At 43.8% G+C, this 256,193-nt stretch overlaps 1 protein-coding gene across 13 annotated transcripts; it reads right to left on the bottom strand.

The window, feature by feature from the left end:
- Positions 1–31,965: 31,965 nt before the first annotated feature.
- On the bottom strand, positions 31,966–242,157 carry LOC134602633 (sodium- and chloride-dependent betaine transporter-like). Of its 13 annotated transcripts, none has more exons than XM_063447718.1 (16): positions 242,053–242,157; positions 57,288–57,361; positions 55,751–55,965; positions 54,269–54,403; positions 45,129–45,269; positions 44,171–44,252; positions 42,439–42,571; positions 41,144–41,278; positions 39,124–39,227; positions 36,727–36,851; positions 36,398–36,510; positions 35,936–36,073; positions 35,207–35,309; positions 35,032–35,132; positions 33,101–33,271; positions 31,966–32,147 (listed from the first exon to the last, which is right to left on the bottom strand). In XM_063447718.1, the coding sequence occupies exons 3-16, from the start codon at positions 55,959–55,961 to the stop codon at positions 32,001–32,003; spliced, it is 1,839 nt and encodes a 612-aa protein (XP_063303788.1). In that variant the 5' UTR covers positions 55,962–55,965; positions 57,288–57,361; positions 242,053–242,157; the 3' UTR covers positions 31,966–32,000. The 13 variants fall into 13 exon arrangements, with proteins under 13 accessions (XP_063303788.1, XP_063303783.1, XP_063303789.1 ...); XM_063447713.1 differs by lacking the exon at positions 242,053–242,157 and adding an exon at positions 241,816–242,040; XM_063447719.1 differs by lacking the exon at positions 242,053–242,157 and adding an exon at positions 121,309–121,427.
- Between the last annotated feature and the right edge of the window lie 14,036 nt (positions 242,158–256,193).

The raw sequence follows: 256,193 nt of genomic DNA, 5'->3' as shown, positions 1-256,193 counted from the left end.
AACACTGCAGCGCCACTCCAAACAAGCACCTCGAGGAGGACCCGCCCCCAACCATGGCATACTAAATCAACGCGCTACCTGCAAAGATGCTCCCGTTGTGCTGAACGCTCCTGGAGGAAGTCTCGTACACAATCAGACTTTCTCCATTATAGATTCATATTGTGTTCATACAGTGCAGCCCTTGCCCTTGCCAAACAGTCCTATTTTTCCACTCTCATTAGTTTATGTTCCCGCAACCCCAGGCGTCTCTTTCACACCTTTAATTCTCTTCTTCGCCCTGCTGTGGCCACCCCCAAAACTAGCCTTACTGCTGATAACTTCGCATGTTACTTCACTGACAAGATTGAACAGCTAAGGAAAGAATTCTCCCCTCCTTGCCTTTCTGTTTCTCAATCACACATAGATCATGCCTTTCCTACCCTTCAGACATTCTCCCCAGCTACTGACCAAGAGGTGGCTGCTCTTCTTTGCTCCTCTCGCCCCACCACTTGCCCGCTCGATCCTGTCCCATCTCACCTTATTAGATCTCTCTCCACTTGTCTCGTGCCTTCTCTAACACACATCTTCAACTGCTCGCTCTCCTCTGGCATCGTCCCTGCTGACCTTAAACATGCCACTGTAGTACCTATACTAAAAAAACCATCCCTCGACCCATCCACCCCCTCTAACTACCGTCCCATATCCCTGCTCCCTTTTTCCTCAAAGCTTCTGGAAAGACTTGTCTTTACCCGTGTGTCTCATTTCCTCAATTCCAACTCTCTCCTTGACCCTCTTCAATCTGGCTTCCGCCCTCTCCACTCTACAGAGACTGCCCTTATCAAAGTTACTAACGACCTTATCGCAGCTAAATCCAAAGGCCACTACTCCATAGTAATTCTTCTTGACCTCTCAGCGGCCTTTGACACCGTTGATCATGCTCGCCTTCTTCAAACTCTTCAATCACTTGGTCTCTGTGACTCTGTCCTCTCATGGTTTTCCTCTTATCTCTCCCAACGCTCATTCAGTGTCTCCTTTTCTAATGATACCTCCTCCCCTTGCCCTGTCTCAGTTGGAGTTCCCCAAGGCTCCGTCCTTGGTCCCCTTCTATTTTCTCTTTATACTGCCTCTCTTGGCAAACTTATTACCTCTTTTGGATTTCACTACCACCTGTACGCTGATGACACCCAGCTATATCTCTCCTCCCCGGACCTCTCCCCTGCCGTCCTGCAACGTGTCACTGCTTGCCTTTCTTCCATCTCTGACTGGATGTCCTCCCGCTTTCTGAAACTCAATCTCTCAAAAACTGAGCTCCTTGTCTTTCCTCCTCCTAATACTGATCCTCCTCTTTCGCTCTCCCTCCAAGTTTGTGGTACCAACATCAGTCCATCCTTGCAAGCGCGCTGTCTTGGCGTCATACTTGACTCTGGTCTCACCTTTGAGCCTCACATCCAGCATGTTGCCAAATCCTGTAGATTCCATCTTAAAAACATAGCCCGCATCCGCCCCTTTCTTGCACCAGATACTACCAAGGAGCTTGTCCATGCTCTAGTAATTTCCCGCATGGATTATTGTAACCCTCTCCTGATTGGTCTCCCCAATAGCCGTACTGCACCCTTACAGTCCGTAATGAATGCTGCTGCTAGATTGATTTTCCTCTCTAGTCGTTTCTCTCACACCTCACCCCTCTGCCAGTCCTTACATTGGCTTCCTGTATGCTATAGGAGTCAATTCAAGGTACTAACTCACACCTATAAAGCACTGAACAACTCTAGCCCCTCTTATATCTCCTCACAGATCCATAGGTATGTCCCTTCTCGGTCTCTCCGTTCTGCCCGTGACCACCTCCTGTCCGTTGTCCGCACTCGTACGGCCAACTGGCGCTTGCAGGACTTCTCGCGGGCGGCTCCCTTCCTATGGAATAGCCTGCCTACCGCCATCAGACTCTCCCCTAGTCTTGCATCTTTTAAGAAGTGCCTTAAAACCCATCTCTTTAGGAAAGCTTATGGCCTCCAAGACTAACCCTTACCTCACATACCTGTCTCTTGCCCTCTCCTAAAGGGCAGCCCACCTTATTTGATTGTAAATTCCTGTCCTAATGTGTTTTACACCCCACCTCCTATAGAATGTAAGCTCGTTTGAGCAGGGTCCTCTTCAACCTATTGTTCCTGTAAGTTTATTTGTAATTGTCCTATTTATAGTTAAATCCCCCTCTCATAATATTGTAAAGCGCTACGGAATCTGTTGGCGCTATATAAATGGCAATAATAAATAAATAAGCCCCATGTAACTGACATTTATTCAGTCAGTGCAGCAGGAGAGAGTCATTATGGGTATGTTTAACCATGCAATATAAGGATTGCAGTTTCTACAAACCTGCTATGTTTTACATTGCAGGGTATACATGACATGACCACTGCACCCAGACAACCTTCATTTAGATGAGTAGTCTGGTTGACTTTACTGGACCTTTACAGAAACATCAGATGAGTGATAATTTGGTCTCAGATTGAGATGCAGAATTAAAGTAATGCAAAAGCAACTTACACCCTAAATAGTAGTGAATTAGGGTTAACAACACACAAGGAGGATTTTCGAATTGTTATAGACAACAAACTAGGCAACTATATGCAATGTCAATCAGCAGTTGCTAAGGCCAGTAAGGTATTGTCATGTATACTTAGAGACATTAATTCTTGGGATGAAAATATAATTTTGCTTGTATATAAACCACGTCTTAAATATGCTGTGCTATGTTGGGGACCTGTTCTAAAGAAGGATATTAGAAAAAGTTCAGAGGCAGGCTACATAGTTAATAAAAGGAATAGAGCATTTTAGTTATGAATAATGGTAAACACATTGAAATCTCTTTAGTTTAGAAAAACTATGCTTCAGAGGGAATATGGTAGCATTATACAAATATATTCAGGGCTAATACAAACCATTGTCTGGAGATCTGTTCATAAACAAGACTATACATATGACACAAGATCACACATTTAGACTGGAAGAATGGAGATTTAGTCTAAGGCAAAGGAAAGGTTTTATTACAGAAAGAACAAGAAGTGTGTTGAATAACTGAAGAGTTGGTTTTAGCAGAATCTGTACAGATGTTTAAACAAAAATTGGATGAATACTTGCAAACATTTAGTTTTCAGGGATATAACTTTTACTTTGTGTGGTAATAACTTCTTGATCCAAAGAGATTTGACTGTGAATCCTTGTTGCAAAATTGTGAAAAAAGGGCTTCAAACTGTATTTTCTTTTTGCCTTTTTTTTTTTTGGATCAACAGCAAAAACAGATGTACTGTTATTAGTGATGTCGCGAACATAAAATTTTCAGTTCTCGAACGTCAAACGCGAACGGGCGAACCGGGCGAACCGCCATAGACTTCAATGGGCAGGCGAATTTTAAAACCCACAGGGACTCTTTCTGGCCACAATAGTGATGGAAAAGTTGTTTCAAGGGGACTAACACCTGGACTGTGGCATGCCGGAGGGGGATCTATGGCAAAACTCCCATGGAAAAATACATAGTTGATGCAGAGTCCATAAAGGGCGTAAATCACCTAACATTCCTAAATTGTTTGGAATAATGTGCTTTAAAACATCAGGTATGATGTTGTATCGATCAGGTAGTATAAGGGTTAAGCCCGCTTCACAGTGACAGACCAAACTCTCTGTTTAACGCACCGCAAACAACCGCAAAAAGTCCATCAAACAACCGCAAACAGTCCATTTGCGCAACCACAAACTCTCCATTTGCACAAGGTTGGATACCAAGCTAGCCATGTCCCGATCCTTGTCCTCACTGATGTCATTGAAGGTCTCTTTTCCTCCACCCAGGAAGCGGGAGATGGAAAAAGATGCTTGGTCGGTCCTCCTACTTCAAATTTGGGGCACTGCGCGTGCAATCTAATGTGCCACCAGATAGGAGTGGTGTGTTAAGTAGTCCCCCTCATCAGGCCTTTTTTAGTCGAATGTATCGCCCACTTGCAGTCCCTTCGGGATCCATCCCTCATTCATCTTAATAAAGGTGAGGTAATCTAGACTTTTTTGACCTAGGCGACTTCTCTTCTCAGTGACAATACCTCCTGCTGCACTGAAGGTCCTTTCTGACAGGACACTTGAAGCGGGGCAGGCCAGAAGTTCTATCGCAAATTGGGATAGCTCAGGCCACAGGTCAAGCCTGCACACCCAGTAGTCAAGGGGTTCATCGCTCCTCAGAGTGTCGATATCTGCAGTTAAGGCGAGTCGTTCTCTGAGGGTGGACCCCGAAGGGCTGTGGCGATGCGTAGGACTTAAAAAGCTCTGCATGTCCTCCATCAACAACATGTCTGTAAAGCGTCCTGTCCTTGCCAGCGTGGTCGTGGGAGGAGGAGGATTACTTTCACCTCTTCCCCTGTTAGATTCCTGTTGTTCTGTGACATCACCCTTATACGCTGTGTAAAGCATACTTTTTAATTGATTTTGGAACTGCAGCATCCTTTCCGACTTGCCGTAATTCGGTAACATTTCAGGCACTTTTTGCTTATACTGGGGGTAGTAGCGTGGACACCCAGTACAGGTCGTTCTCCTTCAGCCTTTTTATACGAGGGTCCCTCAACAGGCACCACAGCATGAAAGACCCCATTTGCACAAGGTTGGATGCCAAGCTACTCATGTCCTGTTCCTCATCCTCAGTGATCTCTCTGAAGGTATGTTCTTCCCCCCAGCCACGTACAACACAACGGGTACAAGATAGGTGACAACGAGCACCCTGGGATGCCTGTTGTGGTTGGTCTTCCTCCTCCTCCTCAAAGCCACATTCCTCCTCTGTCTCCTCTTCCTCACAATCCTCTTCCAGCGTTGCCGCAGGTCCAGCAAGCGATGCTTATAAGGCTGTTTCTGGTGGTGATGGTGACCACAACTCTTCCTCTTCACGATCATCTACGGCCTGATCCAGCACTCTTCGCAGGGCACGCTCCAGGAAGAAAATGGTATGATGTCGCTGATGGTGCCTTCGGTGCGACTGACTAGGTTTGTCACCTCCTCAAAAGGACGCATGAGCCTACAGGCATTGTGCATGAGCGTCCAGTAACGTGGCAAAAAAAATCCCAGCTCCCCAGAGGCTGTCCTAGCACCCCAGTCATACGAATATTCATTAACAGCTTTTTCTGGTTGGAGCAGGCGGTCGAACATTAGGAGTGTTGAATTCCAACGTGTCGGGCTGTCGCAAATCAAGCGCCTCACTGGCATGTTTCGCCGCTGGATATCGGAAAAGTGCGCCATGGCCGTATAGGAACGCCTGAAATGGCCACACACCTTCCTGGCCTGCTTAAGGACGTCCTGTAAGCCTGGGTACTTATACACAAAGCGTTGTACGATCAGATTACACACATGTGCCATGCACGGCACATGTGTCAACTTGCCCAAATGCAATGCCGGCAACAAATTTCCTCCATTGTCACAAACCACTTTGCCGATCTCCAGTTGGTGTGGAGTCAGCCACTGATCCACCTGTGCGTTCAGGGCGGACAGGAGTGCTGGTCCGGTGTGACTCTCTGCTTTCAAGCAAGTCAAACCCAAGACGGCGTGACACTGTCGTATCCGGGATGTGGAATAGTACCTGGGGAGCTGGGGGGGTGCCGTTGATGCGGAGCAAGACGCAGCAGCAGAAGAGGACTCAGCCGAGGAGGTTATTGAAGAGGATGGAGTAGGAGGAGTAGAGGAGGTGGCAGCAGGCCTGCCTGCAATTGGTGGCGGTGTCACCAACTCCTCTGCAGAGCCACGCATTCCATGCTTGTCAGCTGTCAGCAGGTTTTCCCAATGCGCAGTGTAGGTGATATACCTGCCCTGACCATGCTTTGCAGACCAGGTATCAGTGGTCAGATGGACCCTTGCCCCAACACTGTGTGCCAGACATGCCATTACTTCCTTTTGCACAATCGAGTACAGGTTGGGGATTGCCTTTTGTGCAAAGAAATTTCGTCCGGGTACCTTCCACTGTGGTGTCCCAATAGCTACAAATTTTTTGAATGCCTCAGACTCCACCAGCTTGTATGGTAAAAGCTGGCGGCTAAGAGTTCAGTCAAGCCAGCTGTCGGACACCGGGCAAGGGGGTGACTTTGTGACATTGGCTTCTCACGCTCAAACATGTCCTTGACAGACACCTGACTGTGGGCAGATGGGCAGGAGCTGCTCAAGACGAGAGACGGAGGGGCGGATGGTTGAGAGGGGGCAAGGAGGACAGCAGTGGTTAACGTGGCTGAAGATGCTGAACCAGGAGGAGGATGGCGGCTTTGAGTTTGTGTGCTGCTTGTACTCATGTGTTGATCCCATAGGCGTTTGTGATGTGCGATCATGTTCCTTCGCAAAGCAGTTGTACCTAGGTGGGTGTTGGACTTCCCACGACTTAGTTTCTTTTGGCACAGTTTGCAAATGGCATCGCTGTTGTCAGAGGCAGACACACACAAAAAAATGCCACACTGCTGAGCTCTGCAATGACGGCATTCTGGTGGTGGCAACAACATGCGTTGATTGGCGTGCTGTCTGGCTGACCCCGGGTGCCTATGCATGCTGTCTGACTGTGCCACTAGCTCCTTGCGACGACCTCCCCCTGCTTCCAACTCGTCTCCTCCTCCTCCTCTCTGTCTCCCCATCTGAACTTTCCCCCTGTTCTTCTTCTCTTCTAGCGGGCACCCACGTGACATCCACGGACGCATCGTCATCATCAACCACTTCACTTGTATCTGACAACTCAGCAAAGGAAGCAGCAGTGGGTACAACATCATCATCATCACACTGTCCGTGTGTAATGCTGCCTGACTGAGACATATCCCTGTTATCTACATTCTCTGGCATTAATGGTTGCGCATCACTCATTTCTTCCAACTGATGTGTAAATAACTCCTCTGACATACCAAGTGAAGTGGCTGTGGTGCTAGTGTTGGTGGTGGCAGCAGGCGGGCGAGTGGTAACTTGAGAGGTGCCCAAAGCTAAGCTGGAGGTGCGTTGAGGTTCCGAGCGGAAGCTGTAGAAGATTGGGTGTCCTGTGTTAGCCAGTCAACTATGTCCTCAGAACTTTTCGAGTTCAGGGTACGTGGCCTCTGAACACTGGGCATTATTCTAGGGCCAAAGGGAATCACAGCACCATGACCACGACGGCCCCTGTGGGGTGGCCTGCCTCTGCCTGTCATTTTTTTTTCAATTAGTGGTACTATGCCTGCAAGCGACTGTAACAACAGATGAGTGGCACTGGTGTGACACTGTGCCCTGGCAGGCCCTGAAACTCACACTCGTGAAGGAAACTGACTGCTATTATATTACAGTCCAAAAAGGTATTTTTTTTGTTAAATGCAAGCTATTGTGACACCAGATATGAGTTGTGGCACTGGGCAAGTGGGCACAGTATACGCTGTGAGCCTGACAAACACGCTGGCAGACAACTAACTGCTATTCAATCTATTACAGTCAAAACATTTTTTTTTTTTTTAAAGTACACTACTGTTACACCAGATATGAGTTGCACTGGTGTGACACTGTGCCCTTGTAACCGTGGGCGGTTCCCTTCTTTACCTCTATAATGTCTTAAAGCATAGAACTTAGCAGGGCTAACCATACAAATATCTTAGCCATAATGTTATATAGTTAGTAAGAGATCCTCTATTTAACATATGTAAATAATTGAGAATACAATATAAAATAAGGATTGTCTTGGAAGCAATAGTTTTGTCTTTTAGATATTTATTATATAAAAATATAAATATAGACATATCAAATCCATTATAGCAGAGTTTATAAGATGAAATTAAATGCTTGCAATATCATTAATAGGTTAACATACCCTTCTGAACATGTCATCATGTCAGCCTCTCAGTCATTTTCAGATGGAGCAGCGTCTGTCTCCAAGTCTCTCCTCTGTGTCTTAACATTTTAAAAGTACACCTATTTATACCTTAAGTGTCTCCATTTTACGGTCACTGTAGTTCATGTATGAAAAAGTAACTTGTCTACTTTAAATCAATTTAGGACCTCCCTTAGTTTGGCAAAGATACAAGGCCATAACTAAAGGGTGCATACGTCATGGAAATTTTCCTGACTTAGTTCAAGATGGCATCTTAAAGTCTGAATAGCCTATCTGTTGTTTATACTAAGACGTAAGTGCATAGTCGTGGGAGATTCCCGGATTTGGGGAATTTCCATTAACTTGGGGTTACCACAGTATATTGTGTACTGAAAGAGTCGTAGTATAGCCTTGAAGCTTGTTTATGCATTATTGTTATTGTGATTCGTCTGGGACAAAATGGCGCAAACATATTATGCACTGAGGTTATTGCTTAAAGAAACATCTATGAAAAACAATATGTTCCATTTCTAACACCTTGTCAATATCTCTTAAAGACAAAGTACACAGTTTAAGAAATACAATATTTCATTCTAAAACTTGTAATATTTGCATTTGCCCATAACAGGCCCTGAAACGCACACTCGTGAAGGAAACTGATTGCTATTATATTACAGTCCAAAAAGTTTTTGTTTTTTGTTAAATGCAAGCTATTGTGACACCAGTGAGTGAGTGGTGGCACTGGGCAAGTGGGCACAGTATATGCTGTGAGCCTGACACACAGTCTGGCAGGCAGGCAACTGCAATTACATTACACACAAAAAAAAAAGCAGACTGATGTTCTAGCCCTAAAAAGGGCTTTTTGGGGTGCTGTCCTTACAGCAGAGATCAGATGAGTCCTTCAGGGCTGTAGTGGACACTGAATACACTAGCCTAGCTATCAATTTCCCTATCAAATCAGCAGCAGCTACACTGTCCCTACTCTCACTAAGAATGCAGCTTCCCAATGAATGTAAAATGGATGCTGTCCAGGAGGTGGGAGGGTCTGGGAGGGAGGGTCTGCTGCTGATTGGCTGGAATGTGTCTGCTGACTGTGAGGTACAGGGTCAAAGTTTACTCAATGATGACGAATAGGGGGCGGACCGAACAGCGCATGTGTTCGCCATCCGTGGCGAAGGCGAACAAGCGATATTCACCGGGAACTATTCGCCAGCGACACAGGGTTATCCGTTAAAAGTGTAAATTGGCCGCTGGAGGTTAAAGTGACGCTCTGTTTAACATTGACTGGTATATAGTAGCGTACTGACCTGCTGCCTACAAAGACTAGACTAATCTGTTAAGCGAAAACTAGCTAACCTTACTCTAGCACCTACATTGTTTAGCCAAGCTTGTTATAACTATATAGTGTTGATAGGTTTAACACAACTGTCACTAGACAAAACAATGAGTGAGCGCTAGATAACACAGTAGGCAGCAACTTGATAAGGGAATCCCTCTAAAACCCTTAAGGGAGATATAACAAAGAGAAAAAAAACAATAAAAGCTGCGCCTAATAACAGTCAAAAAATTATAGTCCAAATAAAATAGATGGATAAAAGGGAGAAAGTCTTATCTAAGAGTGTCCCGTGCAGTCGTCTAGTACGGCAGTATTCAGTCTGCAATAAATGTCCTCGTTTGATTCTTCCTTGTAGATCCACTCAAATATAGGAGACAAAAAGGGTATATACAGGAAGCCGGATAGTGTAGTAAGTTAAAATATAAGTGAATAAAATATATAAAACTTGTGAATGTAAACTCACATTTGAGAGAGCTAAAACCAGCTCAGGTGGAAAGGGCGTTCAGCGGTATAATCCCCGCTTATGGGATATACAGTGGGTATCCTCCGTCTGTGGGAAATTTCCTCCGTTCTTGATACAATAGGCACTCGGGTAGAAAGAAACAACCAATAGTGCACACTGGATAAAAAGCTGATTGTAAAATAAAGAAATAAAATGGGTACTCACAAGGGGGGAGCAGAACAGCTGCTCTCTTTTGATAGCGTTGGTGGTATTATCCCCACCTAGGATTACTTGGAGTCCAGAGTGATGATTAAAATGCCAGGTAAAAAGTGGATAAATGTGTATTAAAAAAATACAATTAAAAGTAACAAATTATACTTTAATATTTAAAATACATAATATTATAATATAATATTATATTATATTATATGGTTATAATATTATGTATTTTAAATATTAAAGTATAATTTGTTACAAACAATTCAAAATATAGACTAAAATAGTTTTTTGGGCTTTTCACCCAAGCAGTGCTTCACTATTTTTGAATAAGTCCTAAATACCAAATATTACTGCTCCATTTTTATTTATATTTTTGGATATGATTTTAAATTGAGTGTTGGGGCATAACACCTAAGTGTGCAGCAGTTCATGTAATTTTTGCATGCATAGCATAAAACATACCAGCTCTAATTTACTTTAAAAAATAAATCATTTTAAGATTAAAGAGCATTTCTAATTTTTTAGCGCTCCAAAATGAACAAATATTTTAAAATAGTCAAGTTGTAACAACAGCTAAAATTGAGAACTTTTTGAACTACATTTTGAAATACAATTTTTGATTTTTACAGAATAAATCCCACTTTGAAAATAGATTACTAAACCAATGGTAGTAGTGAGAATCAGCTTCTTAATCAACAACATCAAAATGTTGTTACTTGGAATTCATATTTTGCTGTTGCTGCAAATTATACGTTTTCTGTAGTACACCACTGCTGATCAGAAAAGTGGAAGGAAAGTGTCCTTCCATCAAATATGGATAATCTGCTGCTCTGCAATCAACTGCAATAGACTGGGCTTGCTGCTTTACAAACCAGTCCAGTTCAGTTTCCTTCTCCGTTCTTGCTCTGATCCTTTCTTTGTCTAAGACGTCTATTTCTGTGGTTACATCTTCAGGATTCCTTTTTGCCAGTTTCCATGGGGAGACTGCTAATTTATTTCTATTTTTTTCTTTCATACAACTATGCACTGTTATCACAACTGCCTACTCCATGGACAGGGCATCTCAGAGAAAAACACATACTTTTACAGACTCTTTCAATACAATGATGTGTTTATCTGAATTTCTAGGCTTTGCCTCCTATTTAACTTCACTATGAACTGACAAATAGAACTCTAGGCCTGACCAACCTACTACACCACTAAGGAAGTTTTTAATATGGTTGAATGCCCGTGATATGGGTTTTTGAATGTTTATTAAGCATTTTAACAAAAAACAACAATTTTATTAACATGCAATCAAATAGGAGAGCTTTTCATTGAGCACTTTTCTTCCTGGCTTCCCCACTTCCTCTCATCTAGCGCTCTTTCCCTTATACTTGGGGATTTCAATATCCCAATCAACAACCCCAACTGCACTGATGCCTCTGTCTGCTCTCTGTAACCTCCTTCTTTGGCCTCCCATAATGTTCCAATTTAGCAACCCATTCAGCGGGAAACACTCTCGTCTTCACCAATCTCTGTACCGCCTCTAATCTCTCCAATATTCATTTTCCTCTATCTGACCACCATCTGCTGACTTTTGACATTGGCATACCCAAGACCCAATTGACACCACCGTCTGAACATCAATCTCACAGAAACCTCCTTGACCTAGATCATTTCTCCACTAATCTGCAAACTCTCCTTTTACCTATCTCAAACATCACTTGTCTTAGCTCTGCAACCTCCTTCTACAATTCCACCCTCTCCTCTCAACTAGACACAGCAAGCACCACCAACAACAACCTTGGCACACCAAGCTGACTCGATACCTTCAAAAATGATCTAGAACTGCTGAACACTGTTGGAGAAAGTCTCACTGTGTATCTGACTTTCTCCACTATAAATTTATGCTGCGCTCATACAGCTTGGCTCTTTCCTCTGCAAAAGTAAATTACTTCAATACCCTCATAACCACACTCTCCCGCAAACCCAAACGACTATTTCACACATGTAGCTCTTCTTCACCCTATTGTTCCTCCTCCACCTACTTACTTGACCACCTCAGACTTTGCAACTCACTTCACTGAGAAGATCTCTACAATCAAGGAAGAGATCTCTCATCTTTCTTCTTCCCCTTACAATACTTCCCCTAACCTCACTCTCCTTGCTGTTCTATGTTCATTTGCTCTGCTCCAGTTCTCCCACCCCACCACCTGCTCCCTAGATCCAATTCCCTTGCATCTCATCCATACTCTGTGTTCTTCTCTTTCTCTACCTCTCACTAAAATTATCTTTCTCTCTCTCTCCTCTGGCATATTTTCATCACCCTTCTAACATGCCACTGTAACCCCAATTTTAAAGAAGCCCAACCTTGACCCTAACTCCCCGTCCAACTACCATCCTATCTCACTACTGCCTTTTTGCGTCCAAGATCCTTGAAAGAGTTGTGTATGTGAGATTGACAGACTTCCTCGAGTCCAACTCTTTGCTAGATCCGCTTCAGTCTGGTTTCTGCACTAAGCACTCTGTGGAAACGGTACTGACCAAAGTATCCAATGATCTACTCACTGCCAAATCTAGTGGTCAATACTCTATCCTAATTATCCTTGATCCGTCTGCGGCTTTTGACACTGTTGATCATCAACAGCTTGTTCTCATCCTCTGCAATATAGGTCTACAAGATATTGCTCTTTTCTGGTGCTCCTCCTACCTCTCCCAGCGCTCTTTCAGTGTTTCTTTCTCTGGCTCTGCTTCTTCTCCCCAACTCCTCTCTGTTGGTGTCCCCCACGGTACAGTCCTTGGTCCCCTACTGTTCTCCATCTATCCTGCCTCCCTTGGTAACCTCATTAGCTCCTTTGGCTTACAATATAATTTCTATACGGATGACACACATATCTATCTGTCCTCTCCTGATCTCTCCCCATTCCTCTTGACTAGTGTCTCTGACTACCTCTCTGCTATTGCTAACTGGATGGCTGCCCACTTCCTTAAATTCAACTTTACCAAAACTGAAATTCTGGTCTTTCCTCCCTCAAGTGTCTGTTTCCCTCCAAGTCAACGGTGCTACCATCAGCTCCACCACGCAGGTTCGCTGCCTAGGTGTTCTTGCTTTCAAAGCTCTACATAATGCTGCTCCCACCTATCTAGGCCCTTACGCTCTGCTGAAGACTTATGTCTATCTTCTGTCCGTATTCCCGTCTCTGATGCTTGGCTTCAACACTTCTTAAGGGCTGCACCGTTCCTGTGGAACTCACTTCCCTCCTCCGTTAGAGGAGTAATGCCCTGCTTCTCCATTTATCACAGAGCTCCACAACAATAAAACTACCAGTAATTTGGAGCTCTGTGACAAGATCATACACTACACAACAATACAACTCTAAGTAATGTGTCTATTAGTGGATCACCGAGCTCCCTAACTATAAAACACAGAGTAATGTGCATTTTATATACCAGCGCTCCACTGTAATACATCTCACTATAACATGATGTAATGTTTGTGTTGTCTGTGTATGTGATAGGTGTGATGACTGGGTTGTGATAAGTTGTAAGAGATCGCCCTGTTGTTGGATCTGTAAGTTTGTGAGCAAGCGGTTTGTTTAAAGCATTCATCTAATTTACTGTATTGGCTGTTATAATAAGGGCCGTTCGAATCATGAATTTTCCACCGAATGCCCGACCACCCAGAACAGAAGTGTGGTACTCATTAACCGTTCTGACTCCAGTAACAGCTCGAAAACCGTGAACATTCCATTGGTTTAATTGCTATACAGGGTGGTTGGCATTCGTCTGCACTAACACGTGGTGGCGGCCATTTTGCTTAGTCGAACACACTCATCGGTGTTTGGTCATTGAACGCGTGGAACTATTTTTGGCTACTTCGAACACCGCTGAAACTTCTACCTTCCGTGCGTTCGGCTAAACTCATGCGAACAGAGCGCTATTTCTCAAGAATAAACTCACGAACAAGCCGCATATAAAGATAGTAAGCACGAATCGTTTCGTTCATGCAATTTTAACTTTATTTGAATAGAAAAATAGAACGGCCGCACAGCCTGAATCTGTTGAACTGTTTTGGGCATGCAAACAGGCAGGGCCGTCTTTAAAATTGATTTGGCCCTGGGCAAAAATTTGATGGGGCCCCCTGGCCCCCACTCCCTGACATGCAATCACGCTCTCCACTTCCCAACGCAGTAGCGGAACCATTTTCCCATGTTAGCAGAGTCGGATTTAGCATTGAGTTGTGTTTGAGTGTTTGAATGAATGCATGTTTGTGTATGGAGTATGTTTGTGTAAATGTAGGGGTGTGTTTGTATGTGGTGTTGGTGTTTGAATGCAAGCATGCATCTATGTGTAGTTTTTTTGCATGTTTTTTTAAATGCTGGGGTGTGTTTATATATATTTTTGGTGTTTATGTATTGTTGACGTTTCAATGCAGGAGTGTGCTTGTATGTAGTGTTGAAGGTTGAATGCAGGGGTGCACTTGTGTGTAGTGTTGGCGATTTGAATGATGAGATTTATGTACATGTACACAGAGATTGCCACACACTGAAACACATGCAGATACACAGACATAAACACTAACACTCACACTAACACACATGCAGATACAGACTGACACAGATACACACATTAACACATACAGACACACAGACACACAACCTGACACACATACATAGACATATATACAAACACTGACACATATGGATACTCAGACACACTGATGCATATACTGACACACATGCATACACAGATAAAAACACTGACTATATACATATGCACTCACAGATATACACACGCAGGTACACACACTGACAACATACAAATACATACAATGATAACGTACAGATACACACACTGACACACATACAGACATGCAGATACACAACCTGACACACATGCAGATACACACAGACCACATAGAGAAACATAGATATACTAATTACAGATACACTGATATACATACTGACAACAGAGATACACACTGACAGACATACTGATACACACACAGACACCCTGACAGACATACTCACACACAAACACAGACATACTGACACACAAGCACCGTTTACATTTTTACACACTGACAGACATCCTGACACACACAGAGACATACTGACACACACAAAGGCCCTGACAGGCATACTGACACACGCACAGACATACTGACACACGCACAGACATAGTGACACACAGACATAGTGACACACACACAGACACCCTGACAGACATACTGACACACACATACATACTAAGACACACATACTGACACATACAGACACCCTGACAGACATACTCACACACATACTAAGACACACACAGATATACTGACACACACAGACATACTAAGACACACACACACAGAAATGGTGACACACACACACAGACACCCTGACAGACATACTCACACACATACACACATACTAAGACACACAGACATACTGACAAACACAGACACCCTGACACACTGACAGACATACTGGCAGACATACTGACACACTGACAGACATACTGACACACACAGAAATGGTGACACACACACACACACCCCGACAGACATACTCACACACATACACACATAGTAAGACACACACACACACATGCAACGTTTACATTTATAAAGCCACCCTCCAGCCTACCTTATGGGTTCCCTGGGGTCCAGTGGCAGGCTGAGGTTGTTGGGAGTGTGAGGCTCCTGCACTCCAGCTCCCTCCTGACGGCCTCCTCCATCCCGCGCGGCTTCGTTCTATCTGGGAGGAAGTGACTCACAGCAGTCACTTCCTCCCAGCCTGCTGCAGTAAAACAAGGGGGCCCGGTCACGCTGTTAAAGGGCCACAGCGCACGACCAGGCCCTTTTAGTGTGTGGGCTCCCGGTGCAGCCGCAGCACCGGCGGGCCCAGGGGGCAAATAAAAAAATAAAAATTGGCGGACAGCGGGGCCCACGGGGTAGCTGCTTTGGGCCCCCCAGGAGTGAGTGGGCCCAGGGCAGCTGCCCGTTTTCCCCGCTTTAAAGACGGCCGTGCAAACAGGTGTGCGGTCGGTCCAAAGAGACTTTCGACTATCTCCCGAACCCCTGAATGGATTTATGTGAATTTTGAATATGTTTGTCCCCAAGTTATGTTGGTTATAAAAATATAAGTTTTATTAATATTGGATGTAAAATCGTAAAGTTATTAAAATGTATAAAAAGTATGATTTTGCAGCTTGGAGATAATTGAGTAGACACAGTAAGTAACTCAATTATCTCCCAAGCAAAGGGGAGGGAATATGTGTGTTGTAACCATTGTTTGATTGGCTAATGCATAATTGTTTGTGGATGTCTCTCTTGCATGGGAGAACTGCATAAAAAGAGAGTACCGGGGCGGAGCCAAGCTGCCATGCAGAGAGGTCGCACATGAGACGAGCTCCGTGCCAAAACGCTCTTAATCTGCCCAAAATTGGGCAAAAACCCACCAAATCGACGATTACACGACCTAGAGCAATGAGCACTTAAATGCAGAAGCCAAGCATCAATAATCCCGACCGAAATCGGTGGCATCTAACCGGGGATAGACCCGAGGCCTACTCAGACGAAGCGAGGGAGGCGCCCGACATCCACGCCCCCTGCAGCTAATCGCTCGGAGGTCTCCCAGGTACACTTCCTCCCCCCCCCCGGGGAGGGATATTCTAAGCTTGAGACACAGCAGCAACACCAAAGCGTGAACCGTCCCACACGGTCGGAACGGCCCCAGCAACCACCAGGCCACTGGGACCCAGCTAAGATGGCCGCCCAGCAAGAACCTCAAAAGCGGAGCATACACGCCCTACCATCCACGCACCCCCTGGGAGAATTTGACCCGCTTTGCAAGAGCCTCTGGAATATGCTGCGTGAACGCGTAATGTCTTACCGCCAGGCAGCAAAGCTACTAGCCACATGGATACGTCCAGTGACCCGCCGGCGCCATTATAGGCACCCACCACAGGTATCCGGGAAGGCTGCCAGGCAACGCAAGCACCGCCGCTCTCACGGGCGGGAAGCCACACCATGTTACATGGACGACCGCGCCTGCCCCCACATCAAGGAGACAAAGGCCACTAAACCAGCCATCCACGCCAGCTACTCACCTGACCCGAGAACCGGCACTCGGCGGAGCTTGACCCTGTCCCTCCAAGCTACAACCGCAAACCGGGGAGACGCACGGCTAAACACTCCACGGAATACTGCTGGAACAGATCCCCAGCCCAGGGGAGCCTTCAAAGAGTCAAACACCGACGGCAAGAAACACGTCCAGGCACTGGGCATCGGCTAAAGGGCCTACTTCACCGCCCCTCAAGTGGAGATATCACACCTGCATCTAGAGGGCACGCTTACAGCCATTGCTATGCGGACTACTCGCATCTAGTGACCACAACATTTTTCTTTAGTTACGGCCGTTGTGACAGAACGTTACCAGTGACTCTTTACCTTAATAGTTATTGCCACCGCGACTCTTACACACTTATAGCATCAACATAGTGAAACAAGTAGAGATGGCTCCATACTTAAATATGAAACGTAAATATGACAAGCACCATCTTATCATCGTGTCTTACCCTTCATGCCTAGCCAGCCTCTCTGAGTAACCCACTTAAGTTCCATAGCTTAGACATGAAGAACTAACCTATATTCATTGCTTACCCATTTTAATCTTATTGTACTATCACTTAACGTAGTGCAGATAACCCACTAGCCTGTATCACAACACACAATCGATTTACTAACACTGTTCCATGCACACACATAAGCCCCATGCTGCCCTACAGAATTGTGCTACACTATAAACAGGTGCAATACACCTATAATCATATACACAACTAGTAGTGGTGGGCGCACACTTAGCCTAGCATGATTTACTGCAATAATTATATATTGTGCAAACTCCAAAGAAGCAGTGTTACTATGTCCGACGCATGTATGTTTCGTATGTTTAGTATAATTATTTTATGTTTAACTAGCTTATAACATGGCGTAGAAACCACTATCCAGAAAGTTACAAGCGATATTATTTTGTGTCATGTACTGAAATGCAACACTGAGCTGAGCCACTAGGGAGCTCCACTGTAACTGAACTAAACTCTGGCTCAACATGTTTAACTTTTATTATTTTTAAGTTCTAGCGTTTTGTTTATAATTTGCTCGCTAAACTTACTTTTAAAGCTATCTTAACTAAGCCTGTGACCCTACGACCTTACAGTCACCAGCGGTAGCTTATACTTAGTTAAATGTTTATGCATGTTGCCTACCTGTCTAAGCGTGGCACTCTAGAATGTATACAAACCAAGTCTAGCATGTTCATCACTAACGATGATAATAATCTACTGTAATCATAAAACTTGTTACTTAAAATTCAGAGCACGCCTTTTACCTGATATAAACGTCTGACGCCCCATAGTATATTAACCTTATGTTATAGCATGGTTATTACTGTCTAGGGATATCCCACGGCTTTTTAACCTTTTACTATATGTATATTAATGTGCTTCTTAATCTGTGCTTTTTAATCTGACTCACAGACTAGCTAGCCAGACTTACTCAGGGACACATTATAATGCTTAAGCTAGACATACACTTGAACTATTTTAACGTCTGCGAATGTGCAGCCCAGTACGCAACGCTAGGCTATCATTATGAGCAAGCTCTCTTATAATCAGTTCATTTTGGCATACATTATAGAGGAAGCCATGTTATCATATCATATACTATACCGGTTCTTGCTTTTTGTTGAAACGCTATGCTGGTCACTATACACTGTATAACTCAGCTGCTGAATATTACTACACAGTGACAGTGACTTGATTTACAAGCTACTTTATTAATCTGTACACCATGTCTAAGACTTGACACAGTCGTGTACCTCTTTTTTAATAGTTTTTCTAGACATGCACTGCTCAGCCTGTTCTCTTCATAATATTTCAAAAAATTGTGCAGTATAATCTAATGCCTTGTAAACTGTATGTTTTGTCTGACTAACTATCTTGCCAATGCTACCGAGGCATGGTTCGACTGTCTGTTACCCACTTGCACGCAAAAATAAAGAATAAAAAAAAAAAAAAAAAGAGAGTACCTGCCATTAAACCTTCAGTTCTTCTTCACCCTCAATCTAGAGTCTTGTCTCTTATTGGGAGTAACAGCTATAACAGCTATCACACTAGCTCTTGTAAGAGCTTCTTCACTTGGATCACTACTGGATGCTGAGAATACTCCTCACTGATCGGGAAAAGGACACCCTCCAGTGGTAGAAACCCCTCTACTACCCGGCGTAACCACTACATAAGTATGCTATGTGTTGGCTATGTGTGATATTAACGGTGTGTGATATGCGTGTATTGGTTGCATGTGATATTTGCGCTGGGTTTATTGGCTGTGTGTGATGGGTATTTAATTAAGATAAAAATATGCATTTAGGCCTATGTGTGAATGCAGGTGTATATTTTTGCAGAGTTATGTGCACACAGTCCCACAGTCAGATGCACAAAATTATACATATATACTGTCAAATCCACCACATGCACACAGTCGCAGGCAGATAGTTACATCCACAGGATCAGGCAGAAACACACAGTTACAGGCAGTCACACACATACACAGTTACAGAAAGATAAACACATTCACACACAATTACAAGCAGACAGTCACACACACACAGTAACATACACACAGTCACACATACATTCTTACACACACACACACTTACATGCAGACAGTCACACACACAGACACACACACACACACAGGCAGGCAGTCACACACAGACAGCCACACACACACATCCACACACAAAAACACACAGGAAGACATCCACACACACATAGGCAGGCAGTCACACACACGGAGGAAGACAGCCATACACACACACACACATACACACACACATACAGGCAGACAGCCACACATACACACACACAGGCAGACAGTCACACACACACACACACACACACAAACAGGCAGACAATCACAAACACAGACAGACAGTCACAAAGACACATGCAGAAAGACAGCCACACTTAGTTAGTTTATTATGGAGGAGTGGAGGCAGTGCAGCTTCTGGAGACTGGTTGTTGGGGAAGCACACAGTTATACATATATACTGTCAAATCCACCAAATGCCCCACAGTCGCAGGCAGATGGTCACATACACAGGATCAGGCAGAAACACAAAGTTACAGGCAGTCACACAAATACACGGTTACAGGAAGATAAACACACTCACACACAATTACAGGCCGACAGTCACACAAACACAGTAACATACAGCCATACATACAGTCTTACACACACTTGCATGCAGACAATCACACACACACACACACACACACACACAGACAGCCACACACACAGACACACAGGAAGACATCCACACATACAGAGGCAGGCAGTCGCACACACAGAGGAAGACAGCCACACACACACACACACACAGACAGCCGCACACTCACACACATGCACAGGCAGACAGCCACACACACACACACTCTCTCAGGCAGCCAGCCACACACACACACGCAGACAGCCACACACACACATGCACAGGCAGACAGCCACACACACACACACACACACACACACTCTCAGGCAGCCAGCCACACACACAAACACAGGCAATCGGTCACACATGAAGGCAGACAGTACCACACGCACACACACAAGCATGCAGGCAGACAGCCACACACACAGGCATAATGTCACACACACAGACACACACACACCGAGGCAGATAGTCACACACAGACACACACACACACAGGCAGACAGTCACACACACAGACAGTCACACACACACGCATAGGCAGACAGTCACACACACAGACAGACAATCACACACACAGGCAGACAGTCACATATAGTTACCTCTGTTCATTATGGAGGAGTAGAGACTGGTTGTTGGGGAAGCAGGGACTCCTGCTCCGCCCCAGCTGCATGGTAAGCTCTGCCCCCGCCGCAATATTTTTTTTGTTTTTTGTAATCCCGGCCGGCCATGTTTGATCTGTGTCAGCCGGCCTGCTCCCTTGGCACCCTGTGCGGCCACACAGCTTGCACACCCCTAAGGCCGGCCCTGGTCACACCAGTATAGTAGATGGAACTCCAAATAAAATCCAAATAGACATCTTCAAGTGTAAAAATAATACAAAATCCAAACAAGAAAAAGATATAAAGGTATATGTTCTTCCTACTATTAGGACTTTCTCAGGGACCAAAAAATTTAAACATATAAAGCATAAGTAGCAATATAAATAATCCCTTTAAAGAGAAAAGTACCCCCCAAGTGTTTATATATATGACCAGTCCTCTATATCATTTTCCATTATCCTCAGCTGTTGTAGATCTTCTTTGGTTGATTTTTCCAGTTTGCTTCAGTGACATCACTTTCGGTGCACTGTCCCTGTCATTTAATTTTTTCAAAGTATTTCATTATTTTTTTTTATTCTTTACTTGCTGGCTACCTGTAGTCAGTGGGACAATTATTATGGGAATTTGGCTGGGAAATTGATTGGGATATGGGACAATTACTAATACAGGCCATATTTAGTAGGTTTTAGTTTAAAACTACTATAGCAGGCCATTGTATATTTAAGATGGCCTGTGTGTGCCGTGCAATAATACATATGATCACCAACATGCAGAACCATTAATGTCTGCCTTATGCTGCCCCCTGGAGGCATCATTTAGGAAATCTGTAGTAAAGTTATAAATCGAAAACCTTCTTGATGATTTAGATGTTCAAGCAATTTTCATGTAATGTGTGTTTTGTGGGCTTTTTAAATTCATTTTTAAAAGTTAGAGAAAAATAAACAATTTGAAAGGCACTCCGAAAAATTGCTTCACAGCAGAGGAGAGTGCAATTTGCAATATAACTTGGAATGGTACATTTCACAGAAACTGCAACACTGTCTACTTTGAAAAGTGTCCATATTTATTGTGCAACATTTTAACCCTGTCTTGGTTCTGTCCCATGAAAGGCTGAGACTTGAGAAGGACTCAAAACAATGTCACAAGTCACTGCCTGCTCTCCATTATGGCACAATAAAAAATCGCACTATGTGGATGTTGCAGCTGACCACCCTTAAAGGCACACTATAGTCACCAGAAGAGCTTTAGCTTAATGTAGTGGATCTGGTGTCTATAACCTGTCCCTGCAGACTTTTCATTGCAATCACTGCATTTTCAGAGAAAATACAGCTTTGACATTGCGGCCTAGTAACACCTCTAGTGGCAGTCACTCGATTGGCCGATTGGCGCAGGATGGCATGTTGCTGTGTATGCACAATAACATGGGAAAGCACTGGATTGACTGAGATTGTCAAAACTGGATTGACTGAGATTGTCAAAGCCATGGAGGTGGAGTCTGGTGGGACCATCTGGGAGGAGACTGGTGCGGCATGGGAGAAAAGGTTAGAGAAAATACCTTTTCAAAGCAATGCAGGGGGGTGTAAATAGTTTAACATGTAAGTGTCAAGTATACATGTGTGTTCCCCTTTGTAATGGCTGGGTTGAGGTATTGCACATTACACAAGATATTTATGAAGCAGGAGATGCTAGGTTTGAGCTGTTAGAGGCCTCTCCATCCCGCCCCCCACTGATGTGTGTCTTTATAAAGGGCGAAGAGTTAAGCCATGTGATGTCTTAACTCTCTTGTGTGACAATTATTAGGCTTTTGCTCATCTCAGAAATGACATAAAGAGTGCAGCTTACCAGTTGGATGTTAGTTTGAGCTCATGTCATTCATGAAGAGGGTATTGTTTCTACCTAGCCAACGTGCACTGATGGGCAAACATCAAAAACACAGTCTTTTAATTTTTATTTTTTTTACAATAGGTCCGAGCAGTAGGCTAGTACATGTGGAAGTTATACTTCATTTGCTTGCTTTTTGAAAATAATCTGTCTCTTACATGCAATATATACATTGAAAGCACAAAGAAGAAATTGTGGTTCAATTTTTCATGTATCTTGTGTTGCACAGAAAATCCAGCTGAACCTAAATCTATTTTTAATTGCACAAAAGGTATATACTCCACCCTTGTGATTTGGTTTTTAAATATGGCTGTATGCTAACAGCAACATTTTACAAAACAAGACATCAAAGGTGTTCAGACACAAGGAAGTACTAAGGAAGGAGTCAATATTCTCTGTCTCGATAAGAGTAGCAGGCAGAAGCAGTCTGAGTTTTTTTTTTTTTTTAATTCTTTATTTTGTCGTGCATAAATGGTACATATGTACCTATCCTGCCACAACAGCAGAAATAGGCTATAGACAGGTATACAGTTTTGTGACATAGAGTTATCAACGATTATACAGCACATTTTTGTGAGTTTTTGCATTTGATAGGACATGGCCGAGGTTAACTGAGATCTTCCTAAAGTTTGCAAGGCATGTCGTTACTCATGAGTTATATCCTTAGAAAAAGAAAAAAGATAGAATCTCAATCACAAGAGAGAGATTCTAAACTGGTTTTAGATACAATTGATAGGACAATAATAAATATGGTGACCACACCAAAAAGCACTGTACTATTTAAACCTAAAACAAGCACCAAATGATATACAGCATGATATGAGGTATTACATAGATCCAGAAAGTGGCTCAATATAAATCAAACTAACTTTATTAGTAAATAAAAAAGAGAGTACACTTAAAATGGAATGTAATAAGTAGAGCTAATTGCAATATATCAATAGACTGAATGCCACTGGGCAAAAAATAAGCAAGGTAAGTAACAGCTTTGAAGAGGACTATTAGTAAGTAAATCCCCAGAGATTACAGAAAAATAGCTCGGACTCCTGACTCTTGCATAGAGAGCCCAAGGATGTAGCCTTAAGGCTCCTGTGTAGAGCCTCAGCTGTCCTTGTTGCTATATGGTAGGAGAAAAAAAATCCCCAAAGCAGCAAAACAGCCAGTACCAGAGATAGAGCAAGTATAAAGAGCAAAAAATCCCTGTAACTCCTAGAAACACCTTCGAGGGTGTTCTATGCTGTCCCTAGGTGGGAAACCAGAGAGGAGATTAGCCTAAGCAGCTTCACCAAATAACTCCTAAATAGAGAGTTTAAGGAGGTAGTAACTCCTAGTAGGGCAAGTCAGCCTGCCCCAAACAAAAATAGAGCTATTATCCCTGTTGCTCCTAATGGAAACACCTTCAAGGGTGTTCTATGCTATCCCTATATGGGAGGACGGAGAAGCTGAATTCCCTTCAAATTAAATGTAACAGTGCTTTAGAAAATAAAAATCAAACCACTCGTGCTACCATAGGTGTAAGTGACCCAATTAAACCCGACGCGCGTTTCGGTGCGTCTGCTGCACCTTCGTCAGGGGTTGGAAATACCTCTGTCAGTGGAGGGACTTTTAAATCCTAAGTAGCCAATCGTCTAGATAATCCAATCACCCAATAAATGACAGCCGGTGTATGCACAGAGCCTACTGTGGGAGGAGCAAGCGGCCGTCAGCTGATGCTTCTGCTGAACGATATGTCAGCGTGTGCGTCTACACCCACGTGGGTATCCAGGGGCGGAGCTACAAGCGGCAGAGAGAGGAGAAGACGGAGTTTACTCCTCCCTTGCTCCAATCCGGCTCAAGTATGTCAGAGAAGTGGGCGTACAGAGGGAGAGGGGAATAAAAATAACAATATGACATCTGTAGGGAATGGCAAGAAGTTATGCCGAGAGTTCAAAACCGGCCAACTATAAGAACAGATAAGGATGTATAAATCCCGGACCAAATGTTTAGTCCATATAGACTTAGGCAGGATGTCATATTTCTAGGACTAAGATGCTGCTTGCATATATATGAAAAAGGTATATTATGATACCTTCTTTATAATATACCTTTTTCATATATATGCATATATATATGTTTTGAACTCTCGGCATAACTTCTTGCCATTCCCTACAGATGTCATATTGTTATTTTTATTCCCCTCTCCCTCTGTACGCCCACTTCTCTGACATACTTGAGCCGGATTGGAGCAAGGGAGGAGTAAACTCCGTCTTCTCCTCTCTCTGCCGCTTGTAGCTCCGCCCCTGGATACCCACGTGGGTGTAGACGCACACGCTGACATATCGTTCAGCAGAAGCATCAGCTGACGGCCGCTTGCTCCTCCCACAGTAGGCTCTGTGCATACACCGGCTGTCATTTATTGGGTGATTGGATTATCTAGACGATTGGCTACTTAGGATTTAAAAGTCCCTCCACTGACAGAGGTATTTCCAACCCCTGACGAAGGTGCAGCAGACGCACCGAAACGCGCGTCGGGTTTAATTGGGTCACTTACACCTATGGTAGCACGAGTGGTTTGATTTTTATTTTCTAAAGCACTGTTACATTTAATTTGAAGGGAATTCAGCTTCTCCGTCCTCCCATATAGGGATAGCATAGAACACCCTCGAAGGTGTTTCCATTAGGAGCAACAGGGATAATAGCTCTATTTTTGTTTGGGGCAGGCTGACTTGCCCTACTAGGAGTTACTACCTCCTTAAACTCTCTATTTAGGAGTTATTTGGTGAAGCTGCTTAGGCTAATCTCCTCTCTGGTTTCCCACCTAGGGACAGCATAGAACACCCTCGAAGGTGTTTCTAGGAGTTACAGGGATTTTTTGCTCTTTATACTTGCTCTATCTCTGGTACTGGCTGTTTTGCTGCTTTGGGGATTTTTTTTCTCCTACCATATAGCAACAAGGACAGCTGAGGCTCTACACAGGAGCCTTAAGGCTACATCCTTGGGCTCTCTATGCAAGAGTCAGGAGTCCGAGCTATTTTTCTGTAATCTCTGGGGATTTACTTACTAATAGTCCTCTTCAAAGCTGTTACTTACCTTGCTTATTTTTTGCCCAGTGGCATTCAGTCTATTGATATATTGCAATTAGCTCTACTTATTACATTCCATTTTAAGTGTACTCTCTTTTTTATTTACTAATAAAGTTAGTTTGATTTATATTGAGCCACTTTCTGGATCTATGTAATACCTCATATCATGCTGTATATCATTTGGTGCTTGTTTTAGGTTTAAATAGTACAGTGCTTTTTGGTGTGGTCACCATATTTATTATTGTCCTATCAATTGTATCTAAAACCAGTTTAGAATCTCTCTCTTGTGATTGAGATTCTATCTTTTTTCTTTTTCTAATACTTTAATCCGGGTTCAAGCCCTTTACTGGTGGATCTGGAACCACCATCCTGACCTTGGGTGTCCCAACACTCTCACATCCAGTGTGAGTGGCTGATACACCCTTATGTTCCTTTTTCTGAGTTATATCCTGCTTGGGATTGAGGTTGTGATTGTGGTTCTGTGGCTATGTGCATAAAGAAGGTGCTTGTTTATGGGTAGGTGTCATTAATGTCTCAGAACCATGCTTGCCTCCAACAGTACCGTGTAGGTCCTATGACTGTGCTTAATTCCGGTACGGGGTGTTACCGATCTGTACTTTGATATCTTATTGATCGTGCATGTGTTTGCCATCCCTCCGGGTGCCTTTCTATCTCAGTGTGGTGTTCAGTGATAGGTGTGTACTGTGTGGACTGAGTGGTACCCCTAACCTAGGGGGCCAGCAGGGGGGGGGGGGGGGGAGGGTTGTCATCTCGTCTATTGGGAGTGTATGTGCTGGCTTGTCTGGGATTCGGGGCCCACGGGGGGGGGGGGGTCCCCGTGTGTCAGGCAGGGGTAAGTAAGAGACCCTATCGATCGTGCCAGGAATTGAGCTGCGGTAAGCTGTGCAACTTGGGAGCAGGGAAACTGGGGTATAACAATCTTTGCTGAAACATGGGTATAAGTCTTCAACACTCGCTCTCTAACTTGAGCTGCGCTATGCTGAGTAGCATTTAAACAGGTAAATAAACATTCAGTTCGTTAGTGTCCGAAGGACCCGGTTGTCCATAGTCTCTATGCAGTGTCCTACGGATTGTTTTTCTCGGCTACCTTCATATCGGCTGTTGGTGTGTCAGGTCGGGGCGTGACATGGAGGGGCCGCTGTTATCTGGGTCACAGGTGCCCTCCAGGGTTTGTGCGTCTGCCGCTTTCAGTCCCAGCGTTTCAAGAAAAGTCGGGGCTTCTGCAAGAGAGGTAAGCGTATGGGTAGTCCCATTATGTGTGGCCAGTAGCGATCCTGGTGCTGCCCACCTGTAGCTCATGTTGGCTGCTCACAGCTGTTGGGTCACTGGGTGGAGTGATCGGCGCCATTGAAGGGTTGCCCTCGTTAGATCCTGGTAGAAGGTGAGGTGAGAATTCTCAAATGATAGTGGGGTCTTGTCCCTTAGTGCAGCCATGATCTGTCCCTTGTCTTGTGAGGACATACAGCGGAGGATGACGTCCCGTGCTGTTTGCGAGGGAGCCCTTGGGGGGCCTGTGACCCGATATATTCCATCGGTCACTATTTTCCTTGCCATCGCTGGAGGTAGTATTGTTGCCAGCAGCCTTCTTATATAGTGTGGCAGCTCGTCTGACGTGACACTTGATGGGATGCCACGGATTTTGATATTATTGCGTCTGTGGCTGTTCTCGAGGGCATTCAGGTGTAGGGGCAGGTTATGATGGGACTTTTGGAGCTGTTGCACCGAGGCCTGTGTGTTTGTTAAATTTGTTGTGACTTCTGTCATGTCAGCCTCTGTGGCGCGCACCCGGTCATTTGTGGCCTGTAGGTCAGCTCTGAGTCCTGCAAGCTCCTTCGCCAGCAGTTTGTGAAAATCATGCAGGAGTATCTGCAGGTCATGTTTGGTCGCTGGTGGCGATCCCTCTGGGGGAGCTGGTGGTATGGTGCTGAAATCGGCGCTCCCTGACTGCTCAGCATGGCCCTGTTGTGCAGTTGCTGTCTGGGTTTCTCCTGTGGCCGGTTTGGGCCTAGCGGGCCGTTGTAGCATTGCCCCTATGTCTCTCCCTTCTGTCTGGGTGTTGGCTTTCTGGGAACGGCGTCCCATGGCTGACATGTGATCCCCCAGGCTGGGATGGGGTTCCGGATACAAGGTGGGTGCAAGGCCTTGGTATACTCCGCCGAGGAGCGCCGTCAGGTCGGGCAGTGGCTGCGCCGAGTAGGCCGCGTTTTTTTGTTGCCGTTTCAGCGGCGTCTTTTTTACAAAGAAGGGCATCTATCGATGCAGCTCGGCTTCCCAAGTCGGGGTGTAGGTCGGGGATGATGGGCTTGATGGCGATTCTCCAGATTTAGACGAGATAAATAGGATTTAGGCCGGAGCTGTCTGCAATGGCGTCTGATCAGCTCGGTGGTTAGCTCCGCCCCCGCAGTCTGAGTTTTAATGCAGTCACAGAGTACCGTTACAATATTTTTTTGTGGGGAAAGTTGTAGCAAAGATCCGTCAGTTATTTCATGGGTTAATACCAGAAATTTCAAGAAGAAATAATTAGAAAGCAGCATGCTGAGTTGCCTTCTTCTCTCCTTTTCGTGAGCTTCAATATTATCAGAGCATTGCCATGGTAACTCGCAGAGGCACTCTGAAACACCACACTCACAAGTGAGAGACAGAGTCAGTACCCTTCAGAGATACAGGTCAAATTACCAGTCCACTGGTCCACCAGGGATCATCATCAGCGTGCTCCCTCTCCCCTAATAGGTAATAAGAGGTAGAGGAGCAAGTGTCTGTGTGTTTTTTTTAAATACATTTTTGAGTCTCTGCGTCATTGTGCTCTGTAGGGACTTCACACTAACATACTCATTTGTGGGGGACATGCTTGTCATTGGTGATGACATTACAAATCTCTCTCTGGGCCAACCCCTCCTAGTGGGCTGCCGGCTGCTGTGGACCAGAGATGTTATGCCATCCCTATGATAAAAGTTGGAGAACTAAAGGAAATAGAATGACAGTAGGTGATACCGTTTTAGCTATACCACATTAATGTGGAGTGCTATAGACTGCATCTCCTTGCATGCACACTCATCTCTTGTTTATAAGGCTTAGAGGGAGCCTTATGTTTTAAGGTGTGTCGCTTACTTTCATTTTTTTTTTATATATATCTTTTAGTTAGATATATTAGTGCTGATCATTTTTTATCCTTTTGCACACATTGCATTTAGTCTTCTAGGAGCAGTGATGCTACACTTTAATAGGGGTGTACAAACTTAAAGTAGCACATTTGCTTGTCCAATATTTGCATTTTTGGAAAGGTCCCCCAAGAAAATATATTTTCTTGAATGGCCATGGTAAAGGTGGAGTAGGTAGTACTGGAGACAACTTTTGGCTACTGGGTCAAATTCATTTTTTGAACATTTAACTCTGAGATCTCATTATTGATGATCTAGGCATGAGAAAGCCTCATGTGAGTTGAAACATTCCTGTTTTACTCTATTAAAACTTGCAACTTTGCATAGAGTCTATGTGTCCCCGGATATTTATTTTTTGTTCCAATATATTATCAGGGATTGGTGGTCTCCCTGGCCTGTGTGGCACCATAGTGCTGATCCCTTCTTTTGATTGGTGAATGCTCTTCAAGTTTTGAATATTTGGAAAGCATTACCTTTGCACATCCCATCATTATAAACAGTGCGGCACGATTAAATATTTATTGAGCTTGCTGATGTGCTTTATATGACAAGACTGTGACCTCTTTATTAATTTTACAAAAAGTGCAGATTCAATAGAATTTGGTACTATTATAAATTAACCTTGTTACACCCTCACGGCTGTCAATCAGACAACAGGTAGTGTTACTACATGGTAAGTACCAGCCTACAGAGACTTCTTATTGAGCTGTATTGGAAAGTCTGATTGGACAGCCACAGAAAGTCTGGCTTGAGTTAGAAGAGGAGAGCTTGCACAGGTTGCAGAACTGCACATTTGGTTTTAGATACACCCCCAATGAAAAAATGCATAATTAAATGCATACATGCTTTGACTGGGGGTATATCTACAAAACAGCGATTTTTTTAAATTTTATTTTTATTTGACAAGTGGATAGTACCATTAATTTGTGCTCCTTTGCATCTGATCCAATAACAGGAAATGATGCTGTCTACTTTACAACAAAAGACTTTATTACAAATGTATGTTAGTAGTTACAAAATCATTCAAAATACAATTCATATTTCTATACGTCCAATAAACTAAGTTTGGAGTAAAATAAGTGCAAGTATTAGAGGTTTACATGCTGCTTTCCTCTTTTTTGGAATGGAGGTAGAAAGCAATATAGCTGGTGTTGTTGATCATACTCTTTCCCTATATTATGACAGCCACACTCTTGATAAATATCCAAGCCAATCACATCCTAATGTTCTAAATCAGTGTTTCCCAACACAGTCCTCAAGTACCCCCTAACAGTCCAGGATTTAGGGATTACCCTGTTGTGTCTAAGGTGTTTTATTTTTCTTTTCTAAATACACCTTAGAAACAATTGGGTAATCCCTGAATTCTGGACTGTTAGGGAGTGCTTGAGGACTGGGTTGGGAACCGCTGTTCTATATGATCCTGAAATAAAATTTGCAGGTTTTATTATTAACATGATGTAAAGTCATGATTTTATTAAATACGCAGAGGTGATTATTACGCTACACTCTTTCTTTATTTCCCACGGCAGCAAAGAAAAAACATTTAAAATCAATACAATAACAGGTATATAATGTACGAGGCATATTCTCCTAGCAACAGGATCAGCCAATCAGCATTGTTTCCACAGCATAATATGCGGTATCAAACAAAGCATTTCCTCTTTCTTCGATGCTCCCTCAGTTAAGTAACAACTGGTCCCCCGGCAGATGCAGTCTAGCCTGAAGGTAGAGCCGTTGTACATGGAATGAAAGTCCATTTTAGTTTGCCAGTTTTGGCTCATTGGATTCTTTTGGGCATGGTTGACCTTGTTTTCTTTTCTTCCTTTGAAATCTATGGAGTGGCGTCTTATAAGACATCTCTGGCAGTTTGCATGTCTTATTTTCATTATTTTATTTTTGTTCCTCTATTTATCTTATTTTTATTTATTTATTAGGTTCTTTTTACTTTTTTGTTATTGTTATCTATAAGAAAAGGTAGGGACTACTTTTTCTTATGAGAAGTGTGATCTTTTCCAATGGGGGGGAGCTTAAAGCAAAGTCCCATTTGACTTGCTAAATTAGCTTACCACAATCCACCTGTCAACATAATCACACAAAATGTTAAATTGCAGACATCATGGACAGAGGAGAAAAAATAGGAGAATGTCAGATATTGAAATCTGGTGCAAGGAAGAAATAGTTATGATCTGTCCTTTATAACACATTTTATTTAAAAAACAATTAAGTATTCAACAAGTGTTGATATGGTTGATTTGTTAAATTATTTGCCTTAGAAAAGGGCATTTACCTCTATACCATAAACTTTGATTGTATAGGGTACCAAGTGTTTTAAAAGACAAAAAGGTGTAAGAAATCAAGAAAGTTTGTTTTTCTTAACACATATCTTTTCCCTATATGATAGTCAAAGCCAATCATGTCCTTATATGATAAATTGTAATATCTCTAAATGTGATCAATATGTATAAAAATATCAATATGTTAAACTCATTTAGAAATGGGGAGTATAAAGTGCTTCCATCATAAAATGTGGTTGCTGAGTATGTCAAGTTTGTAAAGGCATCATGGAGGTCATATCGTAAGAATACCACCCAACATGGCCTTCATTTAATATTTTTTGATAAACTTTGAAAATTATATAATAATTTGAAAAATATTGCAATATATATATATACACCCAAATATTGCAATATTTTTCAAATTATTATATAATATATGGAGGTCAATATACTTTGAAAATTATATAATAATTTGAAAAATATTGCAATATTTTGTGTATATATATATATATATATATATATATATATATATGTCAATATTTTAATTTCATTTTAAAAGCTTAGCCAGAAATATTGAATTGAGGTCATAGTGAGGTATGTAAATTGGAACAGGGTGAGTGGAAATAACAAGTAAGGACCAGTGAAGCAATCTGTGTCACTGGCACCATCCAAAGGAGCAGACATGCCTGTCTTAAAAAAGTGGCATATCAGCCTGATGTAAATGTATGCCACGCTGACAGGCAATCATGCTGGCTAGCCATACAGAGAATAATCCTAAGACCTTTAGTGCAGGGCAAGTATGCCTAAAGATGTTTAATGAGTGAGGCACCCTGAAACACCCTGGTGGAACAAACCCTGAAGTAGGTAAAGAAAATATCTCATGTGTCTTTTAATGTGACATTTAGCACAAGATATCACAAAAAAAGTTGGTCCCAGGATGCAGAAGACATATTTTGCATCAGCAGTGAGTTTCTTTGTTCATATCGTTAAGTCCATCCTTAGCTTCCACACTTGATAAATAAATTTTGCTTGTGTTGCTGTGCTCTGAGATGTACATCTTGGGTGGAGGGAGGGCAACATTAGGGGTGATGAGCTTCTTCAGCCTCTGTTAGGAAACATATATATGTTTGTCATTTAATATATATATATATATATATAAATTAAAGATACAAAATACCGGTAGTTATTATTATTATTATTTATAAAGTACCAACACATTCTGCAGCACTATACAATGGATTGACTAACAGACAAGTTGGATGCACAGGAACATAGGGCATTGGAGGCCCTGCTAGAGGGAATGGGGTATAGTGTCAAAAAGAAAGGGTAGGGTAGAAAAGTAGGTTGCTAGAATAGTTTTGATTTACTTTTTTTTTAAGACGTGGAGACTGGGTGAGAGTTTAATGCAGGGTAGGGAGTTCCACAGGAACTGTGCCCCACTATGCTTATATACTAAAGTTTGAATTTAAGGTATCAATGCTTTCCTATCTGGAAATGTAAGATGTTCTAATGCAAATTACTGTGAGCGCTGCAGAATTTTTTATTTTCATTTACATTTTAACCACTTTTTAATGCATTATCTGCATAATCTATTAAAAACTGCCATGGTCAGAGTATAGATAAATAATCCCTTAAACGCTGTTGCTAACAACATTTCATTTTTAAAATATACATAAATTATTTTGTGAGTTACACTAATTATATATGCTCTGAAATTCTTCGCCAATGGTGATGCAACCCTACCTACCGTGTTCCTCCGAAAATAAGACCGGTCTTATATTAATTTTCCCCCTGAATAACGCACCAGGGCTTATTTTTGAGGGATTTCTTATTTTCGGGGCAAAACAGTAGCAAGCATGCGCAAGAAATACGTTTTCTCGTGAATGGAATCCCACAAATCTATGCTTGGAGAAACTTCCCCAAACATAGATTAGCAAACAAGCGACTATATCTTATTTTTGAGGTAGGGCTTATATTACGAACATCCCCCAAAAATAAGCTAGGGCTTATTTTCAGGGGATGTCTTATTTTCGATGAAAGACTGTATTACACATTTACCTTCAGGAATGGACCTTTGGTGACCAGTACGATGTAGATAGCATACAGCGGGATACAAATAATTGAGGAAAGAGCCATAAGCCAACCAATGGAATATCCCCAGGCAGGGTACTTATAGTGGTTATTGTACATCAGGGGAGTGTATTCGATCAAGGAGAACACGAAAGTGCCCTAGGAATTAGAAACAAACTTGAATCTGTCAAATTTCTATTTTTTATGTTTTAGTGTATCATTGCACTAACTATGATGATTGTGTTTTTTGTTACATATAAAGTAGTAAAGTGTGTAGAATAAGCTTATCTCTAAACTAAAATTACTTCTATTTTTAAAGTGTCCCACTTATTGTGAAAATCTGCTTACTTTTCCTATGATTTCTTCTATTCTCAAATCTATTTTCAAATTGGGTTGATGAAGCCACATTAAGACACATTAGGTATTTTCCAAGTTTGTTCAAAATCTTTTCCCACATTAAAATGGAAATCGCAGGAAATACAAAGTACCTTAAATAAAGTTCTGGCATCAGAATGAAATTATATTATTTTGAATATGTAGCAAGAAATAAAATATGCATTAACATCCAAGTAAATATATATTTTCTGATTTAAAAAATCAGTGATAGAATGGTAGAAGTGAAAGGGATATCCATCAAATATTGAATGTACCAGTTTGTATATGAATACTTGTAGTAGTTCACAAACGGAGGATACCGCACTCACACTTAGGAATCCAAGTGCACATAAGGGCCAGGGTTGGCAAAACTCAATAAGTAGATAAAACAAATTAAGTCCACGCACTCAGGATTGCTGCAGGAAGGCAGGTTTATTAAAACATAAACTGCAATGTTTTGGCCTACACAGAGGCCTTTATAATAGGCCTTAAATATAAGCTTGATAAAGGCCTCTGTGCAGGCCGAAATGTTTCAGTTTTTGTTCTAATAACCTGCCTTCCTGAAGCAATGCTGAGTGCCTGGACCTAATTTATTTTGTATATGAATACTTGTCTTGTTTGTAAATTAATTTAATAAGGGGAATTGTATAATTCATATACATTACTACAATTTATCTGCTCTGCTGCTACGCCAACTCAGAATGACCCATCAGTACTGGTCATTACTCTCTTTAGAGAACCCTAAAAAGACACAACACAGGCAGCTTTACAATCAGGCTCATATAATAAAAGAAAAACAATGAAAATACAGACAAACTATCACTCACTATTCCTTTAAAAGCTGCACATTTTATCAGAAAACCCAGATGAGCAGTCAGAAAAAAAAAAAAAAAAAAACTGAATAGAATAGAACAGCTACTACCAGATTATATTTTTCTATTCTATATTTCTATATTTTTCATATTTCTATGGTATTTCACAAGGGCTCTTATTCCTCCATTTAGTAATTATTATTATTATTACTGGTATTTACAAAGCGCCAACATATTCCGATCTGCAGCACTGTACAATTGGTGGGAGTGGCTAGAAAAAACAGTACGATTTACACAGGCTAATACAAAAGGTAAAGAGGGCCCTGCCGCGTGAGCCGGAATCTAACTATTAAAGCTCTTGTATACAAAGTGCCTTGTTAGATAGTCTGTGAGCTTAGAGAAAATCCACCATTGCACATTAATATTGTATGGGAAAAAACTTTGTCTTTCAATTATTTTAATATTACATTAATGGGCAATACATTATGATGTCCCTTGCCTGACTGCATACTGTTTAAGCACTGTCTGTCTATAAAAACATGTTTCTGTAGAAAAAAAATATATAATCGTCTACTTTGAGTATAAATGGACTGGACATTACCCATTCTCAACAAATGTTGTTGTGTAACATTAATATGGGGGCTGTGTGGATTTACAGATACATTTATCAAATATACACTGGACATGTTTTAAAACATGTGTTTGTTTATTCTAATATTTATCTGGATTTACCAGGCAAATTACTGGGGTGACTATTTGCCAGCAGATCTTCACCAAGGGCCAGGGTCGATAGCCAATCATGTCCTCCACATTGTCATAGAACCGGCCAGCTCCTGTAAAGAGGTTTTATCATTCACAAACATTTCTTCCTCATCCAACACTGACAGCAAGCTCTCCGGGAACTTACCATATACCCAGCCCACACAGACCACCTGAAAGATAGCAATAAAGAGCAGGCAGGTCCCACTCGCTGCATAATAATCAAATAGCTGGAAGACATACATCCCACCCTGTGAGATCAAGAAAACAAAATATAAGAATCATAAAGAGTTTACTAGGCTCTGAAATTGTCAGTAATATGATTATTTGATGCATTGGGTGATTATCTCTCTAAGAAATTTTTTTTTAAAAAATCTACAAAATAACATCAGATTTTTTTTTTAATATTATCTCCCATGCAGATATGCCTGAAGCCCATAACAACATGTAATTTCGGATTGTGTATAGATAACGCATACTAATTATTATGCATACTCCATGTATATCAGTTGTTATATAGCCTCATAAAACAGCATCCTGATATATATAATCTGGCTACAATTACAGGAAGTACAAGAGCTATATAGAGAGTCAAGTTTTGTATAATTAATCTAAAATTGTTCATCTAAACGTCAAGTTTCATAGTTTAAATTACACATAATGAAGATATATTAAATGTGCTATGAAACATTCTGACATTCTAATAGAACGCATTTCTAATAGGGGCTAGCTAGAGCCCATTATATTCTTTAGATTGAATCTAACGGTTATCATCCCAATAACTTCTTGGATCTATTTATCTGAAATGCCCAGCAACAATCATAAGAGGTCAATTCAAGGAAGTACTGTATTTTCCCATTCTTTACCACCTTCTTACCTCAGTCACAAGTATCAGGCCCAGCAGGAAGCAAGTTACTGTGATCCCCAAAAGCAGGAATTCTCTGCGGAACTTCTTCCTGAACATGTCAGGATACATGTCTATGATAGCTGTAAGCAGGCTTTCCACACCCACAAACTGGAAGGATAGAAATGCTGAATTAAGTCAATGATCTCTTAATTCCTAGAACCCTTGATTTCTTATCTTGTTATGTGTGGGAGATGGGCAAATGACACCTGATCTAGTCTGGCAATGAGTGGTTAAATTGCTACATGCTCCTGGTGTAACCTTATCAAATACTTATTATAAGCTTGCATTTAGACCTGACTGAGATTAAGCATGTTTCAAGGTTCCAAAAATTCTGGCCACTGTCTCAATTGGCCTCCCAAGACTTCATGTCTATCTTCTCCCACCTCTTCATTGAAGTGTCTTATTTTCCCTTGTTGATTTCTCATTCAGTACCTGACTGTCCAGGCCCAAAAATATGAGCATAAGAAAGAAAAGACAGGACCACAGTGGGGAGGCCGGCATCATTGTCACAGCTTTTGGATAGGCAATAAATGCTAAGCCGGGACCTGCAAAATATATGAAGTTAATGTTGGTAAGTTTGAAAGGCTCTGAGCACATATAGGACAAGAAACAGAGTTAAGGTTATCTGAGTGCATAATATATCAAATTAATTTGAAAGCTGGGGTTAGGATAGCAAGGTACATTCATTAGACATTAGAGGGGTTTGCCACAAATCAGATATATGTGGGTATGTTTTGATACTCTAGGTCTGTGTTACATACCAGATGCAGCAACATCAGCTATGTGGACCCCTTGCTCCCATGCCATGAAACCCAAAACAGAGAATACAGCAAATCCAGCCACAAAACTGGTGAGACTGTTCAGACAACAGAGTGCAATGCAGTCTCTATGGATAGAAAAAGAGAGACAGCGTTACAAATATGCTGGTAGAGGGGTAAACAATGTGTTTTAAAATAATACCAGAAATTTTGAGTTCAATAAGCATTTGCACTGTGTATTCTTATTTTTTGTGGCAGAAATGCCTCTGCCACGTATTCTTGGAGGAGCCTGCATGCCAGCCTCCTGCCAAAAGACTATGGGCCCTTTAAAAACGTATGTACTTTTGTACTCCATAAAGAGAGACCAACCGTTGGCCCTAATTCCCTGGAACTGTTTTGGGCATAGGACCATGTGAACGGTCGGTCAACATTATAACTTCCATGGAAATCCCGAACCCCTGAACCGACCTGGGTGATTTTTGGATATGTTGGTCCCCCAGATCGGGGCTATCAGGGGATATGTGGGGTTTCCATATGTTTTAGGGGTATTTTTGGGGTGTTGTTGTATTGCATGTTTCTTGTACTGAGAGATAATTTCATTATTTGTTTGTGTATTTAACTAATTATCTCCCAGGCACAAGGGAGGGATTGACCTATTTTGTATGGGAGTGTCCTGGATCTGATAGCCAATGTAATCTCATGTATGTTTTTACTGTAGTCTACACTCAGGTCCAGTGCATGGGGACTTGCATAAAAGGCCAGTTGTGGCTACCAATAAACCAGGTCCAGTTTACCCTCAACACAGAGCCTCGTCTTGTGCTTGCAGGGGAAAGCTATACCAGCTAAAATCCCTGCTCTTGGGATTGTTCTTTGGATTGCTATAATCATTAGCTCTTGTAAGAGCTATCCTGCTAGACTCTATGGAGGAGGAGAGGTCTGCCCACTGAAAGCTGGATCCTGGTCTTGGGTCCAGGGTGGGTGAAAGACGGCGAGACCCCAGCCAAGCTGTGACGCTGGAAGTTGGGACTATGGTGCTGATGGTGTCTGTTGGAATGCTTGGAAGTACTTTCACAGGTACCCTTGATAAAGGCAGCCAGTTGGTGCCGAAACGTTGGGGGGGGGGTTTGGTGACTCGTGTTTCTGTCTGAGGCTTGTAAGGATTTTTGTGGTAATTTATTACTATTATTTTATTGTATCTGCCTTTACTTCTGTTACTTTGTTTATATTTATTTTTTCTTATATGTTTACATTCTGGTACTTTTTTGTACATAATAAAATTTAAATATTTTTTTGAGATTGTTATGGTGTGCATTCTATATCCTATATACATTTGGAAGTACTTGGTGAGCACAAGGAAGCAGTGATTGGTGGAGGCACACGGTCGGGGTGTCAGGCGGTCCGTCACATTTTGAAATTGCAGAATGAGATAAGTGGAATTAACTATATCTTCAATACATCTAACAATACTTAACACTCTCCTGCTCACAGCTACTCAACAATAGTTCTTTTTCTTTTGGGGGGCGTTAAGTTCTGTCTGTGCAAGGACTCGTTAGTTGTGGGGAGCAGGTGGTTCAGTGTGGGAGCATTGTGGTCTGCACCAATACTGGGTGCAAATCACTATAACAGCTCTCTTTTGGCCCCAGTACACAGTTAATGACTGAGCATTGACTACAGCACTCTGAGTCATGGAGATTTGCCAGGGGACCGTGAAGGAGCTCTTTACGTGATCTGTACTTAAAGGACCACTCTAGTGCCAGGAAAACATACTCGTTTTCCTGGCACTAGAGTACCCTGAAGGTGCCCCCACCCTCAGGGACCCCCTCCCGCCGGGCTCTGGAGAGAGGAAGGGGTTAAACTTACCTCTTTTTCCAGCGCCGGGCGGGGAGCTTTCCTCCTCCTCTCCATCTTGATCGCGACGTCATCGGCTGAATGCGCATGCGCGGCAGGAGCCGCGCTCGCATTCAGCCGGTCGCATAGGAAAGCATTTACAATGCTTTCCTATGGACGCTTGCGTGCTCTCACTGTGATTTTCACAGTGAGAAGCACGCAAGCGCCTCTAGCGGCTGTCAATGAGACAGCCACTAGAGGATTTGGAGGCTGGCTTAACCCTCATTATAAACATAGCAGTTTCTCTGAAACTGCTATGTTTATAAAAAAAAAGGGTTAATCCTAGAGGGACCTGGCACCCAGACCACTTCATTAAGCTGAAGTCGTCTGGGTGCCTAGAGTGGTCCTTTAATATAAGGACAGACTACAATGCTCCCTAAACAAAGTGAAGGAGCTCCAGGGCCAGCTAGAGCAACAAGACCAGACAGGGTCCACCTATCCAGACATCTGATGAAAGTGCATTAAGAACGATTTACAAAAGTTTCTATTTGAGCTGAAGAATATGAAGATCACCTGTAGCAGTTGTTGTTATATTTGTTGTAACTCCCCAGTGCGGTCAGACAGCCTTGGCACATGGCATATGAGAAAAAGATCTGAGTCCCTGCATCCATCCACACCTGCAAAAGATCCCATAAACATATATATAATTGAGACAATAACATGTAACCATACTGGGGGTATTATATGTAAATACACATAAAGATATGCTAAGATTAGTGAATAAACCATCAATATCTGGGTAATGTAAAGCAGTGGTCAGCTTAAAGAGACACTATAAGCAACACAATTACTCACTTAATGGAGTGGTATTGCTGTTTAGATAATGCCTTTGCAGTTTAAATTCTCCATTCTTTGCCATTTAGAAGTTTAAAGGACATACATAACTAATTAGAAAAAACTCTGCGGGCTATAATAAAACAGGTAAATATTATTTATTTATTTATTTTTAGCTGCTTTTTTCTTTTGCTTCCCACACTCACTTCGGGGGGGAAACGTATCTAACCAATCAGTGCTCTATCCCTGGGAATGCTGGAAAAGTGCATTGGGCATGCCGGACAGATTTACACAAGGTCTCTTCACCTTATAACATCCTACAGGGAAGAAAACAGGGAGTCTGATCATGCAGAGCAGGCTCCGGATTCAAGTTTCTTTCTTCTGCTGCTACAATGATGATGAAACTAAGGTGGGTATGAAGGAGAGGGCGAGGTTGAAAAAACTTGCCTAGCTCAGAGTCCTGCCTTTTTAATGCAATCTGGCCAAGTTTATAGTAAGTTTATAAATGTTTATTACACAATTTTCCTGCTTTTCCTGTTTTATTTTGTATATTTGTTTAAAAGTGCTTCCTTGTGGATTTAAAAGAATGATTGTGAAGTGATGCATGTCTCTTACCTTCAGGGGTTATACCGTTCTCAATTGTTTTAACCCACAAAGTTGCATACAGCTCTGATCTCCCCTCCCTAGGTGGCATCCGGCTTCTGAAATTTCAGTTTCAGAAAGTGCGGATTGCCGCTGGGCAGGGGCGCCGTTGATTGCTGGAAACAGTCAGTTGACGCTCTCAGCCAATCAGTGACTCTCCATTCCATACGCACCACTACATCTGTTGTTGAGTCCCTGGGAAGGCTCTGGGATTTAGGTATCCTGTGAACTAGGCAACTAGGCTGATGTGTCAGTCATTCACAGGCAGTGCAGGGACTAAAGTTTTGAATAGGGACACTAGGTACTCAGACATAAACTCTTGTTCTACCTCCTTCGCAACTACTCTCACCTGTATATTATTTCTTCTGGAACAATCTTTGGAGTATGCCCTTTTTGAGAATCAACTTTTGATATTCTTATTTTAGGGAGGTTAGGTGGTCTACCACAGTGCCGTACACAGCTCATCCAGCTTCTTCATCACGTTGTCTGTTCGCTCTCCCATGGCCTGCAGGTCTATATGAAGCTCCTATGTGATGGCTTGGAAATCTGTTTGTAGAGTGGGTCTTAAATTTTGCTGGACAGGATCTCTGATTCGGTCTTCGATTGTGGGGAAGGTAAGTCTGCATAGGCACCCTCCTGCATATCTCTCAGTTTGTCTCGTCTGTGGTGAACTATCGTTTTCAGGCCTTCCATACACTTCTGATGTACCGGAGATGTTATGCTTTTTATTAGTTATGAGAGACAAGTGTGTAAATATTGGTCCAGGTTGCTGTAATCTTGTAGCTGTGGCCTAGTTGGTACTGGAGGTAGCCTAAAATGCGACTGTTCGAGCTGGCTTCCAAGACAAACACCCCATAGTCAGTTTAATATAGAATTTCTTACCTCATACTCTATTAATAGCCTGTTATCACCTAGTCTAGTAATAGTCTGCTAGAGACCATATTTATTTGCTAAGATAGATGGTTCAAACTGTATTTGTGTACTGTTTGCTTAAGCCTTAATGTGTATTTTATAAATATTATGATCTTTACAGCAACACCACTATAAATAAATGAATGTTCTGGATGTTCTCCAATTCCTCTATTTTTCAAAGTGGGGAAAATAGTCTACTGCTCACCTGAGGATCTCTGAGCCTGCTGATGTCTGGCTGCAGATAAAATACAATCCCATCATATGCCCCAGGCAGTGTGATCCCACGAATAAGCAGGATAATAAGCATCAAGTATGGAAAGGTAGCTGTAAAATATACAATCTGAAAAAGAAAAAAAGAGAAAGCAGTGAGATGATACACTTGCACCACTCTTGATGGTACCAGTCCCCACTTTTGTTTTGCAGGTATAAACACTAGATGCCTTGGTTCCAGACGCAGCAGAGACAGATATAGAAAAAGAACAGGAACGTTTATTTTGTGGTTACCATGAAAAGAACAGGATCTAAAGGCACACTCCAGACCCCTAAATCATTTTAGCTTGCTGAAAAGCTTTATATATTATATGTGTCTTTTTTCATTTTGGAAATAGAGCAGATTTCAATAGAAATTTACACTTTTATAAATCAACCTGTTTAAACCTGCCGACTTTCAATCAGACAACGGTCATATTACTTCCTGGTTTGGTTAGTTCAGTTGAGCTAAACTTAAGAGGCAGCAATTGCCCAGAGCACTGGCCTTGCAAAGACTTCTCATTGATCTGAATTGGCCACTCTGTGATTGGACAGCTACAGAAAGTATGGGCAGGGTTACAAGAGTAGTGCTTGCAAAGTCAGCAGATAGGTTTTGCAAGCTGTTTTTAGATATAACTCCAATGAAAACATGCAAAATTAAATGCATGACAATTTTCATTTGGGGTATATCTACTAAATTGTGATTTGTATTTATTTTGTTTTGGGGGCAGTGGAGTGTCCCTGTAACTGCAAGTCCTAAGCGTCCAGAACGGAGATGAGGAGGGGGGAAGTGGTCTTCAGGCAGGCTCCATAAATTGAGGGTTATTTATAAAAGGTACTGTGCTCAGCTTCTGTTTTTTTTTTTTTTAGACTCTTTTTTTTTTACCCTGTTTATTCCCTTATTTGCACCAAAATCTTATTTTATTTGCCTCTTGCATAGTTTTATTTAACTGTTCTATTTTGTTTATTTGTTTGATTGATAAATGTGTCTCTCTTAATGCATTCATTTCATTTTTTTTCATTTAATTGAGAATGTGCTTTTTTTGAGGAAATACAACTCACGTGTCTTATTTTGTGATTCAACGCTAAAGTGAACAAGAACAAAAGGAGCAAAAAGAGGAATAAAAAGAGGCAAAGGGGCATATTGCTTTGGTGTATCACAGAAAAAGAAGGTTCAGTAACAGTTTTATACATTGGAAAAGAACGCATTGAAACATCTTTATATAAAGGTGAACGCTATTCTAAACTCACCTTCCCAGTAGACTTGACTCCTTTCCAGATACAAAAGTAACAGATGATCCAGGCCAACAGCAAACACAATGCCAAGTCCCAACGAACAGTGCCAATATGCTCAATCCCATCAGATAGCCCCAGAGCTCGGTTTCTAATTAAAAACATATATTATTGGATATGTTCACATTGATCATGAGATATCCCCAAAAGTTCTCAAAACAAGTTCAGCTTAATGAAGCACTTTTGGTGTATATATCATGCCCCTGCACTCTCACTGCTCAATCCTCTGTCATTCAGGAGTAAAATCACTTTGTTTATTAGATTTATTCATCACATTTATTAGATTTAAAAACTCTTGCATAGACTCCATATGAGTTCACAACTAAAAAAAACTTACTGAATGAACTCAAACAACAGCTTAAAACTACCGCTCTCTTGCGGTTCCCTATCCGAGTTCAAGTGCGAGCTATAGATCACCATTCTGGCATCAATATTGACACTGACTACTCAGTGCTTCTTGACGCAAATTGTTATTCTGAAGGTGTTTTTGACCGCTACCATTGGTACTTTATTTCTACACCCAATGCCTGTGTCATTTTATGACGCCATGCCAGTCTGCTTCAATTCAGTGACACATGTGCACCTTGTGGCATAATTTGTGACGTGTTCCTTTAGGACCACTCTATCCACCCCTCCAGATTAGCACAGGGATAAGAAGGCTGCACTTTGCATGTCTGTTATTGGGGAAACCCTTATCTGTGTGTCTCTCCTGCTTGAATTCAGTCTAAGGGAAAGCAATGCCTGCAAAGGGACATTTGGAAGAACAGCACCAGCAGCCGACATAGAACCAAGAAAATAACAGAATGATTTATTGCAACAGTTTTGGACAGGCAATTAAAATTTGAGCTTCTAAAGTGATTTTTAAAATGAAGGTTTTATTCAGTATTTTCATAAATCTGTAGAGCTGATGAAAAAAATCACATGTAAATCTGATTAAAAAAAAAAAAAAAGACAGGTAAAAATGAAGGTTTGGGCACAAAATAAGCAACACATCAAAAGAATATTAGAAGTAAACGTGCCAGCAAAACTTTGATAAATCACCCCCCTTGTGCTACAAGATCAGTTTAAAAAATTAAACCTTTTTTTTTTTTATGGAGGCTGTGTGAGTCACTTGCAGGGAAGGTGTGGCTAGGGCTGCATAAGCAAAGTTATTTAACTCCTAAATGGCAGAGGATTGATCAGTGAGACTGTAGGGGTATAATGTATCCACCACAATGGCTCTCCTTTTACTTTTCCTCTATAGCACAGACTTTGTGAATGTGAATGATATCTGGCTGAAAAAGCTATTAATAGCTAATGGGCATGTCAAGAACTTAGGTCAATAAGAAAATGCCCAGTCTCAGTATATATTTCAGACCTGCTCAGTTCAGACCTGCTCGTTCCTAGGAATGACTTTTTATATCACCCTTGTAGTCTGTTTTAGGATGCCTGAGCCTCAACAACATTCAGTACTCTTACAAGCAAAGAGAGTCAAATTTTGGAAATGGAGTCTAGAGACCCACTATCTCAATATTTCACCAGCACTGGAAAAGGCTGAATGTGTGGCTTGAACATAGTTAATCAGTAAATGGGTTAATCAATAGATGGAGGGAATTGTATGTTAGAAGGGGGTTGCATTTGTGTCTGTATACTTAATATCACACATATATATAATATATACAAAATTTCACTTCTGATGCATCTCACGTACTCCCAAAATTCCACAACTGGGGATGTAGCATTTGATGGAAATGTCAAGTTTTTCGATTTTCCGATGATATCAACACAATGCTCTATTTTAAATACAAAGGTAGAAATTAGCTTTGTGAACTGCACATTTAACATATCATTGTATCTCTAATGCTAAATATCTACTGTATTTAAATCTAAGGTTGCCCTTTCATGATCAGCAGAGTGACACAAATTTATTTAAACCCCATTCTAACAATTGGTATTAAGGCTAGGATAAAATGATATTAAACATGAAAGCAGCATTGAGACTGGTCATAGGCAGCCTGGAAAGCTTGGTAGCTCTGTATCTAGTGAGCTACAATTCATGCAATACAAAATATATCATAAAACAATAATTAAGAATTATAACAGCAGGACAGAGAACGGTTAAGATCCCACAGGACAATATGCAGGTAATTAGTTTGCCCCTCCACTCCATCCCCTGCTTCATTCTTCACATAGGAATAGTTAATGAGGCAAAGAAAATTTGTGGTTCCCGCACCCTAGAAAGTACTAAGGTGCTTTATGGCAGGAACAATATGATTTGAGCCTTCTTCAGACAGCCATGGACAGTCATTGGAGAGTGCCCAATGCCACCAATATGAAGGCCCTTTCGGTAATACTGAATTATCCTATACATTACATAAACTTCGAATATATTGGAGTTTATTTTCCTTTTTGTGACTTCTCTGTTCAAACTATGACTAGGCCACTATAGCATTAGGAATACACATCTGTATTCTTAATGCTATAGTGTCCCTTTAAGGTAACGGACTACTGTTATGTATAAATACAAGGTCCTCTAATGGAATGTTACTGATTCCTATATACTGATCTGCCTTCTGACCCTCGCTTGCCATTATTAACCATGCAACAACCTGTCTTGACTGCACTCATCAGAGGTTCCCATTTCCCAACCCCTTATCATGAAGGTGTACCTGTGTTCCAGGTGTGGTTACAGCTGGCCCAAGGAAGCTCAGATGAGAAGGAGTTGATGAAGTAAAATATAGCCCACGTTAGGATAACAATGTAATAGACAATGAAATAGCACACTATCACCTGAGAGGCATATCCAATACCTGTCACAAAGCAGAAACAATTACATTCAGAAAACTTAATGGTTTGAGACAAGTAAAACAGTGCTAACACAGAGACATTTCTCTCATTCCCGTATATTATTCACTATTTCCACTTAACATTCATTTATAACATTAGTGTTCCTCTCCTAGTTTACATTATGGGCCCCCATGTGAACGAGAAAACAAATGAAGTTACTTTTACTGAACTTACCTTTTGTCCAGTGTCATCTTGATAAAACATAATACTGTTTCATTATTTATGGCTATTTTTAAAAAGGAGATAAATTGGAGAGGAGAGGACTATTTTTGTGAACGGCGAAAATTCAAAACGAAATGGATCTTTGAAATGAAGACCCTGGCCCATAGGATTCTGAATCTTGATTTTGAGTATTTTTTTCTCTTTTCTATCTTTCTCCATTTAAGTTGTGTTTTTTTTTTTATTATTCTTTATTTTTGCATTGACAGCACGATTGTCATAGTAGTCACACATTGGCTTGTGCAAACGCCGCTTCTCCACCAAATACAGTTATTACATCAAAAAAAAATCTGCAGTGTGAGTTTTGGTAAGCATAAATTGATCCGTACTGTCAATGGGTTTTTACCGTGTACAAAAAGTTAAAAACTAAAACATTATTAAAAAGGTTAAAACAAAACAATTAACTTGTTACATAATTGCGTTGCTTGTCTGTTGCTCTTCTGCTTGTGGCAAATATGATACCCCCCTTCCCGCTCCACCACTAACTCTGTTGTGGGCTTCAGCTATCCTTGTCTTCCTTGCCTCCCGGGAGTCCCCCCTGACACCCCCAAGCGCCCACAGGCCAGGGCTCCTTCTGGGTTAAGTTGTCTTTTTTTCTTGTATTGGTACAAAGATATAAATATATAAACTTTATAATAATGCTATTGGTTTTATCAATATAGGATAAGGTTATAAATGGCGGAGTAAGGACTAGATACTGTTAGATACTGCATGCTTTTGGATACGTTTGCATAAGTACTCTACACACACAAGGTGTCTCTCGTAAAAGCACAATCTGCCTAGGGCAGTGAAAGTCTGTACCAACCCTGAGAGGTAACTCTGATAAAAATACAACAGCATTTAAGGATAATTCTACTGAAAACGTTGAGAAACAGTGCTTTTAACAGACTGCGGGAGGAATACAAAATGATATGGAAAATTGCAATGCTAAAATTGTCCACTAGGTGGTAATGTTTCCATCAGATTAGTCATTTGTTAGGATGCTTCACTGCAAGACAAGGCAATACGAAGACAATGATCTGAAAAAGTAAGTTGAAGGAACACTCAAATTAAAATATAATATATAAACAGTGGAGTCTGATCATAATTTGTTATACCCCCACACACTCATACTCTGTAGCTCATGGAGTCATGTTTACTCATACTCAGTAACACAGACACAGAGTGATCTACTGTTTACACAAACACTGACCCATACACACAAACACTCACTCCAACACACTCCAACACAAACACACTGTACGTCCATTTAAATCTCTTGCTTACAAGCTGCTGCCTGGATGCCTTCCTGGTCCACTCCTAACTCTCAGCATGTTTCTTTTTCCCATTTCACTGTCCTCTCATGGTTTTCCTCCTATTTCGTCCAACGCTTATTCAGTGTCTCCTTTTCTAATGATACCTTCTCCCTTTGTCCAGTCTCAGTTGGAGTCCCCCAAAGCTCTTTTATTGGTCCCCTTTCATTTTGTCTTTATACTGCCTCTCTTGGCAAACTTATTACCTCATTTGGATTCCAATACCACCTGTACGCTGATGACACCCAGGTATATCTCTCCTCTCAAGACCTCTCCCCAGCTTGTGCTGCAAAATGTCACCGCTTGCCTTTCTTCCATCTCTGATTGGATGTTTTCCCTGCATTCTGAAAAGTAATCTCTCTAAAACTGAGCTCCGTGTCTTTCCTCCTCATAATACTGATCCTCCTCTTTCTCTCTCCCTTCAAGTTAATGGTACCCGCATCAGCCCATCCTTGCAAGCGCGCTGTCTTGGTGTTATTTGGTGTTATAATTAAATCTGGCCTAACCTTTGAGCTTCACATCCACTCTGTTGCCAAATATTGTCGATTCCACCTTAAAAGCATTGCCCGCGCCCGCCCATTTCTTATCCAAGATACTACTAAGGAGCTTGTCCATGCTCTAGTAATCTCTTGCATTGACTATTGTAATTCTCTCCACTTTGGTCTTCCCAGAAACCGTAATACCGTAATGCCCCACTGTGGCAAAACTAGCCACTTCTGGACTCTAGTTAACAAAGGTTGTCCGTAGGCTGAATGTATTACTGTATATCATGGTTGTGTATGTACTATATTATGTCCGTTCGCATGCTGGTAGCCGTACGCTAACAGCATGCAAGCCTTTCGTTTGACGAAACACGGCTATCCGGGCCGTTCGCCAAACGAATGCGGGCTCCCCAAGTAGACCACACACTCACAGTCGTGTGGCACTAATTAACCGATTGCAACAATGTTGCAATCGGTAATTGAAGGCTCTCCTAGGTGGCCGTCGTTCGGCTACCGACCATGCGGCGGTCGGCCATCTTGGATCCTTGGTTTCTGCAGCGGTGTTCGGTCGTCGAGAGCCGGGAACTGAAAACGGCTACTCAATAACTCGAACACCGCTGGACTTCCAGAGCGTTCGGGAGCCCCGCGTTCGCCACATTCTGTTACCCATCGATGTTCGGTAGTTTTAAACCGAACTCGATGGATAAATGTAATTTGTGCGGCGTTCGGTTAGAATAGCTGGGATCTGAGCGGTATTCTCACTAAATGTGCCCGCAGACCCCAGCTATCTACCGAATGGTCATTCGTATAAAAGCAAGCAATATTGTGTGAAATATGGATTTCTATGTGAATTGTCAGTTTTGCTGCACGAGGGGATAATCCACTTAATCGTCCATTTTAGTGTGAGGATCCCTCTCGTGCAGCAATGCCTGTTGGGATAATCGTACTGCCTGATGGGAGAAATCCCCTGTAACATCTGTAAGGAAACCCCTTGCAAGGGGAACTGCATAAATATGGAAGTCTGTGAATAAAGCGAGTTAGTTGACTCCCAAACTGTGTTTCGTCCGGTTATTGGGAGGATTGGGAATATTGCCGTGCTTTCTAACTCTGACTGTGGATTACCTACAATACCAACGGAGATCGTGGACTATATTACTGCATTCCGTTACACCCACTACAGTCTGTAATGAATGCTGCTGCCAGACTGATTTTTTTTCTCCTTTCGCTCCTCTAATACCTCACCCCTCTGTCAGTCCTTACATTGGCTTCCTGTATCATATAGGAGTCAATTCAAAGTAATAATCAATACCTATAAAGCACTGAACAACTCTAGCCCCTCTTATATGTCTTCACAGATCCACAAGCATGCCCCTTCTCGGTCTCTCCACCCTGCCCATGACCTTCTCCTGTCCGCTGCTCACACCCGTATGGCCAACTCATGCTTGCAGGACTTCTCACAGACGGCTCCTTTCCTTTGAAATAGCCTGTTTACCACCATCAGACTCTCCCTTAGTCTCCATTTAAAACGTTCCTCAAGACCCATCTCTTAGGGAAAGCGTATGGCCTCCCAGAGTAACCTCCACCTTACATACTTGTCCCTTGCTCTCTCCTAAAGGGCAGCACTCTACTCTCTCACCCAGCTCTGCTTCACTCCCACCTTGTTTGATAGCTATCCCTGTCCTATTGTGTTTTATACCCCACTTCCTCTAGACTGTAAGCTCGTTTGAACAGGGTCCTCATCAATCTATTGTTCCTGTAACATTTTGTAATTGTCTCATTTATTGTTAAATCTCCCCCTCTTGTAATATTGTAAAGCGCTACAGAATATGTTGGAATTATATAAATACCAATAATAGTAATAATAATAATAATCTAATGAACCTCGGCTTGCCCACTTCTTCCCTGCTCATCTTGGCCACTGGTATGTGATGTCATGATGTATCCGGGCAACCTTCAGCATTGGGCGTTGAGAGGACCAACAGGCTGCTGCAGTACCTCACACTTGCTCTTCATTGGTGGCATTCTGTGGCCAAAAAAGCTTTACCACAACTCCAGGTTAGAACAGCCACCGGGCATATCTTGGCTGTCCTGGTTTAGTGATGGGCTAGTCCTGCCTGCCTCCGTTCAATGAGCAGGCATGCCCCTTTCCAGGGCAGGTCTGGACATTATGGGTATCGTCCATGATGCAAGCTGAGTCCCTGATAACCCCACCCTGTCCTGCTTGCTACACCGCCCAGTGTTGGGAGGTACGATTACCCAGTATGTTTTTCAAGGGGTTCCAGACATACACCCATGCAAGCAACATTAATTTAATTAAGGGGAAAAGAGGAGAAATATGGTGCAGTATATCAAACGTTCGTGACCTCAGAGGTCTTGTTTTTTCCCCCTTTTAGTAGCATTCAGAGCCCAAACCTGCCATGTGCTATAGGCAGCATTTTCTATACATTCCAAGCCATGACCATTCCAATCAAGTGGTGCAACTGTCAGCCGCCATACACCTCCGGTACACCTCCAACCTCGTTTTATAAACTTTTCTAGCCTGGGGAAAATAACAGACGACGACGTGAAGGCAGGTGATTCAAGGGCTACGGATTGGTTGATTGGACCCCGGTAACAACAGGAGGGACTTTTAAATAGGGCTTCGGCTCTGGACATTCTACAACACTTTATTTTGTGTATTATTTGATTGTACTTGTGTATTATTTAACTTTATTGCTCCTGAGGAAATCTACATACAGTAGACGAAACGCGTAGAACTTATTTTGTTATTTTATTCTGTTTTTTACTTTTTATTTTTTAATATATATCTTTGCCTGACATGCTTGTGCCTAACCTCTACCACACGTCACCTGGACAGAGGGAATGTAGAGACAAATTGATGGGCTTTTTTACTGCGTGCATATCGTAAGTGTACTGAATAAAGCGTGTTAATTATATTTTTAAGCAGTGCTGTGCTATGTCCATTTATATATCTTTTCCATGCATCTATGGATACTGAGATCTGAGAGATGGTGAAGTCCTGAAAATTTAAAGCAATATCGATGTGCCTGAACAATGTATTCAGTCTGTGAGTGCAATATTGTTATAAGGGGCCATTTTTTGTCGTATGGTATTTCCCTATGAGTTTTTTCTTTTCTCTTCATATTTAGCTGTATCTTATGTATATATGTAATACTTATTTTAAATGTGTGGTATACTTTTAAACATTGTTTTCCTCCCTACTTTTAAAGATTATAGTTTTAAATTTACTCAGATGTACTTTTAATTGAGAAAAGGGGTCACATGACCTATGATGTCTTTTGAGCGTCTTTTGAGCATCTTTTTCACATTTTCCCCTCATTTCTCTTAAGGTATAAACAGTGGCGTACATACCAGGGTCGCAGGGGTCGCAGCTGCGACCGGGCCCGGCCCACCAGGGGGCCCGGCCGCCCCTGCGACCCGGTATGTACGCTCTGGGCCAGCCTCTTCTCCTGGGGGGCCCAGGAGCCGGCCACCTCCGGGCCCCCCGAGGCTGGCCCTGCTTACACCCGGCGGCTGGCGGGTGCGCGAGGGAGCACTCTCCCCTGAGTGCTTCCTCTTCAGCTCCCTCGCGCACCGCACTGATACCGGAGCCGGAAGATGATGTCATCTTCCGGCGCTGGTATCAGTACGCGGCGCACGAGGGAGCTGAAGAGGAAGCACTCAGGGGAGAGTGCTCCCTCGCGCGCCCGCAGGACCAGCCAGCCCGCCGGGTGACCGCCCCCCCCCAGGAGCCCAGCAGCACCACTGGACCCCAGGGAATCCCCTCAGCACTCCAAAAGGTAAGGAGGCTGGGGGGATTAAATTAAAAAAAAAAACATGTGTGTGTGTGTGTGTGTGTGAGTGTGTTAGTGTGAGTGTGAGTGTAAGTGTGTGTGTGTGTTAGTGTGTGAGTGTTAGTGTGTGTGTGTGTGAGTGTTAGTGTGTGTGTGTTAGTGTGTGTGTTAGTGTGTGTGTGTTAGTGTGTGTGTGTGTTAGTGTGTGTGTGAGTGAGTGTTAGTGTGTGTGTGTGTGTGTGTGTGTGAGTGTTAGTGTGTGTGTGTGTGTGTGTTAGTGTGTGTGAGCGTTAGTGTGTGTGTGTTAGTGTGTGTGAGCGTTAGTGTGTGTGTGTTAGTGTGTGTGAGCGTTAGTGTGTGTGTGTTAGTGTGAGTGTTGGTGTTTGTGTTAGAGTGTGTGTCTGCTAGTGAGTGTGTTACTGTGTGTCTGTTACTGAGTGTGTTTGTGTGTGTGTGTGTTAGTGAGTCTGTTTGATGTCTGTTAGTGAGTGTGTGTTTGTCAGTGAGAGTGTATGTTTTGTAAGTGAGTGTGTATGTATGTCTGCCGCTGAGTGTGTCTTTGTCAGTAAATGTGTGTGTCTGTTAGCTAGTGTGTATGCATTTGTTCGTGAGAGTGTGTGTGTGTGTCTTCAGCACTTACCTTTCTCCAGCGCCGGACTCCCATGGCGCTGGGGATCCCTCCGCCTCTCAGCTCCGAATGCGCATGCACGGCAAGAGCCGCGCACGCATTCAAACCGCCCATAGGAAAGCATTACTCAATGCTTTCCTATGGACGTTCAGTGTCTTAAAATGGCGCAAGCGCCTCTAGCGGCTGTCAGTGAGACAGCCACTAGAGGCTGGATTAACCCTCAGTGAAACATAACAGTTTCTCTGAAACTGCTATGCTTTCAGCTGCAGGGTTAAAACTAGAGGGACCTGACACCCAGACCACTTCATTGAGCTGATGTGATCTGGGTGTCTGTAGTGGTCCTTTAAGTGTGTGTGCATCTGTATGCAGTGGCGTACATACCGCGGTCGCAACCCCTGCGACCAGGTGCCCGCCGCCATGTGTTGCTGCCCCGGCCCGCGCAGAGTGGGGGGGGGGGGGGCCCACGGATCAATTTTTGCACCGGGGCCCCATGGGTCATGTGTACGCCACTGGGTATAAATACAGTGAAGGTCCCATATCCCTGTAATGCACTTGAAGAAGTCTACCCATTAGGTGAAATGCGTTGTGTTTTGTATATTTGTTCCCATATTTGCTTTTATTTATGCGCGTAATGAAGTGTAATCTATATTATACTCCTGGACCTTCCTGATTTTTATGACGATAATACATAATTTTCCCTGGTGGAGCATTTACCACCCAAGCGTTTTGGGTTCAGCAAAACTGTCTTTTTGCTCTAAAAAAAGTGAGTACATTTTTACTTGCTCTTATAACCACACGGTGTGCACTATATTTTATATTTAGTTTTTTATATCTACGGTGAGGATTTTATCTACCATATAAAAAAACAAGTCTGCACCTACATCCCAAGAGTGGGGATTATGCTCTTGTATTTATGTTACATATGCATACCTGATTCGGTCAGACCAAGATTTCATCATTATATCCATAGGCAGGGATTGTACTACCCAGGTGCTACATGTAGCGCTAAGACTAAGAAATGGCTCTCTACACGGTAAATGTATTTCCTTCTGTTTTTCATTTGGAAATTACAGCATACCTGACTGTTTAAGATTGCCACCACTGACCACCAATGAAACTCCTTCAAAAATTCATACCCCGACGTCACTTCTGCCAACCACGGACCGGGTTTGACGTTCTGCATCTTAATATCTCTGAACCACAAATAGTTGATTACAAATTAAACAATTAGGAATAGTAAATCAAATTATCCAATAGGGGCTCCCCAATCACAGGTGTTTCTAGGTCATACAAGAAGTTTTAGAAAACCTGAACTTATGATTGGTTACTTATACACCACATGATCCTAAAGGGGAGGACTCATGAAACTGACTGAACATTTAAAAAGCAAAAGATTCCTGAGGCTACACCACAGCTGACTGAGGACCATCTGCACCATATATTTCTTTTTTTTTTTTTTCTTTTTATATGTGTCTCCAAGTATATATTCCCAAGTGTGTTATTACACTAAATTGATGGGGTAAGTGGACCCCCCTACTATTTTACTATTTTACATTTGTATAGCACTCCACTAGTTGGTGTATATTTTATACCATATATTTTTAGGCCAATTGCTATTTGTTCACAGAGTGGCTATTTTGTACAATATTGTGTGTTCTTCTTATCATCAGCAGAGCTACCATTATATACCACATATTTGTATTTAGAATATTTGAGGAGATCTTCTGGATAGTCTCTTCTGCTTAAGGAAAACTTAGTTCAAACATTTTTTTCATTGCACGGTTTGCACTTTATTTTTGTGTTCAGCTACATATTTTAAGAACACACATTTATAAGAAATCTGCTCCTTTAGTGTGTTCCACCAAAATCTGCAGTGTCATTGCAATTGATCTAACGCCATATGCAGCAGTGAAACGTCCTGCAGCCAGTGATAGTGACCCATGGCTAACTACGGGTTACAGATTTGGAACCATGCCACCCTGCCCAGTCAGTGCAACTCTGGCAAGTTTGCAGAAAGAATACAATGCAAGAAAAGCATGTGTTCTGTCTAAAAACATCGAACTTGGACCTGGCTTGATTAAAATGGGTCAAATCTTTAACACACAGTTAGGAGGTCTATTCACTAAACTCGGAACTGTAGCAAACCCCATCGGAATTGTAAAAGTTATTTTAAAATATCTGATCGGGAAAAATTCTACAAATCAGCTATCTTCAAATCTTGGCTATTTTAGACTACATTTTGCTTTGGGGGCTTCAATTCACTATAATTCAAACTTTAATGAAAATACCATTTGATGTCCCAGCCTAAAGAACCATGTATTCACTAATTACAAAAATAAGTAAAGCCTTGTGAGCGAAACCTGCTAAAGCACTGATGTCAAAGAGCTCTCTGAGAAGCTGAGACAATGTTACTACAGGCAGCATCAGTCTGAAATCGTACCATGGTTAACAGATCACAGAAACCTTTCAGATACAAGTGTTTTGACTCATTATGTAAACATGCAAATTAGGCAATTCACTGAAAATGTTTAAATCAAACGAACTGACCTTCAAACAGAGGGCATATTTTCCTCCATGCTGTGATCCCACCTTGACTGGTGTACTGACCCAGAGCTGTCTCCAGGAAGAAGACAGGGATTCCACAGGTAAAGAAGAATATGAGATATGGAATGAGGAAGGCTCCTATATGAGAAGAACAGAAATATGTCATGTAATATCAAACACCATCATGCCTACTGCGGCTTATTCTCTACCACTAACTATTCATGCACATTCTGGATCACTAACAGGAACAATTAAAGGAAAAATATCACTTTCCAGGATTTTTAATATTTTGTTGACTTATGCCTCTACTTAACAAATATATCTTGAGGTATGAAAAATGTAATTAAATGAAGAAATCCGCCTCTCTTAATTCTGCAAATGAGTGCCTACATCTTAGCTCTGCCGACCAGATTGATATTAACTGGTGAGATAACTCAGTGGGTTAATGCATCATCAGTAGAGTCTTTTCAACCCTTGGGGGACACATGTTTAAAACCTGGCAGGTTGACCTCATCCTTCCAGCGAAGATAAAATAAATACCATTAAATTGTGTAACAATAACATCCCCTGGATGTTGGGCAAAAGTAGCATCCCTTGGGAACCAGAGTGTATCTTTTCAAATAATTTTTATTAAAGTTTTACATATTTGTATAACAACAAGAATATAAACATTGTATTGGGGGTAGGAAGGGAAGGGGAACTTGGAAATGGAAAAGAATAACCATCCAGTATTGCAATCGGCATAACAGTGTATATGGCAAAAAAATAAATAGAAAATAGTAATAATTTTACATCAATGCACTTTAATAATAAATATGTCAAAGACCATATGCTGCTTTGATTTTTTCTTCCCACTTATCCCAATTGTATTTTAATATTGGGAAACCACGCATATTAGCTCTATGTGATAATTCGTGTGCCTTGTTTTCTAGAATCAAATTAAAAACTTCTCTGAGAGATGGCACATCTTGGGACTTCCAATGTCTAGGTAGAACCAGAGTGTATCTGAATGTACCTTTACTGGTTAAACGCTTTGTTATTATTTGACTGAATCATATGTCACTTATCTGTGCCCAAACAAATCGATATTTAGCTGTGGAGTCTTATTCAATTCCCTGACAGATCAATTTGTTCGGGCGCAGATTAAGAGGCATTTGATTAGTTCTTACTGCTGAAACTAATTTGTGCAGAAGCCTAATTTGCACTATGTGCAAGAGACTTGAGTTTATTACTTGGATTTTTATTATATTGTGTCAATATTATTTACTATGCTTATTTAACTTTCCTTTATTCAAAATATATAGGTTAATGCTACTATATGCATTAAATAAACAACTTCTCTAAATAGGTGATGTTCTCAATCCTACATGGAGGAGCAGTAATAAGTGTGACGTTATGACTGCTAACACTGTAAAGATATTTTACAAAATATTTCAGATGAGTTCTCAGGGACACAAGTTTAACGTACTGTGCAAATATACTCACCGCCTCCATTTTTGTAGCAGAGATAAGGAAATCTCCAGACATTTCCTAACCCAATTATTGTCCCAGCAGCAGATAGAATAAACTCCACCTTGTTGCTCCACTGCCCCCTGTCTTCAGCTTTGAGTTTCTCCTCTGTACAGTCCGCTTGATTAAATAAGGAATTCAATGTCTCTGTCCCATTCCAAGTGTCATCACATTCCTTCTGGCCCATTGCTCTATGGTGGGGGGGGGAGAAGAGTTTATTTGTAACAGCTGATACAGGACTGAGACATCATACCATACGGTTTAAATTTGATTGATACATTAATTCACAAAGATAGAGCAGAGAATCACAAACAATTAGGATTAAAAGTGTAAAAGAAAAATGCTGGGCGAAAAAGTACAATAAATTTGACCTTTTCATAATCTAATTTACAGCTCACCAACAATTATAGAACAAATGTCTAACCAATCACCTAAAGAATGGGGGATACCCCAGAAATTATTAAATTATCTAGAAAGTGTAATTAGACTTGTTTTATATATATTTATTATGTTTCAATATCATATGATGGCACTCTTCATGAATGACACAAAAATCTAGTAACCTGGAGAATAAAAAATAGTATTTCAACTATATGATTAGAAAGAAAGGGATATGTGCTCAGTGATTCCAAAATAAGAAGTAACTTTGTTATACATAGTATAATATTGTATGTGTGTGCATTTGTTACTAAGACTGAAGTACATTCCTGTCGCCAGGGAAATAAGAGGAAAATAGACACACAATATAGGAACCCTTACCACAACCTGGCTAATGGAATAGAGATCTCATAGAACAAATGAACACAGAAAAAGTTCTCAAACAGATGCTATGTAAAAAAAAAAAAATCATCGCAGTTACAAGGAATAGTAATAAATATTTGTGAGGTAACTCCTAAATATAATGCTAACCCAATATAAAAAGTGTGATTCAAACCAAAGAAAACTTTCATATGATTATATATGATTGGCACCTGGTAGGTGTTTTCTAATAAATTAAAAACAGATATGAAATGGATAGCATTCAAGTCTGATCTAAGATAAAGGGTAAAGCTCCCATGCAAGTGAGAGAAATAGATAGAGCTATGCAGATCAATAAAAGGAGACGATAGCTCCTAACTGTATATCTGTCTAAAATATCATAAGGCTCCATGTAAGCTCTCTCCCAACATGCATTATGCCATGCTCATAAGGAAGTCAAAGGTCAGGAGGTGAGATGTCTAAACCTAGCAACTGGGTAGCCAATGCTTCCAAGGTACTAGAAAAGGCCCCATCCCATGGGCACCGTGTGGAGCTACTTTCACTATCAATAGGGGAAGACCTAGTGTCCCCCCAAAGGGCCCAAGCCATTGGAGACAGGTGAGGCCCTTAATAACAGCATGCCCTTGCCCCGAATGACATGGGGTCCCAAATGCCTCAGCTCCCCTTAAAATAAATTAAAGTCCCTACCTAGCCCTCTCACCCTAAAGTAGTGAGGGAGGAGCCAATAAATCTAAAACCATCAGAAATTACTCACCATCAGAAGTCTTCTTTCGTCTAATTCTTCTATGCTTCAGTCCCAAAAAAGGCCAAATTAAAATACAAAATAACCTTATAAAGAATACAATTTTCTCACACATTCAGTCTGTAGTGTGAGTGCTTAGACAAGCTAGGTGGTCACTGTTCTTTTCCTGTTTAAATTTTGTTATAATCAAAATGAATTTAGAAAAAGTCTACCCTACTCTATAAGGGTAGAACCAGTCAAAAAAGGAAGCATACCATTGGTCAAACAGTGTAAAGGCATAGATCAAAATAACCTTTAATAGTATTTGTATGTATTAAATGGTATCCCAATAGTCCTTTTTCTTAAAGGTATATACCATCCAATGTCACACATGACCAGGGTAAGATTGATCAAATGAATGGATGAGACTTACCAAAGGCTACAGTAGTGCTAGAACTAGATATCGTACCCTGACAAAGCAAGAAAGGTATATATATGAAATTAGTCTGCAAATGTTTCTGATGTAAATAGTAAATACTATCAATACCTAGATTCTACAGTAAGCATTGTAAATATAACACAGATTAGTATTAAAGATGAGGGGTATATATGAAGTCTAATATAAGCCAGTGAGGGACTATATGTAAAGGGGAGAGGAGAATAACTATATGCAGAGATCTAAAAAGAAAGTGCAAAATAACTAGTTCTGACAAATAACCTGAAGGCATATATATCCTAAGAAATAAATGGTATAGTCTGTCTAGTCCGTTTATGGTCCTGAGAAGATTCTTCCAAAAGAGACTCACACTTTTTTAAGGCATTTGTTGGGAAACCCTTTATCTCTGAAATGTTGTCTTAAAATCTTTCTCAACACTGGTACAGTTCTTCCTAAAAGGACCACTATAGGCACCCAGACAACTTCAGCTTAATGAAGTGGTCTGGGTGCCAGGTCCAGCTAGGATTAACTCTTTTTTCTATAAACATAGCAGTTTCAGAGAAACTGCTTTGTTTATAATAGGGTTAATCCAGCCTCTAGTGGCTGTCTCATTGACAGCTGCTAGAGGACCTTCCACGCTTCTCACTGTGATTTTCACAGTGAGAAGACGCCAGCGTCCATAGGAAAGCATTGATAATGCTTTCCTATGGACTGGCCGAATGTGCGCGCGGCTCCTGCTGCGCATGCGCATTCAGCCAATGCCGGCAATATGGAGAAGGAGAGGAGGAGGAGAGTTCCCCGCCCGACGCTGGAGAAAGAGGTCTGGTAAAAAGAGCCTTGATCCTTAACGGTAAGAAAATGTAAAAATGGTCTGGTCACTAAAGTGGTTAAACAATAACTTGATAACTGCTCAAGAAGATAAATCTGCTAATTAATAGTGGGGAAAAAACAGAAAGGAGGAAAACAAAGAGAGTATTAGTCAAGTTATATAAATACAAATGGCAACAAAAAAGACAGTCCAAAAATGCTAAGAAAATCAATCCTTATGAAGAAGAAAAAGAAAAATCACAAAACAAATCGGTGATGAGCTATCACGCATCACCAGCAATAGAAGATAAAATAGTGTCAAGTAGAAGAATAAATTCACCAATAAAAACAAACAAATGAAGTACAAGTTAATAGTTCTGATGGAGAAAGGTTAGATGTGCCAGAGGACCCTTTAGAGCGAGAAGAAATAACTAAATAATTCCTGATAAAAATCTTAGAGGAACACAGAGATTCTATTAAAAAAGAAATGACTTATTCCCTGAGAGAAATGAAAGAAGAAATAAAACTTTTACATCAGAACATTCAGGAAAACCAAGATAAAATTTAATCAATTGTCTTTGATATGTCTAAACAACAATATATACAGGAAATACAAACAAAAAACTAATAGAGATGGAAAGAAAAATCGCAGATCTTGAAGACAGATCAAGAAAAAACAACTTGAGAATTAGAGGTGTTCCGGAAGAAATAAAAAATGACGAACTGAAAGAATATCTCTACAAATACTTCAAAGAAATAGCAGAGGACTTAGGAGAAAATGATCTACTTAGGGCAAGAGCTCATAGATTGTATAAACCTACAACAGTATCTCCCCAGTCACCAAGGGACACAATAATCTGCCTTCATAACCATATATATATATATATAGAATTTGGAAGGCCAGAAATTTCGCGCCCAAAAATAAGGTTAAAATTTTAATATCTGAGGATACTCAATGATTTATCAAACTTTACCCAACAACAAAGATGGAAACTAAAACCAGTGATTGACATACTAATCAAGGAGAATATATGATTCACCTGGCAATATCCAGCAAAAATCCTACTAACTTTTAAAGAAGAAAGACACATCATAGCAACAAAAGAACAATGGATTCAACTACTAAATAAATGGAACATTGCAAGGGATAGTTACCAGAAATAATAATACCTGCAAGAAATAATTAAGTGGGTTTGGGAGATATGGAGGAAGGGGTGGGGGTGAATGGGGTAGAGAGATGAGGGGGGGGGGGGGTCCAGAATTAAACAATGAATAGAAAATTGAGTAGAGCGTTATAGAGCCCCCCCCCCCCGAAGAAGGAGGAGTTGATTTAAAGATTAAGTGAATTCTTAAATTTGTCCAAAGGAAATAGGAACATATTGAGGCATAGCTCTTTTGAATGGGTCGTCCCCCCCCCCCTCTCCTCCCAATGTATGGGTTCCTCACTCCGTTTTCCTCCTACCTATAAATTGGCGCCTTTCCCCCATGACTTCCTGACCTATATCCATCTGAATTTTACTTGGCTCTTATGAGATAAATTTTCGCGAGCAGACCTCCTCCGGAATAATATCCTGATTAACCTCATTAGCTCTAAAGGGAGTTTATCCTTTCAGATTTTCAAGTTAAGATGGGCCAGAGGGAGCTCCTAAACAAGGATGGTCTCTCGACCTATCTATGTATGAATTAGTTGTGTGAATGCGTATGTGTTAAGGGGAAATTAAGGGAAAACCAAAGATTTAAAGTTTTTTAATGTAAAATTTCATTTATAAAAGACGGAAATAAATGGATACACTAAACAAAAAAGAAATTGATATTGCACTAGTACAAGAAACACATTGGATACTGTCACAAAAAAAATATTTTTGACAACATTTTACACATCAATATTTTGCAAATTATAGTAAAAAAGCAGCGGCACTTTGATACTGATTAGAAACTCAATATCACTTAATGTTCTACATAAAGTAATAGAGAGGGAAGATATACTATCTTAGTATGTTTATTAGATAATATTCTTTATACAGTGGTGAATGTTTATGCACCAAATGAGAATCAGATTCAATTTCTTGAATCTCTTATGTCACATATTGAAAAAATCGTGCAGGGTTATTTCATTTTAGGAGGGGACTTTAACTCTTTTAGTGATGAATCAATGGATGAAAAAATTAAAAAAGGAAAAGAAATTAACACAAAACAAAAATTAGGAGCTAAAAGATTTAATAATTTTCTAAAAAAAAATATGATTTAATGGATATATGGATGATGTGAAATCCAGAAATAAAAAAATATACTTTTTATTCAATCCCGCATCATTTGTATTCAAGGATAGACCTATTCTTGACCAAAAAGAATCCCTTTAATGAAGAAATCACCTGTAAAATAGATATCTCAACTTGGTCTGATCATGCACCAGTCTTTTTAAAACTAAAAACAAATAAGAATAAAATTCATCAGGAATGGAGACTTAATGAATCGTTATTAAAACAAGAGAAAAATAGAGATAAAATTGCTAAAGAGATAAAAAAACTATTTAAAGAAAATAATAATCCCCAGACTTCAAAAGAAACCTTATAATGTGCATTTAAGGCATTTATAAGAGGTCACATAATAAAATTAGGAGCATATGAAAATAAAAATAAAAAAATTATCATACCAACAATTACATATTAAATTAGCCAAATTAGAAGCACAATAAAGAAAATCCTACAGAATTAAACATTAAAGAAATGATTAAAATTAAGGATGAAATAAAAATTAAAGCTACAGATAGGATTAATTTAAATCTACTTAATCTAAAACAAATGTGGTATGCACAGGGGAATAGAGCAAATAGACTCCTGACCAATAGGCTATTACAAAAAAAAAAAAAAAATAGAATCGATAAAATCATAGAAAAAGGTAAAATGATTATGGGTCCAAATGAGATTGCTGATAACTTTCAAAGTTTCTATAAAAGGGGGCTGATTATTTCAAATTATGCCCCTGCGCTGGCTCCATAGGACTGTGAGAGATATTCTAAACCCTGCATACCAACCAATTTTTCAAAAGGACAAAGTGGGACACTTTAATGTTAGGGCCCTAAATATTAGGGATGACTGGGAATGTGGTGTTCTAAGAAATTTCATGTTATTTGTTAATAACAATTTTGACAACTAAAATACAATTCAAAACACAAGGAATGCATCTTATTTACACAGACTGTGAAAATATGCTGATCTCTGGTATACAAATGTAGCTCCTAAAAAATAAGGACATTAAGATACTAAAGAGGAAGAGAGGGATTTGGACCTACAATAGGTACTGCCCCTCCTAAACAGTGATAGTTGAGTGGCATGTCCCTGGTTAACTAAGATCTGCAGCCATCATACAAATGCACATGTGGAACCCTATGCACTTCAGCTAATTTCCTAATAACATCTAAGCATATCACTCTCTGGTACTAGGTTCAGACAGGGCCGGCGCCACCTGTAAGGCGACCTAGGCAGCTGCCTAGGGCGCAACTTACCAGGGGGCGCCGGATCCCTGTCCTGCTGCGCCTCCTCATGCTGCGCCGCCTGAGCGCTTTAACAAGCTGCATGGAGGGCGGCCGGGTTTGAGTGACCGGCAGGAGGGAAGCGCAGAGCGCTCCCTCCTGCCGGTCTCTCCATGTAGCGTGGCCGGGCGGCGCGGAACGCGGGACAGGAACCTTTGTTTCCTGTACCCGGCCGCCGGCGGAATGACAGGAAGTGCTCACTGAGTGAGCATTTCCGGTCATTCCGCCGGCGGCTGGGTACAGGAAACAGAGGTTCCTGTCCCGCGTTCCGCGCCGCCCGGCCACGCTACATGGGCAGGAGAGGAGGCTAAGGGCCGCTAAGGGGGGGGGGTGGTATAAGGACCACTAAGGGGGGGTATAAGGACCACTAAGGGAGGGGGGGGGTTATAAGGACCTCTAAGGGAGGGGGGGTATAAGGACCACTAAGGGAGGGGGGGCTATAAGGACCACTAAGGGGGGCTATAAGGACCACTAAGGGAGGGGGGTATAAGGACCACTAAGGGAGGGGGGTATAAGGACCACTAGGGGAGGGATGGGGGGATAAGGACCACTATGGGAGGGAGGGGGGGATAAGGACCACTATGGGAGGGAGGGGGGATAAGGACCACTATGGGAGGGAAGGAGGGGATAAGGACCACTATGGGAGGGAGGGGGGATAAGGACCACTATGGGAGGGAGGGGGGGTAAGGACCACTATGGGAGGGAGGGGGGGATAAGGACCACTATGGGAGGGAGGGGGGGGGATAAGGACCACTATGGGAGGGAGGGGGGATAAGGACCACTATGGGAGGGAAGGGGGGGATAAGGACCACTATGGGAGGTTGGGGGGGTGATAAGGACCACTAGGGGAGGGGGGGTAATGACCACTAGGGGAGGGGGATAAGGACCACTAGGGGAGGGAGGGAGGGGGGATAAGGACCACTATGGGAGGTTGGGGGGGATAAGGACCACTAGGGGAGGGGGGATAAGGACCACTAGGGGAGGGGGATAAGGACCACTAGGGGAGGGGGATAAGGACCACTAGGGGAGGGAGGGGGATAAGGACCACTAAGGGGGGGAAGGACCACCAAAGGGGGGTAAGGAGGGAGGACTACTAAGGAGAGGGGAGGAGGGTGATTACCACTAAGGGGGTGGGGGGAGTAGGGGAAGGTCTACTAAGGGGTTTGGGAGAGGGAGGACAACTAAGGGGGGAGGGGGGAGTGAGAAGACCACCAAGGGGGACTGCAGAGGGACAGGGGGCCAAGGGAGAGCACTAAGTGACAGAAGGGGAGAACACGGAGGGACAGAAGGGAAGGGGAAATCAATAATTGAGGGGAGAGCACTATGATTTTTTTTAAAAAAAAAGAAAGAGCTGTTCCCCTCTCAGTCCCTATCCTACCCCACAAACCCTCTCTTTTACACTACACACATACACAATGCATCCCCCCCACACACACACAGAAACACACAATGCATTCCTACTCACACACAGACACACCCGAAACACACAATGCATCCCTTACGTTCTCTTACATAATTAATGCACCCCTTACATACACACACTGCATTCAATTACATACACAGAAACAAACCTTGCACCCCTTACACACACACACACCCAGAAACATACAATGCATTCCTTACACGCAAACACACACTACATCCCCTATAAACACACTACATCCCTTACACAAATTGCACACATAAAACATCCCCAACTCATGGATGGGCCATGTAGGTGGATTTATGGGTGGGCATTGTAGGCGTATGCCCCCTGGGGGCCCAGACCTTGAGCTGTGTAAGGGGCCCTAAAAAATGGAGCTGCTTCCTGTTCGTTAATTGTTGTGAGCACTGTTAAAAACAGTCTCCAGAGAGCCTCTTCTACACCAGACCTGTGGAGCCAGACTGAGCCCATCATCAGCCTCTTGTCCTCATCTGGTGGTAAGTAGGCAATCCAATGTATTATTAGTGGCACTAATCTCTAATTTACCTCACATTAAATGGATACTATAGTCACCAGAAGCACTACAGCATAATGTAGTGGTTCTGGTGTCTATAGCCTGTGCCTGTAGGCTTTTTAATGTAAACACACTGTCTTTTCAGATAAGACACTTTGTGAAGACTGGCGTTGGCCCATATGGCAGAGCATATGGGCGGGGCATTGTGATGTCACATGGTGGGCTGGACATATGGGGGGGCGGCAAATTTTTTTTTGCCTAGGGCGGCAAAAATCCTTGCACCGGCCCTGGGTTCAGACACATTGAACTCACCATTGCTCCTACAGAAAATAACATCTATGTAGATTGTAGAACATACTTACATCAGATCCATAAATGTTACAGCAATGTAGATTATACACATGCAGAGTTGAAGAGTTACATAGTTACATAGGCTGAAAAAAGATATGCATCTATCAAGTTCAGCTTTTTCCACTTCTGTTTTTGCTATTGATCCAAAAGAAGGAAAAATTAACAGTTTCAGAATTTTGCAACAAACTAGGAGAAAATCCTTCTGGACCCCAGAGTGGCAGTCAAATTTATCATTGGATCAAGAAACTGTTACCTCACCTATTAAAAACGATATACCTGAATATTATGACTTTGCAATTGTCCATCCAGTTGCTATTTAAACATCTGTAAAGACTTTGATAAAACCACCTCTTTAAACAGAGAATTCCACATCGTTATTGTTCTATAATTGTTTTTTCCCTTTACCTTCTGTCTTATGTAAAGTCCTGCTTATGAATAGATTTCCAGACAATGGTTTGGATTGGCCCCGAATATATTTGTGTAATGCTATCATATCCCCTTTGAGACACTATTTTTGTAAACCAACAGATTCAAATTTGGTAACCTCTCTTTATAACGAAAATACTCCATTCCTTTTATTAGTTTTGTAGCTCACCTCTGCACATTTTCTAGAGCCATTGGTTTATAAAGAGGCAAAACTATATTTCCTTCCCGAGAATGAATGCCCCTTTTTTTTACATGACAATACCTTACTGGCCTTAGCCACTGCTGGTTTAACATTGCACATTGTTGCCTAGTTTGTTGTCTATAACAATTCCCAAATCCTTCTCATGTGTTCTTATCCTTAATTTACTACCGTTTAGGGTGTCAGTTGCTTGTGCATTCTTTACCCTGAAGTGCATAACTGCATTCATCTACATTAAATTTAATCTGCCATTTCATGGTCCATGGATCTCAGTGTTATATATTCCATGTCAACGTATGGAAATTTACAATATCAGATGCAGCACCTTATGACATTTTGTATTTCACAGGACATTACGTGGCATGCATATTTAGGACTGTTTTACATTCTATTATATGTATGTGTTACTTTATACTCAGTCTCACTAACATGAAACCTCACTCCGTCTGAATCTCACTCTCACTGACATGATTACTCACTAAAGAGGGAATTGCTGAGAACTCAAAGTGAATGACATAATGCAAAGCCATAATAAATGAATGAAAACATAAATGACTTGGAGAATTTTTCAAATTTGCCTGTATTGGCCTACATTTTGAAATTTATTTTGGATTCCTGGTAATTCTCACTGTAGTGAATTACCCTGTATGCCTTAATAAAAACTGAAATTCACTTTTTGTAAGACTCATTCACGTGTTTGCTCATTCCTAGCCTAAATCACATACCGAGTTCCCTATCTCAATCACATACATTGTCAAAGTTACTAAGCTTTCCTCACGTTGGAGCTAAATCAGAAACTAAGCAAGCTATCTACTAGCCTTCAGTAAATAGTGGGGCAGTTACTGCAATGCAAACACATAATCCACGCTTGATGATATGAATGTACAGTGCTTTTTAAAGAAAAATAATAAAGCAAGGCACTTTGAACTTAGAAAATGTTTGTGAGAAATATCTAATTCCCGTGTCTGCAAACTGACTTTTCATTGGCCCTAAGAGAAGTTGTCAAATCTTGAATAAGTAGTATGTTATATTGGTCATCATATAAGTGCAATTGCCTCTTGCAAGACCAGTTCGTTCTCTCTATAATTGGGGTTTAATTATTAAATAATTACCAAAGCATACACAAGTATGGTGAAGAATGAAGAAGCCAACACACTATTGTAGACTCACGATTAACGGTGCAGATTACAGGAACGCAGGATGAAAGGTGTTGCAGATTCTTCTTTAATGTTTTTCACTTATATGTATATAAGTTTTATTGAAATGTGGGTGGGGATAACAGATTTGCAGAGCAAGAACAGCTGCATAACTCCTTACTTGCCATTCCATTCTAGGACTCAACTGTCACATGGTTATACCATTTATCTCTATCTATTTCAGCACATTAAGACATTGCATAACCAGTAGGTGCTAGGATATGGCCTCTAAGTCTCAGGGTATGACCTCGTCTAGTATCAGTGTGCATATGCAGTGACTTTGTGGTCAGGTACAACCCCTTTGGGAGGCAGCAGTGGTACCAGTAGGCTACTCAAGCCTCTACACAGAGCTTACCAACACCAAGGCATGACAGCTCCCCCTTATTCTTCTGGCCAGAGAGCCAATGTGATGATGGTAAATAGCAGGAAAGGATTGATAATATCATCTGTGGAGGGAGGAATCTGGGGATGGGGGTCTCGAGACATTGACAGCCTTTCAATTTATAAAAACTCTGCTCCCCACACAGCTTGTTCACCAAGACTTCACAACCTGGGCTGCCCCTTTAACTGCCTGCCACATATTAGTGGGGGTACATTGCCAAGCTCCACATTCCTAGCATAGTCCTAGTTCATGATTGGGAAGGGGCACAATAGAATATCTCAGTGTGAGAATAGCTCTGATAGACACAAACTAACACACACTCAATAACAGACACACACTCACTGATGCTGACACACATATATACAGTTCCAAGAAAAAGTATGTGAACCCTTTGGAATGATATGGAGTTCTGCACAAATTGGTCATAAAATGTGATACGATCATCATCTAAGTCACAACAATAGACAATCACAGTCTGCTTAAACTAATAACACACAAAGAATGAAATGTTGCCATGTTTTTATTGAACACACCATGTAAACATTCACAGTGCAGGTAGAAAAAGTATGTGAACCCTTGAATTTAATAACTGGTTGAACCTCCTTTGGCAGCAATAACTTCAACCAAAAGTTTCCTGTAGTTGCAGATCAGATGTGCACAACAGTCAGGAGTAATTCTTGACCATTCCTCTTTACAGAACTGTTTCTGTTCAGCAATATTCTTGGGATGTCTGGTGTGAATCGCTTTCTTGAGGTCATGCCACAGCCAGTGGTGTATCCTGGTTTTGTGCTGCCCTAGGCAGGACAAAACTCAGGCGCCCCCCTCCCGCCCGCGCCACCCCCATCCAACCCTTCCCCCCGCCCGCACCACCCCCGCCCCACCCTTCCCCCGCCCCGCCTTCTAAATACACACACACACATTCACTTACAGATACGCATACACTAGCTAACAGAAACACACACTCGCTAACAGAAACACACACACACTTACAGACACACTCACACTCACTAACAGACACACACTCACTAGCAGATACACACTCACACTAACAGACACACACACACGCACTAACAGACACACACTAACAGACATACATACACACACACTAACAGACATACACACTAACAGACATACATACACACACACACACTAACAGACATACACAGACACACTAACAGACATACACAGACACACTAACGGACATTCACACACACACACTAACAGACATTCACACACACACACACACACGCTAACTGAAATACACACACACACTAACAGTCATTCACACACACTAACAGACATACACACACTAACAGACATACACACACACTAACACACACACACACTAACAGACATTCACACACACACACACACACACACACACTAACAGACATTCACACACACACACACACACATACTCACTCACTCACTCACATATTTAACACATTTTTTTTTTTTTTTTAAATTTACCCCCCCCAGCCTCCTTACCTTTGGGAATGCTGGGGGGGGGGGTCCTATTTCTCCCTGGTGGTCCAGTGGCTGCTGGGCAGTGCTGGCGGGCGGCCGGCGAGGGAGCACTTCCTCTGAGCTGTCTGCTCAGCTCCCTCGCGCGCCGCACAGTGAGGCTGGGAGGCGGAGCCGGAATATGACGTCATATTCCGGCTCCCAGCCTCACTCTGCGGCGCGCGAGGGAGCTGAGCAGACAGCTCAGAGGAAGTGCTCCCTCGCCGGCCGCCCGCCCGCCAGCACTGTCCAGCAGACCGCCTGCCCGCCCAGACGGCATGCCAGTTAGCCGCAAGGCTAACAAGGCATTTGCCCTGGGCATTTGGGGGCGGCTTTTTTTGCCGCCCCCTGGAAAATGCCGCCCAAGGCAAATGCCTTGTTTGCCTCGCGGCTAATATGCCCCTGGCTACAGCATCTCAATCTGGTTGAGGTCAGGACTCTGACTGGGCCACTTCAGAAGGCGTATTTTCTTCTGTTTAAGCCATTCTGTTGTTGATTTACTTCTATGCTTTGGGTCATTGTCCTGTTGCAACACCCATCTTCTGTTGAGCTTCAGCTGGTAGACAGATGGCCTTAAGTTCTCCTGCAAAATGTCTTGATAAACTTGGGAATTCATTTTTCCTTCGATGATAGCAATCCGTCCAGGCCCTGACGCAGCAAAGCAGCCCCAAACCATGATGCCCCCACCACCATACTTCACAGTTGGGATGAGGTTTTGATGTTGGTGTGCTGTGCCTCTTTTTCACCACACATAGTGTTGTGTGTTTCTTCCAAACAACTCAACTTTGGTTTCATCTGTTCACTGAATATTTTGCCAGTACTGCTGTGGAACATACAGGTGCTCTTGTGCAAACTGTAAGCGTGCAGCAATGTTTTGTTTGGACAGCAGTGGCTTCCTCTGTGGTATCCTCCCATGAAATCCATTATTGTTTAGTGTTTTACGTATTGTAGATTCGCTAACAGGGATGTTAGCATTTGCCAGTGACTTTGGTAATGTCAGGATCGGGACAGGGATCCAACACGCAGAGTACAAAGTGTAGTAGGTACGTATACCGGACCTTAGAATGGCCGGACTTAACGTAAGGAGTAAGTAGAGAATGGTCAGAGACAAGCCGAGGTCGAGGGAACGAGAAGACAGGTAAGCGAGAGACAAGCCGGGTCAAAGGATAACAGAGATAACAGAGTAATACAAACAAGCCGGGTCAGAACCAAAGAGACAATAGACATACAAGAGCACTGAGTGACTAGACTGGCTAGAACCACGACAGGGCAATGAGCAAATGCGGGAAGCTCTATTAAATACCCCGGTTCTAGGAGGTAATCACACCCCCGACGAGTCCTGGTTCGTGTTCAGGGTTTGAGTGACAGATCTGAGCAGGGTTGGCGTCATGACGTCGACTACTGAGCGTCACGTCATAAAAGGGCGTGGATCCCTCGTGTAACCAACCGGAGGAACCGCGAGGAATGGAGGAAACAGCCCTTCTGAACGGGAAAACGTCTAAGTCTCTCCTCTTATCAGAGGTAGAGACTACAGGTACCCTGACAGTACCCCCCCTCTCAGAAACGCCCACCGGCGGAAGCAACCGGGACGAGATGGAAAGCGGGAGTGAAAAGCCCTGCGGAGGCGAGGAGCATGTACATCCTCCTGAGGTACCCAAGTCCTCTCCTCAGGACCATATCCCTTCCAGTCGACAAGATACTGTAACCTCCCTCGAGAAATTCGAGAATCGATGATGGAGTTGATCTCGTATTCCTCCTGACCCTCAACCTGAACAGAGTGAGGGGAGGAAACAGTGGAGGAAAATCTGTTGCAAATTAACGGTTTCAGCAAGGAAACATGAAAAGAATTAGGGATGCGTAAGGCAGATGGAAGTACCAGGCGATACGCAACCGGGTTAATACGAGCCAGGACCCTGTAAGGACCAATGTAACGAGGAGCGAATTTCATAGAAGGAACCTTTAAACGAATGTTTTTTGTACTCAACCATACCCTATCACCAGGAACAAAAACAGGAGCCGCCCTTCTGCGTTTATCAGCGTGTTTCTTGAACAACATGGAATTATGTAGGAGAATTTGTCGAGTCTGATCCCACAACTTCCTCAGATTGGCAACATGAACATCAACCGACGGTACCCCTTGGGCAGGAGAGACCGAAGGAAGAATGGAAGGATGAAAGCCATAATTCATGAAAAAGGGGCTAGAGCGAGTGGAATCACAAACAAGATTATTGTGTGCGAACTCTGCCCAAGGAATCAAACCGACCCAATCGTCCTGATGTTCGGAAACAAAACAACGCAAATATTGTTCAATTTTTTGATTGGTACGTTCAGCAGCTCCGTTAGACTGAGGGTGATAAGCAGAAGAAAAATTCAATTTGATGCCTAATTGAGAACAGAAGGATCTCCAGAAACGTGAAACAAATTGGGAACCTCTATCAGAAATAATTTCGGAAGGTATCCCATGTAAACGAAAAATTTCTTTAGCGAATATTTCCGCCAATTCAGGAGAAGTCGGAAGTTTAGGTAAAGGCACAAAATGAGCCATCTTAGTAAACCTATCGACTACAGTGAGAATAACAGTCTGTCTTTTAGAAATAGGCAAATCAACAATAAAGTCCATGGCCAAACAGGACCATGGTCTCTCTGGAATGCCCAAGGGCTGTAATAGACCACATGGAAGAGTATGAGGTTGCTTAGTCTTAGTACAGATCTCACACACTGCAATGAAATCCTTAATATCCTTTCGTAAAGAAGGCCACCAGAAATCTTTAGAGATTAAGGAATATGTCTTGCGAATGCCAGGATGCCCCGCCACCTTACTCTCGTGAAAACACTGTAAGAGCTCCCGTTGGAGTTCAGGAGGAACGAAGTGTCTTGCCACAGGAGTCTGCCTAGGTGCCAGATGTTGCAACTTCATGATTTGGTCAAGCAGTGGAGAATGAATTTTAAGACTTGTGTTGGCGATAATATTGCACTTGGGAACTATAGAGGATAACACTGGCTCAGATACAGTAGAAGGTTCATATTGGCGAGACAAAGCATCGGCTTTAGAATTCTTAGAACCAGGTCTATAAGTGAGTACGTAATTGAAATTGGTGAGAAATAAAGACCAACGAGCTTGCCTGGAGGACAATCGCTTGGCCTCCCCAATATAGGACAAGTTCTTGTGGTCCGTCAAAATAGTAACAGGATGTAAGGTCCCTTCCAATAAATGTCTCCACTCCTTTAAAGCCATGATAACTGCTAGTAGTTCCCTGTCACCAATGTCATATCTGCTCTCCGGGCCAGATAGCTTTTTGGAAAAAAAAACACATGGATGTAATGGTTTATCCACACCTAACCTTTGGGACAGGATAGCGCCTACTCCCGTCTCTGAAGCGTCTACTTCGAGTAGGAAAGGCAGAGTAGTATCAGGGTGAACTAAAATTGGTGCGGAAGCAAAAAGTTCTTTGAGAGTTTTGAAAGCAAGAAGTGCTTCAGTAGACCAATTCTTAGTGTCAGCCCCCTGTCTGGTCATATTGGTGATAGGAGCAATAATTGACGAGTAACCCTTAATGAAGCGCCTATAATAATTGGAGAATCCAATAAACCTCTGAATGGCCTTGAGACCCTTAGGTAAGGGCCAGTCTAAAATGGACTGGAGTTTATCCGGATCCATCTTAAACCCTTCCCCAGAAATCACATAACCAAGAAAGTTTGTCTGAGACTGATCAAAACTATATTTCTCCAGTTTGCAGTACAAGCCATGTTGAAGAAGTTTGCGCAAAACCCTTCTGACTTGTCTGTGGTGAGTCTCAATGTCCCTAGAATGTATAAGTATATCATCCAGGTATACAATAACACAGTCATGTTGAAATTCCCTAAGAACTTCATTGATCAAGTCTTGAAATACTGCCGGCGCATTGCAGAGGCCAAAAGGCATTACGGTATACTCGTAGTGCCCATATCGAGTGTTGAACGCCGTCATCCACTCGTGACCCTGCTGAATCCTCACCAAGTTATATGCCCCTCTGAGATCTAACTTGGTGAAAATCTTGGAACCCTTTAAACGATCAAAGAGCTCGGTAATCAAAGGAATCGGGTAGGCATTTCTAACGGTTATTTTGTTCAAACCTCGGTAGTCAATGCAAGGTCTCAGCGTACCATCCTTCTTTTTAACAAAAAAAAAACCAGCCCGGCAGGGGAGGAGGATCTCCTAATGAATCCTTTGTCTAGATTTTCACGAATATACTCCTCTAGGACTAAGTTCTCCTTAGTAGACAAAGGGTATACATTGCCCCTGGGAGGCATAGTACCAGGGAGTAGATTAATCTTGCAATCAAAGGTCCTGTGTAGAGGTAGAGTATCGGCCTTCTTTTTGTCAAATATCGCCTTTAAGTCCAGGTACAGTGGCGGTATTTGTACTTCTGTAGAGTCGGTAGACTGAGTGGGTGTATTAACTATGCAAAGCGGTGAGACTTTCTGTAAACACTTCTCCTGACAATTCTGACCCCATGAGATTATCTCCCCTAATTCCCAATCAATAATAGGGTTATGTCTCTTTAACCAAGAATATCCCAGGACTATGGGAACAGAAGGAGATGAAATGAGTAACAGAGATATGTCTTCCTCGTGTAAAATCCCAACAGTTAAGTTAACGGGTATGGTTTCACGAAAAATCACAGGCTCAACTAAAGGTCTACCATCTATGGCTTCAACGGCCAAGGGCGTCTCCCTTAACTGAGATGGAATAGTGTGTTTAGTGACAAAAACTTGGTCGATAAAGCTCTCAGCAGCTCCGGAGTCTATTAATGCCACAGTCTCTACTACTCCCTTCTCCCAAGTTAAGGAAACGGGTAGCAGAAGCCTATGATCTTTATAATTATGAGTAGAGGACAAAATAGAAACACCCAAGGCCTGTCCTCTAGAGAAACTTAGGTGCAAGCGTTTCCCGATCGATTAGGACAATTTAGGCGTAAGTGACCTCTGACTCCACAGTACATACACAGCCCCTCCCTTCTCCTGTACTGTCTCTCCTCTTCTGAGAGATGAGTATTGCCTATCTGCATAGGTTCTGGAAAAGGTAAGGTTTTGGTCTCAGGACTTAGAAATGAGGGAGCTAGTTTGAAGGAAGGTCTACAGGTTCTATCTCGAGTGTTCTGCCTCTCTCTTAAGCGTTCATCAATGCGAGAGATAAAAGAAATTAAATCCTCCAAATTCTCAGGAAGCTCTCTAGTAGCAACCTCATCAAGTATTACATCTGATAATCCGTTTAAAAATACGTCTATATAAGCCTGTTCATTCCACTTAACTTCTGCCGCCAAGGACCTGAACTCTAGTGCATAATCCACAAGTGTTTGGTTATCTTGTCTAAGGCGCAACAGTAATCTGGCTGCATTGACCCTTCTACCAGGAGGGTCAAAAGTTCTTCTAAAAGCAGCTACAAAGGCATTATAATTATATACTAACGGGTTATCGTTTTCCCACAACGGATTGGCCCATCTCAGAGCTTTCTCAACGAGTAAGGTGATAATAAATCCGACCTTCGCCCTATCTGTAGGATAGGAACGGGGTTGTAATTCGAAGTGGATACTGATTTGGTTTAAAAAACCTCGACACTTCTCAGGAGAACCACCATAACGTACAGGTGGGGTAATACGGGAGGAGGCACCTACAGTGGCTACCTCTAAACCTGAACTTACAGGAGAGATAGAATTATTACGCATCTCTTCTGGTGGATTATTAGGACGAGATAATAACGCCTGTAGCGCTAAGACCATCTGATCCATTCTATGATCCATGGCGTCAAACCTAGGATCGGAAGGACCAAGCTGACTACTTGTACCTGCAGGATCCATTGGCCCTGTCGTAATGTCAGGATCGGGACAGGGATCCAACACGCAGAGTACAAAGTGTAGTAGGTACGTATACCGGACCTTAGAATGGCCGGACTTAACGTAAGGAGTAAGTAGAGAATGGTCAGAGACAAGCCGAGGTCGAGGGAACGAGAAGACAGGTAAGCGAGAGACAAGCCGGGTCAAAGGATAACAGAGATAAGCAGAGTAATACAAACAAGCCGGGTCAGAACCAAAGAGACAATAGACATACAAGAGCACTGAGTGACTAGACTGGCTAGAACCACGACAGGGCAATGAGCAAATGCGGGAAGCTCTATTAAATACCCCGGTTCTAGGAGGTAATCACACCCCCAACGAGTCCTGGTTCGTGTTCAGGGTTTGAGTGACAGATCGAGCAGGGTTGGCGTCATGACGTCGACTACTGAGCGTCACGTCATAAAAGGGCGTGGATCCCTCGCGGCCGGCGTGTAACCGACCGGAGGAACCGCGAGGAACGGAGGAAACAGCCCTTCTGAACGGGAAAACGTCTAAGTCTCTCCTCTTATCAGAGGTAGAGACTACAGGTACCCTGACAGGTAAGTCTTTACCTGACACTCTAGGATTCTTCTTCACCTTACTGAGCAGTCTGCGCTGTGCTCTTGAAGTCATCTTTACAGGACGGCCACTCCTAGGGAGAGTAGCAGCAGTGCTGAACTTTCTCCATTTATAGACAATTTGTCTTACCGTGGACTGATGAACAGCAAGGCTTTTGGAGATATTTTATAACCCTTTCCAGCTTTATGCAAGTCAACAATTTTTAATCGTAGGTCTTCTGAGAGCTCTTTTGTGTGAGGCATCATTCACATCAGGCAATGCTTCTTGTGAAAAGCAAACCCAGAACTGGTGTGTGTTTTTTATAGGGCAGCTGTAATCACCACCTCCAATCTCATCTCATTGATTGGACTCCAGTTGGCTGACATCTCACTCCAATTAACTCTTGGAGCCTAGGGGTGCACATACTTTTTCCACCTGCACTGGGAATGTTTACATGGTGTGTTCAATAAAAACATGGTAACATTTCATTCTTTGTGTGTTATTAGTTTAAGCAGACTGTGATTGTCTATTGTTGTAACTTAGATGATGATCAGATCACATCTTATGACCAATTTGTGCAGAAATCCATAGCATTCCAAAGGGTTCACATACTTTTTCTTGCAACTGTATATACACATTCTCTCTTAAACACAAATTAATTTTCTTTATTCTCCCTACTTTTCGAAGAGCTGGTGTTGGTCCTCTCCCTGGGGTTCAGTGACTGCTTTAATCTCCATGCTCTTACTACGTCCGTGTTCGCCGTTTAGTGATACCGAGCCCGGAGTGACATCATATCTTGCTTACAGGCATCACAGCAGAGTGCGTGAGGGAGCAGTGCTGGAGAGCAAGAACATCAGCCGCTTCCTTGCCTTTCTTCACCCCGGACACAGTATATATCAGAAGAGTAGGCTGGGTAAACAGGGGCCTACTCTGCCTTCATGGATAAATGCTCGCCTTGTGGGGTTCCCTAAGGTGGCCAGTCAACCAGCTCATGGGTCCACTGTGACAGACAGTACACAGTAAGTCTGGTCGCACTCACAACCTCAGAAACCTGCCACTGAGAACATATAAAAAGACGTGGCGAACCTATGGCTTGCATGTCAACAGAGAGGTCTTTGTATGTCAGTTGCGGCACCATAGGACTGCCATCATGGCCATATAGCAACTAGTCAAGCATTGTCAATATTGTGCAGGCTCACAAGATGGCAGAGAAAAGCAATACACACTGACAGCCCTGCCACACTTAAGAAATAAGAATTGTGGGTGCAAATGCACCTCAACAGGTGCAGCAGCACCAAAGTCTGAGTGGCCCAGCATAGCAGGACAATGTTTATATCATGGCAAAGAGATGTTACAGCAGCTGTTTGATAGCATCTTCATAGTAATCATGCAAAGTCTTTCGTCTAATTGTACCACTTCAATTCCATAGAAATATGTAGCAAAGAAGTCGTTTGAAGAAGTACTTTTTCAAACGACTCAGTCATGTTATAGCATAGAAAATAAATATTTTAGGCCTGCCAACCAGTGTTGCAATGCGGGACTTTCACTTGCCCCAGGAGGGAATCGGCTGAGTAGAGACTTGCACTACTAAGGTGTAGCTCCTTATCATGTTTTCTGCATGAGTCACTGCACAGCCAACAGTTCATTGCTATTTTGTTCTTATGCTCTTATATTCTGCTTCTGTTATTATCTTTTATTATATCACTCAGATACTTGTCAGTTAAGCTTACATGGCGAATTGTTACGCATCTGTCTGTGATCTATTTCAGGGGCCTCTCGGATGCTTAGCTTAGGTGCATAAAACAACGGGGATATGCTTCTACTGCAGTTGTCTTAATATATATATAATACATTCCAATACCTTTATAGTCTGACTCTACCTCTACTACTACTATTAGCGTTGCAACTTCTACTTCAATTTTTAAAAAAAAGAGATTTTTATTACTCAGAAATGTATATGGCTCACATTGTAAATTACTCTTGTATATGAAGCTGACATTCTAATTCATGGTTATATTTCTCATGTACCAAACATTTCAATAAAACAAAGATTGACAAAAAAAAGAAAATGAAAGAGAAACTTAAAGTAGGATACAGTGCAACAGAATGGGGGTTGCAGCATTATGGTGGCCAAATGCAGGTTCCTCCAGGCAGTGGCGTACACACAACCCATGGGGCCCCGGTGCGAAAACTGATCCGTGGGCCCCCCGCGCTTACTCTGCGCGAACTGGCGGTGGGCACCTGGTCAGAGGGGTCACAGGGCAGCGACCCCTGCGACCGCGGTATGTACGCCAGTGCATGCAGATAGACATACACTTAAAGGACCACTACGGACACCCAGATCACATCAGCTCAATGAAGTGGTCGGGGTGCCAGGTCCCTCTAGTTTTAACCCTGCAGCTGAAAACATAGCAGTGCTATGTTTCACTGAGGGTTAATCCAGCCTCTAGTGGCTGTCTCATTGACAGCCGCTAGAGGAGCTTCTGCGATTCTCACTGTGAAAATCACAGTGAGAAGACGCTGAATGTCCATAGGAAAGCATTGAGTAATGCTTTCCTATGGGCGGTTTGCATGCGCATTCGGGGCTGAGTGGCGAAGAGATCCCCAGCGCCAAGGGTGTCCGGCGCTGGAGAAAGGTAAGTGCTTAAGACATACACACTCTCATGAACAGACGCATACACACTAGCTAACAGACACACACACACACTAACACTAACAGACACACACACACTCTAACACTAACAGACACACACTCTAACACTAACACACACACTCACTAAAACTAACAGACACACACACACTATAACACTAACACACACACTCACTAACACACACACACTCACTAACACACACACACACTAACACACACACACTCACTAACACACACTCACTAACACACACACTAACACACACACACTAACACACACACTAACACACACACACTAACACACACACACACTAACACACACACTCACTCACTAACACACACACACTCTAACACTAACAGACACACACTCTAACACTAACACACACACACTATAACACTAACACACACACACACTCACTAACACACACACACACACACACACTCACTAACACACACACACACTCGCTAACACTAACACACACACACTCTAACACTAACACACACACACTATAACACTAACACACACACACTCACTAACACACACACTCACTAACACTAACAGACACACACACACACTCACTCACTAACACACACTCACTAACACACACACACACACACTCACTCACTAACACACACACACTCACTAACACACACACACTCACTAACACACTCACTAACACTGACACACTCACTAACACTGACACACTCACTAACACTCACACACACTTTTTTTTTTTTTTTATCCCCCCAGCCTCCCTACCATTTAGAAGTGCTGAGGGGATTCCCTGGGGTCCAGTGGTGGTGGTGCTGCTGCTGGGAGGGTTATCTGGCTGACGGGCGCGCGAGGGAGCACTTTCCCCTGAGTGCTCCCTCTTCAGCTCCCTCGCGCGCCGCGTACTGATACCGGAGCCGGAAGATGACGTCATCTTCCGGCTCCGGTATCAGTGCGGTGCGCGAGGGAGCTGAAGAGGGAGCACTCAGGGGAAAGTGCTCCCTCGCACGCCCGCCAGCCCGGTGATACCACAGCCAGCCTCTGGGGGCCCTGAGGTGGCCGGCTCCTGGGCCCCCCAGGGGAAGAGGCTGGTCACAGAGGGTACCGGGCCCCCTGGTGGGCCGGGCCCGGTCGCAGCCGCGACCCTGGTATGTACGCCACTGCCTCCAGGAAGTCTGACCACCTTGTTCTATAGCTGTAGAAATCTGTTTTAGAGCTTTGTCTATGCTCCACAGTTTGAAGTGAAGCTCTATTTAAACTATCAAGCAATGGTGTAAAACATGCAGAATCATTGAATCAGTTAACCATGTTTTCATTTGGAATCCCATAGTCAAAGCTGATACGATGAAAGAAGCAACGTGTTCCCTGAGACAGAACAACATGTTCCCTGGACAAATCTAAAGATATATTAGTCATATGCAACGTAGTAAAGTTCCATATGGAAAAAGATATGTATGTCTATGGAATAGAATTACACCACGTGCTAGGCAACAGATGTGCTTTCATGAGATGCACTCTGTTTCCAAAATAGAATAATGCTAAAATACATTAAAACAAACCTCATCTAATCTAAAAGTGCTTATATCTTGATCCACCCAACATGTTTCTGTTTTTTTTTTTTTTTTTTCCTTACTGGAAATGAGACGAATGTAAGAGGATTAGAGTGCCCAATTAAAACTATTGACCCACTTGTCAGAGGAACAAGGTAGACTCATCTCAGAGACTAGAGATGAACCTGCTGCAGCGTTTATCCCTTCTCCCTGTCTGCAAGGGTTCAGTGAGGCAGCCTCCAGGAATTCTTCTGCCAGTTCCTTTATTCCGCCACAACTCTCAGCCAGTCATTTGAGGGTGTGTTGAATAGCTGTTTTGTCTATCACCAAGCACCATACAAGACATACTGTAGGGAAGAACAATGCATATAGAAACATACCGTAGAAACATAGAAACATAGAATGTGACAGCAGATAAGAACCATTTGGCCCATCTAGTCTGCCCAATTTTTTAAATACTTTCATTAGTCCTTGGCCTTATCTAATAGCTAGGATAGCCTTATGCCTATCCCACGTATGCTTAAATTCCTTTACTATGTTAACCTTTACCACTTCCATGCATCCACTACCCTCTTAGTAAAGTAATCCTTCCTGATATTATTTTTAAACCTTTGTCCCTCTAATTTAAGACTTGTCCTCATATTTAATTGAAGGGACATCTGTTTCTATAGGTAAATTAGTAAGGGGCATGGAAAGACTAAAAAAATGGATTTGCTTACTTTATAAAAAAAAAAGCTGTCTCATAGGGGAAATGATAGCACTCTACAAATATATACAGTCAGTAGAAAACGCTATTTGCTAACCTGTTCATTAGCAGGAATATACAATAGACAAAACATCACCCATTGAGACTAGAAGAAAGGTGCTTTCGCTTACAGCAAAGAAAGGGGTTCTTTACAATAAGAACACTAAAGATGTAGAATTCTCTATCTAAAGAGGTTGTATTATTAGAATCAATAGATTTTTTTTTAAGGCTTGGATGCTTTTTTGCATAAACAGAATATCAAAGGATATAATTGATATACATGTAAATAGGTTGTCGATCCAACAAAAAAGCTGAATATGCTCCACTTTTGTGGAATATTTGGAAAGGGTTACAATTGGGTTTTTGCCTTCTTTTGGATCAAAACATAAAGAATTGGGTTTTAAGGTTGAATTTGATGGACTTTAATCTTTTTTCAACACTGAGACAACAATGTACTATCTAACACAAGGGGAGATCAAAACATAATAACATGCGACGGAGTCAATAGTGCACGTTCTGATCAAAACAAAACGTAAACAAAAACTGGAATATGCGCTATATGTCTGTTCAACCGTAATTCACCGCTGTCACATTAAGTGCAGCCACACTTATTATATATAATTTTGTTCAGGAGAAACAGGGCTTTAATTTATCATTAACTATTCATACATGGAACATAATTTATTATGAATAAAATTTTAAAAAATGTGAGAAAATAAGATTTCCGTCTGACATTTTAGCTGTGAATGTCATAATACTGTTAGATTTTACTGCCAAAAAATGCACTGCAAAATAAGAGTTCCGTCTGACATTTTAGCTGTGAATGTCATAATACTGTTAGATTTTACTGCCAAAAAATTCACATATTTGTAATCAGCGATGTCTCACGAGTACCCCCCATTAACAGGTTTTATGGTGTTTTGGAAAGTTACAGGGTCAAATATAGAACGTTCCATTTTCACATTGAAATTTGCCAGATTAGTAATGTTACCTTTGAGACGGTGTGGTAGCCCAGTTTGTGACTAAGTGGCTACTAAGAAAGACTGGACATACCCCACTTGCAATACTTATATGTGGCTCTCTATCTTTCCAAAACACCATAAAACCTGTACATGGGGGGTACTGTTATTCTCGGGAGACTTCACTTAACACAAATATTAGTGTTTTAAAACAGTAAAACATATTACAACATTAATATAGTCCATAAACGTTCTGTTCGTTTGTAAAAAATGCAAAAAACTTCACTTTTACTTAAAATATCATCGTTGTAATACAATTTACCAGTTTGAAACACTAATATTTGAGTTCAGCGAAGTCTCCCGAGTAAAACAGTACAGGTTTTATGGTGTCTTGGAGAGTTACAGGGTCAAATATAGTGCTTGCAAATTAAATTCTCTGCACTTTCTCCCTCTGTTGTCAGGCATGTCAATCAAATTTTAATTAATCAAATCACATAATTATTTTAAAAGATTACTTAAATATACATGTAGAATTTTAATATATATGCATTTCTAGGTATTTAAATTCTACGGGTATACTAATGTAATCTGTTATGTAATTATATGTATTTATCTCTATATATATATTTGCGGTTATTTGTATTTTATATATAGATAGATAGATATATATAAAGAATGTCATTCTAAGTATATTTTGTTACCACTATATATATACTAATAACAAAATACAGTTGGAATGAAATGACATATGTATATATATATATATATTTTTTTTTTTTAATATTTTATTTATTTATTTTATTATGTTATTTATTTATTATTGGAATTATACGTATATCTATTATATATCTAGTATATATCTATTATATATATATAATATATATTATATACATATTATATATATGTAACGTCATTCTAAGTGTATTTTAATACTAATATATGTACTTATATTAATATTAAAATACACTTTGTATGACGTTACATATATATATATATATATATATATATATATATATAAATACTTTTAATTTATTTTAAAACTTGTCTAATTATTTTTTTTTTACACCTCCTACCAGCAGGGGGACTGTCTGACATTTCAGACAGCCCCCTGCTGGCAGATCCACAGCCAGCTATAGGGGGCCATGTGATCGCTCTTTTGTCAGGCAGCCCTCCAGAAGAGGATCGCGGCGGAGGTGAGTACTTGCGATCTCCAGGGATAGAAAGCCGTTACGGCGTTCTATGCCGCCGCAGCGGCATTAAAGCCCTTTTAATGCGGGACGGCATAGAACGCCGTAACGGGGGTTAACAAAATTACAACCACTCCTGGTGCCAGAGTATCTCAGCAGCACTAACTCATTCAACGTTGCTACACTGATTAAATCAAACTTACAAAAAACAATTCCACAACCTAAAACATGGATTTAGAGCATAAAACATTAGTTTAAGTGTCACAACATATATGTACGTAGCAGGAAATGGGATACGAATAATAATAATAACAGGGCCTACCCCAAATACCCCCAAAAAATTACAGACACCTAATTTGGATGAAACAGGCTACAGCATTTATTATAACGCAAAACTGTAGGACTCATCCAACATTTATCAAACATTATCATTTAATTATATAACCAGAGACAAATACATAAATAATCCATAACCTAACATATAATTATTAACACCAAGTGCCCTACAGACTTTAGCTTCCATAAACATCCTTTCCAATTAAATTGACTACGTGTCTATGCACAAACTTGCCCACGGGGTTCTTGCCTCCCTCCTCTTCCAACAAATTCCCTTTTCCTTTCAATGCTTACCACCAGCTAGAGACACTGAGGTAAGATGATCCATACACCACTCCCAATCACATAACCACTCCCATACACACTTACAAGCATCCATATCCACACTAACACATGTGCCCTTGTCCGTTTAGCTGTGCTATCTTCCCAGGGCCTGGCCCACAGTCTCTAAGTGTGAGATTTATTGTACTAATGATGTAACATTTCAGGCAGTAATAGAGAACAATTCACAAGGAGATTGGCAGCAGCTAACTGATGAGTAGCAGGAAATCTGCACTTCCTGACACTCCGTTTCAGATGCCGAATACCACTGAGCGACCTGGAGCTGGAGGAAGCCTTTGGGGCTAAACCATTTGAGAGCGGTTTAACCCCTTAAAAGAAAGAGAGCACCCAGCGGCTTCCTGGCATCATAGCATTTTCATTTAGATGAAGTTGTTATGGTGACCAGAATGTTCTTTTAATTTGCTTAAAGGAACACTATAGTGTCAGGAATACAAACATTTATTCCTGACACCATAGTTGTGAAAACGCTATTCACCCTGGCTTTATGTGATAATCACTATGCTCCTCCCCTTCATGGCACTGTCAAAAAGGGGCCAAGCATGGATGTCATTACAATTATGCCCCACCCCCTGGAAAAATTCCTGCGGGCGCCCATGTCCATGTCACAAGGTCTGACATACCCATGGATTTCGGAAGAAGGGAGATACGATCACATGGGTAGTGCTGGAGAAAATACATCACAGAACGTGACATATCGGTCAATAACGGAAGTTCTGGTAAAGATGGAAAACGAGAGGAAAAGATGCAGATGGACAAATTGTGGAGGGTATTTGGTTTAATAGGACATCACCATCTTTGGGATGGCGGAACACCATATTTGGGAATAGGAGTGTCCCATTCTAATTGTGCACATGTGTAATTGATGTTATTTAATTGTTATGTGTATGCTATATAAATGGCATTTTCATGCATTATTCATTATACTTGCACCAGTTGTTGAAACGCGTTGTGCTTTTATTTCTATTTTTATCTTTGCTTGTATGTACTATTCGCACTAATAAATAGATTATTTTCACTTTGGACCTGGGAGTTCCTGTTGTTCCTGTGATATAAACAGCTACCAACACTTGGAAATCTTATCCCTGAGAAAGCATCCTACACTTCTGAGAGGAGCTGATGTGCCTTATAAGTTTAGAGCCAACTTATTATAGGCTCTGAAAATTGTGAGTGTGCTGATGTTCTTTTTTTTTTTTAAATCTTTATTTTTGCAGTGCAAATGCATAGTACAAGCTGGCGAGAGGTGCCCCAAAAGCAGTCCTCTGGCTTTTCCCACGTGTAACATGTGGGGCACATGAATAACAAGCACACTTTTTTATGTTTTTATCAGGCTTAAACAATTGGATTTAAACGTAGATTGAAAGTATAATTAAGTTAGATGTTGCAATAACCATGCTATGAGCCATCTAATTAGTGTAGTTACGTATCATTTGTTATAGAGACATGCTATAGCTTCAGGAGTCAAAACATCACGATTGGTATCATCGAGTACAGAGAGAGAAATTTTTTGTTGTTTTTACAAAGGCGATATCACAGTAGTTATAATTTAACAAGGATAGCATAGCCTAGTGATTATATTATTAAGTAAGCTTATGACACAATATGAAACATAGGCGTTTTTCTAGATTTCAGTAGCAGATGCATGAGAGTAGCGTCACTATAACATGCATGCAGTAATGGTTAAACTCAAACTAGGAATAAAACAAAAGTATGCGTGCTTCATTTTATGAGCTTGTCATTGGAAACTATTGCCAGTCAGCTTTAAAACATATTGATTAGCTAAGCAATGAGACGACCTGTCTACACAATTATAGAAGTGATTTTTGCCTGGCTATGGCGTACAAGCCTGGGGATTTGCTGGCTTATAGCCGCATAAGGTTGCACACTGTCCATACTGGGTTTAAACTGGTACCGTTTAGTGGCGTTATGGGCTGCAATATGGAGCTCACAGTTATTGGTAGTAAGTCCTGGTTGTTCACCCTATACCCGATGCGTGTATGGTGTTGCTGGCGTGGTGGCCTTTGTGAAGTTCTCCGACGATGTCTCCCTTCCAGGCCTTTCTCGAGGTGAGCCCCCATGGGCCGAGTGCTCTAGCGCTACGGTGGATTGTTGCAGGGTCCTGGGGTCCCCCTGCGTGGCATAGTCTCTTGGGTGGCATGGTGGGCTTTGGGCCTGTCTGGGAGCCTGGAGAGGGTACCTTTTGGGTGGGCCGGTGCTTGAGAGTGTGGCGGTGTTCTGTTGGATTGGTTTTGTGGCGGTTAGGTTTAAATTTCCGCCGGATCATCCGCACTCTTCTCCCCGCGGTTCAGGCTGCTCTGTGGCCTCGTCCAGGGGTTATTGTCTGCCTTGCTGGCTTTTGTGTGGTCTTTGCAGACGACACCCCTTCAATATCCTAGCGCAGGGCGAGTTTGGCCCAGAAATCTTTCAATAGGCGGTCAATCCTCTCGGCTAACGGGGGCAGTGTGGTGCTGGGCGCAAGGCTGCATGTGGCGTCCGCCATGCTTTTCCCCGCTTGTTCTGTCGTGCAGGTAGGGTCAGGTCATCTTCCTGATGCTGGCTCGTCGCTTGAGGTTTTGGGATGACCCCCGTCGGTGTGGGGGTGGGGGGGGGGTAGAGTGTCCTGGGGAGACCTCCAGCCGTAAAGGCTGCTGCGGTAGAGGGATCGGCCGCCTTCCTCGTGCCGCCTGATCAGGCCCTCCGTAGGCCTCGGGTCGATCCCCGGTGAGAGACTGTCGCTTGCGGTCGGATCTCCTGGCTTTTGTGGACGCTTTGGAAGAACCCTTTTGGCTGTCGAGCAGGCACTTATGAGGGCTTTTTCTCGTTTATTTCAGTCGTTGTTTGGCTTTTGCCTCTGAGCCCCTGCAGTGTGCGACCGCTCGGCATGGCTGCCAGGCTTCGCCCCCGTGAGTGTGCTGATTTTATATACACCAATTCTAACCATTTATACAGGCACATGTGTACACATCAGGGGCGGACTGAGAACCCTCAGGGCCCACGGGCAAAATAAATCAAGGGCCCCCTTACAGGCCCCACCCATGCTCCGTAGCAAGCCCCACCCTTGTCCCGCCTCCAGCCACACCCTACACAATCTTTAGACACAAGGAACAAAAGTGCAATAATCCCCTCAAGGCCCCAGTAGAGACTACAATTGAGGGCTAATGGGCCATGGAGGGGGGGGGGGTCTTTCTAGCAGAGGCTATCTCAGTGTTATTTAGAGAGTGTTAGAAAGAATCTACTCGAGCCCCATTAGAGACTACAATGGAGTCTAATGGGGGCCTGGAGGGGGGTCTCTCCAACACTCTGGTTCCTATTTACAATATAGCAACACAACATAGCTTGCTGATACCTAGGCCAAGTTGGCTCATCCTACCTTAATTACTGTTGCTGGAAGGCTGTGGGCTTGCTGGCTGCGGCTGGCAGGCTGTGGCTTCCCGGCAGGCTGTGGACTTGCTGGCTACTGCCGGCAGGCTGTGGGCTTGCTGGCTGTAAGCCTGTGGCTTGTTGTAAGTCTGTGGGCTGGCTACTGGCCTGTGGCTGGCTGCTGGCCTGGCTGGCCTGTGGGCTGGCTAACTGGTGGCTTGGTTGGCTTGTGGGCTGGCTGGCTGGCTACGGGGGCACTTGTAGATTATTTAAAGAAATAATCCATGCACAATAACCACTGCTGCTCTGTGTAGTGGTTATGGTGCCAGGAGGGCCAGGACCCCCTCCCAGAGTAAGTAGTCAAACCGTTTAAGAACAGTTTGAAAACTTACCTGGGGTCTGCTGGGATATGGGGCTGTAGTAGGGTATAGGAGCAGTGGTGCAATGTGTGAGGGGTGCAGTGTGTGTGAAAGGTTCAGTGTGTGTGTGTGTGTGTGTGTGTGTGTGTGTGTGTGTGAACATATAGGGTGTGTGTGGCAATGTTAGTATGGGGGGCTGTGTATGGGGGTCTGTGTATGTGTGTGTGTGAGGCAATGTGTGTAAATGTGTAGGGTGTGTGTGGGGACAGTGTGTGTGTATGGGGGGCAGTGAGTGAATGTGTATGGTGTGTGTGTGGGGGGACAGTGTTTGTATGGGGCTAGAGTTCACTCTCACTACTACGACCACCAGGAATCCCTGGTGGTCGCAGTGTTGAGAGTGAACTCTAGCCCGTAGCTCCAGGGCTAGAGTTCACTCTTGCGAGAGCCGGAGCGTTGCCGTGGTAACTGCGGCAACGCTCTGTGCTTGCGTGAGAAGGACCCAGAGAAGCTGCAGGCTAAGCTCCCGGGTCCTCTCTTCTTCCCTCCCTGCCAGCTGCCCGCACGGTGCCTGCAGACCGGGGAGAGAGATCGGCTGGGGCGATCCACCAATTATATATACAGCCCTACTGTGTGCCTTTTTGTCTCCCCCAGTCCCTCTGTATGTTTCTTTCTCCCCCTCACTGCTCCTCTGTGTCCATGTCTCCCCTCTCCTTCCCAGTCTCTCTTCCCCCTCTGCCTCTTTCTCCCCCTCCCCTTGTGGGTCTCTCTCCTTTCTCCCTGTGTCTCTCGTCCCCTCTGTCTCTTTCTCCCCCCTTTCCCTGTGTCTCTCTCTACCCCACATCTCTAGTCCCCTCTGTCTCTTTCTCCTCCCTTTCCCTGTGTCTCTCTCTACCCCACATCTCTCGTCCCTTCTGTCTCTTTCTCCCCCCCTTTCCCTGTGTCTCTCTCTACCCCACATCTCTCATCCCCTCTCTCTTTCTCCCCCTTTCCCTGTGTCTCTCTCTACCCCACATCTCTCGTCCCCTCTGTCTCTTTCTCCCCCTTTCCCTGTGTCTCTCTCTACCCCACATCTCCTATCCCCTCTCTCTTTCTCCCCCTTTCCCTGTGTCTCTCTCTACCCCACATCTCTCGTCCCCTCTGTCTCTTTCTCCCCCCCTTTCCCTGTGTCTCTCTCTACCCCACATCTCTCATCCCCTCTCTCTTTCTCCCCCTTTCCCTGTGTCTCTCTCTACCCCACATCTCTCGTCCCCTCTGTCTCTTTCTCCCCCTTTCCCTGTGTCTCTCTCTACCCCACATCTCTCGTCCCCTGTCTCTTTCTCCCCCCTTTCCCTGTGTCTCTCTCTACCCCACATCTCTCGTCCCCTGTCTCTTTCTCCCCCCTTTCCCTGTGTCTCTCTACCCCACATCTCTCGTCCCCTGTCTCTTTCTCCCCCTTTCCCTGTGTCTCTCTCTACCCCACATATCTCTTCCCCTCTGTCTCTTTCTCCCCCCTTTCCCTGTGGCTCTCTCTACCCCACATCTCTCATCCCCTGTCTTTTTCTCCCCCCTTTCCCTGTGTCTCTCTCTACCCCACATCTCTCTTCCCCTCTGTCTCTTTCTCCCCCCTCCACCATCTCTCTATTCCCCTTCTTTCTCCCCCTGTGTCTCACTCTCCCCCCCCTATCTATTTCTCCCTCCTTTCCCTGTGTCACTCTCTCCCCCCCCCCTCTGTCTCTTTCCTTCCCCTCCCCCTGTCTCTCTATTTTCCCACTGTCTGTTTCTTCCCCTGCCTCTATCTTTTCCCCCTCTCTGTTTTATTTTTCCCCCTCCCATTTACCAAGAGAAGACTGAAGGGGCCGGGTACATGCTGGAGCCGCCGGGCCGGGTGGCAGCCTCGCCGGTCCGGCGGCACTCCTGTCAGGCTGTCAGTAACGCTGAGGACGGAAGGAGGGGAGGAGCATGTCTCTCTCACATGCTCCTTTGCGGTTCCCACATCCTGTGCTGGGAATTGTGGGAACCGCAAAGGAGCATGTGAGAGAGACATGCTCCTCCCCTCCTTCCGTCCTCAGCGTTACTGACAGCCTGACAGGAGTGCCGCCGGACCGGCGAGGCTGCCACCCGGCCCGGCGGCTCCAGCATGTACCCGGCCCCTTCAGTGTGCCACCGGACCGGCCACCCGGTGGCACTTACATGCACAGATGCCGAGGCCGCGGTGGGGCAATCCGGCCCTGCCGCCGGGCCCCCTGATGGCGGCTCTGGCGGCGGGCCCCCCTCCCAGCCGGGCCCTCGGACCATGTCCGAAGTGCCCGACTGGTCAGTCCGCCCCTGGTACACATGACAATTAAAGACTGGTCTTTTATTTTTTAGGAGTAATGCAAAATTCAGTAAGTCTAGCTAAAATGGAAACTTTTTACAAAAGAGTAATACAGTGGTATAAAACACGAGCACAACTCAATCAATATTTTCCAAATTAAATTATCAAGATATCAATCTACAGCTTAGAATATAACAATGTGTTAATTATTTATTTGGTTTTTTTTTTGGTATTATGTTATTGTTATTTCTTTGGGGATATTACGAATTTTACACATGAAAGAGATTACTATAATTTATGAGTAAATTGATGTGACGAAAGTGTAAAATGTTATGAATGAATCAAACATTCTGCATTGTACTCTCAGAGAATGTAAAATTGTATAAAACAATAAAACCATAAAAAAAACGATACATCTTATTCACCTATTAGCATTAGAGGAGGACGGACAGTGGGACTGTAAATAGCAAGAAAAATATTGTAAAATGTTGTGGTAATGTTTATTTGAAAAACTGTGCAGAATGTTCAAATATTGGGAGATTTTATGTGTGAGGGGAAGGGCATGCTATTTTTTAAATTTATTTTTACTACTTTCATTTTTATTTTATTTTTATTTTGGGCCCCTAAGAATTTTGCACTTGGGAAAAATGCCCCTTAGCCCTTTCCCCACACTATCCCACTGTCTTTACCTATCCAAAGAATCAATATGAGAATGACACATTCTTCAGGTGTACAATCAAATAAAGGATGGGTATCTGTAAATTGGCCACAGATTTTGAAGCCACACGACTTAGTGTAGCAGGCCATTTACCATACCATATACTTTGCAAATGAATGTTAAGTTCTATGGAAACACCATACAAACTTAAGAGCACAACATCTAAGCAGTGTCATATGTGAAATTACAAACATAAGTAACCAAAGTATGAAGTTATTATTAAAGTATTAAGAGTCACAACGACATTCTTAGAGAGCAAGAAAGGTAGAGTCCAGATTTGGAAAGAGGAGAATATGGCAATAATTCCAGAAAATACAGTGGACTTAATGTTAACTTTTTCAATGATGATGGCCATCCCAATGAGACTTTTTGTCAAGGACACTTTTACTGCTTAAGACTCAAACCATATCTGTAAGCAGTGCTTTTAATGAGCTGCTGAGAGTCATATAAAATGTATTTTGTCATATTATTCATTAAATAATCATAAAATACAAGATACATCCACAAGAAGGAAAAGACACTCACACAAAGACATATTACGGCCAAAGTAAACTTCATAAGGAGTTACTTGAATTTGTTTGTTTACTCTGGATTGCATTTGAGCAAGTACAAAAAGTAACAAAGTATCCTAATTTTTGCAATAGTATTACATAATTTGCTCAATTTATTTTTAATATGGCCACTCATTCAACCATGTCTATACTCTGAAAAATATAAGCAATGTGAAGATTCCAAGTAGACTTGTGCAAAGCAAAAAATATTTGGTTAGTCCCAATTGTTTTATTAAAAAAAATGTTTTGGTTCATGCGGACCAAATTTCGCCCATTTGCCATTTCAGTTTATTCAAATTTAAAATACACGATTGTTTCTGGTTTAACATTTTAAACAAACCAAAAAGGCATTAAAGTATGCACATTGATGTATTGCAATACAAAAAAAAGGTATATTGATTCAATTTACAGTTAAAGGGACACTATAGTCACCCAGACCACTTCAGCTCAATGAAGTGGTCTGGGTGCCAGGTCCCTCAGGTTTTAACCCTTCAGATGCAAACATAGCAGTTTCAAAGAAACTGCTATGTTTACATGTGGGGTTAAGCCAGCCTCTAGTGGCTGTCTTCTGGACAGCCACTAGAGGCGCATCTGCAATGATTGAGGCATCTTATGCCTCAATCACACAGAGCGACCATAGGAAAGCATTGTGGAATGCTTTCCTACGGGCACTTTAAATGCACGCATTCGGCTCCTGTGACGTCGGACGAGGATGCTGACATCGGGGGGGGAGGAGAGGTAAGGGAGCCCGGCGCTGGAATTAGGTGAGCTACTGAAGGGGTTTTAACCCCTTCAGCGCCACGGGAGGGGGACCCTGATTTGTTTTCCTGACACTATAGTGTCCCTTTAAGTATGCACTAGTCCATCACGTATTAGTCTGAGGGATTCTTTTAACCAGCAAGCAGTTATTCCACAAAGAAAACTCTTTAAATAGAATTATGTTCTGAGATTGCTTTATGAACCTATTCCCTGTGGGAGTACTACACTACTATGGGAGTACTATCTATCACAACCCTCAATATTGAAAGGTGAGTCTGGGACATACTACCATAGAGAGAATGGATATTCAGCTGTAGCATGCACTTAAACAACATGTACTTTGTGATTTACAACAAACCCATCTTGTTTTCCATTCTCTCTTCCTTTTTCTGGCAACATGGACACAACTGTTAAATTAAATGAAGTGGCTTGTCGATTGCCTATTTTGTTTGTTTCATGGTACATCCATATGGTGTTTCAGAGCTGCGGAATTTGGATAATGCCCAAAATTCGTCAAACTGTGTTTCAGAAACCAAATGCACAAGTCTTAATTCCAATGGATTTGAAGCCATTGTCAGAGTCAATAGAGTAGCGTACACCCCAGTGGCAAGATTCTCTACATTGATACTAGATGTTTTGTTAGGGATGGAAAAAGCTTCCATCCAATGATAACTAACATTTAATGATTATTAAGGGATTTCCCACAAAATACACTTGATGCCTGTCACAAGGTTTGGTAGGAGCATTATGCATAAGTGCTTTAGTGCATTAGTTGATTGTTTTGTGCACAAAGGATCCATATGTCCCTTGCCATTGTCTTTATCCCAGTTTGCACATCCTGTCCATACATTCCTGTTGTTTGGTAGATAGTCAGTTTGTAGTTTTTAATTGCAAATACACTGACGAACACCCAAAGTGTTGATTTAACAACTGCTATTCCCAGAGGAATAAAGCTTTGTGAGGCAGTATGACAAACATATCGATGATGTCTGGCACCAGTCAATCCACATGGAGGTCAACTGTCATGTTTGTTCTAAACAGAAAGCTTTTCTGAAGTTGTTTATTTATTTGATCTCATACGTTGGCACAAGAGATTCAAATTTTGCCATATATGAAGGAGATGATATAATGACAAATAAATGCTGTGTATCCATAGTTGGAGCTGGTGGAATGCTGAATGAATTTGTATTCAATTTAGTACATGTCCAAAATGGGGGGGGGGGGGGGGAAGCTACAGACCTTGATTAAATATATATTGCTGCCTTAGGACGCATCGGCTTGTTTTCCTCTACCTGGTCTCACAGGTGCCAAACTGCTTCCTGTCATACAGAGAAGAGGGAAGCAAATTCATCACCTGCGATATGCCTAGCCACGCTACACAGGAGGAGGGAGGTGAGCTGGACCATAATGAAGGGGTGGGGAAGCAGGCAAGCCACATGGGGTTGGTGAATGAGACATATGCAGGGGGAAGGCTGAGAAATTGGGGGGAAGATGGGTGATGTTGGTGTATTGAGACACTTCTCTAATACTATCCTTACCTTTTGTGTCACTTTACCCCACTCTCTCTAGCATGTAAGCTCATTGAACAGGGCCCTCAACCCCTGTGTTCCTGTGTGTCCAAATTGCCTGATTACTATTACATGTTCGTTACCCAACCCATGTAAAGCGCTGTGGAATTTGTTGTTGCTTCATAAATAATAATAATAATAATAATAATAATAATAACATGGGGTCATTGAGACTCATGGGGGGAGGCTGGGGGTTTGAGACATATGGGAACTGGAGGAATGAGACACATGGAGGGCATGGAGGAAGGCAATGAGCACATGGAGGGGCTTGGGGGTAAATGAGACACATGGAAGGACTGGGTGAGGAATTAAGACACATAGGTGATTGGGGGAATGAGACACATGGGGACATGAGATACATGGAGGGGCTGGAGGAAAAACAAAGCGACAGAGAGGCTGGGAAAGAGACAAGGTGCTGGGAGACATGAGACACACAGAGAGGCTGTGGGGAAAGTGTCACAGGGAGTCTGGGAAAGAGATAAGACATCGGAAGGGGCAAAAGAGACAGACAGGGGTTTGGGGAAAGATACTCAGAGGGACTGAGGGAGAAAGAGACACACAGAGGAGTTGGGAAGGGGAGAAAGACACAAAAATGGACTGTAGAAAATAAGAGACAAACAAAAGGGGCTGGAGTAGAAAGAGACACACAAAGGGGCTGGGGAGAAAGAGACACACAAAGGGGCTGGGGTAGAAAGGCACACACAAAGGGGCTGAGGGAGAAAGAGATACGCAAAGGGACTGGGGGAGAAAGAGACGCAAGAAGAGGCTGAAGGGAAGTAAGCAACACACAAAGGGTGTAAGAGACACAAAGAGAACAAATTAGGGGTAAGATATACTAGGAGTGTAAGACAAAGGTGGAGTGTAAGACAAAAAGGTAGGATAAGAAACACAAAATAAGTAAGAAATGTGAGAGGGAGAATTAAGGGACACACAGGTGAATACGCATTTTTGAGGGTAATGGCGGGGTGGCAAAATGCAACTTGGCCTATGTAGCAAAAATACTTGCACTGGTTCTGTTTATGCATGTATTTATGTTACATGTAAATTACAGGCAACGTATGGCTCTTAACTAGCATAAACATTAACTATTTCAGATAGTAATACAGCTTATTAAAATATCTATCTTAAATAATAAACAATCCATACCCCATAGTCCCTGTGCTAGACAAATCCAGAGAAAGTTAAGGATGTACAAGCTTAAAGGGGCACCATGGGCACCAACAAATGTATTCTGAATTTTTGTCATTGCTCAATTCAATTTAGTTTTGCAGCATAAATCTGCCTCCTCAGCCACGTCCCCTTTTCACATAGTGTGCTTTTCAATACTTACCAAACACATCCACTGAGACTTCTGATGAAGCTGCTGGGAGACAAAGATCCTGCACACAACATTTACAACTTATGGTTTCATGTGGGATATAATTTATTTATTTATTATGATCTTTATTTACGACATAGAGCTTATACTGACAAAACAGGGAAAAGTAAATATATGCCTCAGACAAACACACGGCATCAAAGCCTTGAGGAACACATGAGGTGTCATGTCCACTGCAATCTAGTGTCACCTGGGGTCAGTGGCTTTGTTTGGGGGGGGGGGGGACTTAGGAATCAAGATGTTTTGCTTCGGGATTAGTGTTGGGGGGGGGAGGGGGCTGGAGGAGAAGAAGGGGGGTGTAGGGAAGAGGCATAGAGGGGCTTCAGCTTCCAGCTTTGCCCGCCGAGAGATACCACAGCCATGGCGCCCAAGTTCACGTACATTTCTCCACTGTCCCCTGTAGAGTTGCCGTTAGGGATTCCATGCTGTATTTTTCCCTTATTCTATCCGTCCAGTGCTGGAAGGTAGGTGCACCCCTTTGTTTCCATAGTGTGGGAATTAGTGATTTTGCAGCTGTGAGATGTTTTGTCAGTCACTACTTGTATGTGTTTAGGGCGATATCTGTGTGGTGCAACAGCATGGGATGTGGTTAGAGTGACAATTCGGTGTCTGTAATCTGTCGAATCTTAGTGTTGACCATTGGCCAGAAGGGGGTTATATTTTCGGGCAGCTCCACCGGATGTGGAGAGCAGAACCAGTGGCAGTACCACATCTCCAACACATCTCCGATGCTTCTGTGTTTATGCGATGAAGCACGTTTGGTGTTCTATAGCAGTGGGTCAGAATCTTGAAGCTCATCTCCTGGTACTTGGAGCTGATGTGTGAGTAGGTATATTTTCTCCCATTCCTGCGTGGTCAGTGTGAATCCTGTTTCCCTTTCCCATTTTGCAATGTATTTCGGGGGTAGTGTATTTTCTCCGTGTATGAGCATAGCATACAGGAGAGATATCCCTTTTTCTAAGTGCCGTCTCCTGGTGCAGGTGGTCTCAAACTGTGTAAGCTCTCTATGGAGGCCTTGTGTGCTTGGGAAGGCCGAGTAGTATGTCTTCAGTTGGATTTAGTGGAGTATGTCTATGCCCGTCGGTGTACTGTCGGTGAAGATGTCTCTGAGGGGTTTACGTTGGTTACTCAGTAAGAATTGTCGGATGTATATCCAGTCTGTGTGAGCAAAGGAACGTAAGTCGGCTGGTGTCAGACTTCCCCCTATGTCCGGGTTATGTGTGACCAACGTTAGAGGGCCAGGGGACGTAGGTAACTGCTGCGGGTATCTGAGAGTGCACCAGACTCTCAGAGTGACGGCGATCATTGGGTTGTTGGTACGGAGGGAACTATATGTCAAGTTGCCAAGCTAGAGTCGAACGGGCAACGCCTGGAATTTTTCCATGTGGACTCAAATCTTAGAGATTGGGTGGGCGTGCTAATCCATATTTCTAAGGAGGTGTGCAGCGTGATAATAGCCTAGTATTGATGGTAGTCTGGCGCCAGCTAGGTTTTTGGGTTGTTCTAGTTGAGTTTTGCTAGTCCTGGAAGCCTTCCTGTTCCACATGAACCTGTCAATTGCGGTGGAGATTGATTAGAAAAAGGACATAGGTATGGTGACCGGAACCGTCTGGAATAGGTATAAAAGGCGCGAGAGGACATTCATCTTCACCACATTGATGCGGCCGAACCAGGATACATATAGGTCCGGCCATGTGTTTAGGTCAGATTGCACCGCTGTTAGGATGGGGAGGAAGTTCAGTTGGTATAGATGTGTTAAATCCTTTGGTAGACAGATCCCCAGATACTTGAGTTTGGCCTTGCACCGCGTGAAGTGGAATTGTTTTTGTAGGTGTTGCTCTCTATCTGGTGGGAGTGTGATATTGAGTGCCTCTGATTTGCTCACTCTCGGAAGGCATGTAGAAGGTTGAACAAAGAGATTAATGGGTTGTCTAGGAAAAAAAGTATGTCGTCCGTGTTTGCGGCGAGTCTATGCTCCACCCGATTCAGCATGAACCCTGTGATGCCCCTGTCCTGTCTGACCTCCTCCAGGAATGGTTCTAGAGAGAGGGCAAACAGGAGTGGGGACAGGGTACATCCCTGCCTGGTACCATTTCAGATGCGGAAAAGTGCAGATAGTGCGCCATTGATCCAGAGGCACGCAGTTGGGGGTAGTATAGAGGGCAATCAACCCAGGAGCAAAGGTGGGGGCCAAAATGCATGTGTTGAAGCATGGTCTTAAGGTAAGTCCAATCCACCCAATCGAACGCCTTTTTGGCATCAGTGGAGAGAAGGAACAGGTCCTTGCGCATCGATCGGGCAGAGTGGACAACTCCGAGCGCCCGAACAGTATTATCCCTAGCTTCCCATCCAGGGATGAAGCCGACCTGGTCAGGGTAGACGAGGGAAGGCAACACTCAGGAAAGTGTTTCCGCTATTGTCGTGGCGAATAGTTTGAGATTTGCATTTAGTAGTGAGATTGATCTCTAACTCCCACAGTTGGAGGGGTTCTCCCCTCCCTAGGCAGAACTGCGACCACTGCGCAGAGTGTATCCGTAGGGAACTGACCGCCCATTAGGATAGAGTTCAGGCCCTTCAACAGGTGTGGAAGCAGTGTCTTCTGGAATGTGCGAAGGTAAAAAAACGGAAGGCCATCTGGGCCTGGGGTTTTGTTGGCCATGGACCGCTTAGGGGCGGCAGTCAACTCCTCTAAGGACAGAGGTGGCTCCAGCTCCTCTGCTGCTTCTGCCGTGAGCTTTCGGTCTACATTTTTCGAGAGGAGTTTTTGCTGGGGGTTCGTGTGTGATCGTGTGTCTGGCGTCAAATTGTACAGGTGTGTATAATATGTTCGGAAGGCCTGGAGGATGTCAGCCGAGGTTCTAGTTTCCGTCCCGTCGTGTATTTTGATCAAGTGTATGTGGTTTTGTCTTTGTCTTTGTTGCAGTGTGCACGCCAGAAGTCTGCCACATTTGTTGGAGTATTCATAGAAGTGTCTACTGGATTTCCGGATTGTGTGTGGTAGTTTTTGGGAGAGTAGGTCCGTGAGCTGTCTGCGTGTAGCAATCAGTTGTATGTATGTGTCATCAGTCAGCTCCCTCTTATGTCTCGTCTCCAGGTCCGCTATCTTGTGTGTTAAGTCCGATATGTGTGCGATGTATTCATTCTTGCGCTGAGTGCAGAGTTTAATGAAATGCCCTCTGATTACGCACTTGTGGGCTTCCCAAACCGTCAGGGCTGCCACCTTGGTGCTTTCATTGTCCATGAAGTGTGGAATTAGTTATTGTGTTGTTTGTGCTGTGAGTTCGGGGTCAGTCAGTATGTTTACATTGCGTTTCCATTGAAACTCCCTTGGTTTAAGCAGGGGCGATTTGAGGCTAGTGAGGACCGGCGCATGGTTCGAGTCCTGTTGGAGGAGATCAAGAGGGGGAGATATTCCTGTGCTAGGAAAGTTAAGTTAATCCTACTGTATCTGTTATGTGCTGCCGAGTAACAAGTGAAGTCTTTAGTATCACCCTTCAGCAATCAACCAGACCCAATCTAACTAGGGCTTGTTTGGCTCTACGAATGCAGTGGGAGGGGGTGGTGCTGGTCCCCCTAGAGGAGTCCATCCAGGGGGCCAGTGGTAGGTTTAGGTCCCAAGCGAGCACCATGAGGCCGTCACGGAACTTCTCCAATAAGGATAGGGTTTTAGCTAAGAACAGATGTTGTCCTTTATTAGGGCTGTAGAGTGTGGCAAAGCAATTTTCTCTTTTTTGGGGGTATATTAAGACCTCTAACATTTTGTGACCATAGTTTCAACAGGGCAGGTTGAAAACCCATCACCATGTTGGTGCGGACCGCCAGGCAGACGAGGCGGGCGCCGGTGAAGACTCAAGGGCGTTGGGAGGGGGGGAGGCTGTGGGATATAATTTATTACTAATGACATTGACTGTTTCAGTGTAGTTAGAAGTAAACTTTCTCTGTCTGTGTCTGTGGCATAACGCCCTTGATAAAGGGCCGAAACGTTGGGGGGTTATTTTTGACTCCTGTTTCTGCCCAGCTAGGTTTGTGAGAATTTTGGTATATATTATTATTGTTTATTTTTTCTGTCTAATGCCTATTTTTGTATCACTTTAAAGATTATTGTCTAATTGTGTTTTCTATATTATGTTTGACACCAGATATGAGTGGCAATGTGCACTGGCAGAGGTTGGCAGAGTACACGCTGTAGGCCTGACACACCCGCTTGAAGACAAGTAACTGCTATTCAATCTTTAACAGTGAAAAACATTTTTTGGTTTTAAATGCACGCTATTGTGACACCAGATATGAGTGGCAATGTGCACTTGCAGAGGTTGGCAGAGTACACGCTGTAGACCTGACACCCGCTTGAAGACAACTAACTGCTATTCAATCTATAACAGTGGAAAAAGTTTTTTGGTTTTAAATGCACGCTATTGTGACACCAGATATGAGTGGCAATGTGCAGTGGCAGAGGTTGGCAGAGTACACGCTGTAGGCCTGACACCCGCTTGAAGACAACTAACTGCTATTCAATCTATAACAGTGAAAAAAGTTTTTTGGTTTTAAATGCACGCTATTGTGACACCAGATATGAGTGGCAATGTGCACTGGCAGAGGTTGGCAGAGTACACACTGTTGGCCTGACACACAGACGCTTGCAGACAACTAACTGCTGTTCAATCTATAACAGTGAAATTTTTTTTGTTTTTTTAAATGCACGCTATTGTGACACCAGATATGAGTGGCACTGTGCACTGGCAGAGGTTGGCAGAGTACACGCTGTAGGCCTGACACACAGACGCTTGCAGACAACTAACTGCTATTCAATCTATTACAGTGAAAAAATGTTTTTTGTTTTTAAATGCAAGCTATTGTGACACCAGATATGAGTGGTGGCACTGGGCAAGTGGGCACAGTATCCACTGTGAGCCTGACACAGAAGCTGGCAGGCAGGCAACTGCAATTAGATTACACAAAAAAAAAAAAAAAGCAGACTGATGTTCTAGCCCTAAAAAGGGCTTTTTGGGGTGCTGTCCTTACAGCAGAGATCAGATGAGTCCTTCAGGACTGTAGTGGACACTGAATACACTAGCCTAGCTATACATTTCCCTATCAAATGAGCAGCAGCTACACTTTCCCTCCTCTATCTAAGAATGCAGCTTCAGAATGAATCTAAAATGGATGCTGTACAGGAGGTGGGAGGGTCTGGAAGGGAGGGTCTGCTGCTGATTGGCTGGAATGTGTCTGCTGACTGTGAGGCACAGGGTCAAAGTTTAGTCAATGATGATGAATAGGGGGCGGATCGAACCGCGCAAGTGTTCGCCCGCCGTGGCGAACGCGAACACGCTATGTTCGCCAGGAACTATTCGCCAACGAACAGTTCGGTACATCACTACTGCTGATGTGAGGAAAGAAAATAAATAAAACAACACAGACACAGTTAATTCACTGTCCTGTGAAACTAAAAGTGTGAAAAAGTTAAGACAAACCAAAATCGATTCTCTGACTATTGTGTTCTGTGCAAATAAAACACAAAGAAACTGTACTACAAAAATATTTTATACTAGAACCTTAATTGAAATACATTTCTAATAAATTAAGTTAAAGGAAATGTATTGTGTTAGGAATACAAAACTGTATTCGTATCACTATAGTGCCCTCTGCCACACCCTCCCTCCCCCTAGTCCGCATCACCAGTGTTGCAATTGGTTTCTGAGACTTTAAATAGCGACTTATGAAAGCGGACGGCATCCATGGAAATGACTTCTGGCAGTGTAGCATGGAGAGCAGAGGGAGACCATGTGTCCACGTGTGTGTATGGGGGGGCTGTGTGTGTAAGGGGGAGGGGACTGTGTGTGTAAGGGGGGCTGTATATGTGTGTCTGGTGCAGTGTGTAGGGGGGCAGATTAAGATTTATTTTAACTAAATAAATGTAGTCAATGTCCCCCCTCCCTTCTTACCTGTGCTGAGGGAGGGGAAGACATTGCTTTCTTTGCAGTCCCTTGTGGTTCTAGTGGGGGAGTGAACTCTAGCCTGCACCTCAGGCTAGAGTTCACTCTCGTGAGAATGGAGCATTGCCATGGAGCGTTGCCCCCGGGTTCTCTCTCTCCCTCCGCTGCCAGCCATCCAGAAATGTGCCTGTAGGCCGGGGAGGGAGATCAATGATCTCCCCTCTGGTCCGTGAAGGCAAACAGCAGGGCTGGCGCTTGGACAGGGCCGGCAGGGGAGACCCTCGGCCTCACTATTTTCTCAGGGGGGGACGACAATTGCCCCGTTGCCCCACCACGGATCCGCCAATGGCACAAGGGCAGAGTATAGACTATTTGATACAGTTCTAATCTCAACATCTGAGGAAAGGGATTTAGGGGTAATTATTTATTTTAGATTAATAGGCAGACAATGTAATAGAGCAGCAGGAAAAGCTAGCAAAATGCTTGATTGTATAGGGAGTGGTGTTAGTAGTAGAAATAGGATCATGCCGTAGTACTGAGCACTGGTGATTACTCACTTGAACTATAGTACGTAGTATTGTACGTAGTACGTAGTACTAGAGGCTGTATCTCCAGAAGGATATTGATACTTTAGTTCATGAACTGCATGGTAAAAATTACCAGGATAGGTTAAAGAATCTTAAAATGAATAGCTTGGAGGAAAGATAAGACAGGGGGATATTAAACATTTAAATATATAAAGGGAATTAAAGGAGAAGATTGTATTTAAAAGAAGAAAAACTACTACAACAAGAGGACATAATCTTAAATTAGAGGAGCAAAGGTTTAAAAAAATATAAGGAAGTTCTTTAATGAGAGAGTAGTGGATGCATGGAATAGCCTTCCAGCTGAAGTGGTAAATGGTAAATGTGAGGGAGTTTAAGCATGCATGAGATAGGCATAAGGCTATCCTAGATATAAGATAAGGCCAGGGACTAATGAAAGTACCGTATATACTCGAGTATAAGTCGAGTTTTTCAGCACATTTTTTGTGCTGAAAATCCCCAACTCGACTTATACCCGAGTCAATGTCTGTATTATGGCAACTTACATTGCCATAATACAGACAAGGGGCTGTTGGGGGCTGGCAGAGAGCTGTAACTTACCTTTCCTGCAGCTCCTGTCAGCTCCCTTCTCTCTCCTCCGGTCAGCTCCCCACTGCAAGTCTCGCGAGAGTCGCGGGGTCAGAGCATTGCCACGGGTTACCATGGCAACACTCCACGCGGCAGTCACACTGCGAGATTTACAGTGGGGAGCTGACCGGAGGAGAGAGAAGGGAGCTGACAGGAGCTGCAGGAAAGGTAAGTAAGAACTCTCTGCCATCCCCCCTCCTACACAGCCCATCCACTGGACCACCAGGGAATGAGAGCCCCCCTCCCTGGCCAGCTAACAAGCAGGGAGGGTGGACGAAAAAAAAAAACATAAAAATTTAAATAAAACATAAAAATATTAATAATATTTTTTAAAAAAATAATAATGTAAAAATAAAATATTAATAATATTTAAAAAAAAAATAATGTAAACATAAAATATTAAAAATATAACAAAAAAATTATATTAAAATAATAATAATTAAATAAAAATGCCCACCCCCCACCAAGGCTCTGCATCACACACACACACTGCATTCATACACACACACACACTGCATTCATACACACACACTGCACTCATACACACACACACACTGCATTCATACACACACACTGCACTCATACACATACACTGCACTCATACACATACACACACACTGCACTCATACACACACAATGCACTCATACACACACACTGCATTCATACACACACACACACTGCATCACACACACACACTGCACTCGTACACACACACACTGCACTCATACACACACTGCACTCATACACACACACACACACACACTGCATTCATACACACACACTGCACTCATACATACACACTGCATGCATACACACACACACACTGCATTCATAGACACTGAATTCATACACACACACACACACACACCGCATCCATACAAACACACTGCATTATATACACACACACACACACACACACTGCATTCATTATACACACACACTGTAAATAAATATTAAATTAATATAATTTTTGGGGGATATAATTGTATTTAGAAATTTACCAGTAGCTGCTGTATTTCCCACCATAGTCTTATACTCGAGTCAATAAGTTTTCCCAGTTTTTTGGGGTAAAATTAGGGGTTTTGACTTATATTCGGGTCGACTTATACTCGAGTATATACAGTATTTAGAAAATTGGGCAGACTAGATGGGCCGAATGTTCTTTATCTGCCATCACAGTATATGTTTCTATGTCATTGTGACGGACCGCCTGCCACCCGCAACCGGGTGCCTCCATCAATCAATGCTACTAGTGCTCACCGAGGACTCCAAGCACTCCACCAGACACCATCAGCACTGTAGTCCCCTAGCTGCCGTAGCTTGGCTGGGGGTCTCACCGTCCCTTCCCACCCTGGACCAAACTCCTGGATCCAGCTCCCAGTGGTAAGGCCTCTCCTCCAAGAGAGTATAGCAGGTATAGCTGTGAAGCTCTTACAAGAGCTAGTGGTTGTAGCTTGTATAGCAGGTCCCTACAAACACGAGGCGAGGCTCTATGTTGAGGGTAAAGCAGGACTGAATTTTAATGGTGCCACACTGACCTTTTATGACAATCCCCATGCAAGGGGTACGCCCACATGGACCTTGTTGGGGACAGGGACACAAACTGACAAACCAATAAGAACAGTGATTAAATGCACGACACTCCTACATACAATACAATAAGCCTTCCCCTTTTCTTAGGAGATAATTGATTCAAGCACTATACTAAACTCAATCATCACCAAACACAAACAACACATATTTTTACAAAATCTCCAAAATACCTTAACCCCTTAAGGACACATGACGTGTGTGACACGTCATGATTCCCTTTTATTCCAGAAGTTTGGTCCTTAAGGGGTTAAAACACATAAAATCCCCATAAGTTACATCCACTGATAGCCCTGATCTGGGTGACCAACATATCCAAAAATCACCCAGATCAGTTCAGAGGTTCAGAAATTTTATGGAAGTCATAGTTTTTACCGACCGCAGGCATGGTCCCATAGCCGAAAATCGTTCCATAGAATTGCAGCTAACTGCCGCTGGAGGACCGACCAGGAACCACATAGTTTTTATGCCGAAAATAGTTCCAGGGCATTCGCAACTAAGTCTCCCTGAAGTCTATTCGCGGTTTTGGTCCATGCAAACAAGATGGCAGCAACCTTGTGGTCAAATGACACTTCGAATAGCTTCGGAAGTTCGAAGTGCCACTTCGAAAGTTTGAATGGTTCCTGTTACCAGTTCCAACAGGCACAAATAGTGTTTTCAGATAGAGTTTAACACAGGGGCCACAGTCACAGGGTAAGAGGCTGACAAGTATGCCCCTACAAGGACCCGTGATGAGGTCCAGTTCGTCACAGTCATTATTTTACTATATTTATTTGCCTTGGTCAGGTAAACAGTACTCAGGAGAATTGCAGCTCACATCATCTCCATCCATGTGGGGTACTGATCCCCTGCTGGGCCTGATTTACAATTTGGATATGTGAGTGTTTTTAAACCCTGGCTTTAATAAAACTGTTTTCTATGTTGAGTACTATGGACTATTCTGTTTAATTTCAGGTATTCTGAGCCACCAAGTGGAATCCTGTGGCACTGCATGCAGTCAAATATCACTATATTTAACAGCATTGCAGTCTCCAGGTGACTGGCAGCACTTCATGTGTCTCTCAATGTATCATCTAACAGGTGTGACAGGTAGCTGTCCGCTGAGAGCAATGGGCAGCTTACTGTCAGACCGGAAGACGAAACAGAAGATTCCCTACTGCAGTCTGCTCAGCCACGCTACACGAATGCTCAAAGAGGCACACAAATGGAGGTGGGGTGAAAGAGACACACAGAGGGGCTGAGGGAACAAAGATACACAGAGAGGAGCTGGAGGACAGAGCAGTTTCAAGTTATATGCTTTTAATTATAATTTTTTTACAGGCCCTGAGTATAGTTAATTTAGAGAATGTTTCAGGTTAATTTATTTTGCCTTGAATTTGAAATTCGTTTGTAATTCACTTTAAATGTTCGCTTTGGTGAATAACCCTGAAAGTTTCCATTTATTTTACTCCAATGCAGGATACCGTGACTGAACTAGATTTAATATTAATTGAATAACCAAGTCCTTCAAAACAGCTGTTTGCACAACTTACTTCTGTCCTGAAAGTCTTTTTTTTACCTCAAAAGCATTTCATCATCTCTGATGATAAAATTGTAATAAACCTACAGCTGACTGAAAACCAGTAGCTTTTATTCGACCGACCCAAAGAGAAATGTGATATGCTGTAGAATCCAATAATATCCTGCGGAAATGCTATAGTCAATATACAATCCATCCCACTGTAAGCTTTAAAATTTTTCAATTAACATGTAACTGCATGCCTCATTATTCTTATCTATGATACAACAGACCATAATAACTCATTGCTTCCACTCACTGTGCAGTTATCAGTATCTACAGAGAGAGTAAAGTCATTTATTTATTGCAGTTAACCTATTGCAGTTAACCTATTCATGCCTGTTATACTCTTATGAATAAAAAAAAAATTATCATTAATTATAAGATAGAGACTAAACACTGTGAAATGATTGGGCAGAGGAGAAATATTAGAAAAGACTTCCATCCACATTAATGATTCCCCAACCACCTCTCCCTCATCCCATCTCTTCCCTCCATGACATGCCATAGGTGGTATTACTTAAAAGGCTCCATTTCAAAAGTACCGTATTATATCTGGAATATATAGTTCTCCATTATAACCCTAGGAAGAAGGAAATCACTTAAAATGTCTCAGTCAGAGTTTTATGTTACAAGATGAATATCACTCTGGTAGGAGGAATAAAAGCGCTAACTACTAAATCCACATTCATGAAAGATTCATACCACACAGGCACCATTTACTTGTGTCTGTCCCTATGGCTGAATTATGGCTTGATAATATCTATTGTTCTATACTTCTGTGCTTACTTATCCTAGGGAACCACTGTTTCCTCCTTCCCAAGAGAATGATACAGATCCAATACCTAATTTAATTCAAATAATTAGTCATAACTTTAGCCATGGGTCCTAAAATGTGTTAGCATGTCCCGACTTACCCCATTGCTTTCCCATTCCTCAGTATCAGATTCATCAGTCTCTATTGTTTGGCGTAACTCACGCTGAGTGGAAGATAATCATTGTTAAGAAACATATCTCCAAGCTGACTACTAAGGTAAGCGTGTGCCTTAAGAACTCCCATGGGTTTAAACCTCCAGTGAAACATTATTTATGTTACGTGTTTCTTAGCAGCAATTGAGATTCAGTGTAATACCTGTGTCCTCAGGAGCTTATGTCGCCTGCAGTGCATGTGGCATGTATCTAGGTGGTATGACCGTTACACGTTCTGTAGAATTTATGATGAAGACATGTGGGTCTTGGTTTAAATGTGCTTCTTAATTTTTTTTATTTTTTTATGATCGATCTAAAAAGACAGGTGATGATATATGTATCAACAAGACAGGAATTACAAAATATACATATTCAAAAACATACAAATGCTGTAGTCATGTGTTCAAAAAAAATACTCTGGATTTACTTTTTTTAAATTAAAAATATAATCTATACTATATTAAAGCATGCAGGGCCAGCCCTAAGGCTTTTAGGCGACCTGTGCGAAAAATTTTCACAGCGCCCCTTCCTGGCCACACCTGCTCATCCCTGTATAATGTGTGTATAAGGGTGGAGTGTTTGTATAGGGGCTTTATTAAATTAATAAATATTAAAGAACAAAAAAATATATATTAATTACCCCTTCCCGTTATTACCTTGCATGGAGGATGCATGCTGATCCCTGGTGGTCTAGTGTGCAGGTAATATGGTCTGCACCTCCATCTCTGTGTGTGATATTTGTTGTAGGTGTATTGACTGTGTATGATATTTGTGATGGGTATTTAATTCAGATTTGTAAAAATGCATGTAGGCTTATGTGTGAATGCTGTTGTGTATTCTTGCAGTGTCACATGCACAGTCTCATAGTCAGACACAGCTCCAGTCACATAGTCACTCGCACACAGTCACACACACGATTACAGTCAGAAACTCACACGCAGACAATCACACACATTTACAGGCAGACAGTCACACACACACAGTTACATGATACAAATTATGTTATGGCGTACACATAAAAATCACCTATTTAAGAAACCAAATAAGGGGATTCAGTTCTACCATATGGCCATTTCGTGTTAAGCCCACCACTACTTCACAGTACCCCAATATCGGTGGGTCCTACACTAATTCCAAATGCGGGAGACAAATTAGTGCTAAATAAACTAAACTGTATTCAATTAATAAATTGTAAGAGCATACAAAATACAAAATTCATGTGATAAAAGCAATTAAAAACAGTGTCAAACCTAAACAATTCAAGTGTTAGTGCTTGGATGAACATATTCACAAAGCAAATTATATAAGTGCAGTCACGCACAGTTACAGACAGTCACACACACATAGTTACAGGCAGACAGTTACACACACAGATACAGGCAGTCACACGCAGTTACAGGTAGACAGTCACACATACACACAGTTACAGGCAGTGGCGGATCCAGGGGAGAGCAACGGGGCAATTGCCCCTCCCCCTGAGATTTTACAAGGCGAGGTTCTCCCCTGCCGGCTAATGCAGGTCTGGCACTGTCCAAGCGCAGGCCCTGCAATGTGCCTTCATGAACCAGAGGGGAGATCAGAGATCTCCATCCCCGGTCCACTGGCACCGTGCGGGCAGCCGGGACGGGAGAGAGGACCTGGGAGCTCAGCCTGCAGCTCCACCGGGTCCTTCTCTCGTGAGCACAGAGCGTTGCTGTGGTTACCACAGCAACGCTCTGGTTCTCACGAGAGTCAACTCTAGCCCTGGAGCTGCGGGCTAGAGTTCACTCTCACCACTGGGACCACCAGGGATTCCCCATTGGACCACCAGGGAATGAGAAATTTCCCCCCTCCCCCCTTAGTAAAGGTAAGAAGGGAGGGGGAAAATAAATATATTTATTTTATTGAATAAAAAAAATACATAATTAAAAAGCTCCCCTACCCTCCTTCCCCCCCATACACACACTGTCCTACACACACACACTGCCCCCCATACACACACTGCCCCACAAATACTGCCCCCATACACACACTGCACCACAAACACTGCCCCCATACACACATTGCCCCACACACAAACAGCCCCCCCATACACACACTGCCCCACACACACATACAGTGTCCCACACACACATACAGTGCCCCCCATACACACACTGCTCCACACACAAACACAGTGCCCCCATACACACACTGCCCCCATACAGACACTGCCCCCATACACACACTGCCACCCATACACACATTGTCCCCCATACACATGTACACTGCCCCCATACACATGTACACTGCCCCATACACACATTGCCCCCCCACACACATTGCCCCCATCCACACATATACACTGCCCCCCATTCACACACTGCCCCACACACACACTGCCCCCAAACATACACTGCCCCCATACACACATACTGCCCCCCATACACATATATTGTCACACACACACATACACTGCCCCATACACACTGCCCCAAACACACATACACTGCAAGCCTCACACATACTGCAAACCTCACACACACTGCCCACCCTCATACACACACTGCCCCCTCACACACACAGCAGCTCTCTGACACACACTGCTCCACACATACACTGCCCCCATACACACACTGCACCACAAACACTGCCCCCATACACACATTGCCCCACACACAAACAGCCCCCCCATACACACACTGCCCCACACACACATACAGTGTCCCACACACACATACAGTGCCCCCCCATACACACACTGTCCCACACACATACAGTGCCCCCACACACATACAGTGCCCCCATACACACACTGCTCCACACACAAACACAGTGCCCCATACACACACTGTCCCCATACAGACACTGCCCCCATACACACACAGCCACCCATACACACATTGCCCCCCATACACATGTACACTGCCCCCATACACATGTACACTGCCCCATACACACATTGCCCCCCCCACACACATTGCCCCTCTCCACACATATACACTGCCCCCCATTCACACACTGCCCCACACACACACTGCCCCCAAACATGCACTGCCCCATACACACATACTGCCCCACATACACATATATTGTCACACACACACATACACTGCCCCATACACACTGCCCCAAACACACATACACTGCAAGCCTCACACATACTGCAAACCTCACACACACTGCCCCCCTCACACACACTGCAGCTCTCTGACACACACTGCTCCACACATACACTGCCCCCTAACACACACATTGCACCCGACATAAACTGCCGCCCTCACACACTCACACACATACACACTTCACTGCTCACACACTGCACCCCTCACACATATCACAGCAGACCCCAGGTAAGTTGTCAAACTGTCCTAAAAGGTTTGACTACTTACTCTGGGATGGGGTCCTGGCACTACTGGCACCGTAACCACTACACTGAGCTGTAGTGGTTATTGTGCCTGGATTATTTTTTTAAATAATCTACAAGTGCCCCTTCCGAGATCAGGCTCTGGATCCGCCACTGGTTACAGGCAGGCAGTCACACACAGTTACATACAGACACAGACAGGTACCTTTCTTCATTATGATCTGGAGTGGGAAGGAGTGGAAGCAGTTCACTCCCTGTTTAGCTGTTATGGAAGTTACCGGGCAGTGGGTAGAGGCTGCATTTAGCTCTGCCCCCACCTCTCTTATTTCTGGATCTGCCTCTTCACCACCAGCCTATGCGAGTTGTGTCAGCCGCCCAGCGCCCCATAGCCCCTGCATCCATAAACCAGCACAGACAGCCACCTTAGGGTGCACCGGCCAGGGGGGCGCTAGATTAGAGTGACCGACAGGAGGTGAGCGCACAGAGCTCCCTCCTGCCAGTCACTCAGTGTAACGTAACCGAGCGGACCGCGGTACAGGAGCTTCTGATTCCTGTACCTGGCTGGACTGACAGAAAGTGCTCACTGTCAGTCCGGCCGGGTACAGGAGTCAGAAGCTCCTGTACCGTGGTCCGCTCCGCTCCAGCATGCTACAAGAAATGTAATGAGGCATGCAAGCGAGGGGAGCGCACCACTAAGGGAGGGGGAAGAAACACTAAGGGAGGAAGGGGGAGGGAGAGAGGAACACTAAGGGAGGGGGGAGGAACACAAAGGGAGGGGGGACACTAAGAGACAGGGGACAGAAGGGAAAAGGAACACTAAGGGGGGTCCACTAAAAGAGAGGGAAGCGTGGGGAGAGAAACACTAAGGGGGGAGAGGGGAGGAACACTAAGGGGAATGGGGTGGGGGGGGGACCACTAAGATACAGGAAAGGGGAGAGGACCACTAAGGGAGGGGGGAGAGGAACACTAAGGGACAGGGGAGGGGAGGGAAAAGGAACACTAAGGGGGAGGAGGGAAACCACTAACAAAGAGGGAAGGAAGGGGAGAGGAACACTAAGAGGAGAGGGTGAGGACCACTAAGGGGGGGAGAGGAACACTTAGGGACAGGGAGAGGAGATGAACACTAAGGGACATGGAGGAGGGAGAGGAACACTAAGGGACAAGGAGGAGGATCACTAAGGGGGGTGGAGGAACACTAAAGGACAGGGGAGGGAGGATCGATGAACACTAAGGGACAGGGAAGAGGACCACTAAGGGGGGGGGGGAGGAACATTAAGGGACAAGGAAGGGAGGGGAGAGTAACACTAAGGGACATGGAGGGAAGGGGAGAGGAACACTAAGGGACTTGGAGGGGAGAGTGGCACACATGGGGGCCTGAGTGGGGAGAAAGACACACAGAGGGACATGAGGGGGTAGAGAGACACATAGATGGGGCTGGGGATGTAAGAGACACACAGAAGCGCCTGGTGGTGGAAAAACAAAGGAACTGGCAAATATATAATACAGAGGAGTCTTTATATTGTAGAGGAGTCGGGAAGAGGTTAACAAAAACAGATGCAGCTGTGACAGTGCCACTTAAAATAAAATAAAAGTAACAAAAGTAGTAGCTGTTTTTATGTGCTACACACAAAATGTCTCTTACCAGAAATGTGACAGATCAGCTTTAATTTGTGGCAGACAAATAAGAATGTGTCTACACTCATTTGCTTTCACAGTTTTTTTGTTTTGTTTATTAAATGACATGACTATGAATACCAAACAGATTCCCCATGCCGCTGCAAATGTAACCAAATATGAATGCATCAATTGACAGAGCAACCTTTGTCTATTATGTGTTACATATTTTTGTGTGTGTTTTTATTTTGTGTATATTTTCGCATAAGGATGAGAGGTTTTATGTCACCAGGGTCAGGATCACCACTTTCTCATAGAGGCAAAAGTAACCTGCTTATACAAACATGTATTAGAAATAATACATGTTACGACACTCACCGCCTGGAGAGTGAAGCCGCCGTTTAGTCGATAATCCCCTTTCTCCAGAAATGCAATTCCAGCATAACCGATCATAAAACTCCCGACCGGAGCATACGAATGCGGTAACTCCCGATCAGCAATCCATCCGAAATCCTTCCACAGCTAGAAATAAACGAAAACGCTGTCCCAATAGTCAATCCCTCCACAAACGAGACAAAGCTCCGTTTTGAAGGTCAAGCAGAATGTGTTTAATGGGGGCTACCTGCCCAGTATTTATGCAGGTCTCCACCAGGTAGACACTCCCCTAGGGGACCTGGTGGAAGACTGTAAAATATATTAAACAGTAGCCAATCACAGTGGCTATAACACAAGCCCTTCCCATTTTACCCATAATACATCTCTTCCTATCCTGGAGATAATTAGGGAGAAACCAAATTAACTCCGAGGATAGGAACCATCGCCATTTTAAACACAAACACAAAAAATGCAATAAAATACATAAAATCAGAAGTACCGAATATATAGTGTTCGTGCAACGTATCCCCAGATAGCCTGGATCTGAGGGCATATTCCTACCGAATAGCGCTCAGGTCCGAAGTACACAGTCCAATCGCCATGGAGTCAAAGTCTCTCATAAGTCCTTCGGTATACGAATGACTCCATGGGACGGCTATCTGGGTAAGTTCATACGGATGAAGGAAACTCCCGAATGGAACAGTGTTCGTATGCCTCCAAGGGAATAGAAGGGGAGACGGCCGTCTCCAGCGGTGTTCGGTAGATAAAGAGTCCGTTTTTAGATCCATGGGTTTTGCACCGAACACCGCTGATTCGCCTCGTGTCCAAAATGGCCGCCGCCTCGTGGTCGGCATACGAACGACGACCACCCGTACGAAATGGAATGGAGAGGTGTTTGCGGTTAACCACAGCGTTCTAATTTGTGGCCAAGGTGTTAATGAGCCGCACACTCCTCTCCTGGGTGGCCGATGTTCGGTAGTTTTACTCGGTACTTTAGAAAACATACGAACAACAGCGTACGGACAGGAAATCCACGAATCCAATGAAAACAGATGAACCAGCAATACAGGTCTATGCAGCAGGGTTCGTCACACGGCTCCCCCCTTGTGGAACACTCCGGCAGACCCGGCTTGGCCCTTTAGCGGGTCAACTTGGGGATGACCAGACTAGGAAGTAGCAAGGACGTCGGTTTGCCGTGATAACCCATCTGCGTTCCCATTCTGCTTACCGAGTCGGTAGCTGATGGTGAAGTTATATGGTTGTAATGCTAAACTCCACCGCAGCAGTCTACCATTGTCTCCTGAGACCCGGTTAAGCCAAACAAGGGGATTGTGGTCCGTGATAAGGGAAAATTCCTGTCCATACAAATAGGGACTCAATTTCTTCAATGCCCAGACCAGGGCCAAACATTCTTTCTCCACTGCCGCATAACTCACTTCCCGGGGTAACAGCTTTCGACTGAGATATGCGACAGGGTGTTCTCCTCCATCCTCCCCGACCTGGCTTAGCACAGTCCCCAGTCCATACATGGAAGCATCTGTATGAACGAGAAAACGTTTGTTAGGAAGTGGGGCAGCCAGGACAGGGGCATTCACGAGAGCCTGCTTAAGTGCTTGAAACGCAGCTTCACAAGCTGGAGACCACAGGACCTGCTTAGGGAGGTTCTTCTTAGTCAGGTCTGTCAGGGGTTTAGCTATAGAGCTATAGTCGGGGACAAAGCGTCTGTAATACCCTGCAGTCCCTAGGAAGGCCAATACCTGGGTCTTAGTGATAGGTGTGGGCCAGTTCGCGACTGCCTCTATCTTGGCCGGCTCTGGTCTCTGGCTCCCACACCCCACCCTGTGACCCAAGTATTGTACCTCAGCCATGCCTAGATGACACTTTTCTGGCTTCAATGTCAGGCCAGCGGCCCAAATTTTATCCAGTACTACCCCTACGTGCACCAGGTGTTCCTCCCAGGACTCACTGTAGATCGCAATATCATCCAGGTATGCACAAGCAAATTCCTGGAAGCCATCAAGGAGCCTGTCCACCATCCGTTGGAAGGTAGCTGGGGCATTCTTCATCCCAAATGGCATAACCTTAAATTGGTATAAGCCAAAGGGGGTGACGAAGGCCGACTTGGGGATAGCGTCCTTGGCCAGGGGAATCTGCCAGTAGCCCTTACACAGGTCTATGGTGGTCAGATAGCGTCCCCTGGCAATGCGGTCTAATAATTCGTCTACCCGTGGCATCGGGTAGGCGTCAGTGGTGGTTCTTGAGGGAACCCGACCCTGGTAAAAATCCTAACCAGGGCATCAGCAACTGTCTCTGCCTCTATGTTAGACAGCGCTACTGCCTCTGGATAGCGAGTGGCATAGTCCACCACGGTGAGAATGTATTTCTTACCAGATGGACTAGCCCTGGCCAGTGGACCCACAATATCAACGGCTATGCGGGCAAAGGGCTCCCCAATAATAGGCATCGACATAAGCCTACCTTTTGGGTGGTCCCCCCGCTTCCCTACCCGTTGACAAGTGTCACACGTGCTACAATATATCCGCACAGCCTGGTTAATTCCTGGCCAAAAAAAATTCTGCATAATCCTATGGCCTGTGCGGCGGGACCCTAGATGTCCGGCTAGCGGGACATCATGCCCTATCCGCAGAATCTCTCGCCGGTATTTCGCGGGCACTACCAGCTGTCGATTTGGCGGAGGGGCAACACTTTTCTGGGACGGCTTAGGGATCCGATATAACCTGTCCCCCACCCACTCATACCGCTCCCCCTCTGCTCCTTCTTCTCCAGTGTCTGCTCTGCCCCTATACCTCTGGAGAGATGGGTCTGTCTGGGTTTCCCTCCCGAACTCCTCTGGGGAATCCCAACTAGCTAACGTCTGCCCTGGGGTGTCAGTCGGGGAATCGGTTCTTACCTGGGTCTCAGCAGCAGGTGGGCCGGTTCCAGCAGCACGGGTCTGAGCACGGGTAGTCACTGGATTGGCTTCGCCAGGTCCCATAGTAGCATAGGCAGAAATCAGAGGGGCCAAATCATTTCCCAGCAAAACATCGGCAGGCAAGTCCTTCATAACCCCCACATTCACATGTCCAGCTCCCGCTCCCCAGTCCAAATGAACCCGGGCAACAGGTAGACGGAACACGGCGCCTCCTGCCACCCTTACTGCCACAGTATTCCCGGTGTGTTGGTGTTCCGAAACCAGGTTCTTTTGGAGCAAGGTCATAGTAGCTCCGGTGTCTCTTAGACCAGTGACCTCTTTCCCATTCAACTTAACGGTCTGCCTGTGGTGTTGGCGGTTGTCCTGCTGAGCTGCGTGAACTGGGTCTGCTTCGTGAAGGAAACCCCAAAACTCCTCCTGCTCAAGGCAGTGAGCAGACAGCTGAGGTGGCTGCTGGGCTCCGCCGGCTGGGTTTCTCCAGGACGGTGCTTGGTTGGCGTGGTTTAAAGGGCATTCTGGTCTTTTATGTCCCATCTGCTTGCATCCAAAGCACTGGACCTGGTTGGAGTAACCCCGTTTGTTGAATCGGGCTGACTGCCCATGGTTGGTTGCTGGCGGTATAGCGGGGGTACGTTGTGCTGGGGGGTGATATAGGTTGGTGGTTGGAGGTGCTGCCGGTTTGTATTCCACTCGGGCAGGGACCTTGGCTGCTGTCTGATCGAGCTTACGGGCATCAGTGTATTCGTCAGCCAGACGGGCAGCTTCATGGAAGGTAGCGGGTTTACGGTCCCTGACCCACTCTCGAACCCCTGCAGGTAATTTGTCAAAGCAGTGTTCTAGCAGGAACACTTGCAGCACCTCTTCCCCAGTTACCGCTCGACACCCTGTCATCCAGTGGGCTGCCGTGCGGTGTACCCGGCATGCCCATTCCACATAGGAATCACCAGCCTGTTTATTATTGTCTCGGAATCGCCTCCGGTACGCCTCAGGGGTAACAGCGTACCGGGTCAAAAGGGCATCTTTTACTGCCCGGTAGCTAGTGAGTTCCTCCTCTGGGATGACCCGAAAAGCTTCACTGGCCCGGCCGGATAATTTCCCAGAGAGGATAGGAACCCATTCTTCTGCGGGCACCTGGTGTAAAGCACACTGTCGTTCAAAGTCCGCCAGGAACCCGTCTATCTCTCCTTCAGTCTCAATAAAAATTTTAAAAGCAGCAAATGGTACCTTTTTCTTCCCATTGTTATTATGGGGTACCTCTGCTGCTGCAGCTCCGCTTCTCTGGAGCGCCTGTTGTGCTGCTACTGCGGCTTGTACTTGCACCTCAATATCCGCTGCAGGGTTGGGGCCAAAGTGTGCCAGCCTTATCTGAACTGCCCGGTTAAACGCTATCTCCTCGGGGGTTAGATCCAGCAGGCCAGGCACATTAGCTATCTCCCTTCCCTGTGCTGTATCCATCTCTACCAATATAGCAATAATCTCTCTTTTCTTGAGATTGCTCGCTGATCGTCCTCTGCGCTCCAAAATGTCTTTAAGGGTAGCACGCCTTAATTCCTCATATTGCATTTCCAATCCGGGGTGTGTAGCTGGCCTTCAGGGCGGTGGGATTCATCCCGTCGCTTGCCACCAATTGTTACGACACTCACCGCCTGGAGAGTGAAGCCGCCATTTAGTCGATAATCCCCTTTCTCCAGAAATGCAATTCCAGCATAACCGATCATAAAACTCCCGACCGGAGCATACGAATGCGGTAACTCCCGATCAGCAATCCATCCGAAATCCTTCCACAGCTAGAAATAAACGAAAACGCTGTCCCAATAGTCAATCCCTCCACAAACGAGACAAAGCTCCGTTTTGAAGGTCAAGCAGAATGTGTTTAATGGGGGCTACCTGCCCAGTATTTATGCAGGTCTCCACCAGGTAGACACTCCCCTAGGGGACCTGGTGGAAGACTGTAAAATATATTAAACAGTAGCCAATCACAGTGGCTATAACACAAGCCCTTCCCATTTTACCCATAATACATCTCTTCCTATCCTGGAGATAATTAGGGAGAAACCTAATTAACTCCGAGGATAGGAACCATCGCCATTTTAAACACAAACACAAAAAATGCAATAAAATACATAAAATCAGAAGTACCGAATATATAGTGTTCGTGCAACGTATCCCCAGATAGCCTGGATCTGAGGGCATATTCCTACCGAATAGCGCTCAGGTCCGAAGTACACAGTCCAATCGCCATGGAGTCAAAGTCTCTCATAAGTCCTTCGGTATACGAATGACTCCATGGGACGGCTATCTGGGTAAGTTCATACGGATGAAGGAAACTCCCGAATGGAACAGTGTTCGTATGCCTCCAAGGGAATAGAAGGGGAGACGGCCGTCTCCAGCGGTGTTCGGTAGATAAAGAGTCCGTTTTTAGATCCATGGGTTTTGCACCGAACACCGCTGATTCGCCTTGTGTCCAAAATGGCCGCCGCCTCGTGGTCGGCATACGAACGACGACCACCCGTACGAAATGGAATGGAGAGGTGTTTGCGGTTAACCACAGCGTTCTAATTTGTGGCCAAGGTGTTAATGAGCCGCACACTCCTCTCCTGGGTGGCCGATGTTCGGTAGTTTTACTCGGTACTTTAGAAAACATACGAACAACAGCGTACGGACAGGAAATCCACGAATCCAATGAAAACAGATGAACCAGCAATACAGGTCTATGCAGCAGGGTTCGTCACAATACATATCCAAACTGCATGTAACATTGGCAGCTTGCTAACCCTGGCATTCAGGTATGCTGACGCTGTTTTGACCCCACCCTATCTGTGGACGAAAACCTGGAAGTGATTGCAGGTGATCGCCGATTGGAGATCATGGTATTGGAAATCATGACAGCTTGTCTGTAATGAGTTTGTGTACGTGTCACTGAGCTTGCCTGTAGCGATCTTGTGTGTGTCAGTGATGTATGTTGTGAGCTTGTGTGTGTTTGTATCAGGGATCTTGTCTGTAATGATCTTGTATGTGTTTAACAATGAGTTTGTCTGTGGTAAGCCTGTGTGTGTCAGGGAGCTTGTGTGTATCAATAGGTTTGCCTGTAGTGAGCTTGTATGTGAGCTTGTCTTTAGTGAGCTTCTGTGTTTGTGTGAGTGAGCTTTTCTGTAGTGAGCTTATGTATGTGTCTGTAATGAACTTGTGTGTGTCAGGGAGCTTGTGTGTAGTAAGCCTGTGTGTGTTTGTGTTAGAATTTGTCTGTAGTGAGGTTTTGTGTGTCAATGAATTTGTCTGTAGTGAGCTTGTTTGTATTTACCAATGAGTTTGTGTGTAGTAAGTCTGCATGTATGTCACAGTGCTTGTGTGGTTGGTGAGCTAATCTGTAGTTATCTTGCATGTGTGTCAGTGGGCTTGTCTGTATTGAGCTTTTGTGTATGTGTCAGTGAGCCCGTGTGAGTCAGAGAGCTTCTGAGTGTTTCAGTGAGTTTGTCAGTACTCAACTTGTGTGTGTTAGGATGCTTGTCTGCAGTAATTTGGTGTGTGTGCCAGTGAGGTTTTCTGTGTGTGTCAGTACGTTTGTGTGATTTATTCATGTGGAACATACTTTTATATGTATATGTAATGGAAGCCTTCATTCTTTGGCACTTGGAGAGAACTGCAGCCTCCCTCTTACCTACTAGGGTCCTTTGCCTCAAAATGGGCTCTGTTTTTCGGGAGGAAAGTACACGGTGACCATCTGGAGTACTTCTCTCCCCACTGTTTCGGGTTTACCACATTTACCCAAGTGATTCTCAGGACTATGGAGCTTCGTTAAGATATTGGGGTTCTGTGTTTTGAAAGAGGATTTTGCAGACTGTCTTGCACCTGGTTAAATTTATGGGAAAGTTTGTATTATTGTACAGGTTTCCTGGCAGCAGGGAGGATACAGGTTTCATGGCATGAGTCATTTTTTGTGTTACACCTTCCTGGTGTAAGTAATTAATCAGCTTCTGAAAAACCTGAATGCAGTGTTTTATCGCCTCCAGCTAGGTGCCAAGAAAAAAACTATCGTGGGGGGAGGGGGTGGGGGGGGGGGGGGGGTTTGAGTGTGAACACCTTGTCCTGTGAGACTTTTGTTTGTTTATTTGTTGATGTTATTTTCTCCAGGGACTTGTATGTCCTTATTACAGGACCTGCTTCCTCCCTTACAAAGCAGTTCAAAACCACCACCCCGACCATGTTGGAGACATGGCCCTTTTCCCCATTATTCAGCTGATACACAGCTCCAGAGAGATAAGAAATGGACTGGAACATATTCATCCTCACCTCATGGTTTCTGCAGTAATTGCCTTCCTGACAAATGCAGAAGTGCCGTTCAGCGGCCATGTGTCAATGTGTCTGACTCCTGCAGCATGTTGGTGGACGCCTGCTACTGTGTATCCACACCAATTTGTAACGCCACGTCCGCCCACGGTTGTGACGATGTCGGCGTGCGTGTGATGTCAGGTAAAGGACGTGCACACACGTTCAGGGGTCAAAAGCCGGGTACAGCCAATCGGATCTGAAGAAGGCTTATTTAAACTCCTTTTTCCTTTTCCTCATTGCCCTGTAGTGGTTTACTGGATTACTGTGGAGGAGTTTCGAGGAAGACAGAAATTTTGGAGGTGACTAAAAAATAGCGGTATTGGGAAATTTGGTATGGTTAGAGAACCCTAACTGGATCTTGAAGGAGTACCAGAGCTAGAACTGAAATTTGGTCAGTCTGACTAGCCAGGTGTGGGAGCAGGAAAGGGAACCCTGAAGTGCTGCTGGACTCTGTCTACAACTATTGGTGGCGCTGGACTCTTGAGTATCGGCCAATGAAGTTGCAGCCACCACTCCAGCAGAAGAGCTGGCATCAGGGCAGAGCATTGTTAGTCTCTGCCCACAAGCACATGAGCATGTTAGCCTTGTAGTTGTGGATGGTCTCTACATCTGGATAACAGGGATGTTGGTCAGTCGACCCAGGTCCCCAACCCCTTGCCATGGGGGCCCCAGCCACCCTGACATCTTCCCAGCAGCAGAGTGAGTGACCAGGAGATGGTGCAGCTGGCCCACTTCCACAACAGCAATAAGAGTTCCAAGGAGGGGTGTTCGACATCCTCAGTCTGCAGTATGTACCAGGGAGAGTAGTTGAGCGGGCTCTCTCCCCAGCAGTAGAGGAATGACCATGAGGGATGCATGTAGCATTACTCCCCAGTGGCCATGTGTGTAACAAGGAGAGCAGCTAAACAGGCTCTCTTCAAAGCGGCAGAATTTACAACAGAGAGAGTCTGCATTCGGAACTTTTTTCCTGCAGCTGAGAATGTATCCTATGGTTTCTCCCCCCGGCCACAGAAAGAGCAGAGGATGCAGTGTGCATCACCCACCAGCATCAGATTTGGGCAGCAAGGCCAGAGGAAACTTTTAAAGATAACTGCCCAACCAATCCTGGCATAAACCTTTTGGAGGTCAGGTAATGGGTACTCCACTGGGGAGGGGAGAAATGTAACGGAAGCCTCCATTACCTTGGCATTTGGAGAAGACTGCAGGACAGCCTCCTTCCCATTGACTATGTGCCCTAACCTAGAATGGGGTTCGGGTTTAGGAAGGCAGGTACTACTCCTCCCTCCCATTTTCGGGTTACTATGTTTCCCAAGTACTAATAGCCTCTCAGGACTTGAGCTCTATTAACCCCTTCCCAACTGAAGACGAAAATTTCCATCATTTACTAAAGTTAACCCCAGAACGCCGCAATCGCGGCAATTGCAGGGTTAAAGGAGCACCGGATCATGCTGTCCCTGCAGCAGTGATCGCTCTGACAGGCTGTCAGAGCAAGCACATGTGCTGCAGGGACTCACGATCCGCCTCCCTGCGCTTCCGGGTTCTGTGTGAAGTGCAGGGAGACGGATCAGAGCTGATCTGCTTCCCTGTAAAAAAAATAGTTAAAGTTAAATCCCACCCCCCTTTACCCATTTAAAATAAAAATTAACCCATTCCTTTGCAATTGATCACTGACTACAGGGCAGGGATTACATTTTACTGTCATCTGATTTTTTTTTAACCCCTGAGGGTTATGTTTGTTTTTTTTTAACCCTCAGGGGTTAAATTTATTTTATTCATTAATATAAATATTGTAAAATTAAATATTTAGCTAGCTGGGATGGGTGGAAGTTAGTGGGCAATTGGGGGATTTGGTGTTAGGCTAACTAGGGGTTAACGTTAAAAGTTTTTAAATAAGCTTTAAAAAGTTTTTTAAAAGTTTTAAAAAAAATGTTTTAGTAACGTTTAAGTAAAAAAAAAAAATACCACCCCCCTTTACCCAGTCCAAATAAAAATTTACCCCTTCCCTGCCGGTTTATCACTGCCTACAGTGATCAAAATACAGATCACAGTATTATACTGTGATCTATTTTTTTTAACCCCTGAGGCTTAACTTGTATTTATTTTTTAACCCTCAGGGGTTCAATTTATTTAATTAATTTAAATATTTTATAATTATATATTTTGCTAGCTGGGGTGGGTGGGAGTTATGGGAAAGTGGGGAATTTACTGTTAGTGCTGCTTACTGCTAGTGAGGGGTTAATGGTAAACATTTTTAAAAGTGTAAAAAAAGTTAAGAAAGTTTAAAACATTTTATAAGTAAAAAAAAAGTTTAAAAACAAGTTTTACAAAGTAAAAAAGTTTTACAAAGTAAAAAAATACATTAAAAAATGCTCATTACCACTACACTTGGAACATACTAGCGAAATAATGATCCCACGCTAAGGTTCACAATATGCCTTTTGAATTACCCAGTGGTGTATTCTTTATAAATAATAACTCCATCTACAAGAGAAAAATACTGCCTAGTGTGCCATCACATTAACTGTGAGAACGGAACTGTATAAAGTGAGGAAAAAATAAAGTTAACCTACAAGGGTCTAAGTACCCATAGTGAGAAAAGTGTCCCTAAAGTGAGCAAACAAATAGTGAAACGAAAAAATGACGAGCCAAAGCCCAGGGGTACTTAGACCCGTAGGTTAACTTTATTTTTTCCTCACTTTATACAGTGCCGTTCTCACAGTTAATGTGATGGCACACTATGCAGTATTTTTCTCTTGTAGATGGAGTTATAGATTAGAACACCCTCGAAGGTGTTGGGAGAATAATAGGGACCAGCGCAGAGCTTTTCTTCTTTACAAAGACATTAGAGGAGCTTTTTGGCAGTCCCCTAAACGCATACCTCCTTTTGTATATAACCCACACTAAGGGGTTACTTGTACTTGCATTATTGATTGCAACGTTGTAGCTGCAACCCTCTCCCCTTCCTTATTTATACTGTCCTAGTGTCTCTACGGGATTTTTTCTTTTGTTAACCCTTGATGGGCGACTTTTTAGTTGGTGACATCTTGCTAACAATAAGGATCTAATAAAGACAATTATCAGGTGATCACTTTGCAGGAGCACCAATTGATAAGATATTAGGGAGCTGATTCTCCCCTATATATTCCCAACAGATATACATCGCATTACTGTAGAGCCTTGTAGGTACAGACCTCCAAGTTGTCTAATATATATCATTCTTGCCAGCAACAATATTTCCTATTCACATATTTATTCGGGTCCAAGCCCTTTGGTGGACTGGCACCACCTTCTGACCACTCTGTCCATTAGTCTCAGAACTCCTCCTTTTTCATCTATACAGGGGTTTGAGATTACTGGGCAATTTATTCATTGTTTCTAGAGACTATTATACCCAGGTTTTACCACTTGCTGTTTATATACTTCAACCAATAGGTTAAAGTCTTATGGTAACTATTCTTCTACAAATAGCGCAGCCCTTAACTCCTCTTTATTTTTCCTATTTTACTAAGGGTCTTGAGGGATTCCCTTGTTTAGGGTTGCTGCTTCCATCTCTGTTATCAAGCGCAGACTGATCTCCTCTATTTCTAATACATATATGTATGTATATTTGCCGTACTGATGCCAATATTCGGATGTCTGCATGAGCATGGAGGATTGATTGCCCTGCTTAGGGATACCCCCCTAAGCAGGGCAATCCTCCATGCTCATGCAGACATCAATAACAAGAGATAGGGGGCAACCTGGAGGGTGGGTGTTACAGCACTGTAGCACTCATGGATTGCCTGGAGCAAACTGCTGCAAGTAACAATATAACTGCTACCATAGCACAAAATTATATAATCTATCATTATGATAAAATATGTATTAATTGCCTTGGGAGTGGTTGTTCTTTAATGTGAACCTGTCATAACAGATTCATTAAAAATATATATATATATATATATAAACACCCATACATACAGAAGCACACTATGTGACACAATTATTATGGGGCTGGAAATATTTTTCCACAGAGCTGCATTGTATTCCCAGTCTAGTCCTGTACATAACAATATATAACAATATATCGGAAAACAATATATAACAATATATACCTGCAAAAAATATTCCAACATTTTAAGGAATATTCACAAACAATATATAGCAATATGTATAACAATAGCCTAGCATGTTGAGGAACATTTATTAAACCAAAACAGGTACTATTCTGGGCAAAGTGCTAAATAGGAGCAATCACCATGGAAACAATTAGAACGTTCACCATGTACCATTTTACACCTAGAATAGCACATCTGAGGTATCATCTCTTTATGGGAGACTCTGGCATGTCACTTACCTCTTCCACTGTATCTCTCTCTCTCTTTAGTGTGTATGAAGAATATATATCCCAATGTCATACCCCAGCTTGCTCCATAGTCCAAACTGAGATTAGTAACAGGTTGTTCCCCTGCTTTTTCTTTGTACTCATCTCAGGGTTAGCACTCTACTGTCCCAGCACTGCTTGCCTGTCTCTGCTAGCTCCGCCTGTCTCTTGTGATTGGTAATAGCTCACTCTAAGCCCATATCTCTTTCCACTGTATTTGTTCTAATTGTCTAACCTTCTCCTGGGCTCCGGTTTCATTAATCTTGGTTTTTTTTTTGTCTGTTTTTTAATTCTTTATTTTTGTAGTGCATTGCAGGTAACATAGAATATCAGAGACGTCACAAAGGGTAGCATTAAAGTGTGTCAACAATGAATCGCTATACATGTCTGTATATATGTCTGAGTTACTTCACAATTTTGAAATGATAATATTAGGTAACACAAACACGGTTAGATATTAGACATACGATAAAGCAAAAACTCAATTCTAACGCATGCTATCTAGTACAATGTACAGGCTGAGAAGGATTAAAGGCTAAACTCAAGAATACAATCGAAATAATACAAAATATTAACTTATAAGGTTAGCCTTGCTGAGCTACAGTGCTTGCAGTGTTGTGGCCTATTGGAAATAGGTTTCTATAATCAGTAATCCACAGATCAGATTAAACCTTGCCAGCTCTTGGCGAGACACATCCCCGTGGTAGATCCCTTAACCAAAGGGCCAGCGGCCCAGACAGACAAATGCCTGAGGGGTGATCAGTGCGCCCCCAGGACAGCAGGGTCGTCAGTTGCAACCGAGGTACTCCATTGGCTATGCTCGCAGCAGGCCCCTTTCTTTTGGAACGTGGATGGCAGTCCTGATGTTTGTCGGCATCCCACGCCTGAATCTTCTGCGTTGCTCGGAAGCAGGGGTATACTGTGCTCCACCGCCATGGGAGTGCACCGGCCACCGCAGAGAAATGTAAGCCTTTGGTGTCCTACGCCTATTCAGCCTGGTTGGTTTCCGGAAGGAAGCCCTCTTGGATATACCTCCACTCCGGGCAGAAGGTGTGTTTTGCCACGAGGTCGGAGGCATGGTAGGTGCCAGCAAGACTGTCACAGTAGTACTCAAGCGATAGGTGAGTTTGGACCAAAATTCATCAGTCTGTCTAGTTTATTCAACATGCCGGATTGCTGGTCTCGAGGCGTGGGACCACATGTGGCGTCCGCCATATTATTAGAGGCAAGATGGTGATAGACCTCTGGAATCTTGCCACCGCAGGACCGATTAGAAGTACCGGGATAAGACACACAATGGGGAACATTAGGGCATAAGATACACTAATGGAGGTAAAACATTTAAAAGAAGGGATACAACACACTGTGTTCCCAAAAATCCTTGCACCTGCCGGCCCTGGGTAAATGGGGTGATTCTTGCCGGATCTCAGGTGGGTGATTGTTATGGTATAAGCCGGTGTAGTAAGGGTTAATACCGTTCAGGAGATTCACCTTTCGAAGGGAGCAGCAACTCACGAACAATCAAACCCACCGAACTGGAAACATACGAAATCCTTCTCTCCTTGATCAGGTAAACGAATAATCCACAGTAGCAATTCCCCCCAAGTACGAGACGAGGCTCCGTATTGAGGGTAAAACAGGAATCTCGTCTTAATGTGGGCTACCTGCCCGGTATTTATACAGGCCTCCCATCTGGTGGACACTCCCCGAGGGGACCAGATGGAAGACTGGGACAAAAGTGATACAGTAGCCAATGAGCACACTTTGGCTATAAACACTCCCCTTTACACCAGGTAGAACTTCCTCTCTATCCTGGGGATAATTGGGAAGTAGTCCAATTATCTCCCAGGATAGAGACAAAACGCCATTTTACATGGGATAATAAAAAGACATAAAAATACATAATTGACGACACAACTGTTTAACCAAGCTTGTTAAAATTATAAAAATGTGCAGACTCTCATGCCACTGTTAAACCAATGTATATCTTGCAATACGCTGTTGTGGCGCCTGTTGATTCCTTGTACTCACCTGCACAGCAAAATAAAGAATTTAAAAAAAAATACATAATAGGAAAACTACCGAATGGATTATATGCAATATGCAATAACGTATCCCCAAATAGCTTAGATCTGAGCGCACATTATTACCGAATGGCGCTCAGATCCTATACCCACAGTTCAATCGCTATGGAGCCAAAATCTTTCACATTGTATGGAGGGGCTCCATGGGATGGCTATCTGGGGTAAGTCCATTCGTGGAGAAAGTGCCGAACGGACCGGCGTTCGTATGTTGGAAGTCAGAAGAAGGGAGGTTGGCAGCTTCAGCGGTGTTCGGGAGAAATACTATCCATTTTTAGTTCCATGAACTCATCGATGAACACCGCTGATCATTCGTATAGTCAAGATGGCCGCCGCCTCATGGTCGGCATACAAACGACGACTACCCGGTCTGCGCTTGATAATTAGGAAGTGTCTGCGGTTAACCTCAAAGTTCTGATGGGGCCAAGAGGTCAACAAGCAGCACACTTCCCTGCTGGGTGGCCGGTCTTTTGGTAGTTTGTTTGGTAGAAACAAGGGAATAACAGGGGGACCGTACGGACAGGGAAATAGCCGAACAAACAGACAAATGGAGGGAGAATAAAAGTAATCGATAGACAGATGGTTCTGTAACAGTGATAGTTCAGGTGCAGTGTGAGTCCCACACTGGGCAAGCAAGTCCTGAGGTAAACCCAACCTGAGGTGCCACAGTAGTGCTGCTGAGCTCTGGAAATCTTGAATGTAATGCCATTTCCATGCAGGTTAATAAGCACATGGGCTAAATGCCAGCGGAAACGGATGTCATGTCATTGTAGCAGAGACGTAGGTAGTCTAACCGTAGAATGTCAGCGACATGTTTCTTAAAGTGGAAAGGTGAATTTACTTTCAGAGCTGTGAGGACCACAGCTTTGTCTTGACTTTGGCTTGTTGCAGTTGAGGTCCCTCGAGACCGTAATTAGTGCTTGGCAGGTTTGGGGATCTGAAAGAGTTAATCAAGGGTAACCGCTTTGGCCTTTTCAGCACTCCAATGCATCCTGTTAGGCCCTGTAATTCACCGTAGATCGCAGTTACATCCACCAGAATATTCTTGTGCAGATCTGCTAACAGTTCCTTTAAGACCGCGGTTGTTACTGGAGAGAAATCCAGTCCTGCCTTGCTTGTCGGTAAGAAGTCATCCTCTGCATCACCAGGTAAATCTGCATCGTCAGAGAAATATGATCAGCCCCACCAGAGGGCGGCCATCTTGGGCCCACTTGCGCCATGTGCCTGCTTCCACAAGTCCCTGAGACCAGCTTTGTTTTTTTTTTATAAGCACCCCATGTTGTTCAGATCGTCCAGGGAGACCACCAGGTCAGGTATGGAAAGTAAAAGCTCAAAACAAAAGTAGTTTTTTGAGCTTCAGGCTAGTGCGACCATTCGCTTCAATGGTCGGGCTCTGCCTCCCAGCAAATGTACTTTTAATAATAATAAAACATTTTAATAAAATATCCAATTGATGGAGGAAGGGTGCATTACATTTAAGCCTTGCATATATATCCCTGCAGGCTGATAATTTGTAGATTATGCTAGCTTTAGTGCGCCTATAATCTTAATTTGAATAACTACTCAACCAGTAGCAGCATGAGTAAACATAACAATGACCAACAATAAAAACAGAAGAGAGGCAATATAAGACCTATCCGACAAAAGCACCTCCTCTTTCATAAAATATAAAAACAGAATACAAACAGAATTGATAAAATAAATCAATATGCAGAATAACTGGAACAGAAGGTAAACTTGATCAGGAAGAAACAAGGCCAAATCCAGGAAGGCCAAACGGAGAAGAGATCCACGCAGAATGGTCTCCAGACTGTGCTCAGTGCTCAAAGACCAACCTGTATAGCTTCCAGTCCCTCCCTTGACTGGAGAACCAATCTGCCATAAGGTTGGTTACTTGGGGTAGGTATTCCACCATGAGCCACACCTGAAAGGGTCTGAGAGGTAACTCAGCCCAGGCAGTTGAAGTACTGGACTACAGATGTGTTTTCCATCTGCAGCAGGATGCAGCAATCAGTGACATGGTTGGCTAGACTGCGAAGTTGCTATGAGTTCCAAGCAGGTGATACGAAAACCCACTTCTGCGTTCAACCATGGACCCCTAGTGGAACGATTTGTGCAGGTAGCTCCCCAACCCCAGAGGTTGGTTTGGATTCCACTACAAAATCTGGTGAAGGCCCAAAGATGCAAAAAATATCAATAAATTCAATACCGCACTCAATATCAAAATTTTATAAAAAAAAAAAAAGAGTTAGGAGTCAATAATGTATATGCAAAAAAAAAGAAGTTCATTTATTATACAAATTCTATATATAAATTCATGGGTAAGCAATCTGATGATCTCCTTATAAATTCATAAATTTTACCAACTTCCTTGTATATACATCCCAGAGTATGTCCAATTATTTACAATCTATGTACATAATATGAATGGAGTTCAACAGTTCATAGGTATTTTCAGGTGGATCCACCACTGAATAGTTCTTTATATTAGAAGTAGTGATGTCGCGAACACAAAATTTTCGGTTTGCGAACGGCGGACGGGAACTTCCGCAAATGTTCGCGAACGGGCGAACCGCACGAACCGTGCGAACCGCCATAGACTTCAATGGGCAGGCGAATTTTAAAACACACAGGGACTCTTTCTGGCCACAATAGTGATGGAAACGTTGTTTCAAGGGGACTAACACCTGGACTGTGGCAATCCGGAGGGGGTTCCATGGCAAAACTCCCATGGAAAGTTACATAGTTGATGCAGAGTCTGGTTTTAATCCATAAAGGGCATAAATCACCTAACATTCCTAAATTGTTTGGAATAACGTGCTTTAAAACATCAGGTATGATGTTGTATTGATCAGGTAGTGTAAGGGTTACGCCCGCTTCACAGTGACAGACCAAACTCCCCGTTTAACGCACCGCAAACAACTGCAAACAGTCCATTTGCACAACCGCAAACTCCCCATTTGCACAAGGTTTGATACCAAGCTAGCCATGTCCCGTTCCTTGTCCTCACTGATGTCATTGAAGGTCTCTTCCTCCACCCAGCCATGTACAACACCAAGGGTCCCTGAAAGGTGACAACAAGCCCCCTGTATTTTTTTTTTAAATGTACACTAATGTTACACCAGATATGAGTTGCACTGGTGTGACACTGTGCCCTGGCAGGCCCTGAAACGCACACATGTGAAGGAAACTGGCTGCTATTATTTCACAGTCAAATTTCTAGGTTTTTTTTGGTAATGTACACTACTGTAACACCAGTGATTGGCCCACGTCATGCCTACGTCCCCAAAACGTTCGTGTGTGGGGGTGCTGGAATGACGTGGGCCAATGGGAGCCTGATTCAACTTTTGGCTCCCACTGCCCCTTTTAGAGCGAGCTCGTGACTCGAGCCGTGCTCCTAGTGCCAGGCGGGCCACGTGACCGATCACTGCGGTCAGTGCACGCGGCTAAGTCAGAAGAGGAGATCAAGCCGCATGCGGCTCGTGTGGAGGCAGGAGTGATCCAGCCACGCGCGGCTTAAGCTTAGGAGCCAAGTCGGTCCCAGGATAAGGTAAATACAGCCACAACCACTTATCCCAATCACACACCTTTCCTAACGTCTTATCCCATTAAAAGCATATTACCGCGTATTTAATAAAACAGATAGGCCCCCTACTTCATCCAGGTTACCGATCGATGGTTCGATATTCTGAGCCCTCTCTGATTTACTGTACACGACTATTCAATATTCCCACAAATTTTATATAGCATTTTATGTTTGTTTGAGACCACCTTAAAAATATTGGAGATCGCTAAAAATCATGATCACTATATACTTTCTCTACAAACCTCTAAAACGAACCAAACTACTCATTAGACTTGGGCACTTCAGAAATATTCGTTTCGTATGAATGTATTCGTACGAAAAAGAAATTAGTTTAGTCAGAACCTGAAATTTTCGTACGATATTCGTTTTCCATTCGTTTTCGTACGATATTCGTTAATATTTTCGTTTCGGATAAACTCATTTGTTCATTCGCCATGATTTAATTGAACCAAATTAATTGAATACATAAAACTATGTTCCCTAACTAATCCCTAAATACCGAATAGCTTCAACCGAACTCAGTATAACCATTCGTTTCAAATTTTGTACATTGATCTAACAGCATGGCATTGAATGTTGTATGTCGTTTAATTTACGCCTAAAACTCCCGAACTCACTCCCGAACCGTCTAATGCGCGAACGCTGCCAATCGCATGAAAATGTATTGGCACTATCAGTAAACTACCGAACACCACTTACTACAGTCATTCGCATGGCGAATGACATTGCAAATGCAATGCATTGCTTTTGCTTAGTTTTTTGGGCTCATGAATCATCATGCTTCCCTGACAGGTGGTACTGGAAACACAGTATCATTTTATAAGAGAGTGGGAAAGTAGGAGCCAATTAAATAGGCTTTTACATACTGCCAGACAAAACTGTAAAAAAATAAAAGTATCAACTCAAGGCAGTCCTTCAATGCAAAATCTATCCAGATTTTCTATAGGCCAGCCATTCAGCCATTTTGGAGCTCAGCCAGCCCACCACCCTGTCAGCCATTTTAGGCACTTTGATAGGGACCTTGCCAGAAGTGGGTACTGTTATACACGTGAGACATCGCTGAATACATATATGTGTTTTATTGCAGTAAAAGCAAACCGTATTATGACATTCACAGTTAAAATGTCATGCAGAAATAAAAAAAGAAATCTTATTTCCTACCATTCTTTAATATATTATTCATATTAAATTATGTTTTATACCTGTGAATTATAGTTCCCAATCCCCCAAACATGAGCCCAGACTTCATGAAGGGGTAAAAACGGTCTGTTTAATGGTGGCCCCAGCTCAGCCTTTTATGCAGGTCCTCCAGCAAGGTATACTCCCACATGGACCTTTTTTCACAATGTTAATCACTCCCACAGAAACAGTAAAATCCCTCCCCTCTATCGTGGAGATAATTGGGTTAAGTAGCCATAGAAAACGTAAAGGATCACTATAGTGTCAGGAAAATAAAGCGGTTTTCCTGACTCTATAGTGCCCTGATGGGGGCCCACATAGACATAGAATACATAGATGCCGCATTGACCGCTACTGCCTGCTGGCGCTGACACAAGTGGTGCAAGTGGCATGCCGCAGCTGTGATTTCAGAGCTGGAGCATAGACCCCTCGACCCTCTTATGCAGCCATTCTTCTAGTATAACAATCCACAGTGGATCGGCAGACTGTAAACTCTAAACCCCAGTCCCAGTTGGGGAATTATGGAATCTGGTCTCAGGCTGTAGGCAGCAACTACTATCACTTTCAGCCAGGCACTGTATTGGCATCTTGAACATTTTCCTAGGAAGAGGACTGACATTTAGGTGTAACACTGTTGAAGAACTCGGCCTTGGGTGATGGGAGTGGCCATCTGTAGCCTATTCACCGTATTCAACCTTTTTGGAATTTGGAATTTTCCTAATTTATTTTGATGAGCCACCACTGGCGGGAGTATCTGCAGTAACACAGGGTGTCTGGAGGGAGTATCTGCAGTAACACAGAGTGTCGGGGGGAGTATCTGCTGTAACACAGAGTGTCTGGGGGGAGTATCTGCTTGTAACATTTATATGCACTAAAAAAAAAATTGAAAAAATAAAATAAAATGGTTGCAGCTTCCGAATTAATCTAAAATGGATGCTGTCCAGTAGGTGGTAGGGTCTGCTAGGGAGGATGTGCTGCTGATTGGCTGGAATGTGTCTGCTGACTGTGAGGTACAGGGTCAAAGTTTACTCAATGATAAAGAATAGGGGGCGGACCGAACATCGCATGTGTTCGACCGCGGTGGCGGACGCAAACATGCTATATTCGCCCCTAGTTACCCACCCCCCCACCCCCAAAAAAGTTACCCCCTACCTACCCCCCTCACCCTAAAAAATAGTGAGGGGGGAATAAAATAACTAACCTGTAAAGAAAAATTCAACTTACCGTTTGACATCTTCTTTTTTCTAAAATCTTCTTTTTGCAGCCCCAAAAAAGGCCAAATAAAAAGCCATAAGAACCAACGCAATTTAAAAAAAAAAAAAAAAAAAACGAGCGCAAAAAAAATAATCCATCTCCACCCATGGAGGGCTCCGTGTCAGTGTGTATCAGGGATCCTTAAGATAGGTGTCAATCCATATCTGCCAAGTGACCCTATGTAGGGGGAACAGTCCCTATTCTGCTCTGTGTCAGTGTCTGGGGGGAGTATCTGCAGTAACACAGGGTGTCTGGAGGGAGTATCTGCAGTAACACAGGGTGTCTGGAGGGAGTATCTGCAGTAATACAGAGTGTCTGGGGGGAGTATCTGCTTGTAACATTTAAATGCACTAAAAAAATAAATTGAAAAAATAAAATAAAATGGTTGCAGCTTCCGAATTAATCTAAAATGGATGCTGTCCAGTAGGTGGGAGGGTCTGCTAGGGAGGGTGTGTTGCTGATTGGCTGGAATGTGTCTGCTGACTGTGAGGTACAGGGTCAAAGTTTACTCAATGATAAAGAATAGGGGGCAGACCGAACATCGCATGTGTTCGCCCGTGGTGGCGGACGCAAACATGCTATATTCGCCTGGAACTATTCGCCAGCGAACCGTTCGGGACATCACTAATTAGGAGTGATCCATAAGCTTCTAAGAATTGCAAAAAAGTAAAAAACTGTAGAAAAATGAAAAAATAAAAAATATATAAAAAAGGATCAAAAGAAACGGCACCAAAATAAAAGAAAAAGAAAAAGAAAAAATCAAAATAGCAAAAAAAAATATTTGCCAAAATCAGAATAATAAACATTTCAATGTATATTTAATGAAAAAAGAGAGAATAAAAAACGAAAAAAGAGTTGGTTTGATCTCACCAATTGAAGATTGCAATGCCAAGCTTCCAAATAATAACAATAGTGGTAGGATGTCCAATAGTTATGACAAAGTCCCTTGATCTGTCAACAGAGGAACCAGCACTGAGTGTATCCGATATCAGAACCCTTTCATGTCGTACAGCTGTGCTGGGTATGTATCCATGCTGAGTTGCTCCTACCCACATCCTGCTTAATCCATGACAGTTGGGCGTCCTGCTCAATCCAAGACCGCTGGGCTGCGTGCTCGGGACGAACCAGTCCCTTCAATGACCCCTGTACATAAAACTGAAAAAGCAACGCTTATATTGCTAGGAAGTGCGGCAAACAGTCATCACTTATACTCGCATCATATTACAACACAAAAAACGTTATTGTTACTACTAAAAACAATACACAACAGTAAAAACCACATCGAGCAGATTACAGTCACCTAACCCAAGCAATCATAGAGAGGATAGCATAAATGTAGATGTCAAAGGAAAAGTATTCTAAATTAATTAGAAAGTTAAAGTCCCAAAGAGGACATAAAAGCCGAAGGGGAAAGAAACAAAGGATTCAATAACAGGTGGTCAAATTGCACATATAAAGTCCCTTAATGAAAACAACAAATAATGGTCTTATAAATGCATATCTAATGGACCAATGCTCATTCATCCTGCTTTACATTTATGTATAAAGATATAAATAATATTCTTATCTTTATCACTAAATCCAAGAATATACTGGATAAGAGATTATATTCACAGATCAGTCACTCAAACTGATCCCTAAGCCTTAACTGGGAAACTGGGAAAGTAATCTATAAAGCATTCACCCGTCCTATATTGTAATGACCGACTGATAATAATATTGAAATCAATCCAAAAGGTTGCTATTTTACAGTATACCTACTCTGTATTGTTAACTGGTGTCAGAGGTGAAAGTATGCCCCAAATTGTCCCCAATATTTTCCACATACAAGATGTCCGGTGTCAATAAAAAATGAAAAATGAAAAATAAAAAAATATAAAAAATGAAAAAAAAAATTCTACACCATGAAACAAATACCAAGACTATAATGTGAATTAATTGTATACAAACATTAATGTAGAAATATGGCTCACCAATAATGTAGTGTCCCCTAAAGTCCCTGGATATTCCATGTGAGGGACCCTGCGTCGAAACTGCCAGGTAGCGGACCTATAAAGGTCGAGTTTTTGCCGCAAGAGAGAACCGGACCAATGATGGTCTAATGGGAGCACTGTAGGGAGCACAAGATACAAATCAGCTTAACTTACACAGGAGTATAACCTAATGCTGAGACCAACAAGTATAGAACCTAACGTCATAAAAAGTGTTTCAAATCGTAATCCTCATTGAGTCCTGAGGGTGACAGTGTTTCTAAGACACTGATCCACTTGGTTTCCCTCTGAAGGAGGAGTCTCTGTCTATCACCCCCTCTCCTCTAAGGGGGTACTCTATCAATAACTTGAAATCTCAGTTGGTTAACTCCATGTCCGTAAGTCTTAAAGTGTATGGCCACCGGCGCTTCACTAGTACCTCGCTGTAAAGCTGTCCTGATACTCCTCTTGTGCTCCCCTATTCACTCTTTAACGGGTCGGATGGTCTCCCCCCACATAAACATACCCACACGGACACTTAAACACCACAAAATTAGAATCAGCATAAAACCCATTCACAGGGAATTTCTTGCCGGATCAATGATGGACAAAATATTCCACCTTTATCACACTACTACAGTGTGAGCAACCTAGACATGGGAAAGTGCCTTTCTTAGGTTCTGAAAAAAATTAGATCTGCCTCTTAGAACTGCCAATATCCGATTTAACTAATACATCTTTCAAGTTGGATGCCCTTTGATATGAAAAAAGAGGCGGGTTCTGAAATTCCAAAGGCAATTGAGTATCTCCTGCAAAGAGTTGCCAATGCTTCATTATAATGTTACGTATCTGTTTAAGTGGAGTGTATGGGGATATAAATGCTATTCTATCCATTTTATTATCTCTTGGGGAGCCATACAGCGCTTCCTGACAAGTTAAGCCTTGAACCCTATCTCTTTGTGTCTAAATAATTTGTGTGGGATAACCCCTCTCCATAAATTTCTGAGACATAAAATCTATCCCTGACACTACTTTTTCCTCTTGGGAAATAATCCTCCTTACTCTCAGTAGTTGACTATATGGTAACCCGTTCTTTAAATGGGTAGGATGATAACTCTCGTACAAGAGTAGATTGTTCCGATCAGTCGGTTTAGTGTAAAGATCGCTATGTAAATGATCATCTACTCTTTGTACCTGGACATCCAAGAATGGAACCGTTACCGTGTCGCAATACATAGTAAATTTGATATTAGAATCTTGTTCATTCAATGAATTAAAAAAACTCTTGTAATTGGGCTCTATTGCCACCCCAACATACAAACACATCATCGATATAACGCCTCCACACCAAACATTTGGTGTAGAGGGGATGGTTATAGATACATGTTTCTTCCAACTGGTTCATGTAGATGTTAGCGTATGTTGGGGCGACATTAGAGCCCATAGTTGTACCTTTAATTTGTTTATAATATTTATCCCCAAAGAGAAAATAATTATCCGTGAGAATAAATCTCAAAAGATCAATTATATATTTTCTAGTGTCCCTCTGGTGTGCTAGGGTAGGGTCCCTATCAAGTGTCCAGTCCACAGCGTCTAGCCCTTTCTGGTGATCTATCGAGGTATATAGTGCCTGAATGTCCATAGTCACTAACCAAAATTCGCCTGCTGGTATCTGTATACTCTCTAATAATTTCAAAAAGGTTTTTGTGTCCTTAATGTAAGACTTTTGTGGGGGCACATATCTAATGAGAAATTTATCCAGGACTTCTGCTGGGCGTTGTAAAATAGTACCAACTGTCATGGATTAAGCAGGACGTGGGTAGGAGCAACTCAGCATGGATACATAACCAGCACAGCTGTACGACATGAAGGGGTTCTGATATCGGATACACTCAGTGCTGGTTCCTCTGTTGACAGATCAAGGGACTTTGTCATAACTATTGGACATCCTACCACAATTGTTATTATTTGGAAGCTTGGCATTGCAATCTTCAATTGGTTAGATCAAACCAACTCTTTTTTTGCGTTATTTATTCTCTCTTTTTTTTCATTACATATACATTGAACTGTTTATTATTCTGATTTTGGCATATATATTTTTTTGCTATTTTGATTGGTTCTTTTTCTTTTTCTATTGATGCTGTTTCTTTTGATCTTTTTTATATATTTTTTATTTTTATTTTCTCGTTTTTCTACAGTTTTTTACTTTTTTGCAATTCTTAGAAGCTTATGGATCACTCCTAATATAAAGAACTATTCAGTGGTGGATCCACCTGAAAATACCTATGAACTGTCGAACTCCATTCATATTATGTACATAGATTGTAAATAATTGTACATACTCTGGGATGTATATACAAGGAAGTTGGTAAAATGTATGAATTTATAAGGAGATCATCAGATTGCTTACCCATGAATTTATATATATTACATAGTTACATAGTTACATAGCTGAAAAGAGACTTGCGTCCATCAAGTTCAGCCTTCCTCACATATGTTTTTTGCTGTTGATCCAAAAGAAGGCAAAAAAAAACCCAGTTTGAAGCACTTCCAATTTTGCAAATATAGAATTTGTATAATAAATTTTTTTTTTTTTTGCATATACATTCATTGACTCCTAACTCTTTTTTATAAAATTGTGATATTGAGTGCGGTATTGAATTTATTGATATTTTTTGTATTATTTTTTGAGGTAGTTATGGGGAACACCTCCTATATCAGTGTCAGGGTACCTGAGGTCTCTACCTCCGAGAGAGGCAGAGACTTAGACGTCTATCCATCCGGACGGGCTGTTTCCTCTGTTCCTCGCGGTCCTCCCGGTCACGTAAATGCCGGCCGCGAGGGAGTCACTTCCTTTTGTAGCAGGACGTCCGGAAACCGACGTCATGACGCTAGCCCGGAACGACCTGTCACTCAATCCTTTAGAGACTAATCAGATCTCGTCGGAGGTGTGTCTCTCCCTCCGAGCCAGGGTATTTAAACTTGCTTCTCCCATTTGCTCATTGCCCTGTCGTGGTTCTAGCCTGTCTAGTCACACAGTGCTCTGGTATTTTCTGTTATCCCTTTGGTTCCGACCCAGCTTGTTTGACTTACTCTGTTTACCTCCGTTATCCTTGACCCGGCTTGTTCCTCGCTTACCTGTCCTCTCGTTCCCTCGACCTCGGCTTGTCTCTGACCATTCTCTATACTCTCCGTACGTTAGTACGGCCATTCTAAGGTCCGGTATACGTATCCTGTACCTGTTTGTACTCTGCGTGTTGGATCCCTGTCCCGATCCTGACATTACGACAGGGCCAATGGATCCTGCAAGTACAAACAGTCTGCTTGGTCCTTCTGATCCTAGGTTCGAAGCCATGGAGCACAGAATGGATCAGATGGCGCTAGCACTACAGGCATTATTGTCTCGTGCTAATAACCCGCCAGAGGAGACACGTACTACTTCTATTTCTCCTGTGAGCTCAGGCTTAGAGGTAGCCACTGTAGGTGCCTCTTCCCATATTACACCACCAGTACGTTATGGTGGCTCACCTGAGAAGTGTCGTGGTTTCCTTAACCAGATCAGTATCCACTTTGAATTACAACCTCGCTCCTATCCTACAGATAGGGCAAAGGTTGGATTTATTATCACCTTACTCATTGAGAAAGCTCTGAGATGGGCCAACCCACTATGGGAGAACGATAACCCGTTAGTATATAACTATAATGCCTTTGTAGCTGCCTTTAGAAGAACTTTTGACCCCCCTGGTAGAAAGGTCAATGCAGCCAGATTACTGTTGCGCCTGAGACAGGAGAACCGAACTCTCGTGGATTATGCACTAGAGTTCAGGTCTCTGGCGTCGGAAGTTAAGTGGAATGAGCAGGCTTATATAGATGTATTTTTGAACGGGCTATCAGACGTAATCCTTGATGAGGTTGCCACTAGAGAACTCCCTGAAAATTTGGAGGATTTAATTTCATTCATTTCTCGTATTGATGAGCGTTTAAGAGAGAGACAAAACACTCGAGAGAGGAACCTTAGACCTTCCTTTAAAGTAGCTCCCGCATTTCAAAGTCCTGATTCCACTACCTCACTGTTTCCTGAACCTATGCAGATAGGCAATACTCGCCTCTCAGAAGTGGAGAGACAGTACAGGAGAAGAGAGGGATTATGCATGTATTGTGGAGTCAGAGGTCACTTACGCCTGAATTGTCCTAATCGTTCGGGAAACGCTCGCACCTAAGTTTCTCTAGAGGACAGGCCTTGGGTGTTTCTATTTTGTCCTCTACTCATAATTATAAGGATCACAGGCTTCTGCTACCAGTTTCTTTAACTTGGGAGAAGGGAGTACTAAAGACTATGGCTTTGATAGATTCCGGGGCTGCTGAGAATTTTATCGACCAAGCCTTTGCTACTAAACACACTGTTCCATCCCAGTTAAGGGATACACCCTTGGCCGTTGAGGCCATAGATGGTAGACCTTTACTTGAGCCTGTTATCTCCCGTGAGACTATACCCGTTAACTTAACTGTTGGTATCTTACACGAGGAGAACTTATCACTTATGCTCATTTCGTCCCCTTCGGTCCCCATAGTCCTGGGGTACCCATGGTTAAAAAGACATAACCCTATTATCGATTGGGAGTTAGGGGAGATACTCTCATGGGGTCAGGGCTGCCAGGAGAAGTGTTTACGCAGGGTTTCCCCATTGGCTGTAATAAACACACCGGGTAGTTCCACTCAGTCTACAGAGGGACAGATACCGTTCATCTACCAGGACTTAAAAGCAGTATTCGACAAGAAGAATGCCGATACCTTACCTCCACACAGGTCATTTGATTGTAAAATTAAGCTTTTACCTGGTACTATGCCGAGGGGCAATGTATATCCTCTATCCACTCAAGAGAACTCAGTTCTAGAGGAATATATTCGTGAGAATCTAGAAAAAGGATTCATTAGGAGATCCTCTTCCCCCGCCGGGGCTGGTTTTTTTTTCGTTAAAAAGAAGGATGGCACTTTGAGACCTTGTATTGATTACCGAGGGTTGAATAAGATAACCGTCAGAAATGCCTATCCCATTCCTTTGATTACCGAGCTGTTTGATCGTTTAAAGGGCTCTAAAATTTTCACCAAGTTAGATCTCAGAGGGGCGTATAACTTGGTGAGAATCCAGGATGGACATGAGTGGATGACGGCGTTCAATACCCGTTATGGTCACTATGAATACACGGTTATGCCATTTGGTCTTTGTAATGCTCCGGCAGTCTTTCAGGATTTGATTAATGAAGTTCTTAGGGAGTTTCAACATGATTGTGTCATTGTATACCTGGATGACATACTTATACACTCTAGGGAGATTGAGACCCACCACAGACAAGTCAGAAAGGTATTGCTCAAACTTCTGCAACATGGCCTATACTGTAAATTGGAGAAATGCAGTTTTGACCAGTCTCAGATAGACTTTCTTGGGTACGTGATTTCTGGGGAAGGCTTTAAGATGGATCCTGACAAACTCCAATCTATTTTAGATTGGCCATTGCCTAAGGGACTCAAGGCTATTCAGAGGTTTATTGGTTTCTCTAATTATTATAGGCGCTTTATTAAGGGATACTCTTCTATTATTGCGCCTATTACCAATATGACCAAACAAGGGGCTAATACTAAGACCTGGTCTACTGAGGCTCTTGTTGCTTTCAAGACGCTCAAGGAACTTTTTGCCTCTGCCCCAATTTTGGTTCATCCTGATACGACTCTGCCGTTCCTACTCGAGGTTGATGCCTCTGTGACAGGAGTAGGGGCTGTTCTGTCACAAAGGTTAGGGGTGGACAAACCGTTACACCCTTGTGGGTTTTTCTCTAAGAAACTATCTGGTCCTGAAAGCAGATATGACATCGGTGACAGGGAACTGTTAGCGGTCATTATGGCTCTTAAGGAGTGGAGGCATTTATTAGAGGGGACCTTACATCCTGTTACTATTCTAACGGATCACAAGAACTTGTCCTATATTGGGGAGGCTAAACGCCTATCAGCCAGGCAGGCTCGTTGGTCCCTATTCCTGACTCACTTCAATTATGTGCTTACTTATAGACCTGGTTCTAAGAACTCCAAAGCCGATGCTTTATCTCGCCAATATGAACCGTCCACTATAGTTGAGCCAGTTCTTTCCTCGATAGTTCCTAAATGTAAAATCATCGCTAACACGAATCTCAGGATTCATTCTCCGTTGCTTGCCGAGATCATGGAGTTACAACATCTGGCTCCTAAACAGACTCCTGGGGATAGACACTTCGTTCCTCCTGCTCTCCAACTGGAAGTGTTGCGGTGTTTCCACAACAGCAAGGTAGCTGGGCATCCTGGCATTCGCAAGACGTATGCTTTAATCTCCAAAGATTTCTGGTGGCCTGCTTTGCGTAAGGATATTAAATATTTCATCGATACTTGTGAGGTCTGTACTAAGACTAAGCAACCTCATACGCTTCCATGTGGATTTCTGCATCCCTTAGAGGTTCCAGAGAAACCATGGTCCTGTTTAGCTATGGACTTCATTGTCGATTTGCCTATCTCTAAAAGACAGACTGTCATCCTCACCGTGGTTGACAGATTCACCAAGATGGCTCACTTCGTCCCTCTGCAAAAACTCCCGTCTTCACCCGAATTGGCGGAGATATTCGCTAGGGAGATTTTTCGTTTACATGGGATACCCTCCCAAATTGTATCTGACAGAGGTTCCCAATTTGTTTCCCGTTTTTGGAGGTCCTTCTGCTCTCAACTGGGTATCAAATTGAATTTCTCTTCTGCCTATCATCTAACGGAGCTGCTGAACGCACCAACCAAAAAATTGAACAATATTTACGTTGTTTTGTTTCTGAACACCAGGACGATTGGGTTGGTTTGATTCCTTGGGCGGAGTTTGCACACAACAATCTCGTTTGTGATTCTACTCATTCAAGCCCCTTCTTCATGAATTATGGCTTTCATCCATCTATTCTTCCCTCGGCCTCTCCTTCCCAAGGGATACCGTCGGTTGATGTTCATGTTGCCAATTTGAGGAAGTTGTGGGATCAGACTCGACAAATTCTTCTGCACAATTCTATGCTGGTTAAGAAACACGCCGATAAACGTAGAAGGGCGGCTCCGGTGTTTGTTCCAGGTGATAGAGTATGGTTGAGTACAAGAAACATCCGTCTAAAAGTACCTTCCATGAAATTCGCTCCTCGTTATATTGGACCTTACAGGGTGCTGACTCGGATTAACCCTGTTGCGTATCGTCTAGCTCTTCCTACTGCCTTACGCATCCCTAACTCATTTCATGTTTCATTGCTGAAACCACTAGTCTGCAACCGATTTTCCTCCACAACGTCCTCTCCTCACTCTGTTCAGGTGGAGGGTCAGGAGGAGTATGAGGTCAACTCTATTATCGATTCTCGAATCTCCCGGGGGAGAGTACAATATCTGGTCGATTGGAAGGGATATGGTCCTGAGGAGAGGAGTTGGGTACCTCAGGAGGATGTTCATGCTCCTCATCTCCGCAGGGCGTTTCACTCCCGCTTCCCATCTCGTCCCGGTTCCTTCCGCCCGGTGGGCATATCTGAGAGGGGGTGTACTGTCAGGGTACCTGAGGTCTCTACCTCCGAGAGAGGCAGAGACTTAGACGTCTATCCATCCGGACGGGCTGTTTCCTCTGTTCCTCGCGGTCCTCCCGGTCACGTAAACGCCGGCCGCGAGGGAGTCACTTCCTTTTGTAGCAGGACGTCCGGAAACCGACGTCATGACGCTAGCCCGGAATGACCTGTCACTCAATCCTTTAGAGACTAATCAGATCTCGTCGGAGGCGTGTCTCTCCCTCCGAGCCAGGGTATTTAAACTTGCTTCTCCCATTTGCTCATTGCCCTGTCGTGGTTCTAGCCTGTCTAGTCACACAGTGCTCTGGTATTTTCTGTTATCCCTTTGGTTCCGACCCGGCTTGTTTGACTTACTCTGTTTACCTCCGTTATCCTTGACCCGGCTTGTTCCTCGCTTACCTGTCCTCTCGTTCCCTCGACCTCGGCTTGTCTCTGACCATTCTCTATACTCTCCGTACGTTAGTCCAGCCATTCTAAGGTCCGGTATACGTATCCTGTACCTGTTTGTACTCTGCGTGTTGGATCCCTGTCCCGATCCTGACAATCAGCACCATCTAGTAGCAGAGTGCCAACACACATTGAAGTTTTTTTGTATATAGTTCAAGGCCCAAAGATGGTTTTGCCATTCCAGGCTTGCATGTGTATAAGCCACCAGCGCAGTTCCGTCTGTACTTCATCAGTTAGAGGAATCGACTGATAGTAGGAAGGGAGGAACTGATTCTTCAGGCATTACATTGCTCTGTAATGCAGCTGTCCTGGGTAGATAGCCTGAATGGATAAAGAGAGGAGGCCGACCACTAAGGCCAAAAGACAGAGGGGAATCTTATCTAGGTGTAAAATGTGGTCTTAGACGGGGGGAAAACGAAGAACGCAATGCATGTATTTTGAAGCCTAAGAATTGTACTACATGAGACGGGGAGAGAGACGATTTCTCCTGATTCACTACAAAGCCCAAGAATTTGAGAAATCGAACAGTAAACTGCATCTGAGACTGGAGACATGAGGCCAATTAGCAAAAGATCAGGAGATTGACCAGGTAGATGAGACAGTGAATGCCTTTGGACTGGAGCAGTGCCATGATCGGCTTGGAAAGCTTTGTGAAACATCATGGGGCTGAACGGAAGTCAGGTAAATTGGCAGATAGGTATCTTTTAGCTTGAGATACTTGAACCAGTAGTCCATTTTAGGAGGTGCCGGTCTAGGTGCCCTCCATCTTGATGTATCTGTAGACCATTAATGCATTATGTTTGCAAAAGGTTTATGACTGGCTGTAAGTCTTCCATCTTCTTCCGTACCAAAAAAGTGTTGGTGAAGAAAGCGAGCTGAAAGACATGTTTGGTGAATACAGATTTGGACTGGAGATGAGTCTGAGGTGTCATCTAGAGAGGTGGGGAGTGGAATTCTATAAAATTGCCCCTCACCGTCTGAAGCACCAAACGTCTGAGGGAATCTCTTCCCTATTCTGGAAAAAAAGATACATTTTTCCCGCAGTGAATAGGTGTAAAGAACAGTTTAATGGATCGGAAGTGAGGTATCGTCTGAATACCAGAAGTGACGTATTCATGCAACGCCGGAAATTATGTTTTGCCATCATAGCGGAAATGAATGCCAGCTGAAGATTATGATTGCGCCGAGACAAGATACTTAAACAGACCAGACAGAGTATTTGACAGCACTGAAGAAGGCACAAGTTGAAACGCGTTTGCTGTTTATTGCTATTTTGGGATTGGACTTGGAAAGATCTTTGCTGCAGTAATATTTTGTATATCATTATATATACACTGCTAAAAACTTTTTTTGGACCTCATATTCCCTTTATTTTATTTTATTTGTATTAAATAAATTGTCATTTTAATCTACTGATCTGGCAAGCCTGTCTTGGCACTATATGGTTTTAGCCTGTATAGGTACCTTATATGCTGATTCTGTAGAACCTGGCATGGCTCTAGCTTTGTGAGTTTGATTCCTCCCACCTTGTTTTATCTATATTTACCGTATATACTCGAGTATAAGTCGACCCAAATATAAGCCGAGGCCCCTAATTTTACCCAAAAAACTAGGAACACGTATTGACTCGAGTATAAGCCTAGGGTGGGAAATGCATCAGCTACTGGTAAATTTCTAAATAAAATTAGTTCCCAATAAAATTACATTAATTGAATATTTATTTACGGTGTGTGTATATAATGAATGCAGTGTGGGTATATAATGAATGCAGGATGTGTGTGTTTGTGTGAATGCAGTGTGTGTATATAATGCAGAGTGTGTGTATATAATGCAGAGTGTGTGTGTATATAATGCAGAGTGTGTGCATTATATACACACTGCATTCATACAAACACACACTCTGCATTATATACACACACTCTGCATTATATACACACACACTCACTCTGCATTATATACACACACTGCATTATATACACACACACTCTGTGTGTATATGATGCAGAGTGTGTGTGTGTTTGTGTAGTGTGTGTGTAAATTGGGTGGGGGAGGGCATTCGTATTATTTTTAATATTAAATTTTAATATTATTATTTTTTATTTTAATATAATTACTTTAATATTTTTTTATTTTAATATTATTTTTTTGTCCCCCCTCCCTGCTTGTTACCTGGCCAGGGAGGGGGGCTCTCATTCCCTGGTGGTCCAGTGGCATTGGCTGTGCAGGAGGGGGGCTGGCAGGAAGCGTTTACTTACCTTTCCTGCAGCTCCTGTCAGCTCCGTTCTCCTGCGTTCCCTTCCGCTCACTGTCAGCTCAGGTCTGCTCCCTTCACTTCCGCTCCGTTCGTCTCACTGTCTAAATCTCGCATTCTGCGTGCCGCGTGGAGCGTTGCCATGGTAACCCGTGGCAACGCTCTGACAGCCGCGGGTCTTGTGAGATTTAGACAGTGAGTCAGAGCGGAAGTGAAGGGAGCAGACCGGAGCTGACAGTGAGCGGAAGGGAACGCAGGAGAAGGGAGCTGACAGGTGCTGCAGGAAAGGTAAGTAAAAGCTTCCTGCCAGCCCCCAACAGGACCGCCGGGCTTGTAATGAGCTTCATTTGGTGCAATGCAGGGTATGGATATGAGCGAGGCATACAGGGGCTTACTTGTTGACCTGTTGTCGTTAGTGCTGTATAAGAACTACTTTGTTTTCGAGGGTAAATATTACCTCCAGATACAGGGGACAGCGATGGGGTCCAATGTAGCACCAACATATGCCAATTTATTTATGGCAGCTTTTGAGGATGCTTTTGTATACCGAGACCAGGACTTTACGCGTTATGTGAGATTGTGGCTCAGGTATATAGATGATATTTTCTTTTTTTGGACAGGTAGCGTGGATGATTTAATGGATTTCAAAGAGAGACTTGATGGTTGTTTGGATACCATCTCCTTTACGTTGGAATATGATCTCCATGTGATGCACTTTTTGGATGTGAATTTACAGGTAAGAGATGGTCGTTTATCATTTGATCTGTATCAGAAGCCCACGGATCGGGTTTCGTACTTACATGCGGATTCATTCCACCCGGTTCCATTTATGAAGAACCTACCATATGGCCAGTTTGTCAGGGCACGTAGGATAGTGTCTGATGAAGTTAAATATGACATCAGGGCTGAACAATTGGTAAAAGCATTCTCTGCTAGAGGATACGAGACGGATGTGGTAACGGAATGCAGAGAGAGGGCGAAACTACTCTCTAGGAATACCCTCTTGCAGAAAAGAACTAGGGTTGCCAATAAAGGTATTCCATGTGTGATGACATACTCGACTCATTTTGGCAAGGTGAAACATATAATTAATAAGCATTGGAAGATTTTGCAATCTGATCCTAAACTTCTTCCCTGTTTTAATGAGACCTTTGCTTTCATTTAAGCGGCACAAGAGCCTAAGGGACCATTTGATGAAGAACGTTAATCTACAAGGGAAGATGGATAAAGCCGACACCTGGCTCTCTGCGATACCGGGTATGTACCGCTGTGGACACTGTATTAACTGCAATGGGGTGATTACGGGAGACCATTTTTCACATCCAAGGATGGGTAGGAGATACCCGATTCGGGAATTCTGTAATTGCCAGTCACAATTTGTGGTATATATGCTCAAGTGCCCGTGTGGATTGGCATATGTGGGTGAAACCACGCGCACGTTCACCACAAGGATTAGGGAACACAAGAGTGGAATACGGACGAATAAGATGCAATATCCGGTGGCCAGACACTTTGCTGAGAAAGGGCATACAGTTTCTCAACTGCGGTATATGATTTTGGAGGTAATTAAACCCAGTACAGGAGGTATTTCGCAAGTGGTCAGGCTTAAACAACGAGAGGTATATTGTATTTATGAGCTGCAGACCTTATATCCTAAGGGTCTGAATGAGGATAAGGATCTATCACCATTTCTATAATCTTGATGAGGTTTTTCTCTGCCTGTGTTTTGTCTGTATCTTTATATTTTGATTTTAATTTTTTATAGATTGATACTGCAGTAACCAGTTGGACCATGTTGTTTGTGATATTAGAGTATCGAAGAACACTTAATCAATTGGAATGCATCGTCGTCTACGTCGGATGTTCTTGAGCTATGATTATGATGATTCATCATGTATATATATACAATTTTGTATTTAATGATTATGTATGTATTGATCATTATTTAGGATCAGGTGTGTACTTATATGGATAATATGGAATAATGATACCCATGACTATGAGAGCTTTTTTGCCATGATTAGTGTTTTTCTGTGGGGTATGTGTTATCTACCCATGTGAATCCTATGTGGTTGACATGGGCATATATGATGTACAGATTGATGAAGTTGATGCAACAATGATTATCTATATGTAGTATAGATTGATAAAGGATTCTCTAATGATGGTCACCATACTCATAGAAAGATATGTGGTTATATCTTCAAATTGATGATGAATAGCCTCTTCGATATGTAGTTCAGAATGGATTATATTGCGTTATATACAATATGGAAGATTTTTTCATCCCTATATGACTGTGTAAATGATTATAGTAATATATTCAATGGATAATAATTGTATTGTTATTAAAATTGCAGGGGGATCTGCTAAGTATTATTATTGCCTATCTGGCATCTGCAGTGATCTAATTATCACACATTGGGTGTTTGTGGAATTATAAATTAAAAAGACTTTTTTTGCACATCACTTTCTGGTGTTTTTTCTTTGGTGTTTTGTCTTATAAGACAGGTGGGAGTTATTTTTAGTATAGGCTCACAGACCTTTTTTTTTATTTATAAGGTGGATTTTAGATTATTTATATATTTTTTTTCTCTTTTACTAGACTCCTCTCTTTTTGTGTATGTGTATATGCAATATATGGTTTAAGTAGTGGTATGTGGAGTACAGATATGTATGGAGTATGAGTTATGTGGACTATTTACATTTATTGCTTCAATCTGCATGTTAGTTGTCGTCCACGAGAGTGGGCGGTCCTCTAGAGTGATGAGGTATTGCAGTTTGTTGGCTTGGTATTGCGCATGCGCAAATAGATGTTACTTTGCGTATGCACGGCAGTTTGCCGTTATGTGCATGCGCAAATGGGAGGTTACTGCACGCATGCGCAGTGCATATTAAAGGGCTGCACATGCGCGAACGGGAGGTTACTGCACGCATGCGCAGTGCTCATTAAAGGGCGCATGCGCAGATTATCGTCGCGCATGGCGGCAACTATGATGACTGTCGAGTATATACAAGTGTGGGCGGTCTTGTAGAGTGATGAGGTACTGTAGCTTGTCTGCTTAGTATTGCGCATGCGCAAATAGGAAGTTACTATGCACATGCGCGGCAGTTTGCCGTTTTGCGCATGCGCGGACGGGAGGTTACTGCATGCATGCGCAGTGCTCATTGAACAGCGCATGCACAGATCATCGTCGCGTGTGGCGGCAATTAGGATGACTGTGGAGTATATCCACGTTTTGCCAACAAGCAAGATGGCGGTTTTGGTCGCTTGATAAAGTGTGAGTACACTTATTGCCTTTAGAGGTGGGTTATTTGAATATTGACACCTGCTATTACTGTTTAGGTCCCATGTCTCTCTTTACTCCCTATAGGTTTCCAGTAAATAGTTTTATTTGATATTGCTATGCTATTACCAGGATATTGTGCCAGCACTTGAGGTGGTGATGTCACTTCCTGTGCTGGTAACAATCTTATGCTGATGGCCATCAGCTGTAAGAGGGCTTTATAAGCAGACACATTTGAACATGGATACAGGTACCCTGTTGGTGCCGAAACGTGGGGGGGGGGGGGGGGTGGTGGTACTTTTTTGTACATAATAAAATTTAAATATTTTTTTGAGATTGTTATGGTGTGCATTCTATATCCTATATACATTTGAATATTTAAAGCACTTGAGGGAGTGCTTATATGGTTTGCACCTGGCTGTTCTTATATTGTTTTGTCTCTCCATGTGCTGTTGATTTGTAAGAGCTTCATGGAAAATGTTGTTCACAAAATCTGGAGGGCCAAAAGCTGTCTATCCCTGTTTTATACTATAGGCCACAGGTGGGAACACTTCACACTGTAGATGTTGTGGACTACATCTCCCCTGATACTTTGCCAGCATTATGGCTGTAAAAACATTAAGGGGTACATAATCCACAACATCTGGTGTGCCAAATATTGCCTAACCTTGCTAGGGTAACGATGTGCTTTATGAAGCTAGGCTGCAAAATGTAACCTATCCCTGTGGAACAAAAAAGTTGTTTTAGAAATAGAGTTGAGCGAACCAGAACTGAAAAGTTTGGGTTTGTACCGCACATTACTTTTTTTTACCCCGGACCCGAACACGGACATATTACTGAATGTTCGGGTTGGAGTTTGGCGATTTAATAACGCATTTTGAAAGGCCGCAGGGCAGCCAATCAACAAGCGTTTGACTCGTATGCCCTTAGAAGCCATCACAGTGACCCATCCTCTAAATTAGTAAATTATGCCCCTACTCGCTTTACCGCGAGTAGGGGCGTGTCTATTAAACAATGAGCAGCCTGTGGCACCCAGACCACTTCAGCTCATTGAAGTGGTCTGGGTGCCAACTCCCATCACCCTTAACTCTGCAGGTGTAATTATTGCAGTTTTTATACCAGACAGCCATTAGAGGGACTTCCGCATTCTTAGATGACTTTTGATTGTCTAAACAACGCTGGACGTCCTCACACTATGCAAGAGGACCTTCAGCGTCGCCGGAATCCCCACAGGAAAGCATTGAATAATGTTTTCCTACGGGGAGGTCTAATGCGTGTGCGCGGCCTTTGCCCCTACAGCGATGTGGTGTTATGGGCAAATGCAAATATTACGTGTTTTAGAATGAAATTGATACCGGAGAAACTGACGGAAGCCAAGCACAGAGAGATGGACACAGGTTTCTTCAGGAAGGAAGAGATTCTTTATTGGATCACCGATCGGGACTCAGAGGGACTAATGTCACCAAAATACAGCAAGTTCTGAGCCCCGGACAATAGTGCAGGCTCCTTATATAGGCACATAACTCCTCCCATATTAAGCTCCACCCGCACATTCTCTTAACCAATCAACACAAATAAGAATTAACTTCCTGTTTGACCGCATGGCTTGTCCAGCACAATGGAGGAGGGGGAATACTATATCCTGTATTCTTGCACATGCTCCGTACACTACTGATCGTATCTTGCCTCGTGCAACCAACTGATCGATACGTCAGCATATGCACGTACACATGCCACGTGGTAATCTCGGCCTACTAAATTTATTTTTACCGAGATTCCACCACATTCCCCCCTTTGATGCCTCTTGATATTTTACAATTACTTGAGGCATCACTTAACCTTGGTTTGCTTACACCGCAAGTTACCTTGAACCAGACCAGACTTATCTTATGATGTGAATCTTTTAACACTCATCTTCCTGCATTGGTTCTCCCTGATCTAAAGCCTTATACTTATAAATCGCCATGATCTGTGCAGCAGCCTTCCTCTCTGCTATACTTCCTATCAGGCTTTGCACAGACCTAACTACTAGGGGTATAAGACACGGCAGGAGTAGACACAACATTAAAATTAGTAGGACTCCACCTACCACTGCCTTAAGCCCTCCAAACCACTCATACCAGCTACCAAACCAACTACTTGGATTATACCCTTTCCATACCTGTGTAGGCACATGCGCTAGTTTAACCATATGGCTAGTAAGCTCAGCTATTGCTTGCCCTTCGTCATCTATTTGAAGACAGCAATTGCTTAGGTTAAACTTCCCACATACACCTCCCTCTACTGCCAAAAGGTAATCCAAGGCTAATCTATTTTGGTAGACTGCTGTCCTCATCCTGGTGTTATGCTTCGCTAGAAGATTGAGCGCTTGTGATGTCTCATTAGTGATAATCTCAACCACCGCCTGTAACCTTATAATTCGGTTGAGCATATAAATAGGGGTTCTATAACCAAAGGTACCATCCTCAGCCCACGTGGCTGGCCCATAATAATCTATGATACGCTGGGGAGGCCATTCATTATCTTCCCAGGTGCCTATCTCTATGGGTCCCCTTTTCTTCCTATGATTCACATCATACACTTTAACACCTAAAGTCTCACCTGTTTCAATCGGTAACAAGAAGAAGGATGGTTTGAGCATACCCAACACACATGCCCCTTCCCAGTCCTGTGGCAACTCCGAATAGGCTTTCTTACCACAGATCCAGTACAAATTTGCTGGGGCTCTCCAGGTAGATGTGATGGATAAATCAAACCACACATCCTTTAAATTGGCGTATCTAGCAAACGGGTTAGATGGTTCTGAGACATTTGAAGCCGACCACCAAGTTGTATTCTTTGTATCATCATCATAAGCTTTTTGCCCTAGACAAGTTAATTCTCCTACAGAAGTGTTATACATTATTCCTTTCCTTGCTATGCAAACATAACCTATGATGGAGGTCTTTAATCTCCACTCAGATTTACCTCTAACACTCATATGATAATCGGCTTGTGTAGTTATTAGTTGGTCAACTGCCTCAGAACCGGACATTACCTCCTTTGCTTCCCAAGGCCATTGGTCTCCCATGTTAGTACCTCCACACACATAGCAGTTGGTAACATTAAGACTACCGGCAATACTTTCGGCTAAATCGATGAACAGGTTTTTAGCATTATGGGGGATCTTATTATCTATACTCATCTCTTCATAAAAGGAATGGTATACTTGATGAGTCTGGGAGGATACCGTATCAGTCTCTATCCCTATAAACAATAATGTCCCAGGATCTAAACCCGTCCCGTATATCTGAAACCCAAATAAATTGCCATATTTGTCTAAGAACTTATCAGGGTTATTTATAAGTATATGGATGGGATTACATTCCATAGACTTACAATATGGGCTAGTCGGCAACTTAGTCACTATCATGTCTTTATCTACTGTCTGTCCCCAAGTCGCCCACCCCACACAAGACCAATATGGGCAAAAGTTATAGTCTTTATTTGGGCATCTAGGACTTACATATTTATTTTTACTACTGGGACAAATATATTTATCATTAGACCCATACGTCCTCTCCCATCTAAGATCCCCACATACATTCCACGGCTTTCTACCACTCGATATCGCTTTACACGCATCAAATAGCAGAACACCCGAAGAATGTACGGATTCTAACACCGTCTTATTAATTAGGGTCCCCTGAGGATCTCCATTCCTGAGAGTCAACCAAATTGTACGAGGTTGATACTCCGGACTGAAGCACTTAGGTTCTCCTACTCCTAAATGGCACACACTATAGTCTATATTTAAGTATCTACATCTCGATACATCTCCTTTACACTCGTATTGTGAATGCCAAATTAGGGTTTGGGAAATATGGTTACCTGTTCTCGTAGTCTTAATGCATACCTCACAGCTAGGAGTGTCGGTACCTCTACCTTCCTGAATATAAAAACACATATAAATAAACACTATCAAAAGCACATCTTTCTCCGTCATCCTGAGTCTTCGTCCGTGCGATGGAGCCTCAGCTTCCAGGATGTGAGGGCTGCAGGGAATGGAGTTCTGCTCGTCTTCACAGGTGTCCCTTCGAGACTTTCCTGGCTTATACACTATGTGTTGGTAAGAGGACAGGCTTTATTATGGCCTTCTCACTCACACCTGTAACAATAAAATTTGTAATCCACACGATTCCTCGTTACTCCGACTGAGTAGTGCGTTTTAACCGGATCTTGCAGGGATTCTCTGGATCTGCTGTAACTTGCCAAGAATCGACTGCTGCTGGCTTAACCCTGGAGTGATGTATCCACGGAGTCACTTCGGCTACTTTTATCGCTGTAGGGGTAGACAAAAGAACAACATAAGGACCTCTCCACTTGGGCCCTAACGGTACATTATTCCACTCTTTAATCCATACTTGATCTCCTGGATGATAACTATGAACAGGGGGATAAATATTCACAGGTAATCTATCTTGTACCCATTTCTGTACCTCCTCCATAGTCTTACCCAACTCTACAACCTGCTGCCGGGTAATTCCTTCTCCCAACTGACTCAAGTCCCCCCTTAAGTTACCAAGTACGGGAGGTGGTCGCCCATACATAATTTCAAAAGGAGAGAGACCCATCCTTCTGGTAGGGGTACTGCGGATTCGCAATAGGGCTATAGGTAAGAGAACGTTCCACTTAAGTTGGGTTTCCTGACACATTTTAGCCAACTGGTTCTTTATAGTTCTATTCATCCTCTCTACCTTACCAGAACTCTGGGGTCTATATGCAGTATGAAGCCTCCACTGTATACCAAGCATATGAGTCAGTTGTTGTAGGCACTGATGAACAAAAGCTGGACCATTGTCCGATCCTATAGAACAGGGTAGTCCATATCGGGGTATTATTTCTCGTAGCAGGAATCTTACAACTTCTCCTGCTTTCTCTGTACGAGTAGGACATGCTTCTACCCAGCCTGAATAGGTGCACACAATTACCAGCAGGTAACGATGTCCACCCGATTTAGGCATCACTGTAAAGTCTATTTGTAGATCGGACATGGGGAGTCCCCCCATAAACTGGACTCCTGGTGGCTTTACTGGTCCTTGTCTTGCATTATTTTTAGCACACGTTACACATCTTCGTACAATGGCCTGAGTCAAGTTCGACAATCTTGGTATGTAGAAATGTTTTCTGAGAGATTCTTCAGTACTGTCTCTCCCAGAATGTGTCCCGTTATGATAATTTTGGACAATTTCTACCGCTAGTGATGCTGGTATGACTATTCTTCCATCTTCTACCTGATACCACTTGTTCTCCAAATACTTTCCCGGTTCAGTCTTTAACCACTCCTCTTCTTGAGTTGTATAAACTGGAGTCCATTGGGACAGTGGAGTTGGTATAAGAGCAGCTATATGCCCCACATACTCCTGTCTTCCTGATTCAGCAGCACGCTTAGCTGCACTATCTGCCATCCGATTTCCCTTGGTTACATCACCATCTCCTCTCAGATGCGCTCGACAATGTATGATACCGACTTCTTTCGGCTCCCACACTGCTTCCAATAGTTGTAGGATTTCAGCTGCGTATTTGATTTCTTTGCCTTCTGAATTCAGTAGTCCTCTTTCTTTATACAAAGCTCCGTGGGCATGAGTGGTTAAAAACGCATACTTAGAGTCCGTATAGATATTCACTCTTAAACCTTCAGCCAATTGTAACGCTCGTGTTAGTGCTATTAATTCTGCCTTTTGTGCTGATGTTCCTTTCGCCAGTGGCCGAGCTTCTATCACCTTGTCTATTGTTGTTACTGCATATCCTGCATAGCGGATCCCTTCTTTCACATAACTACTGCCGTCGGTATAATATTGAACATCGGGGTTCTGGATGGGAAAATCACGAAGATCTGGTCTACTTGAGAATACTTCATCCATTACTTCCAAACAATCATGTTGACTTTCAGTAGGTTGTGGCAAAAGGGTAGCTGGATTTAAGGTGTTTACAGTCTCTAAATGCACTCTTGGGTTTTCACACAACATTGCTTGATACTTGGTCATACGGCTGTTACTAAACCAATGATTTCCTTTGTAATCCAACAACGTCTGTACTGCATGTGGGACTCGTACATAAAGTTCTTGACCCAGAGTGAGTTTATCGGCTTCAGCTACTAGCAGGGCGGCTGCAGCTACGGCTCTTAGACAAGGTGGAAGTCCGCTGGCCACTGCATCCAATTGCTTAGACATATAGGCAACAGGTCTTTGCCATGATCCCAAGTACTGTGTCAATACTCCCACAGCCATTCTTCTTTGCTCGTGTACATATAAGTAGAATGGTCGTGTGTGATCAGGTAGACCTAATGCTGGGGCACTCATCAAAGCCTTCTTCACATCTTCAAATGCCGTTTGCTGTTCTTGGGTCCATAAGAAGGGGTCGTGCTCTGTACCTTTGATAGCTGCGTACAGATGTTTTGCTAGTATCGCATAGCTGGGAATCCATATCCTACAGAAGCCTGCTGCCCCCAAGAATTCTCGCACTTGTCTTCTATTCTTGGGTATTGGTATTTGGCAGACAGCCTCTTTTCTCTCTGGCCCCATAATTCTTTGACCTTCAGAGATATGGAATCCCAGATACTTGACAGTTGGCAAACACAACTGAGCCTTCTTTCTAGACACCTTGTATCCTGCCTTCCAGAGAATGTGCAGTAGATCGTGCGTTGCTTGCTGACAGATTTCTTTTGTAACTGCTGCTATCAACAAGTCATCTACATATTGTAACAAGACACACTCTCCTGGGATGGACTCGAAATCCAGTAGATCTTGACTTAGGGCTGAACCAAATAGGGTAGGTGAATTTTTAAACCCTTGGGGCAGTCTTGTCCAAGTCATTTGGCGTTTTGAGCCCGTTACAGCGTTCTCCCATTGGAAAGCGAAAATACATTGACTTTCTGCGGCAATTCGGAGGCAAAAGAAGGCATCTTTGAGATCTAAGACTGTGAAGTAAGTAGCCCCGCCCGGAATTAAAGCAAGCAGGTTATATGGATTGGGTACAACTGGATGTATACTAACAACCGCATCATTGACTGCTCTCAAGTCCTGCACAGGTCGATACTCATCTGTACCGGGCTTTTGAACAGGCAGCAATGGGGTGTTCCAGGGGGAAGTACAGAATTTTAGGATACCATACCGTATGAACTTATCCAGATAGGATTGAATGTTCTTCTTAGCCTTCTGCGGGATGTGGTATTGTCTTAGGCTCACTGGATAAACCCCAAGTTTCAGTTCAATTTGTATAGGTGGAATATTGCGGGCCAGTCCTGGTGGGTTGTTCTCTGCCCAAACTCCTGGTATGTTAAATAATGTCTCATCACTCCTAGGGTTTTGGCTAGTCAACGCTGTATAAAGTCGCCACTCTTCTGCCTTTGGTACAGATAATGTCATAATACCTGAAGGTCCATTAAACTTTAAAGATGTTGTTCCATTTGGTAGGAACGTAATCTGCGCTTGTAATTTTGATAGCATATCACGTCCCAGCAATTGGACTGGACATTCAGGCATATAAAGGAATTGATGTTTGATTACGTGGCCTCCCAATGTACAGAGTCGACTTTTAAGAACCGGTCTTTCAGCACTTCTTCCAGTTGCTCCTATCACAGTAATAGTCCTTCCAGATGGAGGAGCAACTAGATTAGTCACCACTGAATGTTCAGCACCAGTGTCGATCATGAACGCACTCCTTTTTCCCCCTATTGATACATCGACCATAGGCTCCGCTCGACCAAGGGGGATGGAGCCCGGTCGGTATCAATAGTCCTCCATGACCGTGTCAGCCAATCCTACGAAGTCCCTACCTTCTCTATCGCGGGACCTTTGCGCTGCTGGAATATACCTGTCTTCCCTAACACTTCCTCTGTTCCCATTACTCCCTCTATAACCATTACTCCCTCCGGGGCCTCCTCTACCTCTCGCTCTGCCTCTAAAGTTTCTGTAGCCTGCCCTGGGTTGGTCTCTCTCGTACTGCTCTCTTTGCGGACATTCGTTCCTCCAATGCCCTTCTTCCTTGCAATACGCGCACTGATCCCTACTCAAAGGCTCCCTACTCCATCTACTATCGCCTCTATCTGGGCCCCGTCTATCTACGCCTGCGATCGCTACCGCTAGCATATCAGCCTTTTTACGCATCTTGCGCTCTTCCTCTTTTTTGCTCTCTGTTTCCCTATTCATATAAACCTTATTCGCTACCTCCATTAGTTGGGTGATTGACATACCTGCGAACCCTTCTAACTTTTGTAGCTTGCGCTTAATATCTCCGTAAGCTTGGCTGACAAAGGCGGAGTTCACCATTCGGGAATTATCTGCGTCTTCCGGATTAAAGGGGGTATACAAGCGGTATGCCTCCAATAATCGGTCATAAAAGACACTGGGCGCTTCATCGCTTTTCTGAATCACCTCAACTGTCTTCGACATGTTAATGGCTTTCTTTCCTCCGGCTTTCATGCCAGCAATTATAGCGTCTCTATAGGCTCTGAGTTGAACCATATCAGCACCATTTACGTTCCAATCGGGATCGGTGTTGGGATAATGTGTTGCGGCCCATGCTGATGGATTGGCTTGGTTTAAAGTACGGGCTTTATCTTCTAATGCTTTAATGGCTGCTTGATTTATTCTTGTCCTTTCCTCATTGTTAAACAAAGTCATTAATAACTGCTGGCAATCAGCCCATGTCGGGTTATGTGTCTGTACTATTGAGGTGAACAGATCAGTCATAGCTTGTGGTTTCTCGGTATACGAGGAATTGTGGGTCTTCCAGTTTAAAAGATCAGTTGTAGTAAATGGGACATATACGAAGACAGGGTCAGCGTGTGCCATTTGACCTGCGGCATCGATATAGGCTGACCCGGGATTCAGACGAAGAGGCATCTGATAGTGTCTTAATTGTTGGGCACCGGTCAACTGTCGGGTCTGTATGGGGCTACGTGGAGGGGCGTCAGTCATGGGTTCCAGTCGGGGAGAAATAGGGTATGGGGATGTGGGAGCTTGGTTTTGGGAAAAGGTGGTAAATAAAACACTTCGAGTCGAGCTAGATGAAGCTTGACCGGAAGTCTGAAGTGGCGCCAAATCAGGATATTCGTTTTTAATGGGGGTTGGTTCTGATTCCGGAAGGGGAGATTTAGTACGAGGGGGGGTGGATCCTGTACTGGAGGAGGAAGCGGAAGTGGATGGGGGTAATGAGGGGAGGGCTGCAGGACTTCCTGCGTTTGCGTCACTTCCTCTTAACGGAAAGTAAGGGGGCGGCAAAGGGATCTCGGACTCAGGGGGCGTGTCCAAAATGGGCCTAACACCAGTCCTAGTGGACGAACAAGTCCTAGCTACCATGAGGCGACATTGCTCCTCGTGGCATGTCCGGAGCCATTTTGGCGAGTCATTTACGGCCTGTCTCCAACAGTCAATATAAGGAAACTGGCCGTAAAGTTCAGGCCTACCTGATACAGCCACGTGTAAGCGCTGTACCAGAGTTGGATCCAAACTGCCACGTGGCGGCCATGCCGCAACCAAAGTAGGCCACTCCCTAGTACACAAAGTGACCAAACGTACAGGAGACATTTTAACCCCAAAATCACAAGTTTTAAATCCCTTTTTAAAATTCTTCACCATACATCCTAAGGGATCCGGAATCGTTGACTGCGACGCACCCATACTTAACAATGGAACGTCGTCGACAACGAATACTATACACGCGTACTATTCAACAGTCACACCCGTTTCCTCTGGCAACAGCACCACGTGGTACGGTTACCAAGTGAAACGTACACAATAACAATAAACACTCAGGGAATTCCCGTACACACACAGCTGTTACACCAGTCACTAGATAATCAATATTATGCCCTTTGGCGTAACTATACAGTCACCCACGCTATAATTCTCTATATACGAATTACCCGTCTATAACACACCCCAGTAACATCGTCTTTTACAAATAGCGGTTACAGTACGGTTAGCATAGGTCAAAGCACAAGTTAAGGTCACAATACAATTATTAGTGGTTATGGTGTTAAACATGCATTAGACGACAATGATTAGTACTTATATACAGTGTCAGTAAATATACAGGGTTATGGTACCGTGCACTATAATACAGCAACACACTATTAACACTCTCGCTAGACGGCTGAGCTCGCGCTATCTAACAAGATATACACTTTACTAAACAATCGTTAACACATTTACAATTCCCCACTAAACTATTGGCCAGTACCTTGATGGACTACCTAAAACTATATACACCCGTTTTGGTTAGCCACACTGCCCAATCACCACATATATAGCGAGCTAGAGAACCGAATTTACACAGGCGCCTCTTAGTCGCACTATCAAAAGTCTAGTGGGTTCCAAATTTACACGCCTTCCCACTTAGCCCAGATAGGATGAGAACTAGCGAACCGAATTTACACAGGCGCCGCTTAGTCTCCCGGTCCCTCCGACCTAGCGAACGTAATATACACCCTAGAACGCTAGTCTAGACAAGACACCGGTGTCCGGCTAGGGCTATTTACACCAGGACCCCGCCTGACTAACCAAATCAAACGGTCTGACTAAAGAGCGTTCGATCGAGCGGTGCGCCTTCGCTCCTTCCCTCCGACAGAGGGGGCAGATACACAGATTCAAAACCCCTTTGGGCCTACCGCACAATCGGTATACCCCTAGTGGGTCCTGCCGTCTAAAACAGCAGTTGTCTTACCTCCTCGTTCCTGAACCTGAGTTCACACTCATCGACGGGGACACCCCAGCACTTCTCACGTAGAGGCCGATGATCTCCTGGACAACAGACCAGTGGCGCCGAGACGAAGGGAGGTCCACGCAGAAGTTCAGGGGTGCAGCCGTAGAGAACGTGGGCAAAGATAGACCGTCTCACGCCTCTGCCTCTCAGCTACCGTTGAACGATGAGCTTCCCGGCCAATGCACCAAATGATACCGGAGAAACTGACGGAAGCCAAGCACAGAGAGATGGACACAGGTTTCTTCAGGAAGGAAGAGATTCTTTATTGGATCACCGATCGGGACTCAGAGGGACTAATGTCACCAAAATACAGCAAGTTCTGAGCCCCGGACAATAGTGCAGGCTCCTTATATAGGCACATAACTCCTCCCATATTAAGCTCCACCCGCACATTCTCTTAACCAATCAACACAAATAAGAATTAACTTCCTGTTTGACCGCATGGCTTGTCCAGCACAATGGAGGAGGGGGAATACTATATCCTGTATTCTTGCACATGCTCCGTACACTACTGATCGTATCTTGCCTCGTGCAACCAACTGATCGATACGTCAGCATATGCACGTACACATGCCACGTGGTAATCTCGGCCTACTAAATTTATTTTTACCGAGATTCCACCACAAAATGTTGTATTTCTTATATTGTGTATTTTGTCTATAAGAGATATTGCAAACGGAAAAGGTGTTATCCTACATTAATTCCAGTGGGAGATAGTGCTAATGCTGAAAGAGGCTAATTTTAATAATATGTTGTAAGAGCATTGTGAATATATATATATATATATATATATATATATATATATATATATATATATAATGCACAATTAATGTGATATTGCAAAGCCTGCAATATTCTAAACAGACATTAAAATAAAAAATTAAGGTGGGTGGGGGCCCTAATAAAACAATAAGGGGGGACCTACTGTCCTCCCCCCGGGCCCCCACCCCTGCGCGGTGGGTGGGGGCCCTAATAAAACAATAAGGGGGGGACCTACTGTCCTACCCCCTGGCCCCCACCCCTGCGCGGTGGGTGGGGGCCCAATAAAACAATAAGGGGGGGACCTACTGTCCTCCCCCCTGGCCCCCACCCCTGAGCGGTGGGTGGGGGCCCTAAATAAAGATGGGGGGACCTACTGTCTTCTCCCCCGGCCCCACCCCTGAGCGGTGGGTGGGGGCCCTAAATAAAGATAGGGGGGGACCTACTGTCCTCCCCCCGGCCCCCACCCCTGAGCGGTGGGTGGGGGCCCTAAATAAGGATAGGGGGGAACTACTGTCCTCGGCCCCCACCCCTGAGCGGTGGGTGGGGGCCTGAATAAAACAATAAGGGGGGACGACCTATTGTCCTCCCCCCCCCCCGGCCCCCACCCCTGCGCGGTGGGTGGGGGCCCTAATAAAACAATAAGGGGGGACCTACTGTCCTCCCCCCGGCCCCCACCCCTGAGCGGTGGGTGGGGGCCCTAAATGAAACACCCCCCAATCAAGGTGACTAGGGGTCTTAAGCCCCTAGTCACCCCCCCCCCACCCAAAACAAACTATCCCCTACCTACCCCCCTCACCCTAAAAATAGTGAGGGGGGAATAAAATAACTAACCTGTAAAAAAAAAATTAAACTTACCATTTGACATCTTCTTTTTTCTAAAATCTTCTTTCTTCAGCCCCCAAAAAGGCCAAATAAAAATCCATCAAACCCGTCGAACTAAAAATAAAATAAAAAACCCGAGCGCAAAAAAAACCTGACGAAAAAGAAAAAACCCGAGCGCAAAAAAAATAATCCATCTTCACCCATGGAGGGCTCCGTGCAGACTGAGCTCCGCAGGGCGGGGGAAGGCTTATAAAGCCTTGCCCCGCCCTGCAATTAGGCTAAGAACACTCTGATTGGTGGGTTTAAGCCAATCAGAGTGCTCTGTGTCATTTTACACAGCGTGTTTTTTTTACAGGTTAGTTATTTTATTCCCCCCTCACTATTTTTAGGGTGAGGGGGGTAGGTAGGGGATAGTTTATTTTGGGGGGGGGGGGGTGACTAGGGGCTTAAGACCCCTAAATTACACAATGTTACAATTACTACGTAAAACATATCCCCAGATAGCTTAGATCTGAATGCACATTATCACCGAATGGAGCTCAGATCACCTACATACAGTTCAATCGCCATGGAGCCAAAGTCTTTTCCATAGTCTTTCGTTACACGAATAGGCTGTGTTAGGGACCAGGAACCAGACAGAGACAGAACTAAATGCAAAAACACCTTTATTAATAAATAACAAATAAAGAAATAACCAAAGTCCAGGAGGCAAGCAGGGGTCAGTCATCAGAGCGGGTAGTCAGACGAGCCAGGATCAGGAGAACGGAGATCAGCGAAGTCAGGAACAAGGCCAGAGTCAGGAACCAGGAACAAACAGGAAACAGGAACAAGGAGACTTCTGGGGAACAAGAAACCACGCAAGGGCAAGGGATTTGCTGCTTAAATAGGCTGCACTGATTAGCAGCAGGGTTGATTACTATTCTGAGGTGAGTAACCGGGGCAACATAGTGAAGGAGCTGATCGTTAATCTCAGCTGAAAACACAGACACTGAAAAAGGAAGGGTTGCTGTTTAAAACAGCAAAGAAACCCTGACATAGTCTCCATGGCATAGCTATCTGGGGTAGCACTACTCACATACTGAAAGGCCCGAACGCCCCGGCAGAAATACACAAATAAACCTTTCTGTAGGGTAAAATACAGCTTTCAGCACAGGGGCCATAGTCAGAAGGCAGGAGGCTAGCCAGTAGCCCCATCCAGGCACAATAAAGAGGCAGCCATCTTGGAAGAGTCACTTTAACTTAAGGTTGGGTTGTCCCGTTCTGTCACAGCAGCGGGATAGGGAGCTGAAGGATAGGAAATAGGCTCCCCATTAGGATGGTTATAGAAATGGTTGAATATGGTTATTGGTAAGTTTGGTAGGTTTCAAGCTCTGTCGGTGGCTCAGAACCTGGTGGGGTAGGGGTATCCGGGTATACCCCTACCATGGTTAATTAATTAATTAAAATGTTGGCACTTTAAGTTATGTTCATGTTGGAATACTGTTATATGTTATTTATATAGGGGCCATTGTGATATAATTTATCTTGATTCCAATGCTCAAGCTTATAGGTGTCATATAATGATATCCTATATTAAAATTGGCTAACTTGGACTGAGGAAATGCTTGATGTTTAAAACGACACTTAAGACCATAAATGTCTAGTTCTGGGAGCAGATAGCCCCCACCTGATATGTCTCTTCTCTAATCATTCTGTTCTTTCTCTTTCTCGGAACTTATTTGTTATATGTACATGACGTTCATCCCTATGTCTTATCTGTACTCCTTTTACCCTTTCACTCCCTTCCTACTACTGTATTTGCACGTAAGCACTTACTTTTTAATGACGAATAAACAACAGAGGCTTATTTTAAATACCAACAGGTGTCTGGTGTCTAACTCGCGCTCCTACAAGTGCACTTGTAATAACAATTGTTGGGCTTCCTCTGAATATAACAAAGATAAATATTTTGATCTATATCACCTTTTATATATAACTGAAAGACATGGATGTGTATTACTACTGTGGACAATTTTGACCCATATACCCTAGTGTCCGTGTTTTATTGGGATAGGTATGTGGGGGGTTTTGTCCTGGTTCCGCCTGCCCATATGGCGACTATGCACCTGTCAAGACCACCGCTTTTAATGAACAATTGGCACAACACTTATAAAATAGTTTGTTATACTGCAGATTACAGCTGTGGCAAAATAATATATAGGGTAAAAATGCTATTTCACTGTTTCCTAGACTTATCCAGTATTTAAAGACGACATGTTTCTTGCATGTTATCGGGACTTTAAGGGAGGTTCTAACTATGTTTGATTAATTAATTAATTTACTAAGGGGAAAAGATTTTTTTTGTTTTTTTTTTGCAAGTGACTTTTCAGTGCAAGGTCATTTTGTGTTCACAGACTATTCAGTTTTAAAAAGCTGTTCTTTATCTCACATTATAAACGGCCTTGTAATTCCCATGCACACTAATAGTTGGCTTTCAGATGAAATAGTTTTAACTTTAATATTTCATAGTTCATACAGAGAATAAAGTAATTTAAAGAAAGTTTAGTAATTGTAAAAGATTGTACTACTGCCCCTAACACCATTGTAATGCTCCTTACTACACTCATAACCCCCACTACAGCCCCTAAAACCCCTTGTAATGCCCCTTACTACACTCCTAACCCCCCACTACAGCCCCTAACACACAGGGCTGGCGCGTCCATAAGGCGACACAGGAGGCCGCCTTAGGGCGCACCGGCCAGGGGACGCTAATGTCAGGGTGGCCGGCAGGAGGAAAGTGTACAGCGCCCCTCTCCTGCCGGTCACTTCTTGTAGCGTGGCCGAGCACCAACCTGCAGTGCCACGGACTGTGTGGAGGGGGCGGAGATATGAAAGTGTCATATCTCTGCCTCCTCTGTAGCACACAGCGCGGCTGGCGCCCAGCAGGGGCGGAGCTACCACCGTCCCTCTTCTAATCAGGATGGGAGGACTTCCTCCCAAGAAGACTACAGCAGAGAGCAGGAGAAGGCAGAGAGGAGGGGGCTGGGCAGGACTAGCTCCTCCAACTCCCAACTACCTCAGGCAGCACTCTGGATCCCAGGTAAGGCACCCTCCTGAACCCACAAAGTAGGAAACAGGAGAGTGGCTAGAAAAGTGTATATTTTGACCAGCATGTGTGCCTGTATGTCTGTCTGTCAGTGTCTGTCTGTGTGTGTATGTGTATGTCTGTCAGTGTGTGTATGTGTGTGTGTGTGTGTGTGTGTGTCTGTCTGTGTATGTATTCAAAAGGAATAAACGCAGGCAACACTAAGGAGGACAGTAAGGATGGTATATTTATTGATAGGTGAACCACCCCAAAGAAAGTGTGAAGTTTCGGCTCAGCAGAGCCTTATTGCATGAGCTGAAACGTCACACTTTCTATGGGGTGGTTCACCTACCAATAAATATACCATCCTTACTATTGGAGTATTATTCCTTTTGAAAACTTTACTGGTGGACCCAGCAATGTCCGCCTGACAAAGCATCCACCACTGTGGATGGCCGGAGCATTTACACGGTATCAGTGTGCAGGGTTCTTTGTTTGTCTGTGTATGTATGTCTCTGTATGTCTCTTTATGACTGTCTGCGTATGTATGTCTCTGTATCATTGTGTATGTATGTCTCTATATGCCTATCGCTATGTTTCTTTATGTCTGTGTCTGTATTTCTGTGTGTGCCTGTGTCTGTATGAATGTGTGTCTGTATGAATGTATGTCTGTGTTTGTACGACAATGTACCTGTATGTGTAGATTGGATGACTGTGTTTGTTTTATTGTGTGCCTTTTATGACTGTGTGTATATCTTTGTGACTGTGTGCCTGAATATTTATGTCTGTGTGCTTGTATGGTTGTGTGTTTGTATGTTTGTGTATTTGTGCATGTATGTATTTTTGCCTGTATCTATGTCTATGTCTATATAGGAGAAAAAGAGAGATAGATAGGGGCTGGGGGGAAGAAAGAGACAGAAAGGGGCTGGCGGGGAAGTAAGAAATACATAAGAGGGGTTGTAGGAGACACACTAAAGGGGGGTGTAAGGCACAAAGGGGCCAAAGGTGTAAGACATTCAATAGAGTTGATATGCAACACTAATGGAGGTAAGAAATTCAAAAGGGGGGCTACGAGACAAAGGTGAAGATGCATTGTTTTTTTGGGGGGGGGGTCAAAATGCATCTTCACCTGTGTAGTCAAAAATCCTAGCACCGGCCCTGCTAACACCCCTTGTAATGCCCCTTACTACACTGCTAACCCCCCACTACAGCCCCTAACAGCCCTTCTAATGCCCCTTACTACACTCCTAACCCCCCACTACAGCCCCTAACAGCCCTTCTAATGCCCCTAACTAAACTTCTAACCACCCACTACAGCCCCTACGACCCCTTCTAATGCCCCTTACTACACTCCTAACCCCCACTACAGCCCCTAACACCCCTTGTAATGCCTCTTACTACACTCCTAACCCCCACTACAGCCCCAAAAACCCCTTGTAATGTCTCTTACTACACTCCTAACCCCCCACTACAGCCCCTAACACCCAGGGCCGGCGCTTCCATAAGGCGGCACAGGCGGCCGCCTTTGGGCGGCCAGAGTGCGCAAATGTCCGGGTGGCTGGCAGGAGGGAAGCGCACAGCACCCCTTTCCTGCCGTTCACTTCTTGTAGCGTGGCCGAGCGCCAACCTGCAGTGCTGCGGACTGTGTGGAGGGGGCGGAGATATGAAAGTAGGAAACAGGAGAGTGGCTAGAAAAGTGTATATTTTGACTAGCATGTGTGTGTGTATCTGTGTGTGTGTGTGCCTGTATGTCTGTCTGTGTGTATGTCTGTCTGTCAGTGTGTCTGTGTGTGTATGTGTATGCCTGTCTGTGTGTGTATATGTCTGTCTGTCAGTGTGTCTGTGTGTATCTATATGTCTGCCAGTGTGTGTATGTGTGTCTGTCAGTGTGACTGTATGTCAGTGTGTGTTTATCTGTATGTCTGTCAGTGTTTGTGTGTATCTGTATGTATGTGTCTGTATGTCCGTGTGTGTACTCCTTACTCCTGCACCTAACCCGCTACTAAAGCCCTTACTACAGACCCTAACCTCCTCTACTAAAGCCCCTAACACCCCAACTAAAGCCCTTTACTCGAGCTCCTAACACCCCTATTAAAGCTTCTTACATTTTACTGCAGCCTCCAATTGAAGCCCCTATCCCTCCAATTGCAGTCCCTATGCCCATGGGCGTAGGAACCCCAAAAAATCTGGGGGGATAGCATTTTTACTCGCCGGGTATATTCTTATTCCGTAAACTAGGAGTTGTTTATCCCATTGTACAGCGCTACGGAATTTGCAGTCGCTATATAAATGATTAAATAATAACATTAAAGGATCACTGCAGGGAAGGGGTTTTACTTACCCGGATACAGATCCTCCTGATTAGAACCACCCCTACCCTTCCCATGAATATTAGAACCACCCCTACCCCTTCCATGCACAAAAGAACCCCACCTACCCCTTCCACGCATATTAACCCCCTACCCCTTCCATGCATATTAGTACCCCCTAACCCCTTCCATGCATATTAGTACACCCTAACCCCTTCCATGCATATTAGAACCCACCCTACCCCTTCCATGCATATTAGTACCCCCTAACCCCTTCCATGCATATTAGTACCCCCTTACCCCTTCCATGCATATTAGAACCCACCCTACCCCTTCCATTCATATTAGTACTCCCCTAACCCCTTCCAATAATTTTTCTACCTCCCCCCTCCTCCCATCCATATTAGTAGCCCCCCTAAACCGTTCCAATTATTTTTCTACCCACCCCTCTCCCCCTATCCTTATTAGTAGCCCCCCTAACCCTTTCCAATTATGTTTCTGCCATGTTAACTAACGCCAGTGCTGGAGTGCCGCCGTATTTACATTAAAAGGCCTGCAGGGACAGGCTATAGACACCAGAACCACTACATTAAGCTGCAGACTATAGTGTTTCTTTAATGTGAGGTAAATTAGAGATTAGTGCCACGAATAATATGCTAGATTGCCTACTTACAACCCGATGAGGATGATGATGGGCTCTAGCTGCAGTCTGGCTCCGCTGGTCTGGTGTACAGGCTCTCTGGAGGCTGTTTGTAACTGTGGTCACAAAAATCAATGTTCTGGGAGAACGGGAAGCAGCTCCATTTTTTGGGGGCCCTTTACACAGCTCAAGGTCTGGGTCCCAGGGTCCACCTTCATGTTCCACCAATGAGTTTGTTCACAGGGGGTGGAGTGTGTAAGGGATGTCCTGATATGTGTGTAAGGAATGCATTGTGTGAATCTGTGTTTGTATGTGTAAGGGCTGCAAGGTGTATTTGTGTATATACGGGATGCAGTGTGTGCGTCTGTAAGGGGTGCATTGAGTGTGTGTACAGGGTGCATTGAGTGTGTGTAAGGAATGCATTGTGTGTTTCTGTGTGTGTAAGGGTTGCGTGATTGTGTGATTGTGTGTGTGTGTGTGCACGGGGTGCATTGAGTGTGTGTAAGGAATGCATTGTGTGTGTCTGTGTGTGTAAGGGTTGCATGATTGTGTGTGTGTGTGTGTGATGGATGTCAATCTCTTTCCCTCCCTTGTTACTCTATTTCTCCCCCTCCCTCCCTCCCTTGTCACTTTCTTTCTCCCCCTCCCTCCCTTGTCACTCTCTTTCTCCCCCTCCCTTGTCACTCTCTTTCTCCCCCTCCCTTGTCACTCTCTTTCTCCCCCTCCCTTGTCACTCTTTCTCCCCCTCCCTTGTCACTCTTTCTCCCCCTCCCTCCCTCCCTCCCTTGTCACTCTTTCTCCCCCTCCCTCCCTTGTCACTCTCTTTCTCCCTCCCTCGTCAATCTCTTTCTCCCCCTCCCTCTCTCCCTCCCTCCTTCCCTCCCTTGTCACTCTCTTTCTCCCCCTCCCTCCCTTGTCACTTTCTTTCTCCCCCTCCCTCCCTTGTCACTCTCTTTCTCCCTCCCTCCCTTGTCACTTTCTTTCTCCCCCTCCCTCCCTTGTCACTCTCTTTCTCCCTCCCTCCCTTGTCACTTTCTTTCTCCCCCTCCCTCCCTTGTCACTCTTTCTCCCCCTCCCTTGTCACTCTTTCTCCCCCTCCCTCCCTCCCTCCCTTGTCACTCTTTCTCCCCCTCCCTCCCTTGTCACTCTCTTTCTCCCTCCCTCGTCACTCTCTTTCTCCCCCTCCCTCTCTCCCTCCCTCCTTCCCTCCCTTGTCACTTTCTTTCTCCCCCTCCCTCCCTTGTCACTTTCTTTCTCCCCCTCCCTCCCTTGTCACTCTCTTTCTCCCTCCCTCCCTTGTCACTTTCTTTCTCCCCCTCCCTCCCTTGTCACTCTCTTTCTCCCTCCCTCCCTTGTCACTTTCTTTCTCCCCCTCCCTCCCTTGTCACTCTTTATCCCCCTCCCTCCCTTGTCACTCTTTTTTTTCTCCCCCTCCCTCCCTTGTCACTCTCTTTTGTCTCCCCCTCCCTCCCTCCCTCTCTCCCTTGTCACTCTCCTTTTTCTACCCTTCCCTCCCTTGTCACTCTCTTTTTTCTCCCCCCCCCTCCCTTCCTCCCTACTCTCTTCCTCCCCCTCCCCTACCTCTGTTGAAGCGTGGCCGAGCCCTGTATGGTCCGCGGGTACAGGGAGCTTTTGTTTCCTGTACCCGGCCGGACTAAAAGGAAGTGCACACTCAGTGTGCATTCCTGTTAGTCCGGACGGGTACAGGAGACAGATGCTCCCTGTACCCGCGGACCATACAGGGCTCAGCCACGCTACAGTGAGGGAGTGACAGGAGGGAGCGCTGAACGCTTCCCTCCTGTCAGCCCCTCTCCTCATGCTGCGCCCGGGCGGTGCGCCCTCATGGACGCACCAGCCCGGGCAAAGCTGCAGCCGCCTGAGGCTCTCTGCAGAGCGCTCGGGTGGCTGCAGCATGAGGGGGGCCGGCGGAGCTGGGGGGAATTTCCCCATAACCTGTCCCCCCCGCATGATTTGCTGGGGGGGATGTGCCCCCCCCATCCCCCTGGTTCCTACGCCCATGCCTATGCCCTACAGCCCTAAGCCCTCTACTACAGCCCTTTTAAACAAACAGCAGTCCCTATTCCCCTACTGCAGCCCCTGTCCCTACTACAGGCCCTTGCCCCCTATGGCACCCCCTACCCCCATTACAGTCTATACTCTCCAATTGTAACTTCTATCCCCACTACAGTCCCTACAAATGTAGCTTTTATTCCTCACTACAGTCCCTACCTTCCAAATGTAGCTCCTATCCTCACTACAGTTCCTAATTCCCTAATGCAGCTCCTACCCCCCCACTACAGTCCCATTCCCCCACTACAGCCCCTAACACTTTTACTTCAGTCCCTAACCCTTCTACCACAGTCCCTTACTCCTCACTGCAGCCCCTATCCCACACTACAATCCCTACCCCCTATATGCAGCCCATATCCCCCCACCCTGCGGCCCCATTCATCCCAACTTCAGCCCATATCCCCCACACTACAGCCCCATGCACCCTGTCCCGTGTTTTATTGGGATAGGTATGTGGGGGGTTTTGTCCTGGTTCCGCCTGCCCATATGGCGACTATGCACCTGTCAAGACCACCGCTTTTAATGAACAATTGGCACAACACTTATAAAATAGTTTGTTATACTGCAGATTACAGCTGTGGCAAAATAATATATAGGGTAAAAATGCTATTTCACTGTTTCCTAGACTTATCCAGTATTTAAAGACGACATGTTTCTTGCATGTGATCGGGACTTTAAGGGAGGTTCTAACTATGTTTGATTAATTAATTAATTTACTAAGGGGAAAAGATTTTTTTTGTTTTTTTTTGCAAGTGACTTTTCAGTGCAAGGTCATTTTGTGTTCACAGACTATTCAGTTTTAAAAAGCTGTTCTTTATCTCACATTATAAACGGCCTTGTAATTCCCATGCACACTAATAGTTGGCTTTCAGATGAAATAGTTTTAACTTTAATATTTCATAGTTCATACAGAGAATAAAGTAATTTAAAGAAAGTTTAGTAATTGTAAAAGATTGTACTACTGCCCCTAACACCATTGTAATGCTCCTTACTACACTCATAACCCCCACTACAGCCCCTAAAACCCCTTGTAATGCCCCTTACTACACTCCTAACCCCCCACTACAGCCCCTAACACACAGGGCTGGCGCGTCCATAAGGCGACACAGGAGGCCGCCTTAGGGCGCACCGGCCAGGGGACGCTAATGTCAGGGTGGCCGGCAGGAGGAAAGTGTACAGCGCCCCTCTCCTGCCGGTCACTTCTTGTAGCGTGGCCGAGCACCAACCTGCAGTGCCACGGACTGTGTGGAGGGGGCGGAGATATGAAAGCGTCATATCTCTGCCTCCTCTGTAGCACACAGCGCGGCTGGCGCCCAGCAGGGGCGGAGCTACCACCGTCCCTCTTCTAATCAGGATGGGAGGACTTCCTCCCAAGAAGACTACAGCAGAGAGCAGGAGAAGGCAGAGAGGAGGGGGCTGGGCAGGACTAGCTCCTCCAACTGAACGCGTCATATCTCTGCCTCCTCTGTAGCACAAAGCGCGGCTGGCGCCCAGCAGGGGCGGAACTACCACCGTCCCTCTTCTAATCAGGATGGGAGGACTTCCTCCCAAGAAGACTACAGCAGAGAGCAGGAGAAGGCAGAGAGGAGGGGGCTGGGCAGGACTAGCTCCTCCAACTACCTCAGGCAGCACTCTGGATCCCAGGTAAGCCACCCTCCTGAACCCACAAAGTAGGAAACAGGAGAGTGGCTAGAAAAGTGTATATTTTGACCAGCATGTGTGCCCGTATGTCTGTCTGTGTGTATGTCTGTCTGTCAGTGTGTCTGTGTGTGTATGTGTATGCCTGTCTGTGTGTGTATATGTCTGTCTGTCAGTGTGTCTGTGTGTATCTATATGTCTGTCTATTAGTGTATCATTGTGTGTGTGTATGTGTGTGTGTGTGTATGTCTGTCTGTGTATGTATTCAAAAGGAATAAACGCAGGCAACACTAAGGAGGACAGTAAGGATGGTATATTTATTGATAGGTGAACCACCCCAAAGAAAGTGCGATGTTTCGGCTCAGCAGAGCCTTATTGCATGAGCTGAAACGTCACACTTTCTATGGGCTGGTTCACCTACCAATAAATACACCATCCTTACTATTGGAGTGTTGCTTGCGTTTATTCCTTTTGAAAACTTTACTGGTAGATCCAGCAATGTCCGCCTGACACAGCATCCACCACTGTGGATGGCCGGAGCATTTACACGGTATCAGTGTGCAGGGTTCTCTGTTTGTCTGTGTATGTATGTCTCTGTATGCCTTGTCTGTATGGCTCTTTATGACTGTCTGCGTATGTATGTCTCTGTATCATTGTGTATGTATGTCTCTATATGCCTATCTCTATGTTTCTTTATGTCTGTGTCTGTATTTCTGTGTGTGCCTGTGTCTGTATGAATGTGTGTCTGTATGAATGTATGTCTGTGTTTGTACGATAATGTACCTGTATGTGTAGATTGGATGACTGTGTTTGTTTTATTGTTTGCCTTTTATGACTGTGTGTATATCTTTGTGACTGTGTGCCTGAATAATTATGTCTGTGTGCTTGTATGGTTGTGTGTTTGTATGTTTGTGTATTTGTGCATGTATGTATTTTTGCCTGTATCTATGTCTATGTCTATATAGGAGAAAAAGAGAGATAGATAGGGGCTGGGTGGAAGAAAGAGACAGAAAGGGGCTGGCGGGGAAGTAAGAAATACATAAGAGGGGTTGTAGGAGACACACTAAAGGGGGGTGTAAGGCACAAAGGGGCCAAAGGTGTAAGACATTCAATAGAGTTGATATGCAACACTAATGGGGGTAAGAAATTCAAGGGGGGTGCTACGAGACAAAGGTGAAGATGCATTGTTTTTTTTTGGGGGGGGGGGGGGGGGGTCAAAATGCATTTTCAACTGTGTAGTCAAAAATCCTAGCACCGGCCCTGCTAACACCCCTTGTAATGCCCCTTACTACACTGCTAACCCCCCACTACAGCCCCTAACATCCCTTCTAATGCCCCTAACTACACTCCTAACCCCCACTACAGCCGCTAACACCCCTTGTAATGCCTCTTACTACACTCCTAACCCCCCACTACAGCCCCTAACACCCAGGGCCGGCGCTTCCATAAGGCGGCACAGGCGGCCGCCTTTGGGCGGCCAGAGTGCGCAAATGTCCGGGTGGCTGGCAGGAGGGAAGTGCACAGCACCCCTTTCCTGCAGGTCACTTCTTGTAGCGTGGCCAAGCGCCAACCTGCAGTGCTGCGGACTGTGTGGAGGGGGCGGAGATATGAATGCGTCATATCTCTGCTCCCTCTGTAGCACACAGCATCAGCCCTCTTCTAATCAGCATGGGAGAACTTCCTCTCAAGAAGACTACAGCAGAGAGCAGGAGACGGCAGAAAGAAGGGGGGTTGGGCAGGACTAGCTCTTCCAACTCCCAACTACCTCAGGCAGCACTCTGGATCCCAGGTAAGCCACCCTCCTGAACCCACAAAGTAGGAAACAGGAGAGTGGCTAGAAAAGTGTATATTTTGACTAGCATGTGTGTGTATCTGTGTGCGTGTGTGCCTGTATGTCTGTCTGTGTGTATGTCTGTCTGTCAGTGTCTGTCTGTCAGTGTGTCTGTGTGTGTATGTGTATGCCTGTCTGTGTGTGTATATGTCTGTCTGTCAGTGTGTCTGTGTGTATCTATATGTCTGTCAGTGTGTGTAGGTGTGTCTGTCAGTGTGTCTGTATGTCAGTGTGTGTTTATCTGTATGTATGTCAGTGTTTGTGTGTATCTGTATGTATGTCCGTGTGTGTACTCCTTACTCCTGCCCCTAACCCGCTACTAAAGCCCTTACTACAGACCCTAACCTCCTCTACTAAAGCCCCTAACACCCCAACTAAAACCCTTTACTCGAGCTCCTAACACCCCTATTAAAGCTTCTTACATTTTACTGCAGCCCCCAATTGAAGCCCCTATCCCTCCAATTGCAGTCCCTATGCCCTACAGCCCTAAGCCCTCTACTACAGCCCTTTTAACCAAACAGCAGCCCCTATTCCCCTACTGCAGCCCCTGTCCCTACTACAGGCCCTTGCCCCCTATGGCACCCCCTACCCCCATTACAGTCCATACTCTCCAATTGTAACTTCTATCCCCACTACAGTCCCTACAAATGTAGCTTTTATTCCTCACTACAGTCCCTACCTTCCAAATGTAGCTCCTATCCTCACTACAGTTCCTTATTCCCTAATGCAGCTCCTACCCCCCACTACAGTCCCACTCCCCCACTACAGCCACTAACACTTTTACTTCAGTCCCTAACCCTTCTACCACAGTCCCTTACTCCTCACTGCAGCCCCTATCCCACACTACAGTCCCCACCCCCTATATGCAGCCCATATCCCCCCACCCTGCAGCCCCATTCATCCCAACTTCAGCCCATATCCCCCACACTACAGCCCCATTCATTCTGTCAGCCCATATCACCCCACTACAGCCTCTATTCCCTTACTACAGTTGCTACCCCCCACTACAGCCCCTCTCACCCAATTTCAATGATCTCTCAAGTCTCAGGCTGGTGTTCAAACAGTTTTTCTTATGATACGTTGTGAGTTTATAAGCCACAAACTGCATATTGCAAATTGAAAGCCTGACATGACAAAGCTCGGTCCCTCTCCTCATATACTTGGTCATTAACAGGCACTTTGAAACAATGTGTCTACCAACGCTACTCTGTTAAATTGGTCACTGGATCACAAAAAAATACCCTATTTCTCAGTCTTGATGCAGAGTTTATGCTTGCAAGGATAACCAGACCTAATCCACCTGGTTATCCAATAAATACTCCTATCGTTTAGAGGGGTTAATTATATAACAACCATTGAAGGTAATAAGTTGGTTGTTCTTCCTGTAAAGGAAAGAGAGACTTGCCCTAAAAGCCTATTCAGGGCTAGGACAAGCTCATATAGATAGAGGTAATGTACTTCTAACTCCTGTAAAGGAATATTGTACTTCATGTGATTAGTAATTGTAAGCATTTGCTCATTGATAACTAAACCACATTACTAATGTACTGCTTATTGAAATATTAATACCTAACGTACTTTTTGAATTACTATATATTGGAAGTTTGCCACCATCTCATGGTTATAAATATGTGTTGATGCATGTACCAGGTTTACTTGGTTATGCCCTGTGTAAAGTGCGACCTCTAATACCACGATTGCTAGTCCCAAGTTATAATTGAAATTTGACTACATATAACTTGGGATATAGCTACATCCCTTTGCCATTATCAATAACAAAGTTACCTTCTCTTTTCACTATATTAGTTGCATATTCCCCCATGGATACTCTTTCTAGCTTCTATTTAGATCAGTTCCATTAGTTGGCTATTTTGTAACAAGCAAGTACTTGTACTCATTAGCTTCAGCTGTTGGTCCTATTTTATCTTTATATTTTTACATTCATTATTATTATTTTTCCCTTTTTGGTGTTTTGGTATGTTTAGATGTGTTTACCCAATTAGGGGAATTAAAGTTTGTTTTTTCTTCTTCTATTTTATCCTACTTATTTTCAGAACTGTTATGCTTATGTGTATTATGCACTGGATGCCGATTACCTCTATTTAGTCTTCATAATTAGGGTAATAGGACTGGAATCAGGTGTGCTTTGTTGCCGATCCTGTACCCGCCCCTCTTATTAATCTTCTTCTCTTGGGTTAGGCCCTTTATTTACCCTACAACCATTACAACTTTGGTAAGAGTTTTCTTTCTCCAACATTGTATATTCTAATAACAAGACTGGCCTACTAAGAGCAAAAGCCCTGCAAAGAGAATGATACAAAAAAAGGCCAGCAAAACCTTTCAGAAACAAGACATCATGGGACACTTGTACTAAAGCACGATTTGCGGGGGGCGGGGCCTGACCGTTGAGCAGTACGGATGCAGGATAGAACTGCTCCTGCTCCAAGTGGCAAATATTGTGCATAAAAGCCATAAACGGATCTCTACAGAACCACAAGGGCCACCAAATGGGAGCTGATTGCAGGAGCTACACGACGATACCACACATGCAATATATCCTGCAGGAACCCCAGGAGGAAACTCCACGGTCTACGAGTATGGTCGGCGCGGGGGAGACGGCCGCTCTCCCGTCGCCTTCACTGACTAACCTCTTGAACAAGGGCCCTTGTCCTCCCCCCTATGGACCGGAGAGGGTTATCCCGGTCTCAGAAGTGCCCCCCCGGGCGCAGGGGCAACTAATCGAGGCGAAACCTACTGGTCCCAAAATGGCGGCAACTGAACCGGAGCCACCCATTGCAACAAAAGGGATCGGCAGAATATATGGAATTTGTGAGTAGTGGCGCTTAAGAAGAGATTAGTATGTGTAAAGCTGCTACCACCTAAAGTGCCGTCCTCTCACAACCTGGCACTTACAAAATCAGTGTGATAATTATACTGAGTGATATCCAAGACAAAACCCAGTGTAAGGTGGAGCGCTTAAGAAGTAACTTACCCCCCTTGGAAATATAAATGACCTAAGGGGGAAATAGAATACAATAGTGTAGAGTGTTTTAATATAATCAGAGTGAAGGAACTCAATAATGGTTCACTCACGTGGTTCTGAGCCTAAACAGGACAGGCTCAGATCTCTCAGGCAGACGTGTACTTTAGGGAGACACGGACCCTTTAACTGGTGGTTCTTTGGATCCTTTTTCTAAAATGGAACAAATACCAATATCTGGTGTAGTAGGTTAAGGATACCAATGTGTGCAGGTAAGTAAATAGAACAGCTCACCTTATATAGAGCCTAAGACTTGGCTCTAAGTTTTCCAGCAAATGTGTCTTTAAGAGGACACATACCCTTCTTTAATTGGAACAGAAACTTGGAGTGCAGACTGACCAAAATCTCAGAAGGACTTAATAGTAAGAAATGAATTTATTATATAAAAATATATGGTATATAAAACAACAAAATGAATAAATAGCAAAAGTCCAGTCTTGTTAGTTGATCCGAGACGCGTTTCGCCTGGTCGGCTTTTTCAATCGGTGTCTGCCTCTTGGTTTCCTGTCTTCTTTTAAATGTTGGGTTAATCTGGTATGCCTAGTGCAACACACAGGGATGAGGGAGTCTGACTGGTGGATGGAGTCGCTCAAAACTGGATATAGGCAGAGATTTCACCAAAACTCTGTCTGAAAATATGAAATAATGAAATTAACACCGTGGGATCAGTGTGATGAATCCAGGAGCTGGTCCAGTAAAAAGGCTTTGGTTGAATTTTTAGAAGATGGATGGCAGTATTTATATATATGGAGTGTATACCTTTAAATCTGCTATAGGCAGAATCAATCTGATACACGCCAAATGTTATAATTTATATGGAAAACATATTGACCATTTCATGTGTAGGAAAACAATGTGAGGAACTGTTTCCTCAATTGTACTGGAATTGGGTGTGAAAACTAGTGTATGATAATACAGTAATTTGTGGTGTATACACCTTTAAATCCGTATAAACATAGTGAGTGGAGTGTATAAAAATAATTTACTTTGTGATCCAAAGATCTTATAAGGTAAAGATGCAGTGCAATTAGCTGTATTCTGTAATATAGTATAATCAATAAAGTCCAATATATTGAAAGATAGCATCCATTATATTAAAAATGATAATAGATGAGAATTGTAAAAAATACAACTTTTTATTTAGGCAAAAAGTGACTGTGCCAGAAGTATACAAAGTATTAAAATCAATGAAAGTTATAAAAATATAAAAATAACAGCCAGGGATGGTTTGCAAGAATGTTACCAGCACATCTGTATTGGTGATTCCGATTTAACCACAGGGACCGATCTGGATGGATGTGGATAGTATGTTGCAGAAACAGTTACTATCTGCCGGCTGTCCGTGAGGTTGGCGTGCGTCCCAGACCTCACTCTGGGTGCTGCACGTTGTTTGCCGGTTGGTCTCAGAATGCTCTGTGCTCGGTGGAAAAAACAGCTGCTGGTTCTACAATCTGCGTCCGTACCCCGCTGGTTGTGGTGTGGTCTAACGCGTTTCGTGGGTGTCAGCCCCACTTCATCAGAGACAGGATGAGGATTCGTCGGTATATCATGGTTTAAATACAATTTTAACTAATTACAACTGATTCAAAACAATTTGAATCAATTCATAATGTTTTGGTGGTTGTTTTAGTAAGCTTGTTATCACTACTATTAACACTAACATCCATCCTGAATCCTCCTAATCACTTTAGGAAAACAATTTTCACGAGTATACAAAAGTATCTACAACACGCATAGCATACATCGACCTTTTAAATTTATATTAATTTTCTATAATTGTCTTTATTGCTCCCTCAAATGTATTCCCAATCTACACAAAGCCCCACGGACCTATTTGACAGGCACCCAAAGCGTCATTTATGGTCCTAGTGTCTCTCCATTAGCGTCATTTATGGTCCTAATGTCTCTCCATTAGTCAATCCCAATATTATATTTGTATTCTAAAAATATTTGTTCCAATTGTTATACCATGATCAACAGCTTAGTATACCATCCCCCAAATCAACCATTACCGAGAGCATAAACAAATGGTTGCCAATCGGTCCAATTAGGCTGAATTGCACTGCATATCAGGGTCACCTAATACAATCTTGGGTATCTGTAACCACCTCCACTATAATCTTCCTGAATGTGTATCCTTATAACGTGTATATTCTTCTGCTATCTCCACAGGATATTTTCAACATTATTATTCATTTATGATTTTGATTTATGATTTTTGATCTTCCTTTCACAACTAGAACGCTATTTATTTTTTAGTTTCAACAAATTTAATGTGAATTGATCCCTTTTTTCATGTTTCATGAGTATTCTGAATGTCTTCTAACAAGTAGAGTACCTCATATGTATAATATATATCTCTGAAGGTTCCTTATGGTCCCAATATCTTTAAGTGTTCAATGATTTTAAAGTCTTCAAACATGTTAAAGTCTTCAACTATTTAGATAACTCCAATGATGAATTTGTACACCTTAAAAACATGTTTGTATCTATATATTTTTATATCTGTATTTTTATAGTTATATCCTTAACTTTTATTCTATTTTAAGTTCATATATATACATTTTAACTACATATTCATGTGTATACATTTTAACTGCATATTTATGCACATATCATAACTAACAATGTAGTATACCATCCCCTGAAACAACCACCAAAACATTATGAATTGATTCAAATTGTTTTTAATCAGTTGTAATTAGTTAAAATTGTATTTAAACCATGATATACCGACGAATACCACAAATTACTGTATTATCATACACTAGTTTTCACACCCAATTCCAGTACAATTGAGGAAACAGTTCCTCACATTGTTTTCCTACACATGAAATGGTCAATATCTTTTCCATATAAAGTATAACATTTGGCGTGTATCAGATTGATTCTGCCTATAGCAGATTTAAAGGTATACACTCCATATATATAAATACTTCTTTTAAATGTTGCCTGTGGGTTTCATTGGTGGGCAGATTCGCGCCCTCTTGTTGTATTACAGCTGCAGGCTTGATTTTTCGTTCCGGTTTCGTCGACCGGAAGTGACGTCATGTTGGTGCCGTCGACCGGAAGTGACATAACGACATGAATCTTATTCCCAATTGAGTACATTGGCGCCATTTTGTTTAATGGCAAAGATCTAATAGAAAGGTAGTACTCCCATAGACATATGAAATAAGGGAGTAAGGGCAATAAAAAGTAGACCAATATCAGTGTTATTAGTAGAAACAGAAATATAATCTAGCGATCTTAAAGGTGTAGCATATTATAGGATAGAGATTATACATTTCCTTAGTTAAATAAATTGTACTTATATATATTGGAGTGCACAAAATGCCAGTGGTAATATATTCAAAACTAGAGCAATCATTGTTAGTGGGTGGTATGGATAGCCTTGAAAGATCTAACAAAGTCACTCCTATAATACAAGAAAGGAAAATAAACACATATATGGGGGGGGGAGGAGGGGGGATCCAAAACAGAAATTAAAACTCAGTAATATAAGTATAAAAATTATAAAAAGTGACAGAGCTCAAAGTCATTGTTGAGGCCATGAGGTGTCAGTGTATTTAAGTTAAAAATCCACCTCATTTCAGTCTGTCCTAGGCGTTTAATCAAATCTTCCCCTCTCCAATTTGATACAAGTTTTTGTATACCCATAAATTTCATATTGTTTGGGTTTTTGTTATGTTTTTCCAGGAAATGTAATGATAGACTGTGTTTCTCGAATCCATTCTTTACATTCCTGATGTGTTCTTGTATGCGCACGTTAAAGGGGCGAATAGTGTGTCCCACATAAAATAAACCACAAGGGCATATAATTACGTATACCACTTTTTTGGAATAACATGTAATTAATTCCTTTATTTTAAAAGTTTTTTTCAGAATTATTGGGATGTTTCAAAGTCTGTACATGTCTCTTTCTATTTTGTGTATTTTTACATGCACCACAGGTGCCGCAACCAAAGAAACCCTTTGTTTTATTTAAAAAATTATCGTTTTCCTTGTTTCTTATGTGGTTGTGTACTAGAGTACGGTTTAAACTTGGGACTCCTCTATAAACTATGGTCGGCTATTCGGGGAGAATAGAGTTTAATACATCATTATTTCTTAGAATGGGCCAGTACTTGTTGACGATTTTCTTGAATTGATTGCTTTTACAATTGTAATCACATACAAGGACTGGTTCATTTCTAACCTCATTTTTTTCTTTATATCTTATTAAAGAGGACCTATCCTCTGTTTTAACCTTTTCATATGCTGTATTAAGTAGTACGTCTTTATATCCTTTCTCTTTGAAGTTGTCTATAATAATTTGTGCCTGCTCGTGGAACACAATTTCTTCCGTACAGTTGCGTTTTATTCTGAGCAACTGTGCTCTTGGGGCATTGAGGAGCCACGGAGAGAAATGGCAGCTATTATCCTGTATGTAGCTATTTACGTCAACTACTTTAAAAAAGGTTTTTGTCTTGAGTGTCTGCTGTTCTACGTAAATGGTTAAGTCTAGAAAGTTGACGTTTGTTTTACTATAATTTGAAGTTAACTTGATTCCCCAATCATTTGAATTAAGATGTGTCAAAAAAGCCTGTAGGGATTCCTCATCTCCCTTCCATACAAAAAACAAATCATCAATGTACCTGCGATAGGTCACGAGACTCGACTCCCATCTGCCATCCTCATAGATGAACTTATGTTCCCAATGGGACATAGAGAGGTTGGCATAGCTTGGAGCGAACCTCGTGCCCATCGCAGTACCACATGTTTGGAGGTAAAAATTGTTGCCAAACCAAAAATAGTTATTCTGAAGGATCCATTCAATCCCTTCAACGATAAAGTTAGCCTGGTCAGAGTGTAGGTCTTGGGACAGGTCTAAAAATGTCTTAGTCGCCAAACAGCCTCTGTCGTTGGTTACGATGGTGTAGAGTGAGGTTACGTCAGATGTGACCAAATAAAAATTATCCTCCCACTTAATGTTTTCAAGTATCTGTAGGATGCTAATCGTATCCTTCAGGTAACTTTGACATTCTCGGATGATCTGTTGTAAGTGTGTGTCTATATACTGGGATAGTCTACTTGATATAGATCCAATCCCTGATATTATTGGCCTCCCTGGAGGGTTTTTTGTATCCTTATGGATCTTCAGAAGAAAATAAAATACAGGCACTTTGGGATGTGGTATACTGAGAAACTCGTATTCTTTTTTATTTAATATGTTTTTTAATTTACCTTTCTCTATCAGTTGGTGGTAGCTCTCTTTAATCTCATTAGTTGGGTCTTTTTTCAATATTTTGTATGTCTGGAGGTCTCCTAGAATTCTCTCCGCTTCCTTATTATAGTCTATATGTTCTAATAAGACTATCCCACCCCCCTTATCGGCTGGTTTGATCACGAGGGTGTGATCATTTTTAAAGGATTTAAAAGCTGCCCTCTCCTGCGGATTCAAATTATATTCAAATTTGTTGAGACTCTTGATCTTATTAGTGTCCTCCATGACCATTTTTTCAAAAGTTATCATTTCTTCTGAAATGCAGGACTTTGGAAAAAATTTGGATTGTTCTTTTAGGTTTGTGTGCATAAATCCAGATGGTTCTGTCTCTCGTGTACTCATTTCGCTAGGATGTTTAATGAAAAATTTTTTGAGGCATAATTTCCTTTTAAATTTGTTTAAGTCAATATATACATTGAACTTATCAATATCTCTAGAGGGTGCAAATTTTAATCCCTTTTCTAATAGTGTCCTCTGAGGTTGTGTTAGGACTCTTTGTGTTAGGTTGAAAATACCGTTCTTTTTGGGGTTTAATGTCTGGTTTTCCTTTCTTTTCTGTATATTGATTCCTCCCCTATTTCGCTGTCTTCTGGGCTCCTCAATCTTTTTCCCGGGGATTTTTGTGAATGTCTGTTCTCTTTGTGTTTGTCTCTTATATGTGATATCAGAAAATCCTCTCCCTGGGGTGATCTTGCTAAATGGTTGTATCTATTGTATGTATTGTCATTTCTGGACATGCGTGTATGTTCTATGTGTCTCTCCTTGTCAGATTGGATATCATGGTTTATATTGGTGTTCCCTCTTAGTGTGGGAGTGTGTTTCTTGTTTGTCCTTGTCGGTGTAGTATGTCTTTTTACCACCTGTGCATAAGAGGGTGGATAGCCTTCAGACCTATTATAGGATCTATGTGTGGAAATATTGGATTTTCCTACTTCTCTATAGGGCTTGGATGTGGGAGGTCTGGGTTCAAAATGTTTAGTGTCTCTTTTTTTCTGAGGTGTGTAGTTTGCACGTTCATTTCTATATAATCTGTTGGGTCTTTTGGGAGTATAGTCGACTCTATTATCCCTTCGGATAATCCGTCTGTCTTTATGGTGTTCATTATAAGACCTCACTTGTTTCTTAAAATAGTCTATGACGTCACGGTGATATTTTCGTTTTTTTATTTCAACTACCTTATTTTCTAGGTTATTAAGGTCAACCTGTATTTCTCTGGTTACCCGTTCATATTCCTCAGGTGTGACATTTGAGATTAAAGTATTTTGAAGCCGATCTCTGTATCTAGTTTAATTAGGGTTCCTTTTCGTCTTTTGATGATGAATTCCATGAGGTTAAATGAAAATCCCTCAAGTAATTCCATCCATTCATTAATAAAATCATCTTCCTCTTGGTCAATGGAGGGATTTTTAATGAATCTAAGGCCTCTAGGTGTAATTTTTTTCTTTGATATATTTTTCCAGTGTGGCAATCTCCCACTTTATCTTTAGTTCTCTACTTAGGACCTTTTCCAGCGAGAATTGGCAGTCTTGTATTCGAAATGCTGCATCTGTATTAGACTCGCTGGAATCTGTCACTTGGTCACAAAAGATTGAGGAGCCCAGAAGACGGGGAAATAGGGGAGGAATCAATATACAGAAAAGAAAGGAAAACCAGACATTAAACCCCAAAAAGAATGGTATTTTCAACCTAACACAAAGAGTCCTAACACAACCTCAGAGGACACTATTAGAAAAGGGATTAAAATTTGCACCCTCTAGAGATATTGATAAGTTCAATGTATATATTGACTTAAACAAATTTAAAAGGAAATTATGCCTCAGAAAATTTTTCATTAAACATCCTAGCGAAATGAGTACACGAGAGACAGAACCATCTGGATTTATGCACACGAACCTAAAAGAACAATCCAAATTTTTTCCAAAGTCCTGCATTTCAGAAGAAATGATAACTTTTGAAAAAATGGTCATGAAGGACACTAATAAGATCAAGAGTCTCAACAAATTTGAATATAATTTGAATCCGCAGGAGAGGGCAGCTTTTAAATCCTTTAAAAATGATCACACCCTCGTGATCAAACCAGCCGATAAGGGGGGTGGGATAGTCTTATTAGAACATATAGACTATAATAAGGAAGTGGAGAGAATTCTAGGAGACCTCCAGACATACAAAATATTGAAAAAAGACCCAACTAATGAGATTAAAGAGAGCTACCACCAACTGATAGAGAAAGATAAATTAAAAAACATATTAAATAAAAAAGAATACGAGTTTCTCAGTATACCACATCCCAAAGTGCCTGTTTTTTATTTTCTTCCGAAGATCCATAAGGATACAAAAAACCCTCCAGGGAGGACAATAATATCAGGGATTGGATCTATATCAAGTAGACTATCCCAGTATATAGACACACACTTACAACGGATCGTCCGAGAATGGCCAAGTTACCTGAAGGATACGATTAGTATCCTACAGATACTTGAAAACATTAAGTGGGAGGATAATTTTTATTTGGTCACATCTGACGTAACCTCACTCTACACCATCATCCCCCACGACAGAGGCTGTTTGGCGACTAAGACATTTTTAGACCAGTCCCAAGACCTACACTCTGACCAGGCTAACTTTATCGTTGAAGGGATTGAATGGATCCTTCAGAATAACTATTTTTGGTTTGGCAACAATTTTTACCTCCAAACATGTGGTATTGCGATGGGCACGAGGTTCGCTCCCAGCTATGCCAACCTCTCTATGTCCCATTGGGAACATAAGTTCATCTATGAGGATGGCAGATGGGATTCGAGCCTCGTGACCTATCGCAGGTACATTGATGATTTGTTTTTTTATATGGAAGGGAGATGAGGAATCCCTACAGGCTTTTTTTGACACATCTTAATTCAAATGATTGGGGAATCAAGTTAACTTCAAATTATAGTAAAACAAACGTCAACTTTCTAGACTTAACCATTTACGTAGAACAGCAGACACTCAAGACAAAAACCTTTTTTAAAGTAGTTGACGTAAATAGCTACATACAGGATAATAGCTGCCATTTCTCTCCGTGGTTCCTCAATGCCCCAAGAGCACAGTTGCTCAGAATAAAACGCAACTGTACGGAAGAAATTGTGTTCCACGAGAAGGCACAAATTATTATAGACAACTTCAAAGAGAAAGGATATAAAGACGTACTACTTAATACAGCATATGAAAAGGTTAAAACAGAGGATAGGTCCTCTTTAATAAGATATAAAGAAAAAAATGAGGTTAGAAATGAACCAGTCCTTGTATGTGATTACAATTATAAAAGCAATCAATTCAAGAAAATCGTCAACAAGTACTGGCCCATTCTAAGAAATTATGATGTATTAAACTCTATTCTCCCCGAGAAGCCGACCATAGTTTATAGAGGAGTCCCAAGTTTAAACCGTACTCTAGTACACAACCACATAAGAAACAAGGAAAACGATCATTTTTTAAATAAAACAAAGGGTTTCTTTGGTTGCGGCACCTGTGGTGCATGTAAAAATACACAAAATAGAAAGAGACATGTACAGACTTTATAACATCCCAATAATTCTGAAAAAAACTTTTAAAATAAAGGAATTAATCACGTTATTCCAAAAAAGTGGTATACGTAATTATATGCCCTTGTGGTTTATTTTATGTGGGACGCACTATTCGCCCCCTTAACGTGCGCATACAAGAACACATCAGGAATGTAAATAATGGATTCGAGAAACACAGTCTATCATTACATTTCCTGGAAAAACATAACAAAAACCCAAACAATATGAAATTTATGGGTATACAAAAACTTGTATCAAATTGGAGAGGGGAAGATTTGATTAAACGCCTAGGACAGACTGAAATGAGGTGGATTTTTAACTTAAATACACTGACACCTCATGGCCTCAACAATGACTTTGAGCTCTGTCACTTTTTATAATTTTTATACTTATATTACTGAGTTTTAATTTCTATTTTGGATCCCCCCCTTCCCCCACACCCCCCCCCCACCCCCCATATATGTGTTTATTTTCCTTTCTTGTTTTGCTATTTATTCATTTTGTTGTTTTATATACCATATATTTTTATATAATAAATTCATTTCTTACTATTAAGTCCTTCTGAGATTTTGATCAGTCTGCACTCCAAGTTCCTGTTCCAATTAAAGAAGGGTATGTGTCCTCTTAAAGACACATTTGCTGGAAAACTTAGAGCCAGGTCTTAGGCTCTATATAAGGTGAGCAGTTCTATTTACTTACCTGCACACATTGTTATCCTTAACCTACTACACCAGATATTGGTATTTGTTGCATTTTAGAAAATGGATCCAAAGAACCACCAGTTAAAGGGTCCGTGTCTCCCTAAAGTACACGTCTGCCTGAGAGATCTGAGCCTGTCCTGGCTCAGAACCACGTGAGTGAACCATTATTGAGTTCCTTCACTCTGATTATATTAAAACACTCTACACTATTGTATTCTATTTCCCCCTTAGGTCATTTATATTTCCAAAGGGGGTAAGTTACTTCTTAAGCGCTCCACCTTACACTGGGTTTTGTCTTGGATATCACTCAGTATAATTATCACAAAGGGGATCGACATCCTAGCACGGCTGGAGGCCACATTCGAGGTATTCTGGACCAGGCTGGAGGAGAAAATAGCTTCGGCTCACACTCTAGCCGAGCACCCACTAAAAATGCAGAGAAGACACTCACAGCCCAGAAGCAGGATATGCAAATGGCGGCAAACCAGAAAATGGCGTTGCAGACGGCACAGCACCTTGCGGCCTCATAAACCCGCGGGAGGACTGCACCGGACGGTGCACAAAGCGTCCCGACACAGATCTGACAAGCGGGTGCACTCATCTCCATACCCCCAACATCTCATGCCTACCAAACAGCGAGGACCACCAACAGCTTCTAAAGCGGCACCTATATCGGAGAAATTGGAGAAGCAGCGGGCCCACTTGAAGGTAGTCACCCATCATGCACTGCCCAACACCCGCTATGACCAGCACCTTGGCGCGAACCTGCTGCACTCTCCCAGACGGGGAATAGGCTGAGGGTCGGACCGGCCCTGGGACAGCATGACTGTTAAGAGACGTACTCACAAGCAGCCACTACACCCTGGACATTAACTGTCCCTCTTGGCGATCACGAGTACTAGCCCTTATGCATACTGCTGGCCTGCTGCACTCTCCCAGACGGGGAATAGGCTGAGGGTCGGACCGGCCCTGGGACAGCATGACTGTTAAGAGACGTACTCACAAGCAGCCACTACACCCTGGACATTAACTGTCCCTCTTGGCGATCACGAGTACTAGCCCTTATGCATACTGCTGGCCTGTGAGGGTGACTCTATCCCAACACGAGCTTTTTATAGAGAGAAGCAGCATTATCTATTTTTTTTATTTTTTTTATTACTCAATTGTACAGCTACATCTATGCCGGCTAATTGCATGCTATTATTAACTTAACCTGATAACAGCCAGGCTATCAACATGCTTACTAGTGTAGAAATGTACCGTTGGGAGATATCTCACCTCTATCAACGTGCTTGCCGGGTGGTTTTATAGCTCACCGGTTTAACAGTGTAGTTTAACATTATAGTCTAACCTGCTTTCAGTGTTGTAAATTCTCTGATATATAGCTGATAACAACCTGACAAAGTCCGCCAACTCCGCTCATCTGCGCTAAACGCTAGGAATCTTGCCTGCTTAAATGCATTAATACTGTTGTAATACATTCTTCAGTACGCACGACTAGCCTAGCATGTTTAATTCAAAATACTAGTGATACACAGCCTGTTATTTTCATGTCTGTTAAACAAAAATTGTGCTGTTTAACATGCCACATGTTGAAATGCTATGAAACGCTTGTAGCGGCCGTTGTGGCACTACACGCTTGCTGTTACCTCATGCTCAAGTAAAAATAAAGAATTAAAAAAAAAAAAAAAAAAAAGCACGATTTGCAGCTTTTCTTAACCCCTTAAGGACCAAACTTCTGGAATAAAAGGGAATCATGACATGTCACACATGTCATGTGTCCTTAAGGGGTTAAACTACATATTATGTACATACCTGCAAAGCAAGGAACTCCTGTAAACATAAACACAGAGACATTGATACAACAAGGAATCTGTAATGGTTCTATTGCAGATGTGATCTACCGATACACTCCTATCTCTTTTGGTATAACTATACCCAGTGGCGTACACATGACCCATGGGGCCCCGGTGCGAAAATTGATCCGTGGCCCCCCCCCCTCGCGCTTACTCTGCGCGGGCCGGGGCAGCAACACATGGCGGCGGGCACCTGGTCGCAGGGCTGCGACCGCGGTATGTACGCCGGTGCATGCAGATGCACACACACTTAAAGGACCACTACAGACACCCAGATCACATCAGCTCAATGAAGTGGTCTGGGTGTCAGGTAGTTTTAACCCTGCAGCTGAAAGCATAGCAGTTTCAGAGAAACTGTTATGTTTCACTGAGGGTTAATCCAGCCTCTAGTGGCTGTCTCACTGACAGCCGCTAGAGGCGCTTCCGCCATTTTAAGACACTGAACGTCCATAGGAAAGCATTGAGTAATGCTTTCCTATGGGCGGTTTGAATGCGTGCGCGGCTCTTGCCGTGCATGCGCATTCGGAGCTGAGAGGCGGAGGGATCCCCAGCGCCATGGGAGTCCGGCGCTGGAGAAAGGTAAGTGCTGAAGACACACACACACACACACTCTCACGAACAAATGCATACACACTAGCTAACAGACACACACATTTACTGACAGAGACACACTCAGCGGCAGACATACATACACACTCACTTACAAAACACACACTCTCACTGACAAACACACACTCACTAACATACATCAAACAGACTCACTAACACACACACACAAACACACTCAGTAACAGACACACACAGTAACACATTCACTGACACTCACTAGCAGACACACACACACACACTCTAACACAAACACCAACATGCACACTAACACACTCACACTAACACTCACTCACACACACTAACACTCAAGCACTCACTCACACACACTAACACACACACACACTAACACACATACTTACACACTAAGACTCACACACTAACACTCACACACTAACACTTACACTTACACTCACACTTACACACTAGCACTCACACTCACTCACACACATTAACACACACTCACTCACACACACTTACACTCACACACACTTATACTCACACACACACTAACACTCACACACTAACACTCACACTCACTCTAACACTCACACTCACTCACACACACTAACACTCACTCACACACACTAACACTCACACTCACTCACACACATTAACACTCACACTCACTCACACACACTCACACACACTCACACTCACACACTCACACTAACACTCACTTACACATGTTTTTTTTTTAATTTAATCCCCCCAGCCTCCTTACCTTTTGGAGTGCTGAGGGGATTCCCTGGGGTCCAGTGGTGCTGCTGGGCTCCTGGGGGGCCGGTCACCCGGCGGGCAGTCAGGCTGGCCGGTGCGCGAGGGAGCACTCTCCCCTGAGTGCTTCCTCTTCAGCTCCCTCGCGCGCCGCGTACTGATACCGGCGCCGGAAGATGACGTCATCTTCCGGCTCCAGTATCATTGCGGTGCGCGAGGGAGCTGAAGAGGAAGCACTCAGGTGAGAGTGCTCCCTCGCGCACCGGCCAGCCTGACTGCCCGCCGGGTGTAAGCAGGGCCAGCCTCGGGGGGCCCGGCTCCTGGGCCCCCCAGGAGAAGAGGCTGGCCCAGAGCGTACATACCGGGTCGCAGGGGCGGCCGGGCCCCCTGGTGGGCCGGGCCCGGTCGCAGCCGCGACCCCTGCGACCCTGGTATGTACGCCACTGACTATACCAATCAAAACGTTAAATGGCTCCATAGAGCCATAAACAAAGGATTCTTGCTATATTCTGGACTTCCAGGAACATAGTTTGCATGCAAAGAAAAAATTATAATTACTAAAGCAATCATGCTATTTTTTCCCCTGTATCTGAAATGTGTCGTTGACAGATATGTAATATAATGCAGATACTATAATTAATGGAATAACAAAAAAAAAACACATAATGTGTTAAAGGGAAACTCCAGTGCCAGAAAAACGATCAGTTTTTCTGGCACTGGAGGGTCCCTCTCCCTCCCACCCACCAATCCCCGGTTACTGAAGGGGTAAAAACCCCTTCAGTCACTTACCTGGGACAGCGGCGATGTCCCTCGCCGCTGTCTCCGCCTCCGCGACGCTCCTCCTAGTGCTTACGTCGGCCGGTGGGCGAGACTAATCTCGCTCACCGGCCGAGGAGACCTAATGCGCATGCGCGGAAATGCCGCGCATGCGCATTACGTCTCCCCATAGGAAAGCATTGAAAAATCATTTCAATGCTTTCCTATGGGGTTTTGAGCGACGCTGGAGGTCCTCACACAGCGTGAGGACGTCCAGCGACGCTCTAGCACAGGAAACCTGTGCTAGAAACAAGGAAGTGACCTCTAGTGGCTGTCTAATAGACAGCCACTAGAGGTGGAGTTAACCCTGCAATGTAAATATTGCAGTTTATGAAAAACTGCAATAATTACAGTTGCAGGGTTAAGGGTAGTGGGAGTTGGCACCCAGACCACTCCAATGAGCAGAAGTGGTCTGGGTGCCTGGAGTGTCCCTTTAATTGCACAGTTGTCTTCTCCCTAACAGGACAAAGAAAGATGAATAATGTCATGTTTCCAATTATTCTAAATAGATTGGGAGATTTTGAATAAAAGGGAATTTTTAACATTTAAAGAGAATGTAATTTTGCATATCATTGTGAACAAAGGGGGTAAATACTTTGCAGCTTCTAATTATCCTTATATATCTAAATCATATACAAGGGTGTTTATCTCTAAAACAAAACACTATAGAGATTAACTATGTTACTATTTCATCTATCATTATTATACAAAGTATAACAAATGTAAAGATTTTTCACAGATTTTACCTGTTAACATTTTTAGCACAACAGCACCTGGTGTCGTTATATGTCTATCAGTGAGATGTAGAGGTGTTACAAAGATTCCAATATATCAGAAAGAGGCGTTCTTGAGATACCACTTCAATTGCTGTATCAACATAACATGTACTATAATGGGATCCATGTTACTTAAGACAATGTCTTGAAAATGCTGTCAATTAATTTATTACATAAAAGAATATCAGAAAGTATCCAATCTAAACACATCATAAACTGTGTAAAAATGTCATGAACAAAACAAAAAAAAACCCAAAAAAAAAACAAGCAAAGACAAAAGACAAATACCAACACCATCACCACGGTGATAACAAATGATGCTGATTCAATATCTGCAACCAATTCTAATCAAATATTTGGATAGTTGGACTCTACAACCAATACTATACAACTAATACCTGGGTATTCTACAAACACAACCTCCAGAAAGGTATCTAATAAATGCAAACTTCTATAGGCCTTTAAAGACTTTGGATTACAATTACTATCAGAATCCATCCAAGAATATCTTACTCTGGAACTTAATGTTATTTCTTCCCCAAAGCTTTGCTCATTTTTAACCAATCATCTTTTACATGCAAAGATCACACTAAGGATGTTTTACCGTTACAACAATGATCAAAGACATTAGGAACAGAAAAACTTACAGACTGTTGATTGGAGAACTTTGGTTTACTAGTTTAAGGAAGAAATTATCTACAATGTTGACAGTTTAATGGAGAGGGTGTTATGGGCAAATGCAAATATTACAAGTTTTAGAAAGAAATGTTGTATTTTAGACATATGCAATTAGTTTCATTCCGAATGTCAATTACTGAATAGCTGAATTGCCGAATTTCCGAAGTGCCGAAGTTCCAAAGTTGCTGAAGTGCCGAAGACCTGAAGTTGCCGAAGTTCCGAAGTGTCGAAGTGCCGAAGCACAGAATTGCCGAAGTACTAATATACCCAGTGAAAGAATCAAGAATGTTACACTGTATACCAGTTTAAATTAAAAGTATACAAACATAGCCAGGATTCAGCTGTAAGCATTTGCAACACTTACAACAATCAAGAAACACGTTCATATAAAATGTAAGTTACTTCCATTACAGTCAATGGATGGGAATGAGTAAGTAGATAACTCCCTAATTCTCATGGTGTTAGGGAGCTATCTAACAAAAGGCTGAAAGACCTAAATTGGTCTTTCAGCCAAATGTACTAATACTAAGTAAAAATTACTTAGTGTTAGTAAATTCTACCCCTACTCGTTATACCGCGACTAGGGGCATGTCTATTAAACAGTGAGCAGCCTGTGGCTGCTCACTGTTAAAAAAACAAAAAAAACCTGTGTCCCCGCCTCCCGAGCCTCATCCATACCGCTTGAGTGGGGGCTTTTAAACTGAAGGGGGGGCCCTAAATCAGAAAAATGGGTGGTGGGGGGAACCTATTGTCCTCCCCCAACCCCGACCCCTGAGTGGCGGGTGGGGCCCCTAAACTAAAATAAGGGGAGGACCTATTGTCCTTCCCCCCCAGCCCTCACCAATGAGCGGCAGGTGGGGCCATAAAATAAGGTGGGGGACCTATTATCCTCCCCCACTGGCCCCCACCCCTGAGCGGCCCCTAAGCAACAATAGGTCAGCCCCCATCATTGTACTTTAGGGCCCCCACCCACCGCTCAGGGGTGAGGCCGGGGAGAGGACAAAAGGTCCCCCCCTTATTCTTCTTTAGGGGCCCCACCCACTGCTAAGGGGTGGGGGCCGGGGGGAGGACAATAGGTCTCCCCCTTGTTTACTTTAGGGCCCCCACCCACCGCTCAGGAGTGGGGGGAGGACAATAGGTCCCCCTCCTTACTGGTATTTAGGGCCCCCTTCCGCCGCTCAGGGGTGAGGGCATTGATGGAGGACAATAAATAGGTCCCCTACCATATTCTTCTTTAGGGCCCCCTGTTTTTCTGATTTAGGGCCCCCACCCACCATTTAGGTCCCCCCTTCAGTTTAAAAGCTCCCACTCACGTGGCACGGGTGGGGGCTCGGGAGGGAGGACCGGGACACACAGGTATAGCAGGTTTTGCGAGCAGGGGCAGAATTGACTATACTAAGTAATTTTACTTAGTATTAGTAAATTTGGCTGAAAGACCAATTTAGGTCTTTCAGCCTTTTGGTAGATAGCTCCCTAATACCGTGAGAATTAGGGAGTTATCTACTAAGCGGCTGCAAGAGAACATCCGAAGTACCGAAGTCCCGAAATTCCAAAATTCCGAAGTTCCGAAGTTGCCGAAGTACGGAAGTTCCGAAGTTCAGAAGTGCCGAAGTTCAGAAGTGCCAAACCGAAGTGCTGAAGTCCCGAAGTTCCGAAGTGACGAAGTGACGAATTTCGGAATGCCGAACCGAACCGAATATTTTCCCCATTCACATCACTATTGCATTTCTTAAACTGTGTACTTTGTCTATAACAGATATTGCAAACTGACAAGGTGTTAGAAATGTAACATATTGTTTTTCATACAATGTTTTCTTTAATAGCAATAATCTCTTACCTACTTTCAGTGCATAATATGCTGCGTAGTTCTAACTTACATTTGTCTTTGCAACAAATACAATACAACTTAATACAACAACACATATTATGTATTTTTTTTTTTAGAGGGCAAACAGGGCTTTAATTTGATGTCACATATACATAGATAAATTCTCATTAATTATAAAAAAAAAATCCCAAACATGGGGTAAGAAACAAAAAAAATCCATTTTTTTTCACAGTTTTGGGAATAATAGCGTGTGCATATGTCCAGCTTAGAAAAAGTAATTCAAAATAAATTAATTTATGTGTCTTGATTTATAGAGTACATAATATGTATCAGATTTCAGCTTATTTTGAAAGTTATAGGTCACAAAATACAAGGACTAAAATAAAATTTCAATGTGAAATAATTTTAGAAATTGGTATGTTTGTCTTGTAGGTTTAGTAGCCATCACAGAAAACAAAATTGCCACACAAAAGTTTATACTTATATAAAGTAGACATCACAGTAAAATGTAGTTTTTTCTCTATTTTGGCATATACACATATAACAAGGTTTTTGTAATGTGTATTTCGTAAAGCTGGTGTGTGCTGCACAGATTATCAAAGTTATTGTGTTCAGCTATATATGCTGAGTATAACGATACCCCCATTGTATGCCTTTGGCATTATTCTGTGAAGCTACAATGTCATATAAGAGACAAGGCTATTTCAGGTTTTATAGTTAGAATTGGTCATGGATTTGACAGACCTATGTCTCATTTTAGGGTATTATAGCAGTGTGACTGTTCAAATCACCCCACAAAGGGCTTTCATTTCATAAAGCTGACACTTCAGGGTATCTTATATGGTGTATATTGTGCCTTAACTTGTCACCATTTTTTCACCAACTTATGTCAATGTTTGTGGTGAGGGGAAAAAAATTGCATTTTTACATATATGTTGCATTTTTGCTGAGTATTTCTTACAGTTGATATGTACCACTGTCATCAAATTATGCTCAGTTACATCTTCTGAGTAAAACAATATGCCCAATGTATGACCTAGACATTATTTTGTAAAGTTACCATGCTGTTAAAGAGACGTGATAAGTTCAGGTTTTTAAGTGTGAATTTTCACAGAGGGTTTTGATGTGTCTGTGTCCGACTTTGGAGCACTTGAGCAGGTTGCATATTCCAACTACACCATAAAGGCATACCATTTCTTAAAGAAGATATCCCAGGTTATTTAAAAAGGTATATTTTGAACCTTAGCGTGGGATCATTTTTCCACTAGCTTGTACCAAGTGTAGTGGTTATAAGCATTTGTCTGCCTTTTTGACACACAAATTGAGTTTGCACAGTATATTTTGCCAACCTTATGTGTACTACGTCTGTATGATACTTCATATGTTGCTCAGCTATGTCGGCTTAGTACAGCAATAACCCTGTATGTACCTTTGCCAAGTATATGTAGATGTTGAAGGGGCAAAATTGAGACACAGCCATTCCAGTTTTTTTCAAACTTTAAATTTTTACACTGTTTTCATGTCCCATTTTAGAGTATTTTAGTAGGCTATATAATCTGACTACCCCATAAAGGCATACCATTTCTTAAAGAAGACATCCCAGGGTATTTCAAAAGGCATATTTTGAACCTTAGCGTGGGATCATTTTTCCGCTAGCTTTTACCATGTGTAGTGGTAATAAGCATTTTCTTCTGCTTTTTTGACACACAAAGTGAGTTTACACAGTATATTTTGCAAACCTTATGTGTGCTACAACTGTATAATACTTTATATGTTGATCTGCTAAGTCAGATTAGTACAACAATACCCCCGTATGTACCTTTGCCACGTATATGTGGATGTTGAAGGGGCACATTTGAGACGCAGCGTTTCCATTATTTTCTAACTTTGAAGTTTAAGCTGTGTCCATGTTCCATTTTGGAGTAGTTTAGCTGGTTCATTATATAAACTTCCCCACAAACACATACTATTTATTAAAGAATACACCCCGGGATAATTCAAAAGGCATATATTGAACCTTAGCGTGGGATACATTTTTTTCTCTAGTTTGTTCCAGGTGTAGTGGTAATGAGCATTTTTTTATGTATTTTTTACTTTTTAAAACTTTTTTACTTTTTAAAACTTATTTTTAAACGTACTTTTTAAAACTTATTTTTAAACTTATTTTTAATTATTAATTTTTTAAAACTTTTTAAAGCTTTCTTACCTTTTTTACACTTGTAAAAAAATTTTTATAAAATTTTTGTTTTACCGTTAACCCATAACTAGCAGTAAGCAGCACTAGCAGTAGATTCCCCAATTTCCCATAACTCCCACCCACCCCAGCTAGCAAAATATATCATTTTAAAATATTTAAATTACTTAATGAAATAAATTGAACCCCTGAGGGTTAAAAAAAAAAATAAAAGTTCATCCTCAGGGGTTAAAAAAAAATCAGATCACAGTATAATACTGTGATTTGTATTTTGATCACTGTAGACAGTGGTCAACTGGCAGGGAAGGGGTTCATTTTTATTTGGACTGGGTAAAGGGGGGTGTGATTTTTTAAAAACCTTTTTTAAACGTTATTAAAACTTAAAAAAAAATAATTTTTTTAACTTTTTAAAGCTTTTTTAAAACTTTTTTTAATGTTAACCCCTAGCTAGCCTAACACCAAATTCCCCAATTCCCCACTAACTTCCACCCACCTCGACTAGCTAAATATATCATTTTAAAATATTTAAATTAATTAATAAAAAATGTAACCCCTGAGGGTTAGTCAGTGATCATTTGGCATGAAAGGGGTTAATTTTATTAAGGCAGGGGAAAGGGAGGTGGGATTTAACTTTAACTTTATTTATTTATTTTTTGCAGGGAGAAGATCACTGCTGATCCGTCTCCCTGCACTTCACACTGGACGCGGAAGAGCAGGGAGACGAATATTGAGGCAGACCGGAGGAGCGTTAACCTCCGTGATCGCCCCGATTGCGGCGATCTGGTGTTAACTTTAGTAAATGGCGGAAATTTTCCATCGAGGGTCCTTAACGCGAGGAGCTTAATGGAAAATTTCCATCTTTGGTCGGGAAGGGGTTAAGGTATAAATATGTGTACTATTAATATTAGGACACAGAGGAGAGATTTGGAGACAGAGACACTTTCGCTCCAAATTATAATGACTGAGAGATGTTGACATGTTCAAGAGGGTATGTTATGCTATTTAAAATAATATTGCAAGCATATAGTTTAATCTTATAAACTCTGCTATAAATTATTCTAATGGAGTTTAAACTTAGGTTAAACCATTACAACGGCACTCTAGCTAGCTAAGCAATGTTTAACAATTATTAATTATTAGTATATACTCTCTGTATGTTTGCAGTCTTAAGCCTGATGATCATAACGTGAGCCGCTACAACAGACATACAAAGTTAGCGTGTATTAAGCTTATTTACACATCATAAAAATTGTGCCTTTTTCAAAATGCCATGCAACTGTTAACATATACCTGTTTTTAAATCGCCTGTAATTGCTATCGTGGCATTGTAATCATTTTTTTTTGTTATTCCGTGCACAACAAAAATAAAGAATTAAAAAAAAATATATATATTCTTATGGAAGGCATTCGACAGGGTGGACTGATCCCTCCTCCTAGAAACCATCCAAAGATATGAGTTTTGGCCCGGCCTGGTTACACTGGATGACACCACTTTACTCAACTCCGAGTGCTAAGATTCAAATTAATGGCCAACTCTCGGACTCAGTCACCATTAGAAATGGCACAAGGCAGGGGTGTCCCCTCTCCCCCCTCCTCTTCATTCTCATAATGGAGCCATTTCTCGAGGATATTAGGGACAACCGGAAAATCCAGGGGTTTCAGATCAATAATCAAGAATATAAAATTGCAGCATTTGCTGACAACCTCCTGTTCTCTATTACTAACCCCAAAACCTCCGTGCCAGAACTACTACAAGAAATCACCCTATACAACAGTATCTCCAATTTTAAGGTTAATTTCACAAATAGTGAACTACTCCTTCTCAACATTGCCCGCACCACCAAAACATCCCTACAAACCAATTTCCAATTTGCTTGGGCAGAGGAAGCAGTCAAATACTTAGGTGTCAAACTATCTAGGGATCTAACTAAACTTTGCAGCCTCAATTTTCTTCCCCTAATTAAAACGATCACAGAGGATTTAGTTAGATGGAATAAGCCTCTATTTGGATGGTTCGCCCGCATACACATTCTTAAAATGAACACCCTCCCCAAACTATTGTACCTCCTACAAGCCCCACCCATAACCTTGCCCAAGACATTTTTCACATCAATAAAACACTCATTTTCAGAGTTCGTTTGGGCACACAAACACCCTAGACTACCACACAAACTCCTAGTGATGCCTAAAATGAGAGGCGGCCTAGGAATACCCAACGTAGAAAATTACCACAAGGCCAAACCCTCTCCAGAATATACGAGTGGTCTCAACCACAAAATCTAAAACACTGGGTGCAATTAGAAGCAACCTGCTTTCCAAAGCCACTACACATGATCCCTTGGCATGAAAGGAATGGTGCACCCGCTCCCTAGTCCCATCGCTCCCACCCAACAATAGAGCCAACCGTAAAAACTTGGCAGCGCACAAAATCACTATCCCACATTTCCCCCTCTCCATCTCCACTTTATCTGGTGACACATAACTCACTCTTTGTCACGCATTTATCCGCACACAAAAATGTAAAAGTTGTGCCGAGCAACATTACTGTCCTGACAGGAAAAGTTGTGCTGAGCAACATTACTGTCCTGACAGGAAAAGTTGTGCCGAGCAATATTATGGTCCTGACAGGAAAGGTTGTGCCAAGCAGCAATCAAATCCACAGAAGGGTTTGTGCTGAGCAGTAATCATGCAAATGTAATCCTGGTAATTGACTTTGGGGTCAAAGGCCGGTTACTGCCAATCAGATCCACAAAAGGGGTATTTAGGCCCAGTTCTGCTCTTGCTCAGTGCCCTGTCGTGTTTTTTTATGCGTATGGTTATCCGAGAGTGAGTTTCTGATCTTGATTTTCTGGTGTTTTGCTTTGGCTTTGTTTTGACTTCCCTGATATTTGGTATCCTTGACTTTTGACTTTCCTTCATCTTTGTGTCTGATTCTGTGTCCCTGACCTCGGCAAGTATTTTGACTATTCTTGGAGACGTTAAGTCCGGCCATTCTAAGGTCCGTTTATACGTTATCCTTAGTCCTAGGTGTGACACAGTACTGAGTGCTGGATCAACTTGTAATCCTGACATTACGACATGGCCACAGATCCTGCAGAATTGTGTCAGCACATAGCAGCTTTTGAGAGAAAGCTAGAGGAGAATGATCACCGTATGGATCAATTTGCCCAGGCTTTTAGCATGCTCCTTACTAGGACAGCTCATTTGCAACCTGAATCTTCTCCAATTATGTCACCACTGGCTAATGTACCTCCACCTATAGCACCTACGATCTCCTTATCTCCTCCGCCGCATTTTTCTGGTAATATCCAGGAATGTATGGGATTTCTCAATCAGACTGAGTACCACTTTGAGGCCTCATATGGTCATTTCCTTCAGATAGAGGTAAGATTGGGTATCTGATGAACCAACTTAAAGGCAAGGATTTAACCTGGGCTAATCCATTGTGGGAAAGTAATAGGAGTATCGCTAATTGTTACCAGGAATTCCTGTCATAATTCAAACTGACATTTGAACCATTAGGCAGAGAGGAAGACACCTCCACTGCCCTAAAGCATATCAAACAAGGGAACCGGTCTATCTCGGATTATGTATAGAATTTCGTAACTTGGCATCTGAGGTAGACTGGACTAACAACGGATTTATCGCTGCTTTTAAAAAAGGATTATCTGAAGTTATACTTGACGTAATTGCTGCCAAAGACCTACCTAAGGGATTAAATGACTATTACCTATGTGATGCAGATCGATAATAGACTCAGGACCAGGGAAATTACTAGAAACAGAACTAGACGTTTGACTATGTCACTAGCACCTCGATTCTCCAAACCTGTTGTCCCTGACCTCTCGACGCTGTCTGAACCTGAACCTATGCAGTTAGAGGTTACAGGACTGTCTGAAGCAAAGAAACAGTATAGGAAAAAGAGAGGGTCTGTGCTTATATTGTGGCAAGAATGGGCATATGAGAGGTATTTGTCCTATAAGTCCAGAAAACTTCCGCACCTAAGAACCTTAAGGGGACAGGTCCCGAAGCAGATTTCTCCTTGACATTTCTGCCTTTTGCAACGAGGAGAACTTTTCATGCAAAGCCATGGTTGATTCAGGTGCGGCTGGTAAATTTATTGATTTGTATTTTGCTAAAAAACACACTATACCAGTCAGGGAGAGATCATCACTAGAGTTGAGCGAACCCGAACTGTATAGTTTGGGTTCGTACCGAACATTACGGTTTTTGGACCCTGGAACCGAACACGGACATTTCCGTGTATGTTCAGGTTGGAGTTCGGTGTTCGGCAATTTAATGGCGCGTTTTGAAAGGCTGCAGGGCAGCCAATCAACAAGTGTTTGACTTGTGTGCCCTTAGAAGCCATCACAGCCATGCCTACTAATGGCATGGCTGTGATTGGCCAGTGCAGCATTTGACCCAGCCTCTAAATATAAGCTGGCGTCACATAGAGCTGCACGTCACATGAGCTCTTATTAGTGTAGGGAGAGGATGCTGCAGCTGTGAGGGACAGATTAGGAAAGAATTCTGGTGTTGAATCTGAAAACTATAGCAATTATTTTTGTGGGTGCTATACTACATTTTTGTACCCTGCCCTTAGCCCAGTGCCACAGAGAGTGCAGTGCACTTGCAACTGCATGTGTGCCAGGCACATTACTTTAATCCTGTTCTGGTAGCTCAGAGGGCAACATCTAGGCATTTTTAAAGGGAAACTCCAGTGCCAGGAAAACAATCCGTTTTCCTGGCACTGGAGGGTCCCTCTCCCTCCCACACCCCAATCCCCGGTTACTGAAGGGGTAAAAACCCCTTCAGTCACTTACCTCAGGCAGCGACATGTCCCACGTCGCTGCCTGCTCCTCCCCGCCGCTCCTCCTTCTTCCTCCGTCGGCCGGTGGGCGAGACTGATCCAGCCCACCGGCCGAGGAGTCCCAATGTGCATGCACGGCAATGCCGCGCATGTGCATTGGCGCACCCCATAGGAAAGCATTGAAAATTAATTTCAATGCTTCCTTATGGGGAATAGAGCGACGCTGGAGGTCCTCACACAGCGTGAGGACGTCCAGCGACGCTCTAGCACAGATAATCTGTGCTAGTGACCAGGAAGTTCCCTCTAGTGGCTGTCTAATAGACAGCCACTAGGGGAGGACTTAACCCTGCAAGGTAATTATTGCAGTTTATAAAAAACTGCAATAATTACACTTGCAGGGTTAAGGGTAGTGGGAGTTGGCACCCAGACCACTCCAATGAGCAGAAGTGGTCTGGGTGCCTGGAGTGTCCCTTTAAATAATGCAATTTTTTGGGTGCTAAATAGTACATTTGCGTACTGCATTTCTTGCAGTCTAATAAAACCCTTAAATACTACTGTTACATTGTTGGTTTAAAAAAATATTTTTTTTTGTGCTAAATAGAACATTTGCGGCCTGCGGTGCATTTCTTGTAGTCCAATAAAACCCTTAAATACTACTGTTACATTGTTGGTTTTAAAAAATCACAAATAGAACCGTCAAATACTGTGGTTACAGCGCAGTTTTAAAAATTCAAATTTTAGGTGCTAAATAGTACATTTGAGGCCTGCACTTCATATCTGAGAGTCAAATAGAACCGTCAAATACTGCTGTGACATTGCAGTTTGACTAATTCACATTTATTTGGTGCTAAAAAGTACATTTGTGGAGTGCCCTTCATATCTGAGTGTCAAATAGAACCGTTAAATACTGCTGTGACATTGCAGTTTGACTAATTCATTTTTTTTTGGTGCTAAATAGTACATTTGGGGCCTGCACTTCATATCTGAGAGTCAAATAGAACAGTCAGATACTGTGGTTACATCTCACTTTGAAAAATTCCAATTTTTTGGGTGCTAAAAAGTACATTTGTGGTGTGCACTTCATATCTGAGACTCAAATAGAACCGCCAAATACTGCTGTGACATTGCAGTTTGACTAATTCACATTTCTTTGGTGCTAAAAAAGTACATTTGGTGTGCACTTCATATCTGAGAGTCAAATAGAACTGTCAAATACTGTGGTTACAGCGCAGTTTTAAAAATTCTAATTTTTTAGGTGCTAAATAGTACATTTGGGGCCTGCACTTCATATCTGAGAGTCAAATAGAACCGTCAAATACTGCTGTGACATTGCAGTTTGACTAATTCACATTTCTTTGGTGATATATAGTACATTTGGGGCCTGCACTTCATATCTGAGAGTCAAATAAAACTGTCAAATACGGTGGTTACATCGCACTTTGAAAAATTCTATTTTTTTGGTGCTAAATAGTACATTTGGGGCCTGCACTTCATATCTGAGAGTCAAATAGAACCATCAAATACTGCTGTGACATTGCAGTTTGACTAATTCACATTTCTGGTTACGTTTGCCTGTTGACATGTTAATTATCTTAGACCATTAAAATTCAATAATCAATGAAAAACACAATAGTGTCATACAAAAATATGTATTATAGACAAGTTAAAAACAAGACTACAAGTCATGCTATAACAAAATTAAACAAGGTTTAAAATAAAGTTTTACCGGTAACATTCATGACTACACACTCACTAGTGAACAGGACCTTCGTGTAGTGTGTTCTTTTTTTTTGAAATCATACAGCATCCTTTCATGTGCAGACCGGCAAGGAGGGCAGGGTTGAGGAGTGGGTGGAAGATGATGTGGAGGATGATGAGGTCCTAGACCCCACATGGAATGAAGGTCATGCGAGTGACGTGTGCAGTTTGGAGGAAGAGGCGGTGGTCGCACAGAGGCAGCAGCACAGCATAAGAGGGAGCAGGGTGCAAAAGCGGAGCGGCCGTCCCCTAGCGCACGTTGGCATGTATTACCTCTAGAATTACCACAGTTATCCAAGTAACAGATGGAGTGATTAAAGGAACCATAACCGATTTAATGAGCCATTTGCACTTTTACTGTAACGGCTGTGCGTGCTTTCGGCGTTCTCACCCTGCTGCTGCTCGCCTGTCTGCGCTGCAGCGTAACTTCGGCCTTCCCGCTCACCGCCTCATATGTGACATGCCCACAAGGTGGGACTCCACCTTGCACATGCTGGAGAGACTGTGCGAGCAGCAGCAGGCGATAGTGGAGTTTCAGCTGCAGCACGCACGGGTCAGTCGCTCTGCACCAGACTTGCCCTCCATTAGATCCTTGTTAAAGGATTTAAAGTGTACTCATTACAATTACAGGGCCTCGAAAGAGTCCTGTATTATTATTTATCATCACTACCTCCCCATGTCGGGAGTGGGTAATTTGCGGGCCTGCTGTCTTCCTTGGATGTGGTAGCTGTTTCTCAGGCTCCCACTCCGGAATCGAACCCTGATTCCCCGTTACCTGTGGTCACCATGGTAGGCGCAGAAAGTACCATAGAAAGTTGATAGGGCAGACATCCGAATGCGCCGTCGCCGTCATGGGACGTGTGATCGGCCCAAGGTTATCTAGAGTCACCAAAGTGCCTGCGCAATGACTGCCGAGTTGCCCACATTCTAACTTGTGCTGATTACTGGGTGGCCATGCCGTCCTTAATTCCCTCACTGGAGCGTGATCAGAAGATGCGCGACTACTAGCGCACGCTGGTAGATGCGCTGCTGAGGGCATTCACAACTGACACCGGGGGCTCAGTGGAAGCACAAGGCGATGGCAGAGGAGGAGGAAGAGGTCGCCAACGCAGTTTGGGCACCGCCAGCACCTCACAAGGCAGGGTTAGCATAGCCGAAATGTGGAAAAGCTTTGTCAGCACGCCACAACAACCAGCACCACCAGCTGATATGGAAAGTCTTAGCAGGAGGCAGCATTTCAGCAACATGGTGGAACAGTACGTGTGCACATGCCTACACGTACTGACTGATGGGTCTGCCCCATTCAACTTCTGGGTCTCCAAATTGGGCACATGGCCTGAGTTTGCCCTTTATGCATTTGCAGTGCTGACCTGCCCTGCAGCCAGTGTATTGTCTGAACATGTGTTTAGCACAACAGGGGGCTTTATCACAGACAAGCGCAGCCGACTGTCCACAGCCAACGTGGACAAGCTCACGTTTATTAAAATGAACCAGGCATGGATCTCACCAGACTTGTCTGTACCTTGTGCAGAATAGACATTTATACCGGCCTCACACAGCCATTGTTATACTCAGGTGAACTTATTCTTTGTTTTCTTTTTTTATATGTCCCAATATTTTGGGGGCTACCCCAATGAAAAAACCCAAACAAAACAAACAAAAAAAACATAGTTGGCTACCTCCTTCCACCTACACTGCCACGGTCACCGCCTCCTCAACCTCCTACTCCACATCCACCTCCTCCTCCTAGAGCAGGGTGCAAAAGTGGAGCGGCCTTCCCCTAGACAGTACACCTGCTACTGCCCACCGCATCCAGGGACCGAGCACACCAAAGCCAGCTCCATGGAGTTCCCTGGCGTGGCAGTTCTTTAGACGATGTGCTGATGACAAGACACTAGTGGTTTGCACGCTGTGCAATCAGAGCCTTAAGCAAGGCATAAACTTTCTAAACCTGAGCACAACCTGCATGACCAGGCATCTACATGCAAAGCACGAGCTGCAGTGGAGTAAGCACCTCAAAAACCAAGAAAGGTCTCAGGCTCCTCCTGCTTCCTCTTCTCACCTGCCACCCAGCAAACAGAGGATGTGGCAGCAACGCCACCACGTCTGTCACCGTCCCCAAGCATTTCCACACTGTCCCATGGAAGCATTCAGCTGTCCATCTCCCAAACACTGGAGAGAAAGAGGAAGTAGCACCCTACCCACCTGCGATCCCTGGCCCTGAATGCCAGCATTTCAAAATTCTGCCATGTTTCTTTTTTTTTATATGTTCCAATATTTGGAGGGCTATCCCAATTAAAAAAACAAAAACAAAAAAACAAAAACAAATGAAAAACAGTGTTGGTTACCTCCTCCTCCACCGCCGCTTCCACCTACACTGCCACGGTCACCGCCTCCTCAACCTATGGGTCACTTAGTATAAACTATTTACACAATAGCAGAGGCTTGTGAAGGCATGTTCTACATGCATCAGGAGTTGAGCTCAGTTTGAACAATGAAAGAGAATACACTGCACTCCAACCCTCTCTCAAATGGATAATTCTGGTGATCCTACTGACAGCCATGCTTTAGATTTTGATTTATGTTCTTCCAAAGCTCAAATCAAAGATTCCATCTAGTGCTATTTTATGGCTCAGCTGTATTTTAAATTTTTATGTATTTTATGTTATTTTAAGTGATTTCCCTATACATATTTGTTTGCAGGGCACTTGTCCTACTCTTACCCCCATTTTACTTCCTTTTGCAGCCCTCTAGCCCTTTCCAGGACTTTTTTAGAGGCATTTTAATGCCCAAAAGTTCAGGTTCAGGGTCAAGTTCAGGTCAAGTTCGAGCCCGAACTCAAACTTTTTGACGAAGTTCAGCCGAACTCTTTCAGGTGTCCGCTCAACTCTAATCATCACCTCTAGCGGTTGAGGCTATTGATGGGAGACCCCTATCTCAACCTCTTATTACCCATGAAACCTTGCCTATTTGCATTACGATAAGAGCTTTGCATAAGGAATAGGCATGTGCATGGGGAAAATTTTCGGTTCGGTTCGGCATTCCGAAATTCGGGATTTTCGCAATTCGGGACTTCGGCAATTCGGCACTTCAGCACTTCGGCACTTCGGCACTTCGGCACTTCGACACTTCGGAAATCCGGCAACTTCGGAACTTTGGCACTTCAGCACTTCGGAACTTCGGCACTTCGGCACTTCGACACTTCGGAAATTCAGCAACTTCGGCTCTTCCGCACTTCGACACTTCGGAATTTCGGAACTTCTCTTGCAGCCGCTTGGTAGATAACTCCCTAATTCCCACGGTATTAGGGAGTTATCTACCAAAAGGCTGAAAGACTTAAATTGGTCTTTCAGCCAAATGTACTAATACTAAGTAAAAATGACTTAGTATTAGTAAATTTTGACCCTACTCGCTATACCGCGAGTAGGGGCATGTCTAGTAAACAGTGAGCAGCCTGTGGGGGCCCTAAATCAGAATAGGGGGGGACCTAATGTCCTCCCCCCTGGCCCCCACCCCTGAGCGGTGGGGGCCCTACAGTAAAATAAGGTGTGGGACCTAATGTCCTCCCCCTTGGCCCCCACCCCTGAGCGGTGGGTGGGGGCCCTAAATACTAATAAGGGGGGACCTAATGTCCTCCCCCCGGCCCCCACCTCTGAGCGGTGGGTGGGGGCCCTACAATAAAATAAGGGGGGGACCTAAGGTCCTCCCCCCTGGCCCCCACCCCTGAGCGGCTGGTGGGGCCCTAAATACTAATAAGGGGGGACCTAATGTCCTCCCCCCTGGCCCCCACCCCTGAGCGGCGGTTGCGGGCCCTAAATTGTAATAAGGGGGGACCTAGTGTCCTCCCCCCTGGCCCCTACCCCTCACTGGCGGGTGGGGGCCCTAAATACTAATAAGGGGGGGACTAATGTCCACCCCCCTGGCACCCACCCCTTGAGCGGTGGGTGGGGTCCCTAAATGCTAATAAGGGGGGGACCTAAGGTCCTCCCCCCCTGGCCCCCACCCCTTAGCGGCGGGTGGGAGTCCTAAAAAAAGTCCCCCCCAGGTGACTAGGGGTCCGCAAACCCCTAGTCACCCCCTCCCCCCAATAAAAATTATCCCCCTACCTACCCCCCTCACCTTAAAAACTAATGAGGGGGGTCCTTTAACTAAGTACCTGTAAAAACCCACAAAAAGGTCAAATAAAAAAAACATAATAACCGACGCAATTATAAAAAACAAACAAAAAAAAACGAGCGCAAAAAAAAAAAATCCATCTTCACCCATGGAGGGCTCCGTGCAGACTGAGCTCTGCAGGGCGGGGGAAGGCTTATAAAGCCTTGCCCCGCCCTGCAAGTAGGCTCAGAGCACTCTGATTGGTGGGTTTCAGCCATCCAATCAGAGTGCTCTGACAGGTAAATGACAGGTAAGTCTCTACATTTACCTGTCGCAGCACTCTGATTGGTTGGTTTGAATGACAGGTAAGTCTCTACATTTACCTGCCGCAGCACTCTGATTGGTTGGTTTGAAATCCACCAATCAGAGTGCTCTGTGTCATTTTACAAAGCATGGGAAAGTTCTTTGGAATTTTCCCACACTGTGTAATTTCACTCATAACTCTCTGATTGGTTACTTCATTTACCTGTCAGAGCACTCTGATTGGATGGCTTAAACCCACCAATCAGAGTGCTCTGAGCCTAATTGCAGGGCGGGCAAGGCTTTATAAGCCTTCCCCCGCCCTGCAGAGCTCAGTCTGCGCGGAGCCCTCACCGGGTGAAGAAGGATAAAAAATGTTTGCGCTCTTTTTTTTTTTTTATAATTGCGTCGGTTATTGTGGTTTTTTATTTGCCCTTTTTTGGGGCTGAAAAAAGAAGACTTTAGAAGAAGAAAACATTGAATGGTAAGTTTTATTTTTTTTACAGGTACTTAGTTAAAGGTCCCCTCCTCATTAGTTTTTAGGGTGATGGGGGTAGGTAGGGGGATAATTTTTATTGGGGGAGGGGGTGACTAGGGGTTTGGGGACCCCTAGTCACCTGGGGGGGATTTTTTTTAGGGCCCCACCCGTCGCTCAGGGGTGGGGGCCAGGGTGGAGGACCTTAGGTCCCCCCCCATTATTAGTATTTAGGGCCCCCACCCGGTGCTCAGGGGTGGGGGACAGGGGGAGGACATTAGGTCCCCCCCCATTATTAGTATTTAGGGCCCCCACCCGGCGCTCAGGGGTGGGGGCCAGGGGGAGGACATTAGGTCCCCCCTTATTAGTATTTAGGGCCCCCACCCACCGCTCATGGGTGGGGGCCGGGGGGAGGACATTAGGTCCCCCCATTATTAGTATTTAGGGCCCCCACCCGGCGCTCAGGGGTGGGGGCCAGGGGGAGGACATTAGGTCCCCCCCATTATTAGTATTTAGGGCCCCCACCCGGCGCTCAGGGGTGGGGGACAGGGGGAGGACATTAGGTCCCCCCCCATTATTAGTATTTAGGGCCCCCACCCGGCGCTCAGGGGTGGGGCCAGGGGGAGGACAATAGGTCCCCCCCCATTATTTTACATTAGGGGTGGGGGCCAGGGGCTCGGGAGGAGGGAACATATTTTTTATTTTTTTACAGTGAGCAGCCACAGGCTGCTCACTGTTTAATTGACATGCCCCTACTCGCGGTATAGTGAGTAGGGGCATAATTTACTAATACTAAGTAATCTTTACTTAGTATTAGTAAATTTGGCTGAAAGACCAATTTAGGTCTTTCAGCCTTTTAGTAGATAGCTCCCTAATACCATGGGAATTAGGGAGTTATCTACTTAATCATTCCTGTCATTACACTGACTGGCCAAGTAACTTACATTTTATATGAATGTATGTTACTTGATTGTTGTAAGTGTTGCAAATGCTTACAGCTGAATCCTGGCTATGTTTGTATACTTTTATTTAAAATTGTATACAATGTAACATTCTTCTTCTTTCACTGGGTAAGTATATTAGTACTTAGGCAATACTGTGCTTCAGAACTTCGTCACTTCGGCACTTTGACACTTCGGAAATTCAGTAATTTCGGAACTTCGGGACCTCGGCACTTCAGCACTTCATAACTTCGGCACTTCGACACTTCGGAAATTCAGTAACTTCGGGACCTCGGCAATTCTGCACTTCGGCTATTCGGACATTCGGAAGTACACGAATGTCCGAATTGTCCGAAATTCGTCCGAATACATATTCGGACCGAAACTAATTGCACATGTCTAATAAGGAAAACATTACTTATAGAGATAATCCAGATAATCGCTTACCCTTCTTGTCCCATCGTATAAGGTTTCCCTTGGCTCATCAAGCATTACCCTCATATTGACTGGACTAGAGGGAAAATACTGGAATTGGGTAGAGACTGTCAGGAAAGCTGCATGTTACCCATTTCTAAAAAAGTGGGCATCATTGCTTTACCCGCTGCTACGTCTGCAACTCCCGAAATTCCCATACAGTATTGGGAGGTTAGAGAGGCCTTTAGTAAAAGCCAGACTAATGCTCTTCCTCCACACAGATCTTATGATTGTTCCATTGGGGCTATGCCTCCTAAAGGAGTGGTATATGCCCTATCCCCACAAGAAAGCAAAATCATGGATGAGTACATCAAGGAATCTTTAAGTAAAGGCCATATACGTAAATCATCCTCGCCTGCTAGTGCAGGGTTCTTTTTTGAAGCTAAGAAAGATGGAGAATTACAACCTTGTGTAGATTACAGGGCATTAAACAAGATTACTATCAAAAATGCCTATCCCATTCCCCTTATATCCGAATTGTTTGATAGACTCCAGGGTGCTAAGATCTTCACTAACCCCTTAAGGACACATGACATGTGTGACACGTCATGATCCCCTTTTATTCCAGAAGTTTGGTCCTTAAGGGGTTAAGCTTGACCTTAGGAGTGGGTACAATTTGGTGAGATTTAGGAAGGATCATGAATGGAAGAAGGCATTTAACACCAGGAGTGGGCACTACGAATATCTTGTTATGCCCTTCGGGTTATGTAATGCTCAGGCCGTATTTCAAGATTTCATTAATGATGTACTCAAAGACTATATTTACTCTTTTGTGCTTGTATACCTGGATGATATCCTTTTTTATTCCCCCGACATCCAAACTCATCATGTTTTACAAACTTTGCTTAAAAACAGTCTTTATTGTAAACTTGAGAAATGCGTATTTGATCAACATGAGGTTCAGTTTTTGGGGTTTAACATTTCTTTTTTAAAATTTCTTTATTTTTGAGTCGACACGGAATGCGGCATAGTGATATACAGTGGCTCACGCAGGGGCCGATTACCAATAAGTTTTACATGGTATGTAACAATAGATAGCTGGTTTTTCAGATTATATGACATTTGTATTTTGCCGCTCTGTGTCGTTTTTAACTGTGGAGGGCATTTCTTAACCGTTCATAAAGTAAAAAGAACACAACAATACAATAAAATACATTAAACTGTAAGAGTACAATATGTGATTCACTTTCCAACCGATTCACAGTGGTTACATACAATCATTTTTCTGCGTAAAGCAGTTCAGACTTTTGTGCTGTCGGCTATGTGCTATGTTCAATGCTGTGTATTAGGTGGAGTCATGTCGTAGTGGATTTTACAGTCGTGTAGGTTCGTGTCTGTCAGTTGCGACCAGTGTCGACCCGTCCCATGAGCCATCCTATTCCGGGTTCCGTTTTGGTCGCGGGTTGCGGTGCACGGTCGGGTTCTTTTTTGTGGCCGTGGGGATTATCCTTGGTAGGCCCTAGTGCTGGGTCGTGTGCTTAGGGTGGTCACAGTGTTTTTCGTACATTTCTTGATACCAGTTTAGCGGGGTGGTGTTACATTTTGGTTTTCCGTCTGTGTGGATGTGGATCCTTCCTATTGACTTGCTTGTGGTTCTAAGGGGTTTTATATGAAGTGTTCGCTGAAGTGTGGAGGGAGGGAGGTGGGGGGAACGGGGGGGGGGGGAAGATGGAGCCAGGCTGCAGGGCGGGGGGGGATATGCTGTTCGTTGGGGCGCACGGCGGATCAAGGCCCCTTCTAGAGCCTCTGTCTTTGTCTAGCTTGTGTGGGTTTATTTGTCAATATAGTCTTCCCATGGTTGCCATATTTTATGAAATGAGTTCTCTGTGTTCCTAATTTGGGCTGTGAGTTTGCCCATCAAATATGTGTCTTTGACCTTTACTATCACATCATTATCTGTGGGTAACGTGGGCTTCAGCCACGCCTGGGCTAGAGCCCTTCTGGCCGCAAGTGTTGATTTATTAAAGAGTTGTTGTTCTTTTCTGGGGAGGCCGTCTATGGGTTTGGACAATAGGACCGACAATGGGTCTAAATCTATATGTTTCACCAGTTTGTCAGTTAGTAGTGTCTGTATACGCTTCCAATATTTGTTTATTTCCGGGCATTCCCACCACATGTGCACGAAGGTGCCTTTACCGCCGCAACCCTTCCAGCATGTGTCCGTTGTGGTTTTCCCCATTCTGTGTAGTTGCACTGGTGTGGTGTACCATCTCATGAGCATTTTATATGATTGTTCTTGGCACATATTGATGTCTTAGCTGTCGCTTCCCATATGTCCACCCAGTCCTCACCTTCCAATACCCCTCCCAGGTCCGTCTCCCACTGGCCAATGTATCGTGGGTCTTTAGCGTCTTTGGCAGGGGCGCTGAGTAGTGCGTATATAGTTGTTATTAAGCCCTTTTGTACGGTTTTGGCATTACATAGCTGTTCATAGAATGTCATTGGGGTGTGAGCTGCTTTTCTAACCTCTGGGTTTTTGGCGAAGTCTTGTATTTGTATATGTCGAAATACGTCTTTTGTAGTTAGGGGTGCTAAGGTTTTCAAACTATCAAACGTTCTGAAGGATTCCCCCTCATACATGTGGCCATATCTCTGCATCCCCGTACTCTCTATGCCCCTAAAGTCTTGTGCGCTCAGCCCGGGTTCAAACGCTTTATTTCTCAGGTATGGAGTTAGTGGTGAGGGTGTGTGTTTAAGTGCATATTTGGTGGCCATATACGTATGGAATTAAGGATTGCCGGGCAAGTGGTTCGTAGGGATGGTCTGTCCTGTTTGGGCACCCATATCCAGAATTGTGGCAGATCCGTGCTCATGAGCTTCGTTTCTAGGTCGACCCACCGGTGTGAGCCCTCTGGTGTATGCCACGCTACTATTTGGGCTAACTGAGCCGCCAAGTAGTATTGGTACAGGTTTGGGAGACCCAGTCCTCCCCTTGATTTCGTCCGGTACAGCACTTGTCTAGCTACTCTGTGTCGTCTTTGTGCCCATATAAAGTTATCTATGTGTCTTTGTAGTGTCGTTAGGTCTTGCTTAGTAACTTTGATCGGTAGGGCCTGGAACAGGAACAGTAGGCGAGGTAGCAACGTCATTTTTATTGCATGTAATCTCCCTATCCATGAAATTGTTTTTTCTTGCCATTTTTCTATATCCCGACAGAGTGTTAGCAAAGTGGGTGTGTAATTCGCTTCATACAGTCTCGCTGGTTCTGCGGTTAGTTTAATCCCTAGATATTTAATGTCAGTTCTTGTGAAATTGAGGGAGTGGTTGGCTTTTATGGTGTTTTCTCCGCCGTATCCAATTCCAGTGGCATGGCCACTCATTTTTCTAAGTTAATTTTGTAGCCTGATACACGTCCATATTCCTTAAGGAGGGAGAGTAGGTGGGGCACGGATACCCGGGGGTCGGTGAGTGTGACCATGATATCATCCGCATACGCAGAGACTTTATATTCCTCCCGCCCTTATGCCTGTTATGTTCCTATCCTCCCTTATCCTTTGCAGAAGTGGCTCTAGTGCTAGGACGAACAGCAGGGGGGAGAGGGGGCAGCCCTGTCTGGTGCCGCTGGTGGTCTTGAATGGGGTCGGAGCTGTTCCTGGTACCGCGGTTTGCGCCCGCGGTTCTGTGTACAGGGCTTTTATGCCGTTATGAATGTTTCCGGCATTCGTAGGTGCCCCAAGATTGAGAAGAGAAGAGGTAGTGCCACTGGACCCTATTGAACGCCTTCTCCGCGTCCAAGGATAGAATCAGAGAAGGCTTCCGGGTCCTCACTGCCCACCAAATGACATCCGCCCCCCTCCTGGTGTTTTCACACAGTTGCCGAGATGGTACGAAGCCGACCTGATCCGGGTGGACCAGTGTTCCCAGTAGGGGGTTCAGCCGCGTCGCTAGGATTTTTGCAAACACTTTTACATCAAAATTTATCAGTGAGATGGGCCTATAATTCCCCGCCTCCGTTGGGTCTTTACCTGGTTTGGGGATGAGTGTGATATCTGCCGTGAGTGTTTCCGGATTAGGATGTCCTCCGTGCATCCATTCCGTGTACACCTTCACCAGCCTTGGGATCAACGTGTGTCTAAGAATTTTATAGTAGGAGCCGTCGTAGCCGTATGGGCCCGGGGCTTTGTTTCCTTTGAGTGCCGTGATTGCCCAGTCCACCTCTTCCTCCTCTATAGGTGCTCCCAAGGTTTGTATGGCTTCTGGATTCAGTCGCGTCACATTTGTTTTGGCTACGAAGTCTGCAACCGCTTGTGCATATGTCTCATTGTTTCCATCTAGTTCTGGGGAGTGATTATAGATGTTGGCTAGGAGCTCTGTGAAGATCTGGTTGATCTCCATGGGATTATGTGTCACCTGCCCTGTCTTGTCCCGGATCGCCGTTATGGCTTTGAATTGCTGTTTGGGGTTTAGTGCCCTGGCCAGGAGGGTGTCCATCTTATTAGAGCGTTCGTAATAGAGGCGTTTTTTTGCAGACCAGATCTCTACCGAGATCCTCTACCGCCGTGACCCTTATTTTATGGCGGAGTGCCCTAAGGTCCTGGAGTCCCTGTGTCGTGGGGGTTTGTTTGTGTCTGGCTTCGGCCTTCCTCAGCGCCTTTTGGAGCTCGAAGAGGGTTTCCGCCCTCTGTTTTTTCCGCCGGGTTGCTAGTTTGATGAGGGTGCCCTAATAACCGCCTTATGAGCGGCCCATATTGTAGATTGTGTTAAGTCCGGCGTATCGTTTGTGTCGAAGTAGGTCGTAAGTTCGTCCTGAATGAGCTTCGTCACCTCGGGATCTTTTATAAGTGTGCTGTTCAACCTCCATTTCCATGGTGGTTTGGGCCCTGGGATTCTTATTGTAAGCTCTATGTCAGCGTGGTTTAACCAATAAGGTTTATTCGCGCATATTGGATCCATGGGATCCCTCTCTGATTGACCAGACATAAGTCTATGCGGGAGTATGTGGAGTGCGCCGCCGAGAAGAATGTGTAGTCTCTCTGTCCTGGGTGTCGCAGCCTCCAGGGGTCTAGCAATTTCGTCTTTTGTATGAACTGGGTTAATAGCTTATCTTGTCCCCCTACCCTAGGTGCCCTCTGGCCCCCCGTCGGTGTGCTACGGTCGACTGGTGGGCTAGGAGTCGCATGCAGGTCACCCCCCAGCACTATTATTCCGTTTGGCAGTGTGTGCATTAAGTTGTGTAGCTTCTCCCAGAAGTCTGGGTCTGGTTGGTTGGGTGCATAAATATTAATCAGATGGTATGTAGTGGTGTATATGGTCCCTTTAAGGATGACATACCTACACATGGTGTCGGTCTGTGCTGTTTGGGTGACGAAGGGGCATTTTTTGTGTAGGAGTATTTCTACTCCTTTTTTCTTCACCAGAGCTCTGGCAGAGTATGCCCTGGTGTAGAGGTGATCAGTTAGCTGAATCCGGGCTGAGCACAGCACATGTGAGTCTTGTACGAAGGCTATGTCTGTCTTTTGTCTTTTTAGTTCCCACATTAACAGTCGCCTTTTGGTCGGTGTGTTAAGGCCGTTGACGTTTAGGGAGGTTATTTTAAGTGTGGCCAAGCTCTGCTTCAGGTCCTGCCTGTCCAGTTCGCGTTGGTGTCAGATCTGTCCGCCGCACGCCCCTCCGAGGTGCGGTGTGCGAAAATTAACAATTAAAAATTTTAAAATTAAACAAATTCTTACAAGACAAAGAGGATGGGGGGGACCTCTTTAGGAAGGTTTTACTAGTTTAGGAAGCGGGGGGGTTTGTAGAGGCCTTTGGGAGGACCGCAGACACGTGGCCCAGGTTGATGGGGTCCGGTGAGCCAGCGTAGGAGTCCCGGCCTGTTTTTTGTGCGGTTGAGATGGGGGGGGGGGGAATGGAAGAGCGGGGGGGGAATGAAAGGGGGGGGGGGATTGTAGGGTTTGGTGGGGGGAGGTGGGGGATCTTCCTGGTCTTAGTCGTGCCGGGTGTATCAGGGGGTGGTTATCCGTTCCGCAAGAACATTGTGTAGCACGGAGGGGACAATCATTCGCCGAGCACCCTGACACCGATCCGAATAATAGAGTTTCTAATTACATATACATCAGTTCCCTGTGAGATTTTTCGGTCTGTGTGTCCTCTCACGTCAAGTCACATGTGTTTATAGACAACAACATTATATGTTACGTACATTATATACACGGCCATGAATAACCAAATAAGTGAAACATGAAGTAAATAAAAGATAAAATTTATACTAGTCTAATCAACCCGTCCTCTAGCACAATTGAGGTAGGAGAGAGGATGTCGTCCAGTCTGTTTCGGGTCTGCTGGAGATCATGTCCAGTAAGGTGGTGGTGGGGAGGGTGGCGCATATGGCTGGGTGTGTAAAGGCCCATGCCCCCACTGTTAGATGTTAACCGTTAACAGGTCTTAGTTTACTGAGCCCGTTTTGGGGTACCTGGCTATTCCCTTTACCCATAGGTTGGTGGTTACCCTGATGTACTGCATGAAAAAAAGGGCGGGGGGAAGGGGTTTACACTTGCATTTACGATGATCCCTGTAGCCCAATTCAGTTTCTATCTGCTTAGGTATGTACTCCGGGACACAGCCCCATTCCCCCGGTTTTCACCGGTGCTGTCCTGGTTTAAAATGTTCATTGTTAAAGTCAGAGTTCGTTTTGTTGTGTTTAGTTCTCTTGTAGTCCGGTCATGTATCCCTTCTTGGCTTGTTCACTCTCTTGTCTTCATGTTCCGTCGTCTCCAGCTCAGCGTATTGTTCATGGTTTGTGTATTAATGTTTTTGTTTTTTTGGTTTTTTTAATATATTTTTTTCTCTTCTTTCTTTTTGTTTTTTTGTGTTTGATTGATCTTTTTTCTTGTTTTTTTTGTTCTCTTTTTCCTGTATTTTTTTCGTTATTGTTGTTTTTTGTAATTTATTCTTTTTTGATTTTTTGGTTTATTGTTTTTCCGTCTTCTGTTTGTTGTCTGTTCTCTGTTTTATTCCTTTTTTTCGGTATTGTTGTCGTCTTTTATTGTGTCGTCCGTGACTTGGATTTGTATTCCAGGTGTTTACATCCGTTTGGGTGAGGTCTTTGGTAGTTTAGTTCTGTCCGTTATATATTTTAGTCCATTGGGAGGAAGGCCCTTTCAGGCCCCTCAAGGAGCGCCGCCGTCCTGTGCTGCCTCCTCTCTGGGCAATTGACCCAGTGCCTGCGTGCCTCTTTGGGGGAGTCGGAAATCTTCTGGGACTTCTATGCCTAAGCCGTGGAGGAAGGTCTTGGGGTCTGCTGTGGGCAGGAGTACGGCCGGCCTCGGTCCATTGAATACCAGCATTTTGAAGGGGTGTCCCCATGCGAAATTGAGGCCTTTGGCTCTGACTAGGTCGGCAATGGGTGTCCATTCCCTTCTTCTGGCTAACGTGGCAGGCGCTATGTCTTGATACAGGTGAATTGTGGAGCCTTCAAGTGAGTAAGTGTGGTGGCGTGCGCTTTTTATGATGGCTTCTTTGGTGGAGAAAAAGTGCCACCGCATTATTACATCCCTCAGGGGGGCCGTCCGGGGGGGCCTCATGCTCTCAGTGCCCTGTGTGCCCTATCTATGGTCCACAGATGTTCCGGTATTGCAGGCAATTGCTCTCTAAACAGACTCAGGAGCACCCTCTGTATTTCTGCGTCTTTTATTCTTTCCGGCAGGCCTTTTATCCTTATGTTGTTTCTGCGAGACCTATTAGAGGCATCTTCTATTTCATCTTCTAGTTCAGCCACTTTAGTGATAAGGTGGTTGGTGGTGGAGGTTGCTTCGTTGTGGGCCGCCACCACGTGATCCATCCTCCATTCCAAGGCCTCTGTGCGTTGGCCCACTGTTTGTATCTCCTCCTTGACTTCTCTTGCGGATCTCTCTATCTCCCCCGCCAGGTAATGTCTTACCTCTGCTAGAGATTGTAGGATTTCCGCATTAGTTGTCTGTTGTGGTTGGCGATTGTTATCTCCGGTGCTCGGGGAGTCCGGGGAGCCCGCGCTCATCTGGCCGCCGCCATCTTTAGCTGCGTGCGGCCTAGGCGTTGTGAGTAGGTCGGCGACGGATGGGGTACCTTCCCTCGGCTTCTTACCGGATTTCTTGTATGTTGCCATCTCCTGGCGCTTGCCTCTGATAGTGAGAGGATTGTAGGAGCGTTGGCAGGGGTGAGTTGTTCTTTGCGTGGTGTTTCGGATCGAGTAGGGCTCGGAGCTCTCTGCCTAATCAGCCATTACTCTCTGCGGTCAAGCCACGCCCCTGGGGTATAACATTTCTGCTTCTGATTTCCAAATGGATCCTCGCAAACTAGAGGCCATTCTACAATGGCCATTACCCAGTGGGTTAAAAGCCATACATAAGTTTATTGGTTTCTCTAACTATTACAGTAGATTCATCAAAGATTTCTCTTCGGTAATAGCCCCCATCACCAATATGACACGCAAGGGGGCTAATTGTACTATATGGCTTAAAGAAGCTATAGAGGCTTTTGAGCTTCTTAAATAGTGATGTCGCGAACATGAAATTTTCCGTTCGCGAACGGCAAACGCGAACTTCCGCAAATGTTCGCGAACGGGCGAACCCGGCGAACCGCCATAGACTTCAATAGGCAGGCGAATTTTAAAACCCACAGGGACTCGTTCTGGCCACAATAGTGATGGAAAAGTTGTTTCAAGGGGATTAACACCTGGACTGTGGCATGTCGGAGGGGGATCCATGGCAAAACTCCCATGGAAAATTACATAGTTGATGCAGAGTCTGGTTTTAATCCATAAAGGGCATAAATCACCTAACATTCCTAGATTGTTTGGAATAATGTGCTTTAAAACATCAGGTATGATGTTGTATAGATCAGGTAGTGTAAGGGTTACGCCGGCTTCACAGTGACAGATCAAACTCCCCATTTAACGCACCGCAAACAACCGCAAACAGTCCATTTGCACAACCGCAATCTCCCCATTTGCACAAGGTTAGATACCGATCGATGGTTCGATATTCTGAGCCCTCTCTGATTTACTGTACACGACTATGCGATATTCCCACAAATTTTATATAGCATTTTATGTTTGTTTGAGACCACCTTAAAAATATTGGATATCGCTAAAAATCATGATCACTATATACTTTCTCTACAAACCTCTAAAACGAACCAAACTACTCATCCATCCGCTATACCACTTTATCCCACCTAGAACTAGTGCCCAGTTAAAATACTTGATTCTTACTTACCCACACTCAGTCATGCCACACACATTTCACCACTACTCTGAATCCCTCTGACTACGGCTACATTCATCTTCTACATCAGAACACTACTCCTAAGATTGGGTTGTATCCATGTCTCGGGTCTTTCATTTAGAATAGGGGCAGCTTCGGTCTCCTTCAACACTGACACTCCAGTGCATATTATAAAAAAATTGGGCAGATGGAAATCCTCAGTCTACAACCGATATATTCCTCATCCCGAGAAAGAAATGAGGAAAGCTTTTAAAAGCTTTTAAAAGTTTGGCTTTGTAAATTTGATTCAATAAGTGTGTTTTTCTTTAATACCTTTTCACCCTCTTTGCATGAACCCGATTTACATATATTACTAATATGTTTCTGAACATATATATGATATTATTCACTCACTCACTCACTCTCTGGGCCGGCCTAAGACATCATGCTGCGTAGGTCCAACGATAAATGACTATGGAGGATAATGTATAATAAACACAGGTTACTGGCTATGGGAGGGATAATGTATAATAAACTCAGGTTACTGGCTATGGGGAGGATAATGTATAATAAACACAGGTTACTGGCTATGGGGGGATAATGTATAATAAACACAGGTTACTGGTTGTGGGGGGATAATGTATAATAAACACAGGTTACTGGTTGTGGGGGGATAATGTATAATAAACACAGGTTACTGGCTATGGGGGAGATAATGTATAATAAGCACAGGTTACTGGCTATGGGGGGGATAATGTATAATAAACACAGGTTACTGGGTATGGGAGGATAATGTATAATAAACACAGGTTACTGGGTATGGGAGGATAATGTATAATAAACACAGGTTACTGGCTATGGGAGGATAATGTATAATAAACACAGGTTACTGGCTATGGGGAGGATAAAGTATAATAAACACAGGTTACTGGCTATGGGAGGATAATGTATACTAAACACAGGTTACTGGCTATGGGGGATAATGTATAATAAACACAGGTTACTGGCTATGGGTGGATAATGTATAATAAACACACAAAAATAAAATAATAAAAAAAAAAGAACGCAGCTTCAGAATTAATCTTAAGTGTATGCTGTCTAGGAGGTGGGTGGGTCTGGGAGGGAGGGTCTGCTGCTGATTGGCTGGAATGTGTCTGCTGACTGTGAGTAGTGATGTCGCGAACACAAATTTTTCAGTTCGCGAATGGCGAACGGAAACTTCAGCAAACGTTCGCGAACCGGCGAACCGGGCGAACCGCCATTGACTTCGATGGGCAGGCGAATTTTAAAACCCACAGGGACTCTTTCTGGCCACAAAAGTGATGGAAACATTGTTTCAAGGGGACTAACACCTGGACTGTGGCATGCCGGAGGGGGATCCATGGCAAAACTCCCATGGAAAATTACACAGTTGATGCAGAGTCTGGTTTTAATCCATAAAGGGCATAAATCACCTAACATTCCTAAATTGTTTGGAATAACATGCTTTAAAAGATCAGGTATGATGTTGTATCGATCAGGTAGTGTAAGGGTTACGCCCGCTTCACAGTGAAAGACCAAACTCCCCGTTTAACGCACCGCAAACAACCGCAAACAGTCCATTTGCAGATATGGATGGACACCTGTCCTCAAAGCCCCTGATACACACTGACACAGAGCAGAATAGAGACTGTTCCCCCTACATAGGGTCACTTGGCAGGTATGGATTGACACCTGTCCTCAGAGACCATGATACACACTGACACAGAGCAGAATAGAGACTGTTCCCCCTACATAGGGTCACTTGGCAGATATGGATTGACACCTGTCCTCAGAGACCATGATACACACTGACACAGAGCAGAATAGGGACTGTTCCCCCTACATAGGGTCACTTGGCAGATATGGATTGACACCTATCCTAAGGATCCCTGATACACACTGACACAGAGCAGAATAGGGACTGTTCCTCCTACATAGGGTCACTTGGCAGATATGGATTGACACCTATCCTAAGGATCCCTGATACACACTGACACAGAGCAGAATAGAGACTGTTCCCCCTACATAGGGTCACTTGGCAGATATGGATTGACACATATACTAATGATCCCTGATACACACTGACACAGAGCAGAATAGGGACTGTTCCCCCTACATAGGGTCACTAAGTGCCTTTTTTGGTTTGGTTTTTGAAGCTACAGTGCAGCACCAGAGGGACGAAAAATTAGGCATGTACACATGCCTGAAAAATTAGGTATTGTTGCAGCCGCTGCTGTAGCAGCGGCCATTAAAATTGATGTTTGTTTCCCAGGCAGAAAGTGCCCTAAAACATTGCGGCTTGAACCCTAGTTGGTGGCGGATAAGTCACGCAAGTCAACCGGCATTCAGAGCTAAAATACAGCAGCGTGTGGCCCATTTTTAGCCCAAGGCAGCTCATCTCATCAGGCCTTTTTTAGTCGAATGTATCGCCCAGTGTCAGTCCCTTCGGGATCCATCCCTCATTCATCTTAATAAAGGTGAGGTAATCTAGACTTTTTTGACCTATGCGACTTCTCTCCTCAGTGACAATACCTCCTGCTGCACTGAAGGTCCTTTCTGACAGGACACTTGAAGCGGGGCAGGCCAGAAGTTCTATCGCAAATTGGGATAGCTCAGGCCACAGGTCAAGCCTGCACACCCAGTAGTCAAGGGTTTCATCGCTCCTCAGAGTGTCGATATCTGCAGTTAAGGCGAGGTAGTCTGCTACCTGTTGGTCGAGTCGTTCTCTGAGGGTGGATCCCGAAGGGCTGTGGTGATGCGTAGGACTTAAAAAGCTCTGCATGTCCTCCATTAACAACACGTCTTTAAAGCATCCTGTCCTTGCCGGCGTGGTCGTGGGAGGAGGAGGATGACTTCCACCTCTTCCCCTGTTAGATTCCCGTTGTGCTGTGACATCACCCTTATACGCTGTGTAAAGCATACTTTTTAATTTATTTTGCAAATGCTGCATCCTTTCCAACTTGTTGTTATTCGGTAACATTTCAGCCACTTTCTGCTTATACCGGGGGTCTAGTAGCGTGGACACCCAGTACAGGTCGTTCTCCTTCAGCCTTTTTATACGAGGGTCCCTCATCAGGCACGACAGCATGAAAGACCCCATTTGCACAAGGTTGGATGCTGAGCTACTCATTTCCCGTTCCTCCTCCTCAGTGATGTCAATGAAGGTATGTTCTTCCCCCCAGTCACGTACAACACCACGGGTACCAGATAGGTGACAACGAGCACCCTGGGATGCCTGTTGTGGTTGGTCTTCCTCCTCCTCCTCAAAGCCACATTCCTCCTCTGACTCCTCTTCCTCACAATCCTCTTCCAGCTTTGCCGCAGGTCCAGCAAGCAATGCTGATAAGGCTGTTTCTGGTGGTGATGGTGACCACAACTCTTCCTCTTCCTCTTCACACTCATCTACGGCCTGATCCAGCACTCTTCGCAGGGCACGCTCCAGGAAGAAAACAAATGGTATGATGTCGCTGATGGTGCCTTCGGTGCAACTGACTAGGTTTGTCACCTCCTCAAAAGGATGCATGAGCCTACAGGCATTGCGCATGAGCGTCCAGTAACGTGGCAAAAAAATTCCCAGCTTCCCAGAGGCTGTCCTAGCACCCCGGTCATACAAATATTCATTAACGGCTTTTTCTTGTTGGAGCAGGCGGTCGAACATTAGGAGTGTTGAATTCCAACGCGTCGGGCTGTCGCAAATCAAGCGCCTCACTGGCATGTTGTTTCGCCGCTGGATATCGGCAAAGTGCGCCATGGCCATGTAGGAATGCCTGAAATGGTCACACACCTTCCTGGCCTGCTTCAGGACGTCCTGTAAGCCTGTGTACTTATGCACAAAGCGTTGTACGATCAGATTACACACATGTGCCATGCACGGCACATGTGTCAACTTGCCCAACTTCAATGCCGCCAACAAATTTTTTCCGTTGTCACAAACCACTTTGCCGATATCCAGTTGCTGCAGAGTCAGCCACGTTTCCACCTGTGCGTTCAGGGCGGACAGGAGTGCTTGTCCGGTGTGACTCTCTGCTTTCAAGCAAGTCAAACCCAAGACGGCGTGACACTGCCGTATCCGGGATGTGGAACAGTACCTGGGGAGCTGGGGGGGTGCCGTTGATGTGGAGCAAGACGCAGCAGCAGAAGAGGACTCAGCCGAGGAGGTTATGGAAGAGGATGGAGTAGGAGGAGTAGAGGAGGTGGCAGCAGGCCTGCCTGCAAGTCGTGGCGGTGTCACCAACTCCTCTGCAGAGCCACGCATTCCATGCTTGGCAGCCGTCAGCAGGTTTACCCAATGCGCAGTGTAGGTGATATACCTGCCCTGACCATGATTTGCAGACCAGGTATCAGTGGTCAGATGGACCCTTGCCCCAACACTGTGTGCCAGACATGCCATTACTTCCTTGAGCACAATCGAGTACAGGTTGGGGATTGCCTTTTGTGCAAAAATATTTTGTCTGGGTACCTTCCACTGCGGTGTCCCAATAGCTACAAATTTGTTGAAAGCCTCAGACTCCACCAGCTTGTATGGTAAAAGCTGGCGGGCTAATAGTTCGGACAAGCCAGCTGTCAGACGCTGGGCAAGGGGGTGACTTTCTGACATTGGCTTCTTACGCTCAAACATGTCCTTGACAGACACCTGACTGTGGGCAGATGAGCGGGAACTGCTCAAGACGGGAGATGGAGTGGCGGATGGTTGAGAGGGGGCAAGGAGGACAGCAGTGGTTGATGTGGATGAAGATGCTGGACCAGTAGGAGGATGGCGGCTTTGAGTTTGCGTGCTGCTTGTGCTCATGTGTTGATCCCATAGGCGTTTGTGATGTGCGATCATGTGCCTACGCAAAGCAGTTGTACCTAGGTGGGTGTTGGACTTCCCACAACTCAGTTTCTTTTGGCACAGGTTGCAAATGGCATCGCTGTTGTCAACGGCAGACACACAAAAAAATGCCACACTGCTGAGCTCTGCAATGACTGCATTCTGGTGGTGTACACAGCATGGGTTGATTGGTGTGCTGTCGGGCTGACACCGGGTGCCGATGCATGCTCTCTGACTGTGCCACTAGCTCCTTGCGACGACCTCCCCCTGCTTCCAACTCGTCTCCTCCTCCTCCTCTCTGTCTCCCCATCTGAACTTTCGTCCTGTTCTTCATCTTGCCGAGCGGGCACTCACGTGACATCCATGGACGCATCGTCATCATCAACCGTTTCACTTGTATCTGACAACTCAGCAAAGGAAGCAGCAGCGGGTACAACATCATCATCATCATCACACCGTACGTCCATGTGTGTAATGCTGCCTGCCTGAGACATATCCCTGTTATCTACATCCTCTGGCAATAATGGTTGCACATCACTCATTTCTTCAAACGGATGTGTGAATATGACATACCAAGACCTCTGACATACCAAGTGAAGCAGCTGTGGTGCTAGTTTTGGTGGTGGCGGCAGGCGGGTGAGTGGTATCTTGAGAGGTGCCCGAAGCTAAGCTGGAGGAGGATGGTGCGTCAAGGTTCCGAGCGGAAGCTGTAGAAGATTGGGTGTCCTGTGTTAGCCAGTCAACTATGTCCTCAGAATTGTCCTTAGTCCGAGGTGTGACACAGTACTGCGTGCTGGATCAACTTGTAATCCTGACATTCTTCCCACCGGGCATGAATACATCCACCTTTAACATGCTCAAGGAGGCCCAATCCCATTACCTCAAACTAGGCACCCTCCTCACAGAGAAAGGAATCAAATCACTAGAGGGGTCAGACATGAATAGAAACCTGACTACACTACAATGCTTCAATCTGCAAAAACTCAGACACTTCATCTCCTCAATAGCCAGATGGCACTACACGCCCTCCAACCTCCACCGCCTCTTTCCCCATGCATCTGGGATGTGTTGGCTATGCCACAAGGTTACTGGCACCTCTGGCCACATTTGGTGGTCATGCAACCTCTTCCAAAAGTTCTGGAAGACAATTATATCTCTCATCCACATAACCTCTTGAGTCCCACTCCCCATGACCCCTAAAGTCTTGCTATTTTTGCTATACCCAAACCCGCTTACCAAAATCCAACGTATACTAGTCAATCACCTACTGACAGTGGCCAACATGTTAATGCCAATACACTGGAAACACAAAGCCCCTCCAACCATCAGGGGGTGGATACAGAAGGTGGAATCTACTAGAGTTGTGGAGGAAGTGCATTCACCTCTAACACACACATATGCTCTACACACTAAATGCTGGACTCCCTGGCTCAATTTTATGAAAACCAACTCTGACAGTTTTTAGTTTAGTTGCCTTATCAACCCCCCCTTCTGGCCACCATTTATTTATTTATTTATTATTGCCATTTATATAGCGCCAACAGATTCCGTAGCGCTTTACAATATTATGAGAGGGGGATTTAACTATAAATAGGACAATTACAAATAAACTTACAGGAACAATAGGTTGAAGAGGACCCTGCTCAAACGAGCTTACATTCCATCTCCCGGAAACGCTCAATTAAGACCACCCTCCCCCACAACCCTGCCTGCAGCTCTGGGTTGACTGCACGGTCCCCAAGATGCACAGACGATACATAAGTACATGTTTCCAAGACGAGTTACAAGCTTACCAATGACACTAACACACATACTCATAAATATTTGTGGTATAAATAGGCTGCATGGGTGTGTAGCATACCGGAACCCAGGTTGTTTTACTTGTTTTTAGTTGACCTGCAATGACCACCTATGTTGACATTTGTTCGGGTGTGCTGCACTCATGTACTGTGCCAACTCTTATGCATTGTACCACTGTTCAAACTCTACTGCTTTTCTATTGATTGTATTTTAATTCTTAACTTTTGTTTGCAATAAATAAAAAAATATTTTTTATTTTTTTTTAAATAACAAATTATTGTAATGGATTTTATATGGCTATATTTATATTTTTATATAATACGTATCTAAAAAGACAAAACTTTATTGCTTCCAAGACAATCCTTATTTTATATTGAATTCTCAATTATTTATATATTTTAAATAGAGGATCTTACTGACTATATAAAATGATCGCTATTAAGATATCTGTATGTTTAGCCCTGCTAAAGTTCTATGCTTTAAGACATTATAGTGGTAAATAGGGGAGCTGCAGTAACAGTGGGATGGGGCGCGGGAGGGAGGGGGGGAGCTGCAGTTACAGTGGGATGAGGCGTGGGAGGGGGGCACTCCAGGATTCTCTAGTGCCAGAAAAATGGGTTTGTTTTCCTGGCACTAAAGAATCCTTTTAATTTAAATTTCCTCTTAGTAGAGGCCTTTACATCAATAATAAAATAAATATGTAACATTCAGCTAAATATACGTTTTATAGGGGGCGGGGCCTGGCAGCCAAAATGGCCGGTCGCACACTCTAAGAGCTCCTGCAATACAGAGCACAAACAAGCTACCACAGATCGACCCTTTAACGCTAGCAACTCACGGTGCCCAGGGATCCACTCACGATATCATGAGTAACAGAACGGTACCGGTCCGGCACCGATGCGTGGCGGAACGGCCTATACCGACCATGTGGCATACAATGGAGCTGAGCCTGAGATCTGGGGGAGACGGCCGATCTCCTGGCACGGGACCCGCTCACATACGTGAACTCAGCACAACCCTGCTACCCCCCCCCCCCTCTGGACCGGCGGGGGATATCCTGGTCCTCGCTGGGGATGATCACCCCCACACCAACGTCTGACCAAGCGAATAAACCCAAAGCAACACAGCCTACTCCTAAAGGCACTCTAATCAAGCCTCCCAAGCACTCACGGGAGTTCTACGACCAGATATGCGCCAGCCTTTGGATAAAGCTCCAGGCTCAGAGACGGCCATACATGATGGAGATCAGAGAGGTGGCGGCGTGGATCCGCCCGGCAATCCGGTGCCACTTAGGCAGGAATACCCCTCGTATCCCCAGAGTGGCCCACCAGCGGAGCCGGAGACCAGCACAGAGGGAAACAATGCCAGGTATCCTGGGCACCAGCACTGGTGCTCCCACGCCTCGGAGGGGATCTAGAAAATATGCCCAACCCACCTGCACCTCAGTGCCCCATCTGCCATCACCCAGCAGGGCGCAACCCCTCATTTGGACACTCACAATACTGGCTGCGCCGCAGATCGGGAGGCAGGGAGGCTGGATGCCGGCAATAGACACGGGCGGAGCGCCCCTCCGCAGCCCATGGGGGAGAGGGCATCGACCCACAAGTACACCAAGCAGAACCTGCCTGCTCGCAACTCACCAAACCCAAGACCGTCTGATCCGCGCGGCGCGGAGCACCAGCTCCAGGATCCCGCTGCGCACCAAGAGGCCGCACAAGAGTCAACCTCACTGACAACCGCAAGAGCTGGAATCGGGCCCAGGATCTCCGCCGAAGGGGCCAGCCGTGCCGGCAATCGAGACTTTCCCACACTGGGCATCAGCTGAAATGCTTTTCACCCTGCCCCACAGCTGACAGACCTTGAACTGATCCGTGTGGGCACACACCTCGGCTGTCCCAGCTGCTGCCGGAATACCCTGATACCTTGTCGAGTTGGTAACCCATGTATCACTGAACGCTCTTGTATCTGGCAAGGGGAGACTTTTGACAATGTTATAGTGTAGTAGTTGGTACATGATCACTGTGACCTACGTTTAGTTTAACTCTCATTGTTTGTTTTATGCCCTGCTCGGATGGCTCACACATGGGGGCGATCACCCAGAGAAACGGCCCAATGGGGATATACACAAGAGCCTGCTAAAACTATAGTGAGCCTGTTCTAAGTATCCCTACCCACCACACTTAATGGGTTACCTCGGTCACCCTAAGCAGGTATCCTTAATTGTCCCAAGACCGTAAATGTATGGGACCGTTGTGGTCCGCCTCCTTAGCGACCCTCATTAAAGAACCTAATGACATCCTTTACATTATGCAACCACCCCACCTGCATTAGCACAGATTCATAAATACCATATCTGTATTCCACTGTGTACCTCACTGTAATCATCAAGAGCTGCAGGAAACACCTTTGGGGCAAGTGAAACTAAGCTAAATGGATGCAAACGTTTATACTTACCTTACATATGCATATGTTTGAATTATTAGAAACTTTAGCATAAAATCATATCTCTTCTCTTGACATAACTTTCAGTTTTCGCCTGTCTTTAATATAAAAATGTGCTGTTTAATCGTATGCCATACCAAATTCATTGCTACTACCCAGCTTACTATTGCTGTTGTGGCATTGCAAGAAAATGTTTACTGTCTTTTCATGCACGAGAAAAATAAAGAATTAAAAAAATATATATGTTTTATATACTTGTATATAAAATAAGGCTATTAAGATATCTGCATGGTTAGCCCTGCTAAAGTTCTATGCTTTAAGACATTATAGTGGTAAATAGGGGAGCTGCAGTTACAGTAGGATGGGGCACGGGAGGGAGGGGGAGCTGCAGTTACAGTGGGATAGGGCGCGGGAGGGAGGGAGGCACTCCAGGGTTCTTTTTTTTTTTTATTTTTTTTTTATTTTTTTTTTTTTTATTTTTTATTTTAACATCAGAACGGCTTCTGTCCCATGAGTTGGTATCGCTTAGGAATAGGGTAGGTGCCAATTCATCATGTGTTATTGTATATACAAAAAGTTATATTTAAGATTTCATCAAAATTCGTTTTATTATATTATTTTAATTTAACGTAAGACCGGCCATGGAGCATCAACATCATGTCAATTGCCTTCTCGTAATCTATGTTAGCTAGTGAATGATGCCTAGCTCCCCTGGTCATATCTTATCAGACTAAACAAACAAAACATACGTGGAAAATTGTTCATTCACACAGTGCACCAGGGGCATTAGGGAGCATATCGCGGAAATTTATAAGTTTAAGGACCAGTCTCTTTTAGTATATTCTATGTTATTGGTTAGTGGATATCTCAGTTGTCCAGGGTTCCCATATCTTAATGTGTTTGTTTGTCATATTAAGGTTTCTATATACCTGTTTCTCCATTAAACGTTGATATCCTATTTGGGATTCCACCTCTCTCCATGAGGGAGTATTTACAGTTTTCCAATATCTGGCGATACAAATTTTAACCGCCATTAGAATATGAATTATTAGATATTTTATAGTTTTAATTTTAGTAGGAATATTCATATGTAGCAAGAATAGTTGTGGGGAAAGGTCCATTGTTATTTTGAGAATGGTATTGATTTTTGTGGATGTCACTTGCTTTAAAGAATCCAAAGCATTGCAATCCCACCATATGTGTCTAAACGTTCCGTCACATCTTAAGCATCTCCAACAGAGAGGTTCTGTGGGAGAGTGAAATCTTGCAACTCTCGCTGGAACCATATACCACCTATGGACCAATTTAGTCTGTAATTCATACAAACTTATACTATGTATCGCTTTTCCAAGCAAATCGAATGACTCCCTCCATTGATCCAATGAAAACTCAATTCCAATATCATTTTCCCATTTCAACATAGATTTCATTTTTCCCTTATTGTATCTACTATATAGAACCTTGTTTATTTTTGAGACCATATTATTCTTATGTTCTATGCCAAGAACATTATCTATAAGTGAAATGTTATGTACTGGTTTAGATTGTATAAAGTGTTTGATTCTAATATATGTAAAATGTTCGTTATCAAGTCCTTTTGTGTCAGTAAGAATTTGTTGAAACGATTTTATTTTAAGATCTGGTTTTAGAATATCAGCTAATTTTACAAGACCATTGTCTTTCCATTTTTTAATGTTAATGTCCTCTATATATATTTGTATTATTTCAATTGGTGAATTTATAGTTAGATGTTCTGTAATCTGTAATTTCTTCTTCAAAGTTTGTAAATTAGAAAAAATATCCAGTATTATCTTATTTTGTATTTTTAATTTAGCGAATGTTGAAGAATCAATCCAATATAACATTTTAATATCAAATATATTACTCGAGATTTGCTCTTGGTCTATCCACAAGTTGTCCATATTATCGTTAATCCATTCTAGGATATGGGAGAACATAATTGCGTCATGTATTTGGTACACATCTGGGAATGATATTCCACCGTCCTTAAATTTTGTAGTTATGTATTTGAGGGCTATTCTTGATTTTTTTTTCCCCCATAGGTATTGTGAAAATATTTTTTGATATTCTTTTAATATGTCTTTTGGGACTTTCATAGGAATGGTTCTCATTATATATTCAAGTTTGGGTAGTAAATAATGTCTAACCGCATTAGATTTCCCTATCCATGATACGTATAGATTATTCCATTTAAGTAACGTATCTTTCATATCTTTGAGCAATGGGTAGTAGTTAATTTTAATTATTTGGTTCCAGTCAAAGCTTATTTTAACTCCCAAATATTTTATGCTCTCACTCGACCAAATAAATGAAAATTTAGATTTTAGAGTTAGAAGTTGTTGTTCTGGTAAGTTGGTGTATATCACCTGTGTTTTATTTACATTGATTTTATAATTAGAGATAGATCTGTATTTCTCAATTAATTCCATAAAATGACATAATGAATCCTCGCATTCAGTTAATGTTAGAATTATATCATCTGCATATAATAGAACCTTGACTTGTTTGCCGGCAAGATGAATCCCTTGAATTTTTTGGTCTAATCTAATGGCTGAGGCGAGTGGTTCTATAGTCAAAGCATATAGCAATGGGGCAAGTGGACATCCCTGGCGTGTACCATTATTTACATCAAACCATTCCGATGCAATACCCCTTCCCATAACCCTCGCCGTTGGGTTAGTATAAAGAGACCAGATCAAATCATATATGAAATCTTGAAACCCAAATGCTTTGAGGACCCTCGACAGGAACAACCAGTTTACCCTGTCGAAGGCCTTCTCTGCATCCACGGCCACAAACAACGATGGGATCCCATTATCATCTATTACCTGTATTAAATTTAAAAGTCTGCGTACATTATGAGCTCCTTTCCTACCCATGATAAATCCGGCTTGATCCGGATGGATTAAAGTCGGGACAATTTTTTTTATTCTATCAGCTATTATCCTTGAAAAGATCTTTATATCAATGTTTAATAACGAAATAGGTCTATAATTCGATACAAAATGTGGGTCTTTCTCTGGTTTTAAAATGGGAGTAATCATTGTTTGTAACATTTCGTTGGGGAATTTTTTCTGGTCTCTTACTTCATTATAAACTTTAAAGAGAAGAGAAGCAATAGGGGTAGAAAATGTTTTATAAAAGGAATCTGTTAGACCATCTGGTCCCGGAGCTTTCCCTTTGCGGAGTGTTTTTATAGCATGGGTAATCTCTGTCATAGATATCGGAGATTCCAAATCTTTAATCTGTTCTATATTAATTTTTGGTAATTTACAGGTAGATAGGAAAGTATCTATCTCTTCAGACGTTGAGGTAATCTTTGGGAGGTTATATAGTGACTTATAATATTGACCAAATACTTCCCCTATGTCAGTTGGGGATAAATGATCTTTGTTGTTATATTTGATCTTTGTAATTCTTTGTTGTCTTTTTTTGAATTTTAGTTTATCAGAAAAAACTTTACTCGTTCTATTTTCTCCATGATACCACAGCTGTTTTAACCTTATAATTGCATTGTTCACTTTATTTGATAAACTAATTTTAATTTGAGTTTGTATTTGTTTAATTTTGTTTAATTTTAATATATTGAAATCTTTTTTATTAGTATTTTCTAATATGGCTAGTTCTATATAGAGATCCGTTAAATTTTTCCCCTGTTCTTTTTTCAATTTTGCTCCAATTTTTATAAAATTTCCCCTCATGAAACATTTATATGTACACCAAAGAGTACTATTGGATACTTCTTTATTATCATTAAATCTTATAAATTCTTCTGCTTGGTCTTTCAAGTATTTTAGGCCAGATAGTGAGTCTAGAATTTCATCTTTCATCCTCCAAGGTGTAGTTACCTTGGTGTCATTTTTTTGTTTAATATTAGTTATTATCGGTGCATGATCTGACCAGGATATATTATCAATGTTAGAATTCTCAAACTTATGTAATCTGTACGAATTTGTTAGAAAGATGTCTATTCTAGAATAGGTTTTATGTACATGAGAGAAATACGAATAATCCCTGGTGTTAGGGTGATGAACCCTCCAGATATCATATAGATCGTGTTCTATCATGGCATTAGTAAATGATCTGGCATTATTAATTATTTTTCTTGTATAATGATTACTCTTATTAGTTAGTGTTCTATCCATTTTTACATCTGGTGTAACATTCATGTCCCCAGCTATTAATAAAGTTCCTTTTTTGATTTTTTCGATTTCCTTAAAAAGCGATTTAAAAAATTTACTAGAGTAAATATTTGGTGCGTATAGATTTACTAGTGTATATATTTCTTCATTTAACTTACAGATTAGAATCAGACTTCTACCTTGGTTATCTTTTTTTTCCATGATAAGTTCGAATTTAATATGTGCTGAAATTATTATTGCGACTCCTCTCTTCTTTTTAATATAGTCTGATGTAAAAATTATTGGGAATTTAGAAAATTTCCAGTAATTATTTTTCTGCTTCTGCCAATGTGTCTCCTGAACGAAACATAGGTCTATTTTATTTTTCCTAATTGTATCATATAAATATCCTCTTTTTTGGGGGGTGTTCAGACCCTGGGCATTAATAGATAACACCCTAACCATATTCGCAGATCTTTACTGATCCTTTGTAATCTATAGTAATAATTTTGAGAACTTCACTCCACTTCACTCTCCATATGCCCCTGGTGCACACATTCATACATACAAGTAGTCCTATATCCCTTAAAGGAAAACAGGGTCTCCAGTTTGGAATAATCCCTGGATAATATTCCACTGGATTATACATTGTCTAGCTACTCCAAATTGAGCTCCTAGCTAGAGCACAGTTGCTGACGTGGTGTGTGGATGGGGAGAGGAAAAAAAAAAAAGAAAGGGAGGGGGAAGCACGAGAGAGAGAAAAAAAAAAAAAAAAAAAAAAAAAAAAAAAGGATAATTGATACAAACACACACATACACATACATGTATACAGATTCACACACTCACCCGTATCTACATATATGTATATAGACATACACGGATATATATACACACTAATGAACCCTTCCCATCCAAATACCTTGATTTTTATGATTATTTCTATATTGACTGCCCAGGCCTTCAACTTCATTGAGATTTTAGTAATATATCTCTGATTATCACCATTCACCACCATCTCCAGGGTTCTTTACTGCCAGGAAAATGGGTTTGTTTTCCTGGCACTAAAGAATCCCTTTAATTTAAATTTCCTCTTAGTAGAGGCCTTTACATCAATAATAAAATAAATATGTAACATTCAGTTAAATATATGTTTTATATACTTGTATGTCTTTATTTATTTTTTTTGTTAATTTTGACTCTATCATTCTCCGTCGCTTGCAGTAGTGGAGTAAAGATAATTTTATAACATGACAGGAGGCTTCGTATTTGCTTAAGTCTCTCTTTACTAGAACTCCACAGCAGCACAGAAAAACAACCAATCAGAAAAAAGTTAGGTACTATAAAACTCCCCTCCCCATGCATCATTCCCTCTTTCTTTGCTGCTCCGCAAACAGTACAGGTCAGAGTACCACTGCCTCCTGCTATTAGTTGGTGGCTTTGGGATTTATTATGTTTTATTTAGGATATATATTTATTTAATTTGTCATGATGTTATACTTATCTATATGTTATATTTTTATGTATATATTTTATGTTTATAGCATTTAGTTATATCTATATTATTTATATTGTATTTAGTCATATTTTTTTTATACCATATTATATTGATTATATATATTGTTTGTATATTTTTTATGCTATGATTTTTAGTTATAGCCTTTATCCTTTCTTATGTTTATTTGCAGATTATTTATATTATTTTTCGTTATTTATTTATTATTTATTACTGCTTCGGGATTTCTGCCGTTTTTTTGCTCGTTTCCCATGTGTCTTTACGGATGTTTTTCCTGACATGTGGTGGTTTTCAGTGGGTCCCTTGGGATTCCCTTCTGTTTGCATACCCTCCCATACTACCTCCTGACGCCATTTTATTAGCCCCCCCTGTGGGGCTGCGGGCGCTCCGCTCAGGGTGTCAGGAGACTAGCCGCTTGGCTGCCTCCTCTGACTCCCCGAGCTCTGGTGTGAGCCTGCCGGCGCCCGGGGTTTCTAGCGGTCAGACGCGAGCACCCTGAGACCGGGTCTACTCACGCACGTGGCCGCCTCGCCGCGGCCGGGTTTTTTCAGCCACGTGCATCCGACCGGTTGGAGAAGGGGCGCCTGCTCGCGGCCCCTCCTCCTTCCACGGTCGGATCTCGGCGTTTGTTGCCCTGCTGGGATTCCCCGGCAGATCTCAGCAGGATCACCACAATTCTACAGATATGACTTTAGTTTTCTGTCAGTGTATATCTCACAGCTTGCTGTGAGCTTTATGGCATTTTTTTTTTTTTTTAAATTCTTTATTTTATTTGTGCATGAGGAGTTACAAGCATATATCAAGTGCCACAACAGCACACATGGATTAAGCACTAGGATTGACAATGTGGTACTCAGAAACTGCACTTTTTTTTGGTACGTTGTAACAATCTAGTAACAATGTTATGTTAGAACATCAAGCGCATCTGTTTTGCAAGCTAAATTCAAACGCAATTTTTATGAGGCGCAATAAAAAGATAATCGCAGGCGTGTTATATTGGCTTATAGTCTCCTACATGAGTTAACATATAATGGAGTGATCACCTGGAGAGCAGGGATAGCAGGCATAACATAATATCTGCGATGGGTGATCTAAGGCATACAGTGTTATTGCATACATTATTAATTAAGTAGCTGGGTCTCAGGCTATTCCTATATGTCCGACTAATTAGCACTATAGATTCTGCTTTCTGTATGGGTTAGCTGGACGTATGAGTGATTGAGTAAAGACAAGGTCACAGACACGCTTATAAAATGCGATTTAGGAAAAAGGGAGAGCATGTAATAGGAGGCACATGGTATGTTTCATAAGCTTAGCTATACAGAAGTTTCAATGTGTTTAGCTGAGTCACCATGTTTAAGTGGGTCAAATGCTAAACAGTGATGCCTGAGGAGGAATATAAACAATATGGACCTCAAAGAAAAACATAAAGGAAAAACAAACAAACATATGAGCGAATACCGCTGGTGGAAAGGAACTGGAGAGCATATATAGCTCTAGTCCATGTTTCTGACAGGTTGTGGAGTCAGTTCAGCCTATACCCGATAGGTATTTTCCCGACAGCCAGAGAGAGTGACTTCTGTCCTCCTGCCAAGGTGAGAGTTGGCCATTCGGTGGTGGGTTGAGGCCCATGGGTATACCGTTTAGGCCTGCGGGGTGTCGCGGTACTTTCTCCCGTGTGGTCTCTTGGTTCGTCGCTGCTGTTTGGGAGCGTGGTGCCGAGCTGCGTAGGGCTCGAGTGTGCAGGTCAGATGGGTTGCTCGTTTGTAGTGTTGTATGCTTGGGTGGAGTGCTTGGGGCCTGCCCGGCTGTCTCGCACTTCCGAGGATAAGAGCGGGTGTGTGGGCCCAGGTCATGTGGCTTTGTTGCTCGCAATGCCGGCTTTCGGTTTCTGCGTGGTCGGGCTGCAGCCTGGAAAGCCCGGGATGGGAGATCGTAGTGGTGGCGGCGGGTTATAGGTCGAAGCCAGGCGGCCACCAGTTGAGCTGCTTGCCGATAGGGTACCCCCTTGCTCCGCAGTGTCATGCAGAGGCTCAGGCACAGGGCCGGCGCCACCTGTAAGGCGACCTAGGCAGCCGCCTAGGGCGCAACTTACCAGGGGGCGCCGGATCCCTGTCCCCGCTGCGCCTCCTCATGCTGCGCTGCCTGAGCGCTTTAACAAGCCCCAGGCGGCGCAGCACTGCTGCACGGAGGGCGGCCGGGTTTGAGTGACCGGCAGGAGGGAAGCGCAGAGCGCTCCCTCCTGCCGGTCTCTCCATGTAGCGTGGCCGGGCGGCGCGGAACGCGGGACAGGAACCTTTGTTTCCTGTACCCGGCCGCCGGCGGAATGACAGGAAGTGCTCACTGAGTGAGCATTTCCGGTCATTCCGCCGGCGGCCGGGTACAGGAAACAGAGGTTCCTGTCCCGCGTTCCGCGCCGCCCGGCCACGCTACATGGGCAGGAGGGGAGGGGTTGTAAGGACCAGTAAGGGGGGGGGGGTTGTAAGGACCACTAAGGGGGGGGGGTTTGTAAGGACCACTAAGGGGGGGGGGGGGTTGTAAGGACCACTAAGGGGGGGGGGGTTGGGGGGGGGTTGTAAGGACCACTAAGAAGGGGGGGGTTGTAAGGACCACTAAGAAGGGGGGGGTTGTAAGGACCACTAAGTGGGGGGGGTATAAGGACCAGTAAGGGGGAGGGGGGTATAAGGACCACTAAGGGGGAGGTGGGGTATAAGGACCACTAAGGGAGGGGGGGTATAAGGACCACTAAGGGAGGGGGGGTATAAGGACCACTAGGGGAGTGATGGGGGGATAAGGACCACTATGGGAGGGGGGGATAAGGACCACTATGGGAGGGAGGGGGGGATAAGGACCACTATGGGAGGGAGGGGGGATAAGGACCACTATGGGAGGGAGGGGGGGATAAGGACCACTATGGGAGGGAGGGGGGGGGGATAAGGACCACTATGGGAGGGAGGGGGGGATAAGGACCACTATGGGAGGGAGGGGGGATAAGGACCACTATGGGAGGGAGGGGGGGGATAAGGACCACTATGGGAGGGAGGGGGGGGATAAGGACCACTATGGGAGGGAGGGGGGGATAAGGACCACTATGGGAGGGAGGGGGGGATAAGGACCACTATGGGAGGGAGGGGGGATAAGGACCACTATGGGAGGGAGGGGGGATAAGGACCACTATGGGAGGGAAGGGGGGATAAGGACCACTATGGGAGGGGGGGGATAAGGACCACTATGGGAGGGAGGGGGGATAAGGACCACTATGGGAGGGAGGGGGGGATAAGGACCACTATGGGAGGGAGGGGGGATAAGGACCACTATGGGAGGGAGGGGGGGATAAGGACCACTATGGGAGGGAGGGGGGGATAAGGACCACTATGGGAGGGGGGGGGTAAGGACCACTAGGGGAGGGGGGATAAGGACCACTAGGGAAGTGAGGGAGGGGGGATAAGGACCACTATGGGAGGTTGGGGGGGATAAGGACCACTAGGGGAGGGGGGGATAAGGACCACTATGGGAGGGAGGGGGGGGATAAGGACCCCTATGGGAGGGAAGGGGGGATAAGGACCACTAGGGGAGGGAGGGGGATAAGGACCACTATGGGAGGTTGGGGGGATAAGGACCACTAGGGGAGGGGGGATAAGGACCACTAGGGGAGGGGGGATAAGGACCACTAGGGGAGGGGGATAAGGACCAGTAGGGGAGGGGGGATAAGGACCACTAAGGGGGGGAAGGACCACCAAAGGGGGGTAAGGAGGGAGGACTACTAAGGAGAGGGGAGGAGGGTGATTACCACTAAGGGGGTGGGGGGAGTAGGGGAAGGTCTACTAAGGGGTTTGGGAGAGGGAGGACCACTAAGGGGTTTGGGAGAGGGAGGACCACTAAGGAGGGGGGAGTGAGAAGACCACCACCAAGGGGGACTGCAGAGGGACAGGGGGCCAAGGGAGAGCACTAAGTGACAGAAGGGGAGAACACGGAGGGACAGAAGGGAAGGGGAAATCAATAATTGAGGGGAGAGCACTATGAATTTTTTAAAAAAAAGAAAGAGCTGTTCCCCTCCCAGTCTCTATCCTACCCCACAAACCCTCTCTTTTACACTACACACATACACAATGCACCCCCCCCACACAGAAACATACAATGCATTCCTACTCACACACAGACACACCCGAAACACACAATGCATCCCTTACGTTCTCTTACATAATTAATGCACCCCTTACAGACACACACTGCATTCAATTACATACAATGCATTCCTACTCACACACACACACACACCCAGAAACATACAATGCATTCCTTACACGCAAACACACACTACATCCCCTATAAACACACTACATCCCTTACACAAATTGCACACATAAAACATCCCCAACTCATGGATGGGCCATGTAGGTGGATTTATGGGTGGGCATTGTAGGCGTATGCCCCCTGGGGGCCCAGACCTTGAGCTGTGTAAGGGACCCTAAAAAATGGAGCTGCTTCCTGTTCGTTAATTGTTGTGAGCACTGTTAAAAACAGTCTCCAGAGAGCCTCTTCTACACCAGACCTGTGGAGCCAGACTGAGCCCATCATCAGCCTCTTGTCCTCATCTGGTGGTAAGTAGGCAATCCAATATATTATTAGTGGCACTAATCTCTAATTTACCTCACATTAAATGGATACTATAGTCACCAGGAGCACTACAGCATAATGTAGTGGTTCTGGTGTCTATAGCCTGTGCCTGTAGGCTTTTTAATGTAAACACACTGTCTTTTCAGATAAGACACTTTGTGAAGACTGGCGTTGGCCCATATGGCAGAGCATGATGTCACATGGTGGGCTGGACATATGGGGGGGGCGGCAAATTTTTTTTTGCCTAGGGCGGCAAAAATCCTTGCACCGGCCCTGCTCAGGCACAGCCGGTCTAGGGCTTCCAGGGAGTGGGAGGGCTTATAGCCGTCTGTGTACTTTGTCTTTCTCCCTTGCTGGGAGGCCATCTTTCGTGTAGCTGGGTCGTTCTGCGCCACCATCTTGGAGGCCGTCGCCACCACTTTACATGAGGGGCTAGCAGGGGCCATCGCTTGGTGTGGCGTGCGAGATCTCCCTCCTGGCGGGGACCGGGATATCCCCCACCAGTCCACAGGGGGGGGGAGCCTTTGCCATACGCGTGTGGGTCGCAGAGTCGGGCGGGAAGGCCGCCCAGCAAGGCGGTTCTCGGGCATGCCGGGTCTCGATTTGGGTGTCGCCGGGTGCACAGACACTGCCGCTTTCCAGTGGGCTTGGTTTCGGGTGAGTCTTGTAGTTGTGTCCAGAGTTATTGACTCAGTTAAGCCCCCGCGGCCGGAGCTCATGGTGTGTGCGACTTGTTGGTTCGGCTGCTCGGCCCCGCCCCCTTTATGGCATTTTTATAACAGATTTCTTTTCATGTCAGACTTCTGGGTTTCTATGACAGTTTTTATTTTGTTTGCTGTGAGTTTGCTGACAGTGTATATCAGTTTGCTGTGAGTTTGCTGACAGTGTATATCTGATTGCTGTGTTTTACTGTCAGTGTATATCAGATTGCTATGTGTTTTACTGACAGTGTATATCACAGATTGCTATGTGTTTTACTGACAGTGTATATCACAGATTGCTGTGAGTTTGCTGGCTGTGTATATCACAGATTGCTGTTTGTTTTACTGACAGTGTATATCGCAGATTGCTGTGTGTTTTACTGACAGTGTATATCGCAGATTGCTGTGTGTTTTACTGACAGTGTATATCGCAGATTGCTGTGTGTTTTACTGACAGTGTATATCGCAGATTGCTGTGTGTTTTACTGACAGTGTATATCACAGGATACTGTGAGTTTTACCGTCAGTGTATATCACAGATTGCTGTGAGTTTGGCTGACTGTGTATATCTCAGGATACTGTGAGATTTTCTGACAGTGTATATCACGGATTTCTGTGAGTTACAGGTATTATGAACTCGGATTCATGTGCTTCACAGTATATATTTTTTCGGGTCCAGCTATGAGGTCTCAGAGGAGACTACTCTGGTATGAATTCACTGTCCATGGCATATATATAAGTTAACAGACCTGGATCCGGCTCAAACTGGTATGGGAGACCAGTCTACGCTGATACTATACAATATTTTCAGATATGATGATGGTATCTATATTAATGATTGAAACATCAAACGATCTGTGTGAGCATGTGCATACCAATTCACAGTTTAAGGAGAATATCGCTCAATGTATCTTACTTTCATGGACATGGTAATCACTGTAACAACTTCCGCTTATACCCAATACAGCTGGGATACCGCTATTTGCCTGCTGCAGGGGCGTATTAGCCGCGAGGCAAACAAGGCATTTGCCTTGGGCGGCATTTTTCAGGGGGCGGCAAAACAAGCCGCCCCCAAATGCCCAGGGCAAATGCCTTGTTAGCCTTGCGGCTAACAAGGCATGCTGGGCGGGCTGCTGGGAAGTGCGGGTAGGTGGGCGGCCGGCGAGGGAGCACTTCCTCTGAGCGGTCTGCTCAGCTCCCTCGCGCGCCGCAGAGTGAGGCTGGGAGCCGGAATATGACGTCATATTCCGGCTCCGCCTCCCAGCCCCACTCTGCGGCGCGCGAGGGAGCTGAGCAGACCGCTCAGAGGAAGTGCTCCCTCGCCGGCCGCCCACCTACCCGCACTTCCCAGCAGCCACTGGACCACCAGGGAGACAGATACCCCCCCCCCCCCAGCATTCCCAAAGGTAAGGAGGCTGGGGGGGTTACATTTTAAAAAAAATGTATTAAATATGTGAGTGAGTGTGTTTGTATGTCTGTGTATGTCTGTTAGTGTGTGTGTGTGTGTGTGTGTGTGTCTTTTAGTGTGTGTGTGTGTGTATGTCTGTAAGTGTGTGTCTGTTAGTGTGTATGTCTGTTAGTGTGTGTGTGTCTGTTAGTGTGTATGTCTGTAAGTGTGTGTGTGTGTCTGTTAGTGTGTGGGTCTGTGTGTGTGTGTCTGTTAGTGTGTGTGTGTATGTCAGTGTGTGTTAGTGTGTGTGTATGTCTGTTAGTGTGTGGGTCTGTGTGTGTCTGTTAGTGTGTGTGTGTGTGTCTGTTAGTGTGTGTGTCTGTTAGTGTGTGTGTGTGTGTGTGTGTGTGTGTCTGTTAGTGTGTGTGTGTTTGTGTGTGTGTGTATGTCTGTTAGTGTGTGTGGGTCTGTGTGTGTTAGTGTGTGTGTGTGTATGTCTGTTAGTGTGTGTGTGTGTCTGTTAGTGTGTGTGTGTCTGTTAGTGTGTGTGTGTCTGTTAGTGTGTGGGTCTGTGTGTGTGTGTTTTAGTGTGTGTGTATGTCAGTGTGTGTGTGTGTGTTAGTGTGTGTGTCTGTAAGTGTGTGTGTGTCTGTTAGACTGTGTGTGTATCTGCTAGTGAGTGTGTGTGTCTGTTAGTGAGTGTGTCTGTTAGTGTGTGTGTGTGTGTTTCTGTTACCTAGTGTATGCGTATTTGTCAGTGAATGTGTGTGTATTTAGAAGGCGGGACGGGGGAAGGGTTGGGTGGGGGTGGCACGGGGGGAGGGTTGGGTGGGGGTGGCGCGGGCGGGGGGGAGGGTTGGGTGGGGGTGGCGTGGGCGGGAGGGGGGTGCCTGAGTTTTGTCCTGCCTAGGGCAGCACAAAACCAGGATACACCACTGGCCTGCTGGGCATTTAGGGACTGCCAGTCCCGGTTCAAGTTATTCAAACGGCATTACGCTGTCTAAAAGGGTTGATGTCTGGGGGCCGTATGTCAGGGTGCTCTGAGGATCTACGATTTTTTTGGGGAACTCTACCCAAGCTCAGAGGTCCCCATTACTCATTCAAGGCCCATAGTAAAGCGCTGCGGAATTGGATGGCGCTATATAAATAACATATAATCATATGATATAATATACAACCCAGGATTGGCCTGTTATGTCTGTGCCCCATTGATTGGCCTGCTATGTCTGTGCCCATTAGAACGGCCTGCTATGTTTGTGCCCATTAGAACGGCCTGCAATATCTGTGGCCACTAGAATGGCCTGCTATGTCTGTGCCCATTAAAACGGCCTGCTCTGTCTGTGCCCATTAAAACAGCCCGCTATGTCTGTGCCCATTAAAACGGCCTGCTATGTCTGTGCCCATTAAAACAGCCTGCTATGTCTGGGCCCATTTAAACGGGCCTGTGCCCCATTTATTGGCCTACTATGTCGGTGCCTATTTGAATGGCCTGCTATGTCCGTGCCTATTTGCTTGGCCAACTATTCTGTGTCCATTCGTTTGGCCTGCTGGGCCTGTGCCCATCTGACGGGCCTGCTCTATTGGTGCCGTACCCCTTTTGGCCGCAGGCCTGGGGGAATATCACTGAGGAAAAGCCAGTGCCCACCAGTGACATGGAAATAAGCAGGTGTCCAGACAAGCACAATTGCCATACTATACAAGAGGACACCAGTGTACGGCCATCTGAATATGGTGGGAAGGGTGAATGCCCTAAACCTCATGCCTGAAGGGCAGGGTTTCTTATGAAGACCCCGGACACACATCTCCAAGGAGAACTTCGCACAGGCAAGGACTGGTGCTCAGACACCTACAGGAGAACGCGGTGTTTTCCTTGTCTTTAACAACTAACTCCGTATCTGCCTCCCGGTATTTATATAGGTATCGGTAGTTATTTCCTGCGTAAGGTTAGCTCCTGGCCCTGTTCAGTGGGGCTTACTTGTCTTACCTTCCGGCCTGCTATTTGCCTTCTATCCGGGATAGAATTTACGTATTCACTCTTATCTAGGTTTATTATTGTTTTTGTTTTTCGTGACTTCCTTTTCCTTTCGCTCGGGTCGTCGAGAGGCCTGACTTGACCTCCTCCGACCTCCCGGGCGCTCGTGGATTGCGGAGAACGTCTCCAGCTTTCCTCAGACTACAAACGGTCAGCCTGGACCCCGCACGCGCGCACGGGATCCGGACGGTCAGTTTTCCATCGTTGTTCTGAAGATTGCCCTCAGCCTTATGCTGATACTAGTATTTGGTGTGCCCTGCAGTTGGTCACCCTGAGTCTCTAGGGACTCTAGTTTGGATCACAGGAGGGTGCGGCCCTCCATCACTTTGATCCGAAAATATTCTCTCTTCGGGAACAGAGAGCGAACCCCTCTCAGATACGGAACCGGACACTGATTTATTATTAGAGGGCGCAGCCCTCCCTCAACCATAGCCAGAGACTGGGCTGGATACAGAGGACAGGTTTGGAGGACACCTTCTCATAGAGAGGACCGGTCACGGATTTAGACTCTACTGTTTGGTTATTTACGGGTGCGGCCCGCTCAGGCTATCAGCCGGACGCTATCATGATATTCGATCACATTAGTAGAGAGCGCAGCTCTCTCATACACTCGACGCTCTACAGTGCCGACCATTTGTTCATCACACAGGCTTGTACTTGTGCTACTGATTTCGTTGTAGAGGACTGCCGGGTCATGCAAGATATACATATTTAGACTGAGTCCTCCCATTCTATCTCCTGTAATGGATTTACTGGATCTGGACCGCTCTAACCCACGCAAGACATTCTCACAGAGGTATAACGGGGGGAGTCTCCCACTTATTTACACACACACTCCTGGAGATGGTACGGCTAACGGATGGACCTCAGGTATTACGTGAGTGCAGGTTTTGGTATATTCTGCACCATATAAAAAAGAGGATTGCTTTCTGTTTTGGGATATCCAGACCATTGCAGACAACTGCGCAGACAGTTTCTCCCATATTTAGGTGACAGGAGATACGGAGACCTTCATGGAGCAAATGGGCACTGCCTTGCTCGAGTAACAAGATTAAGAAAGGCCTATTACCCGGTCTGAAGGTAAACCGTTCACATGGATCACATGGTAAGACCGGTAACCCCGGTTGTATTGAGTTCCCCGGTCATTACGATCTTGGGATGAGATGGCAGGACTGCCCCATCTCCTCGGAACGCATACCTGGTGATCAGGGTTCGGAGATGCGGGTCCTCCGTCTATACTCTATTAATCCCTCACCGGAGCCGTTTTGTTTTGTTGGATTCGCTCTAACCTACTTTTCAACTACAGTCATGGAGACCTACAAGACTTTATGGGGGTACCTGGTGTGCCCCGACTCCTACGCAGACATCTTTCACTCTTAGACGAGGACATATCTGGATGGAAATCTGCACTCCGGTTGGCACTTCCCATCACTTTGAATATTCCTGGGATTCGCTACTCCCAGAATAGTCGACCACCGTTCCTCCACACAAGTTCAGTTCGGAACCCTGACTGGACGTCCTTTTGGAGTCTTTCCTCTACCGCGTCCGAGGATTACACAGTTCACTTGGAATATTGGAATCACTTAGGATACGGCTAGTTTGACCACACTCTTGCCTGCATTATAAATTTATTCTCGGAGGAGACATCTCACCGGGTAGGCCAGGAGGGAACGACAGATCCTACTCGGTTCTATTGCGATTTGGTGGTGGACTTAGATGCATTCCTTGAGATTGAAGATCTGCCTGCAAGGCCACATTGCCGGGTGACCCTGGCACGATCGGTGGAGCAACCTTCTACATCAAGAGTTGAGACATGGTGGCAGTGTCTTATCGCAGCCCTAAGTCCGCAAATTACCTTCGACATTTTATAACTGCAGGGAACTGGCTAATAGGTCAGTTTGCCAGCTCATGGACCAGCTGGTAGGTAACAGGTCGCGACCCAACGTACATTGGATCTATCAGCGGAGGGTGTTTTTTTCAGTTTTTGGGGTACTTCATCAACTGGCATCTCCATCGGTCGCTGTATTGTCATCTATCGCAGTTGGAAAGTCCATTTGGGATTGCTCGGGTAGCTCCGAGAATAGGTACCAGCGAAACAAACAGCGTTGGATTTGTTGACTGAGCGTTAAAACAGCAAATACGAAGCCTCCTGTCATGTTATAAAATTGTAGATTATGCTAGCTTTAGTGTACCTATAATCTTAATTTTATTAATGACAGGAGGCGAGTATTTCCCACCCATTCTTATCCCTCCCTTGTTTTATGTTATAGTTTGGTTAATCAGGTACGTATGCAACTCTGCTTGTTGTCTCTGCTACCTTTTGCCTGTTCTTATGTCTATTTTTTCATAAGTAGGGTTGGGTTATCTACATTTTAAGGTAATTTTGGTTAATACATTGGGTGCACACATGTTTATTCAGAGTACATTTCATTGGATAATCAACCTGTTCGATTCTGTTTTTTCTCTCGTTTCAGTTTACAGTCCATCATCACTATCTGGTTTGGCAGTTCTTCTCGGATGGTGGACATCGTTGTATTCATCGTATCTAGGACTTCGTTTCTTCCCCATTATGTTTTCTGCCTTTTATTCTGTTTTGTCGCAGCTTGAAAGAGGAAATGATGCATGGGGAGGGGAGTTTTATAGTAACTAACTTTTTTCTGATTGGTTGTTTTTCTGTGCTGCTGTGGAGTTCTAGTAAAGAGAGACTTAAGCAAATACTCGCCTCCTGTCATTAATAAAATTAAGATTATAGGTACACTAAAGCTAGCATAATCTACAATCATATTAAAGAGTTTAAATAAATAGGAAGTAAAAGATAAAATGTGGATAAGTGCAAGATAATGCATCTTGGACTGAAAAAACCAAGGGCAGACTACAGAATGTTTGATAGAGTAGTAGCCTCAACATCTGAGGAAAGGGATTTAGGGGCGATTATTTCTGATGACTTAAAGGTAGGCAGACAATGTAATAGAGCAGCAGGAAATGCTGGCAGGATGCTTGGTTGTATAGGGAGAGGTATTAGCAGAAGAAAGAGGGAAGTGCTCATGCCATTGTACAGAACACTGGTGAGACCTCACTTGGAGTATTGTACGCAGTACTGGAGACGGTATCTCCAGAAGGATATTGATACTTTAGAGAGAGTTCAGAGAAGGGCTACTAAACTGGTTCATGGATTGCAGGATAAAACTTACAAGGAAAGGTTAAAGGAACTTAACATGTGTAGCTTGGAGGAAAGATGAGACGGGGGGATATGATAGAAACATTTACATACATAAACGGAATCAACACAGTAAAGGAGGAGACTAAATTTAAAAGAAGAAAAACTACCACAACAAGAGGACATAGTCTTAAATTAGAGGGGCAAAGGTTTAAAAATAATATCAGGAAGTATTACTTTACTGAGAGGGTAGTGGATGCATGGAATAGTCTTCCAGTTAATGTGGTAGAGGTTAACACAGTAACAAGAAGTTTAAGCATGCGTGGGATAGGCATAAGGCTATCCTAACTATAAGATAAGGCCAGGGACTAATGAAAGTATTTAGACAATTGAACAGACTAGATGGGCCGAATGGTTCTTATCTGCCGTCACATTCTATGTTTCTATGTTTAAAAGCAGCTTAAATCTGAGGATGGTCTCATTTAAGAATACAATTATTTTGCAGGCTTTAAAACACCACAAAATCCTCTACCCCCTCACCCCTGTTTACAGGTGACTGTTGCACATGCTCACATAGGACGCATCCTAACAATAAGCTGGACTGAAACTTACGAGCTTCACCACTGAAGAGGCAATCCATGTGGCCTAAGATACTCACTCCTGCTCAAAATCCACATTTGCTTGGCCTGATCGGTGCGCAACCAATGCTACCAGGTCATTACAAAGACAGCTCTACATTTATTATTATTTGTGTACTCTGATGGACCACGTTACAATCTACACCTGCTCTCTGGACCACAGTCTCTCTGGACCACATGCTGCTACCTTCAGACGCAATATATATGCATCACATCTTTTACCTATGTTTTTCCTGTACCTTGTTACACCTAAAAAACCATTAATAAAAACAGAATTCTAAAAACAAAAACACCACAAAATCTACTACATTATTAGTAGTAGATGAAACTTTAATATAGCATGGCATATAGAAAACGATAACAAAGTGTAAAGAATATGCATATAATAATTAGATAATTTTTTAGTTAATTAAACACTAAACACCAAATTCTAGTCAAACTGCAAAGTAGCTGATTTAAAAAAAAAAAAACAGCTATAGTTGTTAGACTTGTAGCAAATACCAGCTATACCTACTCATTTGCAACAAATGGCACTAGTATTACTTTTTATTGCAACTTACCAATCAAGTGCAGCTTCCATGTTCCATCAGACCATGTAGTCAGAAATGTGCAGAATAACTTTGTCACTTGTGTCACTTGTGTTACATTGGTTAAAGGGACACTAGAGGCACCCTGACAACTTCTGCAATATTTACATTGCAGGGTTAAAGGGACACTAGAAGCTCCCTGACAACTTCTGCAATATTTACATTGCAGGGTTAAAGGGACACTGTAGGCACCCAGACCACTTCAGCGTATTGAAGTGGTCTGGGTGCTTTGTCCCTTTTGCATTTAGTGCTGCAATGTGTTACACATTGCAGTTCCATAGAAACGGCAAAGTTTACATTGCAGCTCTAAGTCTGCCAACACTAGAGGGCTTCTTGAATCGAAATGGACCCTTGGTCCAGTATCTGACGCTGGACATCCTTACACTCTGCATGGGGACTTCCCTATAGGAAAGCATTGATTCACTGATGCGCATTAGAGCCCACTCGCTGCATGACGTCGGAGGGGACAGAGCGTCGGCCCAGCGCCGGTGGAAATCAGCGCTGTGATCGTGTAAGGATATAATTTTTTTTAACCCTTTATTTACCCCGGGGGGGGGGGGGGGGTAATGAGGGAGAGGAGGTAGAGGTAGTTATAGTGCCAGGAATACAGAGTTGTATTCCTGGCACTATAGTATCCCTTTAAGACTGACTTGAATGGCTGTCTCCCAGACAGCCACTAGAGAAGCTTCCTACAGTTCCTGGAGTTTAAAGTCTTGCCTTCGGCGCTGGAATCAGGTAAGAAAGTAAAAGGCGGGGGGAGGTTTAACCCTTTCATCTCCAGGGGTTGGGCACGGAGGCAGAGGGACACTATAGTGTTAAGAATACAGTTGTTACAGTTATATAAGGAATATAAAAACTACAACAAAGACAACAGGTTTTTATATTGCTGAACATAAGAAAAAATCCTTATTTATTAATTGAAAATCATTCAGGTGGTTTAGATTTGGAATGCAGCACAAACATGCTTCTGGATAGTCCACTACCCAGCAGTGAAAATAGAGAGAAGGAACATTGTCTTTACCTGTTCTATTGTAATTGCAGCTGTCAATGGTAGAATGGTAGCTCTTTGTGAGAACTTGAGAAAAAAAGGCACCCATTCCACTTCTACAACAAAGTTATGTTAAATGATCGTTCACCAAGAATAAGTCACACAAGAATAATCCTTCATCTTCAAAGTGTTCTATTAATGCTGGACTGGTGGTGAGTAGTCTAGATTAAAAAGACTATCCGTGGCTAGAAATCAGTCTCAAAGCACTACCTTTCATGAGAGTCAAAGCGTCAGCTGGTATTCCGTAAACTCCAATGAAAATTGTGTGAAATTGTAATAAACATTTTTAACACACTTTAGGCAATTGTTTAGTCAGCTGTATCTCTCACTTATGCAACCAGTATGCTTCTTCTTATCTATGCTAAAACAGACTGGGAGTTTTTGGCTCATGGCTTTGCCAATGGAGATGCTGTAAACATCTCTTAAAGCGGCACTGTCATGCTTTTTATTTTTTGTTCCTTTTAGTTTTCCTTTACCAATGCCTGTTACCTTAGTGATTATACACCCACCTGTCATTGCCTTCATCTGTAGGTATTATCTTTTTTTTTTTTCTTTCAATTTATCTTTTATTTTGTATATATTAAAAGACATAACATGATTTAAAAATCACAAGACAAATATACAATACCAAGGTACAATACAATAGAATTTATATGGGATGATGCCATGCGGGTTTATTATTCCTAATTAATTTTATTTAGCTTTGGGAGCTTAATATAAATAAATATTGGTTTTATTTCGGGGGGGAAATTTCTCAACCATATCTTATCTTTAGCTAATATTTTGTTAACCCAAAATCCGTGTTTCCCAGTATTTAAACGTGTCTTCTGCTAGAATATATATATTTTTATTGTGTTAGCCCTCTTTCCATTTGTAATTGAAAATGTATTTGTTCTTTTAGAGAGACATATAGGAACTTCTTGTTTTTTCCATCTTCGAGCAATTAAAATTTTTGCTGCTATTAAAATATGCAGAGCCAAATATTTTTGAAATTTATTTAGATTAGGCCAATGTATGTGCAGTAAATACGATTATTGTGCCTTCCTGATTCCTCTAATCTACAGATTTTCTAAAATAGAAGTAACCAATTCCCAATATTTATCTAACAAAGGACAAGTCCACCATATATGAGCATAGGAACCTATTTCTGACTTGCATCTCCAGCAGGAGATTGAACATTTCTCATACATATTATTTAGTTTCTCTGGCACTTAGCGCCATCTGTACATCATTTTATACTGTATTTAAAAAAGATTCAAACAGTGTATGTTTTTTTTAAGATATGGCATTATACCAAACCAGTTATTTATATCTATCTTGTGTTCAAGCTCTCTTTCCCAGCTAATCAGGGCTTTAGGTTTTATCATATACCGGTAATCACCAGGTATATCTAGTAGGTCTTTTTTTAATGATTTTTCTAATCGTTATTTCTCCTTCTGGTAATTGGACTTTGTGGCGGGAACTCGCCACTAAGTGCCATGTCCCCTGAGTATTCAGAGGTTTGGTTTTATATTTGGTGTCTCCAATATGTACTGTGATGGTTTTCCCTTGTTAAGTATGTGTTTCCCTTTGTATTTGGCAATCACTTGCCCCTGTCCTTGTATATATCTTGCTATTACTGCATTGCAGAACATTTAAAAGTTGACAGTTGACAGTTGACAGTTAACTCCTGGAGCTGTGAATAAAAATTGTCAGTTGACTGCCAGGCTATGTGTCGTCTGGTCCTTGGGAATGGGAATTATGCTGTGTGTCCTGCCTTCTGTATGCTGAATCCTGATTACCAGGGGAGAGCCCTTGGATTAACCCCTGCCGCTCCGCTACAATTGGTGGCAAGCGACGGGATCATTCCTACAGCCCAGGAGGACAGCTACAGAGCAAGCATGGCGCCCAGCTATACTCAAGAGGAGTTTGATGCTATGTTGAAAAGTCTGCTGGCTTTCTTCGGACCCAATCCACAGGAAAAATCTGTGCAGCTTGTGAGGAGAATAGTAGGAGAGCAACTGCAGTTCAAAGCAGAGCAGGCAAGGGAGAAACACCAGCAGCAGTGTGAGTCACAGGGAGACGAAGGTACCGTCCTTCCTCCCCAGCGGCAGTGCGAAGTGCAGGGAACGGAGACAGTCGGTCTCATTCCCCAGCGGCAGTGTGAAGTCCAGGGAACGGAGACAACCGGTCTCGTTCTCCAGCGGCAGTGTGAGTTATCAGGAGAGATAACCACAGGTACGGAGGGTGTCATGGCTGAGACTGCGGTCGCCACAGGCACCCAGCAGGTAGAAGAGTTGGCTCCCCCGACTCTCACTGGAGCTGAGCCCAGAGACCTGGTATGGTCGGGTCAGCAAGTAGCAGGTGAAGCTACGGTATCCGCTACCCCTTTCCCTAAGGATGCTCCGGCATCCGAGCAGAGGGCACCCAGCCTCTGCTTGCTACTTCCCCAGGAGCAGATGAGTGTGGAGGCGCGGGCCTCCGGGCAGAGAGCCGCCAGCCTCTGTCCACCCCTGTTGCCCCAGGATCCCTTAAGTGTAGAGGAGCGGGCCTCTGGGCAGAGGGCAGGTAGTCTCTGCCCACCCTTGTTGCCTGAACCAGGTCCCAGCAGCTGTACAGGACCCCCGGAGCCGGTAAATGCAGAGGCGCGGGACGGTACAGCCCCCCAGCAGCTGAGTGAGATCCAGGGGGCTCTCCCCCTACCCAGGATCCCAAACAGCGCCAGAGGGAGAGCACAGTCGGCTCCCCTTCCCAGAAGCCAAGCCAAGATGAGCCCAGCAGACAACTCCCATCATCCTCGGCCAGTCGGAGGAACCCAGGTGACAGAAGGGCTGGGTGGGCACCTTTGTTTGGGTGGGGGCTGTTATGGGCTTGGGAAACCAGGGGGGAGCCCTTGTTTGGGTGGGGGGCTGCCCAGGTGCAAAACCGCCTGTGGAACGGAGCCTGGGATGGATGGCTCCCCAGGCTAAAGAGACTTTATGTCTAAGTCACCCTGTACGCAGGGAGGGTGCAGGGTGAAACGTTGGCCGTGCCCAGGACTCAAAGGGGGCTGGTCGGGACAAGGACTATTGGGGAGGGGACATGGCACTAAAAGACTGTGTCCACTCCGGGCAGCAGCCAGCTGACCCGTGTGAGTCAGGCTGGGGCTGCCGGGAGTGGACAAGGGGGAGATATGTGGCGGGACATCGCCACTAAGTGCCATGTCCCCTGAGTATTCAGAGGTTTGGTTTTATATTTTGTGTCTCCAATATGTACTGTGATGGTTTTCCCTTGTTAAGTATGTGTTTCCCTTTGTATTTGGCAATCACTTGCCCCTGTCCCCTGTGGCAAACCTAGCCACTTACAGAATGTCCTTGTATATATCTTGCTATTACTGCATTGCAGAACATTTAAAAGTTGACAGTTGACAGTTAACTCCTGGAGCTGTGAATAAAAATTGTCAGTTGACTCCCAGGCTATGTGTCGTCTGGTCTTTGGGAATGGGAATTATGCTGTGTGTCCTGCCTTCTGTATGCTGAATCCTGATTACCAGCGGAGAGCCCTTGGATTAACCCCTGCCGCTCCGCTACAGGCTATATTTTTATATCAATAGCATTCCTACTTTCTTTTAATAGAAAGCCTCTTACTCTTAATTAAGTGAAAATTTCACTATGCGGAAGGGAGAACTCGAGCATGAGTTGGGGGAAATCTTAAATTTTTCCATCTTTCCATAGTTGTCTATATTTATCTAACGGCCACCCTGCTAGTGGAGAAGTTTCCACCGCCAGAGATGTCCTTACCCTCTAGAGTAGAGAGCGTTGAAGTATTCCCCACCATCAATCCAAGCAGTGAAGAGTAGGCATAGCTGTGAAGCTCTTATAAGAGCTAGTGATATAGCATGTATATCAGGTCCCTACAAACACAAGGAGAGGCTCTATGTTGAGGGTAAAGCAGGAATGGTTTAATGGTAGCCACACTGGCCTTTTATGCAAGTCCCCAAGCAAGGTGTACACCCCCATGGACCTTGTTGGGGACAGGGACACAAAATCATACACCAATGATAACACGTTTACAATGTAAGGCAATGTAAGGCACTCCAACACATGGCATGCAATCACTCCCCTCTGCCTGGGAGATAATTGAGTCAGATACAATTATCTCACAGCAGAAAAAACACATATTTTGCAAAATCCCAAAAGTACCCCGAAAACATAAAAAATCCCCACACAAGTTAAATCCCCTGATAGCCCCTGATCTGGGTGACCAACATATCCAAAATCACCAAGATCAATTCAGGGGTTCAGAAATTCCATATGTGGTGAAAGTGACCTCGCCACTGGTTTTTGGAGAGGCCTGCTTGCCAGCCTCTTGCCCTGTGACTATGGTCCCTGGGACACTAATTGTGCATATTGGGACTTGGCACAATGCCCCTTTAAACTTTCGAAGTGGAACTTCGAACTACCGAACAACCGAACCACACAGAAGTGGAGTGTGCAGCCAATTTACCTCCCAGGCTGGGAGCTAAACCGCAGCCAAATTGACCAAATGCTGGGTGGTCGCTGTTCGTATAGTCGAACACGTGATGGCGGCCATCTTGTTTAATCGAACAGCACTTTGACATTGATGTGCACGAACAGTCCCCGTTCGACTATTGGAACAGAACTTAGACATTAAAAATGGACCGCCCGCACAGCCTAATTCTCTGGAACTGTGTTGGGCATGAAAATGTGCGTGTGGTCGGTCAAAAGAGACTTTCAGGAATTTCCTGAACCCCTGCTCTGATCTGGGTGACTTTTGGATATGTTCACCCAGATCAGGGATATCCAGGGATGTATAATTTATGGGGATATGTTGGAGCTTTGGGGTGTTTCTGTACTTTTGGTTAAAATGTGTGTTCTGCCTGTGGATAATTAAGTTAGTACATTATCTACCTTAATTATATCACAGGCAGAGGGGAGGGCTTGCTGACTGTATGTGTGAGTGTTACAGTACTAATTATTGTTCCCTTTGGTTTATGTTCCTTTTGTACCTGTTTTCCATCAGGCCCAGGGGGTGTGCCTCTGGCCTGAAAAACTGTATACATTCCAGGCTGTGGCAATAAACCTTCAGTTCTACTTCACCCTCAATCTAGAGTCCTGCTTCTTATTGGGGGAATCTTCTACAAGGGATTGCTGTGCTCTTCATACTCCCTTGAATAATCACTAAACTCTTGTAAGAGCTTGTTCCTGTTCCTGCTTCACTCTCTGGTGAAAGAGAGGTTCACCCACTGGAACCTGGAGCCTTTTCGTGGGCAGCGAGACCCGTGGGGTCTGCAGTGCTTATGGTGTCAAGTGGAGTGCTTGGAGCCCTCAGGAAGCACTAGGAGCATCCGTCAATGGAGGTACACAGTCGGGGTGACAGGTGATCAGTTACACTATGGAAGTCTTATTTTGACCGACCACACTCATGGTTTCATGCCCAAAACAGTTCCAGAATCAGGCTGTGCGGCCAGTCTACTTTGAGGATTCCAAATAACGTTCAAAATACTGAACGTGGCCGTTCGTGAATATAATCAGTGTATATCTCTTGGTCTGGAGTTTGTTTTCACCGAACGCCGCTCGACTCCTGTTCGAATAGTCGAACATCCATGGAAGGTGAAATGTTAGCGGTGTTCGTGGCGTCGAGTGTCCGATTTGAGTTCCATAAATTTGACAACCAAACACCGCTCATACTACTCACGGTTTAAGATGGCCGCTGCCACGTGTTCAAATGTTGAAAGGCAACCACTTCGACTCACTTCGAACCATTTCGACTGTTCAGGAGTTCGAAGTGTGTTGAGTATATAATGTTAATAGGTGTCCCACTTCTTGTTCGGTAAGGGAATGACAGGGGGAAATAAAATAAAGGGGAATGCAATGTTCTGAGCATAGAGTTGAATGTAAACAAAGTGAATGGTAATCCATGGTTATAGTGATCCGTAACAGTGCTCCCCCCATGTGGAACACTCCGGCAGGCAGGGCTTGACCCTGTCGGGTCAACTTGTGGATATCCGAATTCTTCTCCGAGTTGCTGCATTCGATTTGTCGTGACAACTTGTCGGCGTTGCCATTTTGTTTACCGTGCCGATACTGGATGGTGAAGTTGTAGGGTTGGAGTGCCAAACTCCACTGCAATAGTCTGCCATTGTCACCTGTGACCTGGTTAAGCCACACCAACGGGTTGTGGTCAGCCATTAGGGTAAATTTTCGGCTATACAGATAAGGAGTCCATTTCTTCAAGGTCCCCACCAGGGCTAAACATTCTTTCTCCACTGCCACATAGCTCACCCCTCTGGGTAACAGCTTCCTACTGAGGTAAGCGACAGGGTGTTCTGCTCCATCTTCTCACTTGGCTTAGAATTGCCCCCAGCCTGAACATAGAAGCATCTGTGTGGACAACAAAGCATTTGTATCACAGTGTCCCCTATGTATCACAGTGTCTTGGTGCCCTATGTCTCCCCCAGTGTCTGTGTCCCCAGGTCTCCTAGTGTTCCCTAGTGTCTCAGTGTCCCAATGTCTCAGTGTCCCAATGTCTCTCAGTGTTTCCTAGTGTCCTAGTGACATGGGGACACTGGGAGACATGGGGACATAGATACTAGGGCACACTGGGTGACATGGGGGCACTGGGACACTAGGAGACACAGAGACATGGGGATACTGGGGTAGAACACTGGGTGATTTTGAGACATGAGGGAACAATGGGAGACATGGGACACTGAGACACTGAGATACACAGGGGGCACCGGGATACATAGGGACGCTGGAGACCTGGGGACACAGACACTAGGAGACACTGAGACACTGGGAGATTAGGGGACTGGGAGACTAGGGGGTACTGGAAGACATGGGGTCACTGAGACTCTGTGATTAGGGGACTGAGAGACTAGGAGACACTGGGAGACATGGGGACACTGAGACTCTGGGTGACATGGGGACACTGAGACTCTGGGTGACATGGGGACACTGAGACACTGGGAGATTAGGGCACTGAGAGACTAGTGGACACTGGGAGACATGAAGACACTGAGACACTGGGAGACATGGGGACACTGAGACACTGGGAGATTAGGGGACTGAGAGACTAGTGGACACTGGGAGACATGAAGACACTGAGACACTGGGAGACATGGGGACACTAGGGGACACTGGGAGACAGGGGGACACTGTGATATATAGGGACACTAATACACTGGAAGACATGGGAGACTAAGACAATGAGACACTGGGAGCAATCCATATATACAGTAGAATCAAACTGTAAGTAGTTTTTAGGTGATTTTACAGAATTATCTCTTATGTTACTCCTTGTGATTTACATCATGTAATGTCATGCATACAAAACGTATGTAAATTAGTAAGGCTGGATTTTTTTTTTTTTTAAGGAAAGGTGGCAACCCTTACTACTTTTCGCATACTCTTGCTTAAGTATAGAAACTTAAGAGGGATGTAGAGGAACAAAACTTGTGTGGACTGGCTAACAATGAAATTAGTTTAGGAAAGCTGACTTTGGTCTTCCTAACACTGTGGCATGTTCCCTTTCTTCTACACTCACTATATACACCTTTTCTCTGTCCCAGACTATATACCAGGAGCTTCTGTCTGCTAGTAAGAAGTGTACATGTGACTGCTATGGGACAGTCCTTAGAAAGAGTGGAGCGAGAGCATCATTACACACATCAATGCCTGTTTGTTCGGAATTGAATTTTCCCCATTCGTTAGTAGAAACTACCGAACATCGACAACCGCCCTGGCTCATTAACTTCAAAGCAAACAGTGAATTAAGTGCTCTCTCTCTGTGGCATGAACAGAGGCAGCGGGACTTGGTCGTCTAGTGTTTGGAACTAAAATAGGACACTCGACCTCTCGAACGCCGGTCAAACTTTGCAAACGCCTGCTTCTGTTCACCGACCAGTCAGGAGAGAGCGCTGTTTGGTAGGTTTGTTCCCACGAACTAGGGGAATAAATGCTACCTATGAGCCAGGGGAACAATTTGTGGATTTGTTCGTTTTTTTGGACTTCCCGAAAGAGTATGACTTCCATGGAACTCCCAAACCCAAACATGTATTAAAATGCACATGTTTTTTAAACAGGCACTGTGTGGTTGCCCAGTGCAATGAAGTGTGTGGATTCTTTAGCAGTCAGCGTGTGATTTCTCTGTGATACATGTGGGTATGCCGAAGTTGTGAAAGCTGTGGGCATTATTGGCTTTTTAATGATTTTGTGTAAATGCTATAAAAAAAATGTCTAAATGCTATGGGTATTATATGAATGATGGTGCAGTGTGTAAATTCTTTGACATGGTCGTACTGGCCCACCGGGATACCGGGAGATTTCCCGGTGGGCTGCGGCACCTGGGGCCGGGCAAACATGCTTAATCATCAGGCACATGTCATTTAAATGATTTTCCTCTCAGACTGTGCCAGCCTGTATCAGTCCAAGGGGAGTAAAGAGTGAGGAGCTGGGGGCGGGTGCGGTCGCAATTAGGCTGTCAGTCTCTCAGCACAATTTACCGCAATTCAGGCTGCATGCCCCGCCCTTGCACTTAAGCCCCACCTCCCGAACACAAGCCCCTCACTAAATGGAAGCTGCCGACCTCACTGGAATGAAGAGGCCAGACATTGACACCTTCATTTACCAGTGCCAGGTAAGCTTTGTGTGTGTGCTAGTGAGTGAGCTTGTGTGTGTGTTTGTGTGTGTGTGTTCTGCTAGTGAGTCAGTGAGCTTCTGTGTGTTTGTGTGTGCATCTGCTAGTGAGTGAGCTTCTGTGTGTGCATCTGCTAGTGAGGGAGTTTGAGTGTGTGTACCCACCAGTGAGTGAGCTTGTGTGGGTGCCTGCTAGTGAGTGAGCATATGTGTGTACCTGCTAGTGAGTGAGCTTGTGTGTGTGCCTGCACGTGAGTGAGTGAGTGTGTGTATGTGTGTGTGTGTGTGTGTGTGTGTGTGTGTGTGTGTGTGTGTGTGGAACGTGGTGGAAATTTGTTCCAGGAGGTTTTGAATTCGTTGAGCAGAGTCCTTAATTTTTGGGATGTATAATTGTTTCTGGTGCCTTTGACACTATTGATCATCAACAGCTTCCTCTCATTCTCCGTAATCTCGGACTACAGGATACTGCTCTCTCCTGGTGCTCCTCCTACCTCTCCCAGTACTTTTTCAATGTTTCTTTCTCTGGCTCTGCCTCTTCTCCCCAACCCCTCCTTGTTGTTGTTCACCATGGTTCTGTCCTTGGTCCCCTACTGTTCTCTATCTATACTGCCTCCCTTGGTAAACTCATCAGCTCCTTTGGCTTCCATTGTCATTTATATGCAGATGACACACAAATCTACACGTCCTCTTCTGGTCTCTCTCCGCCCATCTTGACTCGTGTCTCTGACTGCCTCTCTGCAATTTCCAACTGGATGGCTGCTCAGTTCCTTAAACTCAACCTGTCCAAAAGAAAACTTCTGGTCTTTCCTCCCTCAAGTGTTGCTACTCCAATGCCACCCCTTCTGTCAGTCCCTGCATTGGCTTCCAGTTAGATATAGGGCTCAATTTAAGATGCTGAAGCATGCTTACAAGTCCCTACATAATGCTGCTCCAACCTACCTATCCTCCCTAATATGCAAGTATCTACCTTTGAGGCCACTGTGCTCTGCCGAAGACCTACATCTATCCTCTGTCTGTACTCCCACATCTGATGCTCACCTCCAAGACTTCTCCAGGGCTGCACCTTTTCTGTGGAACTCCCTTCCCTTCTCTGTTAGACTTTTTTTACCCAGTCTCCACTCCTTCAAAAAATATTTGAAAACATGCAGGAAAGCATATAATTTAATCAGTTAGCGGGTCCCCCCCCCCCCATGACTCCTCTCCTGCAACTGTCAAAAATAACCTACTAAGTTCTCAGTGAATACTTTTCTAGCAATCATCACTTACTTATAACCTTTGTGTCACTATACCTCACCCCTCTAGCATGTAAGCTCATTGAGCAGGGCCCTCAACCCCTCTGTTCCTGTGTGTCCATTTGTCTGGTTACAATTACGTGCCTGCTAGTCCACCTATTGTACAGCGCTACGGAATTTGCTGGCGCTATATTAATAATAAAATATTAATAATAATAATATGAGTTATATAGGTAGACTTAGAAAACTGTGGACAGAATAAGAATGCTTTGAGTAGTATGTAATGTGATGGGCAAGCTATAATTGCTACAGGAAGTTTATGAATGATATTTTGGAATTTTGTGTACAGTTCTCAAATATGGTCCTCGATTTAATATGCTTTCCAAATTACTCAATTTAGGAGATAGAGATGTTGTTTTATTTATATTGCAACATATTTTTCGAGAAGCCTGCTTTCTGCCCGACATATTTTCTTGATGTACACATCATGTATATAAATAATGTATACTGGGATAAATATGCAAGAAAGACAGTTGACTTTATTAGACAACATATTCTTCTTCTAGATATCATCTACCGTATATACTCGAGTATAAGCCGACCCGAATATAAGCCGAGGCCCCTAATTTTACCCCAAAAAACTGGGAAAACTTATTGACTCGAGTATAAGACTTGGGTGAGAAATGCAGCAGCTACTGGTAAATCTCTAAATAAAATTAGATCCTAAAAAAAATATATTAATTGAATATGTGTGTGTGTATGAGTGCAGTGTGTGTGTATGAGAATGCAGTGTGTGTATGAGTGCAGTGTGTGTATGAGTGCAGTGTGTGTATGAATGCAGTGTGTGTTTAAGAGTGCAGTGTGTGTATGAGTGCAGTGTGTGTGTATGAGTGCAGTGTGTGTGTATGAGTGCAGTGTGGGTGTATGAGTGCAGTGTGTATGAGTGCAATGTGTGTGTATGAGTGCAGTGTGTGTGTATGAGTGCAGTGTGTGTTTAAGAGTGCAGTGTGTGTATGAGTGCAGTGTGTGTGTATGAGTGCAGTGTGTGTGTATGAGTGCAGTGTGTGTATGAGTGCAGTGTGTGTGTAAGAGTGCAGTGTGTGTGTATGAGTGCTGTGTGTATGAATGCAGTGTGTGTGTATGAGTGCAGTGTGTGTATGAGTGCAGTGTGTGTATGAGTGCAGTGTGTGTGTGCATGAGTGCAGTGTGTGTATGCGTGCAGTGTGGGTGTATGAGTGCAGTGTGTATGAGTGCAGTGTGTGTGTATGAGTGCAGTGTGTGTGTAAGAGTGCAGTGTGTGTATGAGTGCAGTGTGTGTGTATGAGAATGCAGTGTGTGTATGAGTGCAGTGTGTGTATGAGTGCAGTGTGTGTGTATGAGTGCTGTGTGTATGAATGCAGTGTGTGTGTATGAGTGCAGTGTGTGTATGAGTGCAGTGTGTGTATGAGTGCAGTGTGTGTGTGTATGAGTGCAGTGTGTGTATGCGTGCAGTGTGGGTGTATGAGTGCAGTGTGTGTATGAGTGCAGTGTGTGTATGAGTGCAGTGTGTGTGTATGAGTGCAGTGTGTGTGTGTAAGAGTGCAGTGTGTGTATGAGTGCAGTGTGTGTGTATGAATGTAGTGTGTGTATATGAGTGCAGTGTGTGTATGAATGCAGTGTGTGTATGAGTGCAGTGTGTGTATGAGTGCAGTGTGTGTATGAGTGCAGTGTGTGTGTGTGTGTATGAGTGCAGTGTGTGTATGAGTGCAGTGTGTGTGTATGAGTGCAGTGTGTGTATGAGTGCAGTGTGTGTAAGAGTGCAATGTGTGTGTATGAGTGCAGTGTGTGTGAGTGCAGTGTGTGTGTGTGTGTGTATGAGTGCAGTGTGTGTATGAGTGCAGTGTGTGTGTATGAGTGCAGTGTGTGTGTGTAAGAGTGCAGTGTGTGTATGAGTGCAGTGTGTGTGTATGAATGTAGTGTGTGTATATGAGTGCAGTGTGTGTATGAATGCAGTGTGTGTATGAGTGCAGTGTGTGTATGAGTGCAGTGTGTGTATGAGTGCAGTGTGTGTGTGTGTGTGTATGAGTGCAGTGTGTGTATGAGTGCAGTGTGTGTGTATGAGTGCAGTGTGTGTATGAGTGCAGTGTGTGTAAGAGTGCAGTGTGTGTGTATGAGTGCAGTGTGTGTGAGTGCAGTGTGTGTGTGTGTGTGTATGAGTGCAGTGTGTATGAATGCAGTGTGTATGAATGCAGTGTATGTGTATAAGTGCAGTGTGTGTATGAATGCAGTGTGTGTGTATGAGTGCAGTGTGTGTATGAGTGCAGTGTGTGTGTATGAGTGCAGTGTGTGTATGAATGTAGTGTGTGTGTGTGAGTGCAGTGTGTGTATGAGTGCAGTGTGTGTGTAAGAGTGCAGTGTGTGTGTGTATGAGTGCAGTGTGTATGAGTGCAGTGTGTGTATGAGTGCAGTGTGTGTGCGTATGAGTGCAGTGTGTGTATGAGTGCAGTGTGTATGTATGAGTGCAGTGTGTGTATGAGTGCAGTGTGTGTGTAAGAGTGCAGTGTGTGTGAGTGCAGTGTGTGTGTATGAGTGCAGTGTGTATGAATGCAGTGTGTATGAATGCAGTGTGTGTGTGTGTGTATGAGTGCAGTGTGTGTATGAGTGCAGTGCGTGTGTATGAGTGCAGTGTGTGTGTGTGTGCAGTGTGTATGAATGCAGTGTTTGAGTGTGTGATGCAGAGCCTTGGTGGGGGTGGGCATTTTTTTATTATTTTTGTATTATTTTATTTTAATAGGTTTTTTTGTTATATTAATTGTTTTTAATTATTATTATTTTATTATTTATTTTTATTATTATTATTATTAATATTTTTATTGTTTTTTTTGTCCCCCCTCCCTGCTTGATACATGGCAGGGAGGGGGCTCGCACTCCCTGGTGGTCCAGTGGCATTGGCAGTTCAGTGGGGGGAGGGGCACTATGACCCTGCGGCTCTCGCAAGACTTACACTGGGAGCTGACAGAGGTGCTGAAAGGACCGGCGCGGAGGAGAAGGGAGCTGACAGGAGCTGCAGGAGAGGTAAGCGCTCGCTGACAGCCCCCAGTCTGTATTATGGCAATGTAAATTGCCATAATACAGACAGCGACTCGAGGATAAGCCGAGTTGGGGTTTTTCAGCACAAAAAATGTGCTGAAATACTCGGCTTATACTCGAGTATATACGGTAACTATACCACCTGAGCTCAGCCAGCATCTTCCTTGGCCTAAGAGGCAAACCTGTGAATGACAAGTGTCTATTTTATCTTTCCACTTCTCTTTAAAGGGACACTATAGTCACCTGAACAACTTTAGCTTAATGAAGCAGTTTTGGTGTATAGAACATGCCCCTGCAGCCTCACTGCTCAATCCTCTGCCATTTAGGAGTTAAATCCCTTTGTTTATGAACCCTAGTCACACCTCCCTGCATGTGACTTGCACAGCCTTCCATAAACACTTCCTGTAAAGAGAGCCCTATTTAGGCTTTCTTTATTGCAAGTTCTGTTTAATTAAGATTTTCTTATCCCCTGCTATGTTAATAGCTTGCTAGACCCTGCAAGAGCCTACTGTGTGTGATTAAAGTTCAATTTAGAGATTGAGATACAATTATTTAAGGTAAATTACATCTGTTTGAAAGTGAAACCAGTTTTTTTTTTCTTTTTTCATGCAGGCTCTGTCAATCATAGCCAGGGGAGGTGTGGCTAGGGCTGCAAAAACAGAAACAAAGTGATTTAACTCCTACATGACAGTGAATTGAGCAGTGAAATTGCAGGGGAATGATCTATACACTAAAACTGCTTTATTTAGCTAAAGTAATTTAGGTGACTATAGTGTTCCTTTAATGCTACTCTTTAGCTGTCCCTCTTCCTGACTTATTTCCCACCTGGTATATCTCTCAATATCATCTATCAACATACATCTGACACAGGGCCGGTGCCAGGATTTTTGCCGCCCTAGGCACCCCCCCCCCCCATATGTCCTGCCCACCATGTGATATCACAATGCCCCGCCCATATGCTCTGCCATATGGGCCAACGTCAGTCTTCACAAAGTGTCTTTTATCTGAAAAGACTGTGTTTACATTAAAAAGCCTACAGGCACAGGCTATAGACACCAGAACCACTACATTATGCTGTAGTGCTTCTGGTGACTATAGTATCCATTTAATGTGAGGTAAATTAGAGATTAGTGCCACTAATAATATATTGGATTGCCTACTTACCACCAGATGAGGACAAGAGGCTGATGATGGGCTCAGTCTGGCTCCACAGGTCTGGTGTAGAAGAGGCTCTCTGGAGACACCAATTAACGAACAGGGCCCATTACACAGCTCAAGGTCTGGGCCCCCAGGGCTTGACCGTGAGTATGCTTACAATGCCCGCCCATAAATACCTACATGGCCCACCCATGAGTTCTCTCACAGGAAGTGGAGTGTATGTGTGTAGGGGATGTTTTATGTGTTATTGTAGAGGATGCAATGTGTGTGTGTT

Source organism: Pelobates fuscus, chromosome 3 (assembly GCF_036172605.1).
Source record: "Pelobates fuscus isolate aPelFus1 chromosome 3, aPelFus1.pri, whole genome shotgun sequence".
Lineage (NCBI taxonomy): Eukaryota > Metazoa > Chordata > Amphibia > Anura > Pelobatidae > Pelobates > Pelobates fuscus.
The sequence above is the reverse complement of the archived record's forward strand: the minus strand, read 5'-3'. Positions and strand labels throughout refer to the sequence as shown.

Excerpts from the sequence above, each read along its gene's own strand:
- LOC134602633 (XM_063447712.1), bottom strand. The coding sequence starts at position 104,380 with ATGAATCTGATACTGAGGAATGGGAAAGCAATGGG. Across the intron at positions 41,279-42,438 it reads GAGTCAAGTCTACTGGGAAG|ATTGTATATTTTACAGCTAC; the intron begins GTGAGTTTAGAA and ends TTTCTTTTTCAG. Across the intron at positions 36,852-39,123 it reads TATAACAACAACTGCTACAG|AGACTGCATTGCACTCTGTT; the intron begins GTGATCTTCATA and ends TTCTATCCATAG.